Consider the following 288,358-nt stretch of genomic DNA (forward strand, 5'->3'; position numbering starts at 1 on the left):
TTTAATTAAGTTCAGCATGACAAGATTGCATTTCTTTTTTGAATTAATTAAATAAAAATGAGATAAATCGAAAAATATGATTTGTTATGCTTATTAGGCATCAATTTGCAATATAAGATGAAAAATTGTGGAAATCATTTTTTATAATTTTTTGTTGGAATTTAACAACGAATAACTTTGAATGAGTTGACTCAGCCAAAAAATGTTCTAGACCTTTTTTATAGATCGTTAAATTTCCTATAAGAATAAGTGTTGATTCTCGCTTACCAATTATTTGTTTGTGTACATTAAAAATCCAAACAAAATTAACAAAATTTCCTGTGTTATTTATATGGCAAATCAAAAATGTCGATGAGACATTAATATTAATATTAAGAGCTCAGGTCTTACCAGAATTTGTTTTTAGTCATGTCGGATGAGATTTTCATGGTAACTAAGAAAAATAAAAATAAAAACTATTTTTGGCCCACCTTAATATATATATATATATATGTATAAGAAAAAAAATATATATTTATATTACTCAAGAACGGCCGAAAAGAGTTGGCTGAAAATTGGTGGGGAAGTAGTTTAGAACCAGGAACGGACATAGGATACTTTTTCTCTCTTTGTGTTAAATTTCAATAGAATTCATAAAGACAAAAAATTACATATCATAAGCCTTTGTCATGTTTGTAAGAATCATTTGGATAATTTATTACTTAAAAAATAAAATAATAATAACAAAAACCCATATGTATAGGATCGTTTTAATCACGGTTCTGTGGAATGTGACATAAAACGTGGAATAACAAAACGCAACTGAAAGAAATTTTTCAGAAAAAAATAGGTATTTTTCACGACGAAACCGTAATACAACAGTGTCATCAAAATACGAACTCATCAACAAAGTATTCCCAAACATCATTACTAACCACCAAAATAATGATGAGTTTAGAGAGCGAGTAATTTTGGCGGCTAAGAATAAAGATTTGAGCTTCATAAATCAGAATAAGATCAATGTACATTGAATTTATTCAAATCACTTGACTGTGTAAGCAATGTAGATGAAGCTACTAACACTCCAATTAGAGTCTTAAACTTCTTGGATGTGCCAGGTTTACCACAATACAATTTACGACTAAAAGTTGGCTCGGTAGTAATCATGCTTCGAAACATAAACTAACCAAAACTGAGTAACGGAACGTGTTTGCTGATAAGGAAATTGATGAATAATTTGATTTATGCGTTGATACCTTGAAAATTCGAAGGTGAGGAAGTTCTCGAAAAATAGTTCTGAGGAGCAGATTTGGAATCTTTGAATACATTTTAAACACGGATTTTGTCACGCCCGCATAATTGGACAGCTCCCTTAACCCGAAAAAAACTACTGAGACAGTGGGTGTTCGGTATTTCACTGTATATTTTTTCTCTAGTAATATTTTGGATTTTGGACATATAGTACTCATAAAGTAAACATAATATATTATACTACTACATGTTAAATATGTACATCATATATTAATTTTAAACTGAATTCAAATATGTATTACAAAATATTGCCAATATTGCTTGTATAAAAATAAAAAATAAAAAATATAACAATACCACAATACGAAAAAATTATTACCTTGATAATACGCTTTTAATCATTACTTAATTACCTCATAAATACAAAATGTTATCAGGAAATATTTTTTAAATTTTAATGCAGTTGTACTTCATTTGTTTTCTCTTTTTTTATTGAATGACTCCATGCGAAACAGTTGTATAAATATTTTCACAGTAATGTCCTATGCAATGATTATATACACACTTTTTATAGATAATGTACCATATACATACATATGTCTATGTAGTACAAACGCAAATGAGTTTGATTGTGCGCGTACATAAATTTATCCGCATAAATGGATAATTTTATTGGTGACCATGTTTAAAGGATAATCAGAAATAATGATTTAGTGGTATGGTCGCGCTCCAACTGTGAGTAAGTATTTAATGAAAATTGCGCTTATTTCATGCCCAGGAATTGATGAATTATACACTTAACATAGGCTGTGTTTACGTGGTAGTTATCATTCCATAATAAATTTTCGTTGCTGTAAAGGTGTGTTCGCACTACTCTAATTAGTTTAATATTAAATATTTCCAAAAATAATATTTCAATAACAAAATAAGTAAGGACGAGATAAAATCGATGCATCCAAACATTTTATTCTCTTCCAACTGCTGTAATATGTGTGCAAGCAGACAAAATGGATCATCGGAAATATCATATTCAAATATTTAAATATATTTAGTTGTTAAAATTTATTATTTTAAAATTTGTACATTTGTCTGTCTGTGCAAGCGGTAACTTGATTGAGGAGAAGTGGGAGTAATCGGACCTAAGCCACATCTACAAGACGCTATTTAATGAAAATCTGTAAAATAACATAACTAGGCCTGTCCACGCCCTCTAAGAGGTTTAATATACATACATCCGAACCGAGGTTAAAATTGTATTATGGATTTGGCACCAACCACATTTTGTTGGAAAGCTATTTTTGAACATGGCAAGTTTCAAAAGAATGGAATGATCGGTTACACCTGAATTAAGCCCTTCCTTACTTGTTGAATATAAAGTATTCACAGCAGCTACATATATACCGGGAGACCTATAGCTCAACTAACGAACAGTGCAAAATCGCAACCCGAATAAGCTGATACGACCTATCTTATGAGAGCGCTATGTAATGATTAGTCAACATCGCTTCTACCGTCCGCTTTACCGTACGTCACCGTAGAATATCTCACGAATTGGAACTTTCCAGTAGAAACGAGTCAGCTGATTGCTCTCTTACAATGCACGATTGCCCGTCTCGATATACATATTGTAGAAATTATAAAAATTGTCTTCAATATATGTATTTAAAACTTTCTTAAACTAACTCAAATTCAGAGTCGAATGCTATTGTTTACAAAAACCTTAAACTATTTTTAATAGTTTTATTTCAGTTTTGATATTTTACATTATCAAAAATTATAATTGAAAAGTAAGATGTTTATTGAGCAATCGAGCAATGGCAACATTGTCCAAATGAATACAAAAGAGAACGCCTAATTTTTTTTACATCAAGTGTTCAAGAGAAAATACAACAAAAGAACCTCTCGAACGCAATTTGTCGATACCAATACTCAAGAATTGCGACTTACTCAAACGACAACCTGGTGGACTTTAAGAAAGGATTTGGGGCTTGCGTCCAGATAAAATTGAATTTGCTGATTTGGCCTTATAACAACTTGAAGCCGATAACTTTTTTTAAGAACATCATTTTCTGCGCTGAGTAATCTGAGTGGTGCGGTAAATAATCAAAACTGTTGAAGAAAATCGGCAAATTATTCACTAACAACCATTACATTCACCTAAATTGACGTTTTGGTGTGGTGGAGTCATCGGTCCGTACTTATTTCGAAATGAAGCTGGTGACACCATTACTGTCAATGGAAAATGGTATAGATCGATGATAATCTTAAGCTTTACGAGCCCATATTCAGTGTGCTATTCATGGCATATGACTTGATTTAGGGGTAAAAGTAATAGAAAATCAAGCGAAGTCGTGGAGGTCATTTTAATCGTGTGGTAATCAGAAGTTATTTATATCGACTGTACTTCACATTATATGAAAACACATTTGAAAAAGCTCTTGCTGAATCGGCATTGTAAACTATCCTGCTTACTACTGTGGTCAAATTGAAAAGTGAATTTTGTCCATTATCCATAATCCCCTCAAGTTGCAATACAATTTTGCCAAAGAATTTTCCAGTCATTGTAGCACTTGGAGAAATCCTCCGTCGTGACGGCCATCAAAGCCTTTTTTCGATTCAGCTTTTATATCCTCAATTGAGTCAAAAAGGTGTCCTCGGAGTGGTCATATGAATTTGCTGAATATCCAGAAATTGCACGAAGGTTGAAAATGTGGCGAAATGATCACGAATAACATAAGCAGTATGAGATGGTGCATTCTCGCACTTCTTTGTGCAATAAATTCATACATAGTGAAAATCGAAGAATTCACTTGTAGAGTCTCAGAAAACGACGCGTATCAAATACTAATGAATATTTTGACGTGAAATTTAGCATAGATTTCACTAACAGCACTACCAACGTACAGAAGTTAATTTTTCGAATTAGTTGCGAAAAGGATCAAATAATTATTGTAAACACAAATTTTAGAAATTTAATTAGCGATTAATATCGATATTTTCACTTCAGTATTCGTTAAATAATCATATCTTAATTTATGGATAGCTAATGTGAACATGGTATGAACTTCATTGCAGTGTTTATGGAACAAACTATGAATTCAACATGGTACACATGGACATGATTAAGTGTCTCTTTCCAAGCGTGCCCAAGAAATTTTATTGGGCATATTTCATAGTCGATACTTGTTGTTGTGTACCAAATTAAAATACTAGCCTATTTAAACAAACAAATGGAAATTTTATATTGTTACATTTTTTCTATACTATAATATTATCGTATCGTTTTTCAAATGCCAAATTTGCATTGTTCTCCCTATAATTTTCTAAAAGGTGGAGTGAATTGTTTACAGGCTATTTATACTATAATATTAAATTTTTATTTATTTTTCAACAATACGTATCATTTTTATGTAATACAAACACAAGTATTTACATACTTTTATGTGTATACATGTACATATATTGATCCACATACAACGTGCGATCCAAAGTTAAAAAAAAAAAACAGAATAAATGGTTTTTCCGGAAAAATGAATTTATTTTATTCAAAATAGACTCCTTCTACTTCAATACAGCTTTTTGCACGGTCTAAAAGCGTGTCGAATGGGTGTTTTAGCTCGTTGGCCGGTATGGCCGCCAGTATGCCGGTGCAAGCCATTTGAATGGCCTCTCCGTCTGCATAACGCTTTGCTTTCATGGAAAAATGCATTTTTCCGAAAAGGAAGAAGTTGCACTGTGCCATATGAGGTGAATACAGGAAGTGGTTAATGGTAAAACTGTGATTTTTGGTCAAATAATCCGTCACAAGCGTCGATCGATGAGACAACGCATTATCGTGAAACAAACACCAGCTTTCATCTTCGCGATATTCGGGCCGAACACGTCGCATACGGTGCTCCAAACGCTTCAACTCAAAGGTAGAATACCGCATTAACGTTTTGGCCGAGTGGAATCATAAAAACAAATTAGCATTGTCTTCACTTATGACTTCTCCATGCGCGATTTTTTGGGTTTCGGCTCATCCGGTGCCTTCCATTCTGCATTCTGGCGTTTTGTTTTGGAAACACCACGTTTCGTCACCAGTCACAATATTGTAAAGGAAGTTTTTGACCTTTTTGACATCTTTAATGATGTCCTTCGAATGTTGGATTCTGAACAATTTTTGTTTGTCAGTCAATTTGTGCGAAACAAACCGTGCACACACTTTTGGTAATTCCAAATATTCGGTCAAAATGCGATAAATCGATGTTTTGTGATGTTCAATTCCATTTCCATGAATTTCAATGGTGATTTCCACTGATTCACACACAGTTTCGATGCAATTTCCGGTGATCACTGATTTTGATTGGCTCACATGTTGATCGTCATTTATGTTCTCACAACCACGTTTGAAAAGGTTGAAACCACTCGTACACTCTCCAATGGGATAGGCAATCAAAATTTAATGTTGGCTCTTTGTTTGCAGCCTATTTTCGCACCGATAACACAAACATACTGACACTTAAAACGCAATAACTTCACTTCCAATCGATGAAATGTCATGAAATTCTCACCAGACAATCGATAAAGATCTTGTTTACTTTGGAACGCACCTTGTATTTTTCTGCACATACATACTGATATGTACATACATATATATGTACACATGAAACTATAAGTACGTCGAATAATTTGGTTGAGTTATTTTGTAATTAAAATGCACAAATTAATAATTTACTAAGCAAATATCTTCCGGTTTGAGTTTTTTTTCACAAAAATTATTACAATATATTATTTCAATTTTTTCGCCACCAAGATACTAAATGCTTGTGAAGTAATTTTAGTCGAAAGTCAATATTTTCCATTATTATAATTCAATGAACGTGTGTTAATATTGCTAACAAAAACACGCCTAAGTAAATATATTTGTGCTAATTAATGCAAAAAGTTAACGAATAAATCGAAAGGGATGTTTTTACCGTGACTTTTTGGCACACGTATGTACAGTCTGTCAAGTAAGAGAGTGGTGGAGTTAATTTATATAAAAAAAAATTTGTTTATGAAACTTTCATATTCATATACATTGTGCACATTACAAACAATGATGCAATTTGGTCAATAATATCTCCAGTCACCATCGGAGTCGATAATTGGCCGGCATCTCCGAGGCATGCTTTCTACTAATTTGACGGCGTATTCTAGTGGCAAGGACCCCAGATCCGACAAATTTTGTAAGACAACTGCTTCAAAGTGTATGTGCGTCTTCCACGAAGCTACTGTTTAATATATGTCCACACATTTTCAATAGGATTTGCATCGGACGACTGCGACGGCCAATCCAATGTAACGATGGCAGATTGAGTTTTTCACTGAGTACAGAGCTTGCTGCGGTGTTTAGGATCGTTGTCCTCCTGCAGAATCCAATCTTCATTTTTTCTGATAAACCATCGTTTGGCAGATGACAGTAAAGCCCTTTTGTCGATTTTTATAATTTTCTCGGCATTTATGTAGTCAGTAAAGAGGTAGAAAGTGCCGAATCCCTACTTTGAGAAGCAGCCCCAAAGATGCACTTTTATTCCATGTTTTACGGTCCGCTGAACAAGTCTATTGGTGGAAGTTGACCAGGCTCGCGTGAGAACAGAACGTGCCCATATAGAACATTCATCAGTAAAAATGACATTTTCAAAATATCTATCAATATTCTCATGCGCCCAAGCGAGTCACTTTGTCACAAATTTTTCAGTCGACAGAGGCTTCTTCATTGTGTTGCGCCATTTCAGATCATGAGTATGAAGAAGCGTTCGGATAGTTTCGTAGGATATATCTAAACTTTTTGCCATTAATTTTGCTTTTCCCTGTATTCACTTCTGTACAAATGCCTTCGATTTTCTCATATATTTAGCAGCCACTGATTGCGACATTTTGGGACCTTTCGGGTGGATTCAAAGGAACACAGCTTCGTAGCGCGACGTGTACTTAGCAGTCATGGTGTTTAACGAGATTCTCTTTCAGAAGATCAACAACCACTGAACCTTTGTTGACATTGCATCAAGGACAAAGCTTCCCTCTATCGGCGCGCGAAGGAATTAGAGAGAAATCTTTCATTAACTGACGGTAAAGTCGACCACACTCTTACTTGACAGACTGTATATGTAAAAAGTGCAGATTTACATATTTTTAAATATTTTATATATGAAATTCCATTGCGTTATATAAGATTATATAGTATTATCCAGTGCCGAAGAATTTCTGACATATACTTGTAGAATGCGAAAAAAGAATTGGTTTTTATCGGAAGTCTGGGTTTCTTCGAGTTCTTAATATCCTAATTTGAACCTGCAAATGTTTATTAGACTTAATTTCTATTTGTTAGAGCAGTTTCTTTTATGGAACCCGTTTTACTGTCCCTTTGGTGTTTTAATTTGATAATTACTATCCTCGCCTGCGTTTTAAAGTCATTAAATTAGGCACCGTAAAGCCAGCCAAAAGTGGTGTAATATATCATAATTTCAACTTCAACATCAATAATTGACATTATCCATTTAAAGCTTGAGAATATGTTAAAATGGTGTCGATCCTAAGCCCTCCTTTTATTGTATTTGCTTTATCTTTAAATATTATTTTGAACAATACAAAAAAGTAGCTTTCCTTCTTCGTTGGGAACCTCTACTAAACGGAAGCACCTTGATAAACCACCTAACGACAGTTTAATATATAACACATATATTATATAGTTGTATTGGCGAAATAAACTAGTTTTCTTGTAACCCATATTTTCTACTTGTTTAATCATGCCAATGCCATGAATTACACAAATAACGTTATAGTATTTAAATCAGTTTTCCATTTCTGAATGCTCTAACTCATACATTCGTTTATATAAACTACACAGTATATAGTGAAAGTGCCATCACATTCGTATACCCAATATATCATAGTATCATATGTGTTAAATGGCAGTGTAATCCTAAAAATGCTCAGCGTGGCTGCAGGACATCTTCGGCAGCAGACAATTTTCTGTATCGCCTCTCCTCACTTTACTGTAGAAATGTATATGTATGTATGTTTATACATTAGGCTTAGGTAACTTTTTTTTTCTTACAAAAAAGGCTAAAACTTTTAAGAAAGTCAAAACAAGGTCTTGGAAAATTTGAGCTCTTAATTTTAATATTTAGAAGTGCTTGTTTCTAAATTTCCAGTTTACAAATAAATGTTTATTCTGTTTTGTAGCTTGACTTCTGAGTATTATAAAACCGAGCTATAACATTACTCTGGCCGAAAAATTAGTCAAACAGAAATATACATATTTAGTCATAATTTCATTCATTTGGAATTTGAAGTTTAGATATTTTTAAAGTTGTCCACCATGTGATTATGTATGTCAGATCTTTTGCAATGTTGTAGTTTTAACATATATTTTCCATCTCTTTTATGTGGAAAATAAAAATTTAGACTGTAGATATTAATATTACGAGTTCAAATTTCAAAAAGCTACTTTTTTTACTTTCCAGAAATTTTTTAGCCTGTTTTTTTTGTTGAAAAATAAAAGTTGCTTAACTTTGGCACAGCCTAATATATATATGTACCTACTTATATAAGTGTGAGTTCTTACTAAACCGTGTGGTATACGCTGGCAATCTCTGGCACGAAATCACATTTTGGAAGATGCTATTACTTGTATACAACTATGGAAACTACAACAATTCAGTAATGCATTATGCATACGAGTGTATCGGCTATGTGCGCCCAGTATGTCTATGCATTTATAACTATTCTGTTACGCTTTCCCACGTTTGTGTGTGTGTGTGGATTTGGCTAAGCATTTTAAAATTCTGTACGGAACTGTAGCACCAGAAATGAAATAGTCATTGCAAAAGTTGATACCACAAAAAACATACAAAAGCAACAAGGCGATTCTCCTGAAGATGCGCAAAATCAAGCAACAAATATTATACACAGACATACACATATATGCACGGTTATATATATTTTTTATTTGTATATAAAATGCAGTTGGTATTTTAGAACGTGATTCAATTGATAGCTCCACTTGCTTTCCTCATGTGCAAGGTTAATACACATATGTACATATCTACCATATACTATATATGTATATAGATATATACCATATGCATGTGCATCTGTGGCAATTGCATTTTCGGCCGAATTGTACGGCTTTCACATATAAATACGAGTATATTGGAAGATATTATGCAATTTCCAGCTTAGAAAGTGCGAGCATTAAAGGAGTTATCACACATAACCCTTGCTCACTTGCAGCAATTCCAATTATACTCTTAGATAATAGAATCAATGTAGAAAATATTTTAACTTTTAAATAACAAATAGTAAACTACGAGTTCGTTGTGACATAAAAATTGCACAAAAGTTATGAAATATAATTTAATCGCTAAATTATTCACAAAGTATTTTTCTATCACACAAAATAGGAGTAAGCTTTTTTTCTTGTAAAAAAATAATAAATCTACTTTTGTTGCATAAATATCACAGAAATTTTAGCCACGACTGGCACCTAAGCTTCCATAACGCGATAGAGGATGACGTTAAAAATGTTCTCTCCAAATTGAAACAAGATTTCTTCAAAACTCTTCATTTGAGAGTAAAAACCGTTTTGCAAAACACAGTTCTGAGAAAAACGCTTTTAAAGATAGAAGTCACTGCGTTCCTTACTCTGTTCCCTTTCTACAAAAAACGCTGTGCGACCGTAATAATTTGATGCAACAAACAGAATTGATTTTTCAAAAATTTCACACTGAGAGGACCCTTAAACCTTTTAGGGTCGTCAAAATGTGTGGTATTTTGGGGAAAATAAATGGCTAAGTTTTCTTAAAAATTTTGTGGTTTAGCGCTTAATATGATTTAGACCTTGATCCGAATCTCATATCCCTAATGTAATAAATTCCGATCCTTTCAGTGAGACGTTTTGTACGTAATCTCAATATATTAAATTCAGCCCTTCGATTGAATGTATGTCAGATATGCCTTATTTGAGCATAATTGTATTATAAATTTCGCCGATGGGAAGTCAGGTATAATTATAAAACTAATTGAATCAGTGGTCTGTAATATAACTTAATAAAGTACCAAATTTGATTTTAAACCATTCACGATTTCGTCGAATAATGAATGCTCAACTCTCGCAATATTTTCAAAACCAAGTTCATTTTACACGTAAAAGTATTTCCCCGACCATTATCCATGATGTTGCAAGAGTATAAAAAGTTCGTTTACACTTGAACCTAGACTTCGGGATCACTCAAATCCATTCGATCTTTCTAATAACAAGTAAATTAAATTTTTATTTTAAATAATGTATTGAAAATTTATAAGTTTCTTTTAAATGTTTTTATTCAATCAGAACTAAGAAGGTTACCAAAAACTCTTCATTCCCTTGTTTCCCTTAGTTATTGAGATTTGTTGTTTTTTTTTTTTGAAATTTCAATTAATATTTTATTACAAAAAAATAACTAAATTTCATAAAAATACGATAAGCATGAATTAGAACAGTATGACAATAAATAAAAAAACCAAATTAAATTTAAATTGAATAAAAAAAAAATTATACATCAAAGCGCTATACCAGAGTGACACTTTCAAAAAGTCGATTTTTTTTTGGTTTTTCGATAGTTTAAATTTTCAAAGTGTGAAGTCAGCAAGGTTGTATTTTGAATAGTTTTTATATGGCGGCGAAATTTTTTTTAAACCATGCCATTTGGTTAATCTTTCATATATTTAAAAAATCGTCAGTCTTTCTATAGAAAATACCTTCAACTTTAGTAACCCTTTTGAATTTTTTTGTTTCAGCTACTCATTTGGTCGGAATCATGTCATCAGTTGGGGAACTTTTTATTGGCACCTTCGAAGATAGCATGTAACTCCCTTATTTTTCAATATCTTTGTAAAAAAATTTCTTAAAATATAGCTTTAAACATTCGATTGCGTATTTTCTTTTAAAAAAGTTCACGAAAATCGCCTAATTTTTCATGGGTTTCATGGTTTTCTAGTATAGCCCCTTAATTGAATCGAAAGAGGAGGTTTAGGGAGTGGTACCTTTTTAATCGTATACGTTGTGAACCATTGTCCAGCAGTTGAATCGGAAATATATTTTCATGATGCTTCCAACGGAAAAGGGTATGGTTGCTAAATTCTTCCATTTTTTCCCAGTGAACAAGAGAGGGCATCGTTTCTCACATACAATGGAGCCGACATTATGGCGCGCTTTGAAAAGCTTGAATTACTTTTAAATTTGAACACGCTACTTTCCTATTTGAATACTGAACGTCTATATCGGCCTAAATATTACCTTATAAATTAGCTACTTTTGCTTCAGACTGTAGTGGGATGTTGTCCTAAGGAGCTAGTTTAGTTTTGCTTAGTGGTTTTAATGTACATATGTGATGTTTCCAAGTGCGATTCTTATCAATTGTAATCGCCAAAAAATGTACAAGTATGCATGTGTTTTTTGATAACAACTGACCATAAAAGGCCACTTGAGGGCTGTTATTAAGAATGCAAATGATTTTAAGTTTGGGCTGCAGCAACATACGATAACTGTAGTATGCATGACTGCAAAGGAGCAAAACAATTCAATATTATAATTTTCCTCAGAAACTATACTTCTAGGTGTAGTAGTTTCTATAGTTCGCACACTTTGCACAGCCCTTAATTTACGCTTTATGTTTCAAACATGTCTCTTTCACTTTCAATCCTTAATCATATTCTGAAGCTCTAAGTCAACTTTGTCGTATTAGAAAAATCATTAATGACTAAGTTACTGGATTCCACGTCAAAACGTTCAAAAGTAATCGTGAAAACTGTTTTATAGAATATAGTCGAAGATAATTGCAGACTTTTGTAAAATAATTTTTGAAACCTTATTACATGGAACGACAAGCAACAGGCAGCATCTGTCATTTAAGTTTGTCGTTATTTTATTTATTTTATCAACAGAAGTATAAAATAGATGCGATTTTTCTTTATATGTCATCAGTTTTTTAATACGCTTTTATTAGCTTCACTTGTATGTATGCATGTATGTATGTATGTAAGTAGTATGTATGTATGTATGTATGTATGTATGTATGTATGTATGTATGTTTGTAACTTTTTTAAGTGGTACTGAAACGTAGAATATTTGAGAGACACTGTAGGAAGGCGACAGTAAGTTTAAACAGCTCACCAAAAATATGCAACATCTATATAAAACTAGTTTTGGCGACATTGGAGTAGCATATGTATATACTGAAATATACATATGTATATCCTTAAAGAAAGTATACTTTATATAGGATTATAAAGGCATAGACTTACATATGTACATATTAAAGTATAAGTCCGCGCACCAGAAGAAATAATATCAAATTAATAATGCAGAACATGTGACTTTTGTGACTTCGATAAAAAAATTAATACTTATAATAAAATTTTTGTAGTAAAAAAAAAATTCACGATACTAGTTTTCAAAATGCCTCGAGAAGCCCAACTGTAGTAGAAAACTCCTTTTTTTAACTTGCTGTCCACGTCGATGTGAGCTTTTTTAAAATTGTCACCGAAATCTAATGGCGGAAGAATACGATTTAAGTTATATTCGTTTATATTTCACAATATTGGCAAATCTCATAGAAGAAAAACTAAAAAATTTAAAATAAATATAGTTTAAAAAAACTAAAAAACACGCTTTTAAAGCATATCAAACTAAAAAGTGAAAAATAATTCTTTGTATAAACTAACAATAATAATGAAGGAAAAATTGCTGCATTATTGTGAGAAAAGCGTGGGGTGCTTTGTGACATATTTTTCATATATCGAGCATTCCACGCTATTTTCACAATAATGCAGGAATTTTTCCTTCATTATTATTGTTAGTTTATACAAAGAATTATTTTTCACTTTTTAGTTTGATATGCTTTAAAAGCGTGTTTTTTAGTTTTTTTAAACTATATTTATTTATATATCGCTGCAGTCTTCAAATGTCAAAGAAGCTTGCGTCAAGAGGACATTTGCGAAAAATAAAATTTCGCTGTCGTGCAGTCACGCAAATAAATAATACATCCCACAATAAAATGTATTAATTTATTTAAATCTGAACTTATTTCTTATTTGACAAAGTGCACGGATTATTGTCCAATGCAATTCTATTGTAGATTCTTTAAAAATTGCTAGAAATGCATATACATATGTATGTATGACACTATCATTTGGTGTGACATAGAAGAGACTCTTTTTCAAAAGAATATTTTGCATAGAATAAGTAAATACTTACATATGTGTGTATATAACTGCCTATTTAAATCTGTATGAAATGTGTATAAATAATATAATGGATGGAATAAAAATATATCTATTTGTGTAATAAAATACTTCTGACAATATAACTGATATTATTGTCACATTAACATAAATCGATTGTTTAATATGACCAAACACTAAATCTTTGTTTGTAACAACTTTCAATTCTTCACACATACATAGGATTTAGTGTGAAAGGCAGGGTATATCATTTTGTTTTGCTATAAATGCATTGCATTTTTTGAATAGTTTCTTAGTAGTTGTTGTCGAATTGGACAAACTGTATATATCTTACGCTAATATCTCATCTGACGCATATGTAATTATAATGAGTTTAACCCCATATTTTTGAATGACATATACATATGTACATATGTCTTGAATTTCTATAAAGATTATTTCAAGTATTAATTTCATAAATTAGTAAAAAAAAGTGTTTCATTTCTGACTGTAATTTATTATTTGAACCATTCACAATGTTCAAACTGGTCGAAAATCTGAAACAAAAAACTTTGTAGCATTGGAATAAGTTTTACCACTTTAATGTTATTTTCTTATATCGAATTCGACTCGCTAAATTTGGTGTCGTTTTCACAAGTAAAACGTTTAACAAGATAAATTACGGAGCAGAAAAGTGGCGAATCGAATGGTGGTCGGTCGAACAGATGCAGTTGGCAAGTCTCTATTTGAGACATTTTGAGGTAAAGTCTCAATTTGTGACTAGTTACTATTCACTAAACAGTCTCTAGCGTTAGTCTCAAAATATTGAGACCTGGTAGTTAGCAGGTCACAAAACTAAAAAGAGCTCTTGTCTGCCATTTTGAATATACTGAATAGAGATCATCATAAATATTAATCGATTGTCGTTTCTTTATATATTGTAAGCAACTCAAACACGAAAAGATGAAAAATAAATCAATTTTACATACATTTCGTAAATATTATGAAACAAAGTCAACATATATTTTTATCTTTATTGATAATTATGTTTTTTGACTATGTTATAGGAAATTTAATATTTGTTATCGACATATTTATTTTCATTCAAGTGTAAAAACATCTCTGATTAATGAAATGTAATAGATTTTGAGACTGTCACTTACAGAATAGCAATATCATCTCAAGTCTCAAAAATTGTCTCTAACTTAAAATATCAAATTTAGAGACTGGAGACTGTCTCAAGTTACAGAATCGCACGGTTAATTTAGTCTGATGTCAACAGTCAAGCTACGAATATCATTTTAATAATAAATAAATATTTGTTAAATTAAACTCAAATAATTGTGTTTAATGTTACTTATAGGTAAAGATTTACCTCCTTCCATTTGGTAGGCGAACGTGATGGACCTTTCAAAGCGTTTAGAACAAGCTCGATCCACAGCACTACCAACCTTTTGGGTCGCGTGGGATCGTTTTTGTGGATCTTTATTTCAGGGTGAAGCTCTAGAAATACTAAATAGCATTCAATTTGCTCTTTTGTTGTGCGTAATGATTCTGGATATGTAACAGTTAATTATATACAAGTAAACGAATATAACATTAGATATTTAATTTAACATTTACTTACCTTTGTTTTCCATTTTGAATGTATTGACAAATCAGTTATAGAGATCATCACAGATAATAGTCGATTGTTGGTGTTTACGTTTTATACAAAACTCAATTAGGTAAAAGTAAAAAAATCAACTTCACATAAATTTTAGCTCTATCGTATTTCAAATACAACATTTTACTTTTATTGGTAATTAATCTTTTTTACTGCGTTAAAGATAATTTAATATTTGTTATCGACAGTCTTTTTTATTCAGGTTTTATATACACTTACAGAATAGCAAAATCGTCTCAAGTCACAAAAATTGTCTCTAACTTAAAATCTCAAATTTAGAGACTTGAGACTGTCTCACATTACAGAATCGCACGGTTAGTCTAACTTAAGATCAGCTTTATCTGAAACATAAACTATACAAAGTATATCATTTTTATATAGAATTATCGATGTTTTTTTAGTAGATAAAAGTACAAATATTTTTATCTTATGAGATGTCAATAATTCTAAACATGCTTGCAATATTAAAAGTAAAGTTCAATTTTAAGTCCAAGGTGCTTAAAAGAATTACTTTTCGTTACATTTTTAGTCAAGTATGTATGTATATATTGCGTAACACTGTTATTAAATTAATTTGTGAATATTTACACAGAAATTAGAGGAGACGTATTTAGTATCTGACACTTAGAAATATTAACCTAATATGCATATTATTAAAAAAAATTATCTTACCCCTTTCGTTGTAATGTGAAAGCTTTTGGTCAATCACCTTCAGCACGTAAAACTTTAAATCTGATTTTCTCGAAACGGTGTTTTTCAAATCGGGCGATGATAATATTTGGAACTGTCGAACGTTTCAACTTAATTTTGATTGTCGCTCCATAGTGACATTTTCTTTAATGATTTTTTCTTTGGAACTTTTTAACAAAGTACTTTTGGAACAAATATTTAATATATTTTTTACGAGTCCACAAGTCTTTTGCGAATAATTAACTTAAAGCTGACAAGAAGTCTTTTTAAAAATAATTAGATTGGCACTCGTTCCTAGAACCTCCATCGGCTGACAATTCCCTCGTGAAACATCTCACTTCATGTTTAAGTCAGAAGAAGAGAAATTGGATTCGTTTTTTGCTTCTTCCAGAAAAAATGTTCAAAGGTCTCTTGTTTAGCCTAACGCCTTAAGCATTTATGGTCTATATGTTTATTTGGTCTAGAATAAACTTTGTCGGTAGATCGTAAATTAAAATAATACGACTACTCGTACGAATGTACGACTGCACTTTCGTGGGATCATACAGACCCTTAATAAATGTAATATTTCTATGGCTAATAAAAGAAAAAAAGCACCATGTATAACTGCAGTAACACGTTTATACACTTATAGATATATGTATACTATATAATGTAAAATATTTGATGATTGCATGCAAATAAATAACTATGAGCTATTATATATAACTATGTGCTGGTTGTTTAAATGTATGTAGGCACTTTGTAAATATGCTTGTGTGCACACACACGTAAATAACGAAAAACTATTCAATTGCAATGAAATCGATGCTTGGTGAAATGCAAATTGACACAACCAATGTGCAACAGGAGCAAAAAAGGAGCAGCGGTAGTGTTAGTGGTGTGACAGCAGCCAATACTTGTGCAACAGCGTTATCGGACTTTGCCAATATCCTCTTGTCTTGCTGAGTTCAGGTCAGGCGTTATGTTTTTATTGTATTTATTTGCTATTTTTTGTAGTTTTACTGACATTTTTTATTTGGCCTTCTGATGGCGAAAAGCCAAACAAGTTTCTGGCAACGATCACTAGAAACAGACAAATGTTGGCAATAAGTGGAAAAACTACGTGAAGAATAAAAGCGGACAGGCAATAAAATAATGCGATTCCTGCAAAGGACTTACTTGCTTATGTAGGCAAGGAGAAAACTAAGCGGCCAACTGCAGCGCTCTATATCTGTATACATTTATAAGTGTTACTTGTTCAGTTGTGTGTATGTATGTATGTAAATGTACATGTGCTTGTGCGTATATAACGTATATGCAATTACGTAAGACGGATGTTAGCATGAAAAGGGAAAGTCAAAGATTATTTGCTTTATTGCTTTTGTTGCCTTTTTGTAATGTTCAATGCCACAAACAATTGAAAAGTAATAAAAGCTGCGATATGAGCAACAATGCCGCTCAATTGAAATAAAAAACTTCACTCTCATATCGTATTAAATTAATTATCATCAAATCTACCCCAACCGGCAACCGGCTGCCTGAGTAATTGATTTATATTATAAATTATTCTTATACCTATAGCCGGCATTCCAGAAAGATAAAAATTGAGGGACTGACAAGTTGGCACACCCCTATTTTATAAATTTTAAGTCAGCCCAATAAGCGGTGAGAGCGGTGAAAGCGTTGAAATTGTTTATTTTTCTTTTCAGCTGCCACATTGCAACTTGCTGAGCAGTTTCGGAAATTCGAATTTGAACTTCTAAAATTTTCATTGATTTTATTTCCAAAAGCACACTTATCAGCAGCTTACTTCATTGAGTTATCACAAATGTTTCGTGTACAAATGTCTCGTGTACACTTGGAACACCATAGGTCTGCAATATAGCAGCGAACTAGACCGGAAAAAACTAGTTGTCATTCGGAATTTGATTTCTAAATTGATTGAAATTGATTGAAATTGAATTAGTTAGAAAACCAAGAAATATACACCAAACCGGACCATTTAAATTATCCTGTTTGGTTTTCAGATAATTTTTCAAAATTCGAAAATCTTTGCCTTTCAATATTTTGAATTGTATTTCATAAAACAGTTCGTAAAAGCTTATTTTCTCTTGTTACTATATCTTTTTTTAACCAGGAAAGAGAAAATTTAAACTATATTGTATATTTTGTTCAATTTTGAACTAGCCTAATACTAGTACCTTACATACCATTAAATATGGCCGCCAATATTTTTATTTAATTAAATTCGTGTCATCACATTTCAGTGATCACTATGTTGGTAATTATTTATTTTCTTTTATTTCCAATTTTTTAACTAAAAACAAAAGAAATTTAACTAGTCCGAAAATAGTATACAGGTATATTTGTCTAACCGAAACATGGCAATGAGCAAATCGTAGGAACTCACACATACGAGTTTCGTAATATTTGCTGCTTGTACAGAAAAGCTTAGAAAATTCTAGTTACTTCCAGTTCACACGCCAGCCACTGAACGTTGGTAAAATTCTTTGCTCAACTCTTGGCTGCTTTGCTTGCACCTAATGAAGCAAATCGTAACTAACTTTACCGCGTAACGGTATACCAAGCATAGGAACCTTTACCGGTCAGCTTTACATGAATGAAACAATTTCAATTTTGCCTATTCAGGCACTTTCCTTGCAGTGCAAGGGCATGCATGCAAATATACTAGGTGCGAGTGGGTGAACAAAGGTAGAGTGAACTTTTTCGTTTATTGTTGTTTACTGTTCAGTGGGTTACACGAATGTCGGACAGTGACACATTTGGTCAATTAACGTGAGCAAGCGCTCAGAGTTTTTGAGATGATAACCAAATATGATTATTAAGTTCGGTACAATATCATGAGACCTTATTTTTTATATTTGTCGTTGTTTTTCTTTTTTCTGAAGTTTTTCAACAAATGCGCACTTCTCGGTATCCTTGCATTGCTTTCAGATTTAGAATTTATAGCTTTTCAAGATTAACACCATCTTAACTCTCTGCCTATTGTTATCATGTGATGCATATAGAGTAAGCTCTTGATATTTGGCACCGGCTTGGAATATGCTGAAGTGTTAGTTAGATACTCACAGAGGATTGGAGAATAATCACGCGACTATATTACATTTTAGTTTCGAAATTCTTTAAATCTATTTTCAAAAGTTTTGTAGAAGCTCAACCATATGAAAGCAACTTTCGTTTGTTAATCGTAGTTTAACCCATATTTTTCGAAGAAAAATTTACCTTCTTCGCTTTCAACCTATTATCCACTAGCCAGTCAGAAATAAGCGTTTTATGTACTAAATATATATCTTTAATAATCGGCGATCAATTTTAGAAAATTTGTTTAGACAAAAATTTGAATTTTAACGCCTTCCAAAAAAAAAAAATTATGTTTTGTGAAAAAAATTGCACTTCAGAGTTTCTTGATCAAATTCATTAGAAGTTCACGTGGAAATTTACTAGATTGGTTCAGCCGTTTCAGAGAAATTCTTCTCGTAGGCTCTGAAAAAAGAGTTGCGAAAGAACTTCAAATTTTCGGATATAAATTTGAAAAGTGTGCAAATTCTAAATACATATATATTATGCAAAAAATAAAATTTATTCTTCCATCTTTATATATTTTCCGTAAATAACATTGCTTCTTATGTATATTTTTGGAACTAAGCTTTACTAAATACTATGCTGACATGATCCTGTAAATATATATTTTATTTATAATTATATATTAATGTGTATCCAATACCCTTTAATAAAATTTCTTAATTGATTTCTTATAAAAAAATTTCATTTATTCTAAATCGTGAAACAAAACACTGTACAGTAACAAGGAATTTTAGTAACTTCAATAAATGGCGAGTTGTTATTTTTGGTGAATGAATTTGTGGTCATGAGAGAATGAAACCGATATGCATGCTATAGAATCAGCTACCGACGTACATATATACTTACATACATATAAGCAAACAAACGACGAAAGCGTAACGCCTTTAAGCAACACCTCAGTCAAGTCAAAGTCAAATTTGTAACTATTTATTGCGGCAAGCATTTCGTAAACGACTTTAAATGAAGACATTAAAAAGCCAAGTCTGCAAGTAGTAAAATTTAAAGGCCGTTAATTAACCCGACGTGCAAACTCCATGCATTAAAAGCGTGTTTAAACGCGAACATTAATAAGTGAGGCAACTGCTGCACATGCGCCCCACACAAATAATAAACCCAGAAAGATATTGACTTTAACGATGTCGTTCTCGTTGAATTTGACAGCCTCTGCGCCGTAACGAGTAGCAGTTTCGTAAGTTTCTCGGAGAAAGAACAGAAAAAGCAGCGCGTTAGCGCCTTAACCAATATTTCAATAAGAATGTTTTAAGAAAAATGGGAAAATAAAATAAAATTCAACTCAACTGCGCACACGAAAGCAAAATAAAAAACCCAAAAGACAAAAAATATTAAAGCCACAGCTAATTTATCATTAATCGTCGACGAGCAGATGGCTTTCTGGCTACTTCGGAGCCTGCGCCAAACAGCGGGTGTCGAGCTCACATGACACAACAGGCAGCAAAGGCAGCGCGGAACCACAAAAACAACGAATTACCGCAAATGGTGGAGAGACAAAAACTACACCGAACACAAATAAAAAAGGCATACTATAAAATAACTAGTAAAAAGTGCCACTGGTACGGACGCACGCCTTCTGCTGCGGTACGCGATTGAAAGTGCATAGGAAGGAAGGAAAGAATGCATAAAAATGCTCATAATATCATTTAACAAAAATGAGCAGGCAAACTGTCTGTGACCGACTACGGCGCGACAGCACATCGCCATCGGGTAGCCACCGCGTCATGGACGACAGGCAACGGGGCTAATGTGGCTGTCCGAGTGGAGTACTTACTTCCTTACATACATACATTCAAACTGCGGCGTAGGAAAAAGCGGCGACTAAATATGAAAAAAGCAAAGTTTAGCCTTGTTTGCGTTCATTGGTTTTTATGTTAGAAAAGTGCTTTCTTCCGGCAGCGAAAAGACTGCGTACAGTAAGTACGAAGTTTGTTTAGCAAACTAAAATACTTGAAAATGGTTTACATTCGAAAATTCTTTGCACATGCATATGATGGCAGGAATAATAAGGTTAAGTGAGATAAATTAAATGAGAGGATTAAAATTCAATTATTTACTTTCAAGTCGCTCTATAACACACGAGCACAACTAAGTATATGTTTTGACTACGGTACCGCTAGAGGCGCGTTTCTTTTCTGTAGCACCATAAACTTTTAGCAAACGCTTAAACGCCTAAATGACACACCCAATAATTACTTTCCTCTACGCAAATATTAGTAAAACTCGAACATTTTTCTCAACACCTTAAGTTTAAAAATAATTAAAACCGAGTTTCATAAAATTCAGAGATCCCAAACATTTTACTTTAAACGCTTAGGTTTTCACATGTTGGAGCAATACCAACATAAATTTAAATATATTAATTTTCAGACTCAGACTATTAAGTCGATTTTGGCATAGTCTCTTTTTAATCCCATACATTAGCAGCTGTGATGTTCCAACCTGTTTAAACCGTCTGAAAAAAACATTTGATAGAAGACAAACTCTTTAATCAAATTTTACGGAAGCGGCAGTGTCGGAGTATTTTACTCTTCGATCAAATTTCTGTCCGGCAAGTGATTTTGAAAACAAAACGAAGTCTCACCGGAACAAATATGGAGAATTCGACCAATTTAACCGTGACTGTGTAACCGAGGAGTGATGTGATGCGTAGAAATGGTGGTAGAGCACTTAGGGTTTCCACTCAAATGAGGGGTTTTTCTGAAATTTTAAATCGAATCAATGTTTACCTATGTAATATAGGGAGTCTTTACCTTCTTCGAAGACCATCAAACGCGGGTGTGAAGTGGTCTCACAGTTGCGCTTCTAGCCCCAAGGGTTTAAGCGCAATATTGCTAGTAAAAATTAACCCACGTTGGCCTTTGAGATATCAATTGCCTCAGTTTCTGTTACAATATGCGATCGTAGATTTTTATCACCATTGAAAGGAAAACCTGGTGGACGTCCACACGAGATCAAAACAAAACTAAGAGAATCTTCTATGTTGTGACAGCAGCCGTCAACGAGAATGTACTACATAGTAGTAATATCTAATTTGGTACTTTCCATTCGTCATACATTCCGCAATAATGTCATCTGTAATGAGGGGTTAGGGGTTTGATACTAATCAAATATTTATTATTTATAGTAATAACGCTTTCATTAACATACCCTATAAAGAAACTTTCGGTGGATAAAATAGAATACCATTGCGAATTTCGTGGTAACTCAACCAGCGCAAATATACGTAATGCAACCACTCAGGAAAGCCATAACAGACATTAATTTCAGTGAAAATTGCGGAGGTGTGTTAGACTGTATGCCATAACATTCATGAACATGAAATTTTTCAGGAAGTAATATTTTTGCAATGGATTATCTTGCATTGATCAGACACAATAAGAATGAGCTTCTACGCAGAATATTAGTTTAGTTAGATGGATGACTTTTCAACGTGACTCTTGTGGTTACGGTGTGGGATTCACATGAAATCACATTCTTATTCGAATGTTGTAAAACAACCAATAAAGATATAACTGTGCGTTATTAGATAAATTGGACAAGGACATCAAAGCTAAATCAAGGACTTTTCAACCCATGTAGAACATCATAAGTAGTACTTAAATTATTGTAGAGATACACATTTGGTGTATTGTAGGTGTTAGTGATAATATAATTGCACATACATTTTATAGTTAAATATGTTTTGAATCTAAATCCGTTTTTTGAACAGATTACTAGATTGAATAATTCAGGCAGCCGATCTCAAAAATTTAGTCTTATACCGGAATTCTGTACTGTGATACAGTCATAAGTCTCTAAAATTGAGATTTTGAATTAAAGACAATTTCAATGGCTTGAGACGATTTTGCAATTTAGTACGTGACAGTCACAAAAATCTCTTCAATGAAAACGAACAGGTCTAATTAGCTCGTACATTTCCTTATTTAGAGAAGTGTTTACGTGATTGAGTTGCTTAAAAATATAAAAACCGACAATCGCTTAACATCTATGATGACCTCTATTTTTTTAGTTTTGTCTGCTAACTATGAGATAACATCTTGTGACTAAAGACCAGAAACTATGTTGTGAATAGTGAAAAGTGAGACTTCAAAATGTCTCAAAAAGTGAGTAGACTGTTTACTGATTTACACTATTAAATCATTATTCTTATTATCTTGTCAATACATAGCATTTTTGCATCACTGACTGTTCTGCAAGAAACATGCACTACAGAATTCCACTACCCAAGGAGTTACTCTGCATCCAGCTTTACTGATTTTTATCCTCTGTGTGGCTAATTAGATGAAATTTATTTGATAAGAATAAAGCACTGATATTCAAAAAAAAAAAAACGAAAATATTTTAACATATGTAGCTGTGAATCCGTGCATAGAGATTTTATCCCAGTCTGAAAGTAAAAAAAAATCGTTATATTTAATACAAAAAGTAATAAGGCAACAGTTACTTAAAATGTTCCCATATTACCACATTTGTTCACGATGCATTGACCAGGAGCTGCAAATATCAAGTAAATATTGTATAAAATCTCAGATGGGCATCAACAAGCGAGTTATGTGTGTGGTTTGTTTGTCGTAAACAAATTTATAGTTTATTGAAACGAGACTACTATTTGGACATTTTGGCGCCATTTGGCCGACATTTCTTCATGACCACATGTCCAATTATTCCCTGACTTCGACCTACTCAAATATCGACAGTTCAAAGAATCCCGTGGACGCAGTGAAAAAGATGTTCTACAATTACATATTTCATTAAAATACTTACACAGAGACTTAAGTTGAAGGATGTTTTGAAGTGTTATTGGAAACCGACGTTTTTCAACAGATTAGTCAAATTTATTTGTCGAACGCCCACACTTTGTTTGCAACAACAAATATGTGAGCCTCTCTTTCATACATATAAATTAAGCAAAGGCATTCTTATCATTTTCGAGTGTCTGTCGTAAATTCAATCCTTGACACTTGCAAGCGGAATGTTTGTAAGACTGTGTAAGTACTTGTCTACTAACGCGTGGGTGTGTGTGTGTATCTGCAGTTGCCGTCTTTTCACTCAGCTATTGTTGATGTTGAATGCTGGCTGCCATTCCTCGTCATTCATTGTTTACTCGCGGCACGAAATCACGCAGCGTATCCTTTTGTGTGCCTCTCTTCAGTTGTACGTAATCTTATCCTTAATAAGCTGAAGATTGATAACAAGGAGAAGTGAGGCAAGGCTATACAAATTTTATAATATTTGTCGACCACTGCAGCGTATTTTAACAAGACGTGTCAAAATAAATAAAAATTATCTAAGATGTGCGATTTTTTCTGCTTATCTCAGCCGAGTTGCTGATATCTGTCACTTAAATAAACAAAAGTATTGTTTACCACTAAGGGATAAATGTTGTCATGTTTGCAGTTATTTTATGAGTTCAAAAGTTGATCTAAGTCAAAGAGATTCATAAGCATAAGGTGCTTATTAAAAGTTATAAGTATGAAAAATTTTCGTACAAAAAATTTGCATGCCGTAGCGTAGAAAGTTGACACTAAGAAAATTATTTGAATTATGTATCTATTCATATACATATATAAAAGGTATTGAGCAAAATGGTTAATATTTTTTATTTTTTTTTTTAATTTTTCTGATCTGATAATGTTGAAGTACTTACATTTGACTTTTGACCGAAAGTATCGGTCAATGTGTGAGATATATAATTGAAAGGTAGGGAGCATACTTTCTGAATAATGGTATCTCTTTGTATCATAAATGGGTTGAATCGGCTGAATACTTCCCTTAGCCCCCATATTCCAATTTTTTTTTTAAACATCCGGCTGACTTTATTCCATACGATTGGCGATTGTATGTGAGGTACCTTTGAAAATCCTGGAAACACTTTATTAGTCTTTGGCATGTTAGTAGTATGCAGTAATGGCAAAAATCCAACTCCCATATACTGCTTATAATGATTTCCATTATTTTTACAAGTTTTATGCCGAATATATTGGTCATAGAGTATTATTTAAATAAGTATAAAATTGTTTCGAAATATGATATATTATCGAGTATACATGAGCAGTATCAAAATTAATCCAATTAGCCCGTTCATTCCTTAACCGACAAATAATTTTAAAGCATATATGTTGGTAAAAATATGTGAAATTTTAGTGAAACTAAAGGGAATGGCTTTTTAAGAACTACAAGTATGTGGTTTATGTAGAGCTAATTACATTCATATCTCATTTGAAGACCTTTTTAATATACATAACTTTAGCTAACGCGAACTAAAATATAGCAATAAAACTAAGTCTAAGTAAATGATCTAAAATAAGTCAAGAATATTCCAAATTTAATTGTAATTTACTTACAATTTCTTCGAATAATAAATGTTTAACACTTTCGCAACATTTTTTAATATCAAATTTTACCAAGGCCTGAAGTAAATTCAGCAGCTTTGATGCTTACAAGTTGCAATAGTATAAAATGTTCGTTACACCTGAACTTAGCCCTTCCTTACTTGTTTATTTACAGTAAATAACATTAGTTGAATAGATGTAAAAACTGAAACAAAATTTCGGAAATGTAAAGGAATAATCAGACAATATCAACGAAATGTCAGTATCATGCAGCTGATTCAAATCCAAAGTGGTGTGTTTTAGAAAAGTGATTATTTAAATGGTAGTTACTAAGGTGCTCCGAAGTTTAGTAAAAATTTTCGAAATAAAATCAGTTCTTCACAGGTGATTACTATCCACCAAAGTATTATACATATATGAAGCCCAAAGCGCCTTTTCATATCGATATTCTTATATAACGTAAGTAGAATACATCCGTAGTGCCTAATTAATCTATTTAGGGGAATCACTGAAACTAACAGAATTAAATTTAGTCGATGTTAAACATTTTGGTCAACAGTGGTTGACACAAAGATATGATTAACGATATTTTGTGACCACAACTTAATGACATTGATTTCTATGTACTTTGGTTAACTGTAAACCGCAGAAGGTCGATTGTTATAAATTTATGAAGTATAACTTCTCCAAATATAATTCGTCAATGATTAAAATCCTTGCGTTTGTAAACAAACTTTCAAATAGTTTCTTAACGACCGATATTTCAGGAAGTTCCTCTTAGCTTCATGGTTGTTTTGTCAATGAAATTGTCTTATCATTTGTCTGAGCTTACTCACCAATATCAGTTAATTAGTTCGATGATGTGGTTAGTCTCAAAAAAAAAAAATAAATTTTGAAGTGAGGCGAAAACTATTTATTCCGCTTCAGTTGTATTTCGAAAAAATAATGCGTAAAAAAATCGGACTTTTAGTTTTTTATTAAAATTTATATATATAGATACCTACGAGTATGGGGCTAAAAAATACACAATAATGGTCATGATGGAGTAAAATCTAGAATAATTTTTTTAACTCTCGAAAACAACGTAAAATTGGTTGCTTAGCGATAACCTCTGAATGATGGCTCAAGAGGCCTCATCTAATTTAAACAAGACATCGTAACAGGTGTTAATGCCACGCGTACCTATTTAATTGAACTACTGCAAGGTTTCTTTAGCGTTAGCACCTGTCGTTCAGAGAGTTTCAACAACGATACATCTTCCCCCTAGGGTTGGGGATGTTTAAACGCGAGAGTATTTAATGCAGAGAACATATAACATACGGTTGCTCTTCGTAAAGGAACTGAGCAATGCCAGGTTAACATTATTTGTTATCTGTATAACAGTTATTGCAAGGAATGTAACAGTTGACAGAGGTCGCAGCTGTAAAAGCGCGACGTTTACATGCGGCGAATTCAACAACAGCGCATTTACAGCTGCCTTAATAATAAAATTTCATTCTACAGTAAGCACTGTAGTTTCTAACAGCGCCTGACCCAGAAAAATGTTAGCTTCTGGCTCACTTTAGCGTTGTTCTCCGCTCTTTCACGCACTGCTCCACATTTGCTCCGCTGCTAAATAAATGTTGTTCACTTGTGGCAAGTCTCATTTGCTTGCTTATTCTCTCTTCCGTGCACATTGAGCGCTTGCACTCTGAGCGCCAGCGCAGCTGTTATCAAATTTAGCCGGCTTGTCAAACCGCTCTGCGACTTTTTATGTACTCTTATCAGCAATGAAATTTGGAACACAACAATGGCACAGCAATAACAAAAGGCAGCTGTAATGCATTTACTGTGCAACTCAATTGAAAACAAAATTATAGCTGACACGCAGTACGCTCACGGCGCTCTCAATTTATGCTCCAATGCGATGGCCGGGTGCAAGAGACGAACGCTACCTACTGCCTAGCTACACACATATTAGATGTTTACTTTGTCCGCTTGCCCTACACGATGACAGCAAGAACCAAGCGACAACAACAACAGCACACATATGTATGTGTGTGAGCGTTTGTGGCAAGCAGCTGCTTTTGCTCGCTGACTGTTCGACTCAATGGCACGCGTTCCCTTGCCAACCGACGAACAAATTATGCTGTTGCCGCAGCCACTGACTACCAACAACACTCTGACGCCACCACCGCTAGCACCACCACCAACGCCAACGGCAGAACCACCGACAACGTCACCGCCGTCGTCATCGTCATCGTCGACGCTGTATGCATTGCCTTTGCTCTTTACTGCTCCGGTGCTCTGTTTATTGGTGGCCCATGTCGGACACTTGGCTCGACTTGCTGTGCTGCCGAGGAAATTCAGTCATTACAGACGCGCGCGCTAAGAAGGTTCGTTACATACGGATATTCACTGTTAGAGAGTAATTCAAATCTTTCAAATTCAAATATAACCACTGTGTAAAAAACAGCTATAAAAAAAATTTACACGTGTATTTGTGCGTTGTCGGGTTTGGCATGAACCATAGTTAATCGCCGTTGATTGACAGTTTGCCAATTTGAAATCGAAAGTGCTGTTCGCAACCATTGCCATATTGCGCTTTGGCTATAATTAACGGTTACACTGGTTAACGGAGCCGTATAAATTGAAAGAAAATATTTTTGGAAATACAAAAAATAACGGTAAAACGTAATACCTTTAAAGGGGATTAAGTGTATGGTTTAGCTAAAAAGAGCAAAATTTTAATGAGATTCGAAACTACACATGTATCTACAAATCTCCGACCCAATTTTGGCTTCAATTGGAATGTTTTGAGTGCTTTGCTCACAGCATAAACCGTTAAAGTGAATTTTACTGCCAAAAACGGAAACAACATAAAAGTAAACAAACGTAAACAAGCATTGTCGTTTGTCCTTTTCAATTTAAAATCAACAGTACATGTGTGCATTTTAGTAGTGTTAATAACAGTTAATTGAGAGGAGCACAAAGAGCAAAAGTGATCGTTTCTTGATTTTCCAGTGTCACGACACCAACGAATTTATTGTCGTCTTGGAATGCTATCAAAGTAGGTACACACATAAGAGTATATGTAAACGTACATTCAGTATAACCCGCAGACGATATGAAGTAATTAAACTTATTCTCGATCTAATTTCATAACATAACTCACAGTGAAACCTGCTTTGTACCTACTAACCAAATTTTTTGCTTTCGCTTGAGTCCACAGCCAAACTTTCCAAGTTCTTAAATGGTTGTAACTCTGAAACAATTTCTTTAAAAAGTGGACGTGATCTTAAACAGTAAGCTACTTATAAAATAAAATAAAAAATAAATTTAAAAAAATAATACTTTTCTGGGGAAGCTGTAACTTTTCAAAAGCTGATTTAATTTATGCGATCAACGTCCAACCCAAAGGATATATTATTGGGTATTTTGGTTTTCAGACATACATATAATCTAAGCAGGCAATATTCAGAGGTGTCTCTTAAGAGATGAGTCGCGATCGTAACAATTTTAGTTCAGAAAATAATGGTCCAACATATTATTCCATTTTCAAAATAAATTATATTAATTTGTAAAATATAATATATAAAAATAAAATATTAAATGCTGTATGTTAGATACGGCTTATAACCATAAAATTCTGAATTTATGAAACTAAAAATTTCTAATTCTGAAATTTTTTATTCACCTCGTATATTGTAAATACTCAGAAGTACTATAGTATACATGATTTCGATCCTCAAATTTGATGAATGCGAATATAACAGTTTTCTTTCGGATTTTAACACGCGCGATCTTTTTATCATATGTGTTACACTTAAACGTTGAACATTATCTCTGAGTGTTACTGGGAAATTGTTTTGAAAATAAGTTAGCTTCATGTTAGGATAGTTATATTACATTACTACCTCATAACATGTTAAGTCATCTCAGCGTTAAGCTTTTGGGTTCTTAAGACTAACCGTAAATATTTTAAATTAATTTATCATAAGATGGCAGTACTTCTTAACCGCCGTAATCTACCTAGAGATCAACGCGTAAGGTCCTACAGTAGCAATAAGTCATCTGAAAAAGTAAACAGGTAATCTTAGCGCTTCTGAATAAGTCAATGTCGTTTTATCCTGCACCTTTTCATATTTTTAAGTTCGATCTTTCTACAATAACATCTACAAGACTCCATAAAGTGTAACTGTATCCTGTTATTTATAATTTTAGTATCCAGATTCAGTTCATTAGTATTTTTTCTGGCCTCGGACATACTCTTGTGATCAAATTGAAAAGCGAAATTTTAATTTTTACTTCGCGTATTTTTCGAATCGATAAATTTTTTCTGGAAATTGGTAGTACTGTTATTGACATCTATGTTAAATTTCACGTCAAAATATTCATTAGTATTTGAGATACGCGTCGTGAGAGGCTCTAAAAGTGAATTCTTCGATTTTTAAAGTGTCTGAATTTATTGAACAAAGAAGTGCGATAATTGAGGATATAAAAGCTGAATCGAAGATCACGGAGGATTTTTCCGAGTGCTATGATAACTGGAAAATTTGTTGGCATAGGCATATTGTAGCGGGAGGGGATTACTTTGAAGGAGATGAAATAGACAAAATTCACCTTTCAATTTGAGATAGATTTTTATTTTTTGAGATACTTGGTTAACATTATTACGACAGAGGTTGCTAAATTGTGAACTGCTTGTTAAAATATTTGAGACTTATTGTTTTATCAATTGTCTGTTATAAATGCAAATAAAACAATGAACTTCTTTGGAGCAAGTATTTTTCTGGCCTTTTTACAAATAGTGCACCTTTTTTTATTAGGTCTGATATTGCCTTTCTTTATTCTTCGAATTTTTCTGAAACATCTAATTGTTTTATAACTTTCATGGAAAAAGTTTAGCTGGAAAATGATCCTGAAACTTATAGTGTTAAGTTTCTTATCTGTATGTAATAGAAATCTTTATAAACAAGAAAAAAACGAAATTATAAAATCAATGTATTGAAAATTCTTTCTTATTTAAACGATTGTAGATCAAACCAAAACTTTCTTCGCAAAGATGTATAATGTGATGTGTAAATATTTTTATTTTGCCGGATTAATACTGGACTAAATCTGTGCATAAGCATTATCGTCTCTGAGAGATATAACCTGTCCTCGACTCGCCGAATGTTGGAGAGAAGCGAAAGGAACAAAAAATATCGTTTTTTCCACTGCGGTTCATACCTACGATAACATGTTGCGATCTTAACTTTGGTGGAAAAATTTTTCTTTCAGTAACTCTTTATTATTTTTTTAATATTTGAAGAGGTATCTGCATACTGTCTAATACGATTTCGACTCCATAACTTTGCTGTTAAGTGTAAAAAGGCGAATCGAAGACAGCTATCTCCCATTATCTTAACTTATTGAACCAACATAAATAGTGGAACGAAAACTAAATTTTGAAAAATTCAATTATGAATGCGAGAATCTGTTCCAGATACGTATTGCGGAATATACGGTAAGCTTATCCGAACATTGTTGTCTTTGAAATACAAATAATATACTGCGAATGAGATCGCAAATCATGCAAATTAATTTTATAAAAAATCTTACGAAAATTTATAGGAAGATTATAACTGTATTCAGATAGAAAAATCCTCACCAAAAATTAGTGAACAAAGGAAGCGAACACTGCATAAACATTAAGGCTGCGCTGCATAAACAATTTTATCTATTTTCCCACACCATCTGGGCTGGTAAATACCCAAATGCGACTGTGGCCAATAATCCCCATGAAGAATGTGCCTGTCGATCGGCGATTTGTAGCTTTCAGTTTAAGCGATTTGTTATTTTTGATTTGATTTAATGATACTTTCTTACTAAATACACTGCTACTAAATTCTCTGAGTTACGAGTGAATATATCTCTGTTTGTACTATGTGCGCGTGTGTGTGCATCCAATCGCAGAAAGGAAAACCTCTATAAAAGTGCATGTGTACATGTGTTGGTAGTCAAGGAAACGTCACAGCGATCAATGGATATTTTCGGAAAGAAAATGAAATATCGACACAGCAGAGCTGAGTGGATTTCTTTTCAAAAAATTATTTTTAATTTTAAAAGCATGAAAAATGCCAGTGCGAAGTGAAAAAATCGAAAATGCATCCATCAAAGTGTCAGTGGGACTATCGGCAGTTTAAGCACCCACAAAGTGGTTGAGAAGTTGAGAAGTGATTTTCAATAATAAAAAGAAGCAACAAAAACAAAAACGCTGTCAGCAACAATAATAAAGCAGGAAAAGTAAGCCAACAGCGCTTTGTCGAATGCAACAACAAACGCACACACATTTACAACAATCAGCCGAGATGGCGTGAAAATCGGAGCATCAACAACAGCAACAACAACAACTAATGCAACGTGAAATGCGAAAACAGAGTAATGACAGCAACGGCAGCAACAGGGCTAAATGTAAATTTTCGCGCATTTTTCACAATCGGCTCACACACACACACATACTCACGCGCCAACACATCAACTACCAATAGCAAATGTAGCTCTGTATGGCTCAAACCTACTGACAATTTGCATATAAGCGAGTTTTTATTTACGCGCGTTTGTATGTATGCGGCGGTGTGGGTGTTGCTTTGCATACCGCTGTAGAATTTTTCTGCGCATGCATTTGACTACAATACACCGTTCTGCAAAAAACGAAATCATTGCAAAAGGGGAAATCGAAAAACCGCCAGTCAAGCTGGAATTTCGAAATGGAAAAAATCCGAGCGCACGTCAAGCTATGCCGCCGCGCTTCGGACGCGTAGAGGCCTGTGTGAAAAACGCTGAATTTTTAAGCAAGATCGCGCTGAAAAAACCATGCATGCATATGCAATGTATGCGTAAATGCTTAGCACATGCAGCGCTTCAATTATTTTTGTGTTTTCCTTTTCTTTCCATTTTTTTTTATGCTATACCGAAGAAGGGACCTACAACAAAAAGAAAAAAATGCTTCCATTGAAATGGAAAGTCAAAAAACAGACAATGAAAACAATTTGTCGCTTTTAGAAAATTCTTCACGAAGGCAGCATACCGTCGCGCCCCCGCACATCTAGCAAAACCAACAACACCAATGCCTTTTCGGCTTTTGCTTAATGAAAATGCCAGCAGCGGGCTGCCAGACCGGCGGCCACGTCGCCCGCGAAGCGCGCACGTAACTGTCAAATACACGGCAGCTCATCCACACTTAGCGCATATTGTATATCCATATAGCTGTACATATGCATATCGTCGCCTATTCAGCTATTAAGTGTGCGCGCTGATTGATTTTTATGGTGCGCACCGCAATTTGCCTGAACGGGGACTCACCAGCGCAATCTTAAGAGAATTTCCCACTTTGAGGAATTCCAGAGCGCTCGACAAATCGCACAGCCACCCTACACAACTACAACTTTAGTGTGTATGTGTGTGTGTGTGAGCGCTTATTGCGCGCTATTGAGTGTGAAGCGAGTGATGCCGGGAAAGTGGTCGTTTTAAATACCCTTGGCTGTTAATATGCACTTCGCCAAAGCACAATAAAGCCAAACAAAACAACTAGCAGCCACGGCCACAAAGAAGTAATTTGAATAGTCAGTCATGCATTCGGTGCGAGTGTATTTCTATTTAAGACACACACTGCGACATGGTTGGTGTAGTGGTTTAGTCATTTGCACCTCACCCACTGACTAATGAAAATTCCAAACGCAATCTCAGCATTGGCTGTGGCGTGATTTGGTGTTGCACTGCTGACTGGCTGCCAATGATGCTGATAATAATAATGAATTTTGCGGAAATTGCTGCCCTCAAGCGTGTGCAGTTGGCCCTGTGCTGTCGTCTGATGCTGCTGCCGCTGCATATTTGCGTGCTCTCGGGACCAGCAAATCAATGACAATTAAGCATGTCATACATGTGTTTGTATATACGAGCTCACACATCCATGTTGTTCTAAGTTTCTCGGTATTTCTGTTATATTTCTGTCCAACAAGCTTATTTCTGTTCATGCCACTCGTTCGCTATCACAACTATTCTTGGTCATTGGAGCTTTGAAACTTTCATTGCTTGCTCGTTGCATATGTGAGTGTTTCACCCAGTAAACACGAAGACATATTTATGTTTCTTAGTATACTAATGTTGATAATGAAGCGTTTCTTAGTGGGAATATAAAAGCCGTGACATTTTTATTATCATTCCATATATAGATAAATATCAGTAATTGGCTCCAAATACAAGTTTATGGAGGACAATAAGTAAACCCCAGTATGTTGAATTCCCTAGCCCTCAAAAGTAGTTTGAAAAAAAAAGTATTCATAAGTTTTGGGGCGAATTGACGACTACAGATATCCAGAAACCTTTCTTGAATGGCAATAATTTGTAAGGTACTTAAGGGCGATCCAATTCGAAAGAAAAAACACAGAAACTTCAAATTTAATGGGGAATATTTATTATCATCCGAAAGAACATTCCTTGGCATATAGTTTTTTGGAGATTATCTCTTTCAAATGTTGGCCGCGACTACGTCTCTGATGGTCCATCCTAAGTGTGGGAAATAGCGCCGTCTTGTTGAAACCAAATGTCGCCGAGATCACGAGTTTCAATTTTAGGCATCAAATAGATATGGAAATGGGACTCATCGCTGAAGAAAATTTGGCCCGAAAACCTCTAATATTCTTCGATTTTTTCAAGAGCCCATAGAGCGAAGTGGTATCGTTTTGGAGGGTCAAACGTCTTCAGTTCTTGCAGAAGCTGTTTTTGTATGCTTTCAATTAAAGATCTCGGCGTAAAATGCGCCAAGTCATTCAAGACGTCAGTCCGAGTTGCTACGAGCGGTGCCGAATTTAATAAAAAGAATTTTAATATTTTGGGACGAATTTAAAAACTTTAATGACAGCATTTAGCACGATTTTTAAAACCTTTTTCAGTTTAAAACTGATAAATAGAAATTATATAATAGAAATTTGTCTTTAATAGAACCCATGTTCACTAAAATCTCTCAAACTATAATTAATAAAACTTCTCTAATCTAACTAGGTGCAATATTGCATACTTTATTCATTAATAACTCAATACTTAAGTGAGTGTTAAAAAATCTACTCTATAGAAGATCTTTCAATGTAATTTTTAATTTTTGGTGGTGAGTTAGTATCAAGTGCATTTCAATTTAAAAAAGTATTCAGAAGTGTGTTTAAGATGATAGGACTCTGGAATGAAGTAAAGGCAAATGGGTGCTAAAGAAAATATTAGATAAAGAGAAAAAAAACTAATCCCTCTTCACTGAAAGATTTCGACGTGAAAATTATTTGTTGCAACATAAAACAAGTCCCTCGATATAAATCTCCTTCTCCTTCTATACAAATAGTGCTTCAGAAGTGGAATGAAAATGGCAGGACTATGAATATATTATACGACAAAGTCGAGATGCCCACCAGAAATTATTGAATAGGACAGGCAAAGGTGCAAGAATCATAAAAAAAAAACAAATAATTGCACTTGCTTTTTCTGATGACTTGTCGCTAAAATTTTACTATGTATGTATGTTCTTGAATTACTTACAGCTTCATTGCAACAAGCTGCCGTTGTAATTCCATTGATTTTAAGATACCTAGTTAAAAGAATTGTGGAATACTGGGTATGATATATGAAAATAAATGCATCATCTAACCATATTTATAAATTTCTATGCAATATGTAGACACACATATTTATAGTATGTGTGTAGATTTAGAGGCAACAATATACCAATATTGTAGCATACCGACTTCTAACGAATAAATCACTTAACGGTTCGCAGTATATTAATATCGACGCACATGTATATGTGTTTGGTTGTAGTTATGTATGCACATATGTATATGTGACTACTGTTCTGCATAAGTGTAAGTGCTGTAGAAAAAGAGGGGAGCAAGCAATATCGTGAAAAGTACCGTAAGTAAGGACTTGTGCAGCCAACACTTTTCTCATACCATTGACACTTTATCAATCGGATAAGGAAGTGGATTAAATTCTCGCTGTGCAACATTGGAAGCGCTTACTTCCCCCAAGTCGGCTTGGAGTACATACTTCCATACATATGTATATATGTATATGGAACACTAATCGCTATATGTAAGCGTCCTCATATCTCAGAGTGCGAAGTTTATTGTGGGGAAGACGCGTTGTTAATTATTTGCTCTGCGGCAAAGTGTAAGTCCAATATTTTTCTTCCAACACTGCCGTAATGCGGTGAGGGTGTCTGCACTGAACTATTCAGCCCAACATATGCATTTACCACATAAAACATATCTACTCGCACGTAAGTCGGTACATGTAGTAAGCTTTATGTGCACATTCACACTCGTTCAGTTTTCCAATATCATAAATGCACTTGTGGTTTTCACTTTTAGTTATTATGATGAATGTTGGCTCTTACATTCTCTGGTTGAAAAGTGCTTTAGTTTAAAAATTTTATTAGAAAAATCGTTTGCCACCCTCAAATCAGTGTGTATTTTCCTAACACATTGTTTAATTGCTCTCATTTTTCGGCAAAATCTTTTAGCCACTCAACACACATTGGGTTGATTGATTTTATTTGCCTTGGAAAGCCATACAATTTTGTGTACTTGTGGCAATCATTCTAGTGTCTGTTGTTTGTTATTGGATTAGGCACACTTGTTCGCCCACAAAACAGTGTGAGTTCTTTCATGCACTTATTTTATGTAATGTGGAAGTATTTATATGTACTAGGTATTTCCAAGTTGAATATTTTTATATTTTAAGAACAAAAAAAGCTCTGTTATTCTCGAAATTCACTAATGGTGATTTTATAGTATTTATTATAATATTTACTGTTTTTGCTGATTAAATCTTGATCGATGTTATTTTTTGTCGACATAGTCGTTTTTTATTTATTGTACTTTATAATATTTTAAAAAACATTACATTATTGTAGTGGTTAGTGAAAACACTTGTTTGGTTTTTAATTGTTATTTATTGTTCTTATTTTAAGAGGAATCGTTTTACTTTTTCATAAATGGTGAATGATTATTTAATTGGCATAACGAGTTTTTTATTGTTTGATGAACATAAATATTTTTTAACTAGTCATATATTATTGCCATTTTTATTTACAATTATTATCAAGTTCAGTCATATATGTACACTCATGGCTAGAATAATAGATGTGCACTTTTGATACAAAAATCGTTTAAATAGTTATTATTAATGAATTAGGTCTCGAAAATCCGAGTTTATAAAAAATTCATATAGTTCGCCAAATCGCAAATGTTGGTTAGTCAAAGAATAACCGCGTCCACCAAAATAATTAAAAAAAATGAGAATTTGGTATTTTGAACTTAAATAAAGTTAGATAGACTAAACGGTATAATATTATAGTTAATATATATCCGTTATTATCCTATGCAATTTATTTAATTTTGGTCCATAGTATTATTATTCCATGCTAGTTGTATATTTTCGTCGAAGAGGGTATGTATTTGAGAAAAAAATTTTCCATTCTCGAGTTTAGTGATTCTCAGTGTGACTGGCGTTGATAAATTCGGTAGCCTACTTCAAAAAATTCAGCTTTCAGCTCAGAACCAATTCTTAACAAGATTATAATCGTTTTTCAAGTCGTTAAGTGGTTGGAAAATTCACAAAAGCGGCATATGATCTTCGGCAGATGGTAGTATAATTTTGCTTGAGAAATGCTGTTTCCAATCTCATACTTCAATTTACCGTTCAGAATTTGGAAAAATCTTACGGTGATTCAATTTTATCAAAAACATAAGCCTGCGAGTGTGGTGGTCCAAAGCTTTCAAAGACGGTCGAGAAATCGTTGAAGACATTACTCGTTCTGTACAACTTTCGACCTCTTTCTACTGATGAAAATATTTAAAATATAAGGGATATGGTGCTTGAAAATCGTCAGGAAAGAGTTAGAGAGGTTGCAAGAGAGCTCGGCATCTCTTTCAAGTTCGTTCGAATGATTTTGGTGGACATTTTGGGGATGAAAAGTGTTTTAGGTGGACTCGTCCCGATAAGCAGAATATTTTTCAAAACAGCACACCGTAAAAAGGTCCATTGTGCATGCTTGATCGTACGAATTCCCATTCCACATTAATGGAAAGCTTTATAACTGCCGATGAGGCTTATGATTTTGACATGGAAGCAAGTCCTCAATCATCGGAATGGAGGGGAAAAACCTAAACAAAAACAAAACCTCGAAAGACGGTCAATAAGGAGTTCTATTTGGCCGTATTGATTATAATCATCGCTCAACCACCGTATTCACAAGATTTAGCTCCGTGTGATTTTTTCTAGATCCCCAAACTGAAATTGTCGATCCGTGGAATCCATTTTCAGTCGATTCGAAATTCGCAAAAAGAGCTGAAGTCCATTCTAAAAAGTGCTTATGAAAAGGGTTCCGAGGACTGGAAAATTCGGTGGGGATTGATTTGAAGCTACTTATATTGATGAACACTTAAATGTGTTGCGTTTTATTTACAACTTCCGGGTATTTTCTGTGACAATGTAATGTAAAAAAAATATTATTTCTAAAAGTCGTATCCAAAAACTATATCTGATAGCGATACTTTTTACTTTTCCTAGCTCTTTTTTAAATGTAACCATAATACGTATTAACTTATTATTAGTTATAATGGTTTATAAAAGTTAAAAAAAAATAGAAACGTTTCTAGCAAGGCGCTCACTAAAACAATATTGCTCAATTAGGACGATCATGTTTAATAAAAATAAATTTTAATCCACTTGTGCTGACAATATCGCAGCTATAATTGCTTTCTATAATGCACTAAGAGCAATTGAAAACTCGTGAATCAGCAGTTTTGTAATAAAAACTTCTGAATGTGACTGACAGCATGCGGCGCGTGTGGGCCTGCAAAATGTCAATCATGACTCTTACACTCGTCTTTTGTGCGCAAATGTATGCATGTTGTGATATTGAGCAGAGAGTTAATAGCATATTCACGCTCTTCTTGCTTTCATAATAGCTTTGGCGCCATTGCCTTGAACATACAATGATAGATATGTCAAAACATTGAGCACTTAATTGTTCGAAATAAGAATTCATAAAAAAAAAATTGTATTTAATTTTTATTGGAGGAATTACTATTATTTCCTGATATGAAATAATTTCAAATAAAATTTAATTAACAATAAACACTTACACTTAATTTACATGCTGTTGTTGAGGAAGATTTTGATTTAGATTTGAATTTGTGGCAAGGAGCCTTATTATTTTGTAATTTGTTTGACAAGCTGCTCTATCAGCCCAGTAAAATATTGATATTTCATTTTCGGCGAAATACCGCAGGCAGCAGCAAGTAAAAACAAGAAACATGCATCGGCAGTCAAATATAAAATAACACCATGCACAAGGAAATACGTACATATGTACATATGCAAGTGTGTAATAACGTGTGTGGAAGCACATTACCGAGAGCAATGCTGCGCAAAGAACTTCCAGCGTCGAAGTGCTCACATTTTACAGCTTCCAACTAGCGCCGGAGGAAAATGAAAATGCGCATCATCAAGCTAGCGAGTGAAAATCCTTTTGATGTCAGCGCAGATTACGCCGCAGGCAAACGATGTGACACGCTGCCACTGCCGCCGTGTCGCCCGAAAAACATTTGAAACGTTGACGCTGTGCGCGTTAAAGAAAACAAAAAACACATACGAGATACCAGCGTGTGAAACAGTTGCAAAAGCAGTGTTGTTATTGTTACAACATATGTACATACATATGTAAACGGTGAATACCAGTTTACAACTAGACCGGAAAGCAGTTTTGGAAAGCTGGTTCAAAACAAGAAAACTCGTTAAGCTTCGTGAAATATCTCGTTAAATAAAAGAGTTTTCCTTACAATAACAGATGCCGATCATTCAGTTATAAGATATAGTGATCCGACTTGAACAATGTTTCCGGAAATTGTAGCCTTTTGTCAAATATGAAAGCTATTCATACGAGTATAAGTTATATGAAATAAAATTCACCTTACGGTTTCTACTGGTTACTCGTTGTAAAGTAGTTTTTAACTAGTTGATTTTACCACAGAATATACAAATATGTTTATGTGGAAATGCACTCATATGCATTATTTATATTCCTGTCATATTTAAAATTACAAACTTTAACTGCATCATCCGGCAAGCGAAACAAAATTATTATTAAAATAGTGAGCAAATGCAATGAAAACGCTAAAACGCTAGCGCTACAGAAACACAAGGACGCATTTGTGCATTTGATTACTGACGTGTGTGCGAGAGAGCAGTCAAAATTTGAAAACTATTCTTATTAGCGAAAATTGGAAATTCAAACTAAACATGGTAATTCGATATCAAAAATGCAAACGAAAATAATTCTTTGTGAGCAGGATATTAAAAAAATGCATGTGTGTATACAGTATTCCCTAGATAAAAGCAACCTGTAAAAAAGCGAGCGGTTACGTGGATTAACATTATTGCTATAGACTAATCACAAAAAGAGAGTTTACCCTGATCTCATTTAAGCGACGGTCAAATCTCTCTGATTCGTAGGTTGAAAAAGTAATCTTGTTCGACAGATGCAGATCCAGATCTTTACATGGCATGTGCTATTTATTTTGGACATGAATAGCTTATGCTTGTTTCAATTTCGCTCTGACTTATTGACTTTATAAATAAGTTTAAACAGGCCTTAGGCAAGCATCGTTTGTCAATTTGTTAAGCTCTTGCCGACATCCGGAAAGTATTGCTTCACTGCCGTTAACGTGACTCTGTTTTCGAAAGAAATTAGTGGTTTCGGAACCAATCGTGCTTTCACTTTTCTTAGGCGGCCAAACTGATCTTCCAAAATGGTTTTAACTGATCCTTCTGATATTCCAACGATGCCAGCAAGATCTCTGACTATTAGTAATCGATTCCTTTATGTTATAGACGTATTGATCATCCGTTGATGCTGATGGTCCTCCCGGACGTGGTTCAAATTAACCCGTTGTCGCCCTTCTTTGAATAATTTTGACCAATCAAAAACAAGTGATCGCGACAAAAAATTATCACCGAAGTAATTTTTCAACATTTTAAACGTTCCGAAACCATATATTCGATTCTAGACACAAAATTTAATGAAACTTCTTTGTTAAAGAGTCGTAAAAATCGCCTAATTCTGTATAGTACACGGACAATTGTATGGAAAAACGCGTTCTGTAGTAAAAGGTGTGTTCCAAAGTAAACAGGACTTAAAAAAAAACAGAACAAATGTTTTTTTTTCTGCAAAATCAATTTATTTTGTTCAAAATAGTCTCCTTCTGCTTTAAAGCAGAACAATCTTTCCAAAAGCATGTCGAACGAGTGTTTTAGCTCGTTGGTCGGTATAGCCGCCAGTATGCCGGTGCAAGCCTTTTGAATGGCCTCTACGTCTGCATAACGCTTTCCTTTCATGGGCAAATGCATTTTTCCGAAAAAGAAGAAGTCGCACAGTGCCATATCAGGTGAGTACGGGAAGTGGTTAGTGGTTAAAATGTGATTTTTGGTCAAATAATCGTCTTTCGAATGTTGGATTCTGAACAATTTTTGGTCGTCAGTCAATTTGTGAGGAAAAAAACCGTGCACACACCTTTCGTAATGCCAAAAGTTCAGTCAAAATGCGATAATTCTATGTTTTGGAGATGTTCAATTCCATTTTCATGAATTTCAACAATGATTTCGGCTGATTTTTGATGAATTCACGAACAGTTTCGATGGAATTTCCGGTGATCACGGATTTTGATTGGCCCACATGTTGATCGTCATTTATGTCCTTACGACCACTTTGAAAACATTGAAACCACTCGTGGCCTCTGCTACGAGATAGGCAATCATCGCCATAAACTTGTTTCATCAATTGAAACGTTTCAGTAAAAACAAAATTTAATGAAGCTTATTTTCGCACCGATAACACAAACATACTGACACTTAAAACGCACCAGTCGACATATGTACAGATGGCGCCGTCAGAAGGCGCTAGAATCAAAAAGTCGTGTTTACATTGGAACGCACCTTGTAAAAGTAAAGATCACAATCAAATGTTATTTTTACGACAAGCATTCATTCTCATACTTATTGGATAAGGGATATAAATAAAAAAGTACTTTTACGTAAGCAAGCCGCTAAGTTTCTTAGTTAAGTGAAGTAAAAATAAAGTGATGGCTATGCTGAATAATAAATATAATAAATAATAATAGAAATATCGTAAATCAAAGCGAAAAATAGGCATACAAGTAACAAGTAAGGAAAAGCTAAGTCCGGGTGTGGCTGAACATTTCATACTCTTGTAAATTGCTTCAGGCGAAATTCGACATTAAAAAATGTTGCCAAAGAATTCAATATTTATTACTCAAAGCAATCGTGAATAAACTACTATAAAATTTGGAATATTCTTGACTTGTCTTATCTTAGACTTTTTTATTGCTATATTTTAGTTCGCGTAAACTAAAATTATATTAAAAACATCTTCAACTAAGATTTATGATATTAAATCGAAGGAAGAGGTTAAATGTAATAGATTGTGTTAATGTGGAAAGCGTCAACCAAGGGTCAAAATTCTTTAAATTAAGGACATGAGGTTTAGACCAATTCCAATTTAATGTCTCTGACGCGTTTATTTATTAATTTATTACACTTTTAGTAGTATTTAACCGAACCCTTTTAAGGATAGTGGGTAAGAAGAGTTGAAAATAAGTATGTGTTCTCTGCAAATTTGGGTAATATAGCTTTATTGATCTGAATTTTCTATCTCTGCCAAATTAATACGTCCATGAAAAGCGACGCTGTTCAATATCAGAAGCTCCGTCAGGATTTGGAAAGACTTCTCCGGGCTATAACCAATAAAGAAGAAGAAGCTTTATTGGTTTAGAAGATATATTCTTTCAACTTATTAGGGGGCCGGACCACGCAAACTTTTGAAACATTTTGTTTTGGCACTTTTAACCTGTTCTATTAATGACGTTTCAATGTCTCGTCCTTAATTTTCCGTCAGAGAACATGTGTACCAAGGTTCATATATATATGTATAACTTTATATCTATCTCGATTACTGGTAGGTGATACAAATAACCATTAGGTGAACAAAGCTGTTACACTCTGTAGCAACATGTTGCAATAGTATAAAAGTACCCAATTTCAACAGTCAGCAGGATCCCAAACAATATATTCTTTAATTTACTCGAACACGTAAATAAGTGGGCTTCCAAGTGTTTATGTGACATAAACAAACCTTTTCCGACCGCTATCCGCTTTGATTGCTGTTAAGTGAATTGTTCTGAGCGGCGAAGTCAGGCCGCTGCAGAAAACTTTCTTAAACACCCGCAGCTTTTTTACTTTTCCCCAACAAATCTATTTTCACATTAGTTACTTCCTGTTGCCAGTTATCCTTAACCAAAAGTAAAAGAATGACACATACATACATACGTTCAAATGTACTTGCATATGTAGATATACATACATATATGTGTGTTCATATGTACGTACATACATACTATATATGACATACATACATATGTGTATAAAAACGAAATCTTGCAGAAACTGTCACGAAGTGCTGGAAATGAAAATACTACTTGCTGTTTACTTTACATTTCGAAGGCAAAAGTTATGTACTATATGCCTTCTTTACACTTTTATTCTTGACGTGTCCTTCTTATTTTCTTTTCTTTTGAGTGGGCAAATGTAATTTCCAAATGGAGCAAAATATGGCGCATTAGTTTGCAAAGGCCATTAACAGCAACTGTTATATCTCACAATTGAAGAAGGAGCGCAACATGTACAACACACATATGCGCTCACAAATAAATATAATTTTACACACACGCACACAAACAAAAATATAAGAAATAAATACATATATAAGGTTGTGTAAATAAATGTGTTTTTGAATTCAGCCAAGAAATAAATAAGGAAGTGAAAAACTTTTGAAGCATTTGAGCTAAAACAAAGCAAGAAAAACAATGATAAAACATATATGAGTGCGAATGCAAGAATACACATACACACATACACATATTGAAGACATGTGCCAATTGTAAGCTACAGTACGGTCAATCGGACAGCGCGTGGAAGCCACACATCTGCTGCGGTGCCGCTGCAACCAGACGAGTACGAAGGGTGGCCGTCGCCGTCGCAGTCGCGCTTGTCGCCACAACCCCACCGGTGGGTCATCCAAGTGCGTTCGTTCGTTAGACGGCCATTGGGTTCAGCACAGTCTACTATAGTGCTTTGTTTATTTTTTTTGGTTCTTTTTAGTTTCTTCTTCTTTTCACGACTTCTGTGCACTGCTTCAAAGCCCTGTGAGCTTTGTTTGCAATAATGGTTTTAATAATTGGATAACACATTGAAATGGCAAAAGTATGTCGAATCCGAAATCTGGGTAACTTGGGTTGGTGTACAAAGTTTCTTTGATCTTTTTTGAGCTGTAGCTGAAAGCATTGGTTTTTGCATTCTTAATGCCCAGAAAATAGGTTACCATATCAGAAAGGTAATAAATACTTAAATATGTATGAGGGTTTACCAAAAAATCTTGCTTTAAAATTTAAATCCTGCACTTTGCCTTAAAGGCTTCTGAAACATAATTCCTTATGGTTTCACCTTTGCGACATATATTTTCTTAATATAGAAACATATTCCATAAAGTATTCCCGTGTTATACAAGCTGGCGACAGAGCGTTATTTTAAATTTTCTCTCTAATATCTCACAAGACACGTAACCAATACCTGCTTAATAAAATCGAAACCAAAACACACTTCTTACTTTCATCAGCTAAATGAAGCTTAGAGAGTGGGAAATAGAATAAAATATTAGTATAAAAGATAAGTACTGGCATAATTAAATTATAAAGAGTATGTGAGTTCCATTAGATCACTTAGTGATTCCTTCCATGTTTAAATAATAGCGAGCAGAAAAAAAGGGGTCGAAGAGCGTTATGTTTTATTTTAGATTCCTATTTAAGGATTTACACTGCAAGTGATCGACACTAGAAGTTTTTGCTACTCCCAAACGACTAATGAATTTTAGGAGAAACACAATCAAGGTGAATAAACGACATACATAAGTATTTGTGTACTCATGGTGTGTCATATTTGAATGGAAGACTTTTAAGATGAAACTTCTTTAATTCAGGGCCGCATCCATAGGTTTGACATTCAAATTTGTACTAAATCTTGTGTGTTGAGACTATTGATTAATTCTTCAGAATGAAGTGCAGGGACACTTCTTTGCCCCTTGAAGTGCAGGGACACTTTGTTTACTAATTTTTGCTTCATTAGTGGTATCTTCGGCTTTGTTGATATATTTTTCGACTCTCTGGCGCTTTACGAATAGAAGATATTATACTAGTTGATCGAGAGACAGAGAGCACTGAACTGGAGATATGTTGTCATTTTGAAGTATACACTAGAGGAGTATTCTACAAACTTGCAAGTTCTAAGCATTCTAATTGGAAAGATCATTTGAGAGAAAAATCTGAAGAAATTTTGACAATAAACTTCATTTAAAAAATCGTTGCCTCGAAACCGGCTTCTCTATAGCGAAGTTGCTCAGAATGTTCCGTACAACATTTTCCGCACTCCCGATTTTATTGACAAAACCCCGGCCCGCTCTAATGTTTATACTCTTTTATGTCAAAATCAACTCGCTAACTTTGTTGGTGCCAAATTTTTTACAAGACACATTGGGGAGCAGAGACATGGCGAATCGATGACGGCTATCAATCCCATGTCAGAAATAATGTAATCAGCACTGCCTTCGTCTTTTACTCGGCTATTAGGTAGTGAATCAAGTTAAGCCATCATCTTTCTTTCAAATGCGCGTGTGTGTGCTCAAAGGTTTGACAAATGCAGATATTGAAATGATAAAGAACACATTAAAAGTTACAATATTTCTTCACTTAGATGCTAATACAAGAACTTAGCACGCGACTAAGTAAACATTTGCCAATTTACAAATATGTAAACCTGTTACTGGTACATATGTATGTGTAAACAACTACAATACACACAATAGCATGTGTTTATTCGGGAATATAGGCAGCAGCAGACATTTAATGCGAATGCCACGAGCGCTGCAACCAAACCTACATATGCGTGTAGGTGTATATGCGAGAGCAAACAACAGGCGTGCCGACAAGCGCGGAAGGAGTAAGTAAGCCAGCGCCAAAAGGTATTTCGTGTACAAATTGCCACTTGAAGCGATCGGCGTGCCACTAATCAAGATACTCAGCTACAAGCAGCAACTTAGGGACACTACAAAGGCGAACATAGAATAAACAGGCGGCGAACGCATACAGCACAAGGTGGTATTAACATAGCAATGCACTCACATGCATACATACATACACCTACATATGGGTAGAATATTAGCGATTCACATGAACAAATTTGCTAAAAGCCAGTACCGTTTGCAACCAAACAAGCGGCGGTTATGATGAAAGTGGGCGTAGCAACGCGCTACAAAGCACACACACTTCCATACAACCATACAGGTATACTTATATATACATACATATGATAGGTGTGCGCGCTGCGGCTTTTGTTGTTTGTATGTGTGGAGTACACTTGTGTGCGAGTGCCCGAAATGGCAATTAAGTAATTGCACGGGCACGCAGCCGCATTGTGTGTGGTGGCGCATACCTCCTCAGCGCCCAACACCTCAACGCACTTCACCTCAGCCGCTCCACCGCCTTCCCGCTCAATGAGTATTTGCTGACCAGCGACCAGCATGCCAGTCAGCCGGCAGGCAGAGATATTAGCGCCACATAAACACATACACACACTTTAATACATTCAGATGTATCATCAGTAACCAACCAAGCGCGGTCAGCCTAATGGCATAAAACGTAACTGCGATACGACTAACTACTATTTTACTACTTTGTCTGCGGCAAACTTTAAGCGCCACAGCATGTGCGTGTGCCGGCTTGTTTGGTAACTTACGAACTATGTTTGTGTTATAGGTGGCAAATGAAGGTGTATGCGGCACAGCAGTTTATAGGCCAATGAATTTGTTTAGGATCGCTGTTAAATGCGACAAGGTGCGAAAGGAAGAGGTGTGTCGTGGCTCAACACTTTACCCGACTTTGTGACTTTTGTTTGTGGCTAGCGATGAGGTGTGTCAAATGGTCGGCCGTTAAGTGGGAATCCCTGTGGATTTTGTTTAAGTGTACATTTAAATACAGTTAATGGTCTCGGGGCTTTATTTGCGGTCTTATTTTTAACAGTAGAATGTATGAAAATGTTTTTGTTACTGAATAATTTATTTACTGTCATTATTTTTACAGTTACAACAAAATTGTCTGAGTTCATAATTGTGGCGATTTCAGCACTTCACTGAATATTTTCGTAAGTTCTACAAAAAAGCACTCACAATGTGGCACTGGCTGGAAATTGCATTGATATTCCTCATCTTACAAGGTAGGTAAAACACATATACAAATATTTGAAACAGCTACTAAATTATTTATTAGCGTATTATTATTTAAAGAGAGAATATACATCATATTTAAATAAATAGGGAAAAAGATGTCGGTTCCGGTTATCATAGTATAACCCATTTTAGAAAAAGAATTGTTTATTTTACGGAAGAACCACCAATTATTGTATTAACCAAATCGAAAAATCATATTTAATTTAATATTATAACGTCTGAATAATTCTGGATTCATCTCAAAAAACAGTAGCAAAACTATGTGTACACTTCTAACACATAGCCTTCCGTCCCGTTTAGGGTTGATCTTCTCATATTAAATTACGCTACCTAAAAATTGATAATTTGAAAGATTTTTTCACTTTGATGATTTTCAGTATCGTTAAGTAAAAAAGACGATTATTACAAAAAAAGAGGAAACATATCTAGGGATTGAAACAAAGGTTTGTGTTCTGGACCTAGCGTTAGGTTGTAAATGTCATAGTAACTACAATAATATTTTGTATATAGTTTGCTCGCATATATTACGATATAATTTTGGCTTAAAGGTTTGTTTTTTGCTTCATTGCCATAAAATTACCAGCGAACCTTCCATTGAGATCTATGAAACCTCAGTGGACTGGTCAAGACAAAAATAATACAGTGGGGCCAGGTTCCATCTATTTTCTCATACAGTTGTGTTCAAAATTCTTTATTTATTTAGACACAGCCAGATTTGTCACCTTTCTTTGTTATCATTATATTCACCTTCATTTTTAAATCTATGGAATGGCAAATAACACAAGTTTGAGATCATCACCGTTAAAAAAAAAATATTTACGTAATGCTATCATAACATATCTTTATAACAACAAACAAAACCGATTTTTTTATACTGGGATTTAACCCTTCGAATCAGGAAAAGGCACATGGTGAAACATCAGTGTTGGTTAGAACCTCATGCTACAATCCACTTACTAGCCATAGCAATATCTTTAAAAAATCGGGATAGTGATTTAAACCTAACGGCTATATTCTCGCCACCTCGTTTAAAAACTGCAGAGTGACAGTTTAAAGGCTTTTTTGACAACCTAAGATTGGCAGGTGGTGATGACAGTGCAAACATAAATATATTTTGGGTCTCCCGTCAAATTAATCCAAAAAGGCACCTGTACACAGTGGTTATCAGTGGAACCAATTCCTTTGACATAATATCATTGAATAAGCCAGCAGATCGAAACAAAATACCAGATTTTGCTGTAATCAAAAATATAGATGGTAGATCGCTTATATCGCTAATGTTGAAATAGAAAAGCTTCTAACTGAAAGAAGGCGAACAAGACATGTATGGCAGGTAAATCGTTCTCATTTCATTTATTTGAAGTTAAAGTTTGCTGTATATAAATTTAGAAAATCGCTTAAGTGTGCAGAAGAATATAACACTGAAAATTATATAAAGACAATGTGCCCAAGCTCAACAAATTAGAAAAACTTATTTTGGAGAGTACAAAAGCACATTAAGCCACCAGTAGATTTCAACATGCCCACAAGAGACGTGAGTAGTAATTGTGTTCGAAGTGAAGATGAAAAGGCACTTTGTTGTGCAAACCACCTTGAAAAGGTACTTCAGCCTAGCTACCCCAAAAACGACTTTAAGCTTCAAATGTTGCCGACATCATAAAATAGATTGATTCAAAAAAGTCGTCAGAATACGACAGTATTACTTCAAAAATGCTAATGCAGCATAATAGAACAAGTACAAGTACGACATAATAGAACATTGCAGCCAAAATAACGGGCATAATAAGAGGAAGAGATATAAACTGTATTTTAAATAAAAATTCTAGTTCTGTTATAGAACACGATACGATAACAAAACGCATGAAGTGTTTAGAAGTATGGTTTACAAGTGTGAGATATGATCTGTGCAACCGACATTGACCTGGAAATCCTTAGTACAAAGAGATGTATCGCCATGGGGAAAATGTATTCACAAAGATATTGGGATTCCCATGGTAAAAAATAAGTAGAGAATAGCAGAATTAAATATGAAATCTGAACTAATGCCTTACTACAATTCAGTACTTAAACCCATTTTAAAAGAAGATATCTACCAGCCCTCTATAACGCAACGTACTACTACCAAAATGGGTTCAATCACAATCTTGAGCTGGTCTAGTTTTAATACGAATTGTTTGGTTTGCAAAAAGTGTAATCAATAAACAAAGAATTATTAAACAAAAAAAAAATCATTTAAAAAAAATTTGGATTTTTCGTGTTTTCGTCAATTTTAAACTCGTTTGAACGTCTACTAAGATAATTGGCTTACATATAATTAACCGATTAAATTCCTTATTAAAATATTTTTTTCCAGAGTACCAAATTTTAATCACTCAAAATGTTTTGTTTCTTGAATTGTTCCTCTAATTTAATTTAGTGGTCTTTGAAGATTAAGATTCTGTAGTTCGACTCCTAATTAGAAAATATTATTTTATAGTGACGTTCTCCCAATGAAACGCTGTGATTCAACCCGCCTTGCACATATGTACATATCTGTAAGTGTCTATAAATCTATTTCATTCTTCCCAAACTAGTCTTGCCCACTATCCAGTCTGGTGCTTCCTTCAAAACACTTTCATATTCTGCAAATTTTAGTTCCTGAACGCGATTACGAACTTTCAAACGACAGGCTCTCATATTTAATAAATATACGAGTACATGGTGTATTTACGTATGTACAAGTCCAGTTATAAGCACGATGCTATATACTCGTATACTTAGTATACAAGTATCAAACCATTGTGGCACATGCCACATTTATTTATTTACTTATTTATCGGAATGCAGTTCAAGCGAACACACATACTATGTACATATATGAATGTATATGCAGTTTTAAAGGTGTAGTATATGTAGCGCTGCCATAGTGAGATATTCATTATTGTGTTAATGCTATAATGTATACAGAATTGTTGTTGCGGTTTGGCTGACTGCCGCAATCTAATAATTCTTTCATGTATTCGCGTATGCGGTATGTTTGTTTAATTTTTGTGCAAATAAATAAATAAAGCAGCTACATAAAGTAAAATGATATAAAAAGCGGAAAAACACACACAGCATGTTCCGCAGGTAAACAAATTATGATTTTCTGTTTGCGAAATGAAGTTTGCTCTGGCTAAAATAATAATAGAATTAATGTAGTTTATATGCACTTGTACATACATATTGTACATATGCATGCATTATATTGTTGAAAGCGGGTGAACGTACACTTTTAAATGTTCTATGAAGTGTAAATTGAATCGGCAAAATGAAAAACTGAATGCTAAACCGCCATAATATGCGAAAATATCTCGTCTTTTGTTTACAGTTGTACGTGTGGACTTACATACATATGTCCTACTGGGTGCTTAAATATTCAGAAAGTACAAATTGACTGAAAAATCTATCATATACCCCAGGGCGCAGAACTTTGCTAGAATTAGAAATCAAAATGTTAAATATAAGTATTAATAATAAATAAATTCCGGGAATTAAGTAATTCGTTTTTATACACAAATATATGTATATGTATAAGTATACATACATGTGTAAACGTAGTATAATTAGTTTAGTGCAGTTGATAGAGTATATATCGAGCTTCTCTTCCTCACAATACTCGTAGTAGTTGGTAGCATCTCTGAACGGGTATTGTATTTTACGTATACGAAGCTGTGTCCAAGCTGATCCTTAGGGTGCCCGGAGAGAAGCGTATTTTCATATTTATGCAACATGCAAATTTACGCTCGGCTCGGCTTTGAGTGTTCACCCCTTGGGAAACTTTAGTAGGAATAGTCATTTCAGCGCGATATTTTCCACGGTTTAGTAAAAGTTTGAACATAGAAGAGTCAATAGTATTGGACTCCGAATAATCTCATACGAACATTTTATCTGTAGTATTGCCTTAAACTACAGTTTGCTCATATCACTATCCTAGGCAAATTAAAACGTAATGTTGAAACTCAAACGCGATTTTAAGACGGTTTGTAGCTATTTAAACAAATTCCTTAATATTAGTCATTTTTCTTTAAAATTTTATTATGTTCGAATTTACGAGTTCGCTTTCGCGTCATTTTTCCAACGCATGCAAGTAAGTGCCGTTATGTTGGTTTTATGTCTTCCACCCACAACTTCGTCTGAAAATTAAGAAAAACGGCTGCATAAAAGTCTAGCATACATTAAGTATGAATTTGATAAGGAAATATGTGTGTGAAGATTGGCTCTTGTTCACTTAAAGAAGACTAAAAGTGGATATACCATAGTTTGGCTGGTCCAAATACGTAGCGACCGATAAAACAAACAAACTGCACATTAACATTTTTACGATGTGCTCGTGTTCGCACGTATGCACCCACACGCCGCGACGCTGTGGCACTTTGGTGGCGAGTTAACCGGTAAGCCATCCTAAAGGTACTCGGTGATAGGGTTTTATTGAATGGAAAAAATAAACCTTAAATACTTAAATTATATTTTCATTAATAAAATATATTAATCTTTATTTTTCTATGAAAAAATGTAATTAAAATATATATTAAGTATTATTTTTGTATTACAAATTTTTGTAATAAGCTTGCTATTATCCATTGAAAGTCTATATGCGCTCTTAGGAAAACTTATCGTTGCTACATCATCTAGTGTCTGCTGGGTTGGCGTGCAGCAGCGCCTTGCATGCATTAACTATACGAATACTAACTATAAAATGCTACTGCTCTGCGATTTTCGTCTGCGCAACATATTGCAGCGTTCAATGTCCCTCGATCCCAATATGAGAGCGCATAAAATTCTATTATGTTGCCCGAGATGTGGACAAATGGTTAATACAGCGAGTTGCTGCACTTGCACACATGCAACCACACACATACTTATATACACAGATACACATGTACGTAAATATAAATTCAGAGTCTCGAAAAAACGGGCTGCTGCAAGACCGCTGCATGTTGGCCATGAAGCGTTGTAGCGGCATTCCCGTGCCTTCGTGGCTGATCGGCATACGAAATGAATTGAGGCGAAGACTGAACGCAAAAGTCAAGCAAAATAAAAAACGAAAACACCAAGAAACAATCGGGTAGGCATAATAAGAAATTGTGCATTATGGCGCGCTACTAACTTGCAAGCTGCGAGCGCTCGCCAACTGACAGCGCCGGTCGGACGTGGAGCTCACCTTTTCGGACTGGCTGCGCACATGAATACATACATATATATACTATTATGTGTTTGTGCATAGCTCCTCGTTTACCTTCACTTTATATGTGCATGTGTAAAATAGATTATATGGACTTAATGCGATTTTAATACGATAATGTGACATAAAAATTCATTTCGATTTACGACACGACAAATAAATTGCTGGTAGTCATCAACTTTGTTGGCTCTTTCAATATGCCTGCTCACATGTGTGAGCGTATGTGTGTGTTTAAGCCTGCACTGGAAAGCATTTACATACATTTGTATATGGACATGTTTGAGTTAATACTCACACCCTTACATGCTTGTGTACTTTTGAATATTCAATCAGATTCTTCGTAATCCTTTCCGCATGTTTATGTTAATATACTTACGCAAAGAATACAACTTTGTGTTCAGGCATATTTAGTAATTATATACACACCATACGCATACATAAGTAAGTGATTATATACATATGTATGTATATGTACATATGTGTATCCGTAGATAGCAATGTGTTTTTAAAATTTTTAATATGAGTATTCATTAAGTTCAATCCAGTTTTAATACCATTATGTTTGCCGAGTTTAGAGGGATTTAATTATAAATACTAAATTAATTTTAATTAGTTTTGAGCAATTATTCCTTGATATTAAGGTTTCTAAGTAAAAAAAAATTTACAAATTTTTACTCGAAGCTCACGTGTTTTTAAAAAGCCCGTTGGTTTAAATGTATTTTAAAAAGAGTATATGTATATCATAATTCACTTGTTATTTGTGTGGAATAATTACGTATTTAAATCGGTAAGTAATTATAGTGGACTACCGCCTAACTCTCGATTCAAGATCCATCCAACTTTGACAATTTGTGTACGAAAATATTTTTAACCTTACCGCATGTTCGTCTATTGGACAATGCCACGATTGCAGAAAGATGAGCCTTGTTAAGAGGAAGTAGTTCCTGCGTAATATTCTAGGTGATAGTAGGTAAGAGAGTTGCATATTGTCAAATACAGAAAAGGATCAGAGATCAACAACTCAAAAAGATTAAAAATATTCAAAATTCTCTAAATAATTTGAAACAACTATTTAAGACATACTACTATGAGCAAAAAATAGTATGACTTTGTCCATAATTTTAAAATTTTCAAAATCTCTGTCGCCCACGTCATAATCCCCTTGTCCCCAATACACTTGTGCCAACATTTTTTCCAATCTTCGAAACAGTTGTTAAAGTCAATTTCCCAAATAGCCTTCAATACGCGTAGCGATTGACGTATAATGTTTTTAATTGACTTAAACGGTTCCCACGGAGCGTTCGTTTGAGTTTGCTGAATGCCAGAAGAATGCCACGGAAATTAGTCAGGGGAATGCGGTACTTAGCACTCAAATGCCTTGTTAAAGGTTTAGCTGTTCGGAAGGAATTCGGAATACGCCAAACCCCTCGATGATCAGAGAAAACTGTCACCGGCTATATACCTTGATTTTTGACCTGCTTCGTCGTATTTTTTTCGGAATCGGCTCACCTTTGCCATGATATTCGCCGATTCTCTAACTGATAATCGTCAAGTCTCAAGCACTAATTCCACACTTTATTGGTGTGTTGGTCATCAGTTGATGTTGTTGGCCGTTCTGGACGTGGTTCGTCGTCAACGCGTTCTGGACCGTCTTTGAATAAATTGTCCAATCAAAAAAACTTGCCTTTTCTAACGTTCTGAACGTTTCGGCACCAGAAATTTTATTCCTCACTTCTTTGTTGAATAATTTCACTCATCGTAAAAATCGCCGAATGCACTTTTTGTAATTCAGAAAGACAAGGGTATGCTAAACACTAATGATTTATGTGGTGACTGTGCGTTCAAAAGATTTTGAAGATGAGGAACTGGAAGCCTTACTCGATGAAGATTGTGGTCAAACACAAGAATATTTCGAAGAATATCTGGAAGTCACTTTAGCAGCAATTTAAAAACGAATCAAATTCGTTCGATGCGTTCAATAAGGAAAATATGTCATTATAATTAAAGCCCAAAGATGTTGAAAAATGATTTTACTAGTAAGTATTGCTATCTGAATGCAACGGAATGATTCGTTTTTCATCGAATATGACTACTGATGCAAAATAAATCCATTACGTTACGCTAAACGTAAGAAATCATAAGTGAAATGTGGTCATCAAGCTAATTCAACGGCAAAGCCGAATATCCTTGACGACCAGGTCAGGTATTTGGTGGAATCATGGTAAGGTTCATATAAAATTCCAATGGAAACACTAATGGGAAACGCTACTGACCACAACTCATCACATTGAAGCGAAGGATTGTCAAAAATATTTCAGAAAAAGAAGCTAGAAAGTTTTATTTCACCCGCCTTGTAGCCCTGACCTTTCCCTCTAACCATCAATTGTGCCGGTCTTTGCAGTACGTCCGGCGCAGTTTGTAAGTATAGATAAATACAGTTTGTTCAGTGTAGAATATCTTTTTGCAAAGATATGCTTTGTGAAAGCACAGTCCAAGTTCCGCTGAAAAGAACTCGATCAAACTTTTATATTCGGTATGACATCATTGTTTAGAATAAACTTGAAAGCTTAAGTGAAAACAGTCCAGAATTAATTTATAATATTCTATTCCGTAATAGAATTCTCCAAACAAATTTAAAGCAAATTTTCTTAAAGTAACAGTGAAGACAAGCAAACTTGCATTAAGATCCATTTAGTATAATTTAATGATAATTGACATTAATTTAATTGAACACAATAGCCAAAGTGCGGCTCCCTTTCAAGCGAAGAAAGAGCAAATAATAATGGCAAAATTAAGCATCTCTGTGCATGGGTGTATGGCACAGAGTTTGTCAGCTGATTAGTCAATGTCATTGCCGCCAGCAGAATAGCATGAAAGTGCAAAAACAAAGCAAAACAAAAACACATTTAGCATTAGACAAGGGGTATTCTTGAGAAAAGTGGTGACTTTGACGACCCTATTTTGCGTTTCATTTATTTAGAAGCTGAATGATTTGGACAATTCTTTGTAAGGGTCTGTGCATTGCGATGAACTGGTCTGAGTGTCTAGAGAAGCTGCAGAATTGTAGTAAACAGTAGAAAAACAAAAGCTGAAATATGTTAGACAGCTTCATATATTTTTATGTCTCACCACTAGGATTATTGCTTGCCGGTCGCCGCGTCACACGCTCCTTGCGCAAAAAAATTGCATTCACTTGGCGGACAGTTGGGTATTTTTCAATGTCTCACATGTTACGCGTAGCATGCAACCACGCGACGCAGTGCAAATATTACTGCAGCGGCGGCATACGTGCGTGCACTCAACTACTTACATATATGTACTTGTAAGTCTTACTCTAACCCGAACGGCGACCGCGCATGAATGCATGCGCTTATATCCACTGGAAACCCTACGCATCATGAAGCTTTGCGGGCTGGCAGATGCGCTTAGTTACTTCATATATTACGCTTGCCGCCTTTTCCTTGTTATTGAGTTCCCTATTGCGTTGTCGCTTGTTTTCCGTCTTGTTAACAAAGTGTCAGGCGAGCAGCCGACTTGTCACTTGACGCGCGTTGCACGAGACTATACCCCCACACACACACAGCGCCACACCGCGCCATACAACACAACGCGATGGCTTTGCATTTCACGCTAAGGGATTTGCCATTGTACGTTGAACGTTCGATGTGGCATTTTGGCGACGGCAGTGAGGCGAGGGACGCCGCGTCGTCATCGACAACGGTAGCGGTGCCACAATGTTGATGCTCAATTGCGTGCGTTGACGTTACGTCGCGTCGCGTTGCATTGCTGCGCGTAGTGTTAAGCCGCGTACGTACGTAGGCATCACGTTGCGTCTTGGTGATCCGCGGCGTCAACCGCTGCCGCCTGACATTTATTGTAAGTGAAAACTTTAATTGCGATGCGATTTTCCAGTCTTTGGTTTTTTGCACAGAGCGCACTATTAATTGAGGGAAACATTGCACCGACGCCGCCGCCGCCGCAGTAGAATTACAATTTGCTTGCCGAGTACCCCTACAATTGCAATCCATGGTAATCAATGAGACAGCTGAAATATTTTTAAGTACAATTCGCCTTGGGATTTCGAAAATGAGGTTAACGAATAAAATATCTGCCGTTGGAATGTCAGAAAGCAATGGTATTAACCCGAATTGGGGTGCAAATACGGCGAAATAAATCAGTGAAGCGACTAACTGAAAATAAAATAGTGACAATAAACATAACATAAATATTATATAAATGTATATTATATTCCAATGTACCTCTTACAACACTTTATGATATGCAACTGTATGTGTGAGTATATTATTTCCCATTTTATTATTTCCACTTGTCTCTGACACACCCATAATTCAGCTAATTTTCCTTATTGCCACTTCGTGCTTAATCGCTGTAATTAACACTTCCGAAATGGGCCTTGAGACGTGCTGTGTCGCGTTGCCGTAGACGCCCTCAACCACCAGCTGTGCTGTTATTGGGCGCCTGGCGGGTAATTCGCATCGATGAAATCCAATAACCAGAAAACAGGCCTGGCATGAATCATGTGTCTTGCATATTACGGATTGTGTTTTTTGCACCCTGCTTCCTACTATTTATATCTCTCAAAACAACCGTATGAAATAGTTTATATAGGGTGGGTCATATAAAATTTTAAATTGAAAGATAGGTCGTAAAAGATTGAGTGTAGCGTTTGCTCTATGGCACGTAGCGCCGTCCTGCTGGAACCAAATGTTGTCCAAGTCTTCCTCTTTAATTTGCTTGAAGAAAAATTCGGTTTACATTGCGCGATATCGCTCACCACTGATGGTTACGGTTCCTTCTTCATTTTCGAAGAAAAATGGGCCGATGATTCCACCAGACCAAAATCCGCACCATACAGTGATTCGTGCTGGGTGCATTGGCTTCTCGACGATTACGAGGGGGTTTTCTGCGCCCCAAATGCGACAATTCTGCTTGTTAACGTAATCATCGAGGTGGAAATGAGCCTCGTCCAAAAAGATGATTTTTCGGTAAAATTGACCATCCCCGGTCAAACGATCTTCTGCCCAATCTGCGAACTGTAGACGGCTTTTTTCTAGTGAATAGCGACCCATTTTGAGACTTTTTACGGAATATCTATCACTTTCCGAATGGTATTTGACATTTTCAAAGTCGAAATATAGATAATTCAAATTTAAAACGTTAGATGACCCACCCTACACAAGGAACGTTGCTGGTCAGTTTAAATTCAAAAAAATATTTGAAGGAACTATCTTGATCAAACTTTAAGTATTTTGTTTTTCTTATCATACTACTTAAGTTAGATATGGTAAGGAAAATAGAGTGTTAAGTAAGAGCAATGACGGCTTCGCTACTGTTAACAGCGTATCTTAAGCCTGATGAGACGGCGAATTTCCATTCCAATTAATGCGACAGGTTGATTGAAAAAGACGTCTGATTTCACCGGTCAGTCGTGGAGAAAGCGTCGATATGTTCTTATCTCGTCTTCCTCCACAAAACTATGACTATATACGTCCGTTAAAACTACTAAACTCATTGTCAGTGCATATTGGCCAACGTTCGCTTCAAAACCCATACAATTTGGATTGACCTTGCTGAGAGCAAGCAGCTTAATGGAGTTATTGATTTCTACTCACGGCCACAAGTATCTCGACACCGTGCCAGTATTGGCTGTAGAGCAAGTCCCTTCGTCAAGATCGCAAGATCGCAACAGAATACAGAGGCTTCGATTCATTCCTTGTCTGAAAGAAATTTTTACGAGAAAGCCTTCTTTTTAAGCTCATCGGTTTTGCAATTGTCAGCGATTCTGGTTTCTCCACACAAGATGTTCTAAAACAAATTTCAGAATTATATAAAAGTGCCATTATAATTTGCATACCATGCCTGAGTTTGGTTGAAGACTTTTCCCCGTAAATTTCAGAAGTTCTATTCTATGATTATACTCCGCATGCTCTAATCCTATATCTTTGGCTAATTTAATAATATCAACTCAGATTAAAATAAACAGACAATATTTTCCAGAAACTATTAGCTCTAACGTCAAGAAATATCATCAAATTTGAGTTCTGTGCAGAGCAGAGAAAAGCATAACGACTATGGAATTTCCGGTTTTGAAAAGACAATAATGTGTAGGACTAGGACTAGTCTTCAAATTCTAAAAATCTACCTCTTCTTTACTGTGTGAAAAAGCTTAAAGAAACGCCCTTTGAACTTCATGAAAAATACAGCGGGTAATGAAGTAAAAATCAGTTTAAACTTGGAGCGAAAGACGCAAAGCAATTCATTCATTCTATTTTTCCTCACTATAAAATTACATTTTTTATTTCCTTTTACGAAGCTAAATTGATATTCAACAATTTCAATTTTCCCAGCACTATGCATAAAAGGCAATGAGAAAAGCCGATGGTGGGAAGAAAAGTGAAACAATAACAATTGCGAAACAAAAACTTTGCAAAATTTGTTTTTCTTTGCGTTATTTCGTTGTTGCTGTTGTTGCTGCTGTCGTTTTTTTATTGCTCAAGCAAGTGTGTTAAACTATTTGAAATAGCGATGCGGCATGCGAATGCCATTGTACGGGTATATTGTATTTCCACGTGGCAGCCCCTCCCGCAACACTACCAGTGCACACATCCACGATATAAGTGCAGATGTCTGTATGTGAGTTCGTGTGCCTAATTCAAAGCACCGGTACAACATTGAATTTCTTTTACGCAAAGTTTTTCCATTACCAATCGGTGTTAGCAGCAATTGGATTCTCTGCGCATTCCACGGCGCGTTACGCTGCAAAAATGGCACAGATTGTTGTGGGTAGCACAACAAGTGGCTGCTGTTGCTGCTGCTGCAGGAAGCAAGCGGTTTTGCTGCGAAGTAGCGCTTGTCGCTGGCGTCGCTTATGGCCATCGTAAAGCTTAGTGTCAAACGCCTGGATTCGATACTTTAAGCGTCAAGTCAATGAGAAAGTTCAGCGCCAAGAATTGCCGCGAAAGTTCGTTAGGTGGGTTAGAACCGTACTCACTGGTATGGCTGTGATGTTGGTTTATGCTGATGCAAGTACATGCCGTATTTCCTTGGTGGTTTGGTGCTGGTTTGATTTGCCTGACTACTTATGAATGCCACTCGCTTTGTAATTTCAGCGCCTGGCATGAAGTGGCGCATAAAAGTGCTTTGCTTGACTTTTGGTTTGTGCGCAGAAAACATGCAAAAAGAAATACGAAAACTTTGGAATTAAATGGAAAAAGCGAAAAGGTGCGCATTTTATGCTCACATTGACATAATAAAAAGAGCATTTTAAATCAGCAAGCTGCAATGATTGCTTTGAGCTTGTTGTAATGAATTTTGAGGTTGTGAGCAGAAATAAAATTTTCAGACTTAGAATGTTTAACATTGTAGACTGATAATTTGCTGCTAGCAACGAAAATTTTATAAGTAAAATAAATTTTTGGCCCAGAAGGTCATTGTGCCACTAATTTTTGTGGAACATGTATCAGACTGGATCACAAAAAGTATGTTTGTTAAAAGTTTTGTTGGGTACACTCGCTTTTAGATTACGTATAGATAAATTTGAGGATAGAAATGCGACTTGTGGTCCGTTGTGCCCTGTGTACATGCCTTAAGTCTTTCATAAAACCTAAAATTTGTCCTTAAAATATTTTAGGCCAAACATGGTAGCAATGAAGAAAGCGATTATTGTTACTAGGATTAAGTTCCAAAACACTTTGCATTGCGCATTTCTGCGATTAAGTACAATATCACGGGATTGAAACTTATCACCAATAAATACAATTGCTAGCTCATCAATTGTCGGTGCAGTGAAGAATCACCGTGCATGCTCTCCAAAAGGTGTTCTATTGGAGAATTTGATTCCGATAGTTTAGTTTGTATGGCAGTTTTTTGCTATAGTGGTCCGATCGGCGATACCAACAAAAGAATAGCTTATTTGAGAGAAAACAAGGTAAGCAAAATTTCAGAATGATATCTCAAAAACTGAGGGATTAGTTCGCGTATATGCGGACAGACGAGCATTACAAAACTTTGTGGAAAACTTAATTTACCATGTTTAGGATTTAAAAATTAACAAGAAGCTTCTAAAACGGTGATCATCTAAATTTTAAATAATTATCGTTATGAGATGTGTGTGCTCACCTTGTTCATGATATTTACAAATAACTAACGCCTGATTTCTACTCAAATAACTGGAAGCGGGACACTTCAGTGACAGCGAAGCAACGGGTTTACAGAAAGAAGGTTGTTGTTGGCACATCAACTGCAGCTAGAAATAAACATTTCTGAAAATAGAAATATATTAGCTATTTTTAGTTATTAGTGCCTACTTTAGAATGAACCATGCTTTCTTTACTAGACTTTCCTTTGTTTAATCTAATCTACTTTCAAAGTTTCGCGTACAATTCCAATATCGCATGAGTCAACGAAATTTAAAATGATTTAAACACTTAAACCTTTAGAGCTAATTATGAAACAAATTATATGATGCAAATTTTGCTGAACTTAACTGTGAGTTCTAATGAATTAGTATGTGAATGTGGTAATCAATTAAGCTGCTTTGGGAGTAATTGTCAGTAAATAAAACATATTTTGCGTATCAAATTGAATATGTTTATATGGTACAAAGGCACAAACAAACACACCGTTAGCAACATTTCCTTTCAACATGCACATTCACCTAAATTTATTGGTGATTTCAATGAAGTCATGCCCAGCCTTTGTGTGCATGTCTATTTGTATATGTGTACTTAATAGTGTTTGTGCACGTATAAATAATATTTATCTAACACACAGCATCAAGCTACTTCAGCAAATCTCAATTCAACACCGCTCGCTTTCTTGCTGCTTTGCTCCAGGAGTGCCCCCATTCCTTATGGCGTTGGGCGGTTTATGTGCTCTTGTGTGTTTTAGTCTTTTATCAGTGTGATGTTGCTGTCATTGTTGTTGCGCAGCTATAAATCTCGTTGAATCATTTCGATTATTGCTCATTCAGGCAATCGAACACATGTGTCCGCCTGGTGCTGACTGTGCCTGCCCTGCTGCAAGCGCCGTGGTGCGGTGTGGCATGCCACATTCGGTTAATGCCACACATTTGCTCATATGCATATGCGTGCGTGTGGGTATGTGGTCACCCCTCTTCCCACTGTTAACGGCCAGGGCAAAGATCATATTTGAAATGTGTGAATTTTGCATGTAAATGGATTTATGGCCATAAATTATCTGAGTATTTGTAGGCGGTAGAGAATATCAATTGATACACTTAAGCTAGCGTTGTCATGCCGTTATATTCATTGAACGTTATATCTCGCACTGGATGAGTAAATATTGTGTTCATATGAAACTTAATAAAGATGTCTCCCTAATGTCAAAAATGTATTTTTAAAATTTATTAACAGTCCAGTGTTCAAGGTGAAATATGTGTTGCGGAAACAATGAAATTAAGTGAAATGATGGAGGGCAAATAATATTTTTTTAAGTAATTGATGCTTTATTTATGGAGTATTTTAAATTTGTTGAAATTTATTTGAATTTTTACGTGTATTTGTAAGAATTTTTGAAAAAGCACTTTATTAACGGGCTGGGCACAAAATGGCATTTTTTCTTTCTCTTTGCCAACCGATCTTGGAATAAAACATTATTATTTGTTTCATTAGTTCGTGACTGCCTTTCGTTTTTTCTTCATCGGCATTTCCTTCAGGTGGCAGATGACTTCATAAATCGCACTTTGCAGAAAGTTGTTATACAAATGGAACTAAAAAGCATTGGACATTGGTGTGATGATCGCTAATCAAGCGTCTTTGGATCCTAAAAAATTGCCAAGAAGTATGTTTCTCCCGAAGAACTCTTCAACTAGCTTCACATGAAATACATAAGTATAAAATAAAATAAGTCTGAAAATTATTAAGGGTTTGTCAGACGAATTTAGTGCCATATGTACTAGCTATCTGCGAGCGCTGCTCTCAAAAATTTGATATGTCAAGTAAGAAAGTGAAATTCTACTTCCAAGAGACTATGCGTATGATGTATTGAAGTGTTATATACGCCTTATTGAATCCTTGTAAATTTTTATACCCAAAACCAGAAAAAAACTTTTAAAATATTCGTAATGAGCAGAGTGGTTTTAGGTATTCCATGTGTCTTGATCGCTTCACTTCGAACTAGTCGCTCCGTCGTTTTGCAAATGCTCCCTTATACCCAAGAAGCTGTTCATTTTTAGATCCGTCGATATTAATTTACTACACCAATTACAACGCTAAAATATGCAAATACTTTATTTAGGTCAAAACACTGTAATCTATATCTGTCATTGAAAAGAAACAATCAAAATTCAGATAAACTTTATACTTTTTATTCACAAAAGATCTTGTTTTTTTATTAAGTTATCTCAATTGCAATGTGAAGGTGGTTTTTATCAAACAACGTTTCTAGAAAGAGCTAGCAAAACGTTTGATTGTTATAAGAAATACACATCTGAACGGGGTAATAACTTCGATGCAGCTACCCTTTTTACTTGTTTTTACTGATTTTAGTCCGGTATTACAAATGTATGTGGTTGACATGACAAATAATTGTGAAAAATTTTCCCTATGGTCATAGAAAAATGAAGATACACCTTCATTGCTAATTGTATTTATTGTCTCCGGTTTCTTTCCGTTATTATAATCAAAGTTTCTCTTAACTACTAAAAATATATAAGTAATAGAGGATCTGGCAAACTCTGTTTTGCCTTAAAAGAAAAAAACGTTTTGGAATTTATTAAGTCCTTTTTTGGAAATATTATTAACTATTATTATTAAATTATTGAAGTATTTTAATGATCCTTTATTGTTCATGTGTTCTAGTACAGAGGTCGTATTCTTCAGCAAAGTACCTTGCCATACATGATATTTTCTGTTTAATTATCAGGCGCAATAATAAACGATGTAGATGGTCTTCCGCCCCTTGAACATGCCTCATATAATTGTCCATGCAAAAAACATGTATATTCCAGATTCGAACTTTGAACTTTAAAAGATTGACGTTGCAATGTCCGCATCTGAGTTGGAGATGCGGAGACAATGGCTTCAACGATTATCGACGCAATTCTGCAGAAACAATCGATGAAACCGCAACAAATAATTGTCATCATTTTAACGAATCAGCTAGTGATACGCGTAATAATCGAGCTAGCTTTTTTGGTAGTTTCTTCTTTCTTTAAATTTAGAAAGGAATTTTAATATTTCGTATCTATATTTTTAGCATATTCATAAAGTGGTTGGTATTTGAAAAATGTTATCACCTCGACAGCGACAAAGCTCGGCTATGTCAACTTCAATCCAATTGCTGATTCCCAAGTGATCTTCAATTCATTTCAAGTGCTGTTCACTTCTACCTTGATCGCTTCACTTCCTTTCGTACATAGTTTGCGCACATTTTAAAAATAGTATTTTCCTTAAAGTGTTTAAATACCAGCAAAAACATGGATAGGGATGGATCCAGGTTCAAACCAAACATATGCAGCACGATATGTTTAAAATACCCGTCGAACTCTGTTCCACCTTAGAGGTAATAAATGAGTAGATTTTTAATTTTATCAAAGTCAATTTCTTATTTGGATAATTAATGTAGATAAATTAAAGAAGCAAGCATTTTACGGATTCTTTATTAACCTCCAAGTGATCGACATGCATTTTCAGCTGAAAGCAACAATAACTTTAAGCCAGAAATATACTCGTATGCATATATGTATATATAGTATGACTTAAACCAAAAACCAAGTAATTTTATAGAACTCTAAAAATAACGATTTTTCCAAATACTACAAACACAAACAGTGTGGTATAAAACAAATTTCGATTTCTACATGGCATTTTCCAGTTAAACTTTTAACGTTTCGCTGAAAATAAAATGAAATCGTACCATATTTTCCAAAACAAAAAATGGCTGCAATCCAAAAAATAAATATTTTACAAGCACAGCCGATCAGGCACGCACACATACACGCACATGTGGTATGTTTGTGTTTAGTGAGTGAAGCGTTCATTTAACTACCATTATAAAACTAAATACCTTGTGAAAATCCGAAAAAGCAAACGCAATAAAAAGGAGTCAACAGAGATCAACAAAATGCCGTACAAAAGTCAACCGCAAAAATTTGAAAAATCAAAAAACGCGAAAAAATAAAAAACAACGAATGTAAAATCTATTAAATGAAATGCAATAAAAATGATGCCACGCCAATCTTTTTGTTGCTGCCGCCGACGCGTTGGCTGTGAATAGTTGATGCCCTTCAGCTAACTTCGCGAATATTCAAAAATGTCTATTCAACTTAGGGCGCCGGGGAATTATGTGAGGGCGGCGCTATATTGCATTGCACAGAGACGAAAATACCAAAGAGATTGAATGGGATGTCGGCTGGCAGCGAAGTTTTTTAGGATTATGTGCAAGTTGTACAACAACAACAAAAGATGCTTGGAAAAAATATGCTCAATGAAAGCAAAGTAAAATTGCCATAAAAATTTAAGAGGGAGAATTAAAATGTAATAAAGCGTAGGAAACAAGAGCAACAAACCGAGCGTAAAATAAATTAGCTTCACTGTCGGCTATGAAAAATGTTAGCTAGCTTAGGCGTGCGCGTCGGCAGCGGCGTCCAACGTGGCGACCTCTTCCGCGAGACAGCACTTGTGGGCTATGTGCGGACTTGGCTGGACCGAAAGGGTTACGCTGCTTAGCGGGTATGACACTTTCAACTAAAAAAGTGTGCTATTTTATTTTATTTTTCTTTTTTTTTGTTTTTTTGCATTCCAATGCATTCCCTCGTGTTTTCCATTCTTTGTTGATTCTGCTGTTTTTTCGTTGCTATGCCTTCATCTTGCCTCTTTTGACTTATGTTGCCCGTCGCCATTTCAATTATTTAAATCTTTCGGAAACCTCGCTTGCGGCATTCACTTGTGCACCAGAAGACAAAACAACAATCATTTGTGATCATCCGTAATATTTATGTTGAGAAAAAAACCAAGGCGGAGGGTGCAGCGATTTATTTTTCAAGAAAACTCATAAATTTTCGCGCTCGCACAAATATGTTTTTCGCCTGGATGCGGGAGCTTCTATGTGGTTGCAAATGTGTTGATGTTTTCGGTAGCAGAATTGTGTGTCAGTCAATTGGATACGCACCATGATGTTCCATTTTTGTTTTCGCAGATTTTCTGTTATGTAGTGTCATTTTTTAACCGGCTTCATGACAATTATGCTGAGATTTAATTTGATATGAAATTGCTGAAATGTGGTACCGCCCTCGTTTACCTATACGAAAATCCATGGCTCGGGACGTGTTCGAGTAATATCAACTAAATTTGGTACATATTGTTATTTTGATATTCCAATGTAACATTGTAAAAATTTGTGAAATCAAAAGCAAAACATTATACAATTTTATATTCCATTTGATTCTTCCACTTTTCAAACTCAAATTAAGAACCGATTAATGTATTCGGATAAAACTTTTAGTTTTCTTAACGTATTTCATTTTGCGTCCAAAAATTGTCAGAATGGACCATAATTGTTCAAGCCCCCACATATCGAATATTTGGAGCGGCAAGCAGGCGACTGCGGTCATGGTTTCTACGAAAAGACCAGCAGAAACTGCTTGGAGAGAAGTTTATTATAATTCTTGCATACAGTCCACATTGTGTAGATATTCTTTCGGAGACATGAAGAGGCATCCCGTTATAGTCTCGAGTGTAGTTTTCTGGCATGCCTAAAGCTTCCTCGCCAGAGTTTCACTGCATCCAGGCGACCATATTCGTGCGGCGTAGTTAAGGCCCGCCCGATATGATATGTTGTCAATAAGATTCCGCTGTCTTTTTCCATGTGCAGCCGACTAGCGACTTGGGGATTTTGTTGCGGCTCTGGCAATAATCGCACGCCTAAACTTTAGGATTATTGACAGTCGGAATTTTAACACCATCGTCAGCCATATTAAAGTAAAGTCTTGACTCTTTTGTCCAGTCGTGAATATGGTCGCTGTGAATAAAGGGGGGTGCGAGTAGTGTAAAGCCAGAGAGATAGGCGTTTACTTTTGAGCACATGTCATTCCATTGTCCGATGGCATTATCGTGCCATCATCCGTGTATAGAAATTTCGTCTGGTGGTTAGGAGAGTTTTGAAATGTAGACATTAAACAGCAACGGGGAGACCCTCTGTTTAATTCTTCTCAATTTTTACCACGAAACAGTATGGATGATTGCCGATCACTCAGAGGTTCATAGTCTACATCTTCATTCCTAAAGGGAGCGGAATTAAGTAACATGTCTTGGAGGTATATTTTAAACTTTTTCTATTGGTGTAAGTTTTTATTAATTACCCAAACAGTAGCGCAGTTATTTTATATGCAAATTAGGCGTCTTTTTCTTCTGGAAGCTGAAATATTAGTTGATATACATACATATTGCGCAATTTTTGTTACTTATTTTGTCGAACAAAATATATTTTAATATTAGAAAACAAATTAAATTAAGAAATTTCTTTAGCACAAAATATATTTGTTTAATCTACAGCACGACTACTTGAAAATATTTAATAAACACACCATTTGTAGCAAAACCCATTCATTCTCTGTACAAAAGTGTACCAGCAATAAAATGTTTAGAGAGTACTTAAAACTACCTATAACTCGTTTCCATATGCACTTGTTGTTACAAATTGAATTTAAAGTCTAAATCACTTGATTTGTCGACGATCGTAAAACCTGTGAAATATGGTCAGAAAATGTCAAAAAGTTTATTGTGATTTCGATTTTACGATCGTACAAGTAAATACTTCATAAAATGCCAAAATAACTATAATCCAAAGCATATCAGCATGAAAACCCATAAAGCAATGTGGCAATACATGACTACTCCCATGTCGTGCATGTAAACATGTGTAGTTATGTATACGCATGACTTTAGTGTTTTAAATTGTGTTAAAAGTACATGATTTGCCATACAAACAAACAGATTTGTGCACATTAACTTGTGTCAGGTTCTATGGGTGACTGCACGCATCCACTTTCCCCATTTTAATCAACTAGAAGTGCATCCACCACACAAGCACACACACACCTACACACATTTAATGTCGCGCAATGTGTGACTTGTCAGCCAGCTTTGTGCGCGCCAAAGTATATTATATTATTCTATTTCGTTACAATCTCTGTCATTGTGTTCCTTTTTGTGCTCGACACTTGTTTGCTCGCATTCGCTGTCTTCGCTTTGTCTTTAGCGCCGATAACGATACTTTTATCGTCGACAGGCTGTAGATGGAGCGGGCGCGACAATATGAGTTGAGCGACAGCATAGCAAATGACTTATGACAGCTGTAAAGATTTGACATTTGACATCGACAGCGTATTAAGTTACAATTGTTTGTTATTTTCGGCGATGCGTCGAATTTGAATCACATTGAATGCTATTAAAACTCTGACGACTTCTGTGGTGTATGGGACGTGAGCAACAAATTTTCTAAAAAACTGAAAGAGAATTGAAAAATAAGAAATGATTTGTGAGAATCGCTTTGTGTGTTACAAAGCATGTTTAAGAACTACTAAGTGTTTATATAAACTTATATGGATGTGTGTACATATGTATGTATGTACGAGGGTGACCTAATAACTATTTGACCTAAAAAAACGAAAATTTTGGAAAAAAGGCGATTTAGTTGTTAACGTAGCCATCTGTTAGCTCGCCATTCCTGACCCAGCGATTCCTTATATAAAGTTATTTGCCAATTAATGAAAACAGCGGCCCTTTCAGTCGATAGAATAGTCTTTGTTCCTAGCAGATTTACCGTTAAAATCCCATATTTCGACAGTTTCTTGGTTGCTGGTGGGTACCGATGACGGTCATAAAACGTCACGCACTGCTATGAAATGGTGTCACACCCAACGCACCGACAAGTTTCTCTTGTCTAATATTTCATACACGATATGATTAACGCGATCTTTTGGGATGCCTACTGCACCAGTTAGCCCTCGCATGTTCATACGGCGGTTTACCGAATAAAACCAGATACTTTTGACACATTTTCGGGCCATCTGGGAGAGACTCATCAGAGTCTGACATGTGCTCACGTTGAACCAAGTCAAAGCCACCGTGTACCGAATCTACGTGATTTCCCTTTCAAAATAAATAGTCAAATCACGGAGAGATATTTCCTTTTATTCGACAGGTTCACTTCTCCACGCGATCAAAACCACAAGTTCGACTAGGTAGAAGGTAATTTCGACGAGAATGTAGTTCTCTTGCAATAGTACTGCAATCATAGTGGGTTGAGCATTAAGGGACTGCCCACGTATATCTTAAAATTTGAAATTTTATTTTTACTTAATTTAACACCTAATCGCATAATAAGTGTTTATAAACTCATTTGTTAATGCAAATTTAATTCCTTCTCATTTATTAGTTTAAATACTTAATTCAGTTAGATGTTGCCAGATCTACATATCTGTAATTATTTATGCACCCATAGGACTCATAAAATGCGCACCTTCTTAACTCAACTTGTTAAATAAAATTTATCACGCATGGCCATCGCTGGAAGTTGACATTTTTACGATTTTAATTAATTTGACATGTCCCTCCCACCACACTTCTCTGATGGTGTAGGCAAATTACTAAATAGTTTATGCTGCGCTGCGCCAAAATGCCAGCGAAATTGAATAAGACACGCAGTTGGCCTTTAGCTGCCGCAACAAATTACAGCCAACTGCAGTGACACACGCACCAACTGACTAAATATTAGACAGTCGCAGTGCTACATGGTATTTTTGGGCGAAGCCCATACGCCCACACAAAGTTTAACCCAATTCGGTTGCATGACTGCGAAAGAGGTGAGGGGCCGCGAGCGTCCGCCGTGGAGCGGACTCGAATATGGATGTAAGCATGTTTGGGTGGATGTCAGAGTGTATGTAGCCGAGTGATAGCACCGGCGTTGCACAATCTTCGCTTCTCATGCCACACAATTGACGACCTAATGCCATTCCGTTGGCCCTTCTGGTAAGTGCAAAGAATGACACACAAATATATGGACAAAAAGTTAAAGGCCCACTTGCAGTACCAAAATGAAAATGAAGTAGACTAAAAGTGGAAAGTTCGAAATGAGAAAAGAAAATTTATGAAATGGATCAAAAGACATTTAAAGTGTCATTAATGCGCGGGCATAAAGTCATTTGCATTTTTTAAGAGCATATTCAACATTTTATGCACTTTTAAGCAGGCCAACAACCAAATTTAGTTGTCGTTAGCCGTCGCCTCGACACTCAACATATAGTGCACATACCTACATACCGTCTTGCTTAAGTTTCTCGCACTGTCGGTTCATCCTTTTGTAGGCATGGCATAATAGAAGGGCTCCCATCCGCTTTTCATTTAGCTGATAGTGTGCGTTGTTGGCTAAAGCTTTTTGCTGCTTTGTGTTTTATGGCTTACAGAATGTGCGCCTAAGAAAGTTCAATGAATTCAAGAAAAGGGAAAATTTATAAAACGAGTTTATTTTCCAATTAAGTTCCGTCATTCCGAAAAGCTCAATCGCTTAAAAGCTTAAGCATGCAATGGAATTTCAAATAATCATGTTATTTAAGTATAAAATAAAACGAAAATGCCAAACTCTGTAACATATATTTATTGATAAAAAATAGGTAATGCGATAATAATTTTTATAATTTTACTTATTTTAGCAGACGTTTTAACAACTTTTCCTTACATTTACATTTGGTGGAAAATGCCATTAGTGGGAAAAGATGGAAAGGTGACATCATAAAATACTGCATGGTTGCATTTAAAAACTTTTCGGTAACGGCATATCTCTACAACCTGTTAGTCAGTTACTTCAACGATAGGACCCTAAGCTACAACATACGAGGTGTGTTCAAAACGTATCGCGAATCGTAACTGACAGTTTTCTTCGATTGCAGGGGCGTGGTGCATCATGAGTTCTTGCCACAGGGAAGAACGGTCAATAAGGAATATTACCTGCAAGTTATGCGCAATTTGCGCGAAGCAATCCGCCAGAAACGCCCGGATTTGTGGAAGAACAAAAATTGGCTTTTGCACCACGATAACGCCCCTGCTCACACATCGTTGCTTGTGCGCGACTTTTTGGCCAAAAACAACACACTAATGATGCCGCAGCCACCGTATTCCCCAGATCTGGCCCCCTGTGACTTTTTCTTGTTCCCTAAACTGAAGAGGCCCATGAAAGGACGACGTTACGCTTCTCTTGACGAGATAAAGACGGCATCGAAGGAGGAGCTGAAGAAGATAAAAAAAAATGATTTTTTGAAGTGCTTCGAAGATTGGAAAAACCGTTGGCAGAAGTGTATAATATCTCATGGGGATTACTTTGAAGGGGACAAAATAGATATTCATGAATAAATAAATAATTTTTGAAAAAACACAAAATTCGCGATACTTTTTGAACACACCTCGTAAACCAGGGCTACAAAAAATACAAAATCTCCGGGGGAGTGCCACAGTACACATCATTGGGTTTGCAGAAAGCTCTTGAAGTCAAATCATATCGTCAGGCCTATATTCCACGTACACTATATGCGCATTAAGAGTATGCTCCACGTTTCGTACGGTGTCCGAAGGTGCTGCCCTAGTGATCGCGGGTTTACACCCGCTAGAACTCTTACCCAAAGAGCTCACATATCCTTCAAATGAGAGAGTAACACCCAGAACCTAAAAAGAGGAAGCCAGAGCAATGGCCGCTGGACATTCCGACAAATCCCTAAAATAGAACTATGGCTTAATGGATCGCACTAAGAAGTAGATTTTTACCTCACCCAGGTTCTCACTGGACATGGTTGTTTCAAATCATATTTGAAGCGATTCAAACATGAAGACAACGATGTATGCGATTATTGCGGAGGCGAGATCATCGAGAATGTGGAGCACACAATGATCCAATGTGCCAAATACGACGAAGAAAGGAAATTTTTGAATAATTTACTTTTAGAGCCTCACAAAACGACTTATCTCGAATAATAATAAATATTTTGAAGTGAGTTTGATTTAGCATAGATGTCACTAACAAATTTACAAAAAAAAAATTACCGGAAATACACCTTTCAATTCGATCCCAGAACGAAACAATTTTTTGTCGTCTCTTTCCTCTAGCAGGAGATGCCGATTGAAAAGCAAGCTTAAAAAAACCTATTTAGAAGTATCAAGCTAAATCTAGATGCTCGCTGCAAAAAGTGATCAAATATCACAATGCACAAATATCTCTTTATACAATTCTTATCACGAAATAACTGTATTCGATTCCATTGGCATTATTAAGTGGTAATAATTTAGTAAATATTATGAAGTGCGTTTAATTTAATTATACTCTAATAAACTCATTTCAAAACATTCGTTTTCCGTTTTTAAATTTGAAGTCTTTAGTGGCACACGCAAAGCGATAACAGATAAAAATGTCACTTTTAATTGCATTAGAGTATAATACATTTATTATATTTTTATAAATATTGGTAAATTATTACATCACATTTTTGTATACGTCTTTTAAAGAATTTATAAGAGCTTTAGTTTTCTAAACAAAAACATTGTTCATTCAATTAAAAAATTTTCTGAACAGAAGCCACATACACATACTTAAGTGTATGAAAGTTATGAGAAATGAACTTTTACTGAATTTAATATCAAATTTATTTGCCGCAGTAAATTTTATAACACAAAATTTGACAAAACGAAATTGTGCATATAATTTTCCTGGTTTTTGAGATATTTGTCTCTGCTGAAAAAGAAATATTTCAGTGATTATTAAAAGAAACAGTTTTCCCTTTTATATATAAATATATAAAATAGATTTTATGAAATATTATCGAAAAATTTAGATTAATTCAAAATTTTGTCAAAATATCTTTTTGCTCTTATTTAAAGTTCGTTTAATATGTATGTTCTTGTTTTATTGTACTTAGATGGCTCAGAACTTCATTTTTCAGGGGTATTTAGACTTTATAGGGGCCACTTTATTTAAATGTACATATATTTTTATAAACATGCATGTATGTGGATCACGACTAAGGATTATATGTAAGAATATACACAATTCTAACTGTATAATTATATACTATAATCGATTTAATAGTGAGTTTACACTTTAATTACATACCTTTAAATGGGCGAGTGTAATGGCGAGAAGCCCTTATGTATCCAAATACATACATACGAGTTTATATGTGTACATAAATATAAAGCATTATGTGATTTTTATGCTAAAACTAACCTTCTCGTCTGCTTCATTCCTATTTACTATGTACTTAGTACATAGCCGCACGCATGGAAAGCCTTATATTTTCCACATATAACTATGCCTCCGTATACTGATGTAAGTATGTATGCATTTGCACATATGAGACTAAATCCCGTATTGTATTTTCTCCACACACTAAGCGCCACTGGTATTTATCGAAGGTGAAATGAAATAATTTTTATTGTGTTTTTTTCTTTGCCTTTCAATGATACGGCGGACGGCTGCATTATTAACTATGTCAATATTTCATGCTTTGAATGATACTCGCACTCACATGCATACCCATTCCGGCTCGATAATAAGTATATACTTTTTTAGCACAGTATCTATATATTTATATATATAAGAGTGCATATACATATATATGTGCCTACATACTTACACTTTAGCAAAGTGCATTAAATATGCTCTTGTAAACTCGTCCAACAAACGCTTACTCCAATACGCCTTCATACACACCACTATATACAAAAGTACATACATACATGCAGATAGGTATGGGGTTAGAGTAGCAGCGGAATAAATTATTTAAAAGCAAGAATCATTTTAATTTCAACTGCTGCAGCGACTATGCATGACCCCATTACATTTAAGTGGAATTTGTTAGTGTGCAAAAGTGACGGAGAGAGAAAGAGAGAAAACATTAAACAAACAATGAAAAATAACTAAGAAAAATATTTAAATTCTTTCAACAATTTGATGTGATTTAAAGATATCACGGTATTTCCGAAGCTCAAAATTAATTCCCACTGCTCAATGTATGTTAAAAATTTAACTGATTTGGTAAATTAATTTAAATTGCTGAAAATCAGTGAGAATATTGGGGAAATATTGAGAACAATTTGTACAAATAGATATGTAAATTTGTGAATCAGATACCACATCTGGAAGTATCTATGAAGAGAGGGTAGAAAGCGATGTATACTGTTTTCAAATTGGTGGCATGTGCCAAAAGAAATACTATCGGTAGGGTATAGCCGGATCAAAAGATGAAGCAACTTCGATAGACATAAAATAATACTCGTATAATAAATGATAATTGCGGTTTATACGCACAACGTTTAGTTTTTCTTCCTACAGTAAGGTAGGTTTAGAAATCGATGCCTAAAAAGCTCTCTTACCTGTTATGACTCGGTTAGGCGGGCAAAGGTTGTGCTTATTATTATTATCTATAAATCCGAGAAGAAAGCAATAGTTATAAGATTGTTAATTCTAAGAATTTTTTCACCTCCGTAGACTTCGGTTTCAGATGTAGATTAATCTATATTGATAGAGTACTGTGCCCAAAAAATAAGGTGGCATTGTATTTATTTTGAAAATTCTTTATTTATTCTTCCAAATCAATTTCATCTTCTTCAAAGTAATCCCCTCCCGATGTAATGCACTTACGCCAACGGATTTTCCAATCTTCAAAACACTGGTTGTAGTCACTTTCCGGGATGGCCTTCAGTTCCGTCTTCGCTGCGGCTTGAATCTCCTCTATCGTATAAAAACGGTGTCTCTGGAGCGGTCTTTTGAGCTTGGTGAACAGCCAGAAGTCGCACGGCGCAAGATCAGGTGAATACGGTAGTTGCGGAACGATATGGGTTGAGTTTTTGGCGAAATGATCACGAATTACGAGGGCAGTATGGGATGGTGCATTATCGTGGTGTAAAAACCAAGAATTGTCCTTCGACAATTCCGGCCTTTTTAGGCGGATAGCGTTACGCAAACGACGCATAACGTTCAAATAATATTCCTTGTTGATTGTTTGACCGGTTGGAAGGAACTCATAATGCACAACACCACGATAATCGAAGAAAACAGTTAACGTGACCTTGATTTTTGAGCGACTTTGGCGCGATTTTTTTCGTCTCGGCTCTCTTTTAACACGATATTTGCTCGATTGATCGGTTGTTTCGGGGTCGTACGCATAGATCCAAGTCTCATCGCCAGTTATAATGCGTTACATGATATCCTGGTAGTCGGAAATCATCGTTTCATACACTTCAACGCGACGCCTTTTCCCAAAACATCCTTCAAAATGGTATTGGCTGAGCGTTTCGATATGCCAACTTCATTAGCAAGGTCTCTTATTATTAATCGACGTTGTTTCAGTCTTTGATTTGTTGCACGTGAGCTTCGTCGGTTGAGGTTGATGGTCGCCCTGGACGCTCTTCGTCTTCGACACGTTCACGGCCGGCTTGGAACTCACTATACGATTTGGAAACATTTTTTTTAGACATAGCCTCATCACCAAATGCTTTCTGCACCATCCTCAACGTATCCGCAGCAGAAAATTGATTCCGTAAACAAAATTTAAATTCTTTGCTCAACAAATTTCGACATCTTAAAAAACGAAAAACTTACTTTTAGCAGCTCATAAAACGATACGTCTCTCAAACACTAATGAATATTTTGACATGAAAATTGACATAAATGTGACTGACAGTACTACCAATTTAAAAAAAAAAAATAATTCTCCAAATCCTTCGACACGCGCAGTTTGAATTCAAATGTCTTATTTTTTTTGTGACAGGTGACATTTTTGAATCGGAAGAAAACTTCTTTGAAAAAACTTCAAAATGCTACATTATATTTTATTCCGTTATGATAATAATAAAAAAAAACTATTTTGAAATATCTTTTGGAGGCCAAAGGTGGCCTTCATTACTTTATAATCTAGTCAGTTTTATGAGTTCGATTTTTTGCCTTTTCAGGAAGTGAGGAAGGTTAGCGACAGATCTGTTTGAAAGCATTCAGATCAGCTGAACTGTTTTTAACATCAGCCGTATTTACTAACTGTACAGAACGGTTTTGCTGAAACCCGTAATCATCAGGACTTTATTCATATCTTTGCAGCAGACAAAATTAGTTAAATTTCACTGGTAACGGGTTTCATCAACAGCTTTGTTTGGTCTAAAAGTATGGAGGTCGTATAATAGTGTTTTGTGGATATCTAGTAAGAGTTCTTCAGTGTTTAGTTAACGATGTAAAAATAAGGCATACGATGCACTTGCTTGATTTCAATTAAATTTTTAGTGTTTAGTTGCTGCGCAGACGTCCTTTGTAACGACTTTCTACGCCTTAGTCCTTGTTAATAATCCTATACAGTAGTACTTAGATTTGGAGAGTCTATAAGTATAATCTGTTTTATCTTCGAAATTCGGCCAGAAATCATTGACCCATTTTAATAATATAACTTCCATTCCTTTAATTTGACATTCAGCTTAGTAAGTAGACAAAACTACACAGGCGTAAGGATCATATATTGGGTTGTCAAAAAAGTCTTGCCGTATTTTTATTGATTCAATTTGTGTGGCACACATACATCGAGCTTCTTGGTGACTTCAAGCTTCTTCAAATGGTTTATAACGGTTTGATGACTACTATGCCGGTCTCTTTCGACCAATTCAGCGATTTCATCGCAATTTTCGACGACAGGCCTTTCGGAGCGTGGCGCATCTTCGACTACCTCTACACCAGAACGAAAACGTTGAAACCATCGTTGTGCGGTGGTAATGGAAACTGTATCGGGTCCATAAACTGCACAAATTTTATAGGCGGCTTGAGATGCATTTATCGTAGTAGTACTGCAAAATATGCCGTATTTTCTCTTTATTTTGCTCCATGTTTGCGACGCTATAACTCACGAACGACTTAAAAGAAACGACAATCAATCAAACATGTGTTAGCGCGTGAAATGAGCTTTCCAAAAAGGTATAGCATGACCCTTTCAGCGCCAACTAGCGGTCTTTCGCAGACTATGAAAGTTTGTACTGCCATTACCACATATAATTAGAAATGTTACAAAACATTACTTGGTGAATTAATTTTCTAAAAGACGTAATCAAATTTTCCAAATTTTTTTATATTGCTAAAAAATTCAAAATTTTGGTAAATAGACTGGCATTTTTTGCATAGAGTTGACACTAAATTTTTCTCGAAAATATCGAGTTTGCAAATTATAATCACATAGTTAATAAATTTTCTCATGGATATGGCAGGATGAACTATGTAATTTTTCCCGAAAAATGTTTGCGCAGTGAACGACGAGAGGTAATGCTGCGATGTGGAACATCTTCTTCTAATGAAGAGTACGACAAATTAAAAGACACATGAACGCATATATACCACAGGCCAACTAACTAACTATTTTCTAATAGAAAAATAAGTTTTAAATGTTTTAATTTTTCTACTGCTGGGTTTTTACAGTACAACGTTTTGTGTGGTAGTCAAATCGGAAATTGTGTTTGCCTGTATTTGAAAACGATTTTGCTATCACATCCACAAAGCCCAACATAACAATGCGAAGCTCTAAAGAACCATTGAAATCATATAGTATTCTCTTTGTTTATAAAATAACATTGTTCGTATACAAATAATAAAAACATGTGCCTACAATTTTCAGGTTTTATGCATAATTTACCAAATATTTGATCCTAAAATAATGTAACGGTCAGCGTAGACACTTTTCGGCTATTTCCTATGTTGTATGTGCTTTCATAGGAATCAAAATTAGAAAGTTAAGCGAGTGTAAAATGAGAAAAATTTTCACCGAATAAATAATAAAGTCGCTACAACAAACAACAATGAATAAAGGTTCTTATGTATATATGTAGGTGTGCGTGTGTGTTTGTGCAAAGTGATTATGTCACGTATGATTTAGTCGAGTCACTCGTGTGTTAAGTGCAGTGTAGACGTCCCACACACGCATACACAAACATGTATATATTGCCCGATATACACATTAAAGTAGATTAATATTTATACAATGGCGAAACACCTTCATTCATTTTAACTTATGTTCAGCAGCAGCACATAGATATGTACATATATGTATAAATGTGAAGCCTTTGTTCAATTTTTTGTCTGAACATTTATTGGTACATATATTGAGGTTGTTAAGTGAAATGTGAAACATGTCAAAGCGGGATCAATGCATCAATATAATGCCACTGTAAGCTTAGAGTGTGTTTTTGAACGCACACACACACCCATGGGTTTATTTCGAATGTGCAAGCTAAAGAGTGTGTGTGTACAGGTTTCAATCAAAAATCCTTACACATACATATATCTGTATGACTTACAGTGGCGCCCAGCTGCCAGTGTATTGTAAAAAGATGTGTTGTTGCATATGTACGGTTATGTTGACCAAAGTCCTTATCCGAAATAATGTCGGAAAATGCTTTATCACTCGTCCAGTTGACAAGCCGCCAGTTGGCGCATTGTATGATGTTCGGCTGTACGGGTTGAATGTGTTGCAGGGTAGCATGTTCATTCATATGTACGTATGTATGTGTATGTAAATGCGAACGTATGGATGCTCTTATGGCCAGCAATTTAAAGTTCATCCTTGTAAATAAACAGGGTTTATCAACAACATCTCTCAAATAAAAGTTAAAGATCTAGCAGATTTTATGATGTACTTAAGGGTTCACTAACCGAGAGAGGGCCTATCTTTGGCAATTTGTTCCGAGAGTAAGAATAAAAGAATCGAATTTTTATTTACATTGACTTCTATTTATCGAGATTTACAAACTAATGAAAAGCTATGTTGTAAAACCACTTTTAATACAGGATCAGGTTCTATAAGTTCAAACGAAAGCTAATAGCCCGCTTCAGAACTTTCCAGAGAAAAAATCGTTTACATATAATAGCTCTAGCTAAAGCTTCCTTAAATGGCCGCAACTGTAGTCAGTCTCAGTCCTTCAGTACTTCCTGTTGAGGGATCTTCTAAATTACCCCATTTCGTTTACAGCTTACATGCCGTAAGTCTGAGTATGCAAGTTGTTTGCTTGTTGACTTTGTTGGCATGGCTGCCAATACCTAAAATACGTATTCATGTATGTATGTAAGAGCTAAAATAGGTGTAGTATGCTTGTTTTGCCTTTACCACGTACTGCTATTGACTATTTAATCCTTTTTGTATAGTTGAAGCGTGTATTTGCTTGCGGGTCTGCCTATGATACACTGCCTGTCTGATGATGTTTCGCACACTCTCCATGTGCATTGAAGTGTACGCTTTTGGATGTGTAATACTGTTATAACTAGTCGTTGAATCGGATCGGACGTATTGGAGCTACTCGCCACTCGTGCGGAAAGCCTTTATATGCTCACTTACATTTAGGATTCGCGCAAAGCGCTATTGTCGGCCTGTCACCGCGCCTGCGTTTGCTGACACGAAGTGAGTGGCAATAAATTATAGTTGCTATTGTGGGGCAGTTCATTAAAATTTCGTTAAACGGCTTAGGTGATCAATTAGTTTTGTTTAGGAGGTTTTTGTTTTACCTGTTAGCTTGAAAATATTATTTAACTCGTATATATAAATAGGGAATTTCAGTACTAGAAACATTTCATCATGTAGCCTTGAGTTATCAATTTTAAAATAGCTGCCTCATTTAAAATGACGATATGAACTAATTTTAAATTCTATAGTTATACTACTATTCGATAATGTTATGAACAGCATTTAATACAAATAAGTCGGGTAGTTTGTGGGATATAAAATTTCTTCTGACCATGTTCACTGCCGATTTTCGAAAACGGCCACGTGAAGATATATGTACTTGTATTTACGAAGCCTTAGATAATAGAAAGACGGTGTGGAACCATCAAGAACTTGATTGGCATAGCATTAATTGTTTAAAAAATATATTCATAAAAGAAGAAGCGTTAATTTCGGCTGCTCCGAAGCTAATATACCCTTCACAGGTGCATTTCTTTTAGTGTTCAGTTGGTATGGAAGCTATACGCTATAGTAATCCGATTTGAATAATTTTTTCAGAGATTATATATGTATTATATTACCTTAAGCAGTAATCCATTTCAAATTATGTTAAGATACCGCGTCAAATGCAAAAGTTTTCCATACAAGCCCATGATTCCGATCGTTCGGTTTGTATGGCAGCTATATGCTATAGTGAGCCGATTTGAACAATTTCTTCGGAGATTACATTGTTTGCTTAGAAAATAATTTATACCAAATTTCGTGAACATAGCACGTCAAATGCAAAAGTTTTGCATACCAGCACTTAATTCCGATCGTTCAGTTTATATGGCAGCTCTATGTTATATCGGCAGTTCCGACAAATGAGCAGTTTCTTGAAGATAAAATGGCGTTTCAAATTTTCAAAACGATATCTGGGGATTAGTTCGTATATATACAGACGGACGGACAGACAGACAGACAGACATGGCTAAATCGACTCAGCTTAACATACTGATCATTTATATATATACTTTATGGGGTCTCCGACGCTTCCTTCTGGATGTTGATGACTTCGTGACAAACTGAATACACCCTGTTCAGGGTATGTAAATCGATTTGGAGCTAAAGCATGTCCATTCCAAGTTTTGATACCAATGACCCCCTGTGTGAAGCCGTTCTAGTTTTGTTTAAATTAGGACAGTTTATATTAATTAAGGACGACAAAATACTCCGATATCCGCAGAAAAAAATCGATTTTTGGTGAAATATATATTAAATTTGAATATTTACTCTGTGTATGACTTATTTTCATATCAGTATTCAATTTGTTCGGTAGCTTAAGAGTTAAGAGCTTGAAATAACTAGTTAGTTATTACTTCCTTCGTAAATCATCGAAGCTATAATGCTCTTCACAGGAATATAGCATAAACAGGTATATAATAATATTTATCTTAATTTTGTTGGGCCATCTATATACTATCTGAATATATTCGGAGATTGTAACGATGACTTTTTTTCATACAAGAACTTGAGTTTGAAGGATCAGTTCTAGGGCCAGATATATGCGATAGTTGTTCGATATCGGTGGTTCAGAGAAAAGAACGAGTGCAAATTTCAAAATCTCAAAAACACATAGACTAGTTGGCGTATATACAGATAGACAGATAGAAGGATATGGTTAAAACAACTCAGCAGGAAATATTGATCATCTATAAATATGTATACTTTACAGAGTCTCCGATGTTTGCTTTTGGTTGTTACAAATTTCGCGATAAACTTAATATGCCCTGTTCAGGGTATAAAAAAACTAATAGATCGCCGGGGGATGCCACCTTAACTTTGCTCATACACATACATATGGTACTTTTTTATTGCTGTGAAATATATGATGAACTTATATATTATGGTACTAACACTCTATATTTAAATAGATTAGCGAGTATTTTCATCTGCTTAGAAAGTAACGCATTGTTCTATTTAGTTATCAAAGAAGAAATTATCTTTTTAGAAAAGGGTTAAAACCAGAATAATTACATATATCTTTCTATTTAGAACATACTTTCTAATTTACACTCTCCACTCGAACCTTTTGAAGAGCCAATAAGGAGCAATGTGCTAAATAAGTAAAGTGAGGTTAAATGTAACCGCTTGCTAAATGCAAGGTTTCAAATCGGAATAAGAAATTGTAATATGTATATAATGTTATATAGTATACATCCTCACATGCATATTTACATGCTTATGGTACATGCAGACACATACACATTTGTCATGTGGCATGCAGCAATTGGAATAACTCAAATATTTGTTGTATCCGCATCGTGTCAAATTGCAGTTTTAGCGTAGAAACGCTTTCTAAAATTGCTAGCTTCTCACAGTATTGGCTCATGCCAATGCACACACATCCACACGATGTCAAAGTGGCAGTCAGTCAATCAATATTTGTGAATTTTAACAGCAGTTTTCATTTTGCCTTCCCCTTTGTGTTTGTTGTTTGTTGTGTGTTGTTTGCTTTTCATTTTAGCTGCAGTTATTGAATGCTAGGAATGTTGGCTTAGCGGAATATGGCAAAGCAACAACTCTGCGAAAACAAACAACATTTACACCGACCACATTGTAATTGTAAACTTTTGGCAATATTCGAAAATAAAAATGAATATTTTGTGTCGTAAAAATAGCTTAGCTAGAAGCGAGTGAATATTGCAGTGAAAAGGTTCAACTTTCATACGCTAAAATGCGTTTATTGACGAGGAAATGAGCTGATAAAATTTTGTGTACATGCGGAAATGTGTAAAACCTAAATGCTTGTAGGCACGATTTTGTTGCTCTGGCATTAGCCAAAATGTTTTGGTTAGAAATTTTGGGTCGGTATAAAATTTATAATTTTTCAAACAATCGAGTATAAAATGGTAGCCAAATGAGTGAATGAATGGTATAAAATCAACATAACCTGAAATTATCGCTAATAATTATTACGAAAATGAACTGAACAGATTTGCGAGAAAATGACGATTCCACTGAAATGGAGTTAAAAAATCTTAGCATAAACATGAATAAGTTAGTCCCCATAAGATCTATCATATGTAATACTTGCCTATGGTCTTACATATGTCTTACATAGGTCTTCCTTTATTATTATATGTAGAGATAAGAAACGATTCGTTGTAAACTAATAAGACCTTCATTTCACGTTGTCAAGTCACTTAAATAAATTTTGATAACAAGAGACAAAAGCACAGATCGATTTTTTCGAAAATGTAGCTAACTTTCGTCTACAAGAAGAGTTTAAAATTATTTACTAAATTAATGTATGTATGTCTTCAAATTTTTTATTAGTGTTTCAAAATGGTAAAAAGTTGTTTACTGAAAAAGATTCATAACCTTCAAATTTCTTGAAAGAGTTTTGAATTCACCGTTTTATATTTCTCTTCAGATCATCTCTCTTTTTAATGAAGGAATACTATATGTACCTTTTCGGTGGATGATCGGTTTCGTATGAAGTCTAGATATATTTGGTGTATAATTTTGGGAATATGTTACCTTAAGCGGCTATAAAAAAGTAGTGCAAGGATCGACTTTATTTAAATAAAATTAGTGTTTTAGAAACCTTAAATCCTTATACGTTCACTCAATAGAGAAGGAGTACTCGTCTGCTATATGAAAACTAGGGTATTGGGAATGATAAAGAAAAAATAATAATTCAAGAAGAAAATAAGGCCTCTTTGTTAGCTCTGACTTTATATTGCTGAGTCGATTTAAAAAAATTGATTGAATCAATCGTTACAATTCTGCATCGATGCAGCACATTCAGTCATTAAAGGCGTCACGGAAGGCATTCTCTGGAATAGCCTTCAGAGCCGAGGTGCATGCTGCTTAGATCCCCTCTATAGTCTCAAAGTGCTTGCCTTTCATCGGCCTTTTCAGACAAGGAAACAAAAAACAGTCCAGCGGGGCCACATCTGGGCTGTAGGGCTGCTGCGGTTAAGTAGCTGTTCACAAGAAAGGCGGTGAGAGCCGGGGCGTTGTCGAGGTGCAACTGCGAGTCTCTAGAGGACTTCCACGTAAAACTTGGAGTTGACGGTTTGACCAGGAGGAACAAAGTCATGGTGGGCGATGCCTTTGATGTCGAAAAAGACAATGAGCTTTGTTTTCATTTTCGATTTGCTCATTCTTCCCCCTCCCAACGGCCCACAAAAAAAGGTCATGTTGGCGAAACACACTTGCTAAAGCAACATCTGAGTAAGCATGTTTGAACATATCAAACGTCTCTGTCACAGTTTTACCGAGTTTCACACTGAATTTAATCGCGTACCTCTGCTCTAACGAACGATGCACTTTTGGCTTGCACCACTCACAGAAGCACGTCGCGCGAAAATGTTTGTCCTGAGTCTCCAGGTGCTCGGAGACAACCGATCAGCAGCTCGTTCGTTAAATATTATGTATTAACAATTTATCTTCGACTACCATTGAAAGATTTAAACTTTTATAAGTTCACTTTGACAGTAATTTGAACTTTCGCAATAATAAAACTGGTCTAAGCGACAGAAAACTTATACAAAAATACAAGAAAAACGTATTAACGTATCTCATATAGTATATATAGTATGTATATTTTGAGTCAGAGATTATTAACAGGGTTAATTCGAACGCATAGCAGCTGTCATATACAGCACCCATTTGCGATCCCACATAAAATATGGTATTAAAAAAGTTGGTCGAACCGAGAAAACTGTTAAACACATACTTCAAAGTGATTTATTTGTGTACAATACCGAGTAAATAAATACGCATAAATATGAAATATGAGTTCGGAAAAATTTTATTAAATGAAATAATCGTAACCATATGTAGAAATGCATGTCTGTATGTACCATTACGAACTACTAATTTTTTTCGAGTGTACATAAGCCCAGAAATATATTTAAATTCATGCAAATATACCGTTAGTATTTGTAGTTTTCCAGTATTTGTACAAATGCATAAAATCATGTCGTAAATGTCTACATGTATGTATCCTATGATATGTTATGCTATGTGCGCCACTTTATGCGTACGCAAGAACTTGTTTATAAATAAGTGAAGCATTAAAAGTGTCTGTCGTCTGCTGCTCTCAACAAAAAATTTAATAAAAATAAAAAGTATATAAATGTGAATGAAAATACAACTAAAAGAAAAGCACTAAAAAGCAAATGTCAATAGTTGGGTACGTCGTAAGTCCGGCAACAATAAATGTGCATGACAACATAATTGCTGCCGATAACACCGACCTGCAGCTACACGTGCGTACAAGGCACCCACACCGGTTGTGTGGTGAGGTGGTGAACTCAAACTGAATGCCGAATTGCTGTGGCGCAGTGTTGTTGGTAGCCGGTGTTTGTGGTTTTTTCTCGTCGGGTGAGATGGGTCCTTCATTTGTGTGTGCGTGGAGTCAGACGTATATGAAAATTTTTTCGTTCGTGAGAGCTCACACCCACGCATTTTCACTATCGAGTAACTACATATATGTATGTGTGTACATAACGGCTTCATGCCTTAAACTACTCGCAGAGGCAGAGGACTGACATTGACAGTGGCTATGCGCTGGAAAATTACTTTTCAATTTAATGTGCTCCAACAAACGATCACGCACACACGCACAGACACAGGGTCACACACACATACGCGTACAGTTGTGGCCATAAAAGGGATGTGCCTTGTTATAAATAAACAAAGACAGCTTGTAATTTACTTGTGAGTTTGAAGCTATGGATTTGTTATGGTGGCACACTCGCCAGGGGCTCTTTCTGCCCCGTTTGCGTAGAAAATTAAAGTGTTAAGGATTATGGCCTGTTTTTGGCAGCTGTGCATATATGCTACATTGGCATAGTCGGGCAGGGGAAGTACTTGTGTGTGAATGCGCATGTAATTAACAAGTAAAGGGTGTGCTGATGGCTATCTGTAATAGGTGTTGAGATAAAGAAATTACTGAAGCTGTTCTGATTTTTATTGTAAGTGGCACGTAAAAGTGTTTGCTGATAAAAGGCATTAGCAACAAAATGTTGCTAAAGTTGTTATTTGGAATAGCTTGCAGGTTAGTAGTTTGACAAAATAAAGACAAGCATATAATCGAAGTGTGAAGTGTGCTAAAGATTTGAAACGAAAAACGATTTCCACTACGTGATCAAATGTCAACGTCGAAATGGAATTTGTATTTGAACTGCGATATTATGTATACATAAGTTATATAAGTTATATAGCCTGTAAAAATTTTGCTAATTTAGCTGCATAGCTAACTTAATAACAACTTATTAACAGTAGCTGTCATTAGCTGTCATCGATTCGCCAATTCTCAGATTGCTATGCCTTTCTTGCGGTACAGATGTCGGGAGCTTACGAGCGCACTGCGCAACGAGCTATGTGCCATACGTTTTAAGAGCGGTAGGGGAACAAAAAATTTAGTACCTTTGGAATGGTATGAATGAAAAAAATTTGGGCTTTTCGATTTTTTTAGCGTAAATAAAATTTTAAAAATTTCAATCAATTAACAAAATATTATGGAAAATATTTTTATTTAAACAAATAGATCGTAAAAAATATTTATAATATAGCACAAACATTTTTCTTTGACTTCACAAAATTTCACCGATTTATCTCCAGTAGTTTATGAGAAAATAATTTTACAATTGTATCGTCCTCTAAATTTCAATTTTCAATAAATTTAACAAAATTCCACTAAAGAGGAAAAACAAGGACGATGCTCAGAGCTAAAGTGTTTAAAACATATTATATGGTACGGAAGAGTTCCTTCACCAATGAAAGTTTTAAACATGATAGAGCAACTACAAACCACCAGTATATTTGACACTTATGATCAACAAGGAATAACGTATTTGGTTAGTAATTTTTAACTTTTTCAGTATATTCTAAGCAGAAACTCTCACATAATGATACCAAACTTATTATTATTTTTTTGCCTTGGCACATCAACGTTTTGAGTTTCAAAATGATGCCACTAGTTGACCCATCAATAAAATGGCAATTCTTTCGCACCACCACCATTTCACTTTGAAAATAAAAACAATTCAACACAAAAGTAACCCATAAATATACGAAAACCTTTTTCTACCCCCGAAAACACCAGTCCATGCCAGACAGAAGTGCCATAAATTGACCCAACCACTCTTTATTTATACACATTAGAAATAACAGCTGTTCGTTACACCGTCATTTCATATTATCTTAAACTTTTGTTCTATGCGCTTATTTACTAGAGGGGTGATTGTATCAGTGGTAATACTCACTCATTGAATGACTTTATCTCACACTCCAATTGACCATTACTAACACCAGACACTGTAGCACACGCACAGATCGCCTGATTGGTAGGCCGGCAGTGTGTTCGATATTTGCTGGAACACAGCCAGTAATCTACTTAGAAATAATTTTACTTGTATGCATGTAAGTTATTTAATAAAATGCATAGACACACAATAACCACTATATATATACGTACGTACATTGCATACAACTAAAATTGACCTCGATCCTTTTTTATGCGTATTTCATAAACACATTTCATTTGGCTCTCTAATTGTCTCCGCACCCTCTCCCCGCGTGCATTCGTCACGCTTGACCACGACACAGCATTATTAGTATTAGTGCGGCTGCCAGCCGGACAATTGGCCAACTGTCGTATTAGTGGCGAAAGAGAATTTATTGACAAACACAGGGGGGCACTATGCACACGTTGGCACCCCGTCGTGTTGTTGACCTATGTATAGTATGCGGGTGCGGATGTTTTGGGAGAGCATTTATTTTTCGGGTAACAATAATTTTATGCTTACTAATTGCGTATTGATAAAGCGTAGATAATTAAGTAGTTACTTATTCATGAAATTAGAAATTAATAGCGAATTATATTTCACATACATGCATACATATATTGAGTTGAATAAAGCTGGGATCAGTGGTCAATTTTAACGGTATTTGCACTGTTTAGTGGAGGTTAATGTTTGTTTAGAGCAGAAATTAAAATTTTAGTAATTAATTACCAGTAAAACCTTAAGTATTAATATTCGGTTAATATTCATACTGCTCAGACACATTGTACGAGTATTTAGAATAGTCACTAATAAATTATATTTGTGGAGAAACAATGCATATAATGTCTCCAAATATGTTGCTAACAACGGTGTGGAAAAAGCTTTATTCATTAATAAAGCAAAGTCGGATTAGATCCCCCATTTATAACTTTCATTAGATCGCGTTGCAGAAATTTCGTAAAATACATATATTTTTATTGATTTATATCAAATAAGTATACATGTAGTAAATTCGGAACAGGTGCGAAAATATGTATATGACTTACCATCTTGCAAGTAAAACTAGACACTCCAGCGGTTCATGCAAGCATTATTCATTATCTTCTTCTTAACGAAACGGCCTGATTATTTATACGGTCCACATTAGTGTTTCCTGGCGTTATAACAACAACATCAGTTTAACTTTATTTTTTTACCGTTTAAAATATAACTTCACCTCCTTTTCATCCCGAAAGCGGCAACTAACTTTATAGTTTTATATGGCAATAAAAGATTTCTGTGAAAAATTCACACTCTTTACAAACGTGCGGTTCTTATCGCTTGCAATAAAAATAAAGTCGCTTAAATGGAATATCGCACGCCGGGGGTTATTGACATTTCAATTTAAACAATTGACATCGGAGCGATAATCATTTACAGAAACCATAAAATTCGATGTTATACAGGAAAGTGCAAGGAGACCCATAGAAAAGAACGCGAGAATTTACAGCAATGCAATATTTAAAGTGTTGCAGTTTTTCTTAATCGTTAAAATGCCACTAATTGACGTACACGCACGTCCCGACAAAAAATGCGGAGCGCAAGCCAAGTGAAGTGCGCGCCACAGTGAGTGAAGTGAAGCGCAGGACAGCGAGACAGGCGGCTGGCAAGCGCAAAGGGAGTCGCGAAAGCGATTTTATCTAGTAAGTGCCGTATGAAAAACAAAGTTTTGGAACAGAAGAAGCCAGTACAGGAGCAGTTGCAGGGGCGCAACAGCAATAAAAATAAGAAAATGACATAAGAATCGAAGCATGTGAACAATAAAATTACTGGAAGGAGATGTGTGATATGGATAGGACGAAAGGGGTGCGAGCAACGTAAGATAAGAGGCACTATGGGCGGCACCAGTGGACGATGGCAGTGAGTCAAGACAGCAACGGTAATTGAAAATGTCTTACGCTTCTCCGATCAACCAAACAATCAGCCAAGCGGTAACCGGCGCAACTGGTAACGAATCGATGGACCGCACGGGTGAGCTAAGACCATATAATTGTGTGCACATGTTAAGACGTATGTGTTATACCTAAGTATATTTTCTTTAAAAGCTAACTTTGTTGTTCATTCCGCTTAGTATAGTGGGAATCATTCTGCATTTACGAGGGCGGTCCGCGAGTCCGCACTCAGAAGAGAGCGTATCCACGGATTTTAGAAAAATAAAAAAAAGGATTTGATTCTTGGATTTGGGAGGGAACAAGTTTCTCACGCCAAGTATTAATTTTTATGATGAGACTCTTCCAGGTGTAAAAAAGTCGACGATCTCATATTGTCAGACTTTCGATTGAACGTGAGATGGGCATCTCAATCAAGAGAAGTGGAAAATGAGAAGCTATCGACATAAAATATGAAACCAGAGACCAAAGAACAGTCGAAACGTCGAAACAATGGGCTTTACCAAGTGAAGCTGCCCCAACGCAAAGCTGTTGGAAAGCTGATAGTAATTTTACGCGGAATCGTACCAAAAGACGTCCCATATTCCCGAATGAAAGTATTCACCAGAGTTTGTCAGTTCAGTTGGTTTAAAAACGTGGAAGGCCATTGGCGAACTGAAATTTTCTTCGAATGAGGAGTTAAAAGAATAAAGTGGAATTTCAAAATTTTAGCTTTTATTTTGGAGGCTAAATAATTATTGGCCACCCTCGTATGAGTATGGCTGCGTAGGACACTTTTTGAAAATTTGGACAGACGCCTAATCGCTTTAAACTACACATCGATAGCTGGATTATTATTGTTGTACTATAGCTGGCAGTGTTGGTGTCATTACGTGTGGTTTGTTTACTTGTTTTTTTTGTGTTTTTTTTTTATGCTGTGGCTATAGTTGCTGTTGCCGCCAGTCATTGTGGCACTATTGGCACACAATGTGTCATCTTTATTTGCACGCACGAGCAGACAAAATCCACACGCAACAAAGCCAACTTGTACGCGCCGACATTTCTGCAAATAATAAAATAAAAGCTGACAGCGCACAAGTAATACGCCACTAGCAAAATATTTGTCGATCTCTGTGCGATCTATAAGCGAAGGGCGCTTGGGGGCGTACAGTTGGTCAGCGTCAAATTGCTGCCACCGCTGCTGTTGCTGTTACCGCTGCTGCTGCCGAATGACACTTATCCTGCACGCGCACTCGCAACTAATTGAAATGGTAGCAGATACTCGTGTACACAAGTAATACGTACAATTTTCAGAAAGCAGAAGAAATATATCCCCCACCAACAAGTTTTTTTTCGCGTCCCAGCAACTTTTTCGCAGCCATTGATATTTGTCTAGTAGATAAGTCTGCGCTGCGATTGCATTGCTGCAGCATATCTTGTCATTATTCTTACTTGCTGCTGCTTATATTCCTGCTTCTTCAGCGTGCCGCAGCAACACGACACTCTGCGTGTTGTCAGAGAGAAAAGTTCGACATGTCATTTGCCAATGCGGTATGCAGCACTGGGAATGGCTGGGTGCTTTATTGTGTTTCGTATTCTTTCTGACGCTTTTTTTTTCGAAATTTCTCATATATAACTGTGCGCAGTTTTTGTTGATGTTGCGCTTTATTGGTCTTCCTTCGCGGCACATTGCTTGTCCTTTGGAGCGCACAAAACCACAATTTTAGTTTTATGTGCAAGACAGCCATCGCAGCTTTACTGCGTCCAGCCAGGGACTTAACTTCGCAGGGTTTATTTTCTGCTTTACTCCCATTATATATTGCGCTGTTCAACTTTTAGTTCTTCTCCTTTTCTGTGTACACGCAGCTAAAATCTCCCGGGTGCTGGGTTAAGCTCGGGCGCTTTTTTTTCACTAGTTGTTGTCACACATTTCCTTATGTCAGTGTTGTGTTTTCTGTGCTCAATTGATTTGTTCGGAACTGCTTTTCCTATTTGGCGTTCCGTGAAACTCGTCTTTCTTTATTAATTTGAACTTTTTTGCCGCTGTTTATTGCATGCTGCGTTTGGTTCGTAGAAAGCAATGAATGTCTTTATTGACTATCTGGATATTTTCGTAAATGGAAAGTGCTGGAGTGCAACCGTTATGTTTGGCTAAATTCGTACATTTCACAGTTTCAGAGTGCGGGGGCACATAAAGCGTTGTTTGTGTAAAAAGTGATGCTGACGTACGTTAATCTGGCGTTGTCTCAGTGGTGAGTTCATAGACCCTCGTATGACACAGATGGTTTGGTTCAGAGCTCATTATAGACTCACAGGGTTAGAATTGTGAAGAATTTGAACTTCATATAAAGCAAAACTGGACATCCAAGTCTATTTTCGTCTTCCATTCATTATAGCTGCATTTATACTTAGACAATGGCTTAATGCTTCATTCTTAATTGTTACGTCCTTGTAAAACCTTATCAAGCGACGAGTGTGGTTGTTCTTAAGCATAAACAGCTTGGCTTACGGAAAGAGTTTAGACGAGAAATTTGAAAAACCCTGCATATTACCTCGAAGTTGGATTTTCTAGGCTAAACCAAAAGTAAGACGATACGATTTTTACGAGGTTTCGCGATTAATAGTACGATACAGTGATGGTATTGAATATAATTGTAGTAGAAGAGCGCTTATGAGACTAATATAATATGGATAGTGACCTCTGAAAGTAGTGGTTAATGGATGTGACAACTGAAGGCAGTGCCACGATGGAATTAAAGGAATTCATTGGACTTTGTGTAATTTGATTGCATTGTATTTGCAATTGTATAAATCCCATTTATACTCGTTTGAAATCAATTAGTTAAAATTTGTTGTATTTTTTAATGTCTTTGTATAAATATGAATGTGTGTAAGTGCCGATATTAAAACTTGTGAAAACTTTGCGTGTTTTCAATTCTAAAATATTTTTTTTTTATTTCCAGGTAATTGCAACAATTTGTGGCTTTTGTTATCATTGATATGGTAAGCACCAAACTAACACTTTTGCACGAAAAATGTCCTTACATATGAGCTATTAAATTTGTGCAATTTTTAATATCCTTAAATTTGTGCATAAATAATATTTGAAATTTTTGTGCTACAGTTAACCGCAAAAAAATGAAATGTTTAGTTGAATTTCCACTAAATTTGCTTAATTGCCATATAAAAGTGATGGCATTTATTGTTTTTGTAACTTTTTCCAGATGACATTTTTCCATAAATACGTACGCATTCATTTGCATATTTATGTGCGTAAAGTTGAGATTTCGATTTTTTGTAAAAGTCTCATCTGCAGTATTAGTTATTACAAAATTGCTTAATAGCAAACTATATGTTCTGCAAATAGTAATTGAATTCACTTAATTGAAATATTTTCTACATTTATTGGTTGTATATATAACTTCACATATTAATGCATAGCTATTTGTAAAATTAGATAGAAAGCAAGTTGTTTTAACTTTTTTTCAGTAGGCTATATTTTAAAATAGTTTCATATTCTGGAAAACTACTATAAATTGAATCAAGGTGATATGCATGAGAGAGATTGTAGTAAAAGCGATAATTATGAAAGTTTCAAGTCTTACCGTTTATTTTCATTAAAGTTAGCAATTATAGCAATTTAAGCTTCATTAAAGAATATTGCTCAGTTTCTATTATGTGTCTGAGCGCTCTATACAGAATTCAAGCTCATTTTTGACAAATCCGGCACTTCGACATGTTTAGAGATATTGATACTAAATATATTTAACTCTCAGATATGTATTATTACACTGTTGCCAATATAGCTAAATCACAATACCGACGAAGATATTGAGACTAATTACGTAGTATCACACGAAAATTTATTTTTACGAAAATGAGAATCAGTGTTCAAAAGCTCCTCCTTTAATAATATAAACGATTTCTGGTGAATGTTTGGAACTCTTCCTAATTTCGCTTAAAGCAATTGAAATTCCCAGCCTAATTACTCAATTTGAATTTGAAATAAAGACAATATATCACACCGATATTTCGATTCGCCATGCCGCTCGCATTCTATAAGTTGAGTTTTAGTTCAGGCGTTGTTCTAAGTTATTAAAATCAATAAAAATCTTGCAACATGTTGCTACATAGTCTAATAGTTTTTCTTACCTAGCGGTTGTTTTTAACACCTAAAACTAATAGAAATAGATAAAGAATAATAATGAGACAAAGACGCAGGAGATAACTTGAGTAAAAATTAAGATATCTTTAAGGAACATAGTTCACGTGTTCCTTGTCAAAAATTAAGTAGATGGGCGTATTCACTTCACTGCAACACCACAAAAGCCATTAATCTAACAACTCATAAAATGCCGTAACTGTTTACTTAATTAAAGTATGTACCTGTAATTTGACACAACGGTTTACACTTGCAAAAGGCACTTATTGAACGTGTGTTAGAGATTGTTTAAAGAGCAATAAATCAATAACTTAATGCGTGCGAGACATTAAATTTTACATCCTCCCATCCTGGATTTAAAGGAGCCGAAGTCAAATTTGCAGAATGGATGTGGCATCGCCCAATTTGGGTGAATACCTATATGTCTGGAACTAAGTGACTAATTTTAACCAAATTCGATGCATAACATTATTATGATATTCATGTGATACAGTTATCACGTTAACTCCCCATAGAACATAAATTTAAATTCCATCCGATACATTAACATTCCACTTTATAAATATGTGGAACACAGTAGCTTTATTGGTCAATGTGTGAGATATGTTATGGAAATTATGAGAAAGTTTGTTCCTGATAATATAGTGTCTGTATATAGAAAATGGTTGAAATCATGTGACTACTTCCCTTAGCCCCCACAAGCCTAATAGAAAATCTTCGAATCGGTTGACTTTAAACCGCACATATAACATATCGGTTAATTCGTGGGTTACTTTAAAATAATTGAGTGGTCGTGTTTTTCTAATAATGGTATATCTTTATGCCTACGATAAAACCGAGTGAAAAATTTCGCTAGCATTTTCACACATCCGGCTGGCTTAACTTAATCTTAAGGAGCAATATGTAGTAAAGCAAAAAATGGGGTCAATACTGTACCACCGCCATTCCCTTATACCTAATAAAATATTTTAAAACTTCCGGCTGTCCTTATGCAATTTAACTGAAAGTATAATATTTGATATACTTTTGTACTGATATAGCATAATGTCGAAAGTATATGAGATTTTAGTATAATACATATGTACATATGATGATTTCCCCTATTCTACCGAACCGTATGTCGAGTATGCCGGTCAGGTTGTGAGTTAGTAATTACAGCAACAAGCGCCCAAAATACTATATATGTATAGTGATTTTCAACTTTTAACCCGACTTTATACCTTTTAGGTTGGTCCAAATGTGTGATGTTTTAACGAAATTAAGCGGGCAAGTTTACTCAAGAATGAATTCCGATCGTCTGATTGACATTTTCCACATCAACTCAATATATCAAATATTATATATTATAAATTTAGCCTCCTCGTTGAGTTTACATCACATATGTATATCTCATTTTGGGATGATTTTATGTAATTTTATTGACGAGAATTAAAATAATATTTAGCAATAAAACTGAGTGAGTAACTTATAATGTGGCCTAATAATATAAAAAATTTGGTTGTAATCCATTCAAGATTTCGTCGAATAATGAATGCTGAAAGTATTTCCCAAGGACTAAAAATATTTTCTCAGCTTTGATCTTTGGAAATTGCAATAGTACAAAATGGTCGGTTACACTCGCACTTAGCCCTTCCTTACTAGTTTTCTTATAATTTAAAATTTATTCATACTAACTGTAGACAGTAATTCGTAATTTGAGACTTTCCGAAGTGCAACATTTGCTTATAATGTCTTAAACAAAATTCAATTCTCTCAAAAAATCCCGGTTGCACTCAAAAAAACAGGTAGACCACTGTAGTACATAAGTATCATCATAGTATCGAATCTAACTCGAATCGAAGACGTCTATTTATGCATACAAAATATGCAAATCAAAAAAGTGTCGCGATATTACAATTGGTAGGGCCACATTTGAAAAGCTTTTTAAACTTTCAGAGAAGACATAAGAGTAGAGATTCACATAATAATGTACTTAGCAAAAGTAAGCCATTATTAACATAAAATGCTGCATCCCAACTAAACCACTTTGTACTCGGTAAACTTATTAAAACTTGTAGAAGTCTGAGTTCATTAGAAGAAAAAGAATATTTACCAACAACCGGCACGTGTGATTCAAACTGCAATATCAAAAATTAGATTCTAAAGGTATTAAAAAAAATTGAAAATTAAAATCCGACAAGAATACTGGATCGTCAGGCATATACTTATGTAACTCATACATTGCAGACTGCTTAAATTTATGCGCGCTCACATACACGCACACTCGCATGTGTATATAGAACATGCGTTGTCGTAAAGCCTTTAAGGCTATCAACTTCACTCAACTTATTTTTATGGATATTAAATTTATGGATATTTTATTTTCAATATAACCTTTTCCAATTTACATAGACACGGCTTTGTTAGCCTTAGCAAACGCCCACAACATATCAAATATGGCGAATAAAAAACTTCATCATATTTTGTGTAATAAAAAAAGCTGTTATCTGCGCTTATATATGTATATGTATATGTACATGTAAATTCTTACATATATATGTATATGCGAGTGAGATTGAGATAAACGAGTTGGAAGAAATACTGGAAAAGTTTGCAATATTTACTTATTTTAACTTGGTCCAAAACGGATGCTTCAGTGTGCTTCTCGTCATTTACATGCATACATATGTATATATGTTTGTATATAAGGATACAGCAGTATATGTACGCTAAGGAGATATATGTTATTGCACTTACATAACTTTTTGCTTACGCATAAATGAAGCTGAAGACTTGCTTGGAAATAAAGTCTTGGTCTAAAAGTGCAGTAAACATTTCAAATGTGCAATTTATGGGCAACTTGAAGACACTCGTGTCTAACAGCCAATAAAACCCGTTGAGGCACAACGGTTCTCTCTACGTTTTTCATATACTCGTACAGTGGCACTAAGCGGTCGAAGGGCAGAAAGCAATGTTAAAAGTGTTGATGGCGGCTGCTGCTTAAATTACATATAGGGTGCTTCAATTTGTATGACTGTATATAAACATGAATATACAAATCGATTGAGTTGCTTACACATGTTTCGATAATCTCAATTTGGAATAATTATAACTATGAATCGATTTAAACCGAAAGAAAACGATCAAATAGGATGAAGGTTTAGATTGGAAATATTATTCAATTATAAATCAATATTCAAAAATTATTCATGGAACTTTCTTTACAATGTATCTACGTAATAACCAAAAATATCGAATATTTCATTATTTATCAGCAAAGAGCTGTTATATATTGTGACAAAAAAGTACCCGGAAATTGTAAATAAAACGAAAAAATATTTAAATATTCACCAAGATTTGTTTTGACGCCTTGAAATTAATCCCCATCAGATGTGATACACTTATGCCAACGACTTTTCACTTCTGAAAAACTTTTTATAAGCATTTTTTGGGAAAGCCTTCAGGTCCTACAGCGAATTTTGTTCTATTTCTTCGATTGATTGAAAACGTGTTTCACGGAGCGGCGCATTTTATACCCAAAATAGAAGTCCAAGGTCGTCCAGAAGGAGGCATGTCTTCAACGATCTCTCGACCATCTTTGAAGATTTGTTCCACTCGTAGGCTTTTGTTTTTGTTAAATTGAATCATCCTTAGTCCTTTTCAGCATTTTCAACGATTCCTAAGACGAAATTTTGTTAAAAATACAAAATTTGAAACAAATTCTTTGTTCGATATTTTTATCCAATATAAAATCGCAACGTACTACTGATGTATACCGACTTAAGCAGCTGCTGTAAAGAAACGCGCTTATATTTGGCATATTAATTAAGGACAGTCCTTCCAACTTAGCAACATACTTTCTTTTTGAAATATCATTTACCCGGGGAATTTAAATTACAATTACCTGATGCTTTTTTGTCTCGATGTATGACCAACAAGGGCTATTTTGGCCACGATTTGCAAGACAAGCTTATATTTTCTATTGTTTTGAAAGCGTTTAGTTTCATACAAAAGAAGAATAAAGATTACAAGAAAATTCCAAACTTTTTTTATTTCAGTTCAAATATAGAAAAAATCAAAAAAGGTAATGTAGTTTCGAGTTTTACATTTAAACAAACAACTTGTGAAGTCTGATTGGGACCAACACGCAAAAGACAAATAAGGATCCGCAGACTGAACTCCAGAATTTAGAATTAGAAATGTATCCTAAAGAATAATTATGATTGTGACCTGATACATGGGGTCGCTACTATCTTCGGCATTTTTCAAAAAAATTCTTTAAATTTTTAATGTGGTAGTTTGTACTTACATACATATGTATAAAATTTTTATTATGTTAAAATTGTCGGTAAATTTTTTTATTAAAGTTTTAATAAATTACATATATTCAGTTCTTACCCTATAAACTTACGAAAATTTTTCCGCCTTTAAAATAAAAGTCCGATTTTATTATAAAGCTTACTTAAATAAGTAAATGTCTAAAATAAAGGTGATGTTTATTTTTTCGTAACGTTTCACAAAATGTTGCACCCTGTATATGAATTTTAAAGTGGTCAGTACGTACACTATAGAAATGCAGACCTCTTCCTGAACACATACATACATAGATTACACACTCCTAACTATGTACATGTGTACGTCTGTATGTTGATGAAAGTTGAAACACCAGCAGTAGATGAAAAGTTTATGACATATAAAAGACGCGCGTTAACCCAAAACGAGGCTACAACTGCACACCGAGCAATATCAGGAACTTTAAAGTTCAGAAAAATACATGAACGTGCATACACACACATACATATGTATATTCACTGCCGAAAATTAACTGCAAAAGGATATATTTTTTGTAATGGACTTAATTTTGCGCTTAAAAGCAGATAAAGAAGCAAGCAAGAAGAGCTTTTACGACTACTGTTATGTACGAAATAAGAAGCGGTAAACTCGAAAATATATATGCGGATAAACCCAAACATATTGTATACGTAGTAATTGTATGTATGTATGTATATACGCGACGATGGATATGCGAAAAATGAAAAATGACAGTCACAGCAACAGCTGCTTATGCAATTGGCAAATAGCTGTCAATATTTAAAATGCGCCAAGATGGACGGCACCTGTCAGCAGGCAGGCGTACAGGCAGGCAGCGTGTGAGCACTGGAAAATGGAGTCAAAAGCGGGCGCACACACACGCAGGCGAACGCTCAAATAAATTTCGACACAGACTCCACAATGAGGAAAAAGTGTAAAGCAGAAATGTGTGGAAAAAAGTGGCAAGGAACAGCAGCTACTCGTTGCCACTTTACGTCGCGTTAGACAGCTGCGCAGCGGTTCACTGCCGCTGTCTGTCAGATAAAAAAATCCAGCGGCATGCACGCGTCTGAAGGTTATGAGCCATAGTTGCTGCCTGCTGCGCACCGCAGCCCACCACACACCCCACTTGCAAATTTTCGTAGCATTCGGTGCTACCGATGCGATATAAATCTGCCGCGAGGATAGCAATTTTTCAACGAGCCTGCAATAAAGTAGAGGTTTGTATAGTGGAATTTATGTATGGATAGCAAGGAAATCTGCGTGTGTAAGTTTGTGTGTGGTGCTCTTATCTCTATCGCTATCTGGTGCTCAAGACCTGCGTATTTGCAGAACGTCGCATGCTTTTGGCATGTAGCAGCAGCGGCCTGAGCAGCGGGAGTCATATTTTATGACTGGCAAGAAATGCAGGAAAATGTGTGAATAATTTCTTTTCACTTCTTCCTTTCCATTTTAGATTGCATTTCAAAGTCGATGAGCACGTTGAATTGAATTTTTAATAACTTAATATTTATGCCGCTGATACAATATGTGGCCGTTATTTATGTGCATTTGTATTCTAACAGAAGATTCCAGCAAATATTTTCTATTGGGTCGCTTGAAAACAAACACCAAAGCAACAAGCAAAATATGTATTTTGGTCTGCATTTGAAATCGATTCATACTTTTAATTTATTAGTTTCTTCTCTACGGACAATAAAAGAATTTAATAAGGCAAATTGCAAAGAAGAAATCTGAACAATAAAACGTTTGCTTTAATATTGTCTGATACACAATATTATTTTTCAAGCATATTACGTAACAACAATTCTACTTGTATGAGTGCATCACAGATATTTTGCACTCATCACTTCTCTTCTTACAGAGAGTTCTAGTCAGGAAATGAGAGTTATGTAACTGCTTTGATAAACCAGACATATTTTTCTGTAATGGTAGCAGTAATTTCAAAACATAATACTGTTGTTATTCCTATGAAATTTAAGCGTATTCTTTATTATTATTACCAAGAATATTTATATTAAATAAATATTAATTTTTTCTAGTTGACCTTGAATAATCGGATTTAGATAAACCCTAAAATAAAGGAAATTATTGTAGTTTGGCATGTATGTATGTATACTATGTACATCGGGGCAGGTTGATTTATAAGTAGCCAAAAAACGGAAAAATTCCGTATGCCGGAAAGGTTTCACGGGTCATTCTGAACAACTTTGCCTAACAGACTATGGATCTAAAACCGTTTCCGAGGGTTATAAAAATTCATTAAACAGTTTTTGAGATATTAAAATGAAACTTATTTTCCATACCAAAAACTATACAGATTTTTCAGACTTTCTCAAAACTATTCTCATGATAAGAGTATTTATATTTCAATTATATATCTCACACATTGACTTATATTGGCGGTCAAAAGAAAACTAGAGCTACTGGGGTACACATATTCGGTACCTAGGTCCTTTCAACTGATTCGGTGAATTTGTGTCAAATCTAATTTAAAATTGTGTTATATGAAAAGTAGGCGTGTTTATCCTTTGATTGCGCCTATTTTATCCGATTATCTTCTTCTTCTTTACTTCCATAGACTCCGCTTACGAGATTATGGTCGAGCTAAGCTGATTGCTAATTTTCATTTGAGGTGTTTTATTTTTACGTGGCGGGTCCCAAACCCAGCGCACAACCCTATGCAGGGGATGTTTCGCCTTCTCACTTTAGCTCGGCCTCAAGTGGATGTTCTTAGGCTACCCAAAGGATACTTGGTCAAAGACCGGAAGTCGTGAGCTGCTTGAGTCACATGTAAAAGAATCGTTTCTGGCCACTCCCAAGTGAATGGCAATCAGAGAACTTTCCTCATTTGCGTAAACTTCTACACAGGACTCCATCTTCCATAATCATCCGATAATACCCACATATAAGCTCGTTCACTCTTTTTTACTACGGAATTCTTGCACCTAGTTTAATTACGATGTCTCAATTACTACTCAAGTTATCGCTTGCAGACGTACAGACAGTCACTCACACTTTAACTTTTAAAAAAATACTCTAAACAAAACTATTATGCTCTGTTGTTGTTGTAGAGTTCTGTCGAGGCAGATTTCAAATAAATGAAAAAGTTCTTTAACAGTTACAGCAGATGGTTTCTTCTACGAATTAACGTATATAACATCAAGACATGTTTTTAACATTTGCATTTAATAACATTGGCATTTTGGCCTTTTCATCATCCACCGGCCGTAAAAAATATTGGGTTGGTAGTTCCATTGTAGTATATTGGACATGTTTCTTCAAATTTGTTAACAATGTTTTGTGTGGAATTTTGATTAACATATGTACTTATATATAACATTTCGTATAAATTATATTCCATGTACCACTTGAAACGTCTGCAATACTTAAAAAATCACTTCGCAAACTTACTGCCATTATTAAAAATCATAAGAACGTTACGCTTAAATGTTAAAACCATTTCGACGGAAAATCGCATATACATATACTTTACCTTGAAAAGCTGTATTTCTGCTAATATGCTATTCTGCGATTACGATCACAAGTAACCTATTAAGCCGTAGAATTATAAAATCGTAATTTCACAGAATCGAACTGCTATCGCAATCGCAGTTCGTAAACAAATTATAAACTGTGAATTCAAAGAAAGTTTTTTAAATGGTTATATTGTCAATTAGGAAATAGTATAATAATAAACAAATATTTATTGATCTTTAAATTAGGCACATTCCGGCAAAGGCGATTAGGTAAACTCAATGAAGTTGTAAATAATGTGCACAGTGCAACAAATAATGTACGAAAGTGCATGCGTATACATATGTATATGTAAATGTATGAGCGTTTACCTTTCTTTACATAATCGACATTGTCTTTTGTAATTAACTTGTTTGCTCATATCTGTTTATCGTGTCACAACGTTTTCATTTAACTTTCACATCAGATACATTTCACTAATTAAAAACAACGTATGTATGTAGCATTAGATATATTCAGCGCCTACTACACAATTGCTACACAGCGTTGCCACTTTGGTTGGTTTTAACCAAAGACGATAATGTTTTTTAACATATACAGTTTTTGATTCGGAACATTTTGTTTTTTGCTGACAATATTCTATATTATACTGTAGTATTAGTTACTCTGAAAAGTTTATTTTAAAAACTAATTTTAATAGTTACATTTCTATTTGATTAAGATAATTCGATAACTATGTATATTTTTTGCAACTAGCAACCAAAACCCAATTACCTGCATCAGTGTATTGAGCATATTCATTTCTGGATATTTGATTATGTGTTAGTTAGTAAAAAATATTTATATTTATTGCATGAAATATCTTTCACCCATTTATATTACCAATTAGAAATAAATGATGAATTTATTTGAAGAAATATTGTATAAATTAGATTATGAAACATAACAATGCTTCGAAATTTCCTGAAGGGATATTTATTATACAAAAAAAAATATCTAATTAAAACATTAATTCTTAATCGAATACAAATCGAGTTGAATCTGTAATGCAAGTCGGTGGGTTGTTGCCCACACTTTAAATAAACACTTGGCTGTGTTTATTGGTAAAATATGAATCAGGTGATGAACTTTAATCATTAAGAAAAATACAAAAAGAAATACAAGGAAAATCTGATCGTTATCGAGCCTGTACGAAAGGAGAGAAAGTGGTGCAAAGCTTAGACGATGTGCTCTAATTTAATTAACTTATATAATACAAAAAAATACACTTTTAGACGTTATTTATTATGAGTCCAATTTAATTTACTAGAGCTCATATCCATTACTTCTAAAATATTCCTTCTTATTCGACTGAAAATTCGAAAAATTTGCTTTTTTATGAAAGTTAATGAGCTTATAAAGTATTTCGTTCCATTGCAACATACGGAATTTTTTGGAGAAAGTTAATCGTAAAATTAATGTAGATATGGCAACACTGCTGCTACTACTTCCTAGCTATTACTTTGTCAGGTCGTAAGTATACTTACACATGTGTTGCATGTGTAAATGCGCTTGACATGCGCTGCTTTGCATAGGCAATTTCCAGACAAAATGACAGTTTATTTATGCTTAGCAGACGCATAAAGTTCAAACTTTATGCACAAATTCATGGTTGCATGTCAATGTTGTTAAGTGCGCACTCTTTGTTTGACAGGCAAATATTGCGGACATGCACCGTCATACTCAACATACAAACTTTTATATATTATAATTTACTTACGTGTTTGTATATATTCTCAAATTCTTAAAATATGAAATATCTTAGCCTTTGTGTACACAGATATATAATTGGGATAAAATAAAATAATTATTTTTCATTTTACGCCGTTTACCTAACTTCATTTGTAGACAAGTTTCTCATTTTATGTGGCTTTTGATTACCACTGATTTGTGTACATAAATAATTAAAATTTATTTATGAATATTTTGGTTTTTTTAGAAAATGATATTGTATATATAAGTTCGAAATTCACGATGTGCTTTGTCGAATTTATACTTACTTAAGCTACAAAAGTTGGCAAACTGGATTGTTTATATTGCCTTATGAATATCTACAAGTTATACATATACTTAGGTGCTGAACTTTTATGATATTTCATTTACCACCTTCAACTTATTATTAAATATTTGATTGACAGCCTTCTTCCCTGATATTTGGTCTACTTTCTTTCAGATTTTATTGAAGATACAGTAAATTGTAGTAATACTTGAGCAAGTCCAATGGATACAGTTAATGACCAATTCTTTCACTAATAGATGCTTGTATTATATATTTATTATAAGGAAGACACCTTATCTAAAATTAATAGATACACATTAATATGAACATACTTTACTTAATGATCCGCTCTTTTGAATATTTAATAAATCTTCTAGATACTCAATAGATATTGTTGCTTATTCATTCATCACGGTACCGCATTTCAATTTTCGGAGAATACACTTTCATTTCTTTCTCTCTCCACACCTTTTTTCTTATTCTATATTCTTTCTTTCCTCTCTTTCTCTCTATTTAATAACACCTTGTTGAATTATTTTGCCTAGAAAGATATTGACTTTAGTTTAGGTATATACTTGGTACTGTTTACTAGTTTATTAACCCTTTCCTTTAGTCAAACCTTTATCTTAACAAGTGACTTTAACCATTATATTCACATAACCATAATGACAACTTTTGGAATACACCTTTTTTCAGTTGGCTGTAAAGATTGTCAATAAAAATTATTTGCATTGCAGCTTAGGGAAGTATTGACTCGATTCAATCTATTTTTGACAAACAGTCGTACTACAATCAGGAAAAGATTCTCTCTGAATTTCAATTATACATATATCTCACGCAGTGACCGATATTTTTGATAAAAAGTAACTATAAGCACCGTGTTAACATATTCAGTACCTAGGGGCTCGAACAGTTTTGGTTCGATTTGCGCAATTTTTAGACAAATGCACTTTTTTATCCTGTTATAGTAAATCGTTCTTGAAACTGGAAAGTGAAGCTTTCAAGTGTAACTTAAATTTATATGGTGTATGGGAAGTAGGGTTGACTCTTTTGACACTGTACCATAAAAATGTCAGAGGAATGTGACATATAAAATTTGGTTGAAATTGGTTTGAGCCGATCTTAAGATATGTAATTTCACCTAAAAGTGGGCGGTGCCGCGCCCGACGTCGAATTTTGACTCTATTAAAGCTCTCTCGTACCACGTCGGGGGTAAAATTTAATGTCTCTGGCGTATTTATTTATTGTTTTATGGCGCTTATGGTAGTTATAAGGGGAGTGAGCGAGGTTACCATCCGATCACCGGATTTCAATTTGTCTCGTAATCTTGATCATTTATATGTACATATGTATGTATATAGCCCTATATCTGTCTCGATTAGTTTTAGGAGCTACATACAAAGGTTAGGTGAAGAAAACTGTTATACTCTGTGGCGATAAGTTGCAAGAGTCTAAAATACCAAAGCAAATACATAGCGAAACAAACCCACTAGAGGAAGTCAAGACAAAAAACGAAAATTTTGCGTTCATTCAATGTACTTTGAGTCCTTACAAGATTATCCACACTATGCGCTTACCGTAGCAAAGAGAAAATAAGAATTAATGGGACATACAAAAATATGCTTTAGGGTTCTTCCATTTATATTTAATTTATCTTTTGCAAAATAAAATTAACTAAATGTATTTTGGTTAGTTTATTAATAAAAAAATTTATCTAATTTTGCTCGTATAACTATATTTTTTTAAATGTTCATAACGAAACATATATTTATGTATATTCCTAGCATACACATCGAAACACACGTAGTTAGACACATTAAAAACGTTACATTCATCTTCGTGTCAGGCAGATCTCGACAAAAAGCTTCCATGTTTGCAGGCGTTTTCTTGTTTTACGTCATGTGTGTGTGCCCAACTCAATGTACTTATGCACGTATGTATGTGTTTGTATGCTTTGGTGCACTCTCCGTTATTGTGTTTATAGGCAAAAAGCCGCCGGTGCAGAAAATGCAATTTATTTTTCTTGTATTGTAAGTGTATTGCATGAGATAGCGCACAGAACTACAATTGTAATTCTAAGTGAAAACACACACACAAAAATGGGGAAAGGCGTATGAAACACAGTGTGTACTCATTTCATGCATTTTCATTCCATGCATTTCTGCCGGGGCGACAACATGTGCACCTGTAAGCTTAAGCACATATGAATGTGTGTGCGTTGGGAAAAATATCTGTAGAAATGGTGAAACTCGCAGTTCAAGAGGCAGATTAAAAGTAGTACAATGGTTTTGGAAAATATTTTTAAAGTTTATTAGAACTCATAATATTAGACCCACAAAAATTGTTAAAGAAAGTAAAAAAATAAAACTAACAAAAAAACCAACAAAAAAATTATTAGATAAGTAATTTAATCTTAACTAAAGCTGTGACTTGCACAAACAGCCGGAGCGACGAAAAACTCCGTGATCCTGATTTTTTTTCGACAATTTGAATAAATTTTACTACAATATGCTGAAAAGTAATAAACTATTATACTCTTTTCAACGTGTTTCGAAGTATAGTGTGATTAGTGATGGATTTGAATATAACTATATATTAGGATTTTAATTTCCGTGACTCTGTGAATAAGAATATTATTAGTTACAATATTCATAAAATCATAAAATAATTAGTGAAAATTAATGATCATTTAGACATATCTATTCAAATTGCTCAACATCAGGCTTCGTCTAAGGCAATTACGGTTTGGTCGTATCATCATTTGCGCAAATAATAAAGATTCCTCAAACTTTATGCTATTCCAGTTCATACCATATCTAGCAGATCCGTAGACCCCATTTAAGTGACTGAAAAATAAAAGATGAATCACCGGATACGTTATTAATTTAGATTTGTTTACCTATCATAGCAACCTCCAAACCACCAAGCTCCTTTAAAATGCAACGCACAGTTTCCTTCATCATCTGCATCATCATTATCTCGATCATACGTTGAAAACTTCTTTCCTAAATGCTTTGTTAAGGAATCACCAGCGGTGCCACTGTAGTCATCCAATATCTTTAAAGCATAGTCCTCTGACTCAGCACCAATATGAAACTCTGAATATCTTGCATAATAGTCTGAACCATTATGACTTCTCATTTGAATATACAACTCTTGCTGACAGCTGCTAGTGAGTGCATGTAGATTTTTCAAACCAATCCAATAGTTTCCCGTCAAGTCACCAAATCCCTCCTTGTAGTCATGCCAATCTCTATAAAAATCTACAGAGCCATTTCGACGCCGTTGGATTACTATCCATCCCCCAAAATCCACGTCTTCTTCACAAAATATCTCGAGGTCTCTGATATTAAATTTTTCTAGCTGTATTTTGTAAATGCCACTTTTCATGCTGTAAGCTGCTGCTTCAGTACAACTAGACGGTTTGGATATGCTGAAAAAACGTTACTAAGTACGAGTACTATTCCAAGTATATCGATAGCAATTTAACAAATGAATAGTATTATATTAACAACATAATATGTACAAGTAAAGAGCTTATAACAAATTTAACATTTTTTTTAAGATTCAGAAATAGCCTTACCGATTCGGACGAAGCTGCTTTTCGATTTCGGAATCGTTTTTATTTTCACTCTTCACATTTTCCACAATGTCATCATCATTAACGGCTTCTATTTGCACAACACATTTGCAATTGCATTCGCACACTTTGCTTGTCTCATTACACTGACCAAAGCAAAATCTGATTGGACAGATTAAAATATAATGCAGTAAAATAATGATAGCAAAGCGAAACATTTTTCCACGAGCTGCGCGAACAGTGTGGATGCACACTTAAAACTGACACTTGCTGAAGTATTGATTCAATTGAAATAATCTATATCATTAATTTGTGCATGTAGTTGCAGCTATTAATAACAAGTAAGGAAGGACTAAGTTCGGGTATCACCGAACATTTGAACAACATATTTTACATATTGAATGATATGTATTTTCGATAAACAGTCAGCCCTAAGCAGAGGGGTCAACATATTAAAAAAAGTTACAAAGTTTTATTATGGTAACTTAATTGGTACTAATTTTAATACTGTAAAGTGAAGTACTTTAGAATTGTGATGTATGGGAAGTAAGTTTCGTATCTTAGCTTGTAGCTTAGTTGTAGCATTATATTGGCGTAGAAATGATCGGTCCACCCACATGGCAAGCTCACTTAGCTATCAAGCACCACTTGTACCAAGTTTAATCAATATATCTTACTTCTTACTCAGGCAACTCCTATCGTCATTGTGATCATTAATAAAGACATAATTCTATATCTATCTCGATTATAAACAATTATACTCTGTATCAACATGTTGCGAGCGTACAAAATGTTGCGTAAGAAGCCGTGAATAGATCACAATCATACCTATTTAGTATTATTGCTAATTTATACTATAAGTGATATATTTTCATTAGGCCGGGTCGATTTGTCGGGAGGCAAAAAAATCGCCCATTGCTTTATGAAAATCATATTCTAGGGATCAAAATAAGAAACTTTGCCGAAGGAACCAAACCTCTGAAACGAATTCTGATGTCCCCCAATTTGGGTCGAACTTTCGGGTAGGGGCAAATTTTGAAATAGAATTGAAATTACAATTTCATTATTATTACGTCTAAAAGTGAGGAGAACTAAAGCAATAACCACTATAGTAATTCAAAAAAAATAATAAGTGAAGTGACCATTCCAAATCAAAAAGCTTACAATGAATCCACCATCTTCTACACCGCAAGATGAAGCAACTACATCAACAACTATCGAAAACCCAATGAGTCATATACCCAAGCATGATGTTACTGTTTTTGGTGTGTCTACTGATTTGACTGATCTTAATTTACCAACCCATCTGGATATCTTGAGATATTATTTTTACTTAAGCGAACGTGCTAAAACAGAACAAAAAAAGTTTTCCCATAAATCATTCACTATTCAAGTACAAGATAAGTTGATTGGAATTTGGGAAAAACTTGGTATGGAAATAATGCTGAAAAAAAGTGTATGTAATAAATTGAATAAATTGCTTGACAAGTATCAAGAGCAAATCAAGAGAAGAAACAACACCCAACAATTTACAGAGTATGTAAAATCTCTGGAAACAATTTTTTACATTGGAACATGTACATGCGATTTGAAGGCAGCTCCATATGCATGCGGCTGAGTTCCCGAACGCCTCAAAGAGTTCATGCACGATCAACATAATCAGAGAAGACTAACAATGAATGCATTTATGATGGAAACTGAAGAGCAAGGAGCAACGTCTATGTCATCAATGCCAACATACCAAGATCCCGATGATTCAACATACGCACCGCCACCGGTTCAAGAAGATATGGATAGAAGCACAAGTTCACAATACACAGAGAGATACGATTGTTTTAACTTTGCCTTGGTATGTGACAGATTTGGTGTGCCTGACAGAGTAGCATCAGCATTGGGAACCGCTCTTTTGCATGATTTTAAAATTAAAGATAAGCATGGGAAACCTCTCATCATGGATAAATCGAAAGTTCGCAGAGAAAAAGAGAAATGCAGGCAAGAAGTTCTTCGCAAACGGTTAGATGATACCAATTTGTTAGCGTTTTCATTCGCTGGCAGAAAAGATGATACTTTAACGATAGATAAAATTGATGAGAAGTATCCTACTAGGATGGTAAAAGAACCTCAGCTTGTTATTTTGAGAGAACCCGATTCTGAATTGATTGGTTACGTAAGACTGGAACATGAAACCGCTGAATACAAAACAACCAAATTAAATGGTTTTTTCAACGATAAAAATATATCACTGGATACATTAATTGGAATATGCACTGACGGTGAGCCAACAAACACTGGCCCACACGGTGGAATTATACGAGGATTCGAATTGCTGTTAAAAAGACCATTGCATTGGTTTGTTTGCCTTCAATACTTCAACGAACTTCCGTTTCGGCATTTGTTTGAAACTTTGGATAAATCAACCAGCACCGGACCAAGATCGGCAACCGGAAAACTGAGCCGTCAAATCGAAACTTGTGAAACTCTTCCGGTAAGTTATTGCTATCACTCATTTATTATAATTGTCAAACATTTTAATTATTTTAATATTATATATATTTAGGTGGTGGACGGCTTCCAAAAAATTGAGTTGCAAAATATGCCCCCTGCTCCAGAAAAAAAAGAATTTTCCACCGATTCGAAGTACTTATACGACATGGCCCATGCAATTTCTAGCGGCGTGGTTCCGGTGGATCTGGCTAACATCAAACCAGGGAAAATTGTACATTCTCGGTGGCTCACCAAGGCCGCTAGATTATTGCGATTATATGTGACAACGGAAAATCCAGATGCAAATTTAAGAATTCTGGTTGAATTTATAATTAAATGTTATGTGCCAATGTACTTCAATATCAAGTATTACAGCTCTGTCGTGTACGGCAGTGCATTATTTTTCAAGTTCATTGGTTGGTCACGATTTCTAGAACCTCGTTTACGCAAAATTGTCAATCAAGTAATTAAAGATAATTCATATTACGCGCATTCGGAAAATATCTTGTTATCAATGTTGTTTGATGATAGGAAAGAAAAGCGCGACTGTGCCATCAAGAAAATTCTACGCTATCGAACCGATGTTGACGAGCCAATGGAACTTAGAGTTTATAAAAAACCAGATATAAATTTTAATTGCGCAAGTTATACGGAAATGATCAATTTGAATGATAGTTATAAATATCGTATTCGAACCACCATTCACGCGAAGCATTCCGTACGATACATTGAAAGAATATTTAAATCAAGATGATCCACCGTTTAATGATCCAATAATTCCATCACATGGACAAGGAACGGAACGACATGTTCAATTGCTAGCTAGCGTTTCCAAACGGGTTATACCGGAAAATGTAGAGGCTGTTATGGCGACGACATTAGAGAGCCGTGCGAAATTGCCCAGACTTGAAAGTAAAAAAAGACTTCAAACAATAATTTTTTTAGTTTCTTTTCTATAACTCACTTAAATTAATTTTTTCATTTACATATGTCCTGACTAAATAAATTTCTTAAGAGAAAAAATAGATATTATTATAAATAAATAAATAAAAACAAAGAAAAAACATTGCCATTTATCTGATTTTTTGAAATGATTGTATGGGGAACCCCCCAGGGGTGTTCCAGGGGGTGTGCCACTGGCATGGGTAGATCGGCCGTCCAAAGTTAGCGGGGGTCGGTCATACATTTGGACTCGATTGGAGCACTCTAAATGGGTCAAAGCGGGATTTTTCAAAATTTTCCCCTACCCAAAAGTTCGACCCAAATTGGGGGTCATCAAAATTCGTTTTAGAGGTATGGTTCCTTCGGCAAAGTTTCTTATTTTGATCCCTACAATACGATTTTCACAGAGCAATGAGCGATTTTTAAATCGACCCGCCCTAATTTTCATAGTTTCATTACTGTATTTTTCATTATGTTCAAGAATCTAACTCATTTACTCAGACAAGGGACATGTGAAACAATCAGGTTAAATTTATTATTATGGATATAAGAGGAAAGTTTCAAACATTAATTCATTCATTATGCTCTGGATATAGAATTCAGATAGAGTTCTAGACCGATTTGATCACATCACAAATTTCGACGAACATTAACGTTTTTAAGTCAATTGAAATGTCTAAAATCACTACATAGAAAATATAGGGGCAAGTGGAAATTCTGAACTGATTACATTAACTTTTGTCTTAACTCAAGTATATTCGAGAACATTTTTATGAAGCTCGCTCACGCACTTCGGCATAAAGTCTCTTAGAATAACGAAAAATGGAAATTATTATATGTGGAAAATCATAGAACTGAGCTGATTTAAAAAATTCATTAAGCCAATCGTAACAAGTTCTTTAAAAGCTTTAAAAATAGGCTCTTGCGTCGATGCAGCGCTGCCAGCGTGATTTACAAGCATTGAAGGCGTCGAGGTAGGCATTCTCCGGAATATTGTGGAAGCTTCGGGGTGCCGGCCTTGGTTAGGTAGCTGTTCACAAGAAAGGCGGTGCGAGCCGGGGCGTTTTCGTGGTGCAACTTCCAATCGGCTGCGATGTCTTGTCGGACCCGTTTAACGTTTGAGTCTCTTGAGGACTTTCACATTACGTGACGTTGGCGTTGACGGAACAAATTCATGGTGGACAATGCCTTTGATGTCAAAAAAGCCAATGAGCACCGTTTTCTACCTCCCATCACGGTATTCATCAGCGGCCTATTCCCGGCCCTCCAAAAAGGCCTGGTGCTACCGAAACACACCTCTTCTTGCTAAACCAATATCTGAGGAAGCCTGCTTGATCACTGGATTTAATCGCGTACCTCTGTTCTAACGAAACAGAATAGAAACACGTCGCGCGAAAATGTTTGCCCTGATTCTCCAGGTGCTTGAAGACAACTGGGCAGCCGCTTGTTCGTTAGCTAGGATCGCCTTCTCCCGAATCCAGTCGGTACGCGCAGTCGCGGCGGAAGAAAATCAACTTCATGCGTTGAAAACGTCTTTCGTTAACGCTGCATCTATAACTACTCAAAAAAAATTCTTCCTAAGGTTTTTAAAGATTAGAGATCATCTCCCCTGTACTCTTCTAACACCAGTTGATATATGTGATTTTTGTTGAATTTCAAGAATAAAATTGGTTACATTGGTGACACAAGATTTTAGAGAGACAGACTGCCTAGAGAAACAGTAATATGAGGACCAAGAAATCAAGACGTAGATACTATAAACTCAAGATCTATATTGAATCAAACTGTCAAAAATGAATATTATTTGAGCGTTTTATGACATCTACGTGAAGCAACTCGTCGTAGACGAGTGGGTTTGTAGACAGAAAATTAAATTTTCGATGATGATTGTGACAGAACTGCTTCGAGAAACTGAAAAAATGCGTTGTGGAGTTTCGTGTCGCACACACTAATTGACATATGGAGATCAAACTTCAGTCGAACATAGGAAAGGGTTGCAGTAATCTATGAAAAACATTTTTATCGCTTTGGTTTTCGGACGTAATTTAAATGGACCAGTTTATATCCATGAAAATGCAATTTTTTTGGAATATTCTTGTGGATATATCCGTGTATCACCAGGTCATACCATTCGAAAAATGACTTCTTTGAAAAGTTGCAAATTAGCTTAAGTTAAGAACTTCATTAGCTTACTTAGAAGCTTTCACAAAAAAACATAATGTTTCTTTTTCTAAAATCTCCAACGTGACTTTCGTAAAAAGCTCTAAAGTAGCTTTTGTAAACATCTTAACGTAGCTCTCACAAACATTTTTTTAGCAAATATATTTTTAAAATGTCAAACCAAGGGGTTTTGAGGAGCAAAACCCCATGGCCACACAAAGTAAGATCATTGCCATTTCTGGTTAACCATTTAATCTAACTTTATGGTTACAAATCTAACCGAAAAGAAAAATATTAATTTTAAAAGTAATATCACAAGAAAAGCCTCCACTTTCAAAAAAACGGAAGTGAAGAAGTTATGTATGAAGAGCAGTCCATTTTCGTTCAAGTCAAATTCCGTGTAAATGAAACTTCTTAACGAGACACTAACTCAAGTGCAATGGGTAATTTAATATTTTGAATGTTATAACTCCCACTTGTTTGCTTTAAAAAAGTAGCAGCGTAAATTTAGCCGCTAATTAGACGTTAAATTTTAATATCGAAAGATATGCTGAATAACCATGGAAACTGCGTGGCTAGGTGGGAGTTACGAAACAGATACGCCACCCTCTATATATGTATGTATGTGTGCTTAGTTAATAAGCAACCCTCCTTCCTCCCTTTCACATTTACTCGTTAGTATGCACATCAGTTTGTTATTGCTTTTTTTGTGTATCTGCATGTTGGCTTTAATATGTGCGTACCCTGAACATACATACAGTTGTACTTAAACACGAAAATTCTCTCCGTCCCCAACCTTACAACAGATACGCCAATGAAAAGTTAAATTTAAGCCAAGGCATAGCTGTAGACATTGTTAAAAGTATTTTTTTGTTGTTGCACACTTATTAAGAGGAAAGCGTACACTTAATGGCTCACCTACGGTTAACAAATAAAGACAAGCATTCACACATACACTCATATGTACATGCAAATGTGTGTATGTGCGCAAGATGTGAATGACTTTTGTTGTTATGTTTCTGTTTGTTATGTTATATATAGCTGTTTCTGCTTATGATTTGGTTTTTGTTGTTTTTCACTTTGCTCACAACATCGGCCGCAAATGGATTTTCACCCTCCGCGACAACGCAGCAGCAGCGGCGCTCACCTGCAATATCTGCACGCCCCCGCAGATAACTAGATATGCTTTTATCTATGTGTTGGCGCTATGTGCCGTATATATTTAGTGCTCTGTATTTGCTTGTCCTTTTTGTCGCCCTTCTAAGGCCCACTGCCATGTCGAATGCCTTGCTTATTGTGGCGCTTTGTTTATCCTTTGGGTATAATTTTGTTGCCGCGTTTGATAAGAAAAGTGGTTGAGCTTCCTTATACAATTTTTTGTTGTTTTAATTTTTTTTTTGTATACACATGTGAGTGTGTGTGTGAAATTTATGCGCAATTTTTCCTCTATTTTATGTGTGCACACATACTCTACTTACTTTGCTCATTGCTATCTCTACCTCCGTTGGTGTTGTTACTGATGATATTTTCATCTGTTTGTTGAACAACAGGCAAGAAAAAAGTTAAAATTACTCAAAAGCGAAATGCGCAAAGTTTCATGTTACTGCAACAATATTAGCCCGTTTCGGCAGCATGATTTGCGCTTTCGTTTTTGTTAGCGCCAATTTCAACTGCGAGCATAATCGCACACTTTCAAGGTAGCGCACGGGAAACTCAAGTCTGCGAAAGTGATTTATTTTATTTTTTTTGCCCACCATCCGTTAAACCCTTAGCTTACCGTGTAGCTGCAGCAATTGGGCGCGTATAATCGAATTTAAGCAGTCGTTCGAAACTTTTCCATTAAAACGGAATTTTCGGAAACAATATGCGTTCATATTTACTAATTTATAGCTACCCTATACTTACTCCAACTGCTCCTGCATATTTTCATTTATTAAACTCCTGCATATTGCCTGTCATGGCGTGGCAAATGCCCTGTGTAATCGATATCCATTTTGTCTGGCGTCCAGCAAGTGGCTTCTGCATGCCTTCTGGCTTCCAGTGCGAGCTCCGAGTTCAAATGTCAGTTTGGTATGCAACTTTTCACGAGTATTTCGACTTGCGTAAATAATATCAGCATTCATTAGCATTCCCACACTCCCCGTACGCCCCTTCATCTGATCTACTGATCTCTGCGCTACTGCTGCTTTCATTACAACAGTACAAATTTGCTTTAAATAAATTTGAAACTTCAATCACGTGGGAGTGTTGCACCGGTCACCTCATTTTGCCGCACTCCGCACGCTTGCCACAGTGGCGTTTCATCTATCTTATTGTACGGTATATATTGTATTGGTATGCACTCCTTTAGTTACTTCGAAGCGAATTCATTGTATTTCGCATGCCGTAGCTAAGGTGTAAGTGCATTCCACCTCATAAAAGTTCAACTGTAATTGGACCCTACGGAAATTATACGAGACTATCTTTCATCATACTTAATTTTCGCATTGCTTTGTGTGCGGACACTTGGCATAGCACGGCTGATTGCTTTGTGCATCCTTTTCTGTATTTTGTATAACTGTGTGTTTGGCTTACACTTTACAACTCTTCACAAGTTGCAAGTTTACTCCCACTGGTTGGCGCTTTGCCACATCTGCTGGATGTGTGTGTGATATTTCAGTGGTAAGTGCTCATAAACTGCTCTTTTAGTACTCTGCTAACTGCTTTAAAGTGTACATATCTTTTGTTACGAGGATTTAAGTGGATATATTAGATGCTGTGTTGAAATAACTCTGATATGAAGGTTAATTAAGCATTTTATAGCGGTCAGTTATTGCGAACATAAAGATGTCAACTTCTTCGGAAGTTATGAGGCAAGTGTCCGAGGTTAATTTACAACATATATTTGGAGAAGGTATTTGTTATAAATATGAATACAGTTATAGATTCAGGAACATACGAACTAAAAAAACCGCTGCTTTCATAATAAGTATCTTATAAAATATGTTATTATTTCGTAATTATGCAGTCGTTTATGTTACTATTTATTTCATTCAATATAGGAATTATACTTTTATGAAAAAAGTTCTTGTCTTCTTTTGTATTTTATACATAGAACATATATTTAATAAACCTGAAATATCAGTAATATGATCTCTAAAATAATCGCTTTATTGAAACAATTCTAACATTTCAGGAGTTGAATATTTACTTTTAAGAAAAGATAAACTTTCAAAAAGCTTTTCAATTTGGTGGAAGATACACCTAAAAGATATCCAACTCGACACTTGTACAAAAATTAGCCTAATTTGAGACTAGCAACGAATTTTGAAGTTGAAATACGAAGCTGAAGCATCTGAGAGTATATTTATAAAGCCATATAACGTAGTTGATTGTTAACACTTCTCAAGATAGTCCTCGATGCAACATTGTTTTCTTGGATGGAATCCACTCGTATTCAACATCGTTCAATTTGGTCGTTTATGGGATAGAGGGCTTTCGCGTGCCCAATTTTTCCAGGATGATGCGTCCAATACTTTTCCGTCATACACATCTTTAGAATTACAACTATTTCAAATTATTAAATCTTATCCTAATCAGAATAATATTTTGAAATTTTTAGGTTAAGTAAAATGTCAGTCGAAATAATTAGCACACTTACTTATGTGGGACACTACTTTTCGATTGGTAGGCCAGTAAGTCACGGATAAACCACTTTGATCATTTGCGATACAAGATTTAGCTGCTAGGTCCAAGAGGAGTAGTCATTCTTTAGGAAGCCTGCGCTTGAGGCGAACCGTGGCGACCCAGATGTTTACAGCGTAGTCTTGTCAATGCGGGGCAAGTGCATAAGAGATGCTCCATTGTTTCCCTGGTGCCTTGCTCTAGACATTTCATGCAGTCTTCTCGACCTGTCAGCCTCATCCTGCGTGCGTGTGCCGCAACCATCATGTTCCTACAGCCTCTTCTTTCAAGTGTCAATAGGCCTTGTGTACTTCCGATCTACCGTTTTGCACATGACCTTTGCTGTTTTGCACCCAGATAGCTCGTTCTATCGGGTTTTGACAAAGTAGTTTTTTGAAGGTAATGCATGGGTTTTCCAATGTTGATCACGTTTTTGAATGATACCCGCATACCATTCTTGGCAATCTGGTCCACTATTTCATTGCCCTCGATGCCTTTGTGGCCTGGCACCCAGTATAAGTGAAGTTGCTTACTTCTGGCAACACTTTCCACTGCTGCCCTGCTTCCGAAGAGTATTATTTAGTATATTTTACGATGAATAAACCACCGGCGGCTTGGAATAATAGCAATCCATATATTTATCTTTAACTAAAATCATATACGAACAGCTATAGTAACCATTACTTTTCAATTTTGATTAACCCAAATAATCAATAGATAGTGTATTATTTTGTGAAATACAATACCGGTATCTGCATTCGGTTTGTTGAACCTTCCGACTCTTCTTAACATCAGATTCAGTCACAATGCATTACTTTCATGTCTTCTGTGCTTTTCTCTAGCACCTTACCCACCTACATCGGCTGTCGTTACACGCCTGCAACCTGACTGTAATAAAGGTAATATGGGTATGCAGCTCACGCTTTTGTAATTTATTTTCCCCCATTTTTGCTGGTTTGGCTTCCTTTTTCGACGCTTCTCACATTTGTTTGTTAATTAATTTTCTTCGGTTGCATACAACTTTCACTTTGTCGAAGGACGCTTTGCCAAATGAAACTTTGCACTTTCACCGCCCACATGCTGCTTCACCATTATAGTGCGTTCACTCACACTTATTTAGCTTCAATTACATTTAAAAGGTAACAGCAAGGTGTAGCGGTAACTCAATACACATCCGTGCACGTATAATATATGTTACCTGAGCGTGCATTAGTTTTTCTGATTACTATTGCGTTCTGTGCGAAATGCTAAACACACCATTGTAAATATGGGGTGGCACTAACTTTGGCCAGATAATAAAGGTTGATTTGTGACTGTAATTATTAGCTGGACGCAGTCAAACTTAGTTTTCCTCTTTTTATTGCACATTTGTATTTAAATATTGTGAACTGAGTGAGTTGAAATACGAGCTTTTTGGTGTCACACAGGGCAACTGCAAAACTTTTTAGTTGGTACATAAACTAGTTTAATTGGAAATTAGTGTAATGTTTTAGAATTTTTTCCGTCAAAACTGTAGAGCTATAGAGGATTTCTCGGTAATTGAGGGTTAACATTTTTATATGGAAATTTATTAAATTTAATATTAATGGTGCCATTAAACATTAATTAAAAACACAAATACTCAAAGGTGTAAAAGTTTAAAAAACGTAATTCTTAGTAGCTTTCAGTTAATTTAAAATTCCCTTCCTTATAAATTTTTCTTAAAATACGAATCCATAGTTGAACTTCGAAATTTTTAGGAAAAGTTTGTACTACCGACACATAGTTTTACCCAACCTAACACATTTAACTTGCTTTTGCTACGAGGAACAATATGAAGACTTTGGACGCCTAACTAGCATTATACAATGGTGGATCGGTTAGAAATACGTATTGTCTTATATTCTTCTGAAGTCATTGTTGGCCCGGAGAATACCAATGTAGGTAAACAATTATTCTTCGCATTGTCTCTCTATTTGAGTGAATCAAAAAACCTAATAAAATAAACTTGCCAAAAGATGTTCTAAAGATATTCGCTAAAAACCCATATTACGTGATATAGAAAGTGATTGTAGTAAAGTGAGTTTGAGACTAAACCGAGAAATGCATTTTATAGTAGAGCGAAAAAAATCTGTAAGACTTTAGAATTGCCTAAAAGTGGAGGAAGAGAGTAAATTGTAATGGAAATATGTATGATCTTTATACAGAAACTCCATGTTATATGCCTCTTTTAGTCACACAAACCCATGTGATGGATATCCATTTGTGAACATCAAATTATAGGGTTGCATTGCACTTCACCTACAAATATTTGGCTGGAAATGAACTCCAACTACGTAAATTGAGCCGAAGTATTCTATTCGTAATTGGCTCTGCATGACTCCTTCATCTCTCCACAAATTTTTTTGATCCCAATTTAAATATTACTAACATATCTTTGATTTTTCACGAAACCTCATAGTTTCATTGCTAAAACCACAACGTCTGAGCTTACCAGTTTAACTCAAATATTTCAACGTCTGTCGGCTTTATTGAAAATTGATTATCCGTTCAACCATTGCGATCAAATTCTATGCGGATATGTTTAATAAAATCCCATAAAAGGCGCAAAACCCACTAGACAAGAGTTTCAGCTTTCAGCAATGCTTTTTGGTTTACACTTTGAAGTTCAATAAAATTTATAACCTCACAGATAAGCTACAAAGGCCACGGCAAAGGCCGCCTAGACGGGATCAAAGGCATGAGCAATGAGTAGCTGAAAGCTCGTAAGCAAACACCGAAATTTCACTACAACCGCACAACAGTGGGCGTTGAGTCCGGCGTTTGGACACGCATCTGCCCAACAACCAGCAATCAACATTGGATTGTGCTATGCAGCTGCTTGTTGCTGCCGTATTGTTATGCAGGATTCGTGGTTAAGTAAAGTTGTTATTTGTTGTACTTTCAGCTCATCTATTCGGAGTTGGAAGTGTGAAAATTGAGCAAAATCCCCATAAGTATTGTTAACAGATTGATTTAGACGATATGCTAAAACCATTTGTCCATAAACGGAAAACAACAGCAGCGAGGAGCCAGTAGCAAACGGCTGCCAAAAGAACAGCTACAGATAAGTAATATAATAACAACAACAATGATGCTGTTGATGGCAGTAACAACAGCAACACGTACGCCTGTATACACACACATTTCTACATAGAGCTATCTATTTAGTGTATCAGAGGCCAAAACGCAAAATTCAATGAAAAATGAGCAGAGCAAAACCAAAAAAAAAGAAACCGATGAACGATGTTAAACTCCAAAAGATAAGCCAAATATGCATGGAGCGTTGTGCTTGTGCGCTCGACTTGGTCCCTTTGAGTGGCGCACAAGAGGTTACCTGCGGGTTATCGCTGGGATTCATCGGCCCCGCTGCTGTTGGTTCAATGTCCGTCGCTCCAGTCGCCTGAAGAAATTCCATACATTCATTTTATGCGGTTGTTGTTGTTGTTGCGGATGTCGGATGTCGCTACCATGATGCGCAATTATTTTTCAATAAACAAACAATAAACTTACAGCCGGGCTTTACCGGCTATAAGCGTTCGAAATCGATGGCAACCGAAAACAAACGCTTTCTTCACTCCAAATCTCCGCCTCTGCTCATCGCCTGTTTGCCTACCGCGCTGGATTGCTAAGTATTTGTGGGTTTACGGTAATTTGTCGTATTTCCAACGCTCATTTGTCTGACATCATGGACCTACCTACAGATGTGGACGCCACAAGACCGGCATAGATTATCCGTCCTCAAGAACGCTTCACTTTATATCGTTTGTCAATGATTTCATAGCTGCCACTTTTTTTGTTTTTGTGCTAACTGCAAGTTGCTGTAAGCAGTTCTGGCTCATTTCCTGCTGTTTTCTGTCGATTATTAATTGTTTTCAATTTATTTCCAAACAGAAATTATGTGTAGTTTTGTGTGCATATATATGTATGTGTATTTGTACAACCTTCCGTTGAATGATTATCGAGTGTCTTTCACTTCTTCCGTTTTCAATTGTCTCCATTCTTTGCTTTCTTGCAGCGTAGGTCACTTAATTATGTTTGTCAACACAAAGTTATCACGTGCTACGTACAAATGTTCATTTTTTATGAGTTTGTACGTACATATAAATATGTTTAGATACTTATATTTTTATAAATGCGGTCTACCTTATGACAATTGATAAATTATCTTCCGTTTTTATATTTATGTAGGAAGTGTAAGTTTTTTACTTTACATCACCAAAAGTGTTTAATGTAAATATTATTCTAAATAGTTGGACGTTCGAACAGATATCAAAATAAATAGACGGACATAGATCATCTAATAGACGGTTATGATCTATTTCTTTAAGTTGTATATATGATCTATCAAATTAAAACTGATAAGGTAGACTATGGCTTGTTTCTAGGAGAGAGCGATACTATAATGATTTTTCAAAATCAGACCAAATCTTCAAAGAACAAAGTATAGATTTTAGGCGTTTCTGGCAATTGTTTAATGAGATATTGCTCTTTGAGTCAGTCAAATTTTAATATTTTGAAGAAAATTTATAGAAAAAAATGTCGATTGTTAGGTGAAAAACATGACCCTGGTAACCATTCCAATGTAGTTCGGACTCAGTGTGACAACTTCGAACGTGCCTTTCGTATCCAGTGAAGACCCACATTCACATGGTGCAGACGAATATAAACAAAATATGCCATAAAATATATTTTTACGGCCATAAAAGATGGTTGTTCGAGAGCTATTGAGATATCGAAAAAATTGTTGTATATATTGCCCGCGGAGTTTACAAAGACCAACAACTACAAAGAATTGATGATCCCAAATACCTTTTTTAGCTTTATAATAGTAATAGAACCAATATAAGTACATTCTCATATCGATACACAGTAAATGAAACATATCGCCATTATTTCGTTACGGGTCCACTCAGTAACCCAAGTAGATTGCACACAAGAAATAAGTCCCAAAGTATGGAAAAATGCAAGATTATAATGTCTTTATTTACCGCTATGTATAATTACTGCCCTTCCACAGCGAATAATATATACATATGTATGTCTAAGTATGTATTTAGTTAATGGAAAACTTAAAGGGCGAACTCGTTCAAAGCCAATACCATTTGAAGAAGAATGCTTATGTTTTTACGGGGGCAAGAGTGAAATTGATTAATTTGATGCTTTCGGATGCAACGCAATTTCTTCATCTTGAGATTTTGAGTTTGAAGATCGCTGTAATCGGTAAAACAACCTCAAAATAATGTTAATTAATCAAATTAAATGTAGTAAGGAAATATGTGTATGTATAGAGTACATAAATGTTAGTCCAATTAAAATTATTAGTTAGTGGAATATGTTTTCAAAAAATATAAAATTGATATACGAAATATAATTGTAGACAATGAAAGCAAAATAGGTCAGAAACAGATTGCTACCGAGAGTCAAAGACAGTACTTTGAAGCAAAATAGTATTATTAAATATTCAAAGAACAAAAATCACTACCCAAATATATCATAGCATTTACGAAAAATAGCTGTGGATACGAGAGATAGAACAGATTCATCCAAGTACAAAAAATCGATAGCAATAGTAATAATGTCGTACGAATTAAATTTTAATAATTTTATAATTAGAACAAGTGTTTAAGATATAATTGTGGCTAGAATTTCTTTACATTTCCGAAATTAAGCCATGAGAATGATATGAAAACTATAATAGACGAAATCTCACCTGAAGAAAGTTGATATGACTTTCAGGCCTCAATTCCTGAACCGATCCGTATAAAAGTACACGTACGATGTCATTATTTTGCACGGTATTTGTTATAAGAGATTGGTTACATGTAAGCTTTCACAAAGTGTTTATGAATATCTTGTACTAGATGTGTGCCACTTATAACCACATAAATATTAACTACTATGTATATAAAGAGTTTCATCTTTAATAAAACAAAGCGTCACTTCTAAAGCTTCTCCTCGTGCACACACTTTGCCATACATCTTTGCAAAGAGTAGCATACATACTATAGTAACAACAAATGAGGGCAGATTAGTACCCATAAGTGTGTTTATGCGCACATATATTTAACACATTCAACCGACATAGCGCGACTACTAATGCCGTTATGCGAAGGGCGCACACTTTGAGCGCTTTTCGTATCCTGCGCTTTACTTGCAATATCATATAATTGAACCACAAATCTTTCAACTTTATGCGTCCCACTGATAATAAATTAATTTTTATTTTTCCCACATGTTGTTACTCAGTGGCCACAGGACCGCAAGGCCGCAAGGCCGCAAAAACACTTAGTTACTTGCATATTCGCCTATATGTATGCTTTTCGCACAGACATTTGTATAAATATGTGCGGACGTGTGTTTGCTGTAGCGCCTTGTGTACGCTGCATGGCCATTGGTGGCATTGCCACTGCCATTGCTAATATCTTTTGCATTTTATTGTTATCTCAGAGCAAATTGCCACAAGTCATCCGCCGTCGGTATACACACACACACATGTATTATGTACATTTATATATATATGTATGTACATATGTAAATAAAAATACAAATGGAGCGCTGGCGAGCATAATAATGGATGCACATTTGTATTAGTGTGTACGTATGCGCGTTTGTGTACGTGTGTGCTCGCTCTATTCCCCAAATGCTGCGCTTGAGGCAGAAATATGTTACATTTACACTAAGCGTGAACTCTTTACGTAATACGTTCTCACTGATAATGCAACCACATGGAGCCACATCAACACAAGCATATAAATGTATTACTTTGTTACTTAACCAAGCAGTAAAATCAACGATAAACCATACTTGAAGCCTCAAGAATTGCTATAGAGAGAATGAAGACAGTAGTGGCCACAGCTCTGTGAGGAAATTGCAATGCTCATTATGCAAAAGTCTGCAAAGGTTAGGAACGTTTCGAGAAGTGAAGAATGTTTGAAAAATTATATCCATGAATGAGAGCAAACAGAAAAGTGAAGCGCAATTGAAGATATTCATATGTTCATAGGACTTCAAACAAATGTCTCGACAGTTACAATTTCAAGTTTTTGGATATATTTTTGTTTATACTTACATATGTAGAGTCTATATAAATTTTTATTAGAAACTATATATATTTTTCTATATATTCTTTATTCCGAGATTTATCACTTGTTCCGATCTATAGATAGTTTATTGTGTCCGAGTGAGCTAAATATAAAAACTTACTGCATACTGTACTGGGTTATTTATGCTTTCAGTAAGAGCTTTATTCTATAATGATAGAAAATGTGTAGCTTTCACGGTAAGCACATCAACATTTATCCCCACAACGAACGGGAACTCTAATATATGGTACACTAATATCCATTGCACACTAATATATTGGTTTTCTATTATCGTGGAATAAGTGAGTACATAACCCCTTTGACCCACTGGCGACACTTACCACTCACCACTCAGAGTATAGCATAATATATATTTATGTATTCGTGCTTGGCTGGAAAACGTAGATTTAGTGGGTGTTTGTGCATATTTCAACTGCTTGTTCTATTTCACATGTCCATCACAATATACGAGTATATCCAGCTTTAAGCTTTTATTTTCCATTTGCAGGGTTTTATTTCGAAAAGAAAGTTTTGTCTGTTGTAGTAAACGGAAAAGCGTGTTAAAAAGGTTTGTCATATGAATAATCGTAACTATTAGCTTTGTCTCTCCGCACCTGGGAACAGCGTATGTGACACGAATTGAAACAAGCCCAGGAATACGAGAAACAATTTTTGATACATTTTCACTTAGCAACAAGTATTTCAACTGCTAATCAAAAATTAATTGTCAGATATTACAGCTTATAAATAATGTGAGTTATAGACGCTGTAACCATTGGTCGGTTAAATTTGAAGCTTATTCTCACCTGGGAAATATTTATGATCTGGAGACTCTTGGCTTTTTATCAATTTCGCTAAAAAACATAGTTAAACATGATATCAGATAAAATAGATACATTAGTTATAAGTGTATAAGGTTAGGGATCGAGTCACACAGTTTAAGTTACGGTCTAAATATTCATATTTATTCTTAAATTGAGATGCTATGGAACAAATAACAAATGATATCTTTCTATATAATATATTAGGTTAGATTAATATAAACAATACAAACTACATGATCGTATTATTTTCGTAAACTAATTACTGGAAATTAAATTCTATAAATTCACTTTCCACTGCATAAAAAATAATTAAAATATTTTTCAGATTCAGATTTCTTCAGCCGCCTCTTAACACCTCGATTACCAATACTCGGTTTACTGATTTCTTCTTTCTTTTATTCCACTAGTAAAATACTTATGGAGTACTGTTATAACCTATAAAATTTCTTACGCATATTGCCTTGGCGCTTTCACTTCCGCCTTTTCTGGAAATTTCCGGCAAAACGTTGATGGGTTTCCTTTAATATTCATTACAACTGCAACAGCATAATGATTGCCCGCCTCCTAAAGATGATGTTACGTTAAAGTTAGCCAACAAATTTATTTAAGAGAAGAACAAAAAGAATAAAGTACTCGTAGGCAGTTACTAAATATAGTCAGTGCTGTGCTACGGATGTCAGTTAAGATTTCACGAATAATATTAGGCTTACGCACATTTTTTTTTGTAGTTTGTTTTGTTTCTTTTGTTTGGCACGTGTCATATTGATTTGTAGGTGTTAGCGAATTTGTTCCTCTTTAATCAAGGAGATTGATATATAGAAGTGCGACAGTGTAAGAAACTTTAGTGCTGTTTAAGAGCTAATTTTATTGTTTGTTAGAAAAATTGAGTAATTCCATACTGAAATAATGAGTGCTAATTTTCTGTCGTTTTTAGTTCGTTGACCTTTGTTTTTCCTTAAAAATCATTGGATATGACTTTTTCGTTGATGTCAAGATAATTTCAATAGCATGCACTGGCATTCATAAACCATAGACAAATCTGTTATCAATTCATATGAAAATAAAACATTTTCTACATGGAGAGTATGCAAGCTATTGAAAAGAGCCGATTAGAAAGATATCAAAACACCAACTCGTTGCCAAACTCCATATGTCAAATATTGCATGAATTCGGTATAATATTTTATAAAATTTTTCAACAGAAACCAGATAAATCGATATTACCCAGTTAAACAATTAAAATATCAAGTTCGTGAACGCGAAATAGTCTAATAATTTTTGCTATTAATAAGCAGAAACTCGTGATCTTCCGACAAGGGGGTTATTGAGATGCTCTTATAAAAAGAACCTGTGCTATTTTGCCGAATCATAAGAAAGGTCATAAGCAAGTGCTTTCACATACTCCCGCATCCGAAAACTTCGCCTAAAAATGTATAATGTATAAGGAGAATACTAGAAATTTGTAGGATGCTCCATTTCGCGGATAACAATCAGGTCACCGTACAAAAATTTACGCAAGCGAGAAATGGAGACATGTTTATATAATAACTAGCTATCTTTTGGAGAAAATGCACTAGCGATAACTAGAAGTTTAGAATTGCAAAAATGAGCACTAGTGAGTACCTAACCGTAAATCGTTGTATTTATATCAATTTTGACGTCCGGTAGGCTTTGAAAATGCCAAAAATCGATTTGATATTCTGAATGTCAAATAGTTCTAGTTAGTAAAATATTTTATAAAATTAATGGAATTGTATGTATAAAATACATATTATATATAAAGGGTGATTTTTTAAGAGCTTGATAACTTTTTTTTAAAAAAAAACGCATAAAATTTGCAAAATCTCATCGGTTCTTTATTTGAAACGTTAGATTGGTTCATGACATTTACTTTTTGAAGATAATTTCATTTAAATGTTGACCGCGGCTGCGTCTTAGGTGGTCCATTCGGAAAGTCCAATTTTGGGCAACTTTTTCGAGCATTTCGGCCGGAATAGCCCGAATTTCTTCGGAAATGTTGTCTTCCAAAGCTGGAATAGTTGCTGGCTTATTTCTGTAGACTTTAGACTTGACGTAGCCCCACAAAAAATAGTCTAAAGGCGTTAAATCGCATGATCTTGGTGGCCACTTACGGGTCCATTTCTTGAGATGAATTGTTGTCCGAAGTTTTCCCTCAAAATGGCCATAGAATCGCGAGCTGTGTGGCATGTAGCGCCATCTTGTTGAAACCACATGTCAACCAAGTTCAGTTCTTCCATTTTTGGCAACAAAAAGTTTGTTAGTATCGAACGATAGCGATCGCCATTCACCGTAACGTTGCGTCCAACAGCATCTTTGAAAAAATACGGTCCAATGATTCCACCAGCGTACAAACCACACCAAACAGTGCATTTTTCGGGATGCATGGGCAGTTCTTGAACGGCTTCTGGTTGCTCTTCACCCCAATTGCGGCAATTTTGCTTATTTACGTAGCCATTCAACCAGAAATGAGCCTCATCGCTGAACAAAACACGCGCGCGAAACACATTTCGAACCGAACACTGATTTTGGTAATAAAATTCAATGATTTGCAAGCGTTGCTCGTTAGTAAGTCTATTCATGATGAAATGTCAAAGCATACTGAGCATCTTTCTCTTTGACACCATGTCTGAAATCCCACGTGATCTGTCAAATACTAATGCATGAAAATCCTAACCTCAAAAAAATCACCCGTTACTTATCTTAGCGGGAAAATAATTTTTCAAATCTCACAAAAAATGTCTAATATGCATGAAGGATGCTGGTAGTTAGGAAACGAAAAATATTTATCTCAGTCCAAATTCATAATGAATCACTCCTGTGTCATTTAATCTACTTACTTTTATTTAATTTCTATAGGGAATACAATATACAATTTTCTCTTAAAATAAAGATATCAACTCTTTTTCCATCACAATAATTGAATGTATGTTATTTTATTGATGCTTAATTGATGTGATTATTATATAAAATGTACTTTTATCTTATTGTTAATATGCATCTATAAATTGAATATCCAAAAGTGCATACATACCGCAAATATATTCAAAGCTAATTCTATGAATGTCAATTAGTCTTTGAGTGCATTCAATTGAATTAGCTCTAAATTAATATTTTCTTGATTAGCGTCAAATTATGAATAACTAGTTTGTTGCAGAAAATTAAAGCAATTATCTCTTCTTATCTCTCATTCCTTGAAGGCATTATACAATTGTTAACTGTGTAAAAAAGAATTCGGTCGAATTTCTCAATAAGCACTAATATTGGTTAGATGTCTATATGTGCTTATGCTTATGTGTATGTAAATTATGAAAGAAAAGCATGATTACAGAAAATATTTGAAATGCAAAATAAATATTTACTCTGTATAAAAGCATACTTAAACCATTAATTGGACGTAGTATTATTTCTAATTTTAACGTTGAATGGAATTTAAGTCAGATAAAATACAATACTAATTGAATTAAAAGAGTGAAACTTTAAGCTTACACTTACAGTGCCTGCATATGCAATTTTATTATTAATTTTTATAAATAATTAATTATTTTGGCTTAGATTTTTACCCAAAAAAATATTTTACTTCTTTCCTAAAAATTTATTTAATCCGATTTACTACTGTCATAAACTAATGCTATGCTTCTGAGTACAATGCAACAAATATTGACTTAAGGGGGGAGCCTGCTTTGGAGACTTAAAAAATCGACTTTTTTGAGGATTTTTTTGGGAGGGAAAGACATAATTGATTAAAGAGAAATTTCTAGGGTTTATAGTTATATATTTAAGTATCGTCCAAATTTTTTTATTTTTTTACGAAATCTTTGATATTCTGCTTTTGGGAAGCAATGGTACGATGCATCTCGCATGTGCATTTGTTGGACGGCGGGCAGGATATAGGTCGCAATTTCTATCGGAAACAAAAAATTCAAAGAGATTCATATTTTTCTATAACTTATCTTCTAGTTAAATCAAAAATTTTCAAAAAAAAAAATTAATTAAAATTCTACATTTTTTTTTAAATTGAAAAATGTGGTTTTTGACCAAAAAAAAGTACTTTATGTAGCGCGTCAAAGTTTTCGCTTTCTGCCCAATCGCTCATATATCTGCTAGACGCTCGAATTCCAATCTAAAACTTTGGGAACATATTCTTAGATAAATTTTAAAGAGATTTAATAAAAAAAAATCGAGCTTTTGAAGCTTCTAAAGCAGGCTCGCCCTTAATTTCGATTGCTTGTGATTAGGTGTTACTCGTGCTTCGATCTCCTCTCTCAACAAACCAATAAGCAAGTTTTCATTACTCGGAATACTACTGGCACGTATATTAGTGTTATCTTAATTTTTCCCAAAGAAATTTTATCATGTTTTTCCTCAGAGTATATATCTATAAGCGTTTTCAAACTTGAATATGAACACGATTCAACGATCCTTCGTATACGACCATTGAATTGGTAAATAAAAGTACCTAATTCCTGATATAAGTTCTTTAACATAAATCAAAAAATTGAACATTTACTTTATGCACAACTGCTAATTGCTCAATTAACCAATGCAATACATTTATTTAATTTTTTTATGCACCGTATACAACTTTTACTATTCATAAAGTAACAGCGTTACAATTGTTTTTCGATTATCACCGTATACAACTTTTACTATTCATAAAGTAACAGCGTTACAATTGTTTTAAGTTTGTATTGTTATCATACGAGATCAAATAGGCAGTTAGTCCCCACATTATATGTAATGGAGATGCTCCGCAATGGTGAAGCAGTGAGCAACAACTCCTAGGCATGTGTAATGCGAGCTGCTAATGGGCGGTTACAACCTTAAAAGGTTTAAATATCTAACCAACCTCTCAAGGGAATAACTCAGGCTACTTGTCGTCTTCTACACCGGCCATTAAAAGATCAAGAAGAACTTATTTAACATGGGCCTAAGTTCTTGTGCGAATTGTCGGTTCTGCGACTAGAAGTCTGAAACACCACAGCAGTCTGTAGACGCAGGATAAAGGCCCTTGGATCCATGTTTTTAAACAAAGATCAAGTCGCCTCAATACCACCTAGCAGTGTTTTGGAATTTATCGGTGGCTAGTTGAGCGCAATAGACCCTAGGTCGTGGTGCCATCATAATTCACTTCTCTAATTTAATCTAATTTATTGTTATAATACAAAAAACTTGCGTCAATAAATATTACAAAGTATGAAAATTAGAAAACTAATAAAAATAATACCGAGAAATTTTCGGCTTTCTAAATTTCTCTATTAAATCTATGGTATAAACTTGTTCTCCAAATTGGCCACGCTTTATTATTTGGTCCAATATGGTGCTACGAGTATATTCAACGGAAATATGTTCTCAAATATTAAAGTATCCGTCCCATCTATTTTGCTTCATTGTACCTCACGAAAATTTGGTAATCCCAAATCAAATTGTTCACTTAATAATAGCTTAAAAACTATTTCCTAATTGCCATTGTCATATTAAAAACAAAAAAAATGATTACAAACTTTTTTGATTTACTTTATTTAAAATCAACAATAAACTTGTATATTGATTACCAAATTGTTTTATCTCCGATTCAATCGGTTTTTACATTTACACCGAAGTTATGTAAATATTCAGCATTTATTTGCATATTGTTGTTTACCCATCGCTTGTGTACTATACAGTAATATTCAATAAATATGGCAGATAGGAGGTAAAATATATTGTCGCAATTACGCGTTTACCTTAAATCAATGCTCGACAAATTTAGTGTTTATTTATTAAATGATGCGTGGCTACATTTACATATTTCCCACATGTACGTGCAAATAATAGCATTTTGATCTGTATCAGTTGCAATTGCTTATTTACTTTAGATGCAGTTGTACTAATTTGCTGTAATGTACAAGGAAAATATAATTTATTCTATTTGGTTTATTATAAAACAATATATTTTATGTATGTGCATAAGCAATAGTTATGGCTTGCAAGTTCGTTATATAATTGTATTGTTTTATGTATAGTTGCAGGTAAACTCATGGCTTTATTTAAAGCAGTTAGAGGTAGAGACATTCTTAGTGGATTAGCATACAAACCAACTGTCAAAGTCATATGTTCGATATTTATTTTAGTCTAGCTTGGGAAATTACCTTGCAAAAATTTTTATAGGAACAGTGTGAAAAAAAACTAGAAAATCGCATACATAAAGAATACGCCATATTTAAAATGTTCACTGAGGACAATACAGGTTCTCTTGCACCTAGAAAAAGTAAAAGCCTGTTACGGTTTGTATCCTGAAGCTATAATTGTTCCATACATTCTTAATTGTGAACAATTAGCCAATTTTATCGCAAACGCCAATGGTAACTACAAGAAACATGCTTTATTTACTTTGCCCCTTTTTGATTCTATACTCCACTTCGATTCTTCCAACACAACCTATCCATTGCCCACTAAGGTGAATTAATTTGAAAAGATTTGTCTACTTTTGGTAAAGGTCCGTAATGAAAAAACAATTAAGGAAGGTCTAAGTTCGGAACATTTTATACTTTTGCATCATCCAAGAATCAAAGTCCGGGAAAAACTTTAAGGTGCAAAACGTCAACAAACACTGCCAGGCGTGTAAGGTTTTTTAGAAAAACAAAAATCATTGAAAGAGTCTTTCTAAAGGGTGATTTTTTAAGAGCTTGATAACGCATAAAATTTGCAAAATCTCATCGGTTCTTTATTTGAAACGTTAGATTGGTTCATGACATTTACTTTTTGAAGATAATTTCATTTAAATGTTGACCGCGGGTGCGTCTTAGGTGGTCCATTCGGAAAGTCCAATTTTGGGCAACTTTTTCGAGCATTTCGGCCGGAATAGCCCGAATTTCTTCGGAAATGTTGTCTTCCAAAGCTGGAATAGTTGCTGGCTTATTTCTGTAGACTTTAGACTTGACGTAGCCCCACAAAAAATAGTCTAAAGGCGTTAAATCGCATGATCTTGGTGGCCAACTTACGGGTCCATTTCTTGAGATGAATTGTTGTCCGAAGTTTTCCCTCAAAATGGCCATAGAATCGCGAGCTGTGTGGCATGTAGCGCCATCTTGTTGAAACCACATGTCAACCAAGTTCAGTTCTTCCATTTTTGGCAACAAAAAGTTTGTTAGCATCGAACGATAGCGATCGCCATTCACCGTAACGTTGCGTCCAACAGCATCTTTGAAAAAATACGGTCCAATGATTCCACCAGCGTACAAACCACACCAAACAGTGCATTTTTCGGGATGCATGGGCAGTTCTTGAACGGCTTCTGGTTGCTCTTCACCCCAAATGCGGCAATTTTGCTTATTTACGTAGCCATTCAACCAGAAATGAGCCTCATCGCTGAACAAAACACGCGCGCGAAACACATTTCGAACCGAACACTGATTTTGGTAATAAAATTCAATTATTTGCAAGCGTTGCTCGTTAGTAAGTCTATTCATGATGAAATGTCAAAGCATACTGAGCATCTTTCTCTTTGACACCATGTCTGAAATCCCACGTGATCTGTCAAATACTAATGCATGAAAATCCTAACCTCAAAAAAAATCACCCGTTAGATGGGAATTGGGGTAGTACTTATCCGATTTTATCTATTTTTCCCTATACCACATACTATTAACATGTCACATGCTAAAAATCAATAATATGGAGCAAAGTTAGCCGAATGTTCGAAAATTCTTAAATTAGTTATATGGGGGTGAGGTCAAGATTTCGCTCAAATGTATCTATTTTAGGCACAAAGATACAGGGTGTTAAGTAAAATACGCTCTGATATTTTCATGAAAATAGCTCACATGTTGGCCGATATATTCAACACAAAGTCACTACGCAGTTCGAAAATCTTTACATTAGTATAGTATTTTTGCAATCTGCAATCTTGCAAGAGCAAGAGAATACCCCTATTAAGTATTTTTTGCACACACAAACTACTGATAGTGAAGGAATATCTCTGTATATCAATTATATATCTCACACATTGACCGATATTTTTTATTAAAAAAACTTTAGGGTCCAAAATATTCGGTACCTAGCGGCTTGAACAAATTTGTTGAATTTGAAAAATTTTTGGTCATAAGTAGAAAAAACTGTAATTGCTTCTTGATTTATGTTCTGGAAAACTAAAGAATCAAGGGGAATTTTAAATTAAAATAAAGCCCTTTTATACCATCTCGAAGGTAAAATTTAATGTCTGGCGTATTTATTTCTTGATTTATTGGGCTTTTAGTGTCTAAGTTGTCTCCCGATGTCACCATTTTCACACCGTCGGTAGGAGTTTCCATTCTATTTGCTCTCAGAAAGTGGTTTGCGAGATATTAACTAATTTGGGGGCGGGGCCACGCCCATTTTTTTAAATTTTTTGCCCAGAAGTGTCTCTCCTCAGTGCCAATCTAAAGTTGTATATCTTAATTCAGTGCTTAGTTATGGCATTTTCGGTGTGGGCGTGGCAGTGGTCCGATTACGCCCAGCTACGAATTCGTAATTTTTTTTTGCACTAAGACCGCGTACCAAGTTTCATCAATATATCTCAATTTTTAGCAACAGATTGCAAGAGTATAATGAGAAACAAAATTTGGCATTTAGTACGGTTTTTATAATATATAGTTACTATTCAGCAGTCATCTGACCAAAATCAATTATAAATATGCCAACCAGTAAAACCAAAGTCTGTATTCGGCAATAATATTAAAGACAGCTCATCAAAAGCTAGGAATCATTGAAAAGGACGATAGAACCTCGTGATCTAAAAACATGAATTCATTAAAAAAGGTAGATATTTAGAGAACTGCTAAAGCAACGGTAAAAAGTTATAGGCCAGACTAAAATCGGAGAAAAGTTGAATAATAAGTTTTTAAGTTCGTTGCGGTACTGATTAAAGCAATTTTAAAAACATGAGTACTGTCTGATCTCTAAGCTGGTTTCGAAATCTTTTGTCCATATAATTTACTTTAGTGGATTAAATTCTCAGAACATCTGGTAACGTATTGCCTTAATAAAATCTGTTTAATTTTGTTATTCTTATAAACTTTATCGACCACTTAGATTCAAACATATGGCTTATGATATTATCTGAGAAATGTTGGAGTGTAAGACTTTTACTGATCACTTTGTGTTAATTTTTTAAGTTAAAAGAGAGACTTTTTTGTTAACCGAAATCTTTTGTTCCATTAATTATACACTTATTACAGTTGTCTTATACTGAATCCACAAATGACTGCGACTACGTGATAATTAAATCTTTACTTTACTTATTGTTGCGAAATTCTCCCTGAAATTATCTCACCAATTTCTGCATACTCACTTTACTCACACTTTTCCATCTTTTCTTCTCTTTGCTGCCATCTTCTCGGCGCTCCTTTCATTTGCAGATTACACACAAAGTTTGCGGCTGGTCGAAGTGCGAATACCAAATTACGTGGTTAAGGGTTCATCAGCACAACTGGAATGCCTCTATGATTTGGACGGCGAGTCGCTGTACTCGGTGAAGTGGTACAAGGACGGCAACGAATTCTATCGATACGTGCCACGAGACATGCCACCAGCACAAACGTTTTTGCTGCCGGGTGTAGCAGTTGAGGTGAGTGAAAAATAGCTGCAGTCGTAACGGCACTTACAGGCGCGCACGTGCGTGCACCCATGTGTGTATGTGTTGTATGTGTGCTCAGCTAAGTGCAGCACACAACTTTTCGCCGAAATTTAAACTCACTCACACAAAATCATAAATTCACGCGTTACCAAGCCTTCAGCTCTGCGTGGGTGTGTAGGTGTATTATAGTGCGGTGCATTGTGGCAGGCGACATGTCTAACAGCGATTGCACGATCATCGATTGTATGCAAAACTTTTGTGTATAAATTTCAGGCATGTTTGCATTGCACCTGCATTCCTCAAGACAGCCGAGCATGTCAGCTGCCTTGGTTGTGTGCCGTGTGAATGTTTGTGGGCGCGTGCGTAGCACAAAAAGCGAAAGTGCACGCAAATAAGTTTTGCTTTCTGCTTGTATTACTTCGCTTTTTTGTTGGTAAAGGATCCGTGAGCGCGTCTGAGGTGAAAATAATGCAGCACAGCGTACGCCATGTATACTCGCTTTCAAGTCAATGGGGTGTAGGAGAAACTTTGTGCTTTTTGTGCGCGCACAGCCAACTGAAAGCGATAAATTTCGGTAAAAGCGAAGCGCAAACGTGAGTGCCAAAGAGATAAAAAAGTGTAAAGAGCGTAATTTGGCAGCCAATTGGTGGTCGCTTTTGGTAGCAGCCTTGTTGCACTAATACGAAAAGTGTGGGCGGGAAGCTGCTTCATGCGGCAGTGACTTTAGATAAACTGCAGCGCAACTCCTGTAGAAAGAGCAGGTGAGTAGGTAAGCAAACATGCACTTGCCATAAAAAGTTACACACACAATTACATGAACTCACCTGCAGCAACTCCGCATGGAAGGTAAATGCGGTTGTTAGTCTGCTTCTATACACAGCACATTTGGCTAAAACTACACTGGCGCTCCAAGTAGTTCTGTAATATTTGCGTACATGCTTCCAAGAAATAGACATAGAAAAATGTTTACCAAGTTCCGTTATAAAAATGTACATTGCATACCTGCTACATGCCTGCAAATGTATGCACAACTACACATACACGTTTATAAGGCTAGTAGTTTACAGCTGCAACTGTTGTGGTTAAAGTTCAGCGCATTTCGGTCGGAGTTTCTTAGTCGACTTCACTTTCAAGTAAAATAGTAATAAATTTTCTGATTGCGGTGCATGGACTTCAAAGCGAGTCCATAGCATGTCGAGTTGTTGCATGAAATATACATTAAAGCTGCGGTGTAGCCGGAGTAGATACAAAATAACTAAATCACGCTCTAATAGATCAGTATACAAAAGACTATGTAAACATAATAAAACTTTTCTCAGTAGCCACGCACAACCTGACAAGTTCCAATACACCTACAGTCATGGACATAGAAATGATCTAAAGTCGTGACTTTATTCCTTTAAAATAAATTTCGAATATACGAGAACAGGACATAAATAAGAAAGTACAATAAAAACAAATTGTACGAAGAATACAGGAGCTTTTGCAAACTCTATTAAATATAAGGCTGGACTTATCGAGTACGTCAGTCTTGCAAACAGATCTGTTGAAATACCTTACTAAGCAGTTTCGCCAAGAATTCACGCTGCGGGACTTTGAGTTTACAAGATAGAGCTTTAGAAATTTTGGAGACCTAAACTTTAAAACTCTTAGTAGGCAAGGCCGCACACACTTTTTCAAAAAGTTCTAACTACACTATTCAAAGAAATACCTACACAATGTTTCAATCATTACTAATTATACTTGTACTATTATACAAAATTTGTATGAAATATGAAAAACTTAGAATATTCAGAAATGTATTACCATTATTCAGTAAAAAATAAAAGCAAATTCATTTGTATAATTAATATTGGTTAAACAGATCGATTTAAGTACAATAATCTGCATAGTGTACACTTCGGTTTCACTTACCGTCATTTATAAAATATTGCGGTGAACAATTCATTTATAGTTCTGTAAATTAACTATCCTCTAGTATAAAAAAATGGCAATATCCATAATACTCGTAGTGTGGATGAGAGAATTATTCATGACAGGCTGAATATAAGAAAAGGTGAAGCTTTTTTTGGCATCACTAAATCTAGTCAGAACAGATATAGAGCTAAATAATATAGACATATATATATATATAATTGAACAACAAGAGAAAACGGGTGTATTTTCGGATGTGCGTATATCCGTTCGTTCTTGTACGCCATAACTTGAGTAGAAAAATCTTGAAATCATTTGGTAGATGTACTTTTTATTCGTAGAATTGTTCCTAATACTGAAAATATAGTAGTTAAAATTTTATATACTTGTATATTGAAATTAAGTGGAGAATTTATTCTAATAATAACGTGAACTGGTGCTAAGAGAAAATAAAATCGATTCAGCAGTTCTCTTAGGTCTATTAAACCTAACAGAAAAATTTAAAACTTCGGGTTAGCGATATACAGCATATATCAGATAATATGTAAGATATATAAGCCGAATATAGTGTACTACCTATAAGTTATTGCCGAAGATAGGCGAAATCGATCCAAGAATACCCATCACACGCATGGTATACTACATGTGATTTTCGTTGTTTTAAGAAAGTTTATGCTTAATACATCGGTCCATGAGACAGATATTTAAAATAAATATACGTATGCCAATCTCAGTTTGAAAATTAGCAAAATGTCACCCATTTCTGTATTTTTCATATTTTCCATATTCCATTCAATCGTATCAGCATATTTTACTCTGCTGGGTAAAACTTGAGAATTTTTCGAAACATAAAAGTAGTTCTTGATACGCATGATACTCTGAAATACCACAATTTTCTCCATAAATGCTTAAAGTCAGACAATGCTTTCTTATAGCCACTAATAATCTATTATTTAAACAATCTTGAAATCAGTCTCTTTGTCGCAGGTAGAAGAAGACATACAGTGTCACATTTATAATGTATGCGACCTACAATGCATTAAACATTATTTTATTTAGAAGATTTTCTAATAAAAAATAAATTCCATCTTAAACCATTCAATTATTCAATAATGAAAGATTTCATGTCACTTGTTATTTCATAAGCTTTAGACAAGAAAAAGAGATAGAGAAAGCTACAAATTAATTTGGTAGTATTATTTTATTGAAAAGTCTATAGATTTTGTTTCACTTTTGCTTTTTATGAAGTAAAACGACTGCAGTTTAGCACATTTAAATGAAAAAAGTTAAGCACTCCTGGAAAGATTATATATTTTTTGCCCTTGGCCATATTCTACAACAAACTGCTTGTAACATCCTGACTTATTATTTAAGAAAATTACATTTTTGTCCAAATAATATCGAAGTTAATCTTTTACTTGAAATTTCATTTGAAATTCACTACACTTTCTATAACAAAGCTTTTAGAAGCATCGGTCTATTCGTAAGGAACTGAAATTATGTTTACGTCCACTTCTTTTCCACGCATTAACTCAAAACTCTTAAGGCTGTAACAATACCAACAACTCGATTTTCTTCCCCTAAGATGGCAATTCATCCTTTATTCTCAGTGCCCGCGTATCAATTAAGGCTGCAACCTGTTCTATCTTTCTGAGCTAAAAAAAGCCAAGTAATCAATTAGCCATAGTTTTTTTTTGAAATTTTATATTTATAAAATATATTTGTATCTAAATTATAATATTTGTTACCAGAATTGATAGTGTTCAATGCGAGAACTTCACTCTGGGACATACGAGCACCAAAGTTTTAGAAAGCGAATATTTTAAGAAATCATATAGTTTCATCACTACGCTTTGTACGCATTTTCATGCCCACAACTGTGTAGACAAACATGTTTATATAAAAAGCACGTTTTGACTGTCAATTTAGTAGCAAAGTTTAGTCAGCAGGCTAAATTTTACATGCGGGCAATTTGGAACTAAATTTACATTAGCTTCCAAACTAAAGTTACTCATACGCCCCGTGTTGTCTGGTAGCGCAAACAAGAAATTTTTATAAGTATATATTTTGACAACTTTATATTAACTGCTTTTTGTGTATTGTACTTTTTTATTTTTGCTGCCTAAATATGTTTATATAATTTTCAATGGAATTTACTTGCATTTTTCAGCTTCACAACTCCAGCGATGCCATAGTTACGCTGCACAATGTCAACCTACAGTCGGCGGGTCGCTTCCGCTGCGAGGTTTCCGGTGAAGCGCCTTCTTTTCAGACAGTCACTGAACATGGCGATATGGTTGTGGTTTGTAAGTACAAATGATTTGAAAACTACTTTTTTCATCTATATATATTTATGTAAATATTTGCTATAATTTATATAAATCATTTATTGGGAAATGGGATGGTTAAGATTCTGAAGATTTAGGATATTTAAAATAATTTAAAGTAAGTTAACCTTTATATTTACGGCAAATCAGAATATTGTTTTGTTAAATAATATCAAGCATAAAAGTTGTCGTAGCCATTCGATATTATCACATTTCTCATAATTCATAAATATGTTTTTATCATGGCTCAATTTGTCCTGATATTTTTTAGTTGCACAACCTTTTTGCATATGTTTTTTAAACCACTCGCCAATTTATCCGTTAATCTAGCGTAATTAACAGTTATTTGCTCAAATTGTGCAGCTTTTCACACCAATTTATAGTTTAGCGCGCAAAACGCAAATGATTCGTGTAGCTTTGAAAATATGCTTGAATTTTTTCTTCCACTATTCCTCCAGCGCTTTTTTGTCCGTCTGTGGTTTTACCAATTGCTTGGCTGTAACTCAATTCGTCTGGTGGTGAGCCAATTTATTTTTGCTCTGCTCATTCACCAATTTTCCGTATTATTTTTTAGTTTTTCAATTCCACCTGTAGTTTTTCTACCGCGACAAACGGAGGGAAAGCGGATATAAGTGTTTGTGCAAATTCATATTGCGTTGAATCGAGTGTAAAAAGAAAATGATAATTCAAAGGTGTTATTATTATTAAAGCATTCATGTACATATAACATATATATTCATATACTATGTATACTGTTAGAGTTTCTTGAAATTACCTTAGATTGGTCTCAAATTAATAGTTACAAAGAGACAAAAGCTCTGTTAATTTTATTTACATGGGGAAAAGTGCAGTAAATTGAAGGAATTTGAAGGTTTAGAAACTTCATGAACAAGTATCAAAATTTTTATGAGCCGTTAATAACAACGCCAAATGTTTATTCCAAAAAAACGTTGACAATAGTCAAGCCCAAACCTTTTCAGCTCATAATATATACAATACACATTTATTTTTAATTTACAAATCACATTTAATATTGTAACTGTTATGATATATTTAATTTTTTTTCTTTAAGCTTTACCTGATCAGGGTCCACCGAAAATTACTGGTGGCCGTCCACGCTACCAAGTCGGCGACTGGGTGCGCGTAAACTGTACAGTTGGCCGCTCAAAGCCAGCCGTTGATCTATCATGGTTCGTTAATGGTGAACCAGTTGAACCGCGTACTTTGAGAAAATATCCTTCAGTTATATCTGGACGTGAAGGCTTGGAAACTTCCATCTTAGGCTTGCAGTTTCGGGTTGAACAGCATCATTTTCGAAACAGCGATATGAAACTAAAGGTTAGTACATTCTTTAAATAAGCGCTAGAGACTAGCTAGTTATAGTACATGACCCAAACTACTAAATACCCTTCACAACTAAAGTAATCGGCGTACTATTCGATACACCATCCCCCATCTTGAGACCTGCATTCATTACCGGATAACATTCGACTGAATAGACTACGTCCAGCATGCAGTGATGAAGCAATAGCAATAGCTCAAAGTGTACTCGAAAATTGTGGAGAGTTTCTGTAAAAAGGTAGGGAACCTCGAAATGGATCACCCTTTACAAGATCAGTGCGAAGGGCTAAGTTGATTTAGCCTTATCCGCCTATCCGTCTGTATATACGTGGATTATAGTCTCAGAATTTTGAGCTATTGATCTGAAATTTTACACACATTCTGTACTGATCACGAATTGTAAGAATCGTGGATATCGGACCATTATAGCGTAGTACAACGGCCATACAAATGAAACAATTAGAATCAAGTTCCTGTGTGGAAACTTTTTAGTTATTTTTTCTTCGGTGTATCTAGGATTAATTTGCTTTCTTGTAGTATTTTAAGAAATACTAATTTATTTGTCGTGGTTTTTCTTTATCGTTTTACCACCCTCAATTTATCTTATAAATCGACCCAATTTTCCTACAATAAAAACATATAAGTAAATAAATATCAGGATTAACTGTATATGTGAAATAATTTTGTTATTTTTTTTGCGCTTTCCATTTTAGTGCGTTGCATCGCTGTCCACCTTGTATTGGCGCAGCAACGAAGAATCCGTCGAGGGCGATCGCCCGCAAAAAGCGCCCGTCTTAGAGTCGCGCGAAACCGTTTACGCCAGCAATTCGCGCGCCGATCCAGTGCAAGGTATGTCACTCCGGGAAATATTTGTTACCAAAATCTTATCGTTTTTCATTCAACCAAATGCAGCCAGCAAAACGGACTCACATCTAGTGGCGCATGCGCCCAGTTTGTTGCTGTTGCTGCTGGTGGCGACGGCCGTTTCCAGCGGCTGCCTCGAACAGTTGCACATGTGGCAGCAGTTGTTCACCAAACAGCCAACACTGCGCCCGCACGACAATTGTATGCAACAGCAGCAGCAACAACAACAACAAAAACGAAACGACATCGAGCACTGCGCGCAACAGCAAAATGAACAAGTAACAACGCAGCAAGAGCGACATGAACAACAACAACGAAAGACGGAGAAGCAATTAATGCAATGGCAACTGCAGCAGCAACAGCTTGTAAACCGAATTGTTGCCGGCGAAATCAATCAGTTGATGAGCACAGAATACCAAGCTATAATACCACTGTTCCAATGCCAGCGGCAGCAGCAGCAACAACAACACAGCCAACACTGGCAACAACAACCAGCGGAGAATCAAGTGTGCCGACAGCATTGGCATGTTAATGAGAACAATGAAGGCGTGGTACGGAAATGCAAAAGCGCGCACGAATTGAAATTTGTTAATTTATGTGCGGAAATGCTGCCGGCATTGACAGCAATGACAACAACATCCGCCGCGGCGGCATATGCCACTTTCGCCGCTGCTCATTGCGACGCGGATGCAGTGGATGCCGCCGATGTTGTCACAGCTGTCGCCGCGGCATTGCCAATTAAACGATTGCTGGCTGTGAGGTAACTGCGCTGCGCAGCGGTGAAAGAAATGTAAGCGAAAAGAAAGGCTACTCTACCATAACTGGACTGTCGCGTCGCAATGCTGCAGGGTAACGAGCCATGCAACTGAGCTATTGGCCAAATACAAGAACAAGCGAAAGAAGGACAAAAATGAAAAGTGTAAATTTAATTTCAACAAATTCGAAGGACGGCAGTCGAATGGAACTGCTGCCGCTGACGCTTTCGATTTCAAATTACAGTTACGGCGAAAAAATTGAAAACTTCATTTGAAACCAATTTGCGTAAATAAAATGCAGTAAATGAAAATCCAACAGATTAATTATTTAAAGCAAATTTTTTTCAAAAAAGTGAAATTACCAAAATTAAAATTATGTACATATAATATGGAGAATGCAAATCAAAACTGCACGCTTGTGAGTTGATAGTTTAGGTGTACGGGCGTGTGTGAGTGAATGTGATATAAATGTTTGTGTGTGTTTGCAAGCGTGTAAGATCAATTCGAGAGCAGTTAGAAACAGCGAAAATGCTTATAAGTATGTATATGTGAATATAAATGAAAAACAACTACTGAATTTTTATTAAATTTATTTAAAATGAATGGAAAACATTTAAAATAGTTGTAATTCAATTACCATAAAGTTAGAATTAGACTCAATGTCTAGTCTAAATGAACAATGAACATTTACATACATAACATACAAATTACTGTTAAATGTAATTAGCTAGCAAAAAATAAAAATTGAACAAAAATATAATTGTTATATTTGTTAAGAGGTGGTGAAGTGCAACGAGATGTGGACGGAGCCATTTAAGGGAATATGTAAGTGCTCCTTCGAAAATTAAAAATTTATTTGAGGTCTTCTGAATTAAATACATAAAAAATGCATTACGTATTCCATATATGTATATATATATAACTGTCACGTTGATTTAACGGGTAGCGAAACGTACTTACAAAGTTACACAAGGAAAGTATCTGCGACCCTTGAGAGTAGTGTTGACTTTGAATTTGCTTTTGACTATGATATTATTGACTTATTTAGAGTAAACGTGAAAATTAGCGAGCAGCACAGTAATACGAGATGTGTTCAAAAAGTATCGCGAATTTGTGGTTTTTCAAAAATTATTTATTTATTCATGAATATCTATTTTGTCCCCTTCAAAGTAATCCCCATGAGATATTATGCACTTGTGCCGACGGTTCGGCACGATGTCGTCTTTATCTCGTGAAGAGAAGCGTAACGTCGTCCTTTCATGGGCCTCTTCAGTTTAGGGAAAAAGAAAAATTCACAGGGGGCCAGATCTGGGGAATACGGTGGCTGCGGCATCATTAGTGTGTTGTTTTTGGCCAAAAAGTCGCGCACAAGCAACGATGTGTGAGCAAAAATCGATCCAAAACACGTGCAAGCAAAGCAGCTGTCAACAATTAAATGAACATTCACAATGGCCGAGCTTGTCGGTATAAGTGACGCCACAAAAAATTCGAAATTCGAATATACGTAACCCGCGAAAATTCAAAATTCGCAATACTTTTTGAACACACCTCGTACATCGTAATAACCATCTGAAAACATATTTTATTTGTGTGTTTCCTAGTACCAGCCAGTCCAAAAACTGATTCTGATTTTATTACACAACATACCATAGTAGTTATCGACGAGTGTTTATTGAAGATTATAGTATTCAAATTTTCGAAATTTGCTTGAAATTCATTGTCGCTTTATTGCCGTATGTTGTTGTATTTCCTTCCAATCACCAATAACGTACGGCCTGAAGATATCAAAAACTATTCGAGAAAAATTTGGTATTACTGTTTAAATCATTTAGAGCCTCGGAGAAGGTAGTTTTTGGCAACAAATAGTTCCTATACTTTCTGAGATACTCTGTTTTTATTCGGACGAACTTTTTCTTCTTCACTAAACTGTCTTGAAATATTTATGCTGAGCTTTGAGTTTTAAATTTTCTAAGTTACCTTAATAGATATCTGTAACTTTTGCTATTAATTGTGAACTATGACATGGAAGAAAAACACTAAAAACACAGCAGCTTTAATTTCCTTCCATAAATTTTTCTCCATACATAACTCTAACATTTTTGATCAATTCTGTTTGTAATTGCGGAAAAATTTCGTTTGTTATTCGTTAAGAACCAACAGAATACTATCTTATGTGTAGTTGTGTCAATTATCTCAAATATTTAAAGCCAGCTCTCAGCTGTCTTTCAAGGGCCGTACATATAGAAGTGAATAATAGCAAATAAAAGAAGAAAATATCAAATTAATTGTCTTTTAGTTACCTCTTAATTCAAAATAATTTTATCTACAATATCTGCTTTGAATTATATATATTTGTATATTTTTCTACCAAACTTAGCAGGATAGTACGGAAACTTCGAAAACTCTGTATGGCACTCAGTAAATTTACTACTCAAGAACGAAGACATTTCAGTTGCACTTCGCCAAATTCTTGGAAATTTAAAAAACGACATTTTTGTAAATATATACACATCTATAACTACATATATATTATATTATATATGACAGTATATAATTTTACATAAAAAAGCATATACTTAGTATATGTGTACCATATATGTATGTATAGCTAATAAGAAAAAATTGATTACATTTTAGTACTAGTGTTAAAAATCAAAATCAAACTCCATTACTGTTGACTAATGAAAGAAAGTCTTAAACTTCAACACAAACATATCGAACATTTTATGAATTGCCAAAGTTTTTACTAATATAAATATGCTGATAGTGAGTATAATTACGATAATGATGTTGAGTAGTGTAACAAACATTTTTTGCCACGTAACAATGTAGTGAATAATATAAATATTTTTGGATAAAGAGTTTGTTTTTCACATTTTCTTATGTATTTGTGAAGTAATGATTAAAGATTGAACTTCGTAGGTGCGATGTGTATTCTATGCAATTATTTGAGTCGAGTGAGAAACTACTTTCATAATTTAATAAGGAAGATTTCTTTACAACAATAAAACATTCCAGGACATTTGCCAAATCAACAGTGATAAGTAATATTACACACAAGCCAACACACACATACATGCACATGTATACGCAGCATTTAAGAAATACACTAGTATATAACAGGCAGAAAATATAAAAATTATATCAACAAACGGTAATAATTTGTAACTTCTTCATGCAGTCAATCAAATCAGCTGTGGTGCTCACTTATGCCAGGCGCCTAAGACACTTCAGTTTGTAAATTTATTGCAAGAACAACAACAACAGTAATAATGTGTGGTCTTTTGGTTAAAGCAAAAATAAAATGTTGTAACTAACGCATTTTAACTGTAAATATATGTTTTGTAACTTAACTTAAATTTAATACTTAACAAATTTTAAATCACATACAGACTAATATACATACAAACATGATATATATGTACATGTACTTATGTCATACATAAACATTTAGTTAGTAAAAGGTTGACTGTTGTAAATACATACGTAGTTGAGGCGTGGCAACATAAAGATGTGTAACCAACTCCGCAGGGGAGTTTTAATTAAGAAAACAAAAAAAAAAGTAATCAAAATGAAATCAAAATCCAAATGTGCGCCAATCTAACCAAAAATTACTTCTAAGTACTCGTACAGTCCAAATTTTCTATTTATAAGCCAATACATGTCAGATGAATAAGGAAAAAATCAAAATTTCAGATATCTTTGAAAAGTTTAACTAATATGTCCGAGCTCAATTAAGCGCTAAACTAAATATTAAAAACAAACAAAAACAACAACAACAAGCATATACATGAAATGTGTTTTGAATATAACTAAGTCCCTAAGTATTCGTAACTGTAAAATAAATAATGTGTATTTACTTGCAAACTTAACAAATTGAATTAAAAATGCCATAACTATATAAAGTAATAATAACGAATTCAAAAACTAACAAAATCAAATAAAAACTAATTAAAATGTATTATATGTAGTTAAGTGCGATAATTGATATATTGTAAATATTTGTCATTATGACTACTGTAATTCAATGTATGAGCAGGAATGATGTGAAAACAAAAGAATTATTAAGTCAAATATAAATTATAATAATAAATATTTGTTTGACGATGACCGGCACGCCTTTTATTTATTTGAAATAAACTGATGGAAAATGGTAAGTCCGATTGGAGGTTTTTAAGGCAAAAACATTTTATAAACAGGCGAAAACTTGACGAATAAGTGCCTAAATTTTCAGTGCTCCGATATGTGAAAAAACTCCAGATCAAAGGTCTCTTCTTCTTCTTTACTGGCAACTGTATACGCGGTTATAGTTACAACAATGCGCCAGTCGCTCCACAATTCTTCCTCAGAACCTTTCTCTCGAAATCTCGATTTAATCTCAATCAATCTTTAATTTTTTTGGAGATTTTCAAGAAAATTTCCTTCTTAATTTCAGCCCTATAAAAATATTATTAAAACAATATTTCGACAAAAATTCCCCCGAACATTTTCTCCATCGAAGAATATCCAAAAAGTATACTGCCGTAAAGAAGGATATTATTTGTTTTCACACACCGGTTTTTTGCCACAGATAACTTAACGACTTCGCAGAGCAATAAACAGAACAGAAAGCAAAAATGTGTTTATCAAGCCGATACAGTGGTCAGTGATTTAAAGTGTACATGAAACAATGACCTCAAGGTAGATAAGTATCACAGACAACTGATACTTGTCAGCAGTACTACTTCTTCGTGTCGTGTTTATTGACTATAAATAACTTAGAAACTCTTTACTATTATTTTTCCCTCATATCCATTTTTGCACTTGTACAGTACCATATATGTACATATGTATGTCCTACGTCAATAAAGCTTAAATTTTGAAATTTCGTAGTGTGAAGCTGAATCGATCCGTGCACTTTCCTTAGTCACTCCGTGGAACTCTATATTCCGATTTAATAACGGTTTGTTAAATTATACATAACGGTTAATGAAATAACAGCTTCGAAACGCAAAAAACAAGCTCAGCCATCTGCTTCATTTTACATCGCCGTTATGCGAAACATCTCAATTAATTTTACAAAAAGCTAATATTTGTCTTGGCAAATGTATGTAAATATACATAAGTCATAATTCCATATTTTGCACTACAGTCATAAAAACCCTGACTAGTGTTAGCCAAGCTGATCATAAAGTCTATACCACAGGCATTAAGCAAGATATCTGAATTAAGTGGGACCTACACTACAAATCTTTTCTGTATTAAAAATAGTTCGTTTAATTTTTTAATACCGAATGTTGAATAGACACTGCATATTTCTTTTAAGTGTAGAAATCCACCTCTGACTACTTCACACACTTTTCAACTCAACCATCCATGTTAAAGACTAATGTTCAGCTTATTAATAGCTGATCACTTCCATACTTGCTTCATCAGATAATACAGATTTTATCAATCTAAAGGACAAATCTTATTGAAAGTTTTGTTCTATGAAATAATATAGTATATAGTGGAGATTTTACTTGCTAGATAGAAACGAGTAGTGTTACATAACAACTTCCGAAATATACCAAAATGCATAGCTCATGACTGAACGTCACTACAGCTTTATTCAAATAAATATGTGTTAATATGTAAAGGTAATAGAACGTCGAATACTTTATTAATGTCATAGATTTTGTGACAAATCTATAAGCTTACGTTATCACTCTAATTGGCTTGACATTCCTCTGGCCATACCTAATTCTACGGGAAGCTTAATTCATCTGTATGGATATAAATTATTCATATGTATCCATGTACATATATACGTGAGTAAAAAATAATTTCACAGATATAAAGGCATAAACCGACTGCGATACAGGTAAATAGTGTGTGGTGGAACATAATCCTATTTTATTAATCGTCCACCGTAGCTATGTAATTCCCCAAAGTAGCAATCTACTATCACTTTGGTGAATACCTGAGAAACATGACCGTCGAAATCCTAACAAATTTCTCTATGCGACAGCACAATGACAGAAATTTATTAGTCTTAATACTTTAAATGGGATCAAGTAGAAAAACGGCTAGCAAAACTGCACACAAATTAGATATACTCGTATATGTATTTACGTTTGTGTGCGCACAGTTACATAATGACATACACCACTAATGGACGGTTGGTTTGGTTTGGCTTAAAACAAAAACACATGCCACACACACACATTCTCACTCAAAAAGAGCCACGCGGTGCAATCAAGAAGCAGCGCTGAAACACAAGTTCAAGGTGGCAATGTGGCAATGTGGTCACAATCAGGAGCGTAGTGTGTGTGTGCATTTAAGTAGCAGTAGTTAGGTGCTAAGCTGGTCAGCTGAGTATCTTAAGAAGTAGCGCTTGGCAGTTCAACTGCCATACTACAGCTGCACATTCGCAAATACGTACTTGTGCATATAAAAGGCGGTCGTTACTTTCGACTCGTGTGATGGCTTAGCAAGACTTCAAATATCGCATAAATCACACTTGTCACTTCTGGCCGAACTTAGTAGTTATATGCGGGCAGATAAAGAAATATGTATGTATGTATATAATTGTGTAAATATAGTTCCGAAGTCTTATGCCGCTGGCAGAGCTCAGCAACTAGCTGTCTTTTATGTACCACAAGCCTTAATTGGATTATTCATTTGTTTTTGTATTTCCGCAATACATTATCACACGGAGGCTTTCCGTAAGTTTTATGTGAGGTTAATTAAGCAATTGTGTTACTAAATAAGGTATTTGTATAATTAATTAAACATTAAGTATCACATGTGATACATGTACAACAATTTGTGTATAATTTCAAACATTTACATTTACAAGTCTTAGCGGATATAGCTTAGACAACAAGCTACATAAGACTTCAGTGGAAGTCAAGATGTTCACCATTCACGCTCCTTATTCAATCTACATTTAATGTTTATTTTTCCAGTCCACTGTAGTGCAGTCTTAGTTTCTACACTCCACATTTTAGCATTATTCAAATTTTTAATTCAAGATAGAATTTTCTAGAAATTTCTCAATTCAACATTCGAAAAACTTTCCTCTAAATTTTTCTGATATTTTCGGTAGCTAGAGTAATACAGCGTTTAGGCTGCCTATGCCATGTTGTCTGAATGGACGAAAACACTTCAGCTCTGAAAGTATTCGACCCAGTACCCGCCGGGAGAAGCAGAGGAAGAAGAAGACCTCCAGTCCGTTGGAAGAACCAAGTGGAGAAGGACCTGGCTACGCTTGGAATATCCAATTGGCGCCACATAGCGAAAAGAAGAAACCACTGGCGCGCTGTTGTTAACTCGGCTATAATCGCGTAAGCGGTGTCTACGCCAATAAAGAAGAAGGAGAGTAATCAGAGTTAGTACTTAAGCCTTGAGCTTTTTCCCAAATATCAAAGCCATCTTCAATTGCTCTTAAATGCACATATAAGAAAATTTACAGTAAATTTCTCCGGAAATCCTTTTGCAAGGATTTTCAATGAGAGGAATAGATAATGATAAGGTCAGAAGTAATATCCGCTGCATATTTTTTCACAAAGAGAATAAAATCATCTTTTATGTAAAGCAATTAAGATTTCGTTCAATAATTTTAATTGCCTCACATAATTGACCCTGTTGAACATTGCAAATATATCAGCGACTTTAACCTGTTAAGTATTATGTCGTAATTTCAAATCTATGTATATCCTTTTATCCGTTCCACCTCTTTTTTATTTCAGGAGTAATTTCCTTCAATCAGATGCATACATGAAACTTTATTTTTCCCAATTAAACACTTTTTATTATACATTTAAACAAATTATTATATAATGAAAGATAACAATTATTCTTATAAGCATCTTTTTTCTTATTCGACTCGCTCAAAAGTTATTCATGACCAAAGTCCAACCTTATATAATAAAGGGCCATTTCTGTAAAAAAAAATTACATTGTATTACTAAATAATGCAGCAATATCATATTTTTTATGACTTTTGCTGCTTTTTATTAATAAATAATACATTTTGATTATAAAAAATCGGTAAAACAATATAATCAAAAGAATTAAAAAAAAATTGTGGAGTCGTGGGACACCAGGTAGGAACGAAGTTCCTTCGACGAATGTAGAATCGATCGAATTTGCAAAAAAAATTGTGATTAATTTTATGTAGGTTATCTTGATTTTTCTCTCAAATTTTGCTGATTAGTTTTTATTTAAATACAGATAAGTATTAAGAAAATTTAGTATTTTAAGAAATAATGAATTACGTAAAATAAAAAAAAAATTGTAATTCATATTATTAATTAAAATAACAAAATAAGAGTCAAGTTTGGTAAAACCAAAAGTGCATGCCTATAACTTGCCCAAGTAACTAAAAAAATTTCACATTTCCGAGTTCTCTACAATCGATCTGGCAGTTTTGGGTATAGGTGGTGTTTATACGCATTTCTTTGATTTAGCCGAGGCTTACTTTCGCTGCAGTTTCTTGCCCCATTGATGGGTTTTTTTGCAAAGGTGTGTGTTATTAAACATATAATGTCTCCATATAGTCTAGGTCTTCGAAACTTCTACTTTGACCCCAGCTTATTCCTCCTGTTCCGCGTGCATCCTTACCTATTGCTATACATAATACGATGTTAAGGGAATATTTTAGCCAAGAGTCAGAAATTTCAAGTAAAAAATGTAAATTAATATTTTTAATATAAATTTTTTGTTATTTTAACATTACAAGAATACATAACAAAATCTGAAAATAGGTACCGGGGTTTAAATATTCCGTTTCCTGGGGGCTTGAACAGTTTTGATTGGATTTAAGCAATTCTTGGTCATAAGGTGGCATACACTAAAGTTGTATCCAGTTATATTCATAGCTACATGATTTGTGTACTGGAAACTGAACGAATCAAGTGGAATTTAAAATTGTGCTATATGGGAAGTAGGCATGGTTGTTGTCCGATTTCGTCTATTTTCACAATGTTACATAAGAATGTAAGAAGAATGCCATGTACTAAATTTTGTCGAAATCGGTCAGTCGTGTCCCGAGATAAGGGATTACAACAAAAAGTTGGCGGTGCCACACTCATCGTCTAATTTTCAAACCGGTTCCCATAAGGCTTTCTCATACTATCCTGGTGATCTCTGACGTATTTAGTTATTAATTTGTCGTGCTTTTAGTAGAAATAAGCGGGATTATCCGCCGATTTCATTCACTTTTGGTAGGTAGAAGTTCTTATAAGATTTATACTCAGCAAATTTGGTTTTTGTAGCTTAAGTGGTTTAAGAGCTACATATTTACATTATTAGACGGCGGGGCCACGCCCACTTTTTCAAAAGGTTGTGCCCACAGGTGCCTTAGCTACTGCCATTCCTTGGGCTTACAGCTTCATATCTTAATTGTGCGCTTAGTTATGGAACTTTATATATTTTCGGTTAGTGGCGATTTGTGTTCGGGAAGACAGCCAGTCAACCGAAATTCAACTTTTCTCTTGTATACTTTCATATGTATATATAACCCTATATCTATCTCGCTTAGTTTTAGGTGATACGTATAACCGTTAGGTGAACAAAACTATAATACTCTGTAGTAGCTGGTTGCAAGAGTATAAAAAATACCAGCTGATAACGTAGGGTCTCAAAACAATCTGAAACTACCACATTTATAACTGTTCGGTGTTTTTTTTTAATAATAAAACCTTATATTTTGGGATATGGTTAGTCTATAAAGAAGACTCTCTACCATCGTATAGGTGATTTTATTCAATTAATGAGCTCTTTTTCTTACAAAGTACGTTAACCCACATCAGCGTAGACCGTCTTATTAAATCAATTAATTTTAAGGGGACCACTCTATTATCGAATTTTTCCAGATTATGAAGTGTATTGAACGCCTCTTGGAAGTCGATAAAGATGAGATAAAGAGGGAAGCGTCATCATTTCATTAATTTTTTCTAAACCGGAAACAAAACGATTTCTGGAGTCTTTGTGACAGGGGCCTAAGATCCTGGGTATCACACAAAGATACTTATAAATAGCTTTTTGAGCTCGCAGAGCTTACGGTCTTTTTCTTACGGTTTTACTATCATTTTTTGTTCACTTAGGTCTCGCAGCAATATCCCTATCTCCTCCAAGCCTGCCGTAAGGAACTTCGTTCCAACATGTATTTTTTTCAATTAATTATACTTAAAGGCTTTTACAATGTAGTGATCCTTACTCGTTGACGGGTTTTTTCAGAAGAAAGCATAAACTCAAAGTTGCAGTGTTTTATGCCTAGCCTTTTCAAAAACGAATGTAAGTGCAAAGCGACGATACGACTAAAGGCAACATCAGGATAGCATACGGTTGCATTTTAAAAGTAATAGATCATGGTGTTGCCACATACTTTTTAAGGAAAACGATTTGAAAGAATATGGCAACACAATGACACATTAAAAGCTCTAAAGCTTATTCACAAACGCAACGTAAACTTTTTCAATGGTGAACAAATTTGCAGGGGAGCGAACTTTTAGTTAGACCTCGCCTAAAAGTATGCAATTAATACTTTTTTCTTACGGTTTTACTCTCTCTTTTTTCAGTTAGGTCCCGCAGCAAAATTCCTATCTCCTCCAAGTCTGCCGTAAGGAACTTCGTTCCAATAATTCTGCGCTAAAATAAAAGTTAAGTACTACATTTTGAGCACTATAACAAAAACTCAAACCATTAACCAACCTTGTAGCCCTTTGCCCCCAAAAATATGCAACAATTCAACTCCCCATAAACGTACTTAGTGCAAGTACAATTCTCACCCAAAACTAATTTGCATACACAATTATGTTACAGATTTTCATGCCTAATTATTTTGCAAAGCCTAAAGGTAGGTTATAACTAGCGGTTTTACTATCACTTTTTTTTCAGTTAGGTCCCGCAGCAAAATCCCAATCTTCTCCAAGCCTGCCGTAAGGAACTTCATTCCAAAAACTCGGAAGCTTTATTATGTTAAAAAATTTATGATATTTATTACTGTTTCTATGTAATATACATATTTATATTATAATTTATTAGCAAAAGTGATGATGGTAACTTTTGGTTGAATAAGCAAAATTGTCGCATTTGGAGTGATACGAGGGCTGCTATATATATTTCTGGCCTAATAATGAAAATAGGAATATTTATCAACGAAAATGGTTTTATTGTTTTTCAAAATATTCTCCATCAAGATTTATACACTTTTGCATGCGCTCAAACCAATTTTCGAAGCACTTTTTCCAGTCCGATTGAGACACCTCCAAAACATGGTTTTTGAATGCTTCAACAGCATCTTCTGGCGACGAAAATCGTTGACCACGCATTATTTTCTTGATGTGTGGGAATAAAAAGAAGTCATTGGGTGCCAAGTCAGGGCTATGCGGCGGATGACCCATCAATTCGACGTTTTGGCCGGTCAAAAAGGCGCTGGTTTGAGCCGATATGTGAGAGCTCGCATTGTCATAGTGCACAATGATTCGTCTTCTCTTGTTCGTTTTTCGAATTTCTCCGAAGACTTCAGGCAAACAAATGGTGGTGTACCACTTAGAATTGGCCGTCCTACGTTGCTCAAGCGGAACAGTCGCCACATGATCAGTTTTGCCGAAGAAACAGGCGACCATTTGCTTCGAAGTGCTTCTTCCACGAACAACTTTCGTTGGATTTGGCTCGTCTTGGAAGACCCACACGGTCGATTGCTGTTTTGTTTCGGGCTGAAACGCATAGATTCATGATTCACCTGTGACGATCTTATAAACGTCTTTCGAAGCACCGCGATCGTATTTTTTCAGCATTTCTTTACACCAATCCACACGAGCCTTTTTTTGAGCGATTGTCAAATTGTGCGGGATCCAACGAGAACAAACCTTTTTTACGGCCAGGTGTTCATGCAATATCGAATGTATGCTGGTGGGAGAAATGCATAGGCATGCCTCTATCTGAAGGTATGTTACATGACGGTCTTGCATTATCAGTTCATGTACGGCATCGATGTTTTCTGGCACAACGGCTGTTTTTGGACGACCTTCACGGAATTCGTCTTTGAGCGAGCGTCGGCCACGATTGAATTCGTTGAAACAGTTTTTCACAGTGCTATAGGATGGTGCTTCATAGCCATACAAAGATTTTAGTTCATCGATGCACTCTTGTCGTGATAATCCACGTCGAAAGTTGTGAAAAATGATCGCACGAAAATGTTCACGAGTTAATTACATTTTTTGGCCGAGATGAATTTTTTAATTCCCTGTAAATAAAACAATTCACGACTAAATGAATAAACGTTCTGAGTGATGTTATGTTAAAAAATTGTCAAACTTTCCAATGGAAATGTCAGATTGCACTTAGTGTTGCCTAGGCCAGAAATATATATAGCAGCCCTCGTAATAGAGTACCTCTGTGCATAAAATAGATACATATGTAAATTGGACCGAAAACTTGGCCTAGACCCTAAATAACTAATATCAGGATTTTCGAACAACTGTCTGACTTTACTATCTATGATTGGTTTTACACCTTAAAGTATATCTCCGGTTTTGATTCTTGCAAGTTGTAAGAATATAAAATGTTCGGTTGCACCCGAACTTTTTGTTTATTAGTATATTCGAGCCAGCCGCGGCGGTCACGTGCTCAAAATCAGATTCAAACATAATGACAAGCACTTATCTTTTTAAAAAAGCTAAATTCTTGCCCACAACTCAAAATTATATGCGTTTTATTTCTTCTAAAAAATACACGTCTAAACACCCTTTACTATTGATATGTGCCAATTTTTCATTTAAGATTTCCGTGTCTTCTAATTTCGATTACGAAAATCTTATTTTTTTTCTAAATGATCGAATGACGGTATTGTAAGTTATTTAAAATTGCTTCACCCAAAACATATTATTTTATCTTTAAATAGGTATTTGTAATGAATATTGAAAACTAAGTTGCACTACCATATGCATTTACAGCTTTAACTGTGGCACTATGCAAGTGTGTAGAAAAATTTATGTGTAGAAGTGTGCATGCTCAAGTGCAGTCACGATTTTCAAGTACAGAAATAATTTTCATGTCACGTACAGGCAGCGAAATAAAATCATTTCATTTCTGAAATCTCTTTTTCCTATCATTTATAACAAAAAACACATGGAGACAAGTGCTGCTGAATTTGGTGTGAATATTTTCTATTATAGTTATACTTGAATTGTGGCTTACAATGACTACAGAAATTTGCCGCGGGAAAATATAAAAGTTGGTTTCTACTGCTATATTAGACAGTGTGAAAATATGGGAAATCGGAAGATAACCCCGCTCACTCACCATATTACGGTATTGTTCTTCAAAACTACTAAAAGTGCAATAAATCAATCCGGTGGAAAAATTTGGGCGTGGTACCACCCACTTACTATATCACATATTGTCCAAATCTAACCAAAACCGTATATGTGGACCCCAGTATCTATTGTTGACTTTTGACTGAAAATATCGGACAATATGTGAAATGCAATTAAAATTCAGACAAAATCCCTTTTTTGACAGTAATTCTGTGTATCAAAAATGAATTGAATCTTGGAAATAATTTCCTGAGCCCCCAAATACCAAATATAAATATTTTCGAACTTCCAGGTGACTTTATGCCGCTTATGAGTATAGATGGCACCATCAGGGGGCTCTAGATTCAAAAAGTCCTGTTTACTGTGGAACGTACCTTGTATAGGGTGGGCCATATACAATTTTAAATTTCGAAGATAGGGCGTAAAAGATTGAGTGTAGCGTTTGCTGTAAGGCACATAGCGCCGTCCTGCTGGAACCAATTGTTGTTCAAGTCTTCCTCTTCAATTTGCTTGAAGAAAAATTCGGTTAACATTGCGCGATATCGCTCACCATTGATGGTTGAGGTTCCTTTTTCATTTTCGAAGAAAAATGGGCCGATGATTCCACCAGACCAAAATCCGCACCATACAGTGATTCGTACTGGGTGCATTGGCTTCTCGACGATTACGTGCGGGTTTTCTGTGCCCCAAATGCGACAATTGTGCTTGTTAACGTAACCATCGAGGTGGAAATGAGCCTCGTCCGAAAAGATAATTTTTCGTTAAATTTACCATCCTCGGTCAAACGATCTTCTGCCCAATCTGCGAACTGTAGAGTAGTAAATAGCGACCTATTTCGTAAATTTTAGACTGTTTACTGAATATCTGTCACTTTCCGAATGGTATTTGACGTTTACAATGTCGAAATATAGATAATTCAAATTTAAAACGTTAGATGGCCCATCCGTTATATAATTAATAATAGATGATAATTGCTAATAGATAAAATCGGATTGGTACAACCCAAACTCCCACCTATTACATATTTATAACGATTATCGTTTTTCAAACAAACCTACTACCTTAAGTGATTTCTCTGACTTTGCTTTTTGTAATACAAATATAATATATTATATATAAATAAATTTTGAAGTTGTGTGAAAAGTTGGTAACACAAAATTGTAGATATCCTCATTATCTTTACTTCTGCCGTATAACATTTTTCTGGAGGAGTTATATTTTGGCCGCAAATCGAGATATGTAGATCGTTTTATCCTCTTCTCGACCTCAGATCGTCCGCATTTTTTTATTTTTAAATTACATTTTCCGTTTCCAAAGGGTTTCAACATACTATGAACTTCTCTCAACTGTTCTGCATTGGTCTATGGCTAGCTTGTCTTTTAACGAGGATGGAGTCAGGTGTAGAAGTTCACGAGGAAAGTGAGGAAAGTTCTCTGATTGCCATTCACTTGGGAGTGGCCAGAAACGATTCTTTTACATGTGACTCAGCAGCTCACGACTTCCGGTCTTTGATCAAGTATCCTCTGGGTAGCGTAAGAACATCCGTTTGATGTCGAGCTAAAGTGAGAAGGCGAAACATCCCCTGCATAGGGTTGTGCGCTGGGTTTGGGACCCGCCACGTAAAAAAACACCCCAATGAAAAAGCGAGCTGGACCACCTGTAGAAATTCCCAAATCACATGAAGTGAAAGCATGCTAACACAAGGCTGAGCATGTTGAAATCTGCCTGTCCTTATTTTTTAATTAATAATACTAGTAATGATTTACTCGCTAGAATCATTCCTATTTCTGTACAGTTTTCCTACTAACTGTATATCTTTAAAAATTGCATATACGATTATATTTGTTTATTTGCTTAACATTGCATACGGTCATTTATACCATTCAATAATAAATAAATTTTATTTGTTTCTCTTATTTGAGCGCACTGTTTTATTATGTACACATGTATTTTCGGTTGAAATTCGTAATTTTCTTGTTTGGCTCTTATTGGTCGTGTTTTGTATTTGAGCTGTTTTGTTTTTATGTTCACATAAAAAACACAACTTTATGTTTCACCAAAACAATACGTGTGTATCAATGTGGCTATAATTTGTAGGCGCACTTGTATATACATATGTATATATAGTACACAAATGCATACAGGAATACGTTGTCCAAAATCGTTGTCTGAGCATAACTTGTTGTGTGTTTAAGCGTGTTTGTACTATAGCAAAAACAACAATTATTTATTTGCTCATTTTGTTTTTGTACGTATCTTCACTGCTTCAAAGTGATCTTATTTGACCAACAAAAAAAAGCAGCAACAACATCGATTACTGCAAACTCCTTGCAGTATGTCACGGCGTGTCAGTGTCGAGTCTTGCGAAACCACCAGCATGAGAAGATTCCGAACGACGACGACGACGCACAGGCTGCCCTTGGTCAACCTCAGCTGCAGCGGCGCTTGCCAGCTTCAGCAAAACATTACCAATTGTTGTATATTGTTGTAGTACTGTTATTCTTGACCATCTGTTTGGACAATGCCGCAAGCTTTAATGTGTAGTTGAACATAAATGACCAAAGGAAATCATATGAACTCACGCACGTACACCAATACATGCATCTGGTATAATATGTTACGTATGTATAAGAATTCATGTGAACCACATTGCTTATGGGTTTATGTGACATGCCATTCTAGCAGCTTTGTCTCGAGTATGAAATTGTTGCTGCTTTATATTCCCTGTTGTAATGATTTGGTTATTTCAACAGCATCAGCAGATATTTTGCTATTCTCATAGTCAACCATTCGGTTTTCTCAATGTCTTTTAGAAGGGTGGTACGGTTTGCTGCCACTGGAACAAGCCACGAACACAAATTGTGTCAGACACTCATATCATTTCATATAATACATACATATCTAAAGGTCTTCCCAGCAGCGATAAGTGTCGCAAAAGTTCAAGACTGCCAATCGATAATAAACGTTTATCGGTAATACTGGCCGATATATGTAACTGCAATATTTTCCTCAGTTTTCACATTACGTAGGTATGAGTATATTGGTTATTTAAAGCTCAAGAATGAAAATTTAGTGCAAAATTTGTTCACAATAACATCAATAGTTGCCTCAGTAGGTCTTTTAAACGGAACATAAAAAGGAAGAAGCTTAACACGTCATTTCGATATAAAATTTAATCAATTGCGACCGTTGTGAGTTTGTAAGACCAACTGGAAGATGCTTGACAATGACACAAAACATGAATCGTGGGTGAGCTGTCAAAACCGATGTTGTGAAAAACAAAATAGCTAAAAAATCAACCTTGTAAACTCCCTAATATATTTTATTTACAAACCAGTATCTTGAAAATCGGGCTAGATCTCTTTTCTACCAACACATTTCTGGGAGCAGCTTAAGAAAAGTATTCATCAGTTGTGTTGCTGGGTAGTTATCAAGAGCGCTCATTAACACAAAAGCTTATGTTCAGTTATCTGTATATTGTGGTTAGTTTATGTTGCAAGGATATTCAATTAAAATAACAAATTGACAGTTTCAGCTTTAGATGTCTTCAAAAGTTGTTTTGCGGAGAGTGAATGAACATTTCACAAATGTGAATTCACACCTAGTAAAATATGTTCACTAGCCGTAATGCAAAGATATGACATATGTATGTGCGTAGTATGTCTGTATGTACTTTTGAAAGTAAATTATGTTAAAGTATTAAGTATTTATCACAAATGGCACTTTCTATGTTATATAAATCATAATATATATAATAATATATTGAGGACACACTTACGTACAAGGTGCTCTATCTTTTATAGCTGAAGACTTTGAGCCCTAAATATAAGTATTGGACAAACCCATACTAGCTTTGTTTACCATTGCGGTACGACAGCCCTTACGACCTTTCCAAAAATCAGTGGTTTCTCCTGCAGTCTTAACTAAGCACTACAACACCACATACGAGAGTAGTATAAACCATATTCGCTTTCTCTGTCCTTATATCCCTATGTATGCTTAAATCTTCAAAACTAGGCAACGGATTTTGATGCGTTTTTTTTAATAGATAACGTAATTGAAGAGAAAGGTTTATATGTGCAGTCTGTCAAGTAAGAGCCGACTTTACCGACAGTTAATGAAAGATTTCGCTCTAATTCCTTCGCGAGCCGATAGAGGTCTACATAACGCTTTCCTTTCATGTGCAAATGCATTTTTCCGAAAAGGAAGAAGTCGCACGGTGCCATATCAGGTGAATACGTGGAGTGGTGAATAGTTAAAATGTGATTTTTGGTCAAATAATCGCTTACAATGATATCCTTCAAATGTAGGATTGTGAGCAATTTTTGGTAGTCAGTCAGTGTGCGGAACAAACCGTGCACACACCTTTCGTAAGCCCAATTGTTTGGCCAAAATGCGATAAATCGATGTTTTGGAGACGTTCAATTCCATTTCCATGAATTTCCTCTGATTTTTGATGAATTCACGCACAGTTTCGATGGAATTTCCAGTGATCACGGATTTTGATTGGCCCACATGTTGATCGTCATTTATGTTCTAACAACCGCTTTGAAAACGTTGAAACCACTTGAACACTCTTCTACGGGATAGGTAATCATCGCCATGAACTTGTTTTGTCAGTTGAAACGCTTCGGTAAAAGTTTTACCAATTTTAAAACAAAATTTAATGTTGGCTCTTTCGAAGCTCATTTTCGCACCGATAACATAAACATACTGACACTTAAAACGCAATAACTTCACTCCCCATCAAATGTCAAGAAATTCCCACTGTACAATCAGTAAAGATAGCAGATTCTAACGCAGCTGTTGACATATAGATGAAAGCGCTGGACTCAAAAAAATTTATGTTTACTTTAGAATGAACCTTGTATATGGCATATAATTAATTCCTTTAAATTTTAGCTTCCAATGGATTTTTTCGACATAATCGACTAGAGAGGCATATGTCTAACAGACGATTTCTTGCCTCCTCGTTGACATGTGCATTAACCTTTATGTCAACAGAGCGTTAACCCGGGTAACTTTTTTACCTTTAAAGTGCCCATATCTCTGGATCACGTAATTAAGTCCGATCAACTTGAACAGTATTACATGATTGCCTAGTCTGAAGGGTTTTACGTATTGTGAGTTAAATCTAACCGGACTGGACCCACCTGGAACTGAGATATTAGACCAAAAAAACTAACAACTATTCCCTTACGTCAACAGAGAGCATACCCGGGTAAACACATTGAATTTTCAGCAACAATACTGAAAAAAGCGAAAAATACATTTTTTGAAATTCCTTAATTTTTTTTTTTTAATTTATTAATAATAATATTATTTAATTTGACAATAATTAAAAAAATTGAAATTTAAATAATTTTATTACTATTTATGGCGCAATTCAGGCAGCGCGGAGGCATATCCTTTGAGTGCTCTGAACAAAAAATGGGCTTGCCGCAGATGAGCATGCTTTTCGAGTCTGGCGTCTTCTGAGGACATAAGTAGCAGGAACCTTCAACTTAGTCGGACCAGTGTTGTCCCTCTCCTCTGCATCTGGTTCCATGTGCCGTTTCCAGTCGCAAGGTGCACCAGTTATAGCTTCTATTGCGTTGCGCGTTTTGAGAAAATTTTAGATATTTGCGGATTGGTGCACCTGACATCTACCTCCGCACGGGCCAGTTTGCTCGCTTTTTGCGATTGTGCATGAAAATTCCCTGCGGCCCGTGCTGTTGACACCTTCATGTGTGGATTTTTCTCCATGTAATAATATATGCGGCAAAGGCTGCGACACTCCAGGATATTATAAAAAAACGCCAAAGGCATCGTTATTTGTACGCCGTTTGGTGGAATACTCAGCAAGGCATTTGTCCATATTGTCAACACCACATTTGTACTTGTTGTAATCCATTATCATAGCTGGTTTACGTCTAGACCAACAATTTGCGTATCATAGTGCTTGTAGATAGAAGCACAACAGCTTTGTTCTTTTTAGGAACATATCGAGCACATGACAAACGCTCTCACTGACTGCAATAGTGGTGGATTCTGTTGGCGTCCTTTTGCAATGGACAATTGTTTTGGCACAAATCTGCGGCGCTTATTGACTGTGCCCAGTATGGACAATTTGTGATCGTTCATCAATTGTTTTGCTAAGTTGTGTGTAGTGAAAAAGTGTCACAAACAATGTTTGCGTCCACTTCCACCGCAACATGCCCACGCACAAGTCTTTGACCACTCTTTCACCCACATTTGCCTCACGTTCGCCGGATACGCTTGCCTTTCCTGTGTAGATTTGGCCTTTTGAGTGGATACGACGTAATCGAGTCGCACATCCACCACACTTTTATGCCGTATTTGGCTGGCTTTGATGGAATATATTGCGTAAGCCAGTTCCTATTCCTCCGCGCCGGCACCCTCCACCAAAACAAAAACACCGGGTAATCAGCCTCCCTGCTCACACTCAATTGTCACGTTGGCTGCATGCGGTCTCTGGTCATAAAATAGATTTCGTAAATTGCTTATCCCATCAGCCATCACACAAATATGTCAGATATGGGCAGCCGACGTTGTCACCTCATTGTTTGCAACGATGCTCACACCGCGTGATTCCATTATCAAAACGGATGAAACGACTTATTTCCCAAAAATCGTCTTTCTGACGCTCATTGAAGCTCGAAACAGTGGATGTGTGCAGTTGTCTTCCACAAATCTTTTGTGTGAATGTAGCCAGAGTGAGTAACGCCACCAAGCAGCACAATCCCAAATATGCGTCGAATTCTGTTTCTGTTACTGCTTTCCAAACACGTCGTTCTGATGTTGGGTTGCATTCGTTTATCATAATCAAACACTGTATTGGATTTTCTGTTTGTTTCACGGATTATTACTTCACACATTTCGTTTTTGTCATTATTAGCTTGACGTTTCCATTATAGTTTGTACCATCAGTTAGGCGACTTGGCCCGTTCACTCCAGATCTTAGCACGTTGTGCGCTCTCTCTCTTACTCTGGGTTGTTTGTGGGTTGTGTGCCACTCCAAATTGTCTGATCACGGCTTGTGTAACTAGCAGAATTTCCTAGTTCCACTGGCTCTTCATCTATATCATCGTCACTATATACTAAGGTTGTATTCAGGCGGCTGTACGTCTTCCACATCCAGGTCCGCTGAAATTTATAACAGGCTCATTGCTCGTTTTCATTTTCAAATGTCCATCGGCTCTTTCATCGCTATCTGGACACCCTACTCCTCTCTTCTCTCCCAGATATTTTCATGAGATTCATAGTCAAATTCAGCTCTAACCAACCTCCAATCTGCCATTTTGTAATTATTTTTGCACAACACAATCTTTAACTTTTTTACCGTATGGGTTTCGGTTGTAAAATAGAACTCAGCTCTGGTTGCCCAGATGCTCCTTTATTTATATCCTAATTCATGTATGCACCACATGCTGAATGCATACACATTAACTATATCCACTAATCTACTGTACATACCGATAGTATGTACCACATATCTTAAGGCATAAGTGTTTTCAAGGGCAAACACAATGGTCTATTGTAGTTTAAGGTCATTTGCGATTCTCAGGGTAAACGCATAATTGTTTTTTAGCTATTATTCGTTGTTATCAGGATCATTTGCGGTCTTCAGGGTAAACATAATTGTTTTTTTTAGCTATATTCGTTTTAGGATCATTTGCGGGGGTCTCAAGGGCAAACAATCCTTTACATTGGCATACATTAAATACCAAGGTCACTAATCAATAATACCCAAAAAAATGAACATTTATTACATGTTGATAGAAAAGGGTATTTGTAAATACATATCTACGTTTAAGACTAGATTGTCGTATGCGCGGCGATAATGAACATAAATTGAACTATGATATTTGTATCCTTACAAAAATATCTTCTTTCCAATTATAACGGTCAGAAAGCCCGAAAAAAAACTCCTTTTCACCTTACGCTACACTAATCTTCATTACAAAATGTTATGGTGTTACCCGGGTATGCTGTTCTGTTGACGTGCGTATGTAAAATTCTCTGTTGACATAAAGGTTAAGCCTTTTGTAGTGGGCATCTGCCTGACTCGTTCGGCAACTGTATTCACGCTTAGGTCTCGATGAATATCAGCATGGCTGCAGTACCAAGGACCATTTAAAATGCCTCTTAACACTTTGTTTTAAAAACTTTGTACTTGTATAATATTAATACTGCTATCATTGTCACGTACCCACAGTTGCGCACCATGTCACCATATCGGCTTGATTATTTGTTTATAAAGAAGTAATTTGTTGTTTGTGGGCAGGTTTGACCTTCGCCCAATTAGCCATTTCATTTTCGACAATTTCTGTTTAAGGTCAACCTTTTTATTTTAATATGCTCTTTACAACGTAATACGAGGTGTGTTCAAAAAGTATCGCGAATTTTGTGTTTTTTCAAAAATTATTTATTTATTCATGAATATCTATTTTGTCCCCTTCAAAGTAATCCCCATGACATATTATACACTTGTGTCAACGGTTTTTCCAATCTTCGAAGCACTTCAAAAAATCATTTTTTTTATCTTCTTCAGCTCCTCCTTCGATGCCGTCTTTATCTCGTAAAGAGAAGCGTAACGTCGTCCTTTCATGGGCCTCTCCAGTTTAGGGAACAAGAAAAAGTCACAGGGGGCCAGATCTGGGGAATACGGTGGCTGCGGCATCATTAGTGTGTTGTTTTTGGCCAAAAAGTCGCGCACAAACAACGATGTGTGAGCAGGGGCGTTATCGTGGTGCAGTTTTTTTGATAGGTAAAAATCGAAGACGATCCAAAACACGTGCAAGCAAAGCAGCTGTCAACAATTAAATGAACATTCAAAATGGCCGAGCTTGTCGGCATAAGTGAGAGATATGAGTACCAACATAACGTCACAAAAAATTCAAAATTCGCGATTCTTTTTGAACACACTCGTATAGCATCGAGCGTGATGCCAAGATATTTGGCTGTTTTCGCATATGGTATGCAGACATCTAAAATACTTATAATTTGATAAGAGAATCTTTTGATGTACGATTATATGTAGAAGAGCACAATACTCAATCGGACGACATGATTTTATTTTTTGCATAAAGTCTTTGTGCCACACCTTGTCGAACGCTTGTACAACGTCAAGGAATACGAGTACAACTGAGCATACGTTTCCCTCCGCCAGGGATTTTTCTTTGGGATAGTTTAGATAAATATTTATCAATTGGCTCATTCTTAAAATGCGCGATTTATCGTTTTAATTCAGCTGCTGCCATATTAAAGTTGGTTTTGTCGAGTGGTAACTTTCTTTTCTTAATTAGGAGGATTTTTATTTCTTTAGGGTAAATTGAACCTATAATTTTTCAGTTATCTCCGGAGTGTTATACCAAGCTGCATGATGAATTTCTTTCGTAAATGTGTCAACTTATAACTTTAGGTATTCAATTGTTGTAATTTTCGAACACTTTTTTTTAATATGAAGCATTTGTTTGATCGAAGTCCAGTCCGTATTTTTGTTGTATAGCTCCAAACTAAGATCTCTTTTAATAACTGTTTCACTTAGTGTTAAATATAATGGGAGTGGTCAGAGCTTTGAATATTGTAAGTACTGATTTTTTTTTCATAAGGTTTAATTCCGTTTTTAATATAACAGCAGTGTCTCCCCTCGCACAATTACTATTACTACATATTAATTATATGGTTGTGTCTCTTAAAACGAGTTTCGGATATTAGACATACATCTATTTTATCTTTTTGTAAAATAAGTTGAAGCTCTTCTTAACTCGAAGAGCATCATTCATGCCTTAGATTTATTTTTGTTTTTATTATTTTTTTTTTTTTGAGGTTATCTAAACGACGTCAGAGATCGATATTGAATTTTTCTTGTTTATTTAAGATCTTAAGGATTTGAGTTAGTAGCCCTTCGGTCAACTTTATGTTTTTTTTCGTTCACCACGTTTGAGTTGCTTCTCAGTACTTCAGGAAAAGTTACCTTATTCGTCTGAAATTTTCGTTTCTTCAAAGCTTTGTTACGAATGCTTTGAATTTCCTTTTGCCAGTTACAATTATAGCATCTGTGTTTTTTGTGCTTATTAACAGACAGCGGCTACACTGGCTAGGTCATGTTGTCCAAATGGACCCCGAAAAAACACTCCAGCACTGAAAGCATTCGACGCTGTACCCGCCGGCGGAAGTACGAGCAAGAGGAAGACTTCCACTCGTTGGAAGGACCAAGCGCCAATTAGCGCCACGTAGCGAAAAGAAGAAACGACAGGAGCGCTGTTGTTAACTCGGCTATGATCGCATAAGCGGTGTCTACGCCAATTAAGAGAAGAATACAAATGAATTTTTTGTATTATAGTTATCATTGATCAGGTTATTTAGTTCTTTATAAGATATGAGAGATATTTGAAATCATATTAGGTGAAAGCCGCGGTTCATTTTTCGGTTTTTCATTTTTAGCTGTGCAGTTTTCACTGTCCGATGATAAAGTGTATTCTTTTATGATCACTTCTGGTGAAGCTTCGGCTTTCACTTTTTATTAGGCCTTTTATTTTTCATAAATGCGTCATGCTGTTTCCAGAGCTGACATTGGATTCTTCTTTCCTCAGTTTCGTATATGTGATTGACTATTACTCGGGTAGGGTTGGTCTTTTTGTTTGTGGTTCTTTAATGCTTTTATGAATTTTTCCTTTTTTGATTTTTCGCGACATAAAGAATAATTCTAATTCTTTCATTTTATTGTTCTAAACTCATCTATTTCGGTAATTTATTTTTTCGGTTGGCTTGTTGATATTTCCTGACCACCCCCTGGAGGTGTACGAAGCATAATACAGCTATATTTTATATGATTATTGTATAGGGGCTTATTCGTAGGTGATGATAAGATAGTTAGGCAATATTAAGTAAAAACAAGAAAAAACGTTAACTTCGGCTGCACCGAAGCTAATATACCCTTCACAGGTGCATTTCTTTTAGTAACTATATGTTCAGCTTGGCTGGAAGATATATGCTATAGTAATCCGATCTGAAAATTTTTTCCGGAGATTATATTATTACCTTAAGCAGTGATCCAATTAAAATTATGTTAAGATACCACGTCAAATGCGAAAGTTTTCCATACAAGCCCTTGTTTCCGATCGTTCGGTTTGTATCGCAACTATCTGCTATAGTTAGCCGATCTGAACAATTTCTTGCTTTATTACATTATTTCTATGAACAATAACTCATACCAAATGTCGTGAAGATATGTATATCGTCAAATGAGGAAGTTTCCTATGCAAGCATTTGATTCCGATCATTCAGTTTGTATGGCGGCTATATGATATAGGGGTTCGATATCGGCAGTTCCGACAAATGAGCAGCTTCTTGAAGAGAAAATGACGTTAGCAAAATGGCTAAATGGACTCAGCTCAACAGACTGACATACATATGTGGCAATTATTAGATTAAACGTTTACCAATGTTGGTGTATACTTTTAGGCTAATCTTGTTCAGGTAAAAAATATTAACTATAGCGAAACCAAATATAATTTGGTTCTTGTATTGGATAACAATAAAGCTACATACGATAGTGACTTTCCCGTTTGGTGGTCAAAGTTCAATAAGAAAAAATGGTGTTGCCTTGCATCTAATGAGAAACTTTTAGCGGGTACAACAGCCCCCTCCACTCAATCATCTCACCGCACTTCAAGAAACAAGTTTTTTAACTTAATTATTGTAAATATTAATGATTTAGTGTTGTACATGAATGGAGTTGGTAATTTCGCTATTTCAATCAATTGCTATCTTTTGCACATCAACTAAATTTATTAATTTTCGGTTTAGTTAAGATACATGTACCACATTTGAGGATGATTTTAATATAATTTTCGTTAACGGGAAGTAAAATAAAATTACGAAAATAATTGAGTCTATGACCTTTATTGTAATTCATTCGCAATTTCGTCGAAAACGATTTTTCGATGATGGGAGACAGCTCATCTTGGGCATCAATTGAATTTGTTCTTTTCAATTATCGCATTCCCACACGATCAACATCAATTTCAATTTTTACAACCGTGTTAACTTTGTTATATTAGTGGTGTATTATACGTAATACAACAAAGTGATATTTCTATAAAATAGCCATATACTGTCTAAACAAAAATTGTGAACATTATTAATATATAAATATAAGTGGGTCTTAAATAATTCACAGAAAACTCTCGAAAATGTATGTGTGAACTCAGATGTAAATGTGTACCCTTTGCGCCCCTTTAATTTTGGAAAAAGCATTATTTTAGTGGCAGACGAGAAAATATCCTATGTGTGTTAACCCGCTGGTTATGTAACACTACCGTTAATCCGTGAAACATAAATTGAAATTTATACACATAGCGGTATTTTCGCATATTACGCAGTTTTCTTTCTTTCTGCCGTGGTTGCTATGCTACACTGACTTTTGACGGTAATTTAATAAGCCTTTTCTAGTTAATACTCATACGAGTATGTATGTATATATTTATTTATATGCACCTATGTGATAACTGCATAATATGGCTTGGGTGCATATGTGGATAACTCATGAGTCTGCAGTGCGCAAGCCAAAGCGTCATAGAGGCTGAAAATTGTTTGGCCTGCACTAAAATTATTCGCCATATTGCTTTTTAATTAATTATGAATAGGTAATTACGGCAGCGATATACGCGTAGTCTGATATAAGTATTCATGCAAGTGAGCTTTGTACCCAGAGGCAACTTTTGGGCAGGGCTTGATAGCTTTGTTTTATGTGACTCGTTTAAGCACATGTTTGGTGAGTCTTATTCGGGCTTCGCGTAAGCGCATTTTTAAGTAGTTGAATGCAGGCAATTAGAGCGCCGAAAACGGTTATCCCAGTAGATGTCTAAAAGAGACCATTACGGAATAAATAAAAAAATAAACGGTTTTAAATTACCGTACGTTTAGTTGATCGAGATTGCTGACACTATAAATATTTTATGAAAACAATGCGTTTATCACATCTCTCACAAATATTTAAAAACTCTCTTTAAGGGGAAGTCGGACAACTTTACAATTGACCAAACACTTCAAAGAATTTATGACTTAGAGTAGTATTTTGGATTGTAATCGGTAATCATTAGTGTGGACTGCAAATGATAAACCGAATCTAAAATGGGGAAAGGCGTAACAGCCACCAGGCAAAGTTGAAATGAAAACTGGTTTTTAAATTAACCATCAACACTTATTCTTATATGGCGTTAATGCTATAACAATACCATTTTAAGAAGAGAAAGAGCGTTTTTTAAGATTGATCATTGGAGATAATTTTGACTTAAACACTCAAACACTTTTTCTTGTTCTAAGGTCCCATGGAAATAATCATTGGAAATAAACTTAGTAGCAATCAATACTGAAACTTATTTTGAAGAAACAAACATATCATGTTACCTGGAAGGAATTGAATAAATTGAACATGCCCTTGACGACAACTGTTTTGAATAAGAAAGTGGAATTTTATAAGCAGATGGTGTTGAAATCAAAAAAATATCAGCATTTTTAGCTTAAGCAATGCCACGTAATAGAAAATATATGAAACCAATTATATACAAAAAAAACTATTAACATCAACATACACGAAATAAATTCTGCAAGTATTTTTAACCGGCAATGTTTTAATATAAATCATGTATCATGTTCGAAATCTATTTTCGAAACAGTATCTACACGTAGATAAATGTGTACTAATGCTGTATAACCTTCCGATTATTGACAATGAATGAAACAAGAGCTAGATTATTTAAAAAATAAATTGGTAAAAAAATGCATTTAGTAAAAAATGGTTTCGTAGTTGACCACCATTTAGCACCATGGTTCTAAAACGTGATCCGTTTCGAAGTTCCCTACTTATTTAAAGAAAAAGCATAAACCTCAAATTTAATGGGGAATGGTTATTATCATTCGAAAGAACATTATTTGGCATTTATTTTTTGAAAACTATCTTTTTCAAATGAGCCGCTAGGTCTCAGATTATCCATCCCTTAATTCCAGTTTTGAATAACTCGTTTGAGCATTTATAGAACGTATTCGTAATAAATTTGAACAATTTATAAATGTTTTTCTTGCGAAAGCCTTTTAATAATGAAATGTCAAATAATACAGAACACGAGTAACATGACTCTGCTCTGACGTAATCTGTCAAAAAAGGGATATTGAAAAAAGTACCTCTACTTGGGTCACCCGTTAGATTTTATGTTCATAAGTGAATAACAAATCAATATGCGCTACGCACTCTTTTTTGATCGAAAATGAATTAGTGTCTTAAAAAGAGCTTCCTACAAATATTTAGGCAATTTAGACATATACCAATTTCAATATTACCTGTTGAAACTATCATATTTTTACAAAGAAAACATTTTTAACTTTTAAGACCTTTTAAAAAAAATTCTGATATTCAACAATCACATTATATTATATTTTTGAAAATCGCTTATAAATCATTAATACGTATATATTGGAAATAAATATAGAAAAACGATTTAAAAAAATTTAATTCAATTTAATAATTTGCTTAAAAATGTTTCGAAACTCATAAATATATATAATACCACTAGTAACTATAAATGTGAATATTCGCAATTTTATGCTGATACATACCTAGTATTATGCAGCAGAATTTAAGTGGATACATGTAGATAATATGTAGGCCTCCTGAAAATTAAAACAAAACATTGACGGTAATTCATAATATGGCCAGAATTGTTGTATCTGCATATACTCGTATACCTTGTGAAGTGTGGTAACCATAACTGCATGTGTATATGTATATGTACAGTGGGAGTGTTATAGATCTAGAATATTTATTAAAGTTTGTCAAATCAAATATTTTTGAATTCATCGAAAATATCAGCTCGTTTAAGGTTTTATATTTAAGAAATGAATAATTAAAAATATATATATTTTTTTTTATGTTGCTTTGACGGACGAGCATCTTTCTATTCATCTTTCACCTTTTTGGCAGTACGATAAATCTACGCATTCTTCACTTCTCGCAGCTGGTATTTTTGTTGAACCATGTTTGGAACTTCTTCTTAAAATATGAACCTGTTTCTTAAGCTCAAACTTGTATAGGTCTAAGTGCATACATAGGCAGCTATATATATTTCTTTACTAGGCAACACTAAGTGTTGCCAGGTGCAATCTGACATTTCCATTGGAAAGTTTGACATTTTTTAGCATAACATCACTCAGAACGTTTTGTCATTTAATCGTGAATTGTTTTATTTACAGGGAATTAAAAAATTCATCTCGGCCAAAAAATGGAATTAACTCGTGAACATTTTCGTGCGATCATTTTTCACAACTTTCGACGTGGATTATCACGACAAGAGTGCATCGATGAACTAAAATCTTTATATGGCTATGAAGCACCATCCTATAGCACTGTGAAAAACTGTTTCAACGAATTCAATCGTGGCCGACGCTCGCCCAAAGACGAATTCCGTGAAGATCGTCCAAAAACAGCCGTTGTGCCAGAAAACATCGATGCCGTACGTGAACTGATAATGCAAGACCGTCACGTAACATACCTTCAGATAGAGGCATGCCTATGTATTTCTCCCACCAGCATACATTCGATATTGCATGAACACCTGGCCGTAAAAAAGGTTTGTTCTCGTTGGATCCCGGCCAATTTGACAATCGCTCAAAAAAAGGCTCGTGTGGATTGGTGTAAAGAAATGCTGAAAAAATACGATCGCGGTGCTTCAAAAGACGTTTATAAGATCGTCACAGGTGACGAATCATGGATCTATGCGTATGAGTCCGAAACAAAACAGCAATCGACCGTGTGGGTCTTCCAAGACGAGCCAAATCCAACGAAAAAAAAAAACTTTTTCGTTGATAAATATTCCTATTTTCATTATTAGGCCAGAAATATATATAGCAGCCCTCGTAGTTGCTATTATATCAATACATGTATTATAATATATAGAAAGACAGTCTTCCTATTAACGATTTTCTGTCATTTTAAAAAGATGTATGTGCGCCATTGTTGTTTGTAATTTCTTCTAGACGTTGTGGCATGGAGTTGAATAAGCGAGTGAAAATAATTGGTATACATTTTTTCTACTCATTGATTATGAAGCACCTTAGTTTTTAAAGATCTTTAAACTGGCGACCACGGCGAAAAACTTGTATTGTTAGCATGATAGCAAAGGTTTTCTACTGGATTCAGATCTGGGATCAGAGCTGGCCAGTCGATAGTGTTAGTTCGTTTGAATTCCAAAAACTCTTTGTCTTCCTCGACCAATAAATCGCAGCGTTATTCTGCTGAAAGGTGAACACAAGATCTACAAAATCTTCTGCGAATTTGATCCAAAAGTTGCTAATAGTAGTCTGAGTCCATTTTAGTAGAAACCAAAGATATTGGAGTGGTAAAAACAGACCCATTTCCAAAGTTTCGTCTTTTCGAGTTTCCTTCGAAGAGCTTTTGAATCTCCAGTATTTATCATTTCCATCCGTTCATCTATATTGGAGTTTTTTTCTTAAAAAATAACATTTTCCATTCTTCATCCCAAAATCTGTATTTCTCCTCGAATCGGAGCCTGGCTATTTTTTGCCTTGGAAAAAGTACAAGTTTCGAAACTTTTTATTTCATAGACGAAATTTAAATCTCGTTTCAAAATTTGATGAACACGCCGGGGACCTACTGGTTAATGCAGTTTTTCAATAATCTCTTTCGAACTAAGCTTTTCACTAGCAGCAATGCGTTTAATCTCTCGTTTACTCCTTTCTCCGAAAAGTGGAGTCCTTATTGCTCGTTTATTTTTCCACAGCAATTACCCAATTTAATAAAAATGTCTATGATACTTGCTGATTTTTTGATATGCCTCGATTTCCGATTATCTGATATTTAAATTAAACGCATTCAGACAGGTAGACGGACAGATCGGAATTCTAAAACATGAATATTTGTTGCTACAATAAAAGCCTCTGTTAGCTAGTTTGACAGATCAAAAAATATATATAAAATTCAAAAAATATTGTGGATCAAATCTAATAAAATAATTCATCGAGAAACCCGTTCTTTAACTGGTATTCCTCAAATATTGTTCTGTCCGGTTGGATTTCAGATTCCAATTGTTAACTTGTACATTTCGTGGTTAGTCGAATTTAAAATAATTTCAATGCTCAGCATGGCTATAAAAGTTTTTTGTATATTATTTTCCAAATAGTTTGAAATCACTACAAAATTTATACGATTTTCGTTAGTTTGCATTCATTGTAACGTTACCACATTTGCCTTCTGCATATGCATCTATATCCGAATAATGTTAAACATATCAACGCACACATTTTAGTACAAATTTTGCCCGAGTATGTATTTTTCCGTAATGACAATATAGGCAAAGTAAATTATGATTTTAATTAATTGCATGAAATGGAGTACCCTATCGAAGGCCCGCAGCAATGCAGGCAAACATTGAAATGCTGAATTGCGCTAAAAGCGGATGTATGTGTACTGTTAACTTTCATAACCACAATTTCATTTTATACATTTTCAATTTTTGCGATAAGAAGATATCTTATGCGAGCGTAATGACATTTGATGTATCTGTTTATATATTGCTAGGGGGTTAATTGTTAGAAATTTGTTGGTATTCAATGGTTGGTTAACAGCCAAAGGATATATATTGAATATATATGATATATATTATAAACGAATACAAAAATTGTTATATACGTATTTTAATTGTATCCTGTACCGCAACGGGAACCATTACAGTAGGTTTCGAAAACTTGTTTAGAAATATTAATTATGTTTAGAGTATTATCAGTAAGCGGTTATGCGTTAGATATAAATACCTTTTAATGTATTTTAACATAAATTATCGATATTATTTCAATATAATTCTTTTATTCTCTTATACGCCAGCATTCCACATTCCGTTTTCCGGAAGCACACGCAAATATTCTTGTCCAAAATATTTAAAGCTAACCTCTTTCTCCTTATATTCTGGTCATAATTTCAACGCTGCGCTTTTCTGTCTTTCAACTAATTTAATGTTGTAACTCTGATGCAAAATTACGAAACTTTACCAAACCTTGTTTCCATTTTGTATTAACAAACTTTTTTCCAGCATGACCAACTGTTATACGAGTACACTACGGCTCGAGCAATTAGTAAAATGTTCATGAATATTTTGTTGCACTAAACGGTATTATGGTGGATGAACTTACGGACTGACAGTTAATTGCATTGCACTCACTATTAGAAAATTTCGTTGAAAAGTTAAGCATGAGGTTAATGCTCAAAATACTTTGTGGATTTGGCTATTGCACAATTTGAAGGGTTTGAGTGGGATGAAAATGTAAATGAACACTTGGTAGAAGATAATTGAAGAGGTAGGATAAAACCAAAATGGTTTAAAAGTTCAGGTAAAATGTTTAAAACCAATGTTAATTAAATAGGCCTCGACCTTCAACAAAGAGAGAGAAAGTATAATATTTTAATAAAATCTGTTAAGTTATTTACGACAATTGGCTAGTACAGCAGCTGACACCAGTCAAAAATTTGTATTAGTGTTATTATTGTTTCATACGATTTTCCATTCATGAATTCCCTCTCAAAAAGAGCAAAACAACTGACTACCATTATAATGGAAGTTTTTTTTAGACGAGGCAACTCTTGCAACCTGCAGGAATCAAAGCGCGGAAAATTCCTTCAGTTGCTTGAAAAACTTTCTTGACGTATATTGAAAGCCATAAACGTCGAAGGTTTATTATTATATTTTAGTTCACGTTGGCTAAATTCAAAGTATCTTCAAATGAGATACTTGTGAAGCGTGGTCTTTAATCGACGCTGAACTTATTATATAAGCGATGTGACGTTTTAGTTAAGATATAGACCAATTCCATTCTAATTCGACACCTAACCATATAATTTGAAGGAAAACTTGTCTAAAATATTAGAAATTTTGACCAAGCTGGTTTTTTTTAAGTACATTGGTGTCAGAAAAAGGAACGGGCTGCATTAATTCAAGATAAAACACACTAAAGAACGTTTTCGGCATAAAACTTGTTAAGGGTGGTATCGATCGATTTTATCTAGGTTTACCAATACCAATATATTAATTATAATTACTCACGAATATTTAATTTGTCGCCTTCAAACTAATCCCCACTAATACTCTTATGCCAACAATTTTTCCAGTTCTCGAAACAATTTTCGTAAGGATTTTTTGAGATGGTCTCAGCTTCTTCAGCGAATTTTGTTTTATCTCTTCGACTGACCGAAAACGGGATCCATTCCGATGATTGTTGACTTGTTTGCATGTCAGACTCATAAAACCATGCCTCATCAGCAGTTATATTGTTCTCTATGAATGTGGGACCGGAATTCTCACGACCAAGCATGTCCAAAGAAACCTTTTTTCGTTACTCTTCTTGAAAAAAATTCTACTTAATCGGGGCGAGTCGAGCAAGACAGTGTTTCATATCCAAAATATCTACCTAAATCAGCCGAATGAATACTCTTGAAACGTCGAGCTCAAATGTTAACTCTCTAAAACTAGCCTGACGATTTTTCTTTCACTGTTTAATATTTTCATCAGCTCAAGAAGTCGAGCGTCGTCCAGAACGAGGCATGTCTTCAGCGATCAATCGACCTTTTTTGAAGGTTTTGTACCACTATCCTTGTGGGTTTGATAAAATTGAATCAACGTAAGCCTTTCCAAATTTCCAGCGATTCCGCACACGAAATTTCGTTACGAATACAAAATTTTAGACAAATTATTTGTTCGATATTTTTATCCATTGTAACTGCTACTACTGTAAACAACATGGTTGACAGATGGCGTTCATATTTTGTATAGTAATTAGGGACTGTCCTGCCAACTTAGGAAAATACATACCCTGAGAATTAAATTGCAATTTCATGGTTTTAGATTGTTAACAAGAATTCTTATAAGCATTGTTTTGAGCAAACTCCGCTATTTTTCCTTGAATGATTTAAGGGATATGTATAAAAAACGTAATAGGGAACGGTTTCACGCCCACTTTCTTGAAGTTTTTCACAACGGTGCAGTCCCCGGTGCCAAGGTGCTTAGTTATGACAATTTATAGACTTTCGTTTAATGACGTTTTGTGAGCGTGGCAGTAATCCGATTAGGCCTTTCTACGAAATCGTTCTCCTTTTTCACCAAGGAACACGTGAACTTACGACATAATAAGTTGTCAAAAAAGTCTTGCGGTATTTTCGCTAGTTGGCGCTGAAGGCGCGTAGTTCTAGTTTTATTCGTCACATCGCGTCATGCTATACCTTTTTGGAAAGCTCATTTCACACGCTAACACGTGTTTGATTGATTGTCGTTTTTTTTTAAGTCGTTCGTGAGTTATAGCGTCACAAACATGGAGCAAAATAATGAGAAAATACGGCATATTTTGCAGTACTACTACGATAAAGGCAAAACTGCATCTCAAGCCGCCAATAAAATTTGTGCAGTTTATGGACCCGATACAGTTTCCATTTCCACCGCACAACGATGGTTTCAACGTTTTCGTTCTGGTGTCGAGGTGGTCGAAGGTGCGCAAAGCTCCGGAAGGCCTGTCGTCGAAAATTGCGATAAAATCGCTAAATTGGTCGAAAGAGACCGGCATAGTAGCAGCCGTAGCATCGGTCAAGAGCTGGGCATGAGTCATCAAACCGTTATAAACTATTTGAAGAAGCTTGGAGTCACTAAGAAGCTCGATGTATGGATGCCACACGAATTGACGCAAAAAAATATTCTTTGACCGTATCGACGCATACTAATCGCTTCTGAATCGAAACAAAATCGACCCTTTTTTGAAGCGTATGGTGACTGGCGATGAAAAGTGGGTTACTTACGATAACGTAAGGCGCAAACGGTCGTGGTCGAAAAGCGGTGAAGCGGCCCAGACGGTGGCCAAGCCTGCCGGCAGGGAATAATCCACTATGAGCTGCTCCCCAATAACGCTCAATTCGGACCTGTATTGCCAACAACTGGACCGCTTGAAGGCAGCACTCATGCAGAAGAGGCCATCTTTGATCAACAGAGGTCGAATTGTCTTCCATCAGGACAACGCCAGGCCACACACATCTTTCGTGACGCACCAGGAGCTCCGGGGGCTCGGATGGGAGGTTCTTTTGCATCCACCGTATAGTCCGGATCTCGCACCAAGTGATGACCACCTGTTTTTGTCCATGGCGAGCGCGCTTGGTAGTCTGAAGTTGGCCACAAGAGAGTCCTATGAAAATTGGCTCTCCGAGTTTTTTGCCAATAGGGAAGCGAGCTTCTATGAGAGGGGCATTATGAAGTTGACATCTCGTTGGGAACGCGTCATTGAAGAAAACGGCACATATTTGAATCGCATTATTGTAACCAATTTTATGAAAAATTGAAAATTCAATAAAAACACCGCAAGACTTTTTTGACAACCTATTATATATTTTTACTCAAGTTATTAGTTACTCACAGACGGACAGACATGCGAATTTCAACTCGTCTTGTTATCATCATCATTTATTTATTTATGTAAAACCTTATATCTGTCTCGGAAAATGGAGAATTAGTTTTAAGTAGGTGATGCAAATAACCGTTAAGTGAACAAACCTATTATACTCTATAACTGGCGATGTAGTGAAAATCCATCGCACTAACATTATCAAAGCGTACATCGACTATAAACACATGCTTTAACCTCAGGTTGTCCCAAGGTCATGGAATATAAAAATCAGAAAATAGTAGAAGAAACAGTTTACGAATTGAAATTTGTAATAGAAGATGGAATAGAATCTTTGCACATCGATTTTTCTCAACGTATCGCTGGTGTTTAATAGAGTGTATCACCATGGACTGTTCTATAAATTAAGACTCATCTTTTCATAGTATCTAACTGATCTACTTGTCTCTTACTTCAGTAACCTTGTATTCAAGTAGAGATAAGCATATTCTACTCTACAGCCAAGAAAAACGGGTGTACTTGTCCTAGAAACTGTCCTATACATTATGTTTACTAGCGATATGCCTACGCCGAAACACAGCACAATTAACTGATGATACCAGAATCACTACGGCCGGTGAATGAAGTAGAATCGTCGAAAAAAGTGCAAACTTCAAGTAACCAACTAGTGGAATGAATTAATGAAGTCAATACACGTAAGCGACACCAAAAATACTTTTATATTCGAAATGAAGTATCCCGTACTCCTCCTTGACATGACGCTGGATGTAATACAGCATTATAATGAGAGGAAATCTTCCTTCACAAGGCAAATCGTAATCCATACCAAATATTGAAACCAAATTGGACATACGAAATCCAACCGTGCGGACGCGCTGCACTTATATATATCGATCGATGCATTGTAAATGCCCCATGGTACATACACCGTGATCACGGTGATCACGGATTTTGATTGCCCCACATGTCATTTATGTCCTCACAACCACTTTGAAAACGTTGAAACCACTCGTGCACTCTGCTATGGGATAGACAATCATCGCCATAAACTTGTTTCATCAATTGAAACGTTTCGGTAAAAGTTTTACCAATTTTAAAACAAAATTTTATGTTTGCTCTTTGGACGAAGCTCATTTACGAATCGATAACACAAACATACTGATACTTAAAACGCAATAACTTCACTTTCGATCAATGATGTCATTCAATTCTCAGTGGAAAATCAATAAAGATAGCAGATTCTAACGAGCCAGTCGACATGTATATGGCGCCACTAGGGATTCAAAAAGTCCTGTTTACTTTGGAACGCACCTTGTGTATGAGGCAGCTTCCAAACACGCAACAACGTTACAATTTCATATAAACGTTGAAACCGGAAAGTTCAAAGAACAAATACTCGTAACAAACGTTTTGTTACTAGAGGACCAGGCTTACTCTGGTTTGCCTTAGAGGCCTTAGAGGAAATAAATAAGCAAGTTTTGCATTTTATTAAGTCTTTTTTTTAGGAAATACAAATAAAATATTTAAGTATTGTAATGATTCTTTATTGTTCATGTATTCTAATGCAGAAGTCGTACTCTTCAGTTAGGTACCTTGTGATACACTATATTTTCTGTTTAACTATCAGCCGCAAGAACAAACAACGCAGATGACCTTCCGTCCCTTGAACAAGCTACATATTAATGGAAATGCGAAAACATGGATATTCCAGATTCAAACCACAAACTTTAAAATACTGACCTTGTGATTTGTAAATGGTCACTAGCCAATCATTAGACGTAAATTTTGCGTTGGCAAGACAAGCTCATCCAAGATGTTTAAGTATTCAATTTATTAGTTAGTGGCTTCATCTTCATTCACTACTTAACCAATAGATTTGATTTCATGCATTGCTCTTATGTCCTCATTCTTAACTCACAAGTTAGGTCTTCTAAATATTTATTCTTTGTCGCTAAAATTGTTCGCTCACTCAAAAATTTATTATCTTTGAGGTTAGTAATGATGTTTGTTCGTCTTTCGATGAGACAAAGTTACAGAGGAAATAAAATCAATCCGCTCGATTCATCAACAGTTACTCAACTATTACCGATAGTCAAAAGCAGAGTTACCATTAAGCAATGCAGTCATTCATTTCACAATTTGGCGTTGACATTCCTAACCTAACAAATAAACTATTGCAGATGACATAACACTTCGGTCAAGTGTATAGACCTACCATGTATATCTTTATTCAGCTCAAGATCGTCATTTCTGGAGAGAATACGAATTTGATGCAAAGTATCTTCAAAAGTCGAATTGTACTGGATTTTAACATAAAAGGATACAAAATACCGTCCCTTGGTTCTAAACCACTTCCACCAATTTCCAGCCAAATCGGTTTTGCCGTTGTTGAGTCATAAATGGTGTAACAAACACGACTTTCTTTTAAAGGTTCCTAAAGGTTTTATATTTCAAAATGGTTTTGACTGCACCCTCCGATATTCCAACGATTCGAGTAAAATGTCTGACTGTTAATCGGCGATTCACAAGCACCGCTTCATTTATTTTATTGACGCGTTGATCATCAGTTGGTTTTGACGGCCGTCCTGGACGTGGTTCGTTGTCAACGCGATCTCGACCCTCTTTGAATAATTTTTACTAATCAAACACACTTGCTTGCGACAATAAATTATCATTGAAAGCCTTTTTCAACATTCTCAACGTTTCGGCACCAAAAATTTGATTCCACACACCAAATTTTATAGACTTTCTTTGTTGAATAATTTCACTCCTATTAAAAATCGCCAAATGCACTTTAAGTACTTCAGGTACGACAAGCATATACTAAATATGTTTTCGCAAAAATTAAACTAAAAGGCCTAACCACTTTTTGTCCATAGTAGTACGAGTATCACAGGCCGCTGGTCCTATAGGTGCATGATAAAATTAAAATTCAGGTGAATTACATATTACATAAAATTTGCTGCTACGCAGAGAATGATGCTCACTTTCTAGCCGTTTGACTTTTTTGAGTTCAGAACCAAAAATAAGTTGCACAGCGCCAACACTTAAGAACACGGTGGATGAAACGGCAACTCATAGCCTAATACGACCAATTAGCTCGTGGCAACGATGGATATTAAAGCCGTCAAGTGTTTAAGATAGAAGAGCAATTCGACGACAAATTGGTCGATATCATTGGGCAAAGTAATGCCCCGTAAGCATTTTGCTCATTTCGTTTTATCTATGTTGATTACACCTTTTGATGCCTAAAAACGAAGTACTTCATTTCAGTGGCCAATAGAACAGTCTTCGCCTTCTTCGAAATAGCTTCTCTCCTTCCTCAAATGTTCGATGTTTTGTCGACGCCATTGTTTCAACCTTTAAGGATTAAACATTGTTGGCTTCAAGAGGCACCTTTCTGCTTTCTCATGCTTAATAATTTCTCAGCTAATATAAAATTGTGGACTGGTGTCTGTTAGTAGCAAATATGGGCAAATGTTATGGGTGGGGGTTATAATACACGAGACTATTGTGCATGTATTATTTTGAAACATAATGCTAGATTTCGTATTCATTTATCGAATTTGATCTTTCAGAAAACTAATTTTCTATCTCCAACCACCCTTGTAGGCCAGTTTAATATTATCATAACATCCAAAGGTAATTGGAGATTAAATACGTTGGAGAAAAAATTTTATATTCGTGATCACTAAATACATTTACCCGAAATTTTAAAGTATACAATAAATTCAACTTTCTTGTTTATTAAACTTAATTTGGACAATGCTGCACTTTTGGCCATTCCCCCGTTGATTTTGCCTTTCTTATGCCATTGCTGTCAACGCCAACGCCTCTTGGACAGGGCTATAAGCATATTAATCTAAGCATATGTAGTTGCTTGAACAACACCGCTTGTCTACACTGTTGTTGTATAGAACTGCATCCATTGCCAAGTTTAGAATTTCGCACGCTTGTGAACTGTGTCAATCGTATGTATATGACTCCCTCCAGCCTTTCATTGTGGCCTTTTAGGCGCTAGCATACTGCACATACATATAAACTTGTATTACGTGCGTGGACCTATGTCGGAGATGCTCAACTCGAATTTTATGCGCCGCAGCGTTTGTGCTATTTATCATGCTACAAATATGTAGTGAAAATATACGAATATCTATGTATTTGTGTTGAGGTTGGCTGTCGAAATTGTTGGTACTATGATGCAATATATTCTATAAACTTTAAATATTATTTAAATTATTATTTAATTTAATTTTTTATTGTTATAGTTTAATATTTATATATAAAATTTACGTGTTAAGTTGTTTGTCCGCGATGGACTCCTAAACTAATGGACCGATTTTACAGTTCAAACCATCTTAGAAGATAGGATAGTAAAAACAATTCATAAATAAAAAATACAGTGCATGTTTTATTAAATGGACACTTTTTTAAGCGAAAATCTTCATTAACCACACACATTGGACTGGCCACTATATAAAATTACTTCACTCCTCGGCCTTTTTATTTACTAAATTTATTAAGATCAGCTTAATTGAGAAGATTGAAAGTTCAGCATCCAAGCATTTTAATTAATCTGACGATGACCGATAAGATACTCGTATTACAATTCGGCCCTGAAGACTGTCATTGGCAAAAGTCGAAAATCGTTCACAAAATTTGAAAACAATTGTTTATCAGAGTGCTGACATGTTGCAAATACTTAAACTGCACTTGTGCCCCGCCACATGCCTCTGGATGACATAGCGGATAAACCCAAATCTGTATATCCCTACTAAGGTTATTTTTGCTGTCTGAAGTGCAGTAGTGTAGATTTGATAACAGTGCAGCTGGGTCACGTTTCATCCCAACAACGGTACAAATATACACATGTACTTGTCGCTGTACATTTGTAACCGAGTATGTATTTACGATTATTCTCGCTCCTCGTTAGCGCACATGCAGCTCTGCCGAAGTGGCATAGCTGCTTGGGAACTTATGGGATTTACACTGATGTGAGCATGCAAAACAATGGAGTTGATTGTGTCAAAGCGAACCGCGAAATAGACTCATCAAATTCATGGCGATGCAAATTTTGGCACGTCTTTGCCAAATTAAATCACTAATTGTCAATTAAATCTATATGAATTCGATTAAGCAGCCTTCGTAATGAATTTAAGTAGTGTTCATCATTTCAATTTAGAGTATGTTAAAAATACTTCATTTAGATGAAATATACGGACTTTGTAGGTTGGTTGTATTTTATCAACCTACAAATTACTCATAATTGTTCAAACAGTCACGTAATTTCCAATAGTAAATGAAATTTAGAGCTCTAATTTGATGAACTTTATCAAAATAACATTTCTAAATATAATATAACAAGAAAGGAAGTGCTTAGTTCGAGTGTAACCAAACATTTTATACTCTTACAATTTGAAAGGATTACAGCCAGGGAAGTATCTTCAGGTACATAAAACTTGTTAGTTATTGTATATGGGGTCTAGGGTGAGTTTTCACATAATTTTGTTCATTCTAAACACAAGATGTCAATTTTATTAAAACAACTCACAAAATGGACGATATATGCGGTATAACCTCACCCAGAAGTTCGAAAATCTTTATATTAGATATATAGGGGCTAAGGATAGTACTAACCCGATTCAACACATTTGTAGCACACAGACGCACTACTATAAGGAGTGGTTTCTCTGAATTTCAATTATAAATCTGACACATTGACCAATTGATTGATCTTCTTCTTTACTGGCGTAAACACTGTACTCGGTTATAGCCGAGTTCTTCTTTTAGCTATCTGGCGCCAATTGGAGATAGCAAGTGCAGCAAGGTAGTTCTGCACTTGATCTCTACTATGGATGGAGGCCTTCCTCTTCCTCTGTTTACACTGGCGGGTAATGAATCGATAACTTTCATAGCTGGAGTCTTGCATCCGGTCAACATGACCTAGCCAGCGTAGCCGCTGTCTTTTAATTTGCTGGACTATGTCAATGCCAGCTCATCGTTCAACCCAATGCGATATTCGTCGCTGCCTGTACACAAAGAACAATAAATCTTTGCAAAACCTTTCTCTCGAGCACTCTTAAGGTCGACTGATTAGATGATGACATTGTTCACGCCTACGCCGGACGGGAATGTTAAGGTATTTGTAGAGGTTTCGTTTATAGAAGCTTGTACCTTATCTATTTAAATATGTATTTCGTATTATTTTTTTCAGCAATAGATTAAAAGAACGAAAATTTGTTACTTAAAAAACGAAATAATTTTTCGAAATCACGCCATTTTATTAATTTAATATTTTTAAAATTATTAAAATTATTAAACTTTTTGAATTTTTTTGTGTTAGCTACTCATTCGGCTGAAATCATGTCAGCAGTTAGGGTACTGTGCATAATTCCGTTATCTTTCAACATTTTTGTAAAAAAAAAATCTTAAAGTATAGTACCTTATTACTTTCAAATAAGTTCGAAACGAGTACTTCTTTTTGAAAAAATTCACGAATATCGCCTAATTTTTCATGTGTTACAATGGTATAGCCCTTTAAGGAGGCTTTTCTTACAGTAGTTGGCACAGATTGTGGGACCCCCTCTTTTTACTTTAGTTCGGCCATATCGTGTGAAGAAGCTGCTGCATGCATCTTGTCAGTTCTTAGCCGCCATATTTGAATAGCTGGCCCGGAAATCCATGGGCTCCTCCGCTTTGTTGTTCTTCAGGCAATAATTTTCATTGCTCGTGTCCAGATATTCAGTACTTGAGTAGTTTTGTTGGATTTTTACAATACCGGGTGCCTCCTGTTACTGCAATCCCTTGTACCAAATTACAGTCCCATATCTTATTCTAGTGTTTATTACGATATTTCAAGTTTTACTCAATTTACGGCTTGCACTGCACACGGACGGTCGGACAGACAAATATGCGGTTTCAACTCGTCTCATCATCCTGATCATTTATATACATATATGTAATCCTATATCCTTTTAGAATAATTTTAGGTGATACAAATGACCATTAGGTAACATCATGTTGCAAGTGTATAAAAATGATATCGAAATGTTGGAGGTTGATCTGTTATACAGAGCATTCGAAATTTTCTTGATATATATTAAGCATCTAAATTATCTTGACGAACTTCATGATACGTTGGTCCGAAATCATTTTGTATTATTTGATGTTTTCGGCCTTGAAAGTATTTTTGCAATGTACATTGGTATTTCATCTTGAATGGAATGAAATTAATGAAAGCGAGCTTAAATCAAAAATCCAAGTTTGGTCGTCTGTGTATTATTCTGAGTAAGGATTATTTCGCAGTCTCCATATATGTACTTGACACTCATATACCTTTTTGAGAATTCCAGCCGCACTGCATATATTCATTTAATGAGTAAGAATATTTGCCTTAACACAACATTCGTATTTGAAAGGAATAATACATTAATATACATATAACGATTTTAATAAAACCACGTTATTAGTTTATTTTTCGGTAGCAATTTGGATTTATTTTCATTACTATTTTATATTACGCCAAAAGTGCAAAGGGGGTTACTTTCGCATGCGTCTTCCTCTCCATAATTTAATGTAAAGCCAGTAAATGTACTTTACCTGCAGGAATGGCTTATTGCATTTTTAAATTTTTATAGCAGAACTTTCTGGAGGGCGTACATGTTTGTGCTTATGTCACCCTGAAAAGGAGAAAATCATCATTTGTATCGAAAACAAAATATTTATATTTCACTGCATTATCTGTGCGGCGATGTTTAATGCGGTGTTTTAATATAAAAACTTTAATATAAACTCCGACATACACATGAGCGCAGATACAAGTACTTTCCTTATCTTTCTGTGCCGGATTTGGTTTTGGAGACTTAACGTTATTTGGACGGGATCTCAAAACTCGGGATTTCCATGAACTATAAAGTTTACCTTAAAAAATATTTAAATTGAGTTGTTGTTTTTTTTTCTTGATTCAACAAAAAAAAATCTTCTAACTATGAGAAAGTAATTTCATGGCACTTTAAGAGTGAATGTAAAAATTTGGTCAAACAGCTCTCAATGAGAAAAAGTTTGTTGAAAAGTCGAAAGTAAGTCGCCTACCTTAAAGAAGGACAATGTGGTTTTCGGTGAATATTCGTAGGAACGAGATATCTTAACAAAACTATATATGTACTAATTCTTATGCTAAAATATATCTGTTTCAAGGTGACACACTCTCAAAGTGGTGAAAGCTGAATAATTTAACAGGATTGTGGATATTATTCGTTAACTGATTGGCTTTCAGTGCAAAACTCATCGATATCATGATTTTAAACTAACTAGTTATAATTGATTTATAAAGGGGATATCCTTCGGTAAGCAATAGCAAATCATCGAGAATATTTCAGGTTTAATAGGCGTTTTCATGAGTTCGATCAACCTTAATTTTTCTCATATTGAACTAGAACTTTTAATTTTTTCGGGATTGAATGCCTCAATATTTCAACTTATTGATCATTCGTAGAAATAAGTACATATGTGCATATATACAAATATACATATGTTTGGAATAAAATATAAATATATACACATATATAACGGTTTACATACATACATGTGTATTAACGCACATATTTGTGAGGGCAATCCGTGACTGGCAAGCGTTGGTAAATATAATTTCACTGACATGTTGCATCTATCGACAATATTTAAGCTTATTAAATATTGAAAAGATAAACTCGGCAACCGCAGCATATTTAATGAACTGAATGCAGCTGAAGACTTTTCGCAACTGACGCCAAAGTAAATACTGTGCATGAAGGGAGACGAATGCAGTTGAAAGGAAAAACATGAACATGAAGCGCTTTTCGATTTTCGACAGCTAAAGAGCAGTTAAATTTACATTCACTGTGACTTATGAAAAAGTGGTTTTGCGAAAGGAGAAAATGAAAACAGAAATCTGAAATTGTTTCAAAAAAATAAGAAAAATAGTAAGTTCGGGGGAAAACGAACATTTCATATCCTTACAACTTGCCAGGATCAACGCCGAGATGTTGGAAGACAGGTGGGATGTTGGAAATGACTATAGAGATATACTGGGAGTAGAAAAGGTCTGTGAACACATTTTCGCAATTACCCAGGTTTACTTGGAATCACAGTTTTAAACAATTTTGAAATATAATTACAATAGTTTAATGGTGAAGTTATTTGCAATTGGTCCCCGAATTACCCAAATTTCCATATAGTACATATTTTGATTTTTGTTATTCTAACAAACTTTACGCCGAAAAAGTTTATGAGTGTATGAGTTTTAACTATAACCAATATTATACGCTCAGATTATTTGACTAATACATCTTACATATTGCCCAGTAAATACTGTATAGAGAAAACCGAAGGTTTGAAAATCTCATATTAGACATATGAGAGATAAGAAGAGTATTGAACTAATTTTATTATACTATAAACAGAAAAAATGCCTTCTGTGTTTGTTTTAAGTTAACATTGATATTAGTTACACAGGGTCTAGTGCAGGTTTTTACACGATTTTATCCATTTTGAGCAGAAAAATGTACTTTTATTAGAAAAACTCACATTCTCAATTTTATAAAGTTAACTCACGATTTTGCCGATATATGAGGTATAAAGTCAACCAGAATTTCGAAAACAATTTTATTAAATATATAAGGACTAAGAGAAGTATTGGTCCGATTAAACCCATTCTTGATACACAGGCATAATATTATTAGAAAGGGGTTCTCTCCGATTTTGTGTAATATATTTTTCAGCTTTACCGATATTTTCGATAAAAAGTTCGCAAGAAATTATTTGCTTACCCACGTTATAGAACGTAAACTAACTTAGCCTTATAACTTTAGTATTTTGCTTTATATCCGAGATATTGTTATTAAAATTAAACTACTCAAATAAGATATACTACACTTTGTAGTATAGATTCAACAGAAATTTTAAAAACAACTCAAGTTTATTTATATTTAGTATTCAAGAACATATTTTTATTTTGGGAAGATAACTCATAACTCATTGACAGATATATTCGGTATAGAGTCTGTAAACATAAAGAAAGTGTTTATGTACATACCAGAGGCCTGCACGATTAAGGTAGGCATCGTACGATTACGTTACTAAGTAACACTTCTGACGATTACCACGATGCGAAGGTAACATTGCGCATCGGCATCGCGGCATCGTGGCATCGTACGATTACTATCTGGTATCGTCAATGGCAAATGAAACGCTATAGTCTTACATGATGTTAATTCGTTGCTGGCTCGACAACGACTGAACGATAGAGCAGAGCCGCTCAAAATAATGCGCAATTTATTTACCAACGCATACAATCACACATTTGATATCTGCTAGCGTATGATTGTGTGCGCGCGCTTGCTTAGTACACTGAGTGAAATCGTGCTATTTGGTTATTTTGTTATTAAAAATTTAGAAAAAAATAAAAAATTATGGTTTTTGATTAAAAAAGCAATTAAGAACAACAATAATTTTAAGTTAATTTTTTTAACTTTCCATGATTTTTTCCATATCGACTTCAAGATCGTAAGTTTTGATTCTCATTAAGTCCTCTATATGCTTATTCGAAACTGAATTCCTGTATTTCGAGTGTATTTTTGACGCTGGCAGAATTAGCGTCATAGCGTACATGCTTCGACTGCATTTGCTTGCCTATACTCCGAGTATAGGCATGAAAAATTTTGAGCGGCTCTGCGATAGAGCGTAAGCGTACGTGTGAAGTTAGTTTTCACAATTGTTCTAAGAAATGCCGACCACTGGTAACATGTTAGTAATCGGCGATGCCCGCGATGCCGATACCCTCGATGCCGATGCCCACGATGCCAAAGTACCGTTACGTAGCGTGTACTCGCCGCATCGGCATCGCCGCTTGCTAACATGTTACTTTTTTAATTACTCGTGCAGGACTCTGGTACATACACATGTACGCAGTATATGGGAGCTGGAGAACTTCGGTGACTTGTTTTACATATTTTGGAAACAAAACTGGTACCGGGACTTAAAATAAGGATGGTATGATTTCTAAGACTCGTTTCGGTCATTTTTAATATGTCTTGATCTATAATTTTTATATCCTTGAAACATGCTGCTATAGAGTACATATAATAGTTTCATTCACTTGACTATCTGTATGTCCGTCCGTTCATCCATCTGTGCAAGCTGTAACTTGAGTAAAAATTGAGATCTCTTGATGAAACATTGTATAGGCATTAGTTGGTAAAAAAAGCATGAGTTCGTAGATCGAAATCGGATCACTGCCACGTCCACAAAACGGCATTAACCGAAAACTGAAAAAGTGCCATAACTAAGATATAAAACTCTAATTTAACACAGGGGATCGCAGTAGCAAGAGGCACCTGTGGACAAAAAATTTTGAAAAAGTGGACATGGCTTCGCCCTCAAATAAGTCTAATTTACATATCTACTAAACGACTAAAGCTACAACAACCAAATTCGCCTAGCGCCTTTTGTACCTGAATGTATTACTTCGGCTTTAGTCCTTGCAAGTTGCAACAGTATGAAATGTTCGATTACATCCGAACTTAGCGCTTCCTTACTTGTTTTTCATTGTATCCAGTAGTTTAAAATTTTATAATGGAGAGATTTACTCAAGATCAACATTTACAAAGTATTAAAATTTATTATCAAAATAATAGTTTTTTTTATGGTCGAAATAATCGTCCACCTATGCTCGATATTTCTTGAAGTTTTGAAAATGTCGATTCTGTTGCGAAGAAAAACCACAAATTAATCATGAACAACCATTACATTCACCTAAGTTGACAGTTTGGAATGGAATTTGGTCTAGAAGAATCATCGGTCCGTACTTCTTTCGAAACGAAGTTGGTGCCACTGTTACTGTCAATGGAGAACAGTATAATGATAACCAGCTTTTTAATGCCACAATTGGAAGAAGTTGACACATCTGGTTCCAACAAGACGGAGCGTTTATTTAAAAAAATAAATGTATATTAAATGGTCTCCAAGAAATTGTGATTTAATACCACTACTTCTTGTGGGGTTATTTGAAGTCATTGGTCTTTAGCGACAATCAATTCATGACATCACTTGATTAAGTAGAACAAGTATTAGAAAATTGGGATCATCAAATTCCACAAGAAGTTATATTGGGTTGTCAAAAAAGTTTTGCGGTATTTTTATTGAATTTTTTTTTTATTGAAATTGAAACGAATTTTTGATGACTCATGCCCAGCTCTTGACCAATGCTACAGCTGCTACTATGCCGGTCTCTTTCGACCAATTTAGCGATTTTATCGCAATTTTCGACGGCTGGCCTTCCGAAGCGTGGCGCATCTTCGACCACCTCTACACCAGAACGAAAACGTTGAAACCATCGTTGTGCGGTGGAAATGGAAACTGTATCGGGTCCATAAACTGTACAAATTTTATTGGCGGCTTGAGATGCATTTTTGCCTTTATCGCAGTAGTGCTGTAAAATATGCCGTATTTTCTCTTTATTTTGCTCCATGTTTGCGACGCTATAACTCACGAACGACTTAAAAGAAGCGACAATCAATCAAACACGTGTTAGCGCGTGAAATGAGATTTCCAAAAAAGTATAGCATGACCCGATGCGAATAAAACTAGAACTACGCGCTTTCAGCGCCAACTAGCGAAAATACCGCAAGACTTTTTTGACAACCCAATATGTTACATTCAGAAATTCGTTGCAGCGACATATATTTTACAAGAAATAAAAAAAACATTTGAAATTCTTTAACAATTATTGTGTTTTTTTTTAAGAAATCGTATCACTCTTATTGGAAAATCATCTATATGGTCAAACGGAATTTGTGTATGTAAGAGCTTTCGTAACCAATTACAAGATTTTACCAAATTTAGCTCAACGACACATTATTGCAAAGAAAATCCGTTTTCTAAGTTTCATCTTATATCTTAGCTTATTCTATCGGGGGACCTTATAAGTTATTTTCCGATTTCGACCATTTTGAGATGTTAGATGCAATGTCTTGTGGGAAATACTACTGAAGTATTAAGTTTCTTTCCGATAACTTCATTTGTGTTTGGTTTCTATACTGTAATTCCTTCATTTGATGGAATATACAATTGTCTTATATCGAAAGGTGTAAGTTGTATTAAGATTATTAGCAATAACAGTCGGTCAGAATTCAAGTCATTCAACCCGATTATTTATATTTAAATAACTCCGTATCTAAATCAATTAGTTTTAAGTGATACAAAAAACCATTAGGTGAACAAAACTTTTATCCATTGTAGCAAGACTTTGAGAGAGTATAAAAACAGCAAAACTTTAAATAAATCAGATATTCTTTCAACTTAACCAAGTATTCAAAAAAAGTTGTTAAAACATAATAACTTAAAAACCTCTTTCTCTAGTCTCGCAAGAAAATGAAAAAAACCTGACGGTGTGATGTAAGTATGTATGTGGGATTAGAATTGATATCCGATGTTATCATAATTAATAAACTTATTCGAATTTTGTGAGCAGTAAGGCTTAGCGTCCATCATGTGCTGAAATAATAGAGCGCGACAGACTGCAAGCGACTGTCAAATATTAAAATACACACATTCTTATGGACACAGTTATTTAGACAGTTACACGACTACACGACTGCAGGCTCTCAGTTGTCGTTCGACCGTAGAGAGGACAGTAGAGTTGACAGTAGAGAGGAGTGATGCCACTAATATGTAAAATGTCAAATTATTCAAAACTCTAACAAACCTGACGTTATTTTACAAATAAAGGCATAAAATTGCTCTGTTACGTATATATCATTTGTAATAACACTTGATAATTTAAAACAAAAATATTTACCTATTTATTACTTTTTGCCAAAAAATTTTCACTTTGAACAAAATAATAAAATTTCATTAAGTGAAAAGTATTAGTATGGCAACAACGAAATTGTGTACATACAAAATGGACAACTGTGTTGTTTTGTGTACATGCTGGCCATTGTTATGTCGCTGCCTTCTTACAAATGTTCATGTAGTAGGCTTCACGACGCCATTTACAGTTCACTTTCGTGCTGCGACACGACAGCTTTCTATGTGTTCAGAGTGTCATAGAGTAACGCAAGGCGCGGTAGCACACACTCGTGCCAGTGCTTACTTAAGTGACGTTTTGTATTAAATGTTTTCAAGGAATAAGTAAATGCAATACTCAAGCAAAAGTGGCGTTTTAATTATGAGGACAAAATTCCTACATGTATATAGAGCACTTCTTTTTGAAGTTCCCTAAAATTTTAAAGAAAAATCACAGAAACTTCAAATTTAATGGGGTGTGTTTAATATTATTCAAAACAACATTCTTTGGCATTTACTTGTATTTTTTGAAGATTATCTCTTTCAGATGTTGCCGCGGCTACGTTTGGACCAATTTTAGATGAGTGATTCGAGCAATTCGACTGGTAACTGGCGATTAATGGCGTGATGTTTTGCTCCAAGTCCTGAATTGAAGCGGGATTGTCCACATAGATCTTAGATATTACTTATCACTAGAAAGAAAAGAAAAAGTCTAATGGTGTGATAAAATACGATTTTGGTAGCCAATCGACCGACCTAAAACGTCGAATTATCTGCTCACCGAAGCGTTACCTATATAAAACCATTGATTGATGCGATGTGTGGGATCACGAGTTTCAATTTCAGGCATCAAACAGTTGGTTATCATGGCGCGATAATGGTCGCCACTGACGGCGATGACCGGCATCACTTTTGAAGAAATATTGACCTATGATTCCACCGACGCACAACCCACACAAAACGGTTGTTCTTTCTGGATGAAATAGCAGCTCTTGAATCTCTTCAGGTCGCTCTTCGTACCAAATGCGAAAATTTTGCTTGTGTAAATACTCATTGAGTTAGAAATGGGCCTTACCGCTGAACAAAATTTGCTTCGAAACCGTTGGATCTTCTTGGAGCTTTCCAAGAGCTCATAAACCGAAGCGATGTCGCTTGGGAAGATCGGTCGGCTTCAGATCTGGCACAGGTTGTATTTTGTACGCTTTCAATTTAAGATATCGACGTAAAATTCGCCAAGTCGTTCCATACGTCAGTTCGAGTTACTGTGAACGGTGCTGAATCGACGGTCTTTGTGTACACTTTCAGCCACGGCTGCTATATTTGCATTACTGCGTGCTGAACGTGGTCTATTCGGTCGAATATTATCTAACAATAAATGCTGGGTCTTAATATGGGTGATTGTCTGGCGAATAATAAGCTCAGTAGCCCGATTATGTTGACCATAAGTTGAGCGAAAGCGCAAACACATTCTTTAGAAAACATGAATTTTCATGATAAAGTTGAACGATTTGTATACGTTGTTCAGACGTAAGTCTTTCTATGCCAAATGTCAAACAATAGTGAACAAAAATAATAGTAGCTTGATGCGACTCATGCGTGATCTGTGAAAAAAGGCTATTGAGAAAGTACCACTACTCGGATTACACGTAAGAAACACTTTTATAAACTGTCGACACGCATTATATACGAACATGAGATATTAACTTTCTTCATGGCATGTTCCTGCACATTCGATTAAAAAGTTGAAGTAAATCGATCTCTGTTCTCGAATAATGAATTATCGGGAGACAAAACTCCGGCTCAGCGACTTCAACGTTCCTAAAAAGATTCTGATTCCTTACCAGCAATATTCTATTGTATTGATGAGTAAATTTCGTAGTCTTCATGTATATGGTAAAACAAGTAAAAACCATTTTCGTCCTGGGATAAAATTTTAAGAGTTATGGCTTTTATTTGGACATATGCATTTTAGGCTTTAGACTTCTGTGTACAGAATTATAAATATATAGCTTTAAAGTAGTGATATAACTAAGAACACAGCTCTTTGCTGAACTAATTAGCTTAGAATACAGCTTTTTGCTGAAATTTACAACTCAAGTGTACCCTACACACTTTACACACATTTGACCTTTAACTAATTTACCAACAAGCAATTGCAAGTCGCTCAAATAAATACAATTACTCAATTAAAGAAGGAAGTGACAGAATAAAGAAGAAGGAACACTAATGCAAGTGAAAAGTAAAGTTGACATTTTCTAAATAATTTCACGCACCAATGCCAAAAGTCCTGATGACAACAGGAAAAGCAACAAAAACGGCAACAATAAGAAAGCAACACATTGACAATGGCACGAGAAACACAAAAGTCCAAAAGTCGAGTGAATGCTGTCCGCTTCAGAGCAATTTCCCTAATCCAATAACAGCCACAGCCTCAAAATGTCACCGGCAATTTAAAGACGACGAGAAAGCATTAAAAAGTCGTTGTTGTCTCAATTTGCAATGCGCATTTGTCCAGGGAACGTGTGCTGCTGGCTACTACAATTTCTCTACTTCCGCTCCAGCATGTGGACAATTCGCACCAGAGAGAATGAACGCGTTCATTACATAGTACTCGTAAATAGAAATGGTTCAGTTAGTAGGGTCGGTAGGAAGTACGAGTGCATTGAAAATATGTTGCTGCTGTTGCGTCTTCCTTTTGAGCTTTTCAACATTAAGCAAATTTTTCGATTTCTTTTTCAAAAGTGTTGTTAGAGAATGGTTGTGTCTCCTATATAACTTTTGTATTGTTTGTTGTTGCCTCTTGGTACTCACCCGCTCTTGTTTTATTTGTAATCAGGCAATTTTGGTGTTGCGTTTCTATTCTTGCCTCACTCCCGGCACTTTTATCCGCTTTCTAATTCGTTTATTTGCATTTATGTACTTGCAAATATATTTGTTTTTTTTTTTTTTGAGTTTGCTATGTATTTAATGTGAAATTAAAGACGAACGCACATTGCAACAGCTTCCTGGCGACTGGAATTCAAATTAGTCGCTCGGGCGGAAGCGTGCGACTGCGTAACGAAGGAGAACAACAGCGCAGAAAAAATATGATATAAACAAACAATTGGAGAAAAACTAAACGGATATCCGGCAAATGAGCTAACTGATACGCTTAAAACATCCTGGTAACTTATTCTCGTAAAGAAAACGAATGATGACAGCTGCGCTTTTAATGGCGGCGGAAATAGTAATTCGTGGCAAAATATTTTTGTTGTGTACAAATACACAGGGACATATAATTACTATTCTCGCTTCTTGTTGCACAAGAGTATAACGATTTGAAATATGTTGCTACAGAGTATAATAGTTTCGTTCACCTAACGGTTGTCTGTATCACCTAAAACCAATATAAATAAATATTTATATGTTATACATATATATAAATTTTCAGAATGGCCTGAAAAGTTGAAATCCGGTTGACTATGTCCTTCCCCACAAGCTGTAACTTGAGTACAATTTAGATATCGCAATTAAAGTTGGTATATATACATATATATATATTTATATGTTCCTTAGCAAAAAAGTAAGAACGAATTCGTAGTTGGGCGTAATCGGATCAATACCTCACTCAGTCTCCATATAACGGTACTGTTAAAACTGCTAAATGATGAGATGATAATCCAGCATAGTAGGAAGTAGGTTCAATGTAACACAATCTTAAATTTCATTTCATTCGTTCATATTCCGCTATACAAATCAAGAATCAATAAATGTAACGTGATAAAATTTTGCATGAACATGCCACCTTACGGCCAAAAATTGTCCAAATCCAACCTTCTCCTTGGTACCGAACATTTGGACTCAGGTACCTAATGTTAACTTTTTACCGAAAATATTGGTCAAAGTGTCAAATATACTACTGTGAGCAAAATAATAAGACTTTTTAATTTAAATTTCGCGTCTAACCCATTTGTGTAACTTAAGAATTTGAAAATTATGAAGAAACTCATATTTTTTTCTTTAAGTAGTTTAAAATTTAAAGATAGTGTTTTCTTGAGTCGGCACAATTCTTCCTTTAGCCCCCATATACCTAATAAATTTTCGAACACCTGGCTATACTATTTAAATAATAAATTTAAAAAATATGTATGTATATGTACGAAAAATTGATACAATTTTTCTTTTATGTACCTAATATAAGATTTTAAAACTTTCGTCAAAATTAATTTAACGAATAATATTGGATATCCTACAGTTTAATTAAAACAAGTAAGAAAGGGCTAAGTTCGGTGCAACCGAACATTTTATACTGTTGCAACTTGCAAGAATCAAAGCCAGGAAAATATTTAAGGAGTAAAATGTCAATGATCGATATGCAAGCAATGTATATATAATATACTAAATATAACTCATATACTGATCGACATATTCGGCATAAAGTTTGTTAGAAAAGCAAAAAGCATTATATGGTACATATATAATACGAGGTATGACAATTAAGTACTGAGACTGATTCAATAAAAACCGTATATTTGAAAGTTATTCTGCCATCTCCTTCGAAGTAGTTCCCTAGGGCAGCTATACAGCGATTCCAGCGCGTTTTCCATGCTTCGTAACATTTCTGGACGCTTCGACAGGGATGTCCGCGAGTACCCTCGTCACGGCCGCCTAGATATCCGTAATCGACTCAAAATGGGTTTCTTTGACCACCGATTTTGTTTTAGGAAACAAAAAAAGTCACAGGGTGACATTTCGCGCGAATAAGGCGGCTGTTGCAACACGGTGAACCCTTTAGAGGCCAAATACTGGGACACGCTGAGGGCGGTGTGGCACGGCGCGTTGTCGTGATGAAAGATCCAGTTACGAGCGATGGTTGGGCGCACCCTGTTGACTCGTTTTCGCAATCTTTCGAGTACTTGGCAATAGTAGACTTGATTCGCAGTTTTCCCCGGTGGAACGAATTCTTTGTGGAGGGTTCCTTGATTTCGTTTTTCCATTTTCGTGACGAGCACTAAAAACACACGTCTATTCAACTTAACGCCGCAGGCGAACTAAACAAGGTAGAGCGATGGTACATATATCAATAGAGAGGGGAGGGATGACGGAAAAAGAGAAAGGGAGTTTCAAGGTCACAAGTTTACTTCAAGTGCGGCAATAAAATCAGTCTCATTACTTATTTGTCAAACCTCGCATGTGGTAGTAGTGACTGGATCTTATCTATTTTTTTCAATACCACATACTTAAAAACCAATCATATATAACGAAGTCAATTGGATATTTGAAAATTCTGATATTCTTCGTTTTCGGCGAGATAACCCACATATTGGCTGATATTTGCGGTTACAAAATCTTCCGGAAGTTTGAAAATCTTAATATTAGGTTATGGGGGCTAAGGAAACTATTGGTCCGATTCTACCCATTTTTGACCGACATGCCCTTATAAGCGAAAGATTATCCCTTAATTTCAATTGTATATCTCACACATTGACCGACATTTTCCATCAAAAGTCAACTGGAGGTAGTGAGGTCCAACTGGACTGGGGCTTGACCAGTTTTTAAACAATTTTCGTTCTTTAGGTCGCACAAACTAAAGACATTATTCATGCAAAGTTTTATCCCGTTATATAAATTGCTTTTTGATTTGTGTACTGCAAACTGATCGAATCAAGTGTAATTTAAAATTGTACCATACGGGAAGTAGTAACTAAGTAGTTGTTGTCCAATTTCATCCATTTTCACAATGTGACATAGGAATACAAAAAAAATTTCATGCACAAAATTTTGTCGAAAACGGTGAGTAGTATCCCGAGATATGGAATTTCACCAAAAAGTGGGCGGTGCCACGCCCATCGTCCATTTTTCATATCGGCTCCCCTAAAACTTTCTTATACCATCTAGGTGGTAAAATTTAAGGCCTTTGGCGCATTTAGTTATTGATTTATCGCGCTTTTAGTAGTTTTTAACAGTACCGTTATATGGGGAGTGAGCGAGATTATACTCCGATTTTATCCATTTTCACACTCTTAGTAAAAAGTCTTATAAGATTTGTACTCAGTAATGTTGTAGCTTAAAAGGGTATACATATGTATGGTAGATTAAACTTGTTAGAATACGGGGCCAAGCCCACTTGCCCACATGTGTCCCGTATTAGAGTTTTAAATCTTAATTTAATTCTTAGTTATCCTGATCATTTATGTATATATATATCTCTATATCTACTTCGTTTAGATTTGGGGGATACTTACTGTACATAATTATTTTCGTTACCCAATCCTCATGTCTTGTCTGACCAGTTTTTATTACTTTTTTCGAAATGAAATCATATCGATGCAATAACGATGGTAAACTAATAATTAAGATTAATAAATGAGCAATGCACCGCGACCTTAGGTCTATTGTGTCCTAAACTAAAAATGGTGGAATAACCAATTTCAAAGTTAAAATACATATTTCAAAAGTTTTTCGAATAATTTGACCAATATTTCTTACTTAGGGTTTTTATGATTCCATTATTACAGTTTCCCAACAGAAAAAAATCAGATTACATTCTCCTTCGACAGTTTGAGTAAACTTTCTTCAATATAATATAAATATATGTATATACGAGGGCTGTCCGATAAATAACCGACCTCAACGTGAAGCTAGCGGCACATCTGAAAACAAAGTTTCTACTTCAAATTGTGCATATTATAATAGCTACTCGCCAAAATTTCAGAAATTTATCTTGCGCAATTATCTGTTGACAGTCGTTTTTGTGAGTCTATTTCGATGATTTCCCCAAAATGGAAAAAATTTAATATCGAGCTGTAATTAAATTTTTATTTTTGAAAGGCAATACGCCTTCACAAATCAAAGATGAGTTGGACTCTGTGTATGGTGACTCTGCACCATCGTTCACCACCGTAAAATTTTGGGCAGCTGAATTTAAACGTGGTCGCAGGAGCTTGGAAGATGATGAACGTCCTGGGCGTCCAAAAACTGTAACCTCTAACGATAACATCGCTAAAGTTCATCAATTGGTAATAGACGACCGCCGAATTAAAGTTAGGGAAATAGCTGAGATTATGAAGATGTCAAAAGAAATCGTTTGTCACATATTAAACCAGGATTTGGGCATGAGAAAGCTGTCCGGACGTTGGGTGCCGCGTTTGCTTACGCTAGACCACAAACGTGCGCGCATGAACATTTCCAGCGCTCTGTTGGCTCAGTTTAGAGGCAATAAAACCCGTTTTTGGCGCCGATTGATAACTGTAGACGAAACTTGGATTCGTCATTATACGCCCGAAACAAAAAACCAATTTAAACAGTGGAATGAAAAGGGGGAACCAGCCCCAAAAAAACCTAAAGCTGTGTATTCGGCTGGGAAAGTGATGGCGAGTGTTTTTTGGGACAGCCATGGAATTATTTTTATCGACTATCTTGAAAAAGGAAAAACTATAACAGGAGCATACTACGCATTATTATTGGACAAGCTAAAGGAAGAAATTTCGAAAAATCGGCCACATTTGCAAAAAAAGAAAGTCTTGTTCCACCAAGACAACGCACCATCTCACACCTCAACAGTCGCCATGGCGAAAATCCACTAATTGCGGTTCGAACTGCTTGACCATCCTTCTTATTCACCGGATCTAGCACCAAGCGACTTTTTTTTGTTTCCTCAACTTAAAACTGCGCTCGGCGGCCAGAGATTTTCGTCAAATGAGGAGACAATCTCTTTCGTGAACTCGTATTTTGCAGACAAAGACGCCAAGTACTATTTGGAAGGGTTGCAGAGATGGGAGCATCGCTGGGAGAAGTGTGTGGAGTTACAAGAAGACTATGTAGAAAAATACAAAGAAAAAAATTTGAAAAAGTCGCGTTCATCATGGTTAGGTCGGTTATTTATGGGACAGCCCTCGTATACATAAGTGTCCATTAATTTTTCTTAATCTTGAAAAAATATAATATATATAGAAATTAGTAGGTAAGCTCTAAGTGGCAAACGCAAAAGCGGTTTTATAGATTGAGCGATATAAAGTAAATCGGAAGTTCGAATATTTTTATTTTAGCATATGGGAATTAATGCAAGTATTGACCCGATTTTACCTGGTTTGAACTCAAAGACAAAATATTACCAGGAAAGGATTATTCTGAGATGGCATAATAGTATTCAGAGTTTTAGCGATTAAAAAATAAAATAAGCTACAGACACTGAGGTCCACAAGTTCAGTGTATTTTTTAAAGTTTTATTTCTTATTCAATTTGAGGTTGATTTATATTCTGTAAAGTTGAAAGATCAAATCTGATTTAAAATTTGTTATATGCAAGCAAGGCGTGGTTGCATTCCGACTTCTCTTTGTAACATATGAGTCTTAGAATAATGTCACACACCAAGCTTAGTTGAAATCGCTTAAGTAGTTTCTGAGGTTTAGGATTCCAAGCGGTTCAACCCCCATTATCCAATTTTTACAACTACTCTTGTTTAAGATTTGGGTTAAAACGAATAGTTATCCCGCACATTTGAAATAAAACATACTCGTTTACTCGTATAACACACTTGTGTAATATACAACATAATTTATTTGGAAAATATTTAATTTTATATAAACGATATTTTTCTTTAAGCTAAATGTTTATTTATTTCGGAGGTCAATTTAAACGGGATCGTATGTGGTGCTAACTGCAGCGCGCAGGATTAGTGTCGCAAAATAATGTATACAATATAAAATTGATGACAAGATCAACGACGATCCAATTGAAGTATAGATGCGGTAGCAAAGCGGACCAGATGATGACGACTGGGCGCAGTGTGTCAGCGAATGTGTGTATGGCGACATGTTGATGCGTGCAGGTATGAATTGAGTAAACGAATGTGTTGAATCTGCACAGGGGACCATCCTTTATGCTGAGTGGGTGGGTGAACAAGTGTGGTGAGATTTGTGTGTACGAGTGTGGTGTCGTCAAATATGGTATATTGCTGTGTTTTATTACGGTTCATCTCGACAAGATAAAATTTATGTCATATACGTACCAACTGTCAAATCTATTGCTATTGCCATTGCCAAATCTGTATGTGGGCATTTTTATACTCTCGCAACAAAGTTGCTAAAGAGAGTATTATAGTTTTGTTCACATAACGGTTGTTTGTAAGTCCTAAAACTAAAAGAGTCAGATATAGGGTTATATATACCAAAGTGATCAGGGTGACGAGTAGAGGTGAAATCCGGATGTCTGTCCGTCCGTCTGTCCGTCCGTCTGTGCAAGCTGTAACTTGAGTAAAAATTGAGATATCATGATGAAACTTGGTACACGTACTTCCTGGCTCCATAAGAAGGTCACGTTCGAAGATGAGATCGGTCCACTGCCACGCCCACAAAATGGCGGAAACCGAAAACCTATTAAGTGTCATAACTAAGCCATAAATGAAGATATTAAAGTGAAATTTGGCACAAAGGATCGCATTAGGGAGGAGCATATTTGGAAGTAATTTTTTTGGAAAAGTGGGCGTGGCCCCGCCCCCTACTAAGTTTTTTGTACATATCTCGGAAACTACTATAGCTATGTCAATCAAACTCTATAGAGCCATTTCCTTCAGGCATTTCCATATACAGATCAAAAATGGAAGAAATCGGATAATAACCACGCTCACCTCCCATACAAAGGTTATGTTGAAAATCACTAAAAGTGCGTTAACCGACTAACAAAAAACGTCAGAAACACTAAATTTTACGGAAGAAATGGCAGAAAGAAGTTGTACCCAGGCTTTTTTAAAAATTAAAAATGGGCGTGGCGTCGCCCACTTATAGACCAAAAACCGACCGATTTCAATGAAATTCGGTATATAATATTTTCTTAACTCCCTGATGACATGGGCGAAATATGGGTGAAATAGGTTTTCTTCTTCCAATATAACGCTATTTTGAGTTCCATCTGATGCCTTCTCTGTATAATATATACATTAGGAACCAATGATGATAGCGAAATAAAACTTTACACAAATACGGTATTTGAGCTGAGGTATCCCTTTTGAAAAATTGTCGTGATCGGACTATAACTTTTCAAGGTCCCTGATATCGAACACAAAGAACTCAGTGCCTAACGTAACGTAACCTAACCTAATTTTTCACCGAAGATATCGGTAAATCTCTCAGAATTGAATTCTAATTAATTTTACAGCAAAATAAAAAAATATGTAAATGACGGATAATGAAATCTCGATTATCACTTTATCGTGCGAGAGTATAAAATGTTCGGTGGCACCCGAACTTAGCCCTTCCTTACTTGTTTATCATAACATAATCATTTGCGCAAAGGCGTAGGGTAGGTAGGTTCGAGCTGATGTAGCGCACGTTTTGAGTTCTTGAACTCCTTAAACCTTTTATGTGGAAAATAAAAAAAGGATTAAGATCCTTTTTTTACAAATGAATTCCTGGGAAAAATAAGATAATAAGAAAGGAGAAAGATTCTTTTTTTACAAATGTATTTCTGGGAAAAATAAGAATTCACATTTTTGGACTACTATATAATAATTGTGGTATAAATTTTATATACCAATTAAAATAATAATTTTATATTAATATTAATATTAATTTTTGAGCAATGATATTTTGATGTATGCTTGTATAAGTTTATTAAATTTAAGACGACCAAAATGGTACATATTTGTTTATTTATTATTATAAATATAAAAAAATAAGTTGTAGTTTGATTAGAAATACGAAAAGACTTTTTCGGCTACCCAATATAACCGGTATATGGTGCGGCGATCCGCCCCTGGGTAGTTATCAGTAATGCATTTTAAGTAATTTTAACTGTAGACTGACGCAAACTAGGATATTTATCGTCGGGAAGAAAGTTTTAAATATTAAAAACACAAGATATTGAAGACGACCAAAACGTTTCAAAAATTTATTTCACTCACCAAGTAGTATACTCCTAGAAATAATAGATTGTAACGACACTTTATATTGGAAGCACTTCCCACGCTTCCTTAATTTTTTTTTTTACTGTATCCAAATTATACATTGCCCTATCTATTTTCGGGAGCCTCTACAAATGTTTCATATATCAACACAAAAAGATTTATGTAAAATAACTGATTAAAATAAATTATAAATAAAATATTGTTTACCCATTTTCCGTTTTCTTGCTTGGTAGTAGTTGAAATTTTATACTCCACATTGTCACAAAAAGTAGATATTTGGCAACACTTCAGCCGACATTTTTTTGACGGATTGAATTGGTACTGAATTTCAAAACTAATAAGTTGGTTTCGTAGGACATAAAAAGGGGTGGATATTGTGACTCTTTGCATGCAGGACTAAAGTGATGTATATCGGAGTTTGTTCTGCCTAAGTAAGAGTTAGCCTAGTGCTTTATCCAAAACAAACAAAAAGAGAGTCACTATGGTTGCGCGAAGCAACACGAGCTTTTCTTCTCTATGTACATACATACAAATGTATACCATACATCACGGAGTGGAAATCGATGAGGGTCATGATAGATCCGACGAGTGACGTTTAGGGTTTAACTGCTGGTCATGTTTGAAATTTGGTCCGTTAAATGTAAAATCGTAAGCAACGGAATATCAAAAATGCTTGTTTCTAAATTATCTCTGCAGAAACTGCTATCCGGTAGTTTGTAGGCCTCAAAGTACCGCCTGTAAATATCAGAAATTGCGGTTTATAGGTATTTTGGCGGATTTGAAACTTTAGTTGTGTCTAGGTATCATAATATTATGACCAATTGCTCATTGCCTATATAATTATATAGTGTGGTAGTGTATGTCTATCTCTTCTACTTTAGACTAAGAATTCTTATAAAATAAATAATATAAAGTATACTTTCTGATACTCTTGAAAGAAAAAAATTAGTAAAAAAGGGTTAAGCTCGGGTGTAACCGAATTTGCATGAATGAATCAAAGACCATAGAGGCACTATTTGCGCAAAGTTTTATCCCAATAGATTTATTGGTGCTTGATTGACTGTGTCAGATATAACTAAAGCAAGAAGTACAAAAGAAAAATGTATTAAGCTGAATCGTTTAATATTACAAAAGAGATTTTGACATATACAAAACTCATCGTAATATGTATATTTACATCGACAAAACTAAAGCACTTAATTATATTTAAATTTCCTTATTTGCTCTAATTCGAGAGTGCTGTCAGGTCCTTCTTCACCTGTTCTCTCCAACGGAGTGAAGGTCTTCCTCTTCCTTTGCTGATATTGCTGTTCGTGTTGATACTGATTAGATTTTCTATTTTGAAATTATCTACGACTTCAAAGTTGTGACTGTCAACAGTGACGTGCGAGCCAAGTCGCGAATGCGATGACTGTTTGTTTGACGACAGGAATTACTTCGCCTTGTTCTCGTTTACAGCCATACTCATACGCTTCGCTTCTTTATCCAGTTTGGCGCGGTTATAAAATATTGTAGCTTCTCTAATTAGTTCTGCAGCTCGTATTATTTTCTACAGCAAAAGATTGAAGAATTCACTCGAAAAGAAATATCTTTGTCTGAAACCTCGCTTGTGATCGAACTGCTGGGAGAGGTCCTTATCGACCCTGACTGAGCTTTTGGTGTTGCCCAACGTCAGCTTACACAGTCTCTACTGGAATACCAAATTCAAACAAAGCGGCAGAAGCAGTTCTTTTTTGTCTTTCTTTTACGGTTTTTTTCCTTGAATTGGCGTATGATGAATAAAATGAAGTTGATCTAAAGCAACACTGACAAGCTCCAATCAGTTTGGGCCTCAGTCTCCTATATTCTTAGGATATGGGGTTTTAGCAAAGCTTGTTACTTGACACTGGCCGCGAAAGTTTGCGAGAACCCTCAATATTAAATTTTTATATATTATGAATTAGGAACTAGTACATTGTACATAGAATCTTACTAACGTAGATATCTCAGCATGGCTTAATCGAAGCAAAGCGATATGTATAGTAGAGGTAACATATAAATAATTAGTAAATAAAATTTTGTCTTCCCATGATCCCGTAGCCGATCTTCTGGAGGATCATCGAAGAAAGATATCTGGTCGTGAGAAAGATTTCTCTGAGTGAAATATCTGAAATTCATAAACCAAAAATGTGTTTTTGTAATATAGGGTTAGTTCGTAAACGCAGTAACTTGGTTGCACTGCATATTTGCAGGGGCAACGCGTTCGTCAAAAAATCCTGCGGCAATACTGCTCTTCGTCAAAAGTTTTTTAATGCATGCAGTTAGCAGCACTTCGGCAAATTGTCGCAGCCATTGTAGTAATTTTTTTGAAACTGCGTAGAACCAAAGGCGAAATGGAAGAGTGAGTAAAATGATTTCTAATTCTACATATGTCTTTAATTATTAATATGATTATATAATAATAATAGGCCTTATTTACATTTAGATCCCACGAATTTTTTAAATCACTTTTTAGTAAAAGATTTCTTCTCTTTACTTGTTTAATCCTTTTTTTATTGTAATTCAATAAAATATTCTCACTCTGAGTTTCCTGGTTATCAATAATTACGTTAATTAAAAATTCCATTTCTCTGGCGTTCGTAAATGCGAAAAAATTCTTCGCAGCACAATCGCAATGGAAAGGCAGTAGAATCGCAATGATTGTGCAGTAGCAACCACAGCCGGCAAGAATGCAGCAGGGTTGCACAAAATTACTGCGTTTACGAACTAACCCATAGGTGTACAGGTACGGATCGAATGAATAGCCAAAATTTTGGGTTTTGTCTGAGTGGTAGCTTCCAAAATACAAATTTACAATTCAGTGTTGCACTCATAATCGAAATTATTGTCCTAATCGTATACGTTTAATCATTACCTGATAAATATGTCTAAGAAGGTTAACTGAAGCCATTTTGACACAGGTTTTAATTATCTCATCTTAATCCTCAAACCAGCTTTCTTACTAATTGAAATTTTTACTGTACATAAACGAAATTTACAGAATTCAACAAATTTCGTAAGTAAAAAACACTGCATACTTGATAGTTGCCCATAGCAGCTCATTATCCTTGGTTTCTCAACAAGTGTAATAAGGATTGCCAGCGGCACTAGTAAGTTCGCTAACATATTTAACATAATACCTGCATCCAAAATTAAAGAAAGCTAGTTTTTATACTGGTGATGGATGGCTTCAAAAGTTCAAAAAAATATTCGACAATCCAATTCAGCTGTAAGCGTCCTACAGCTTTTATAGTTAAATCAAAAATTGCTGCATAGTTTGAAATAGTGATTTTATTTTAATCAATTCTTCTTGTCTAATAATCAAGTATATATAAACAAATCTGAGTAAAAAACATTTACATATAGCCTTTTTAGTATTTTGTGTTAAAAACTTTCACGTTCGTGTATGTATGTGTAAAATGATATATGCGTGTCTGTGTTGGTGTGGGTGAAAATTTGTTTCCTAAACTGCTAAATAAAACTATAGTATAAATTAATTAACACACTTTTCCTTGCCTTTCACTGTATACCATGAAATGTTGACTTGTTTGATACTTGCCATTATGTGAATTAGCTCTGACTTATGGCATATAGTACACACATATGCATATTGATGAGTTTGAGTGTACATATCCCTAAAGCACATAGCTTACATGCATTTCCATGCGCTTTTTTGCTTAAATAACTATACGTATGGCATGCTAAAAGTTTTGACCGTTTACGGAATTGTCATATTTACACATTTTTTTATTTTAAAACATTGACCTCTTTAAACATATGCGTTTACATCTCTTTGTATTAGCTAGACATTTCAGGACCAACCGAATTTTGTTACAATGGATGTACTATAACATCTCGTTGACCCTTTAGGTATTGCGTACTGCGTATAAACTCAGCAAAACTGCATTAAAAGTTTCCTCGATAGGACAGTCTGTCTTAAAAGAAATAAAATTACTTTAAAAAGCAATACAATCAAATGAAAATATAAAACGCACGTGCGGAACTTGAATTGTTGTTTTATACCAGAGCACAATTTCTTACAATAAGATTTTACAACTGGTTCATTTAACAGATCTGTTGTGGTATGCACGGATTACTATTTTCTTTACAAACAGTAAAAAGGCGATGATGAGATTAGAAAGGATTACCGGGGAAATATGAATTATTTTTGGTTCAAACCGGAAAAGGTAATATGTATCATCTCCCTTCTAACACAAAGGTGTTACATAACAGAAAATGAAAGCTGCTCAAAGCACTTCTAGCGGTCAATAAAAACTTTAGTTCACATTTCGAAATAGTGTCTGAACTTATATTATGTCGATGCAGTTAGCCGTCATTCAAGTCAATCCATAGAGTCGGTGTGGATTAGCGCTTTATCAACTCAATCAGTGAAAATCGGAAATTTTTTTGGAAAAGTACTCTTAATTTTTTTTCCAGCAGTTATTTACGAAAAGGAAACTTAAATAGTGTGGTTGTAAATAAATAATAATTACTCGCTTATACAGGTAGTATGTTTGTTATGTGCTGGAAAGTCTGTCATTGAAGGAGCTTTCAAAATCTTTTACTGCACTAAATTGTTGGCAACTAGTTGTAAACTCTTGTGTTTAATAATTGAGTAAAATAGGGAAATAAATTCTTTACTTAGTTATCCTTTTGATATTATATGTAACAGTTAAGAGTACATTGTATTTTTATCAGTTGAAGAGGTCGAAAGTCGTCCAGAACGAAGATTGTTTTCCACAATCTCTCCACCATCTTGGAGGCTTTGTAACACTCGTAAGCTTGTGTGGCTTAAGCAGCTGCTATAAACGAACCGGTTAACAGATCGCGCTCATATTTGGCATAGTAATTAAGGATAGTCCTACCAACTTAGCAAAATACATTTTTTTAAAATACCATTTACACTGGAATTTAATGACGATTTCCGGGTGCTTTTTGTTATAATATACGCGAACTATTCTCTCATTGTGTGAGATATTGATCTGAAATTTTCACACGTCCTTCAAGAATGTATTCATGTGTCGAAATCGCCTATATCGAATCACTACAGCATATAGCTGCCATACAAACTTTACGATCAAATCAGGTTCTTATATAGAATTTAAAATTACTTAAAACACGATATTCGTCAGTTTGACTAGTAAGTTGACCTCTGGTTCAGATGCACTCGTATCCAGCCTACCTTACTTGCCCCATTGCATGTTGCGCACAGCGTTTTCAACTTTGCAACAGTTCGTGCAGCTTAAGCCACGCTTTGTATGCAAATTAGCTGCAAATAGGTGCACAACATGCCGCTTTCTCACACCGACGTAAGACCCACGTATTTCGCTGGCGATTTATGCTAATTTTTTCGATAGCAACAACAAAAAAGAACAACGGATGCCACGAACGAAGCGAAATTTTTGCTGTTGCATGCAATATGTGAATTACTCGTGCATATGGATATATGCGAGGAAATATGACACAATTGTTCTTGAGTATTTCGCAGTGAAAAATGCCTTGCCACTCATAAATTGTCCATGTGTAATTCAGGTGACTCATGTAATTGTGTTTTTTTTTCGCTTGCAAGTGTGAGTAATATTTAAAAGTTAATATTTCTACATAATAACTGTAATTCGCTTGTGAGTCATTGGTGTTTGTGGGCAAATTTGCTTTCAATTTCATTTGAACTCGAGCGAAAAATGTTGCGTGACCCAAAAGTACGAACATTTTGTGGGACACCTTTGAATAACATTCATTCGAATACACGTGTTCATATACTTATGTTTATTCGTATGTGAATATCTGCAGTGTGTACAAATTTGTTTGTTATAATTGTTGCCGTTTTTTTGCAAGACTGCATTTGAAATTAATTCGTCTAGTTCGCTTATCTTTGTAACAAGCTAATCACCGCCAGCACGCTTAGCCAATTATTTAAGTAACTGGAAAATATTAGCAGAACCGCCCGTTAGCGAAGTTCAGCGACCTAGCTGGAAACAATTTTTGAACCAATTGTAAGTTGTTAATTTTTGCCAAATCAAGGGGTTACTTACCCTCTTAACTTACATTCTTTTTATTCATGCGACATGCTGTCATTGGCCGTAGCTTTAAAAAAAAAATGTACATGCATAAACTACAACAAAGTTAACTATGCGGATACGTCATTAAACAAGTCTTTTCGATATCTTTAAAACTTTCCTGTTTTCTTTCAAAAATTTTGGGTCATGTTTCCTGTTGTGAATGCGCAGCTTATATAGATATTCTAGATATTAGACAATTGAGATTGCTATAACAATTCAGGAGAATATGATCTTGAGGGAATAAATAGTCTCCCAATTAGGTCCAATAACATACATATATATAATAATACTGTCAAGGGGTTACAATTCTTACTTCCATAAAACATATCATTCATAGTGTGTATCTTTTGCAAAATATATATTCAATAATGGTTGAATTGACTTAGTAAATCTAAATAGTCAAAGCATTCGAAATCGGAAGGGAAACTTGGCTCTTTTAAATCTTTACTATATTGTTTTTATATATCTTTCTATATACTCTAATATTAAGTCTGCCATGAAGTTCGTAAAACCTACAAGAAAATGTCGGAGACCCTATAAAATCGATACGTGTATAAATTATTAGCATGTTGAGCTGAGTCGACTTAGCCATGTTATTCTGAGAAATCGATCTAAAATTTGCACACTATCTTTTCACATCAAGAAGCGGGTCACTTTTCGTAAATCAAGTTCAAGCATGGAAACCTTTTTTCATTTAATGAGAAATGCATCTCACCAAAATACGTCGGACTAATATAGTATAAACAAAAAAGGGGACTAGTTCGGTAACCAGTCAACGTGGAAATAGTATACAGTTGGAAAAATAAAATGGAACAGCCGAATAAATATTGCGAATCTGCCTGGTTTTCCTCTAAAACAAGGTCGGAAAATAAAATTCAGAATTTTGGTCGCTGTGACTTCCGAATTTGGTATACTCCCATAAAGCCTTACGCATTACCAAATAAAATAGAGATAAGATCACATGAGCAACTAGTTTATAAATTCCCATTTTTATTGGCTTGGCCACATAGTGTTAATTAGTCATCCACAAAATTTTTTTCCAAAATGGCTTTTATAAGGAATAACCAATTAATTAAACAAAATTAGAAAAATGTACATTCCATGATATTCATTAATTCATAATCATTAATTAAAAGAAAGCAATATGAAGTTAGTTTAAAGCGACTAAATCATATTCTCCACTAACGGTAGAAATATGGAATTCACAATAGGCTCTACTAATAACGAGTCATTCTTCTTTTAGACTCAATAACTGTCTTAATTTTTGGAAGCATGAAACTCACTAGGACCTCAATTGATTTATTTATAACGGTGCCATACCAAATCAGTTCTAAAATCAGTATCAAATTGTATTTGTTAGCTTCTTTTAGTAACTTCAAACTTTATTATATGTCAGAAGTGTTAAATAGTTTCCAGGATAATCCAAGCATTTATAGTTAGTTGCATAGTTAAAAGTATTGGCCAACTAAAAATAAAACTTCGATTTGAACGAGATCATATACACCAAAGTTGTATAGATATTTTATACATGATTTGTTTCTAGTCAAAACTTAGCCACTTCCAGAGTTACCCTGGAAGATAAGGCGATCCGTTTAATGATAATGCTCTTCAATTGCTGGTACTAAAAAGTTCTTAACTTCTGTCGCAAATTTGTATACATTAGTTATCCCATCAACAAGGTGTAGAGGTCCCAAAACATGGTATGAAAAGTAGCCCTAAATAATTTGTCTTTGAGGAAACCGCTAACTACCTAAACGGCGCATGTAAAGCAAATTTTGTGAGCTTAGCAAATTAGACCATCTAAACAGTTAGCAATCATTTTGATCCCAATTTTGGTACTTTTTGACTCGGAACGCCATTCAGCCTTCATTTTTTCTCTGAATAGTGGCTTTTTAGTAGGGCGTTTTCCATACAAAGCCTCATCTCTAAGCCGTTGGCACATGGTTTCGCACTTTAGACCCACTTGGTTTAGATTTTACATTTTTGCCCTACTAGAAAGTTCACTTTTAAGGCGGTCGCTTAAAGTTTTCCGCCACAGTAATTTTTCTATTCTCTCAGTTGACCTTCGTGGACAATCTGATCCCTTTATATGCTCCAAAACCTCACTATTCTCGTATTTTTAATAAAAAAAAAGAATAATTATAGCTGCTATTTACCGAGAAAATAACTTTTCGGAAGTGAATTTTTTGGTCACGTGTTAATTTTTTCTGATTATTTGGCATTTTGCACAACTTTTCAAATATACAACCAATCCACGCCTATAACTGAACAGGGTACAACCCAATTTCATAAAACGTAATTCATTTCTCAGTGCCTATTAGATCTAGAGAATTTTTAATGGCTTCATTCCCTAATCTTCCTTAACACTCTCATGAAGATCAGCGTTCTCTTATTAGGATTTTATAATTTTTGAGACTTATATGGAATGAACTGCTCGTTTAGTAGCAACCAAATTTTCATTAAGTTTAAATAATGAAATAATTGAATTACAAATTTGGTTAATAAAACTTTACAATTTCTAACTGAGAAAGTAGCAGAACTTAGAGCGACCTCTATGAAAAACATGTATTCCATTTGATCGTGATTTTAATATTCTATAACTGATTTGATAGAGGGCATAATATTATATAGTACTTATATTGTATAAACTTAAGCACTTGCCATAAGTATAGTACAAAGTTAATAAAAACCGGAAATGTAAATTCGCAACAAGGTTATTTCTAGCAGTTAATTTCTTTTGCAGTTTAGCTGAATTTACACACACATACATAAATATATATATGTATATTATACATATTTATAGTGCACTCTTTTCTCGTACTGATTTTGAATTATTTTGCTCTTAAGTAACCTACTGAGGTTTAGAACTATCAATTGGACTTAAAATGTAGAGTTATGATTTTTTGTAGTTTTTTATTTGATTTCAAATTGTTCATGCCTCTCAATACTGCGTGTTTCTGTTAGTAAAGGTCTGTGCTTTACTTTACTTTAGTAGATATATCGTACTTACATATTGATAAGTTTCCAAGTTTCTTTTATGAGAAAAAGTGTATACACTCTCTTTTGTATACAAATATCGTAAATCTAACTTTAACAAATGTTTTCATTATTTTTGCAAAATTATTTAAATAATTTTCTATTCATAAACTAATTACTAAATTAATTATATATAAATTTTCATTAAGTTTAAGTTTCTGTTTATTTACAAATAAGATTTTCATTTCTTGTTGAGTTTATGCATAATTCTAAGTCTAACAACTAAATGCAGGATTTTTAATTTGGCATAGGATATGTGTCCTTTTTAATTTATTTTTACCGTTGTTATTAAAGACAACGCTGTTATATCTTTCCAGGTGTTACTGTCACCTACACAGTGTACTAAGAAATTAATTTAAATTAGTTATCTTAAAGATATGCTGTAGCTTGAAGTACAAAATGCCGTTAATAAGCTCAGTAGTGTTGCCAGACGTAATTGTTGCAATGTGGTGTGAGAACGTGGCTTTGCCGAGGAGGAACCTGTAACATTCAGAACATTAGTTTGAATATCGAAAAAAGTTATAGCAAAATTTATAATAGGTTAGGAGTTAATAACTCGTCATCGAGGTTACCATGTGCACGCGATTTGGCTGCAATTGTTTCACGTGATTCCAGCGCCGGTGCACGATGCTGTCGATCACTTTGCACACTTGCCTCATTGCTTTGAAAGTACAGGGAGGAGATTTTGGCCACGCACTAACATATAACAATAAACATAATTATTCAATAATATATTTTGGTTTAGCTATCTACACGTACTTTCATTTTTATTTCGCCATCTTGAAAATGGATACCCTTCACACGGAATTCCAATCCTAGCCGCGCCATTTCGAGCCCCTCACGGCCGACCACATATTTCTCATATTGTTTGAGATATGATCGATTTGCCGGTTCACCATTGATGAACCAGCTGAGATGACAGACTGGTTTGGATGGTCCAGAGGTGCAGTTCATGCGAATAACATCCCCTATTTGGTAGCTCAGGCGACCACCGGTGACTTTTGGACCATGGTTGGGTGTCACTGCAATTATAGCAAATTGATATAGAACCATTAATTAAAATTAATTAGAATTATTTTTTATATTTTCACAATTTATATATTTCACTTTTCTGTGTAGTACTCTACTTTTAAGGTTACGTCAGATCAAAATGGTGATATTTGAAACCCCTACACGGACGTAACTTTATGTAAAGTAGATCTTTTATAAATGCCTATAAACCTATATCCTATATATGATTGAAATCCGAAGTGGAATGCATTTGTAAAATTTTAAATATTAAAAAATTACAACAGCAGTAACAATAAAAAATAAATTATTTCATAAAATATAAAATTATTAAAATTTTTTAAACTAAAAGAAGGGCTAGCGTATTTTCATAAACGAATGTACTAATTATTTATTTATTTTTTGTTTTGATAAAACAATTGTTTATGATGAATCTCACAGAGAAAAAAAATAAACTGCAGCTAATTTAAATTTCGAGATAAAAGTTCTGCGAAAGATTTATGGTCCTTTGCGCGTTGGCTACGGCGAATATCGCATTCGATGGCACCATGAGCTGTATGAGATATACGACGACATTGACATAGTTCAGCGAATTAAAAGACAGCGGCTACGCTGGCTAGGTCTTGTTGTCCGAATGGATGATATCACTCCAGTTCTGAAAGTATTCCACGCAGTACCCGCCGAAAAAAGCAAAGGAAGAGGAAGACCTCCACTCCGTTGGAAGGAACAGGTGGAGAAGGACCTGGCTTCGTTTAGAATCTCTAATTGGCGCCATGTAGCGAAAATAATAAACGACTGTCGCGCTTTTGTTAACTCGGCTATAATCGCGTAAGCGGTGTCTACGCCAGTAAAGAAGAAGAAGGTACAACTGTACTTAATTATGATGCCAAAAATTAGCGCGATCTGTCAAACATTGTGTTTACGGCAGCTGTTTATGTCAATCGACCTCAGCTCTCGCGTCGAATTTGTTTTGATGTCTTCAATTAACTCAATACAGTTTCCCCGGAGTGGTTTTTCGAGTTATAAGAATAGCCAGAAGTCACATGGAGCTAATCAGGTGAATATGGTGATTGCTCAATGATATTTGTTGAGTGTTTGGCCAAAATTTATTTGTGTTAAAAAATTTTGTAAAATTCGACGAACACTACTGAGGTCGACTGACATAAAAACCAGTGTATTAGGTTGACATATCAGATTTTTGGCATCAGAACTAGGGAAAGAATAGAAAAATATAATTCTCAAAAGCTACGATATCTATCACACAATCCTACTATTTGTGCGAGGGGAGGCACTGCTCTTATTGTTAAAAACAGATTTAAACATTATGAGGATAGAAACATCAGTACTCACAATATTCATACCACAACTATTACATCAAAAGCAATGACCCAACCATTGTCAATTACTGCGTTATATTGTACGCCGAGGTACAAAACCCTCGTTGAAGAACTTCTCAATATGCACCACAGAAATTTATTACTGGATGCGACTTCAATGCGAAGCATATTTCCTGGGGATCGCGCCTTACGACAGCTAAAGTGCGAGACTTATTCCAGGCACCGTCTTATGCAAAAACTAAAATCATGTATTCCGATTGAGTATTGTGCTCTTCTAGAATCGTACGTCACCGTGAGATTTTTCCGTGTAAGACACGGAAAAGGATTCTCCACACTAAAAGGAATTAAAGCAGGAGTTCCTAAGGGAGGTATCTTAGGTCCTCTTTTATATTTTCTCTGTATAAGAGACTTTCCGTTAGCATCAAACAGTATGACTGCCACTTTTGCTGATAACACCGCAATACTATGCGTCGAAAAAATAGCAGAAAATTAGCGCAGCTTTGAAAGCATTCTACTCTGTAGTAAATTAGACTAAAAAGTTAAGAATAAAACTAAACAGTGGCAAATCGCTCCATGTAAATTTTACAAACATTGGGATCATTTATCAACCTATAAGTATTTTAGATGCCTGCATACCATATGCAAATACAGCCAAATATCTTGGCATCACGCTCGATGCTAGATTACGTTGGAAAAATCTAAAAATAAAAAGGCTTGAACTTAAGGAATACTATTTGAGTGTTATGTGTCATTTGCGCGAAGATATTCAACGATTATTCCGGAAATATGGACCGTCAAATCTTGTTTTTTGCTCCACGATTGGTTTAATTCGTGAGTTTTCGCCAAATTTTCAACACTTATCGTGCCGCAACCTCCGTATTCGTCTGATTTAGCTAAGTTGCATTTCTGGCTATTCAGCAGACTCAAACGATCTCTGCGGGAAACTATTTTGAGTAAAATAGCATTAAACGTGAATCGCTACGTGCATTGAAAGCTATTCCAGAAATGTTTTTTAACAACTGTTTCTAGGGTTGGGAACTACGTTGGCACATACTTGTATGTATTGAGACTAAAGGGTATTACTTTGTAGGGACGACATAGATTTTGAAGAATAAATTAATAATTTTAAAATTATGAACAAGGCAATATATATACTAATACTACTAAGTTAATATATAAGTTTAGAGGAACTAAAACGAAAATTGAAACATATAAACAAATAGACGGGCTGACGGACGGACATGGCTAAATTGAGCTGAGTCATTCTGATCATTTATATGTATATTTTATAGAGTCTTCGATGTTTCCTTCTGGATGTTATAAATTTCGTGGATACCTTAAGAAAGTAACGAGTACACTTGCTAAATTCTGAACCAAAATGATAGAGAGCCTACAATTGATTAACTTATGACTTTTTTGAAACATTGCAAGGCAAAGTGGGAAGATATGAAGCTCTTAATCCTCAGCGAGAACAACAGACAAACATTAACACTGTCTGTCCTACAAGAGACACTTTAGATTCAGTCGCAAATAAATAAAAAAGTACTGTTTTTGTGAACAAGAGCTACATATAAATATGTACACATGTGTTCATGCTTGTTGTTTGATATGGTGCAGAAACATTATTGGTGGGGACATTTAACTACCGTTAAGCGGATGTTATTAATGCTTAAAAGTTAATAAATATATATATATATCTATCTGAGTGTTTGACCAGGCTGGCCGAAAAAAAATTATACAGTTGTTGACACAAACACTCCCTTTTTTGTAGGTGTCGTTATTTATATTCCTGAAAGCCTAGCGTTGTTTGTGTGACTCTATGTAAGTACTACTAAATTCGCTCAGTTTTGTAGTTGTGCAGTTGATGTTCTGTTAATTTTTTCCCAAATAGTAAATGCGTTACGATGTGGAAGGTGAATTAAGTGCGACAGCTAATTAAAAACAATTTTTAAAGAATTAAAATTCCTTCCGATGCTAATTTTTATTAGCAATATTATTGATTTCTGGTAAGGACATGTTTTAAAGTTGTGGTTTAAAATATAAAAAAATGTGATATTCAAGTTTTTTAATGACGAAAAGCTGCAGCTGTATACCCACCCTTTGCAAGTACATTTTTGACCTTCGTCGGTCTTGAAAGATGTGCAAAGAAATTTTTAATCAGATCAAATGCCTTTAAGCATATACAGAATTTTAAAACCATTTTCAATATTGCACACAAAGAAAAAATCCGAAAAACTTCAACAGAAATAAACCAAAGAATTAATACTATCTTGCGAAGAGACCGAAAAAAGAGTTCCACCGACATTCTGAAATTCAAGGCGGATACAATGTCCAAATATCCCGGAGAACAATTGCGCGGCATTTGGTCGAATCTGGACCTCACGGCAGGGCAGCACGCAGGAACCCACGTCTGACTAAAATTCGTAGAAATTACGCGTAGACTTTGCCAACTCTTATTGGTCTAAGACAACAAATCACCGGAGGTATGTCGTTTGGAACCAATAATTCAAGAATTTGATCTTCGCTATGTTCCACCCGTAGTTGAGTATGGTGGAGGATCAATCATGGTGTGGGGATGTTTTATCTGAAATGGTGTTGGTCCACTCCATAAGAATGATAGAATTTTAAACAAAGAGAAATACGTCGAAATGTGATGTTGCCATGGGCTGAGGAAAATTTGCCTGTTATAAGGAAGATAACAATTGAAAGCATGCGTTTAAGTTGACACACAAGTTTTTTAATGAAAATTCTATCAATGTCTTGAGGTGGGAATCGTCCAGCCCAGACTTTAACCCTATAGAACATCTCTGGGTGATGTTAAAAGAGCCATATGCTCCAAAAATATCCCAAATAGGGATGTTCCTTGTGATGAAATTCTAACGGTATGGCAAACTACACCATTGGTGTGCTGTCAGAGTCTTAAAACGTAAATTTGGAATCGATGTGAAGCAATATTAAAGTAAAAGAGATAACCAATAAAATACTAACTGAAAGTAAGCAAGTTTTTGTAATATCACTATTTTCGTTGATAAAATATTTTCGTTTCTAATTAGTTGTCGCCCTCAAATCGTTGATTCCACACATTTTGGTTAAAATCTTAAAAACAGAAACCAATTTTAAGCAAAATTTTTACTATCAGCGTTTAAGTTTAACATAGGTTTCAGTAAAAAAGTGTGAAAATACAATAAATATACGTGATTTAATGGAAAATAACATCATTTACTTCAAAATAGTTGTCGTTTCTAATTAACTGTCAACAGCTGTATATATAAATATATTCAGCAAATCGATGACGAATTGAAGTAGTAACAAATTCCCTTAATAAAGAGTGATCTCAAATGATAAAGTTATAACAGTTTATTTTGTTTTCAAATGTAAAACTGGGTACAAGATATGTTTCTTTTCATATAATATAGTTAGTATTTTAAGTTAAAATTTTTGGCGTAACATTTTTTTGCAAATGCCGCAGGCTAATCTATATTATTTGGGAATGAAAAGTTTGACGAATGTGCACAACGAGTTTTATTATTTGTATGTTTCCAATAAATTAGATGTATATCAGCATGCAAATTTGTCAAATATAAGAAAGTTAAATTGAAAATTTCTTACAGTCTCCGAAACTTTCCGCGAAATTTTCATAAAAAGTAAAATTATTCTTTTCACTCACTTCAAATTTTACGCCTGAAAGCATGCAATGCAGAGTATACTCAGAAGAAAGTAAATTCCTCGAATTATAACGGTTCAATAACAAATGCACACATACTCATTTTCGGATACAAGTGACAGGCGGTTGAGTAAAAGGTATTTATTTGCAAGTTCATCATGCATATATATTTGTAGCTTTAGGCTATTTACATTAGACATGCAAAATCAATCGAAGAAAGGACTAGCACTTTATGAAGAAGACAGGACTGGGGGACATATCTATCATTTCTAGGTGGCATTCCATTAAAAACCAAAACCCTTTTCCTTCACTTTTATGATGAAAATTGGACAAATATGCAAATCAGACGGACAAATACCTAAAATATAGGAACAGCTTTTTTACTTACAAAAACAAATTACAAGCAAAAAGTTTTTGTTTTTCTATCTTAGAAAAATATGGAAATAGCAAAACAATGAATTTTACATATACCCAGCAAAGGTTGCTCGCCCATATTTGTGAATAAATATGACAACCTACTTCTTTTTATGATTGGCCTCGAGGATATTAAACCACTTTATACTTTCATACGTAGACGTGCATATACTCACCGAAAGGGTAAAGTTTTTTATTTGGAAATGCAGGAGGCAAAGGCTGTAGCATAAAATATGCAAAGGCAAAAATTATCCGAAACAAAAGTCGTCAATTGCAGCAGCAAAGTAGCTTGAAACGACAAACAACCAAGAGTTAGGTAAGTCAACGAGTTTTTTTGGTAAATTTTGTGTTACTTGCTTCTAGCTGGTGGTGCAAAATTAATAATTAATGATTGTAAAACTTTTGGAATCCAGCAGTATTACCCTTTTGATTGAAATGAACATTTTAGTATTCAATTTTCATAGCAAATAATGAAAATTTCCTGCAGCATCTTAAAAATTGTACTTCCAATGGAGTATGATGAAGTATAATAATACTAATAATGATAGCAGTTAGAATATTGTTTTATGAGAGGTAGTGCTATTAACGGAAAAAAATTGTCAATAATTGAGAAATTATTCGAAGTTAATGCCTCGATTTTGAGGACAATAAATATTTTTTAACTAACCCTTCGAAAAAAAGAAACGGTAAACATTATCAGTGGACTCATCATGATCTTCAATCTGAACAGTATATTCTTATTTCTCAAATGCTAAATAAATTTCTAATTAATGTAAAAGAAATTTTTAATTTCTCTTGTTTGAAAAGAATTTAGTTATCATACTTGTATATCTTGAACAAGGTAAGTACATATATAGAATATATTCAGTTTGTTACGAAGTTTGTTACACCCAGAGTGAGATGTCGCAGATCCAGTGAATATGTATATAAATGATCAGCATGACAAGCTGAGTCGATTTAGCCATATCCGTTTATCCACACTAGTCCCCACCCTTTTTGAGACATCAATCTGAAATTTTGCACAAGTCGGTTTCTACATGAGCTGAGCATTTGCCTAAGTCGTCGATATGTCATACAAACTGATCAATCATTATTAAGTTCCTTTCATTGGTGTAACCTATATATTATAGTTCCTGTGGAACTAAAGTTAACGTGTTTTCTTATTTTGCTTTAAACTCTCTCGAAAATGTATGAATTTAACACTTGTAAATTAGTTTGAAGTATGCTGTGCATAAGAAGTTGTAAAAGTGGTGTTTTTTAGACTTATGGTTTTCCATGTGAAGTAAAATGCATATAATTTAAAGTTATCACCAACAATTTAGATTTATTGTAAAGACAAAGGTTTAAAACTATTTTCGTTCAAATAATTCCAGTCAAATAATTTTCGACCACTTTTTGCAGAAATTGAGACCATTTGTCAGCAATAACACGTAAAAATTATCTTTGAAAGCCTCAGTCGCTTGGATGTATCTGCGTTTTCACATAACTGCACCAGCGTTTTTAAATAAGAAGATCTTACGTTTCACGCCAAAAGCCCATGAAGCTAAGTAATGCTCTCACCAAAAGTTTTCTTCTTTAAATTGACTGTTTCGTTGACTACATCAACATCCTCTAATAACTCCCTCTATTAGAATGCACCAAACTTTTTGAATATGTAGCGGCGTCTCGACAATTTTGTTGTGCAAGTATAAACATAGAATTTGGGTTCCAAATTCAGATGAGTTGTTGAATAAGGGAATGAGCGAATTCCAGGTATGTCAACACTAACTCAACTAAAAGAATAAATTATAGTCAAACAAGCTAACAAAGAACGTTAATACAGTTAATCTTTATATATATAAATCTTCTGACCGTGTGTTTGCCTTGAGATTGCTCCTAAACGGATGGGCCGATTTTGATGAAATTTTGTCTGCACGTTCAAGGAGATTCGGGAAAGGTTTATGTTTACAATTTGGTCCACTGGAAAATGTTTTTTAAATTATTTTTTCATTTTTAATCAATTTTTAATTTTGTAATGTTTGATCGATAGATGGCGCTACCATCGCAGTATCCAATATTCAAACCTTAAATTGGCGTAAACGTGTATGAAACAAAACGATGCCAAAGTAAAAGGCGATATCGTTGGATATATATCATTATGAGGAAAAGTCGGAAAATTGGACATTTCTAAAAAGTAAATTTTTTCCATACACATTTTTTTTTCAATTTTTGTTTATTTTGTTTTTCAATATTTTGATTTGTAAATTATTTGATTCGTTCAATTTCGGTCGCTTGCTTTTTTTTCGTCTATTCAAAAGAAAAACTATTGAAAATTATTCAGTGAAAACTTTACGTGTGTTTCACACAAAGAGGTCAATTGCAGATTGAAATTTGTTACGAAGCCACCAAGAGGTCGACCTAATATCGGTCGGTGTTCTTTTTGCCAACAAAGTATGGCAGGCCAAGGCAAGGCAAGGCAAGAAGTACTCCCAGGATGCGGAGACATACGTTCGGAATTATAATTCGCGGTCAATCAGCAAGTGATCGTCACGATGTTACAGCACGACTTTTCCTACAACAGTTACGATGTTTGATTGTCTTTATCTTGAAGCAACGTATATGTGGTGCTGTTGGATGAGATGTACTTTGTTGAGTGGCAAAAACCTCTATTTTGCATGCACACATTCTTCTTTGGATGATGGTTACACCATAATATGATTCATGGACCTTGCGGACATTACAATCCCACTTCGGTTTGTATGTCTGACAATAAATGAACGAAACACTATTCACTCTGCTTTTCTTTCGGAAGCACAAACTAGAAATGGTAGATATCAACTCTATCGGCGTCGCTCACCAGATAACAGAACGTTCAGCATTCAACTTAGAAGAGTGAATATCGAAGTTGACAACACATGGATCGTACTGTATTCACCATTATTGTCTAATTCACATTCAAAACTCATATCAGTGTTTAGTATTGCAGTTTGGTGAAATCGATAAAATACGTTTGGAAATACGTGACCAAAGGAAGCACAACTTTCGTCAGTGATCCATTTGCAAGGACATTCGGAAATACTTTGATATTATAATTGGGATGCATCGTCGAAGAAATAGTTACGCAGAAAGCAAGGCCAACCAGTAGATTGACATCCAGGTGTCTTATTAACTAATGCATTAGGACGAATTTACACAATCCACCCGAAAAACAACGATTGTTTCTACCTTCGGTTGCTATTGATTAATGTACGCGGTTCAACTTTATTTGAGTCATTGCTTACTGTGAATGGTATATGGGAATATGTGCAAGTTTTGGAGAAGTAAGCCAGCAATTACAAATGCTGGAACACGTTAATCACTGGAATGAAAATGAAGTTCGCATACTTTTCGATATAAAGATTGTCAAAGACATTTTACATCGTCTTCGCTAAAAATTGGAAATGGTACAATAACGGTTGATACTTCCGGTGGTTCGATATCAATTCCATCTTCCCTTTATCAATTCACGAAAGATGAACTCATCACGAATGTTCGGACATTGGCCAAATTATCGTAACTACGATTCCTTAAGTGCACGCGCAATGTTAGCTGCCAAAAATACCGATGTTGATGACTTAAACTGGAAGATTCAAAGTCAAATTCCGGGAGACTTGCGTTCATACAAATCAATCGATCATCTTGACAATGACGACGACGCCGTCAATTATCCAGTGAAATTTCTAAATTCTTTGGAGAGGCTTGGTATGCCACCGCATCCTGTGCGTCTCAAAGTTGGACCTGTCATTATTATGTTTCGCAATCTTCATGCACCGAAACTGTGTAATGAACCCCGACTGATTGTGAAGCACCCATCGAAAACAAGGGCGCAGAATGCTTGATTGTACGAATTCCTTTGAGTTCTAACGATTTGCCATTTCAGCTCAAATGTATTCCGTTTCCAGTGAAAATTGAATTTGAGATGACGATCAACAGGATAGTCGCATAGTGGGTGACATAAATTTGAAAATGCTATGTTTTTCACACGGCCAGATATAAGTGGCGTGCACACGAGTTGGAAAACCATCTTCTCTGTACATTAACGCACCGGGACAGAAACCAAAAAATGTTGTTTATCAAGCTGCGTTACATTGAAAAAAATGTAGAAAAATCTCAATTAAATGATATCAACACAATATGAATTTTCATTTCAAATTTCTTTTCATTTCAAAGCATATAATTTCACGCAGGACAACGGCTGCGGGGTCAGCTAGTCTTATATAAGAATTAAGTGAGCTAACAGATAATGTTAGTACAATTAGCTTAACGATTAGGACTGAGAAAACTAAGGAGGAATGTTAATGTAGTCAGTCTGAAGATTTGATTCAATAAATGAAGCTCTTTATTTCAATGCCGCTTCTGGCGCAGTCAATGGAACTTTCTCTTAAGACTAAGCACACTCTAAGCAAAATTAAATAACTTTTTTTGTAACCAAATTACGATAGTTGTAATAGTGAATAAAATAGTTAGTGAAACTATGTAAGTATTTGTGTAGTGCGTTCAAGAAAATAATGTCCAAAATTGGAAAAAAATTAACCATCGGCAAAATATACTTATGAACAGTTGACAAAAGTGATTCAACAGAAACCAGAACATATTCAGCGGAGTTTGCACAAATCGTAATAAGATAGGAGGATGTGATTAATAACATGCGTCAGCACCAGGTACAATTGCAGCAAATGCAACAATAACAAGAGCAGATATACAGTCAGCAGCTACTGACAAATGGGCGAAGATAAAGTAGTATTTGAAACTTAGCTACCAACCGGAGGAAACCTACTCCCAAATCGATACAGAAATATAAAGGTTACTAATTTAACAGAACCCTTCGATTTCTTTTTAGTATCTATGTAGTTATAAGCTTTATAAGCTAGACACTCAGTAAATATGTATACAAATATAGTTAGGGACATTAAGGATATTCTAATAAAAAAATTGACGGAAGTTATCGTACTCAATTGAACGAAGGTGGTACCTTATTCCAAATATATAACAGCTTTTCAAAATATGGGTTATAAGACTATATCATACAATCATAGGAGAATATATAATCAAATAATATTAAAGAAAGAAATAATCAAATTACTCAAACCAATAATAAGAATAGTTACAACCATCAAAACTCAGTCAAAGAAGACACTTTTCGAATCAAAGTATTAAAGAACAAAGTAACCAAGTTTCCAACTATAATAATAGATACAATAATTGTCAAAGTAGGCCTAATTCACACATACTCAAAGTCCAGACGTTGTCGACCCGAGACATTAAGTTATCGGTGGATGGTGGTAGGTAACGTACAGGAGGTTGTAAATTTTACCAAAAAGGCTGCACCAGTAAACTGCCCTTAATAACTGTAACAATTGCCAGTCATGAAATTACATGCCTCATGCTATATTCAAAAAATATTTCCGTTGGTACAGAACAATAAATGGTATTAATCAAGTGACGCACAGAATAATTACTGCCATATCTGATAAATCTAATGCTTCAAGTAACTTATCGTGGAAGGTAATTGACTTTGACAGCAAAACGTACGAAACTACAATATAATAGGCAAAATTTTACTCATTCCTCTTACATAGAGCTAAGACTGATATAGATAATAGATTTATTAATATATTAGGAAATATAATGCACTTTAAGAGAGTTAGTCCGTATAAAAAGTAGGAAATTTGAGCAATTGAATTCAGGGACATGGAATTTTACACACGAAATTAAATATACAATTTTTACGACGGATGATAGACTTATCTATTTAGCTTTACGATTGGGAGTGAGAAAACTTACAAACAATATTAATATAGTCAATTTTAAGTTTGATTCAATAAATGAAAAAGTAAGCCTCAAGCTTTCTATTTCAACACCGTTTCTCGCGCGATACAAAATCTGAACTTTCTTTAATAAATTTTGCACGACTTGCAAACGTTCTTTTGGAGTTAGTCCGTTCTTTTTAAAATTGCAACCTGAACTGAGTTTAAATCACAGTAACAGTAATAGATGTCCTTTCAAGGACCGACTCCAAAAGAAGTACAGTTTCATTGAAAACTATACCTCTGGAAAATCACCCTAGATTTTTATACATAAGAAGCATTGCCTTCTAAACACGGGGATCTATATAATAAGATAAATTAACCCAAGAGATAAGTGTGTTGTTTATTTGGAAGTTATGTTATGTATAAAGTGGGCTGTAAAGTCAGTGTCATTTCCATAAGAGAATGTACAATTGAAGCCAAACATTTTGTAGTTACACCGAACCTTCAAAAGACACCCATGTAAATTCATTGCTGTCCGTTCAATATTCAGTGAGTTGTAGCATTTTGAGTCATTTTGGATGATTGCAAAATAAGAGTTAGTATTGAAAAGTTGGAAACTTGCGTTAATGGGTATATACAAGTATATCTTTCATTGCACCTGCTTGTACCTAAAAACAGGCAGTTTAAGAAAAAACCTAGATTAATTGTAGCCACATTAACAAAAATGGAAATTACGACATGTGTAGCACTCAGATCCATAATAGTTGACAGGATATATGTATAGCCGACCCACGTCCACTTTCTAAACTATAGAGACTAGCTTTTTCCAGTCCACAAATGATTCCTTTGTATATAAGTGTAAGACTATTTAAACTCAGTTGAAATGAAAATATTTCCAATTTTTTCCGCAACTAAATTTTATACACATATACACAACACAACAACCGATCATCGATGTAACAAAACTTCAGCATGTAGGGGTTCATCGTTATTAGACATTTTGCATAATAACCACTAACTGACTGTAGATTTTTTCACTCGTCACAACTGTTTTCGACTCACTTGCTGTACACTTGCTTCCGTACTCATCTTTACACATATAGAATAGAAGTTAAGGAGCGTATAAAAATGTATACTATATAATTGCAAAATTTGCTTTGGGTGAGAGGGGAAAACAGATTAAAGCGCTGAACTTGATGGCCAATATGCATAGTTGCTGGATGTTGTCACCGCAGCAGCGTTTGTCTGCGGCGAATGGGAGTATCATACCTTGCGAATCAGTGGAAAAGATAAACAAAAGGAAAGATACACCTCTAACAGTGTTTAGAGGAGTCAACTTATCTTGCGTCACGCTGAGTTTGCGGTTAAATCGCAGCCCTCATTTCGGGAAAAGCAGGGAAGTTGTTGTAAATACTGAGGCAGTGGCTCTAAAGCATCCAAGTACGAGCAGCGTAGAAAAAGTATTTATACGAATGCATATGTGTATAGTATAGTTGGAAATGTGATATGTTATATTATCCTGCGGTATTTTAAATATTGCCTTACTTAAGCTTAACGCTCTCCACGCACACCGAATATTAACGCTCCGGGGCGCACACTTTATTCCACTTGCAATTGTATTCATAATATAATGGAGATACGCGGGATGTATAGAAGTGCTTCCACGCTCTGATATACAAACAAATATGCGCTACTGTGGTATGTTTTAAAGGTGGCGAAATATATGGATCGCTTTGGTGTGAATTTTAAAAATTTGAAAGTGAAATTTGTGCGCAAAAATTACAATCTCTTTGAGAAACAAATTCATTATTATATACGTTTTCGATCACTATATAATTCACTTAAAACAATATATATTTTCGAAGCTCTAATACATAAAATAAAAAAATTTGGTCATGGTTTCATATATTTGCCAGAAGATTATTATGCGTCGCGATGTTCCTAAATTTGTAAGTTATGAAACGCTGGAAAGCTCCGACCAAAAAAGATCTAAGCTATATCGAAACGTCTGAAATTTGTTTGGTGTTTTTACAGTCAGTGATATACTCGAAGGTCTATAGTAAGTAGTTTTCCTTTCCTTTCTTCAAATGAAATTTCTTTCATCAATTCCGAAGAATTTATTTAAAATATAAAATCTTTATATCTGCTTTAGAGTCTAAAATTTATTCAAGTCTTGTATTGGATTTTCAATTGGCAACCTTTTAAAATATATCTACATTATTTTCATCGAATTGGGTTCAGGTGCAACCGTCGTTTTCCCTACTGGTAAGCTAATAAACAAAACCAACTTCACTTATTAGTGCTCTGTATAGGTGAGCACAAACATATGTATGTACTCATATTTTTGCTAATGTATGGGAGCGGGCAAACACAGATGTGTACTTGTATATTTGTTAATATTTGATAATTTATGAGGTCAAATAAGTGCAATTTGGCTGCGTTTATACGAAAGAACATACTCACAGCATAACATACAAAAAGTACCAAAGATGAGAAGGAATAAACATACAAAAAAGATTGCATTAAAGTAATCTGCACAAAAATTATATGCAGCATAAATTTTAGGACAGTCAAGTTTAATAAAAGAATTCTATTCTCTTAATTTTGCAATTGAGAAAACGTTCAGTTTTACATGAAAACCAAGGCTTTGAAACTTTTAGTATCCTACAGTTTCAATTCCGGTTTTCAAGGTTACTTAATATGCTACTGTATCTTAATGGGTACGGTGTGTATATCTGTATAGTTGAGGTCATTTAAGAGATGTCAGGAATAGTTGAAAAGGGCCTAATTTGAGAAATATACCATTTTATACATCGTTTTAACAGCTCCAGTCGTAGATTTTTACATAACATCAGTCTAATCTACAAACACTACATTTAAAGGAAAGCAAAATGTGAATGAATATTTTTTCTTTGCTAACAGAAATAAGAGCTTAGAGACTCTCATTAATCACTTCGTATTACAGGGTAGGCCATTTAAGTTGACCCATCTGGCAACGCTGTAACTTTTAACAGCGCTGACAAATCGGCTAATGTCATAACCGCGTTAGAAGCGTCATTCGAAGACAATTTATACCATGGAACAGTACACTCCAAAAGAACGCGCTGAAATTGTTCAGCTTTATATTCAAAATAACTTTTCAATTGTGTTAACTCAACGTGCGTTTCGCAAAAAAAAATAAAGTGAAAAGTGCTCCAGTTAAGAACACAATTAAGTCTTTATACGCAAAATTTGTGAACACCGGTAATCTCAGTAATGCCAGTCATGCCATCCAGACAACGCACAAGACGTTCTGATGAAAATATCGAAGCTGTACAAGCCAGTATTGAGGAGACGCCAGCGACATCGCGTTATCGCCGCTCTCAGGACTTAGACATCTCGCGCACCACTCTCCGACGCATAATTCATAAAGATTTGCCGATGTGTCCATAGAAAATTCAAATGGCACAAAAACTAAACCCAGCTGATTATCCGCGACGCCTTAATTTTTGGCAAATGGGCCATCGAAATGGCTGAAAACGAACTTGACTTTTGGCAAAAACTCATCATGTCAGCGAGGCACATTTCTCGTTGAATGGAGGCGTAAAACAAGCAAAATTGCCGATTTTATGCCACCGAAAATCCTCAATTAATTGAAGAACAGCCTCTTTACGACCAAAAGTAAACAGTTTGGTGCGGTGTTTTTGCGCGAATATGATCATCGGACCGTATTTTTTTCGAAGACGATGATGGAGCCACGACAACAGTCAATGGTGAGCGTTATCGAGCCATGATAACGGATTTTGTGTGATACCCATTATTCGCGAAAATGACATGGATAACTTCTGGTTTCAACAGGACGGACTACATGCCATACAGCTCGACCAACAATCAATTTATTGCGACCATTTTTTCCCCGGGCGATTGATATCGAAAAATGGTGATGTTGACTGGCCACCGAGATCACCAGATTTGACGCCACCAGACTTTTATTTGTGGGGTTATTTGAAATCCAAGGTATACGCTAATAAGCCAAAGACCTTAGCTCAACTGAAAGCCAACATTCGACGTGAAACAGCCGCCATATCATCCGAAACATTGGCCAAAGTCATGGAAAATGTCGAAAAAAGAGTGCATTTAGCTGTCAAAGCTTTACGCGATCTAATTTTTAATATTAGCTGAAACAAATCCCCTTGGACCAAAAAATTACACTAGCCGACAATGGATTTTGCTCTGAAATAAAAATTATATATTTTGGTTCCTGTTAGTATGTATATCATTAGAAAAATAATAAAAAAAAAATCCTTAGGTCCAATTACGATAATATTATTGAAGTTATACTTCTTATACGAGTTCGGAAAAGGTTGCGATAGATTCAGGTGCATGGAGTACATATCAAAGAAACCTATGAAAATATCAAAAATCTACTACAAAAAATACAGTATGCTAAACATTCTTGGAAAATTTGTTCTGATTTAAAAGTAGTTGGGATGTTACTAGGTATGCAAGCTGGTTACACAAAATTTTGCTGTTTTATGTGCGAATGGGATAGCAGAGCTCGAAGCAAACACTATCATCAAAAAGAGTGGCCAAAAAGAACAGACTATGTACCTAATCAGAAAAGTGTGTCCAATCTTCGTCTTGTTGAACCCGAGAATATTGTATTGCCACCCCTTCATATAAAATTAGGCTTAATGAAAAATTTTGTAAAAGCAATGGATAAAACGGGAGAAGGTTTTCAATACCTTAAAAGTATATTCCGAGCTTAGTGATGCGAAATTAAAGGAAGGGATTTTTGTGGGGCCAGACATACGACGAGTTATTAAGGATCAAAACTTTGTCTCTAAACTAAATACGCTAGAAAAAAAAGCATGGCTTTCATTTGTTGAGGTTGTAAAAATTTTTTTGGGTAGCACCAAATCACCCGATTATGAGAACTCATATCAAGCCTATTGACGGATTTTCAGGCTTTAGGGTGTAACATGTCCCTGAAAATACATTTTCTACATTCGCACTTGGATTTCTTCCCTCCCAATTTAGGTGCAGTCAGTGATGAACATGGGGAGAGATTTCACCAAGACATATTGAGTATGGAGAAAAGGTATCAAGGCAAATGGACTCCTAGCATGCTGGCAGACTATTGCTGGATATGTTTACGTGATAATCTTGACTACCAATACAGCAGAAGTGCAAAAAAGTACAAGAAAATATAAATTGAGGGACAAAAATTTGTAATATTCAATATATTTTTTGCAAAAACTTTACTTTTATTTTTCTCTTAACCTGGACCTAGCAATTTTTTTTTATATTCAAATTATATATGTACCTTATCAAAGCAACATAAAAAAAAAAGTTTGGTTTCAGAGCAGAAAAAAATGTCAAAATTGTCGGTTAGTGTTATTTTTGAAATGAACAAAAAACATTGTTTTCTTTTGTTCTTTTTTTTAGAAACAAATGGGTCAACTTTAAATGGCCCTACCCTGTATTTACGATTCATGAGTATACAAAAATCTTATGAAGTGGCTCTCAAGTGTAATGAAAGTCACGACTTTGTAATAGTAACACTGGTCTATAGTGGTTTTGTTGCCCTAGATTTAGGATTTTTATGAGAAATATAGTATAAATGCATAGAAGTAAACAAAGAAACAAATATCAAAAACATATGTTATATCCAATTAAACGCCTTTATTTTTCCTATTCTAAGTATCGGCAATAATCTGCCATAACGGAACGATCCCATCAAGCCTCATACTTCCCTTCCGTCACATTTAGTTTCCAGTGGAGCGGCTATCTTTGTTTCTCTTTATAATTTAAAAAAAATATATGAAAATTTATTGTAATTATGATTGCTATATACATACATTCATATTTTGGACAGTTTCTTCATAATTTGGTGCTTTGTGGTTACTTATGAAAATTTTGGCTAACAACACTAAACTTTCCCAAGCTTCATTGTTATTGATGGCATGCAAACCACATACTTTTGAAATGTAAAGTGGGATTTTTATAGAATGGTTTGATATTTCTAAGTCTGCTTTATTAAACCTTCCGCATACGTTTTCGCATGTCTTTGGTTAAGAGTCTGAGAGTAAGGATCACGTGATATTTGTATTCGCGAAAAAGGAGTGCAGTACTCTAATCATGACTGCGTAATAAATTTAATTACTAATAACCCGATAACTGATCAATATGTAAGAAACGAAAATATCAGTAATTCAATATTTTCGGGAATACATTCTTAATCTGAACACTTGAAACCATTCAGATTTGCTAAGACATCAAGGGCAATAAAAAATACTGCAAATCGCCCGAGCTACCCTTTATCTTCTGATTAAACCAGTTTGTAAAAAGTAAAAATAATATCAATTTGTTTATGTGATTTTTTTTTTTTATCTATTTACCTATTCCGAATTCTCTTTTGAAGTTTATTAGCGAGTAATAAAGTTAAAATAATAATGAAGTTTGACTGCAAAATCACCAAATCGAGAAGTTAAATTAGAATAATAACAAAGTTCTAACACATCTTTAAATTACTGAAAAATTGTTTCTCAACACTTTTGAGGTTCTCGTTTACGAATATGAAATGTAGAAATTCTCTTCGGCTGCATGCTATTCTACTCAGTCGCTTATTTGAGTTCTGCCTCTGCGCTGCGTCTTTATAAATAATTTTGACGCTTAATTAATATTTAAATAGACTTTAGCTGCCTTATTAGAGCATGCGCTCAATTTTCTCCCTACAGCTTTAAAACGCTGAGCGAGTGGAAATTCTACCAACTCTTAATTGGTCACATTTCTGGTTGAATGTTATTTTAGTTGGACGGGTTCGCTGTGGCCGCCATTGTTTCGTCGCGTTGCTGCAGCATTTTTGTATGCAGACGGTGCACAATACAGTATTTATATACATACAATATACAAAGAGTATATATCTTCACCTAAAATTTAAAATAACATAAGATCTCTTTTCATAAACTTTCAAGCGAAGATAGAATTAATTTAAAATGAAAACTATTCTTATTCAAACAAAATTTGAATTTTGGTTCTAACTTCGATCTGACACAAGAGGCTTAAAAATCTGATATAGATTATATGTAAAATAATAAACTGAATCGTAGTATAAGTGAAAATATACTTCGAATTTTTGAAGATACGTTATTTTGCATTTCAGCTGACGCGGTTTCAGTACTCAATGTGAAATGAGGGCTAAACAGTCTGCTACTTACTGACAACGGTCATCGTCTCGGATTCGGAAACTGTGTTGAATGCTGGTGCTTCACCGGAAACTTCGCATTTGTAGACTCCTGTCGACATCAGTGTGACGCGCCGCAGTGTCACTTTTGTATCTGTTGAATTGCGAACCTTAAAAGAACCAAATCAAAGCAAAGAAAATGTTAAAACAATTTTGTTATTGTAGTTTTTAAAGAACAAAGATTTAGCTAGTTTTCTAACGACATTGCCCGTGAATACATTTTCGTTGTCAGTGTTATCGGAAAGGTAGAAACTGTCATTTATGTTACCGTGTCTTTTACATAAAATACAAACAGCAAGTAATGAGGGATTCACTGTAGAAATATGTTTAGAATTATCCTTTTAACTCTGATTGCTTTCAGAAATGGGAGATTTACCGACTACCATATAGTTTTTAAGAGATGACTGGGATCGGCATACATACATATGTACTATATGCTTCATAAGATGATGCATAAGCAAATAGAAACTAGTATCGGCAAATTTGGACAAGCTTCTGACCATGTCGTTATTATTCATTAATCCACATTAACCATCCGCTGGTCTTTACTTTTAAATTTATTGCTGAGGATTGCTTACAGCCGGAGTACAAAAGGTCAGAAATCACAATAGGATTATCTAAAGTAAAATAAGAAATAGCTTTCGCAATTTATAGTACCAACTGATTCGATATAAACCTAACCTATCGGATATGGAAAGTGATATTTTATAGAGCTGAAATGGATTGCAAGCTTCGGTCAGGTTACGAGGAGATTTTAGTACATACAACGGGAATTGACTGCTAGATTTAGCTAACCTCCTGTTGTTATCCCTCCATTGTGAGAATTTTATTGAAAGTAACATCTCATAATACATTTTTTTATAGCTGTCGGTTAGAAAGATAACTGATTAGATTTAAGCACTATTTTTACAGCAAAAAAAATTAAATTTTTTGGTTGGTAAACAGTAGGCTTACAGTTTTCAGGTTCCTCTAAGAACGCTCCTCAAAATGATTATGAACAAACATCTGAAATATACCTATGTGATATATAATTGGTATTTATTTTGGAAAGAATATGTTTTCCTCTATATTTGACTTAGCCTAGATTTTCTCCCACACTACAAATGACCAAACTACAGTTATACAGACTACAACAACCCCTTATACAAACAAGAGCTAATGAGATAAAAACGGTAGGACTTTTTTATTTCATCGACTATTTTCGCGCTCTTGCAGTAATTTCAAACCTAGAGAATGCTGACACAGCATGACTTGGCATCGAAATAATTTGTTTACTTCGTTGTGCACAAACTTTGCTTGAAAATGGTGGAGGAAAAAGTTAGTCATGCTAAGAAAAAGTTTGAAGTGGCAGAGCAGCAAAGTGAATGTTTGCAAAAAGAAAGCGAGTCAGTCATGCAATTAAATTTGCGTTAGTGAAATAAAGATTAATGTATTTTGAATTTTCCACTAAAATTTCATTATTCAATCGGATGTAAAAAAATGCGTGGCCACCAAAAAATACGAGCGATGGTGAAAGAACTCAACCAACTGTTGTGGCATTGAAATAGGTGGGAGCAGCAACGGGTGTGAGAAAAAGTTTACTTTCAAAGAATTATCGGTGCGCACTATTAAGTAGCGTTATTGAATAAAGAAGTTTGGCATAAGAACTAAGCTATTGATGGTTTGTCATTTCAAAAAAAAAAAGTTCTACACATTTTAGATAAAAAGCTTACCGAAAAATGAATAAAAGTTGTTAAATGTGTCTGGACTCTATTCTTGACGCCGTTCAGGATAATCGCTAAAACGTCTAATTTGTTTTGTTTTTGTTGGTAAAACTCTAACATGTCTACATAAGTGTAACTGTTTCTTAAGAAGCATACAAGCATATGAGTGCGAAATTATACAAGGGCTTGGGCTTGTTATTTGTATGCGTTGGCTCCTCCGTCTTTTTCTCTTCAAACCATTCTGCATCGCGAACTGCACTTACAGACTTAGAGATGCATTCATGCATTTATGTGATCAGATTTCTTCGCCTAGAAATTATTGTAATTGCAAAAGTTTGTGACTGTGGGGGTTTATTGTACGTAATGCCTGTTTGTGGCATTGGTGGTCGCCTTACCAAAGCTGTTAGTCAACTTCTCATTTCTAGCTTCTTTAAACCAGATGTCTTCACATTTGCTAGTGTATGTTTGCTCCATTTTTGTGCAACTTTCGCAAAGAAACATTTAGATATAATAAGTATTACTAAATGATGCTATTTAGCTTTAATATTAGCTCCCAGAGAACATTTCAGACATGAAAAGGCTTCTTATGAATGCCATCACGCGGTCGAATGCGTTCTAATATTTGTAGGAAACTTCATTTTTTGATAACATCAAATCGCACTTTGCATTTCCGGTGATGTGTATACCTACACAATTTTTATATTACATATGCTCGACAGAGCAAATCCATTTTATTTTAGTTGTTGTTGAAATTATTTCAAATTTTAAAAATGCCAAGAAACGATTTATCTTAAATTTAAAAACGAACGGTTTAATGACTAAAGCCATCAGTTTATTTGTCCTAAGTATGTATTATAAATTGCCGAAAAATGCTGTAATTGTACTACTCAATTTATCCTACTCAATCTGTAGTCCTTATTGCCTACGATTGTACCTAATTTTTATATCCACTATCTAGTATCTACTTTGTCCATTGATTGTTTCGGTATATTCTTGGCAATCGATGAGCTTAATTCCATTTGAATCCCAAAAATACTGACTAAAATCTTGCCGTTTGGCTTTGAATCACTTTCAGTGGAAAACAACCATTGAAAGCTTACGATTCGACTCAGGAGGGATTGCTACTACTTGACGCAGAAAATGATTAGTACCAGAATGCTCTCTGAATGTTTAATATGAGTCGCCCACCAAACCTCTTTCTGTTAAGAATTCGTGAATGTGGTCCTCTTGTTCTTTTGAGATATTGTTGATGTTAACAACTGAACGTAATTATAAATTGCGGTGATTGAACAAAATCGTGATTTTTCGATTTTCGTATCTTTCTCCCGTTTACACATTTTCATAATCGGGCCATAACAATGCCAAACATGTGGACCCAAATGCTGTATAAAATTCTTTGAATAATATCGGTAGACCGCATATATCTAATATAAATATTTCAAACTTCCGGTAGACTTTTCGGTGAATATATCGGACAATATCTGAGATACCTTACGAAAATGAAATTAACGTATAGCACCAAAGAATAGCACTTATATTGCCGAAAATGTATCAATTTGTCCATGAATTACCCCAAATCCCATATACCACCTAACATGATTACGCCAACCAGTGTTTTTATCTTCACATTCGACCTAAATCGGCGAGCAGAATTAATTTTAACGATATCTCTTTTCATGCCCTAATAATTTGTAAAATGGTATTATAACATCGCTTCATATATGTATGTTAAAGGTTATTCTGAAAGCTACTAAAAGTATGATAACTCAAACAAATAATCATAAATAATGAGACAGTAGGCAGAGCAAAAGGCCTTTATAAGACAATTGGTTTATTACCGACAACGTTTGGGTCAAATTATATACATATATGTACATGAATTACTTAAGTAATTTCTTTTAAATTTGGTGCGTAACATTATCCTAAGATAGCACATTAAGTCTCGACAACGGGTGTAATTGGACGCATCCATGCCTACTACTCATAAATAAGAAAAAATGAAATTGCAACTTTTTTTGTTATATCAAAAAATAATTTAATTAGAATCGGGTGAATACTTCCCCCAATTTCCATCTATTTGAAAGTACATATATCTGTAAATCTGTGAGATATCTGAACTATCTCCGACTCAATAACAAACCTAGGTCCCATATACATATCTAATATAACAATTTCAAGAATCCGGCTGTCTTTATACCGCATATATCAAAATCAGGCGTACTTAGTGGAAGGAAATTAAAACTAAATAATTTGCCGTGATGAGTTAGTCTATTTTCTGATGTTTGTTTATTTGTGTGTCCATACTTTAAACGGAGTATATATTTTGTTACTCATACGTTTTGTCACCTGAACCTTCGGGTTTATATTTTGCTTTTCTAGAGGTGTTCATGGTATGGCTGCTGCTGTTGAAGAATGATTTCCTGTAATTTCTTTCCTTTAATTCTATCTTGGTAACCCAGCTGACAGATAATATTGTAAGGCTTTGGGTCCATCCGTCCTTGAATTCGCATCACCTTTAAAATTTATTTTATTTAACCTTAAGTCGGGGGTATTCTAGTCTAGAAATTTGAAAAAATCGAAAAAATGTTTTTTCATAACTCTATAGTTTTGATATTCAAAAATATCTCCCTAAAAGGATTTTTCCAAATGCAAATTATTTTCAAAGTTATAGCCATTTTAGTATTGGGCAACTAGACCGGTTGAGCGAATATCGTGTAACGTAAAACTTTAAACGTGTTTTTCTCAAAACTCCTTTTTTGATGCGGTAGCCACAATATCTCAAGGTCTAATCAGTCGATTTATTTGAAATTTGGCAAGAATATTATTTAAATATATCTCTATCACCAGAAGTAACAAAAAATAAAAATTTGAAATTTATAATATTTAAAAAAAAAAAATCGACAAAATTGAAAAATTAGTGAAAAAATCGACTTTTTTTTGAGTAGACGCCATTTTATGAATTTTTTTTATTTAATAATAAAAAATGCCATCTTATGACCACAAATTATCCAAATCCAAGAAAGATCGTTGAAGCCCCAAATACCGAAAACGTGTATTTCAGTATCTGTAGTTGACTAGTTGTAGTTGTATGGGATTTACAATTAAACTTCAGAGAAAATTCTCTCCTGAAAACAGTATGTCTGTATGTTAAAAATGGGTTAAATCCCCCACATATACATAAAATAAATATTTTCGAACTTCCATTTTTTCTGCCTAAAATTAATACAATGGGGTGAAAACTTGACCTACTTCCCATATAACTAATATCAGAATTTTAGAACATCTGGCTGATTTTACTCCATACGATTGGTGGTTGTATGTGAGGTACTTATGAAACCCGTGGACAATTTTTTAAGTATGTGGCATATTAATAGTATGTGTTACTCGCAAAACTAGATAAAATCGGGTCAATACTACCCTCAACTCACATATTTTCTTAAAGGAATTTCAATTACTTTGATTCTTACAATTTGCAAGAGTATAAAATATTATGTTCACCCGAACTTAACCGTTTTTACTTGTTTTAATAACGATTTATCTTTGTGACTAAAATGGATAAAATCAGGTGAAAATTTGCCCTTGACCTCGTATAAATTACAAACTCTATGCACCTAGAGGTATTTTCGAAATGTTCGATTGCACCCAATTTTAGTCCTTCATTACCTGTTTGTTAAAAATGTCCGCTTTTAGGAAGGTATTTTTGGTCTGCTTATAGTAAAATCATAAAACTCTTAGTAAAGAAGTATTTGCACGATAAAATTCTACGTTAAATGGAACGAGAACAGAAAAACACATTAACTAAGCCATTCTACAGAAACCGGACTTCTTAATTTATTATAAAAATACAATTATACATATGATTATATTAGTTTATTTCATCTATGTCTATATCGTCACCTGAAATGCAAAATAACGTAACAACATATTCAGAAATTTACAGTGGCATGAATGAAACACGAAATAAAATCGAAGATGAGTGAAACAAAATATTAATATTGGTTAAGACTGGTTTATATATGACCGCAGAACCAGAAAATGTTGAACATATGTAATATTATGTATATAATTTGAAGTAGTGAAGCGTAATCAATAAGACACTCAATTTCGATTTTTTTGATGTTACGTTATTTTGTATTTCAGGTGACGATATGTAGTATTACCGAAGCGTCGATTTTTCTTGTTCATTGCACTAAAATATATTGAGGAAACTTTTTACTTTTTACTTTTTACTTTTACTGCCACTGCCACGAACTGTTGCACGTTTTTAAGAAATCATCATTAACATAATCATTATTGTGTGGCAACATTAATCATTGTCGGACGGACGGTGCGAAAAAATGGCAGCAGAAAAATTACCAAAGAACTTGTTTATGTAAGTGCCTGGAACCCACTTTGGTATGCACATATATCATATGTGAAAATGTGTGTTTCGCCTTTCGAGTGGCACGTACACTTTCAGCAGACCGCAGAAAGCAAAAAGGTACCGCAATATTCTACCCCTAGAGTTTATGGGCTGGCTGCCTGCGCGGCTGTTGGCCGCTCGTGGTGGCGCAAAAGTCATGTTTCTTATTGGTCATTATTATAGCGGTGTGTAAAACCATTGCAATAAATTGCAATAAAACTGAAATTAAATTTTTTATTAACCTACTATTTGCAGTATGTGGAATATGGAATGCGGCTGAGTGTTCGATTATTTGATTCTCGGTGTGGTGCATGTTCCATTCATGCTTTATTCAGCTAGCTAAAGGCAATCGCTAAGGACACTGGGGACCGAAAGCACAACAGGCACGTTCCTTACTGCCATCGATTTAAATTGCCAAAGCGCAATGTGAGAAAATTTTTCTGCTGCAATATTAAACGAATACAAATGACATAGACAGCGTTGGTGCCATAAATAAGTACACATACAAAGAAAATGAAATTAAGAAGATTCAAATGAGGTTGCTACGAAGGTCAGCTTTTTACTCACGAAAGTGGTTATAAATACATTGGAGCTTTCATGTTCTCTGCCACATATAATTTTGACTTATGTACTTGAAGAGTAGCCTTAGAATAATAAAAAAAATTGGTTATTATAAGATACCATTCAAATTTATTTTCTATTTTAATTAGTTTGGTCCTAAGCTAATAATTTTGAAAGGAAATTTCTGTTGAATATGTCTTAAAACAGCAGTATTTGCCCAATCTTCAAAAGTTTGCCTTATTTAATTTTTCTCTTACAATAAATAAGGGCGCTTCCATACATACATACACTCAGCTCATAAATATATGTACATATGTATACTACATGTATTTTGCAAATAGTATACAACTCCTTTAAATAGTCATCTTCCCTTTTCTTCAGTACTTCAGTATCAATATCCTTCAAGTGAGTGAGTACTTACATCCACATTGACACCGGGCAATGGAAATGCTTGTCCTGGCGGCTTATCGCGCGGCACATAACGGTAAAACTCATGCCCATCCTTGTACCATTTCACCGAGTACAATGACTCGCCGTCCAAATTGTAGCGGCAGCCGAGTACCGCGCTTTTGAATCGCATTATGTGATTGGGTATTTTCACTTCCGTCATCGTGAGCGAGTTGGATATGTCTGGAAGAAAGAAAAATAATAAAATATTAATTGTAACTAAGATATTGTTAAGAAGATTACATTCTTTAAATTAACAAAGAGCCTTCATCAGAGTTACTGAGCCGAAACTGCTCCATTTGGCTACGAAAATGATGTTTTTGCATCAATATAACAAATTTATGGAATTAGGCTACGAACTGTTGCCCCAGTTTATAAACTTTTCAGCATTTTTGTCCTTGATAAAATTCAAAATCGTAATTTGAGAATTTGGTTTGATTCAAATCTTAAGAGATTTCTTTAATAAACGCCGAAAATCTTAAATTCAAATACTGTCCACAATTAGGCCATTTTATACGTGAGACCTAAACGACGGTGCGAGGAACACTCTGTGATACCACATCAAGACGTATGCATATAATTAGACATTGACACTTGGAAGACACCAGGTAATGACTTACCTTCACTAGAAACACCAGAAATTTTATGGCACCTCTACTCATTTACAAAAATTATATGGTATTTGTTTTCACAAACAAAGCTTTCAAGCTACGCAGAGTTGCATATTCATGACTGCAGTTTGCCACATTTTCAAGCTTTCTTTGAAAGCTTAGCGCATATTTCAACAAACCAGAATAAAGGAAACAGGGGTGTCGGCTTTTATTTACACCAACATACTATAAGCGACGACGCATCTACAAAGTAGGCACCCAGATGCATAATTCAGCAAAATAGCGACAATGCTTAGACAAAGCAAATAAGGCGTCACACCTCTAGACACGAGCGCCGGACTTGCAAGCTTCAAAAAAAGAAGACCAAATGGAAAGGTTGCAGAAACTACCACACTGCGTCTAAGCGTACATCCGTCGGTCGCAAACACACACATGCAAACGCGCTTGTTGAGATACACACCCATGTACACATACATCTTTAATGGTGTATTGACTGTCAGCCAGAGTGCAATAACAAAAGGTCATTAGTAGTAGTGGTGGTAAACGGGGCGGCTGCGCAAACAATGGACATTTAAGCCCGGATGAAATATCATTAACTCTAGCAGAGCGTTGTCTTTGTGCCATAGCCAAGCTGAGATGAATGAAGTATGCCTACAACTCTATCAACGCCGCCGAAGCTTACATGGCAGCAGTCACTGCAGCACAAAAATAAAAGTGTAGAATAGCAAAGCGTTTGCTCAGCAAGGCGAAATTACATAGAAGAGTGGCGCTTTAGAAGGTGAATTCAGTGCACATGTCGTAGGGATAAGCCAACAGACACACACACACGCATGAACTTGAATGCAAATAAGTGTCTGCATGTACTGCGTCAACTTCGTAATTGCGTGAGCAGATGAATGTATGTATGTTGTTGTTGCTGCATCCGTGTGCGAACGTATGACATCAAAAGATAAACTTATGCCGGTGCGCACCTTTCGCTGGCAAAACAAATTATGCCCGCCAGTGTGGCATATTTCACCAGAAGACACTGCGACGTACAATCATATGCGAGTGTGTAGTGCACATCTAAGACACGTTGTTTATTTGAACTTTACAAGCAGTGTAAGTTATGTGACAGCCGATGTGTCATTTGCGTGCATTAGCGTGCGCTTGAAACTTTATCCTTTCGTCCTCTCTAAAAGCAGCACAAAAGCAACAATCTGATGCTGCAGCAGCAGTAGGAACAACGCAGGATTTACTGGTGGTGGCACAGAAGAATACCGATTAACTATTGCATCTGTTATCTGTAATGTAATCGTAAGCGCACATAAGAGCATGAAAAGTTGAGAAAGATTATAAAGAAATTTGAAAAAATGGTTGAGAGACTAAATATTTTAAATTTTTACCATAAACTTCCCGATTATTTGTAATATCTAAAAATAATAAAGATAGTCGATTTCAGGATTTCCGTCTGCGAAGGTTGACATTTCAGGTAAAGTCTTACCATTATCACGACAACAAAATTGACTTCTTTGAAAAATATAAGGTTATCAATCATCAACAGTACATGTGGATCAGCTGAAAAAATGGGGAAACAAAATAGTTCAGCCCCCTTTTACTTGATTTTCACTGATAGGAACAATACTCGGACCTAAACATACTTAGCTACAGTTTAACAAAGGTCCCACACGGAAAAAACCACGCCTGTTACTCATAGAACGCCATTTTGATCATTGTCGGTTTTAGCTTTATAATACCATATACATACAATGCAAAAAAGGATCATCTAAGATAAAAAGTCAAAAATATATATCTGACAACTTTCGTCCGAAAATGTTCGAAATATATTCATACCCGTTCTAGTCCTCATACACAGAATAAAGGAACCCCAATACATGGAGTTGAATTTTTACCGAAAGTATCGATCTTATAACTATATGACTTTAAATTATTTCCTTGTAACAATTTGGTTTGGTTATAAAAAATGGATAAAAGTAGGTTATGCCTTCTCTGAGTCTAGATGTAACACATATTCATAATTACTTTCGTCCTTATATTTGACTTTATACTTAGTATAAAAAATGTCTTAAACTGATTAGACCGGCAATCAGTAATTTCCCTCGCCAGCTTATACCTAATATAAAATTTTCGAACTCCCGTTCAGCTAATTAAGATTAGAGATAATCTCTTTCTAATGCCAGTTTATCCTTGGGCCTTAAATGGATAAAATCGGATGTATGGATACAATAATGCTTAAAAAAACTTTTTCAAACATCCGGTTGATTTAAACCTTATCTATTAAACAAAAGGTGAGGTATCTTAATGAAACTCAGATTCAATTCTTCTCTGTGATATGTTATAAAGTAAAAATTGCATAAAATCAGGTAAATACAACCCCTTTAATACTCGTATACACAGCGGCGTAACTATAGGGTGGCAAGTCGGCAAAATGCCACGGGCCCCCAGCCCGAAGGGGCCTCCGGTCAGAGGAAATCTCAATTCCCAACATTTATTATTACACATACACATTACTTAAGTAAAAAAAAAAGTTTTGTCTTTAATTTATTTGTTACCTTCTTAGTTGCATACACAACTAAAAAAAATATACCTACATAGGTATTAAACTTTCAATTCATTAGTAAAAAAAAAATTTAACCCAGTTTTAGAAAGAATGATGAAAATCCAATTACTCGTAATAATTTCGGAAACATGTGTGGACAAACATACCTTGAAGAAAATGACTAAAACTGTAAAAAAAGAAACGGCATCTGGCGAAGGCACCCCAACCGCACCCGAACGTAATGATGACCAGAAAGATATTCAGTTATTTAATTTAGTTGGTTTTGATAAATGTAATAATGGTTAAATAAATTCATATAAAAACACATCTTCTCTTATTGCCATTAAAAATTCACAGCTAAAATTTAGCGCAATTTTGAAATGAGTTTGGTGTATTTTTTTTCTTTCTCAAACGGCAACACTGCTTAAAATTTATGTTGGTAATAATTGCTGATGCTTGGGGAATCCCCGATTCGAGTTTGTATAAGTATATGAAAAACTCCACTATTGTATTACGCAAGAACTCACTAAGCAATTAGCAGTTTATTGTTGTAAGAATTGGTTGTTTGTTGCAAGTAAGGATATATTTAATTAGTTAATTGTGAAAATAGGTTGACAATGTCTACTCGGTAAGAATTTTATTCTAATATTTAAAATAATTTATACTATTACAATTATTTTAATTTTTAATCCACCCATAAAATTAATCATTTACATCGTCGGTAGGTATCGGTAGTAAAGTTTGGAATCACAAGTTACGAAATTATTATTTAAAATAATGATTCTCATCGCGCATTTCAAAATCAATTCACTATTTTGACATTCGTAACCACCAAAACTATTTCGGTACCTATGTTCATCGTTCTTTCAAAACTTACAAAATTTGACACTTCAATTGAACTTTGAACAATCGGTGGACTTTCGTTATAAATATTTTTACGGTCGCTTTTTTTGGCATTTGTTAGCAATTAAGTAGATTTTTCAATAAATAAAAACTATAGTATTATTACAAACTTTTCGCGGTTTTGTGCGAAAAACGAAAGCGAAAGAAGGAGTCTGAAAAACAAAATAAAAAGTTACCTAAAATAAATCAGTACTTTAATAATCAAGATAGTATACAAGAAGAATCAAATGAACAGCGCGACGGAAAGGCAGAAAATGATGACATAAGTGGCAATATCGCAGGGCCCGATAACAGTGAATATTTAGATTCAGAGCAACCACAACCAGGTACGAGCAAATCTTTAAATGAATCATGTTTGGACATAGAAAAATTAAAATCTTTACCGCATGTTACTGATAAAGGTAACTTTAAAGAACTCAATGATCAAAAACGGTTTGTGATCGAAAACGGACAATGTAAACCAAAAGGCCCCTTTTTAAGGGATAGTAACAATAGATCTTTCTTAGATAAATATTATTACACTGTTTCTAAATCTGGCGTAAAGTTAGAACGTACATGGCTGTCCTATTCTCTATTGCTTCAAAAAGCATATTGTGAACCATGTTGGTTATTCGCTAATAGGGCATCTAAAAATATACAAAACATTTGGATGGAAGGCTATGATGATTGGAAACATATTGTGGAAGCCATAGAAAGACATGAGACATCGAAAGAACATTTGCATTCATGTTTTGTACATCGACAGTGGCAGTTACATGGAACACTAGATGAAGAGCAAGCTTTCCTGAAGTGTGCACTGCATTTCTGTTATTTCTCACCATTCCTGTAACTACGGCTAGTGCCGAGCGATCATTTTCAAAACTGAAATTGATAAAAACTTATTTAAGAAATTCTATGGGACAAGGAAGGTTAAGCTATTTGGCTATTCTATCCATCGAAAATTCTATGGCCCGAAATTTGAACTTTGATAATGTCATTAACACTTTTGCTGAACAGAAAGTCCGAAGAAAGGAATTTTAATAATTAAAATTGTGTACTTAAAATAAAATAGTGATTTCAGTTCAATATGTACTTTAAATTAGGCACCTTTCGTTAAAAGGGAATAATTAGAAAATCAAGAAATTATAATTATAAAGTTTGTATGTACCTACTTCACGTAATGATTTATTAGTTAACTCTTACAAATAAAAGTGTATAAATAAATATTATAAAATAAAAAATACTATTGTTGTTGGTTCAGCTTCTTTATATATTGGGGAAGTGGGAGGGCATGGGGCCCATTCGATGAATTTGCCACGGGCCTCGAACGGTATAGTTACGCCACTGCGTATACATATGTATATTCGCTTATAATAAAGTTGAGGTGAGAAAAGAGTGAAATAGGGCCACAAGCACACCACTCATAATAAAAAAGAATTTGTCTCAAATTTTGTATTTCTAATTCTGTCATCTATTAAAACCACATGCCTACGAGTGGTAGAAAGCCTTCAAAGACGGTCGATAGTTGTTGAAGACATGCCTCTTTCTGGAAAACCTCTTTAACTGATGAAAATATTAAAAAAGTGGTAGAAAGATTAAAAAAGAGTTCAATATCTCTGGACTGGAAAAATCGACGACATAAGTGTACTACATGGTGGATGGAGTCATGTGTAGAAGTTCACGCAAGTGAGGAAAGTTCTCTGATCGCCATTCACTTGGGAGTGGCCAGAAACGATTCTTTTACATATGACTCAAACAGCTCACGACTTCCGGTCTTTGACCAAGCCTAAGAACATCCGTTTGAAGCCGAGCTAAAGTGAGAGGGCAAAACATCCCCTGCATAGGGTTGTGCGCTGAGTTTGGGACCCCCCACGTAAAAAAACACTCCCAATGAAAAAACAACCACAGCCTCGGATAAGACCCGTGAAAGGAGAATCGACACACACCACCTCTTCGTCGATTTCAAAGCTGCTTTCGACAGCACGAAAAGGAGCTGCCTTTATGCCGCGATGTCTGAATTTGGTATCCCGCAAAACTAATACGGCTGTGTAAACTGAAGTTGAGCAGCACCAAAAGCTCCGTCAGGATCGGGAAGGACTTCTCCGAGCCGTTCGATACCAAACGAGGTTTCAGACAAGGCGACTCCCTATCGTGCGATTTCTTCAATCTGCTGCTGGAGAAAATGATTCGAGCTGCAGAACTTAATCAAGCAGGTACAATCTTTTATATGAGTGTACAGCTGCTGGCGTATGCCGATGATATTGATCGGCTTTAAATATTATGTTATTGCTATAAGATACATACCTAGTTACTTGTTTACATGAACCCTTGTCTTTACGTTGTTTACTACAAATAATGACCATGCTAAAAGCTTTATCTATAAGGTATGCAGAAAATTTCGCGCACAAAAACCGTAGATTATTTCAAACACTTTGGATATTAAAAAACTTGTATTTCTACAGTGATTGCTTATACAAGACTCGTAGCTTCATAAATTCAACTTAAGCATTCCTTTTCAATGTGTATGGAAATCGCCACAATGCATGTGTGGAACATGCACTTATTTGTATATGTGTGTGTAGTTATGTGGCTTCTTAGTACTTTCACTTTTTTACTAGTACGACGGCGTCAACACTTTGCCTGCCTTGTCTACCGTTTATTTGTTTGGTTGCCTTTTGCAGGCGCTTTTCACCGTCTTTACTGGCGTGCATGGCGTGCGGGTGTTTGTACTGCCGCGGGACAATCATGGCGGCAAAACTGTTGAACAATGAAGTCAAGGGAAGAAAACAAGCCAACGATCTAGCATTATTTCCCCTACATATTTATGAAGAACGACGCGTATGTGTGCTGCCGCAGCGCCCTGTGGCAGCAACTATGTAGAAAATCAATTTCGTTCTTCATTTGCAGCTGGCAATTTGCATAATAAGGTCGTTTGGCGCAATTTACATGTGAATGTAATAAATTCTCTCTGCGTGCGAGTGTGCATGCCTGAAACAGTGAGTGTATGTGTGTGTATGCGGCAAAACACCGGTTGCAATCACGCAGTTGTTGCACACACAAATAGTGGAATTTGTGTTATTGTTATTATTTTATAATTGCGCACATATGCATTTGTATTTATAGATCGATATGTGAAAAGGTGAATATACATATATTCTTCTGTACATATACGTGTATGGATGTATACTAGGGTGACTCAAAAGAATTTTTTTTTTTCAATTGGTACTCGCAAAAATAGGTTCCTAGACACCTCTAAGAAAGCCTCTCCAAATATGAGTTTTTAATTGTAACGGGAAGGTCCTCCGCCTAACGGTTTTCTATTTTTCGGTATCAGATAGAAAAATTTATATCTCGCTTCCAACTACTTGAAAAAATATCTTGTTAATTAGGTTTTGTAGGAAATTGAATGCTCTAAAATATGGTCTCTTATGATTTTTTCGTAAAACCACGACGAAACTCGTTAGCTTGTTACTTTATGTTCAAAAAAAAATTAATTAAAATGTTCTACTATTTTCCTTTTTTATTTACTTTTCCTATTTCCTTAGTATCATTTCATATTACGCTTCATACGAGTATATGTCCCCTTTTTGACAGAGTGCTTTTACCAATAGGCTTTGAAAGTGTCAAAAGAAAATAAATACTTTTGAAAACAATTTTCGAAAGTAGAAACCGATTTCTTGAAAGTTGCTTGGTAAGAAAAGTGAGACTATTCCGGGAATCTCTTGTGTATTTCTTATGGTTCGGCGGTAAGTCAAGATCCTCCTTACCCGAGAGTACTTCTTCGTACAACAGTATTATTGACACTTCCGCTTCATCAACTCTATTTTTATTAGTAATTTATAACAGTATCATACCGAACTCTTTGATAGGTAGGTTAGGTTAAAAGGTCGATACTATTAAAACCGTCAACAAGCCACAATACTTGGACAGTTTAAAACGCCGGTCCATGATGAAATGTAAAACTCCTTTAGGTACACTAAACATATAAACCAACAAAGAACTTCGAGCCTACCCCAAATTTATTGAGGTAATCGTAATTTTTCAGTTTCAGAAGTGGTTTATTGGCTCCTCTAATGGTTTTAGTAGGGTAGTCGATTGGAACATCCTTCGCTTGTTCCTATCTAGGTTTGCTATGCAGACTCTGTGTTCCTAAGAGTTTTTCTGTTTTTCGACATATGACCGCACACGCGGAAACAGTTCAAAGTAAAAAAGTGAATTGGAGAAAAAAATAAGCAAATCTGCAAATAAATAATTAAGAATAAGAAATATAAAAAGTTAGACGAGAGTAATGGAAAATTCCTTTACAAAGCACATAACTGTGAAGAAAAGAGTTGTTGGCACTAGAGAAGTAAAGTCTGTGCTCTGGCTGCAAGTTGGTTGTGCAGGAGTTTTGTAGAAGAAGCAATTTCATGCATCGTTTAATTTTCATTCGGGTTTAATTTGTGCTGTTTTGCGCTTTTGCCTTCATTACTTTAGTTTTCTACAAAATGCCGCCTTGCCATCTGCTCATCTTCTATGTCTCTCCTCGAATGTACTATACTATACATCTACATATACATATACATACATATACATGGTGGCGTGTAAACCCATTATGTTCTTATGACTTTGCAAATTGTATATGTATGTTTGTGTGTGTGTTGTGCTACACTCCTTTCCCAGCTGGCATTTGAATATATTTAATTTTATTTTTTGCCATAGCAAACTATTTCACTACTACTTTATCTGTTTGACAGCTATACACACATATATACACATTTTTAGTAGTGAATTTGTTTTGGAATATTTCTTCATAGCGCCTTTGAAAATGGAAATATTTATTTTTTCCTTGACTGCCTTGGCAAAAATTGCCAAGAAGTTAGAATTGATGAAAATTTACAAAATAAAATTATATGAAGCGCATGGTAATGTGTACGCCCCTTCACCTAATAAAATCCGGTGTTTTGTGATTTCTTCTCCATGTAAATGCACGTATGTATGTACATACATGTATATATTTCGCAATTGTTGGTGCCTTTGCTGGTATGTATGTATGTAGATATTTAAACAATGTTGCTAGCTTGTGTGGTGCTTGAGTTCTTGAATCCTTGTTGTTTTTGTTGTATTCATTGTTGGTGTCAAAGCCGGTGTTTATTTGTTTTAAATTGCTTCAACTGCTGCACACACTCCCGCAATAGTACATTTCAGCATTTGTCGGTCTATTCATTGTTTTTGTTCTGTTTCAGCAACACAACTTTGGTTGTACAAGCATACATAGGTACATACAGTATGTAATATGTATGTGTGTATGTAACGGGCATCTATTGTATTTACATATTTCTCCTTCGTTTTGTTCTTTGGTCTGCCTAAGCCTTTTTGTCAAATTGCCTGGAATTTTATGAACTTAATTCTTTATTTTTGCAATGGTAATTTTTCGAGCTGGTAATGCCGGCTTAAGTGCCACTTTAAAATGCCATGAAATAGTAGCAAAAATGTATTCATTTCAGCCATAACATAAAACCTAATGAACGGAAAATAAAAGCAAACTTGTGCATTGGCGAAACTGTTCACTTTAAACTCTTTTTCGATGCTTAAAATCAAATCTTTTTCCTTTCTTTGGAAACATTTTGGGTAAAGCTATAAACTAGCCTCTCAGCATTTATTTATAAGTAATTACTTTTGTTAAAAATTTTTGCAATAAAAAATTATGTTATTAAAAGCAATAAATATTTTAGTGTTCTGATTGATCTGGTCGTATGACTTTTAAATCGTATATTAAAATTATTCAAACACTTCGCCAACCCTTAATGGTGGACCACATTTATGGGTGGGAAACAACAACAACAAGAACAACAATGAAAGAATTCAGTAATCCTTGGAGAACCAAAATTGTAGTGAAAGTGATATTGAAAATGGACAATATATAGTAATGGACCGTTGCTCCGATATGTTCAAATAAATGAACTCCGTTTCTTATTGAGGTGAAAAAGTAAGATTTTTTAATTTACATTTCGACCGAAAGCCCATTCGTCGAAATATTTTTTTTTTTTGGTTGGTATGACTGTTATTGACATCTGTGCCAAATGTCGCATGAAAATAATCATTAGTGTTTGGAATATGCTTGTATTTCTGAAGTACATAAAGTGCATTGGACGATTTTTACGATGGGTGAAATTATTCAACAAAGACGTTCCATTCAATTTTGTGTCCCGAAACATATTTCTGGTTCCCAAACGTTCAGAATGTTGGAAAAGGCCTTCCGTGATGATTAACACGTCACCAAAATAAAAGAATTGGTACTTAAGTATCGACGATTAACAGCCAAGGATCCTACTGGCATTTTTGAAATATCAGAAGGATCAGTAAAAACCATTTTGGAAGATCATCTGGCTATAAAAAATGAAATCACGATTAATTAAAAAATCACTACATTTTTTTTTAAAGCAGTGTCCTGTTTTATCCCGGTAGTGATATCATGAAACGCACCGAAACTGGCGATGTGTCTTAAACCTATGCTTAAGACCGGGAAACAGAAGATTAATTGGTCGAGTATCGTGGCAAAACTGAGCCGAAACCGAAAGAATCACGTCAAAGCAAGTAAAAAATCGAGCTTATGTTCACGGTTTTATACGATTATCGAAATGTGGTGCACTCCGAAGTGCTTCAAGCTAGCTGGTTTTTGCATGCACCGTCGCATACTTCATTGATTCTTGAGTGAGTTTTCGCCAAATTTTCCATCAATATCATCCCACATTCCGCAACCGCCTTATTTAGCTCTGTGTGATTTCTGGCTGTTCAAGAAATTCAAACGACCGCTTAGGAAATTGTCTTTAACAACTGTTTCTGGGATTAGAAAAAACGTTGGCACAAGTGTATTGGTGCCAAAGGATTATTACTTTAAATTAAGAATTTCAAAAATATACACAATGTCTTACTATTTGTTGCTCATAGTAGTATAACCTTAAACTGCTCACTTAGAGAGAGGAATACTTCAATAAAAAAGGGGATCTATTTTGAGATTATACAATTCTAAAAAATAATTATTTAGATCTACTTTATTTGAGTAAAATGGGTAGGTTACTCGCAAAGTTCGAAAACGGTGTTAGTAGAGAGAAGTACGTCGATTGCAATATATGATATTAATATTTACATGTAGTTTTAGTACTGTGTGGTGAGTTCAAATCCATAAGTGGTAATAAAACTTTATTCCTATGCACTTTCTCAAAATTCAATGACTTAAAATCTACTCGGCTTTGAATTTCAACTTGTTCATATTTATCATATATTCCCAACTCGCGTTATTTTATAATCTTATGATGTTTCAATCCCCAAGAAAGATTTTTAATAGACTAAGTGAGTATTTTAAGTTTCAATTATCATCTATTCACCTCATCTGGCAGTTCTTGAAGTCAAGTTCTTGAAGTCAACCAAGAGCCTTGGTAAAATGCTTGAAATAGAGAAAAATTTTTTTAGGCTCCTATTTTGTTGCAATATTCTAGATAAGATTGCCTTTTCTGAATGCCCATTTATTTCAACATTCATAAAATTTGCCTCTGGAATCACTTGTGGAATCCACTTGTTCTGTTGTTAGATCTTTCAAAATTAAAGAAGAAAATTAAAATTGATTTAATTGTCGTTCAAAAATCCACTTACACAAAGTATCATTTGAAATGAAAAATATGGCTTTTTTGTTTGCTCGCTTAAAATTTGGACAAACCTCCTTTAATTGCATTAAAACACAGTTCCATTAAACGTTTAGAAAATCTGTATAGCAATAAAGGAGCAGCGACAAAATACGCTGGAAGTGTTGAACAAATATGTCTACATCCAGGCATGTGCAGGTACACACACATACAAATATGCATTGTAATTACCGTAAACTGGCAGTATCAACTAGCGGGGAAAAAGCGCAACACTAAATAACTCTATACACACGACACCACAAACAGTTTTAACGATTTTCGGTGCCACTTCGGGCGCTAGCTACAACAGCAACAACACTGCGCTGAAGGTGCATATACAACCAAATGGTAAAAGTTGAGAACGGTGTGGAGGCACAGAGGAACACACACGGCAAGAACTTTCACCACTACCTAAAGACTAGAAAATAATGCAACCGTTTTGTTAGCTACAAATAACTGGCACAGAACGGCAGCAACAAAGCGTGGCAAAGTCTGAAATAAAGGAAGCAAAATAATAACAACAATAATAATGAGAATTTATGATGATGTTCGTGGAGTATGTAGGTGACTAAGGGCGTTATGTATGCGGATAGAGGAGTAAGGAGCGAAATGTGTCGTCCGCGTCGTTTGTAGGTGTATGTGTGTGGTGTGGTGCGACAACAGCTCAGTTACGCTCATAAAACGGCAAAACTGAAAAGTTGGCGACATGTGTGGCTTATATTGCCAAAGTGGCACGCTGGGTAGTTGCGCTAGTTGCACTACTAAATGTCAGTCAACATGTGGAAAAGTGTCATTACACGCCAACAACGCCGGGCGATTTGATCAGCTGTGCATGATGTAGTTACCACCGCACACACCCACACTCAGCGCGTCAAGCTGACTGACTGGCCGCCTCATGTTCCACATGTTGCTGCAAGAGCATAAAGGAGTTGCGCTGTTGTATGGCAGCAAGCGTGACGCTGGGCGGAGTTGACTTGCATATTTTCATAGCAAAAATTTATTACCTTCATACGTTATCGACTGCATATGTAAATTTGTACTTACGCTTGTTGCTAAGCGTTTATTGCATGTTGTTATATGCAGTTTTTATGTAAATAAACTATTTACTGTTGCAAAAAAGTATGTATAGAGCAAATACTCTGTATGGTAAAATTTAACTGGGAAAAAGTTCTCTATTTAATAGAGTTCAAGTGATGAACACACTTGGTTAAAGTTAACCCTGCAGTAAAATTAAAAAAAAATTTGAGGCAAGTACTTTGAACTGTAATAATTCGCTATAGTGTAAATTGGAGATTATAATTCCTGATAATATATTTGGGTTAAGTTAGGTAAACAGGATAATATTTGTGAGGCCACGAAAGATAACAGTTGGATACATCGTCGCATATTGAACAAGAGCTTAGAGCCTACCAAAAGTTTATTAAGACACTCAATATCAATCATATCCAAATAAGTTCTTAGAAATTATGTCAAACGAGATGCTTCAATCTTAATCTGGCAAAGGCTATAAAGTGAAGGAGAAAATGGCAAGATGTTCATGTGTTATCTTCCCCCTCCCTCCTTCAAAATCTTTCGTGTGAGTGCCCATCGCGTTGGGATTTGGGTAAGGGTTCAATTTCTTCTAAGCTCACTGTTTTTACAATTTGTGATGATACTGTGACAAACAAATCTATTATGGTAGTAGCTTGATGCTACTGCAAGTAAGGTAGTGCATTCCCTGACTAAATCTGACCTTACTGTCAGCCTCAAGGTATCAAGTTAGCCTGCTATCGGAATGTACGGGTCATCTCCATGAAATAAGTCGCACTTCGGAAAAGTACATATTCTGCCACCACCGCTTGAAATACACCACAGTAGTCTGGCGGTGTAAAACAAGAGTTCATTGAGAGCTCCCGACAGATGATCAATTATTTTCAATTTCTGAATATGTATAAACCGTATAAAAATGTCTCAAGTTTTTATTTAAGTATACCATTTTAACATAACGAGGCAACCGTTTCATTCCGGATCGAAAAAATTTATACTAGTATACAAAATCGCTGGTTTACTTACTAAGTCCTAAGACTTCATTATCTTTGAAAACATATCCCTAAAGTTTGTATTTGAAACTGCTCACTCCTTAATGATATTGTGATGATTTGAGATAACAATTTCCTAAATGTTTTTGGTGTTGTGCACTTTTATGGTTCTCCTAATATTCACAGCATACTTTTAGGTACCAAACACTTATCTTCCGGATTAAGGAGACTACTGGAAACGCCATTACAATAGCTTCAATATAAACTAATTCACAACGGTAAACGTGTATTTATATTTTTTTTTTGTATTATTCTTGTTTAGACTTCTATCTTCGACAGTGCCGTCAATATAACTACATATATATGTAGCTGTTGAATATTACTTGCGTATGTTACAGCTAGGTAACTAAGTATGCAAGCAACATTTACAGCCTTCAACTGAAAAGTTGAATGCCTAAAAATATATTTTTTACATTTCTTTATTTAATTTTTCCTAATTAAGAAATTTTCTGTTTTTTATAAATGATTGCTGTACTTTCGTTAAGATGAAATTTTTTTTTTTTGACTTAAGCATCATTACATCCTTCAAATAAATATTTAAGTTATAGAGAACTTGTCAATTTGTTTTTCATAATCCTTCTGAATAAAATTTTTATTTAATTAGATTAAGAATAGTCCTTTATGAAAAAAGACATCAAGCATAAAAAGTAAAATTCATCTGAATGCTGTATTAACAATTTGGCAAACCATTGTTAATATATAGACCTCGTTGAATAATGAAGTCAAGTTTTCAAATGTTACATTATTTACTATTCTCTTCGATGAAAATATTGCTGACAGTGCCAAGTGAAACGCTTTCTTGAGCTAACGCAAATATGCAGGAAGCTTGTAAATAAATATAAAAGTCGATAAGTTGCAACAAGATTATGTAATTTTATTTTTTTCTTGTGGATTACACAATAAAGCCGCGTGTGTAATATATTGTGTATATACATATGTCTACGAACGCCTCGGTGTGGCTGTGTTTGGTGGAAAAATTGTGTTAAAATTGTGCTGATCCGAAAGTAGTGAAAGTTGGCAACGACATTCAATAAAATAACTGAAAAGTTGCGACATATTTCTTGGCAGCAGCTTGGTAGCTTTTCTTCGCAAACAACTTTCGACATATTATTTTCAATTCATCGCTACTGTAGTTACCAGTTGACCTTTGGGAAAAATAAGAAAATTAACGAAGCTTTTACAAAAAATATGTTAAGATGGAGTAAGCAGTTGCATAAGTAAGTTTATTGCTATAAAAGCTTAAAATTAAAAATGACTTAAATAATTAAAAACTAAGAAGAACCATTTATTTATTTATTATATTTTTTTAAATTATATTGTCTATACTTGACTCATGTCAGAAAAATAATATTTAAACTAAAGTAAAATCGTAACCTAAAACCTTTAAAATTTTTAAATTTACAAACAATTTTACTTCCTAAGCTCTATGCATAAACAAAAGGATACCAATAAAATATTCGTAGCATCAGAATGGATAACAAAAACCGAATGCGAAAATAAAATCGCTTGCAGAAGCAATAGCAGCAGCTGCGTTTATAGCTCATCAATTTTAAGTATTTATGAAAGCAGACATACGTCTATCCCACACACACACCTATAGCTTCCAATATTTATGCAACAGCAACACAGAAGCACACACCCTGCTCTAGTTGAGTTGGAGTCCTGAATGAAACGACTATAAGTCTATAAGTCAAACATAGTAATGCCTGTTTTCAATATATTTCCTTTTTGCCAGAAAAATGGGCGAAACGAAAGCACTGTGGGTGGAGCAAAAGCCAAACACCACCTCACGCCTTCGCCAAATCAGTACAGAATTGATCAATGCAGATGCTCATAAAAAGTAATAAAAAGCAAATACCAAAAAAAAATGTGACAAACAAATCGAAAGACAAAGGAAAGTACAAATAAATCGGACGCTTCTGATGAAGCATATAAAATACACTGATATGCATATAAATATAAAAGCGCCAAAATGGAATTATTAACACCGAGCTGTGCAGCGGTGCAAACGGTCACGGCTATATTTGGGGTCGTTGAAAATAAAACAAAATTTATGCCAACGTTGATTTGGTCATAAAAAGCAAAACAATAGTAGTTTCCGGCTCCCATTCCAGCGGTGCTGGTCTTTAAGCAACAAAGCTAAGTAAATTGTGGATCTACACTGCGTATACGGAACCTTCATTGCATGGAGAGCAACATTGCCTTGAAATGCAGGCGATTTCAGGAGACTTTTGTTGGTCCTATACATAAGTACTTCGTGCTATGTTTGTATATTAAAGTATAAAAAAACATTATGTCGTATATAATATGATGATTTTTATACTCTCACTTGAGCCGAAAGCTGACTGGCCTCTGCATAATATCTATAAGTTCAGCCACAACATTCTCTTTAAGCGTAGTGTTTTTCTACTGACAATACAATATGACAATAATTTGCACCGATAAAAGAAACAATTGCTTTTTACGCACTGAAAGAAGTGCCTCATTTAATCTTATAACTTTTGCACAACTACGAATATGGCCTCGCAATTCAAAAAATATTCTAGAAGTTGGAAAAAATAAAAGACAAGTGCATACTGCAGTTCTTATTAAAAATACACAAGTGGGTATAAATTTTATGTTCGCTGCCATCAAACGAAATAATATCATTAATACACTAGTGATTTGTGGGAGCCAATGAAATATGAGATGTTAAAACACTGTAGATATACTCCTGTATATATGATTTTTTTTTCAACTTATTTCGTATGTAGTAAAACAGTTATTTATAACACAGGTCTAAAAAGAAACTGTTTGGATTTTTCCAACTGATTTATATATACATATTTAAATGTTCTGAAAACTAACAAAAATATTCAAAAAATTCCAAAACGTCAGGTGTTTTTGCAAAACGCAAATTTCATTATAAAAAGGGGTTTTTTGGCTATCATGAAGTCAAATAAAAAGGTACTATTTTATTTTGATTACTGTTATTAAATGTATACAGCCCATAACTATCATTACTTTCTAAATAAAGAACATCTTGTTCGAGCTAAATTAACAAACATAAACATGTTATGACCTAAAGGTAGGCGCTCCGATAGTATTGAAAGTGGTGCGGTAAGAACGTGCTAACTCATCATTGTTTTATAGATCTTTAATATTGTGCCATGTCGAAGAACGAGTGAGAGAGACCCTTTCTATCTTGGAAGAGATTCCAAGTTCTGTAATTAAACCCGTTTACAAGTAAATTTTTGAATTTGAAAATGACAGTAGTCCGAAATTGTTTTCCCAGGGCGAGCTAAATGATTACGAGACGTGAATCTTTTCAAAAACGCTGCTGATTTTCTTGGATCAAGGCTCAAAAGCAAGAACTTATTTTTTCCGGGTTTCGCTCCAAGGTCTGAATCGAAGCGAGATCGTCCTCTTGGAACTTTGACTTTACATATCCCCAATCGGCTGACCTAAAACCTGAAATTACCTGCTCACTGTCTTACCAATAAATCCACTGATTGATGTGTGGGAAGTGATCACGAGCTTCAATTTCAGGCAACTAATAGTCAGTCATCATGACACGATAATGGTCGCCATTGACGGCAGCGTTCTCACCGGCTGGAAATAATACCTCAACTTCGATCAGCCGTTAGTACAGATTGTGCTACTCTCTATTGATCAAAAGTGTATAAAAATAAAGCTTATGCAAGCAACCGAGTCTTCTAATGCAATTTTCCAGAACAGGATAGGTTCTAAATATGGCTGATACCTAATATTTTCATGATCGGTGACGAATTTCTCGATTGCGATTTAGTATTTAATCCAACTAAAGATTTCGGCATTTTAATCACAAAAGAGCAGTATCGATAAGGACTGTTAACCAACATCAGTCCTACTTAAAACCATGTGCAGTACCTTATAAGTATGTAGTATATATGCTACTTAATATACTTCATGCAGACATACAGTAATTGTTGGAGTGAGAATGTTTTTGTCTTCGTACGCCTTTAATAGAAATTCAATGAAATATTTATGCGCACCATTTACGTTCATTGTAGAGTCATTTATCTAAATTAATCCTAATAACTCATCGCACTTGAGCACAATTACACCAATACCAGCGCGGCCATACAAATGTGCAAATGCCTAGCTAAGCTACAAAAGAAAGCGAAACGGCAGAGCAAACGCGTGAATAAGATTTGCAAGTAAGCAGACAAGTGTATGTGTGTCATGTCTGCTTAGGCATAGTTGTATGAGTGTATGTGCATTTGCTCAATTACACATAATGCTGAAGTACAGAAAATTTGCACAAAACACACGCAGACACACCACCACACACACAAAACGCGCAAAAAAAGCGAACAAAGTAGAAAAACAATCAGTGAGTTTGATTGATTGGAATCAATTTCCCGCCAAAGCCAGATGAATGGGTTTGCGCGCGTGCTGGGTGGTCGAAGCGTCTGGGTGTGAGCTTAGAAATGGGCGTGAACGCGCTAAAAAGTATGCTTTATTGTACTCATAACGCAACGGCGTGAAGAGGGGAATTTCGAAAATGAATGTAGTATATGAAATGAAAGAAAGAGGGGCAGCAGAAGCATTTGCAAGCAGGGCAAATGAATATAAACAAAGGCTACTGCAAACAAAACATACACACACCTACAAATGGTTATGTAAGCATTTGTGCTGCGCAAACATTTACGCACACTTATATGTCGCGATGTGAGCCCTTGAAACCTTGACGTATCGCTCGGTGAAAGTGATGTTGCTGTCTGTATTGAAGCGCACCAGAAATAGGTACCAATTTTTTGTCAGCATGTGAAGGGCTTGGAAAATGTGTAATAAAATCGTGCAGCAAACAGAATCTGTACGCATACAAATTACGCTTAAAATGTGTGCAAAAGCTGAATAAATGACTTTTTGTACGTTTGTGATTTTTATCAGTTGATCAAACATGTAATAGATATGCTTGTGTGCGTGCAGCAAATATATGCACACATACATGTGAAATACTTTCACTGGGTTTCAATGGCAATACCCGCAAACACAATGCCATACAACGCGCATGAGTAACTAGCTGTCGTACGTGGCGTATACGCAATAAATATTCATATTATTATTCCGAAAAGAAACAGTGACTGTGCGCAAGCCGTTTTTTCACACGATGCCCCACATTTCGTGTTTATTGAAAACAGTCCAATTTAATGCCTACACATTTTCACGTCTTTCATGAACTCTTATTTCAAATGAAATTATATAAGTGTATTTTAAAGTCTTACGCAGCGCATGATCAACACCTCATCACTGGTAATGACGGCAACACCATCGGTAGCAGCAACAAACTGATGCTTATCACACACTTGTAAATTACACTAAAAACCTATTAAGTGGGATTATCGGTTAAATGACGTATATATGTGCATATACATATGTACATATATGCCTGTGTATGGGCAACCGCACGCATTGCACTCATTTTGCCTGCGAGTGCTCGCATGAGCAAATACAAATATTGGTTTTGGGTTTAGGGTTATTGTAAAATCATCTCATCGATTATCGCTCAAATCCAGCAACCTTGGCAAGTGGACTTAGGAAGGCCTTTTTACTGCTCATTGCCTTTCCTCGATGGGCTTAAGAGGGCGTAAGGTCAAGAAAACTACTGGCGCTAACGCTTAGTTTGGGATGTATGTATGTGTGTGTGGGTAGTGTGTAAACTTCTGAGATGTATATATCACTTTGAATTCTTTAAATTCATATATACAACCACTTACTATTATTACATGTATATTTACACGTAAATATGTCAGAATAACTATAAGTATATATCTGTGCACATAAGAAAAGCAATATTAGCATCAGTCGCTTTTACGTTTGGTTACTACTATATTTCTCCATCCGACAAACTTTTCTTGTTTAAATACTCATATGTATCCATATCGCTCATGCACTTATGAGGAATTAAAGTATTATCTCTTTCTCTCTTCCGTATATCTTCTTTAGCGTTCGCCAGCCACTAGCTCTCCATCTAGGAATGTACCGCACTTCATCAGTTTGCCACAAACCACTAAAATGGACACAGAGCCAATCAAATGTCAAACATATTGTACATTCAAACTATACGCACATTTATTAATATTCTTGGAGCCAAAAGCATTAGTTCGTGTTTCTATCACAGAGTATGCTGCCAGTAGATAGTGCTTGTGCTTAAAATGTGGTTACCGTATGGAGAAATTATCGGTTTGATACGAATTGTGGCTGCGTGGTAGCTTGTAAAGAAAGCAAACCAATGGGAAATGAACTGAGAACTGGTTAAAAAAAGACAAAAAACTATAAAAATAGTTCATTTCATAATAATATTTAAATATTTTACATATTTTCTTATTCACAGAGGGTGTCTCCTCTATTAAGTCGGCTGGCAATATTCAATTAACCGATTGAGTTTATTATAGAAAATGAAACGAACCCTAATTAGTAAATTTTAATCACTCACAATAACCTCACTTAAAAAAATATACGCAAATAGTGGTGTATTAGAAATAGTCGTTTAGTTCAATGGAGCAGTATATTTGTGAATATATATACTTGGAGCTTTAGGTCACATATTAGTCGCCTAAAAATCAGCTCCATTATATAAGTTAAAGCTAGGTTGTAGGTATCGTATGTTGACTCTGCTTTGACTGGCAGAAAAAATGGAGTTGAGATATGTGTCAATCTGTTAACAGACCTGTCAATCAAAAATTCTTCTTACTTAAAACTCTCTTGTCCGTATATAATATCTAAGAAGATATATGGAATAAAATTTCCTTTTTCATTAAAACAAATAGCTTTTCGCCATTCTAATATCAATTCCTGATACTTATCTACATGTGTATTTGGTACACAATAAGTTCATGACTTATATACGATTTAACCGCCGGTATGAACTCACCACACAGCTCCACCTTACAAAGTATGAACGCATTCACCAACCATTTCTGTGGAGTGAAGTTAAGAAAGTAACATATAAAAGTAAAACAAATACAAAGACTTAATAGAGGAATATGTTGTAAACATCGTTGGAATTTGAAGTATGCCAAAGCAGATGACAGTAGTGAAAATATTTTTGTATACGAAGAAGAGCCACCACATATCGACAACAACACAACATACCATATATATATACATATGTACATAATTCAGTGTCCAAGCATATTTTCGTGCAAGTAAAACCACACAAAAGCACGCATTCCTTCATTTGCACACACACACCCATTGTTAGTGAGAAATATGTATGTTTGAAAGTTTTCTGTTTGTTTTGGGTTGCTGGAATATGTGTGTTTGGGAATGTGACGGAAACACAGATTATCCGACACTGTTGGCTGTTGTGGAACAATGGTATATTAAAATATAGAATGGCTGTGTGGTCGAATAAAATAAATAAAATGTGACAAGGAAGACAGTTTGACCGGCAAATAAGTTTAATAATTATTCACGAAAGGAATGATTCAATTAAAACTTTTAAAATAAAAAGAATTATGTGAAAAAGTTTTAGGTTCAGTATCAGAAGTTTGGAAATGCATATTTAGTTCAATTCACTTAAAACATGAATAACAGAGGCTCTCTCCATTACAGCGAAATCACTTTGAATTCAATTCAAAAATGTTTAGGCTTTAATATATCCTTAAAAATAAAAAAAAATTTATCCTGACCCGGAAGGAAACTTCATATACTCTAGAAAGTACAGAAAAAAACTGAAATCTAAAAAATGCATGTGTGAAGAATATTATAACTTTTGTGCAGTCGAAATTAAATTTTTTTCTTTTTTCTTAAATATTTTAAATTTTCTGAATTTTTGCCAAATTTCACCTCAGTTATGATTTATGGATTGTCAATTTAATTTCCAATAATTTACCAAACGAAAATGCCGAAATTCAATATTCAGTGCTAGCACAGCATTAGTTCTGTACAAGCTTGGAAACTATAAATTACATCAATATTTACGTTTTTGACTATTTACCTTTCCTATTGTCCTTGCAGCAGCTGCTTGCAGCATGCACATGGAAAATATCATTTATCATATTTCAAATATCCTGCTCATTTTTCAAAGATACCAAATGATGCTATTGTCACTTCCAGTTACTAGAGTCATCATTTTACCAACCATATGTACATATTAATAAACCCTTTCTTGATATATATGTTTTCTTATGGCCATCACTAGAGGACGTCACTGTGTAAGTGTGATTGTGATGGCCCCGAAAGTGAATATGAAACTGATCAAAATCACACTTAAATCGATTTATCTTTTGTAAGGGCATGAAAATCTAACTGATTGATGGGCCATATCCGCGTAGCTACACACACACCCACAAACCAGCCATCCATTGTTGTTTACATTTCATGCCACTAGCGCAGATAGTACGGGGCGTATACGCAACGTCTCAAAAAGCGCACTTACTATCTTTGTACATATGTATATACAAACATACAAGGATGGCGGCGAGTGAGCAGCAAAGGTTCGACAGTTTGCCGTCATTTTGATGGAGTATTTTACTAATTTTGTAATTTGTTTATTAAATCTAGTGCAAACACTTACGCCGGGGCAGATACGAAATATTTTCTTTGCGACCTGTAAGCCAAGTGGCCAATATAAAACACTCGAGGTTAAAGGAAGTGACGATCTAAGCAAATAAATAAGTGTGTCAGCGCAGTGCTGTTGCAAACAGCAGAAGCAGCAACAACAGCCACACCAACACCAGCACGTACAGAAGAAACAATAAAATCTATCAGCAAACACTTAAGGCGTCTTGTTAGACAACCAACCAACCAAAGAACCAGCCAAACAAGCAAGTGGGCAGCCAATTCAGCAACCCACAACTACATGCCTCTTGTACAAGCAGAAGAGAGGGAACCAGATTTCCGATCGTCATTTTCAACTTATCATAATAAATAAGCGACGAAATATTTTTAACCAGCCCTTGTCAGAGATCCTTGTTGGTAAACTATAAATTAACTTGTGTCACTCGTATTCGTATTGTATAAATATGTGGAGATATTTACTTCGAAAAACAACAAGAAGATACTTTAACATAATCTGGATATTTAGAAAAACTTTTGTTCATTTGAGTTATTTGTTTGACTCGATTATCTTCTCTTTTATAAAGAAAAATATTTTTCTCATAGATTTGCATTTTCGAAATAAATGCAAAGAAGAAAAAACGTGAACTTCGGTTGCACCGAAGCTAATATACCCTTCACAGGTACATTTCTTTTAATAACTATGTGTTCAGTTTATATGGAAGCTATATGCTATAGTGATCCGATCTGAACAATTTTTTCGGAGATTACATTGTTGCCTTGGAAAATAACCTATACCAAATTTTGTGAATATATCTTGTCAAATGCAAAAGTTTTCCATACAAGAACTTTTTTCCGATCGTTCATTTTGTATGGCAGCTATATGTTACAGTGGTCGGATATCGGCAGTTCCGACAAATGAGCAGGTTCTTGAAGTGAAAATGACGTTGGCAAAATTTCAAACCGATTTCTTAAAAACTGAGAGACTAGTTCGTACATATACAGACACACAGATGGACAGACAGACGGACATGGCTAAATCGACTCAGCTCAACATACTGATCATTTATATATATACTTTATAGGATCTCCGACGCTCCCTTCTGGATGTTACAAACTTCGTGACAAACTTAGTATACCCTGTTCAGGGTATAAAAATATCATAAGAACGTGAGCTCGCAAGTAAATAAAAATTATGACCATAATCAATATAGATTGTTTTTTTTTTCTAGTTGTACAATGTTGCCAGCAATTAGTGAGTCCATATTTATTTAACTTAGCTGTTGTTGTTTGCAATTTACATGCAGCTGTGAAGAACATAAAGAAAACGTCCTTCTAAGAACATATTTGTATATACAGTAGAAAAAGGCACGCTCGAAGAGGTACACATTTCTTTCTAATTTCGGAGTTTTAGGTCATTGAGTTGGCGCCCAAAAGGTGGCAACGGCAAATGCTTTAAGTGAAGTGTGTAATGCGTGGACGATTTTCTTCGTTGCTTATGCTCGGTTGATTTTTGTGAGACTACGTTGGCTGGGGTCCACTAATAACTTTACGAACTCCACTTGCGTGCTGGTGAAGGTTATGTTAAGGTATGTGTTAAGTATTTCAATCGCTTTTGTGTAATATTTTCGAAAATATTTCCCCTCGCTTTTCGTCGTTTTGTTTAAAACACAATAAGCAAATGCGCGTGTATAGTCGTGTTAGTGTGGGTTGTGAATACATTTTCATTTTTTTATTTTGCTTTGATTAAAATGCGCGTGTTTAATGGATCGTGTAGCTTTCATGATTGATAGATGTCGGCAAATTTGTTGTGGCAGTGACGCATTGTTGGCGTGCTTGCTGCCATGCTTTGCTTAGCTGTTCGAAATAATTGTAAGCTACAGTAAAATTTAAAGCCATTCAATTTCACTTTTCCTCGTTCCACCTTTTACCTTCGCCCACTTGTTGTTTTGGCTTTTCGATTCGTTGTTTTCCGCATTATCTTTCTGCACCGAACGGTTTGTTTAATGAGTTGGTAATGATTTATAAAACTCAACACTAATGGAGAGCACTCTAAGACGCTTGAGTTTTTCTTTCATTTAGCCAACGTTCGAATGTAGCGGTTCACTTTCTTTTGCGTCTGTGTTCATTTTATTGATTCTGACAAATATTTGTAAAGTGTGCCACTCATTTGTCATGTAATTATGTTAATTGAAGGGATTTTGACCGCAACTAACGGTATTAAGGATGAGCCGCTTGTGTCTTTAGTTGAATGATGCAGACCAACGACTTCGGCTGGGTTGTCGAGAGGAACCGGAGAAAGAAAACAACATTTACTTAAGTGTACGTATGTACTTAAAAACTTATGACTCACTTGGCTCGTTGGCGAGCAAATGGGGTCAGTGCATGAATTATTGAGCAACTGTAATTTTTTCTACAATTTATATATGTTAGCGTAATTGCACTGATCTACTATTTTTTGTATGACGAACAGAGTCCTGTTATGTCTACTCAAACTAATGTATTGTCACATATTATTACTAACCCCAATAACTGTAGCAAAAAATAAATGTATAAAAATGTAAATGTATAAATAGCAAATGAGCTATTAAGGCCAAATTTACTAGCATAGAACGAAATGGAAATTCATGATGTGAATATGTTACATCACGATCTCTTAGTTCACTGAGAACTTGTCTTTTAAGATACCAGAATACTGAACTTATATCTCATGTAGTTATCGACAAGCAACTTAAACCCCTCATAAAGCTGCTAATGCAAGTGTTTTGATTCCAGCTTTTTCACCTGGGAGGCTGAGTGCTGAGTGATAATTTTGTGCTAATGATGCAAACCTATAACTCTTAAAAAAGAAAACATGAGATGATTATACTTTATTTTCTCTCGACAACGTCAACAATTGGCTTACGGCAATATTTCCTATCTTAACTCGTGGACTTCTTGACTACTGTCAATTAGGACCAGCTAACCAAAATTAACGACAAGAAGACGGCAAAACTTTGACTTGTTCCTATCCAGTAGAAAAACATCATTTTGTAGAACGATGTTTTTTTTTTCATTTCAAGATAAAAAATTGCAAAGTATAAGGAAATCCATTTAAAATACATGGGTAAAGTAAAATTACTTTAAGTACGACTTAAATTGAAAATTTGAAAACGGTCGAGACGTCTGCAATAATGAAAACTCCTGTAACTCAAAAAACGGGTTTCTACTTAGAAAACAAGGAGAAAAATAGTTCTCATTTTGAGCCTTCAAGTAGTTCACGAGTCAAATTAAATACGAAGAAGATATGTTCTTCGTTGAAAACTTTTAGGTTAGCTCTATAGCTGTAATTCAAGGCATATGGAAATTAACAGTGGGATAAGAAATACTCACCATTTCGGTCACTCCAGTTCTACTAAGCTTTTCCAGCGGATTTATAAGTAAATAGCTGTTTTGTTTTTGAATTTAGGAAACTTGTACTCTGAAACACTCTTTAAGACAACTATGCCTTATATTACCAGCCCCTACCTTTAGACAAGTATAACATGTGTCTAATATGGACTTTGCGCACGTAAGGCCCACACACAAACGCGCCTGTCAGATGGCGCAGTGATTGTTTTTCTGGCTTTTGCCGAAAGCAATTCTAATTTTACGCTTTTAATATGCAGAGTCGCATGTCAACAGCATGTACATATATACCACATACGCGTGGGCTTGTATACTTGCAAGGATGGGCATGTCAGCAGGAAGTTATAAGTATACACGCTTCGCGAAAGAAAATACCAAAGTAACAACAAGCACCGAAGTTTTGCTTGAGCAGGAAAGTGGTGCTCAAAACTGAATATGAGACCCAAGAGGTTAAAAGTTAGAGTGTGCCGCATGTGATTTTGCGTGCGTTTTTTTAACAATCAGAAAACCGAAGCAAAAATAATTGTATGGAAGAGCAGTCACAGCTCCATTCTTGCTTTTTTTCATTTCTTTCACTTCTTTCTGCAATGGCAACACGTGTCAATTCGGCATAAATGGCAAATGAGATATCAAAAGATTTCCATACAGAGAACGAGCGCGTTTTTGCTATAGGCGAATTAGTAAACACATGGAATAAAGGCAATAAGCAAAGATCAAATCAAGGCATGGAATTAAAAATTTGCGAATTTCCTTAAAACCATTTGTAAAACTGCCACTCTTTTGTGAAAAGCTGATTAAATTAAAATAATAAATTTAACGTTTTCGGCCAAATCTTCGCACACAAGCAACTATGCATGAGCAGAAGTATTATCAAGGGCACAAAGCCACATCTTTTCGACCCTCTGAGAATATTTTATGCAACCGATAAACGCTGATTTTGTCCACCTTCAACATTCGGACTGTACACAGATTCTTTGCTCAACTTTTTGGAATAAGTCAAATTCAGAAATGAAACTTATTTAAAAATCTATTACATATTTGCTTTAATTTTTGTTCAAACCTCGCAATTGAACTCTGAACTGCTATTGCACCCACTGTGTGTCAGAATTTGGCTACCCACTTTTTTCACCTGTTCTTAAAACTCAAGAGAATACTCAGAAGAGAGAAATTTGAAGCAATTTTGATACTAAAACAACAGTTCGAAAAGTTGGAAGAAGAAGTCTAAGTACCATAGGTCAGAAATACAAATAGCAAACTTCACTACAGCGGCCTTCATTGGCTACCCACGTGTAATTACGCAATTAGCTTGTGACAAAAGTTTGCCTGTAATTAACACTTTTTGCGTAAATTCTGCTTGGCGGCTTTACAACTGCAAAACCCGAAAATGCAACAACAATACTCTGCACTTTCTTATTTGAGCTGAATGGCGTGTTACTGTCATCTGCAGCCATTTCCAATGCCACGCCAACTCTTTTTCGCGTCGTGTCAACAACTAATTTCAATTTGTTGTAAAATTTTATTTGCTATTTGCCATTCCATTGTAAAATATCGTTACCCCACTGGCTCGCAGTGAGTAAATGCGACTGTACAAGATAGGGCGGTGAGCTTTCTAACGCTAACTGCTACGTAACTGTGCGGAAGTGCCACTGACAGTCTCGTTAGCAGCAATCAGTAGTTCGTCGACGAAAGCGTTCTAAACTCGCTAAACAGCTAACTGGCGGTAGCGGCTGCGGGGCACCAAACTTAATGGATGCTTATTAATAGGGTAATTTGTATGCCACGCTGGTACGCATCTCTGGCGGCTTACGGTTTACGTTCATCTTATACCCGTTTGTCTGCTGAGTACAACGTTTTTCGATTTCCTGTCTGCTTATTACGCTTAAGCGGCAGAACGCTTATCAGCCTACCAGCACCTATCAAGTATTTCTGTGTCAAATGTGTGTGTACATGTGTATATTGGATTCCGTTGCAACCGATTTGTTAATGCGACATTGTTTTTGTTATCAAGCAGACTGTGTTATTTTCAGAAAGCACCGCTGAAATTTTTTATGGCATTCTTTGTCTTTTGTTGATTCTGTCACACCACCCACACACGCGGCTGCATAATGGTATACATGGCGTATACGCAACCTTTAGTATTTATCCTTGTAATCAGCTAAATTCATGGCATACTTTGGCAGCACAAAATGTTTTCGTTCCATTTTTTTGCTGCGCTTTAATTGTGTGTATTTAGCGCAAAAATAAAGAGAGAAATAAAAATACACATACGAAATCTTTCCTTGGCCTGCTCAACCGGCAAAGGCATTGTATATCATGGATATATGGTAGAAGCTGGTGTGTAGACGCTTGTTGGCACATGTGCCTGTGTCTCTTACAGCCACTTTACGCAGTCTGTTGGGTCTGTTGCGAATTCGCCGTTTTGCACCCTCCTGCTGGCTTGCCTGTTTACTTAAGAAACTCTTTTGGTATGCTTTGAGCGAAAATCATTGTAACTAAATTATTTTGACATTAATTATTTACCAGCACTCCAGTGGAGCGTATACCAACGCATATTTATTAGCAAGCATGCTTGGGTCCTCCTACATGCATACACAGTTGTATATGTATGTGGGTGTGCGCTTATATGTAAATACATTTCAGTGTGTCCTCTTTCTTGCCGGCGTATTTGCCTTATTTATTTGCAGGTTGTTTGAGTTACGCGTGGAAAGCGGCACTTCAGTGCCTTTGTTTGCGATTAACATGTGCGTTCGTGCCTGCGACGCGGCAAAATTTTGTAGCTGATTCGCTGGTTGGTTTATTTAAGGATTGTTGTTGTTTTTTTTTTGCTGGTTTGGTATTTTGTGTGTTTATTTGCTTGTTCGGCAATATTTTGTGTGTACTGCAGATTTAAGTCGTTAATGCAATTAGTTAATTTGTTATCGTGTGTTTGTTGTATGTTCATGTGATGATATTCACGTATTTTACTTTCGACTAGAATGGCCTTGTTTGGCTAAGACACGTGCGAATCGTGGAAAATTATGAGATTTCTTAAATGGTAATGCATAAAAAGAATTATTTATTTTTTTTTTCTTTAAGTGTAGGTAACGTGCAGGATTTGCAGAGCAGTAGCAAAGCTTTTCCATACTCTTTTAAATTACCCTGTTATTGGTATCTATTTACGTCTGTATTTCTAATATTTAATTGACTCTTATGAGGTTTGTTGTATGATCTTGAAGTTCTTGATCCAAATCAGAATAGGTTTAGGTTAACAGGAGAAATTTCTATTTAAGAATGCTTAGAAATGACATTAAGTTCAAGCATTAGAGTCTGAAATGTTAACACTAAGATGCATTCTACGAATCATCGTTGCTTTGGGGGTTTTTGTAATGATCATAATGCTGTGAATGGGGAGTAGATACTTTTTACGCTTAAATAAAAATTGCGGCATTTGAAATAAGAGACATACAGTAGAATGAAGTAGAATAAACACTTTTAGTCCAATGTAGCCAATAGCGCACGGTAATCTTTTTTACTGATTCTTTTATCATGATGAACCCCTATGAACTTCAAACTATCGATAGGACTTGGTTGTATAAGGATGTAGCCATGTTTCAAACTTTTTCTGAAAGCGATATATGAATTTCATATTTCATAATATTTAATTAGTGCTTGATTGTTCTTTGAACGCTTGCGTTTTTATTGATGTGAACACTCAGAGCTTTGTCCGGCTTTGAAAGTTGACTGGGGCACTACTTTACTATTAAAAGTAAAATATATATTACTTGTAGTTCCCTGTTTTTATTATTGAAAATTCAACTGATTGTATTACTATAGCACAAAATCATTTAAATGTTTGATCGTTATAAACGTTGGGTGTTTCAATTTAAATCCTCAAAAGTGCTTGTTTACTGCTTATTTTTTTATAACAGCGCACTATCTTAAAAAATACAATTTTGATGCGTTCTATCACTGGAATAAGCATACTCTTATTTACGGGGATAAATACTGTTAGAAGGTCGAAAAAGCGAATTTTGCAGATTTTTTTCTGAGAAAACTTTTAAATTTTTTGATCCAAAAATTCCTACACATGTTATGATATATTTTAACTGTATTTTAAGACTTAGTAACTGTTAGTAAAAATATTTATTTGGAAAGGAACTACAACTGATCTTTGGATGTTGCTCTCAAAAACGACGATATAGCGGTGCTCACTATATATCTGAACAGCAACCTCCGAAATAAAAAAAACCATACAGATTTCGTTAAAGTAATGTTAAATCCGCTTTACTCTAACTAAAAGAATAAGTAAAATAATATTTTTTGACAAAATGGCGGTTTCTCCAAAAAACTCGATTTTTGGCCATAATTTCGGCCTTAAATTGTTTATAAAAAATATTTATCGGTAAGATGTAAAAATTTGAGACTAATTGTTTTAGCCGTTATCGAATAATGTTGGTCACCGACTTTGAAAAAACCGCATTTAAAGTTTGGCAATTTTTGCACCTCCAAGCACTCTAAACGCAAAGAAAAATCTCCACGTTTTCGTGTTACATCGTTATAGCGACCAAGACACAAATGCGATAAGCTGGGAGACGGGTGTATATACATAGGTACCGGCTAGAGTCCAGCTATATGACATACGATGAGAAGCAAGTACCATCGTAACTACAGCATAGACGTCAATGATAAAATGTTTTATAACATGTTTTATATCATGCCAACGTTTATCACAGTAAACTGAAAATAAGTGTTAGATATCACACTTGTGTTGAAAGAACTCATTGGAGAGTTCTTGAGGGACAGTCCTATTCGTATCACCGATAAACCTGCATGAGCTGAAAAAACATATTCCTAGGATTCCGCCATTAATCCGCCATTCCGTCACCTAAACATTCTCGTTAGCATGTCCAAAAACAAGTAGTAGGAGAAGAGTTAAGCCCCCATAGTGATCTCCCGAACTTAAAAAAATACAGAAGGATTGCAGGAAGCAGTTTAATTTAGCTAAATTGTTCCAATGCGATGGAAACTGGGACAAATATTAAAACCTCCTAAAGTCATACAAAAAAGTGAAACAGATGAACTTACCAGAGCAAGCACCGACCACCAATAAACATATTACAAAATAGCTAAGTCTCGGTGAAGTCAATCCCTGACTTGTGCAAAAAGTAGGCAAACATGGTATGAATAGAACAGAGGCCGGATATGCCGATTATTAAATTCAAAAGGAATGTCTAATTGTCAGACAAGTCAGCAGACTAGGTGCACCGTAAAATGACTTTTGCAGAAGCCGTCAGAACTTAGAAGAAGAGGAGACAGTAAAACATCTTCTATGCGAATGCCGGGCTCTGTACAGAAAAGGAATCACAACGGTCGGTCGAGGGTTTCTGGATGACATTTCAGAGGTTGCAAAAATAAATGTTCTAGCTCTGATGAGTTTCATCAGAAGCACGGAGTAGTTCAGAAAGGACACAATCATCTCCTAAAGACCTAGGTGCGTCGTCAGACAGCTATTACATATACTGGTTAGGTAGGTACTTTGAAGAAAGCGGCTCAGCTACCGCATAATCTGGTGTTTCAAATTCACTGCCTAACTTTCTTGTTTCTTGTGTTAGACTTTGGTATATTAGGATCAGAAAGCAGCGGCTAATTATAGCGATTAGAGAATTAAATATTCCATCACGGCTGAACTATAATTATTGTTTTGAAGTTATTACTCTAGTTTTCTTCGTTTTCTGTACCATCTTAAAACATGGCCACAATCTATTCATTTGGAATTTTCGCTTTGCAAAATATGTCCTTAATTTTGGATTGAGCAACTTAGTTTTTAGAAATCATGTTCGAAGCAAACAAATTGTGTTGGCTCTAACTCTTATCGCTTATAAACGAACATTTGTCTAGTTCAATCAAATTATCAGTTGTATTCTCTTTTCCGATTACACTAGGGTATCTAAGTTTTGAAAACAAAAAACAATAAATAAATAACACTAAGACGAAACCCACCGGAAATGAAAGATGAAATACTACGAAAAAATAATTCACGGTGCTCTGAATTCAGTAAAAGGAAAGGGAGAGGGAGAGGGAGAGGAAGCTTGGTTTTTTAAGGCTTAAAGATGGGTTATCTCGATTTCTGGCAAAACTACGAGCTCCATTGCAAAAAGTTATCTGGCAATATTGTACTTGTAGGTAAAGAAAAGATCATAACTTTATATACATATTTTTTTTTTTTAATCTCATAATTTATGTTAAATATTCGAAAAACCAAGATTTTGGGTTTATCTTATTTTTATTTTTAGAAAAAATATTTCTTTCACGAAGTTTATTGAAAACTTACCTTCTAATGTTCCAGCACACTGTAATTTTTAGTGAATTAAATAAATTTACTTTTTTCTCATATTTACTTAGTATCGAAAAAATAATAATTTTTAGTCAAAGCATATCACGTCAAAATTTCGAATTTTTTTCAAAATGCGAACGGCTCTACCTGTGTGATTGCTAAAATCTCTTTTTTTCTGATGGTATTGAAAATATATAGACTGCTATGAGAAGACAAAAAGAGCCAATATTTTTCAAAATTTGCTGGAAAATAAAAATAATAAATATCATTTTTTGTATTGTCTGAAAGCTTATTAACTCCCTCAAAGGAAAATGGTATGTTAATAAAGGTTTTGAGCGGTCGATTATTATAAGAAATACTATTTAAATATTATGCCTAAAAATTATTAATGAATTTTTATTTTATATTTATCAAATATTTTATGTTTTATTATTTTTAACTCAAAAGAAAAAAAATTATAACCATTTGAGTGCTTTCAATTTTAATTTTATCAATTTAATTTTAGGAAAGAGTTTCTGCACAGAAAAATTGAAAGTTGCCCTAAACTAAAACGGAAGGCACCAGTAAAAACAAATGATTGTCAACCGAAACTTCCAGAGATTACATCGATGTTTTTGGAGTCTTCAAATTCACAATTATGTATATTTCTGCAAGACAAACGGCTATCTGCAGTAAGGAAGGTGATGGCAAATTGAACAATTTATTTAAGACAAAAATTGGTGTGTTTAGTATATGACCAGCAGATACATACAATTATTTCACTTATCCAATGACAATTTCATATATCAAAGTATTCAATAGTGTTATTTTGCTAATGAAAGGCCCATTACTCTGAACTTGCAAGATTTTTACTTGAAGCGCTTAATATCTGTATTGATAATAATGTTATTTGCCACTAATAACTAATTGAAATCAATGTCCTTGAGCTTTGGTTGTCTGATCACCACACTTCCTTCTTCAACTTGTTGTTCGTAATATTTCGCACTGATTTATACCCCATATTAATTAGTTATACGCATATTAATTTTATTGCAATTATTAATCATACTTCTTTTAAACGAATAATAACAGCTTACTCACCGATTAAGAACAATATCGCAGAGATAATAAACCATAGCTGATATTGGTGATGTGCCTGTTGTGTGTAACAACTGAGGTGTTGCTGATGATGTTCTTGGTATTGACTATACTGTTGATGTGCGCATTTTGGCTTTTGTAACTGTTGTTGTCTGCACTGATACGGTCGACTCTGATAATGTTCATGAGGATGATGCTGTTGTTGATGTTGTTGCTGATGATGTATATGCCGTTGCTGCTGATGATGTTGTTCACAACTCATTTTTCTGCTCGCTTTTGCTGCCTTACAGACCCACACGTACACTGACACACCTTTCCCACTAGCACATGTGCGTATAATTAATACATAACACTACTTTTGACGCACTTACGCACATGTTCATGAAACATGCACTTGTATATGCATGTATTTGTGTGGGTGATTGTATGCATGTGCTTGTGTTGTGGCACAATAACAAATTTGTGAATAAATTAGTCCTGCTACATTTGCTTGTTGAGGAGCAACAATTAATTTCACTCGATGATGTCCTTTGGTAAGTACACACTTAACTGTATAATAAACATAATTGTATGTAGGTTCGTCCGCTTATGTGTACTTAAGTGCTTGTATTAAGTTGTTGTGCACATTTGTTATTAATAATCACTTTGTAATAAAAAAGTATTTAATTATCGCATATAATAAGTTGTGGTATTCGAGAAGCACAGCGGCGAGGGAAAGGCTGGCGGCGTGAAAAGCAAAAGGCCAGGCGACAAAATGCTTAAGCATGAACCCAAGCACAAATATGCGCGCGCTGAAGAGGAAGAGCATGAACATTCGTATAATAGAAAACATATAATTAATTAATCACTGCTTATTTGTATGCGTGGAATTGTTTGTATTTGTATGGCAATAAGTTTTTAGCATCCAGCTTTTATGACTAATGCCAAGAGGTTAAATGAATATACATATATATTTTGTTTACACATATAAACAGTTATACGATATAATAACCTATCCGTTTGTGCTAACACTTAATGGCGAAACGTCTTGTTACAGTGAATAGCTCAGTTTCTTAGCGAGCGTTAGCTGCAGTTATAAAGATGTAACGTATGCATGGTACACTGTGTACTATATGTATGTATGATGAAATGTATACGAGGGCAGTTTGATAATAACTTGGCCTCACCATTCGATATCATGACTAACGGAAAAGGTATTCAATATCATATCAATATCAATCTGAGACTTATTTCTTTTAACTTTTCAGAGTGTTTTATCACAACACGAAGGATTTGTTTCATGAGAGTCAACAAAACGTGGATCCAATGATATACACTAAAGGCAAGGGAGCAGTTGAAATGTTCGCAAGTACCTTCTCCGACGAAAGTGATGACCTAACCTAAGAAGTTATATCCAAAATTTTATGTTATTCACAATGCGTGATGCACATCAATCTGAGAAAAGGCTTACCAAGTCCGGATTATTAGGCTAATTTGATGGCGAACGAAAACGACACGAATTGACGATGGATAAAGTATTTTCCCATCATAATAATGTGCCAGTTGAACTCTGCCGTAACCACAGCCGAATTGACAAAATTCCACTACGATCTGCTATCCTATCGACAATCTCCTGAATTTGCTCTGTAAAGCTCCTTTTTATTTTCTAGCTTAAAAATCACTCGCCGGCTAGAAATTTCAGTCGAAAACCTCTAGAAAATGTATTTTTCAGACAAGTTAAAGAGTTTTGGAATCATTTATCAGCTTGAAAGTTGACCATATTATTTATAATTATTGAACAACCCCCGTATATATGTATATTGTAGTTCTTGCAGGTTGCATCCATAAATTCTGCAGCATTTTACGACGAGCTGAGATTAATTATGCCACACGCCTTACAAAGCGTTCTGCCAGCCAGCTGCTAACTCTCGCCATAAAATCAATATGTACGAATGGCAACAACAACAAAATTAGCATTAGCTACGTAAATTATGGTGCATAAATGCATGAATGTGAATCGCAATTTAGCGGCATCAGCAATGTTCGCCATATAAATTCGCTAGCGCCAGCTTGCACTGCTTGCATTGCACAGCGACACTGCAGGCAGACAATCGTGCATTTTGCTCGCTCGCTTTCATTTCACAACCTTTTTCATCTTTGCGGTCACATGCTTTGCAGCTTGTTCCTTGCTTGTAGCCTTTGAATGCAACAACCATACTTTCTACAAATCTGCTCTCGCATACCGCTGTTTCTACATGGACGCTCAACGTCACATTCTCTTTCGCTGCATTTCGTCGGTTCAACCCTCGCAATTAATCGTCATTAGAAAATCGGTTGGCGGATGGCGAACGGCGCTGAATTGTTGGCAACTCCTCCTAGTAATAGCTCGGTCCTCCTAGCTTCTCCACGCATCATGCTATCCTTTCAACACCCGCACACACACCCACTTACCCACGCTCTCGTGAATATAGCCACCTAACACAGTTGTTGGCGGTCAACCGCTCAGTTAAATTGTGATTGCCACGAAACGCTGGCGAACACACATAAATTTTTATTCCATTGCTGCACGGCCAACGAACCGTACAGCCTTTGAAGCTAGTGACCTGACCAATTTAGGCAGTCAAGTGGTCATTTACTCGTGCCAGTCGGCACGCGCTGTCCGACTCGTCAAAAATCATAAATTTCACTTAATTGAACATAAATTGTTAATACACATTTAGTATCGATGCCTGTATTTGTGTATGTGTGCGTGTACATATACATGTATAGTTATATATATGTATATGTTCATTCCATTAATGTCGTAAATGTTCAGACTATCGCCGTTATTGCTACTCAATACGAGTAGATACTGACTGCTTGTGTTTATGAGTGGTTGAATTTGTTATTGCCATTTTAGCTCAACAGTATTGTCCTTTTTGTCATGGCTTTATGACGTTTGGAAAATTGTTGTTGCATAATACAATTTTAGATTCGTACATATATGTTATTTAAGTATAAATAAACCCTCAAACCTCAAAAAAAAAAATTATTAATCTGGATTTATCATAAAAATGCTACTCGTACTACTTGAATTTCTATGAATTATGCTATAGTCTCGGTATCGATGGTTTCTCCTCTGGAAACTAAGGGGCTCCGTAAATGACCAGATCAGAGGGATTCAGTTAGTATTTATATTGATCACCACATTTTCATTTTTGAAAGAACTCTTATCAAGATGAAAAAAGGATGCAGATTATTAAAAGCTTATAAGGCTTAGCATTTTATTGAAATTCTGGTATAGAGTGTGCCATATAAAATTCTAATTTAAAGATAAGGCGTAAAAGATTGAGTGTAGCATTTGCTGTAAGGCACGTAGCGCCGTCCTGCTGGAACCAAATGTTGTCCAAGTCTTCGTCTTCAGTTTGCTTGAAGAAAAATTCGGTAAACATTGCGCGATATCGCTCACCATGGCGAACGGCGGTTCCTTCTTCATTTTCGAAGAAAAATGGGCCGATGATTCCACCAGACCAAAATACGCACCATACAGTGATTGGTGCATTGGCTTCTCAACGATTACCTGCGGGTCTTCTGTGCCCCAAATGCGACAATTCTGCTTGTTAACGTAACCATCGAGGTGGAAATGTGCCTCGTCTGAAAAGATGATTTTTCGGTCAAATTGACCATCCTCGGTCAAACGATCTTCTGCCCAATCTGCGAACTGTAGACGGCTTTTTCCTAGTAAATAGCGACCCATTTCGTAAATTTTAGACTTTTTACCGAATATTTGCCACTTTTCGAATGGTATTTGACGTTTCCAATGTTGAAATATAGATAATTCAAATTTAAAACGTTAGATGGCCCACCCGTTACGTTTCCGTTATTTGTCAAAATAATTTTTGCTATTCGGAAAACAAGAAATTCACAGCTTTGAAAAAAATCAAATCAAAAATTTCCGCTCTGTCAAACAAACCTAAGGACCTTATAAAGAGTTAAATGATGTTAAAATGAAGCTTCAAATGTACTGAGCAATACATATGTACATATATAATATTAAAAACTGTGTTTCTTTCCGACAAATCTCGAAAAATATAAAATCTCCTAGACTTATCAATAAACTAAAAAACAAAACAATATAACAGTGCCACGAAAGAGTGTAGGCTATCTGCAGAAGTTGCTTCCAATGCTTGTACGAATTTCCATGCGCTTAATTAGTGCAAGAGATTGGGTTCAAATTCTTGGACCGGCCTCTCAGTCCCCAGATTTGATCCCAATTGAGCAGTGTGAATTATGAGTGGCGCCCTCCTACTATGCCAAAATATTAACTGAAATATTTTAGAGACCCAAAAAAAATAATTTGCCAAGTAAAACGTCGCGTGTTGGTCACACAAAGTTTTAACATGTAAGTAGTTAACGATCTTTTGAGTCAGAAGAAATAGTCTCCGTACATTTGATGCACAACTTTAGTTTATATTTAATATTGCTTTTGTATAAATCATCTTTTATTATTAGTTTACCATAATTATATCAATACGAGTATTTATATATACTTCTGCAGCAAACCATAATCTCTTCGATTTGTAACCTTTTGAATGGTAAAGACGTTTTGTGAGGCGCTCCTTCAGAAATCTTAGATCCATTCTACGATTTTTGGAATTATATGAACATTGCATTCAAAATGGAAGGCGTCAATTTCATACCACAATCTGCAATCAGCTATTCGTCCTATTCCTCATGGAACCGAAACATCAGTGTTCAAGACCCCTGCTACCTTGGTAGATATTCTAAGTTCTGACGAAGGTGGTGTTGTATTTGAACCCGAGGGGAAGTCAAGTTTCGGATTTAAAGATGACAATAGTCCTAAATTGTTTTCTCTAGGCTACCTATGCGATATAGTGAGAGACTTCGATCTTCGCAAAAATGCTGCTGAGTTCCTTAAATCTCTAAAGTAGAAATTTACATTTGATGGCTGTGCTTTTCTCCTGATTTAGAAGTGATTTCTCTTGAAAAAGGGCATGAAAAGAAGTTTCCTACTTTGCCCAAGAGAACTCGAAAAGAGGATATATGTAAGAAGAGTCGCAGTTTTTCATACCAATATTTGAAGGTTTGATGTAGGCATTTAAGATCTTAAATGACCAAGACTTCCCAAAAGGAGACAGCTCTGCTTCACATAGGCGGTTTCTATGCTTCCGTTCCTGTCTGTTGTTCGTTACACCTCAAGTAAACCAACAAGAACTTGAGATTGGTTCATTGCTAATAAAAATATAATAGCCATGGTTGGTAAGCAAGCGTGATTTAAGAATATTAAACTTATAGTTCGAATAGAACCCTGTTAATTGTCAATTACCGAATTTCCTTGCTTTTCTACGGGATAGTAGAGACCGAGGAAATAATTCGATCAAAAAGTGCCATCCTCCAAAGGAGCTTAATGTAAAGTATCAAAGTTTACATGTCTCTCGGAGGGAGTTGCTCGAGGTATTTGTCGGTTTATAGCTGATACGCAGTTCATCACAACCATGATTAATTCTAAAAGATAACAGCAAAAAGCAAATTTTTAGAGAACGCAAAAAAGGAATTACATATAAACATAAAAACAGCGCTAACGTTTCTTTTACAGACTTGATAGTAATAAGGGTGATGATTTTAATATTGCTGATCGCTACTTGTATTATCGTTCTGAAATATTGGACAAATCTGAGTTGATTCGTTTGGCTGTTCGACAAAATTTGCATAGTTTTTAGTTCAATCACATATTTCACACACTGAGCGATATTTTCGGTAAAAAGTTATCAAAGTCAACTATACCTGTAGGCACTTGGGTTCACATATTTGGAAGGTAGATGCTCGATCAGTTTTCGTTCAATTTTTGATCAAACTACATATTCGTGCAAGTTGGATATTATTATATTGATTGCTTCTTGATTTGTTGACTGGAAATTGAATGAATTAAATTAAATTTAAAATTTTGCTATATAGGAAGTAAGCGCCCATTTTTTCTAATTTTTACTTTATAACATAAGAATGTCAGAAGATAGTTATGCACCGATTTTGGTAAAAACCGGTCGAGCGGGTCACGAGATACGTGACTTCATCTAGAAAATGGCGGTGCAATTTACCCAAATTTGGCAACGGTTTCTATGAAGACCTTCCATACAATGTTAGGAGTTTAATAGTTTTTACAATATTGTTACATGTGGAATGATGATAACAATCCGATTTCGTCAATATTCACAGTGTCGGTATCGGTGTTTAAGGAATTTTTCTTGAACGAATTTGGTTATTATAGCTTTAATTGTTTTGGAGACATAAACTTTGAAGCTATCAAGTTTTTTAGCCCGCAGGTGACCCTTGCTGTCCCTCTTCTAGTTTACAATTCAATATCTTAATTTAAACCGACCGACATACGCTCACTCAGATTTGAACTCGCCTCGTCATCATTATCATTAATAAGAAGAAAACAATTTGCAGAAAAATGTTGCAAGAGTATAGCAAATATACATTGTGACAAAAAAGTAACCGGTATTTTTAAATAAAATGCAAAACATTTAATTCTTCGTCAATATTTATTTTTTTGCCTTTAAAGTAATCTCCATCAGATGTAATACATTAATGCCAAAAATTTTTCCAGTCCTTGAAAAACTCTTCATTGGAGCTCTTTGGGATAGTCTCTAGGTCCTTCAATTAATTTGTCATATCGACGGGTTCCATTCCGATGATTCTTTACTTGTTTGCTTGTCAAACTTATAAGCCCATGTCTAATCGGCAATAATATAACGCTCTCAATGAATCTGAAATCGAAATTCGCACGATCAAGCATGTCAAAAGAGAATATTTTTGAAAAAAACTTGGGCTTTATCGGGATGAGTCGACCAAAATCATGCGAACGGACTCGCTTGTCATCTCTCTAACACTTGCCTGACGATTTTCAGGCACCTTATTTTTTTTTATCAGCTGCTGTAATCAAACTGGTTGACAAATCGCGCTTATAGTTGGCAAGTAATTAAGGACAATCTTAACAAAATATTTTTTTTTTAAATTTCATTTACCCAGAAAATTTAATTACCATTTCCGCGTACATTTTTGTCACAATGTATATAACATATCGAAAGAAAAATCTTGACTATCTACATTCGACGGGGTTTATTGAAAGATCCGGTTTGGAAATGAGGAAGCGTGGCAAAAATCAGAACAAGTAACAAGCGGTGTTATCGCTTTTTTACTAATTCCTTAAAGAAAATCTTACAAAATTCTAAGGTTGATTACAGATCCATCAATAAACCCTGATTTATAGCAAGTCCTGTTATATATTTTATTATTTTCCGAATATTTTAATCATTGTGACGTTTTAGAATAGAGACTCTTTCTTACTCACTTTTACAGTGTTGCGTAACTACTTTCATAAGCTGTGAACTACCGCAAATTTTAGGCAAGTAGCCAAGTATCTGCCTTGCATATGTTCAACAATCGACCCAATCAAGTGTAATCGTATCCATAATTTTTACTTCCTTGTCAAAAGATTACCGCTTTCACTTTTATGTCCGTTCAGGTGATTACTTTTACGATATTGTTCGCAGTCATGTCTACATGTCACAGCACTTAGAACTTGTCTAGTATTATCACATATTTACGAACATCAGCTAATGCCGCCTCGGTTGGTGCTGAAGTATCAGTTTGAGGTCACACGTTATAAACATAAACAATGATCGATAAAATTAAATATCGCCTACCATTGCAAGCAATTAAATTGACATTAACACAGATAAGCGAAATTGATAGCAGTCGAATTTAATGATACCGACAAAGAGTGGAAAGTGAGAAGGATACCCTTATACAACTAGTATAGCACGAGATTTGTGTTGTTGAGTTGAGGCGCGTGAGCAAATATATGGCAAGACACTGTCCTAGTTTAGTCTTGGTCGTGCGAAATGTGACATGTAGGAATTTATTGTTTTTGTAGTCAAACAAATTTTGGGCAGTTAAAACCTATATTTATGCACTTCTACATTCTACTCGTACATCTTTTTAATACAAATCCTACAATTTTGTCAATACTCACTTCTAAAAACACCTTGGGTATGGTTGAGTAAATATGTATATATGCGCTTGTACTTCACTCTTTCGTCATACGTACATACTTCAGCCTTTTTCATGTTGCTTTTCAAAAAGGTCACACTCTCTCGTCAACACGATGACGTGTCCGTTCGTGCGTAAAATACACGAATGCATTTCAAGTACCCATTAAGTGTCCTTGAATGGAACTCCTCAACAGTCAGTGATATCCTGTTGGGCTGTGTTGGATAAATCAAGCAAATCAGCAAAAATAGCAAATACTTCTCACGTATGTTTGGGTATGATACATTTCTGTAAGACTTTGAAGTGCAATTAAATGAAAAACGAGTATTTAAAGTCGTTTACTGCTGCTATTTATATAGTCGAAGCTCATTATATGGCTTCTTCACTTGTCGGACACTTGAGTTCAGTTGTTTTTCGAATGTCTGACGTTTTAGTTCACTACAAAACAGAGGGTAACAACCACTACTTTTGTACCGCCTAACAAAATTATGATTAAGACCAATCGACTTGACAAGTGATTGCATGTTTTTCAATTACTAACTTAGTTCTTAGAATAGTTTTCTACTCTTGCAACCAGTTAGTACAGCGTATTATACATAAAAAGTGCTATAACCAAGCACTTAAATCTATACTAATATTATAAAGCTGAAGAGTTTGTTTGTTTGAACGCACTAGTCTCCGAAACTACTGGTTAGAATTGAATAATTATTTTTGTGTTGGATAGTCCATTTATCGAGGAAGGCTATAGGCTATCTAGCATCACGCTGTGACCAATAGGAGCAAAGAAACAGTGGTAAATGTGTAAAAAACGGGGGAAATTATTTATCTTTGAGGGCTTCCGTTCCTTGCGATACGAAAGCGGTTCAAGATACACAAAAGTTATGTATGAAAGAATTATTTCTCTTTTAATGATCTAAAAAAAAGTCCGTGAGTACCGTTTTTGTGATAGCTAATTTGGTCGAAATTATTTGTTAGAGTTGTATTAACATAATAATATTAATTTTTCTATATTTATTGTTATTTTCATGCAGTATAATACTATTAAAATTTTTGAGGTAATCCGTAATTTTTGTGGTTAGCAGTCATTTTATTATTTTAGCTCTTACTCGCTGATGTTAATTCTTACTCTGCTTTTCTTAGAAAATGCCACGGAAGCGGAAATCTGGTATATCCAAAATGGCATGGTAGTTTTATTGACTGCTGATTTCCGTCAAACCCTCCCAGTGATTCAGAGGGGGACACCAGCAGATTAAATTCAAGCGTGAATTAAATCATCACGCTTATGGTCGACAGTTGAAAAACTCAGCCTGAAAACGAATATGAGAGTGCATCTTCATAATGACGTGGATTCAGGACTTTACGCAGAAATGTTGTTGAAAATTGGTGACGGTTGTTTAGATGTTGACGTTGAAGACTACATATTACTGTCAAGAGAATTTTGTAATTTAGTAGAAAGTGATGTGGATTTCATTGCTAATGTTTTTCCGGAATTGCGACAAAATTTGTGTTGTGATCAGTGGTTGTGTGCAAGGGCAATATTAAACGAGGTTCAGGGAAAAATTAAGGAATATTTGTCAATGGATACAATTATAGATACGGAACTAAGTACTTCATATCCTGTGCAGTTTTTAAATTCACTTGAACTATCGGGTGTACTGTCACATAAACTTCAATTGAAACTAAATGTACCAGTAATGCTTATGCGAAATCTAGATGCTCCCTTGCTATGTAATGGAACAAAGCTTCGGATAACGAAATTGGGACAGAACATACTTGGTGCTACTATTTTAACAGGTGTCGGTAAGGGAAATAGTGTCATAATACCTCGGATGCCAATTGTTCCCACTGACTTTCCATTCAAATTTAAAAGGGTTCAGTTTTTCGTCAAGCTCAGCTTTGCTATTACTAACTATAAAGAAGGCACAAGGACAAGCATTACAGGTAGCAGGAGTGCATTTAGAAAACCCATGCTTCTCTCATGGTCAACTTTATGTAGCCTGTTCACGTGTATCTAATGCCCAGAATTTACACATATTTGCACCCGACGGGAAAGCTTATAACATGGTCTACAAAAATATACTAGATTAACACTCTGTATTTTATTTTTTTAAATTGTTAGAATTCATAATTATTTATTTTTGTTCCGGTGAAATATATTTTAACATTTTTTGTTGCATTTCAATACGCATATTTTAAGGTGTTGAATCTTCATTGGAATTTCTGTAGGATTTTTTAAAAATTGTTGATCTCAGCCAAGTAATAAAATTTAGTTATCATTTTGACTCATTTCTATTATTATACCCTTACCTTTTATCTCTCATACTTATTTAAGGGTTCCACTGCGGGCGAAGCCGCGAGTAAAGAGCTAGTAAGATATAAAGCTGCAATTTAGTATACAGGATCGCAGTAGCAAGAGGCACCTGTCGGCAAAATTTTTTTAAAAAGTGGGCGTGGTCCCGCCACATACATATATCCTAAACCAATGAAGTTACAACAACCAAATTTTTTGAGTACAAATCTTATAAGAACTTCCACCGGCAGTGTGAAAATAGATAAAATCGGAGGACAACCCCACCCACTCCTCATATAGAGGTACTGTTGAAAGCCCGATAAATCAATAAATGTATACGCCAGAGACATTAAATTTAATTTCTGCGATGATATGAAAGGGACGAGGGAGAGAGAGCCGGTGTGAACACCGCACACTTTTTGGTGAAATCACTTATCTCGGGACACGTCCGACCTATTTCGATTGAATTTAGTTTGTTGTATTCCTGTCACATTCCTATGTGATTGTGTGAAAATTGACGACATCGGACTACAACCACGCCTTTTCCCGTATAACACAATTTTAAATTCCATTTAATTCTTTCACTTCCCAGTACACAAATCAAGAAGCCATTAATATACCAGAATAAAACTCGGCATGGCTAGTGCCTTAAGAGTATGACCAAAATTGAGAAAATTCAACCAAAACTGTTCTAGCATCTAACTGCCAAATATGTACATAGATCTCAGTATCAATAGTTGACTTTTGACCGAAAATTGAAATTCAGAGAGAATCCTTTCCTGGTAATAGTAACTTTGTGTATCAAAAATGGGTTGAATCGGGTCAATACCTCCCTGAGCCCCATATAACTAATATATAGATTTTCGAACTTCCGGGTGATTTTTCTCCATATGATTTGAGATTATATGTAAGTTACCTTAATGAAACCTTGTTTTAGTATGTGGCCTGATAATAGTTAATAGATAAAGTCAATATTATCCCTATCTCTCATACACTACAGATGTAGAATGATTTTCGTTTTTCTAACAAAGCTCTTTTCAAATATGAGTTATAAGTATACAGTGCATGTTTATATAGAATTGCTTGGATTCCAATCCTCTAGTTGACATTTTACACCTTAAGGTATTTTCCTGGCTTTGATTTCTGAAAGTTGCAACAGTATAAATAAAATATTCGTTTGCATCCGAACTTAGTCCTTCCTTACTTCTTTGAGTGAGTATTTATGAAGACATATTTCGGAGATGGAGTTGAGATCAACTAAACAACTGCCAACAGTGATCATCAATTCGGTGCCTTTAATTTTATAATTAGATTTCAGATAGAATTTGAAGAGCAAATTTAGGTTAAAATACCAAAGAAAATAAAATATTTATTTGTATTTATATTGCATAAAATTTTTTTTGTATCTTTGTGTATGATAAATATAATAATTTCTTGGAATATTAAACGTAGATTTAGCTTTCTAGACTACTTATGTAAATATAAAACGGAAAAAAATACAAAATTTTACTTATGTTACCGTTGTATGTGGGTTTGCTTTGAAAGTAGTTAGTGATGTCATAAGTGAAAAAATAGTTCGACAGCTCGTTTTGTTTGTGAAATAATCATTTGCATACCTTTCTAATATTGTCTTTTGACTATATTTTAAAAACTTTTCGACCAAATTGTTTATTTTTGCATTATTTAGCACTATACACAATGTGTGTAAGTAGATCTTTAGCATGCACGAGCTTATAAACTAATAAAATCATTTTTATTTAGAGCACAATGTACATACCTAGATTGTCTTCAAATCGACACAAAAAAATGTTCGGAGTTTGAAATATATATTATTGTATGTAATCAAATTTATTATACACAATCGTCGTCAGAATAACTGGTATGCTCATTACAAACTGGTATTATTTTTTCTTGAAAATGTGCATTTTTTGGCCATTTCTTTCTTTTAGTACGGATGATGAGACATTGGGGGCTATTAGCAAGTCGATATGTGTCTATATTATTTTCTGAATAAAAAATAATGAACTCGTGAAAATAATTTTAATTTAAATTTAGGGTTCCTTGGGTTTACGGCTTATGTTTTTGTGATCTTCTTATATTCTCCAACACCTGGGGAATATTGCCTTAATTTTCAAGTTGGTCCGAGTTTTAGTTTCGGAGATACAGCCTAAAGAACTTGTGCGCTGGAGGCGAGCCGTTTTTAGACGCGCGTTTTCCGAATGTCTAATAAAAATCCAATTTTCTGTTTTTTTCCATCGTCCAAGTTCTTAGTTAAGAATTTAACTAAAACATGTATTTTATTAAATTTAGATGATCCCGTAAGGAGATATGCTGCAAACGTGGACGCATATTTTTACGAAGGGTCACCGAAAATGATTCGCAATGGCCAAATTTAAAATCTTTTTTTCCACAAATTTCAGAAATTCTTTGCTAATAGTAGTGTATGTTTTTAACACTAAATAATTCTAAAAAAATATTTCATTTCTTAAGTGAGAAAAAATTGTTGAAAAAATACTGCTTTTTTTGCACGAGGAAACCCATTAAACCCCTTAGTAGAATAACTTTGATTTATAAAAAAAAAATCTTATTCAGAGGAATTTGATCAATAATCGAACCTAAAGAAATCATAGGAAAATTTTGTGTTGATTTATTATAAGCGTTTTTAAATATAATATATTCAAAATCGGTTAACTGGGATCAACGCTTTTGGAAACACTAACTCAAAACTATAGAAAGAAAAATGATTTCTTTAGTACGCACAATTAAATATAGTTCAATAAATTCATAACAATTTGCCATAGTCACAAAAAAATTAGAATATTGCTTATAAAATCAACTTAAAGTATGCTCAAATGACCCTAAAAGTATGCAGCACTTAAAACTATTGATATTGCGCAAAAGGGGAGCACGTACTCTCAAGAGGGGTGTGCGCTTTTGCTGCTATTTAATGAGGTTATATATGGTGCGAGTTGCGTCCCAATTGGCCATTCTGCCAAATTAATGTGGCGTACATGTGCGGTTTGCTCACACTTACACCGACATGCACCTGTAATATGGATTTTCTAACAACTGTTGTTGCAGCAGTTATGTTGTGTTTGCTATGTCGCACACACACACACACACTGACATCATTAGTTTGTTGACACTGCTGGTGCTGTTGTTTTTGTTCCGTGTTGATAATTTTTTAAAGTTGTCGAATGACAACCTAATCTGTCACTACTATTAATTAAAGTCGTCCAACCACCAACCAAAACAATGTGGACAACAACCGCAAACTACACAAAAATACGCAACAGCTAAAGCAACACACACACTAACACTACACCACAATGACAAAGCTAGACAAATGCTGCCAACTTCCAGCGCTGGCTCGATCGTTCAACAACACGTGGCGGTACCGTTAGAAAAAATATATATAAATACGTCCAACAATTGCAAACACACCAACACTCTCTCTTCGATTGCGTTTCGGTTGGAATTTTTTCTCATTTAAATTTTTTCGGTCTTTCTTTTTATAATGTTTTGTTGTTTGTTTTTATTTTTGCACCTACTTCAATTCACATTTTTCGTAATTTGCTCGGCTCATTCTAGTATGACATTTTGCTTTTGGCACACACAAATTGCCAACTTTATCACTTTATGCAAATTTTGCACTTTTTAGTTGCCATTATCGCAATTTGTTGAGGTGTCTCGCACTGCCATTGCTCTCATTACACACCGCCTGCCTCTCGTGCTGCTTTATTTTCACACCAACACATTTATTTACATGAGAATATGTACGAATTTAGCGCTTTCAACTTTCGTTTTACGTGAATATTGCACTTGCAACTTTAGTTAGACGACACATTTACTATTCACTAGAATGGCCTGTGTGCCTTTATTTTCGCGACGAGCGTGACAAAGCAACATGCGAACCGTTAGAAGTATAGATTGTGACTAAAAAAACTTGGGAAATGCTTACAGCGCCACCAAATGTCGTTTGCCTGCACTAATACACCATTTGTTATGGACTTTGAAAGCAACCGAACTCATTTTTGTTGTTCTCCTTCGTCCTGTGTCCTTAAGTCCGGGAGAAGAGAATGGAAAGCTCAATTGGTCTGTGGGAAGCGCGAGCTTAACAGAGCGAATAGAGTACAATGTTAAGAATTTTTCGTGAGAGCTAGTATAAGAGAAAAGTGTCCTGGAAGTGACAGTTTCCCAATGAGAGGTAGTGAGTGGTGCATGAGAGTTTTATGGGAACTGAGAAGAGAGTAGCTATTGCTCAAAGGCTATAATACTCAGTTATAATTTTTGTTAAGTTTGAGTAATTATTATGGCGTAGGCGTTTTTTATTTAAATTGCAAGTAAATATTTTCTTGGTATGATCAATTTTTGATTTAAGAAAAAATTATAACAGTCACCATAGAATTAAAACATTTAGAAATTATTTAAAAAATTACTTTAAAGAAGTCCCAATTGCTTTTGGTTTGTGACTATTTTCGTTAATCTGTTATTCCACAGAAGCAAAAGCGCGAAAGGAATCCAAGTATATCCAAACCACAGAATGCACGTTCAGAAGTATTTAAGTCGGCCAAATTCGGCGTCATAACAATAAATTTAAATTTAAGATTTCATAACATTAACTATTCATCATTATTCTATAGGAATTTCCAATTAAAGGAAACTTAATTTTGTTGCCTGGAAATTTAATTTTGGGCATTACAGTCTGTTGTGTAATCCTCAGGAGCGAAATTTTACCCTCGCCATGGCTTCAAAAATATGGGAGTTGTAAAGCACTTTTCTATCTTTTTCATTAAAGTAGTGAGTAGTGCCGCAGATATCCTCCAAATTAAGTAGTTTTTCATGTTGGCGCTCTTTCTTTAGGTTGTATAGCTTAGTAATATTGAATTATCAGTATTTGTAATTCTCATAAACGCTTCAACCCTTCCCTTTATTTTAATGTTTGATTTCGAAGTTTCATAAACTTGCTACTTTTATTAAAATTCCTTTGCAACTTAAGTTACCATGAATAGAAAAACAAAGCAATTTGATTAAGTAGAAAATAATATAACCCGAAACATATTAAAAGATTTTAGTTTTCTACCTTGAAACTAAAAAAATTGTGGTGGTGGGATCACTACTTGGTTTTCGGGTTGTGAATGTCAAAGAAAACAACTTGTACCGCCATATTTAGGGTGAGATGAATATACGCTTGTGCTCATATAATTAATTAGTACTTTTTTTATAATATTAAAATAAAAACTTACATATATTATTTTATGTTACATCTGAGATATTGTGCGAGTAAAGAGTTCAATTATCCTAGAAACGTTGGAGACTTACATCGCATTTTAGTATTTTCAAACCGAAGAATTCAATCGCTTTTCAATTTCTTTCCAATAAAAGCGTATTCATATATTTAAGACATTTTGTCTCTTTCGAAAAAGTGGGCGTGGCTTCGCTCTATAAATATTTTAATGCACATATCTCCTCAATCAGTAAAACTACAACAACCAAATTCGTCTAGGGAAATATTAAAAGAACTTCTACAGTTCTTCGATACTGTGAAAGTGGATGAAATAGTCTGACAACCCGGCCTTGAGATGTAAAATATCAACCAGCGGATCGGAATCTAAGGAAGATGTCCAGTATAAATTCATTCGGAAATTCGAAAATCTTTATAAGTATTAGGTACATTTATTTATTTTGTGAGATATACATTTAATTGAAATTCAGAGTGAATTTTTTCCTGATAGTAGTATGATTGTGTGTTACAAATGGGTTGAGTCGGGTCAATACTTCTTTTAGCCTCTTATATCTAATATAAAAGTTTTCGAACTTCTGGATGAATTTAAAACAAATGGATCTGGCAGTGAACGAGGGCAAGACGAAATATCCGAAATATCTCCTGTCATCAAACAAATAGTCGTCGCACTCGCGACTTGGCACTCACGTGTCATTACTTTGAAGTTGTAGATAATTTCGTCTATCTTGGAACCAGCGTAAACACCACCAACAATGGTAGCCTAGAAATCCAACGCAGGATAACTCTTGCCAACAGGTGCTACTTCGGACTGAGTACGCAACTGAGAAGCAAAGTCCTCTATCGACAAACAAAAAGCCAAACTCTATAAGTCACTCATAATCCCCGTCCTGCTGTATGATGCAGAGGCTTGGACGATGTCAACAATGGATGAGTCAACGTTGTGAGTTTTCGAAAGAAAAGTTCTGCGAAAGATTTATGGTCCTTTACGCGTGGGCTATGGCGAATATCGTTTTCGATGGAACGATGAGCTGTACGAAACATACGACGACATTGACATTGTTCAGCTTTTAATTCGCAGCGGCTACGTTGGCTAGGTCATGTTGTACGGATGGATGAAAACACTCCAGCTCTGGAAGTATTCGACACAGTACCCGCCAGGGAAGCAAAGGAAGAGGAAGCGAAAAGAAGAAATGACTGGCGCGCGGTTGTTAACTCGGCTATAATCGCGTAAGCGGTTTCTACGCCAATTTAGAAGAAGAAGATGAATTTATAACGCATCAGCCAATATGCGAGTTATTTTAGTAAACATGGAAGAGTGTGTGTTTGTAAAGGTTTACCTCGGCTTTAATCTTTGGAACTTGAAAGTGTATGAAATGTTTGGTTATACCCGACCTTTGCTCTTTCTTACTTGTTACTAAATAAAATTATGTTTTCAGCTTCTTGGACTATACAATACTGCTTTTTATTACAATTTACTTTTTTCATAGGAAAACGAATTAAAATATGTTTGGAAAGCTATTGGCTTAAAACGAACACTGGCTCAAAGAATTAGGCCAGAAGGAAAATAGTGACCGAGCGTCTAGCAGATATACGAGGTGTGTTCAAAAAGTATCGCGAATTTTGTGTTTTTTCAAAAATTATTTATTTATTCATGAATATCTATTTTGTCCCCTTCAAAGTAATCCCCATGAGATGTTATACACTTGTGCCAACGGTTTTTTCAATCTTCGAAGCACTTCAAAAAATAATTTTTTTTTTATCTTCTTCAGCTCCTCCTTCGATGCCGTCTTTATCTCGTCAAGAGAAGCCTAACGTCGTACTTTCATAGGCCTCTTCAGTTTAGGGAACAAGAAAAAGTCACAGGCGGCTAGATCTGGGGAATACGGTGGCTGCGGCATCATTAGTGTGTTGTTTTTGGCCAAAAAGTCGCGCACAAGCAACGATGTGTGAGCAGGGGCGTTATCGTGGTGCAAAAGCCAATTTTTGTTCTTCCACAAATCCGGGCGTTTCTGGCGGATTGCTTCGCGCAAATTGCGCATAACTTGCAGGTAATATTCCTTATTGACCGTTCTTCCCTGTGGCAAGAACTCATGATGCACCACGCCCCTGCAATCGAAGAAAACTGTCAGCAAAACTTTCGCGATACTTTTTGAACACACCTCGTATGAGCGATTGGGCAGAAAGTGAAAACTTTGACGCGCGATTTCTCAATTTTCGTTTTTACGTGTTTTTGCAAATTGGCGGGCAAGATAGAAAAAAACTAAACGTAGTATGGAATTAGGGCAAAGTTTATTATCTTGGGCATTAAATTATCTTAACTAAGAGAAGTCAAGCTTGAACACATTTTTAAGCAACATAAAGTAAATTTTTTCGGTCAAAAACCACTTTTTTTCAATTTTTAAAAAATTTCTAAAATTTTACACTTCTTTTATAAATTTTTTTAGTTTAACTAGAAGATAAATTATTAAAAAATATGAGTCTCTTTGAATTTTTTGTTTCTGATAGAAATTGCGATTTGCATCCTGCCCGCCGTCCAACAAATGCACAATTCTCAAAAAAATCGAATTTTTGAAGCTTCTAAATCAGGCTCCCCCCTAAAATTATTATCTTATTGTCATATATTCTCATACTTTTTGATGTAAATCCGGAGAAAAAAAATTGGTAAATTTTATTTTAAACAAGTAAGGAAGGGCTAAGTTCGGGTGCAACCGCACATTTTATACTCTTGCAACTTGCACGAATCCCAGCCAGGGAAATATTTTAAGGTTAACCAATCATATAGAGTAAAACACGCTCTGTTATCTCTATTGGGATAACTCAAATATTTGCCGATTTATACGGAATAAAGTCACCCGGAAGTTCGAAAATCTTTATATTAAGTATATGGGGGTTAAGGGAAGTATTGGTCCGATTCAACCCCTTTTTTAACATAATTTCAGTTATATATATCAAAAGTCAACTATGGGTACCAGGGTCTCAATATTTGGTAGTTAGGGGCTTAAGCAGTCTTTATTGGATTTGGACAGTTTTGGTCATAAGGTGGCAAGCACTAAAGAGGTTATTCGTGCAAAGTTTTATCTCGTTATATAAGCTGCTTCTTGATTTGTGTAGTGAAATTGAATGAATCAAGTGGAATTTAAAATTGTGTTATATGGGAAGTAGACGTGGTTGTGTCCGATTTTATCCATTTTCACAATGTGACATAAAAATGTAAGAGGAATGTCGCGTACTAAATTTTGTCGAAATCGGTTGGCCGGGTTTTGAGATATGGGATTTCACCCAAGAGTGGCTGATGCCACGCCCATCGTCAAATTTTCAAACCGACTCCCGTAAAGGCCTCTCGTACCATCTTGGTGGTAAGATTTAATGTCTCTGGGGTAATTAGTTATTTATTTAACGCGCTTTTAATAGTTTTAACAGTTATCCGTTTATATGGGCAGTGAGCGGGTTTACCCCCGAATTCAAAAAGCCATTTTTCAGGTTATCGCGTAGAAATTTTGTTATAAGATTTGTACTCAGCAAATTTGGTTGTCGAACTTTAGTGGTTTTGGAGATATATACATTAAACATGTTAGAGGGCGGTGCCACGCCCACTTTTTAAAATTTTTTTCCCACAGATGCTCTTTGCTACTGCGGTCCTCTGTATCAAATTACAGCTTTATATCTTAATTTAGTGCTTAGTTATGGCACTTTCATAAAGTTTTCAGTTAAGTGCCCTGGAGGATATAAATAAGGGCTATCAAATAATTGGCGTTGTCCACTGAACGTGGCCGATTGTGTTAGTACTCGAAATGTTAATCTTGTGTTGCCCCGCAAACGTTCAAATTACACGTCAACATCAATTAGTTTCATTCATATGTCTTCTGTTTGATCTCGTACAGCGAACGATGGACGTCATGCCATACAGTCGGATGATGATTCTCAAATGATGTTGATTTTCTTTTACTATAGTTGTACAATGATTATTTTCAAAACCCCAATTTACATTAGTTTTCAGAAAGCTTCCACATTATTTTATGTGGGGATTGTAAAGGAAATTTTGATTCCAAGGACTAAACTTTATAATAAAAATCTGTAGCAACTGGTGCAAGAGTTTATTTTTTATTATGTGTCTACGCATTATTGCTCCACTAGATTTTAATTTGGAGTATTTATATTTTATTTTAAAACTATGGATGTGGAGTATTTTTATTTTATGGTTAAGATATTTCCTATATTGGCCATTGACTTTAATTATTTTATTTACATCTTAATTATTTGATTGATTTTATTTATTTATTAAAATAGTATAGTTAACGGCTTATTTCACTTAACTTTTTTCTTCTTCCGACTTCACTCTTTATTGAACAATACAAGTAAAATTCAATCAAGACTTTGCCAATAGATATGCTAAATTTCGCATATATAGTTCTTCGTTTGAAATATTTCACTGCACACAGAGATGGCGGTCATATGCTTGTCAAACATAAAGTGTGATACGATACGTCAAATTAATCGTCCGTCAATTTTCCTATCTTTAGAAATATCAAACTTTTTTGATTTTCATCAAATAGAGCCGACAACATATTTTCCGGTGAAAGCGTACGTGTAGCCGAACGAGAGCCGACGAACACCAACACAATTAAAGTGTTTTAACGCAATTATTTGATTTTAATCCAGGGCACTTTATTGAAACGATTTGTAGGCGTGGCAGTGGTCGCGATTACGCCCATTTACGTACTCGAATTTTGCGTATTTGTATTAAACACGAACCCTGCACAAAGTACCACAGTTTGGATTATTAATTATCACAGTCGCTTAACTTCTCAAATCCAAGCTTGCACTGATGTTACGGACAGACATACATCAACCGAGATTTCAACTTTTTCTCGTTATCCGGATCATTCTTACTATAGAGACATTATATATCCGCCCAATATCTATCACAATTAATTTTAGGTTGGTTGCAAGAGTATAAAGAAATGCACTGAAACTAGTTTTTTTTTTTTGAAATTAACTCATATTAGTGGCCATAGATTCAATTAGTTTTAAATCTTTGTTTGATTACTTTTCGTCAGAGAAAATTATGTTAAAATTATCTTTGAATAAGATCAAATGCGCTGTTACTTACTTGTATGACATACAAGTAAACTCCATTTTTGGCAAAACTTTAGGCTAAATTTAATTGAACTGAGTTACAAGCCACGATGTCGCCCCAAAACTTTCAACAGTTTGGATCGTAATTGCTCTTTGAAAGGATAATGAGGGTTTTGATCCACGCAGGTCCAGAAAACAACTCATTCCATTTAATTCGGATGCAGGTTAGATCACATAATGTCGTACACATATTCAATTCGGTAATAGCTCTTCACCTGAAATGCAATTATAGCGTATCCATCAAAAAATCGAAGTTAAATGACGTGCAGCATAGAATAACGCTTTTCACTACACGGTCGATTATATACATAACACTTATTTATGTTCACAATTTTCAATGGTGTTCTTGTGCTCGGATCATATAATCTATTCATATACCAATGTAATATTTTTGTTTCAACACTCATGTTTCGA

The 288,358-nt window shown here is 35.0% G+C and overlaps 3 protein-coding genes across 8 annotated transcripts; 1 reads left to right on the plus strand and 2 right to left on the minus strand.

Moving 5' to 3' along the window:
• The first annotated feature begins 27,578 nt into the window (after nt 1–27,578).
• Nucleotides 27,579–142,983, plus strand: LOC105233295 (uncharacterized). 2 transcript variants are annotated; one of them, XM_011215334.4, is made up of 7 exons: nt 27,580–28,297; nt 46,524–46,656; nt 131,666–131,874; nt 135,968–136,103; nt 137,197–137,462; nt 138,179–138,314; nt 138,378–142,983. In XM_011215334.4, exons 2-7 carry the CDS (start codon nt 46,611–46,613, stop codon nt 139,091–139,093), a joined length of 1,509 nt encoding a protein of 502 aa, XP_011213636.2. In that variant the 5' UTR covers nt 27,580–28,297; nt 46,524–46,610; the 3' UTR covers nt 139,094–142,983. The 2 variants fall into 2 exon arrangements, with proteins under 2 accessions (XP_011213635.2, XP_011213636.2); XM_011215333.4 differs by having other exon boundaries at nt 27,579–28,297; nt 138,179–142,983.
• LOC105233293 (fibrinogen C domain-containing protein 1) lies at nt 103,798–105,381 on the minus strand. Its single transcript, XM_011215332.4, has 3 exons — nt 105,098–105,381; nt 104,414–104,947; nt 103,798–104,360 (listed from the first exon to the last, which is right to left on the minus strand). Exons 1-3 carry the CDS (start codon nt 105,310–105,312, stop codon nt 104,204–104,206), a joined length of 906 nt encoding a protein of 301 aa, XP_011213634.2. The 5' UTR covers nt 105,313–105,381; the 3' UTR covers nt 103,798–104,203.
• Nucleotides 142,984–204,778: 61,795 nt separating the features above from the next.
• Nucleotides 204,779–281,508, minus strand: LOC105228719 (uncharacterized). Of its 5 annotated transcripts, none has more exons than XM_049446458.1 (7): nt 281,330–281,508; nt 267,246–267,791; nt 234,143–234,351; nt 227,030–227,165; nt 208,399–208,661; nt 208,212–208,335; nt 204,779–208,119 (listed from the first exon to the last, which is right to left on the minus strand). In XM_049446458.1, the coding sequence occupies exons 2-7, from the start codon at nt 267,502–267,504 to the stop codon at nt 208,004–208,006; spliced, it is 1,107 nt and encodes a 368-aa protein (XP_049302415.1). In that variant the 5' UTR covers nt 267,505–267,791; nt 281,330–281,508; the 3' UTR covers nt 204,779–208,003. The 5 variants fall into 5 exon arrangements, with proteins under 5 accessions (XP_049302415.1, XP_049302411.1, XP_049302414.1 ...); XM_049446454.1 differs by having other exon boundaries at nt 267,246–267,885; XM_049446457.1 differs by having other exon boundaries at nt 281,115–281,508.
• Nucleotides 281,509–288,358: the final 6,850 nt, after the last annotated feature.

The sequence above is a fragment of the Bactrocera dorsalis genome, chromosome 1 (assembly GCF_023373825.1).
Source record: "Bactrocera dorsalis isolate Fly_Bdor chromosome 1, ASM2337382v1, whole genome shotgun sequence".
Classification (NCBI taxonomy): Eukaryota; Metazoa; Arthropoda; class Insecta; order Diptera; family Tephritidae; genus Bactrocera; species Bactrocera dorsalis.

What these genes read in the sequence shown, in the direction of transcription:
- LOC105233293 (XM_011215332.4), bottom strand. Translation starts at nt 105,312, where the DNA reads ATGTTTCGCTTTGCTATCATTATTTTACTGCATTATATTTTAATCTGT. An exon ending in AAGCAGCTTCGTCCGAATCG is followed by an intron (nt 104,948 to 105,097) that starts GTAAGGCTATTT and finishes ACGTTTTTTCAG; the next exon opens with CATATCCAAACCGTCTAGTT. An exon ending in TTTGGAGGTTGCTATGATAG is followed by an intron (nt 104,361 to 104,413) that starts GTAAACAAATCT and finishes TTTATTTTTCAG; the next exon opens with TCACTTAAATGGGGTCTACG.
- LOC105233295 (XM_011215333.4), top strand. Translation starts at nt 46,611, where the DNA reads ATGTGGCACTGGCTGGAAATTGCATTGATATTCCTCATCTTACAAG. An exon ending in GATATTCCTCATCTTACAAG is followed by an intron (nt 46,657 to 131,665) that starts GTAGGTAAAACA and finishes TTTCATTTGCAG; the next exon opens with ATTACACACAAAGTTTGCGG. An exon ending in ACAGCGATATGAAACTAAAG is followed by an intron (nt 137,463 to 138,178) that starts GTTAGTACATTC and finishes TTTCCATTTTAG; the next exon opens with TGCGTTGCATCGCTGTCCAC.
- LOC105228719 (XM_049446458.1), bottom strand. Translation starts at nt 267,504, where the DNA reads ATGAGTTGTGAACAACATCATCAGCAGCAACGGCATATACATCATCAG. An exon ending in CGAGACGATGACCGTTGTCA is followed by an intron (nt 208,662 to 227,029) that starts GTAAGTAGCAGA and finishes CTATAATTGCAG; the next exon opens with TGACACCCAACCATGGTCCA. An exon ending in AGCCAAATCGCGTGCACATG is followed by an intron (nt 208,120 to 208,211) that starts GTAACCTCGATG and finishes TGAATGTTACAG; the next exon opens with GTTCCTCCTCGGCAAAGCCA.